Here is a 288,358-nt window from a genome sequence, read left to right as displayed (position 1 = left end):
TATGATTGTGAGTTTAACAGCAGGATTCTGAGGGAGGGAAGACAATGGGCTTTTCCACAAAGGAGCTTTTCGTGCCCTGAGGCTCAGATATTTATATTTTCAAAATCTAAGACCAGATTCGGAAGAGAAGGAAGCTTCCTCGTTGCACAGCTGGATTCAAATGGATGCGAGCGTTAGAGCAGGTCTAAAGGGTCACTAGTAGCTCTTGAAGAATGATAGATGACGCTGTTATGACATTTGGCAAGCTGAAAGTGAATTTTAGGAAGTAGCTACTGAGTTGGAGGTAACTGACATTTTATTTGTTTTGGTTATAATAGGTGTCAGGGCAGTGTCATTATGAAATAGTAGCGCTTAGTAGAATGCTGCTTATATCATTGTCTACACCATAGTCCATGAAATAGACTGTTTTTTTCCCACAGGCAAAAGTCCAGTTTTCAATTAAGTGCATTATTAGGATTTCATCTCAAAACGAAAAGAACGAAAAAATTAGTTACATGGCAGAAAAAATACCACAAAATCTTTTTCAGGTGATTTACAGAATGATCTCAATTCAGTGACATTAAATGAATTTGTCTAAGGCTGCTGTGTTTATAGTATTAATGAACTTTTTCATCTCTGCTGCTGACGTAAAACTCACAGCTGGGTCAGTGAACTGATGAGGTTTGGGATGTAGCATTTGTTTATTTGTTTTGTTTTTTTTGTTGTTGTTGTTTTGGTTTTTTTTTTTTGCGGTACGCGGGCCTCTCACTGTTGTGGCCTCTCCCGTTGCGGAGCACAGGCTCCGGACGCGCAGGCTCAGCGGCCATGGCTCACGGGCCCAGCCGCTCCGCGGCATGTGGGATCTTCTCGGACCGGGGCACGAACCCATGTCCCCTGCATCAGCAGGCGGACTCTCAACCACTGCGCCACCAGGGAAGCCCTGTTTTGTTTTTTTAAGGGGAATGACTTCCTTCTAGTTAAATTCCGTAAATGATATAACGTAGCAAATCAAGACTATTTCTTAGCAATTCAAGACTGTTGACTAACGCGGTGCATTAAATTTCCCCCATTGTATGCGGCAAACAGAGATGAAGTGGCTTGGGCCAGGAACGTGGGTAGATGCAGCGTGATGCTGTGAGCAGATCTCTTAAGACCAGTGTAGAAGAGAAAAGCTGAAACGCCCAGGGAGCTCACCGCACTGACCCTCAGAGCAGAGGAGCATCCTCGAGACTCAGAGGGGGCTTCTGTGCTTACACAAACGCTTGAGTTGAAGGAAACTCTGCTCAACGTGCTGTCATTGGAACTTTTTTTCAGTTTCATCACATACCTGTTGAGGGCCAACCACATGCCAGAGTAGAAGGTGTAAAACAGAGTAAGATATGGTGCTGAATCTCAAGAAGCTTCTGGTCCAGTGGGAGACACAGGCCTGCAAATAAACACATTCCAGGGTGTGATGTGCATAAGATGGTGACGGGAGTGATTCTAGAGAAGACCTTGTAGAGGGGTGACCAAGAGGCACTTTCAAGGCTAAAGTTATTTCCAGGAGGCCCAGTGGAGTTTCCTCCAGACACCACATGTATGAAATGGTTCAACAGGGCTGGAGCATACAGTACAGTGGGAAAGGAAATGGGGAGATTCTGATTTAACTCTTAGTGAGTAATATTCAGATTACATTCATATGGTACAGTCACCACAACCTACCATCTTTGAGTCAAACGTTTAGGCACCTGTAATAACGGAACTGTTCTACTTTAGACCTACCCTGTCCGGTCCAAACAAAATGCAAGCCACGTTGATAACTTTAATTTTTTTAAATTTAATTATTTTTTGGCCGTGCTGCACGGCATGCAGAATCTTAGTTCCCCAACCAGGGATCAAATGCATGCCCCCTGCAGTGGAAGCATGGAGTCTTAACCATTGGACCACCTGGGAAGTCCCCACATAGATAACTTTACATTTTCAGGAAACCACACTAGGAACAGTAAAAGAGAAACAAGGGATGTTAATTTTAGTAATCTATTTTATTTAATATATTTATCCAAAATGACTAATTAATATTAATTATACTAAATTGCATTAAAGTCATATTAAAATGGTGGATGAACTCTTTTACTCTTTCTTTTTTCCTACTAAGTTTTCCAAAGCCAGCATATTTTACACTTACGGTACATCTCATTTCGGACTAGCCACAATTCAAGGGCTCAATGGCCACCTGTGGCTAGTGGCTACTGAATTGGACAGTGCAGCTCTAGGTAATTGCATAAACACTGTATCCTAACTCCGTGTTAACCCTTCAGCTGCATGGAGGATATTAGGTGTACTACGAAGTAAGCTAAAGGAAAAAAAACAGGAAAAGCATTTTCTCTTACTGTGGGGTCTGTCCCTGGAACCAGATTCTAATGCATAATTAAACCTATACCCAGAATGCTTTGTGAGCCCTCTAGCAACAAAAACAAACAGCATCAAATTGCCATTGCCTACTTTTCTTTTTATTCTTTCTCTTCCCTCTGCTGCCCCCCCACCCACACTGCCCTTATTTTTTGGATTCTTCCTAAAAGTAACAGGGGCTGAAAAAGAGTGGAAGTAAAAGGTAGAGCTGGATGCCCTAAACCCACATCCGGCAAAGTGTGATCGGTTGCCCTAGGCAACGGTGGTTGTCAACTCTTTTTTTTTTCTCTTTAGCTTCCAACTGCTAGCTCACGGGCGTAACGTACCCTCATCAACAGCAGCTCTCTTTGTGGTGGCCCTTAACTCCAGAAGTACACCTCCCTTTCAGGGCAGGAGGAAATGATAAGATTTGGATTGTGGAGTTGGAGGTGTCATGGGTAGAGTTTGAAAAAGTCTCAGGGAGATTCTGATACAGTTCCTGTCTTGTTCAGAATGGTTAAGAAGCTCTGTCCTAGGGACTTCCCTGGCTGTCCAGTGGTTAAGACTCTGTGCTTCCACTGCAGGGGGCACGGGTTCGATCACTGGTTGGGGAACTAAGATCCCAAATGTCACATGGCACGGCCAAAAAAACGAAAACCTCTGTCGTAGAAACACTACTTACAGATGTCCTTCCCAGTAGCTTAGTCTTTTAAAAATGTCCCTGGCCTATGGAAAAATGGCAGTCCAGGTACACAGAAATGCAACAGGCAGAAGTAACCATCAATTAGTACTTGGGACTTGGGAACATGTATGTGGTGTGTGAATAAGTGACTGACATTTATTTCCACTGGTGGTTTTAGAGGGAGATATAGTAACAAAAATGATTATGATAATGGTGATAATAATAATAGCTATATTGGTATCACTAATATCACTTTATATGCATCAGATGCTATGCTATGCCCTTTATAGGCATCATCTCATCCCTACGACGTAGGGACTGTTTTCATTGCTATTTTACAAATGAGGGAACTAAACCAACAGAGAGGTTAAATTGCTTGTTCAAGATCACCCAGCAGCTGAGTGTACTTAGTGAGTGGTGTGTGTCACATGCTTGGATGAAAATACAAGATTCCCTGCCTAACCTCAGTGTGGTGTGGAAGACAGACACGAAGTCAGTTGTATTCGAACTGGACGTATAGATACTGTAACAGCAGCGTTAGCAGAGTGGCTGCCACATTCTACCTCTTAATCAGCCTGTGTCTTCAGAAGGCCACGTGGCTTGACTGTGAACATGAGTTTTGAGTTAGACTTAGGCACGGTCCAGTCCTCCACTCACATGAGCTTGCACAAATTATTATTTCTCCGGGCAGGAAATTATTATTTCTCAGAGTTTTATAATCTATAACATTAGAATAATGTCACTACCTCATAAGATTGCTTTGAGAATTAAATCAGGCACTGTAGGTGCCTGATCTGTAGTAGTTTTTCCATATTTATAATTCCTACTATTCTTATTTTAAAGTAGGTGCTAATACATATTAATATGAGCTTACATTGAGTTCTGAGTATTGGGTTGGCCAAAAAGTTCGTCTGGGTTTTTCCGTAAGATGTTTTTGGCCACCCTAATGCCAACCGTGGCGCTGTGCCGGCTACTAGGAGAGTTGAGGTGTAAAATTTGCCCCTTCAGCATAGTTGAGAAGATTTTTTAAATGCACATAAAGAGACAGATAAGCCATAAGGCACCTTGTGAACTGTCAAATTAGTGATCCTAACTCTGCTGCTACAGGATTTAGAGGAGGGTAGATCACCAGGATGCAGGAGGGAGCCTTGAGCTGGCCTTGGGTGGTGGGTAGGACTAATGTGAGTGGAGAAAATGGGGTGCAGAGGTATTACAGACGGCCTGCACAGGGGAAGAGAAATCACCTACTTTCACTGTAAGCAAAGGTTTAGTAAGAGAAAGATGCTGATGGATTTGGAGAGGTATGTGGCGTGCGTCATGGATAAACTCATCCCAGGAGATGTGTGCCCTGAAAAACTCTTCCAGCAAGCTGGGGAGATGCCAGGATGACCTGTGCCCACTGGGACAGTGAGGGCCCTGGTTTGGTCATCAAGCCTCTGCTCCTTGACTAGACGCACTGGCCTCCCTGCCACCCACTCCTTCACCTTCTGCCTGCCTTTGATTGACATGGACTTTCCACATTTGGTGTTTGTGCCCTTTGGAAAGCCTGCTGACCTGGCCCTGGAGACTGCTAACCTTCCTCTGGGCTGCAGGACAGACCCTGATCACTCCTGAAAAAGGCCTCGGGGGGCCGTTGCCCCTGGTGAATATTGACAGGAGGGACCTTGAATGACCGCCCCCCCCCAATTTGACACTACATTATGAAGCAATGACAGAATAATTGCATTTTTTAAAAAAATTTATTTATTTATTTTTGGCTGCGTTGGGTCTTTGTTGCTGCGCACAGGCTTTCTCTAGTTGCTGTGAGCGGGGACTACTCTTCGTTGTGGTGCGCGGGCTTCTCATTGCGGTGGCTTCTCTTGTTGTAGAGCACAGGCTCTAAGTGCGCAGGCTCAGTAGTTGTGGCTCACGGGCTTAGTTGCTCCGCGTCATGTGGGACCTTCCCGGACCAGGGCTGGAACCAGTGTCCCCTGCATTGGCAAGCAGATTCTAAACCACTGCGCCACCAGGGAAGCCCAATAATTGCATTTTTGACTGGTTGTCTCTGCTGCAGAACTGCTGGGAGGATAAGGCAAATGGTGGAGGGGTTCAGATTCTTCACCAAGAGGCAAATAAATGAAAGATGCTGAGAAAAACAATATATTGCTTAGCTGATTGAAATATAAATGGAAGCCATGAATTAAGTACTGTGAATATGTTATCATTTTTAAAAAGTGTTTGGGGATTTTCAGCTTAACTTTGTCAAGTTACGTGGAAACTATTATGTGAAATACATATAAAATACGTGCAGTTCTAGAAGTTGAATTCCCTCTATGTCTGCCGATTCAGCTCTTTGGGGTTCTTGAGATTGGGGGGGGTTTGTTTGTTTTGTTGGTGTCTGTGTGTTTTAAGTCAAGAATTAATTTTCATGCCCGGTTAATCAGTGATCTCTCTATGGATGGACTTGATTTAAATTAGTTTTGCTGGAATCCAGTTCTTTGCAGGAGCAATCATAAATTTACCCTAAATCCATTTGGGTTGGTCCTGGATTATAGTAGTATAGTACTTACTGCTGCTGGTTTTTTTCTTTTTATTCTTTTAGCATATAGTGTTTGGTTCATTGCTACATACATTTGCAAAAATGACTCCATGAGTATGTTTTTATTGAATGTGCAGAGAATTGTAAAAGTTATCACATCACAGAAAGAGAAAGAGCTTTTTTGTTTGTCTGTTTGGTCCTTTAGGTATAAAAAAACCCTCTGCTCTCAATAACATCTATTAAAAAATAAAGACTCACACGCTATACACAAAAACTAACTCAAAGTGGATCACAAAGCTAAATGTTAGAGCTAAAATTATAAAATTCCATATAAGAAAATATAAGGGCAAATTTGTTGCCACCTTTGCTTCAGAAAGTAAAGCTGCATCTTTATTCATATTTATGAAATCTGGATATTTTGAGTGTCTGACTAATAACCTTTGTCAAGATAGCCCCCTTGGACAATAGGAAAGTGAATGGGGTGGAAAGTGCAGGAAGCTAACGGATGGATTCTTGGAAGTTTTACTGAGACCTTGTCTGGAAAGGTCCACAAACACCTACCAAAGAAGTTAACCAAGCACGGTATCCCTTTTTCTCTCAGTGTCCATATCAAAACGAACCTAAGTTGTATCTTAATTTATCATCTGTCTTTTATACCAGGGCATCATCAGGCAGTTGCTTTGATCTGAAATAAGTTATTAGGGGTAAAGTAGGTACAAAACAAAGAGTCTGTAATATGCCCGCCAAAAATTTATTCATATATATTTCATTTGATAGTTTAGACTCTGGTAAGATTATGAAGCGCCAATTCTCTGATGTTCTTAAATATATTTCTGTGTTGTTATATGACAGTAATATCTATTTTATTCCTACACCATTACTGTTCTGCTTTAATTATTGTCATTGTGGAAGTCTTTTATTATTATTTTTTTCTCCAAAATTTCCTTTGAATTTGACTCTGGTTAAATTGTGTATGTGTGTGTAGATTTTACTATGGTTGTTTTCTAGATAGTTTGAGATTGTCCTTTTCAGATTTTCTTCTCTGATCCCTAAGTTGTTAGGAAAATACATTTTTCTTCAGGGTTTTTAAGTGTATTTAAATCTTGTGTTATTAACTTCTGTTTTTATTACATTTTGGTCAGAAAATATAGCCTGTACAATTTCTCCTTTGGGGAATTTAGATTTTCTAGCATATGACTAGTTTTCAGTAAATGTCTTATAAGCTAACCATACTTTTTACTCAAAGCCTCTGTATCTTTTTTTCCCATTAATCAATCAAATATAGAGAAGAAATTTGTTACAATTTCTAAGGTCATAATTTTATAAGTCAACTCTTGAGTATTATTTTCTGTGAAACGTTGATTTAGTCCTCAAAATCATTTGTATCAATAAAAGAATATATTCTTGGCTGGGAAGTTTAATGATGACTCAGTTCTGAATCAAGACAAATAATGCTAAATTCTTAAGTCTAGTTGTTGCCTTCAGAGAAATAAAGAAAATAATTAATTAATGACAAGAAAAACACTCCCTGGAAAGTTACTAAGCTTAGTTACAAAAAATAAACAAATAAAATACCCTTTAAAAACAAGGTCATCATAAAATTTGTCTATCAGAAACAACACATGAAGGATACATTTTAGTTTTAATTTAAGCTAAATTAAAGAATTTAAACTAAATTCTTTTCACTTAGTTTAAATTCTTTTCACTAAGAAGTTTTAGAATCTAGGCAAGAAAGACAAGGAACTGTTGCAGTGTACTTTCCACCTGAAATCATCCTCCTTGAATTGATCCCAGCAATGTTTAGGAGAAGAAAGTCACAATTGGGTGGGGTGGAGAAGAGTCCCTTTTCTCCTTTTTGTGAGCAACCTTCAAAATGGAATTTAATAAAAAGGCAACCTATGGAATGGGAGAAAATATTTGCAAACCATATATTGGATAAAGGGTTAATATCCAAAATATATGAAGAACCCATGCAACTCAATAACAGAAAACCAGCAATCCTGTTAAAAAATGGGCAGAGGGTCTGAATAGGCATTTTTCCAAAGAAGACATACTGAAGGCTATCTGATGCATGAAAAGATGCTCAACATCACTAAGCATCAGGAAAATACAAATCAAAACCACAGTGAGATATCACCTCACACCTATTGGAACAGCTATCAAGAAGACAAGAGATAAAAAATCTTGGCAAAGATGTGGAGAAAAGGGAACCCTAGTTCACTGTTGGCGGGAATGTAAATTGATGCAGCCACTGTGGAAAACGGTTTGGAAGTTCCTCAAAAAATTAAAGGTAGAACTACCATATAATCCAGGAATTCTACTTCTGGGTATATATCCAAAGGAAGTGGAAATAGGATACCAAAGAGTTATCTGCACTCCCATGTTCATTGCAGCAGTATTAACAATAGTCAAGATATGGAAACAACCTAAGGGCCCATTAATGGATGAATGGATAAATATGATGGATATATATATATAATTATATACATAATTTATATAATATATATTATTAACTGATATATAATATATATATTATGTATATAATTATATATAGAGAGAGAGAAAGAGAGAGGGGAGAGAGAGAATGGAATATTATTCAGCCATGAGAAAGAAGGAAATTCTGCCGTTTGTGACAACAAGGATAAACTTTAAGAGCATTATGCTAAGTGAGATAAGTCAGACAGCTAAAGACAAATACTTTATGGTCTCACTCATATGTGGAATCTAAAAAAGCCAAACTCATAAAAAACAGTGTAGAATGGTGGTTACCTGGGGGTGGGGGAATTGGGGAGATGTTGTTTAAGGGTACAAACTGCAACTCATAGATAAATAAGTCCTTCAGATCTAATTATAGCATAGAGATATAGTCAACAATACTGCATTATAAACTTCAAAGTTGCTAACAGACTAGATCTTATTTGTTCTCACTACAGAAGGGAAATGATGATTACAGGACATGATAGAAGTATTATCTAATATGATTATAGTGGAACTTACTTGCAATATATAAGTATATCAAACCAACACATTGTACACCTTAAACTCACACAATGTTATATGCCAATTATATATCAATTAAAAAATTACATATTAACCTCTGGTTTTGCTAATATGCCCTTTAAGTCCACTTCTATGGACTTAAAACCAATTGTGATTCTTAACTCTATTTTAAGTTATGAAATTAATACATTATAGAAAATGTGCAAAATAGAGAAAAATAGACCAGCATCCTGATAGAAGTGCTTTTTCACATGTTGATTTATTATCTTGTAGTATTTTTTTCCCTGTGTTCTTGGTTTTCTTACATTATTGTAATTTTAGAAAATAAATTATTTTGTATCCTATTTATTTTACTTAAATATGTTGTTATAGTCGTCATAGCCGTTTTTCATGGTAACAACAAAAACCCACTGAGTGCAGTACAGTAATTAACTCTTCTCATATTTGTCGGATAAATATCCAACGAATATTGTTTGTTGTTTTTAATTTCCAATGATGCTGCCATTTCATCTCCAGGCATATAGAGTTCTTTCAAAGTTTATAAGATTTCCTTGAATTAAATTCCCAGAGGCTGAATTAACAAACCAAAGACAACGAACATTTCCATGATATCTAGATATTTAATAGACATCTGTTGATGAATGAATGAATATAAAGAGCGAGCTTCTTTAAAGCTCCTGGACTTCAGGTCATGCTTGGAAAATACTTCATTACTTGTAATGATCAGGAAATAGAATTCATTCTAGATTAGACAGAAAAGAGTTTATTACAAGGTATACGGCTGCGTACAAAGCTGGGAGGGTCAGGAAGGTAGTTTGATGTTAACAGTCAAGAATAACACAGCCAGGAGAAATGCCCAACTCTACCTTCAGGACTGTTCTGGCAAAACCTCACTGCAGGGGCTTCCCTGGTGGCGCAGTGGTTGAGAGTCCGCCTGCCGATGCAGGGGACACGGGTTCGTGCCCCGGTCTGGGAAGATCCCACATGCCGCGGAGCGGCTGGGCCCGTGAGCCATGGCCGCTGAGCCTGCGCGTCCGGAGCCTGTGCTCCGCGACGGGAGGGGCCACAACAGTGAGAGGCCCGCGTAATGCAAAAAAAAAAAAAAAAAAAACCTCACTGCAGCCAAGACCCACTGCTCCACCTAAGGTGATAGGGACAGAACAACTACCCCCAGGAGATTCTGTTTTACCATCTGTCACTTTCACTTCACGTTGCTCAGTGCCATCTAGCAGGCCTCCCATCACTGTGTCTGCTTGACTGGATTACAGGTGGAACCCTAGCTGCAAGGGAGCATGGAAATGTTATTTTCAGATTTCCAGCTTCAGTATAATGGAAACACATGCTGCAAGGCACCTGGAGAGGATGTTCAAAGGGCCAGTCAGTAGTATCTGTCACAAAATTATAAAGAAGCAAGGAAAGGAGGAAAGAAGGAAAGAAAAACTTTTCTATGACTTATAGTTTTACCGTTACACTTAGATTCTTAATCCAACTTGAATTTATTTTGTTTATGGTGATGGGTAGGGATCTGACTTTATTTTTTGCAAATGGGTAGCCAATTGTTTCTATACCATTTATTAAATAATATATTATTTTCTGCTGATTATTAACTGCCAACTTTTTCATATGTTAAATTTGAATTCTGCAGTCTTTGTTCTTTTACACTGGTTTATTTGTGTAAATCCTGAAGTACCAAGAATTTTTTTCTTTAAAATACATTTTTTGGTACTATTTAAGAATAACCTTTTTTCTCAGATGAAGTTTAGAATCAGCTTGTCAGCTTTTATTTTGTTTCGATTTTAAATCCATTTGGAGGTTTAATTGGAATTCCCCAAATTTTGTATTCTTTAGGAAGAAATGACATCTTTACCACATTGAACGTTCCCTTCTGGTAACCTGGTATTTCTCTCCATTTGTTTGTCTTCTCTTATGCTGTATGGCTTTCTCTATATAGGATTGACAAATTCCTTTTATTTATTTCTATACTTTTCATAGCTTTTGTTGCTATTGTAAATTTGATCCTTTTGCCACATCACTTTCTAATATTTATTGCTGGATATATAGAAATCTTATTGTTTTGTATATATTTACCTCGCATCAGCCATCTTATTAAGGCTGCTTGCACCTAATTCTCTTGAATTTTCTACGTAAGCAATCTTATCACCTACTTACGCTACTGTTGTCTTTTCCCTGTTGCCTGTGTCCTATATCCACTGCAGTGCTTTTGTAAATAAAGTTGTATTGATACTAGTCATGCTTGCTTGTTTACTGTCATCTACAACTTTTTCCCTACAACAGCAGACTTGAGTAGTTGTGACAGAGGCTATATGACTTGCAAAACCTAAAATATTTACTAGCTGGCTCTTTATAACAAAAGTTTGCTGAATCCTACCACAGAGTATGTATAAATTTGAGATATTTTTTCTGAATTTTTATTGTCTAAGATCACCCAAACAAACTGAAATAGTAGCAATAATGATGAGACTCTTTGACTTGTGTCTGACTTTAATAAGAAGACTTTCTGTGTTTTACCATTAGAATAATGGTTGCCATTGGTTTCTGGTAGATACCCTTTATCGAGTTAAGGAAAGCACCGACCATTTCAACCTTACTAAGAGGTTTTTATCAGGAATGGGTATTGAATTTTACCAACTGTCTTTTCACCATGCATTGAGATGATCATGTGGCCTATCATTTAATATTTTAATTTAGTGAATTACTCTAATATATTTCCTACTGTTGGGCTGTTCTTGCATTCCTGGTTATTACATATTTTAATATACTTCTGGAATCAATTTTCTAAAATTTTTTTGACAATTTTTGTATCCATATTTGTAAGTAATATTGATTTGTTATTTTCTTATTAGTTTTTAAACAAATTTATTTATTTTTGGTTGCGTTGGGTCTTCGTTGCTGTGCACGGGCTTTCTCTAGTTGCGGCGAGTGGGGACTACTCTTTGTTGTGGTGCGTGGTCTTCTCGTTGCGGTGGCTTCTCTTGTTGCGGTGGCTTCTCTTGTTGTGGAGCATGGGCTCTAGATGTACGGGCTTCAGTCGTTGTGGCTCATGGGCTCTAGAGCGCAGGCTCAGTAGTTGTGGCTCATGGGCTTAGTTGCTCCACGGCATGTGGGATCTTCCCGGACCAGGGATTGAACCCATGCCCCCTGCATTGGCAGGCGGATTCTTAACCACTGCACCACCAGGGAAGTCCTCTGACTGCTTTTTAAATATCAATTATTCTTATTACTGTGTCATCATAAATCTCTCTGAAGACATCAACTGGAATTTTTTTTTATTCTCTCTTCTATTTCTTTCATCAACTCTTTTTCCTCAGGGGTCAGTATTTTGGTTTTTAGTCTTGATGCTCCCATGTTTGTGTTTTTCCTCAAATATTTCATGGGCCTTGATTGTTGATTCATAATTTTAATTGAAGGGCTAGAATAACATAAGAAGGTGGTATGATTTACCTGTAGCCAAACAAGCCTCTTTCTTGACTAGGAGGCTGACTGTAGGGTTCTATAGATGGAAGTGGGGATTGACAGGTAGCTTTCCTGTTTGGTTTGGATAACAGTCAGGCATGTAAGTTTCAGCTCTCCTTGAGTGCTGTTTGCTGAGGCTAGCAAAGCCTTGTGCTAGAGGTGGAGCTCCTAGAGAGTTCTCAGTGCCTTTCACTGAACGTGGATGTGTCTCCTCCCACCCCCTTTGGATGCATGGATGCATGGAGGAAAGGATGGAACGATGGATGGAGAGTTGGCGATTGGACTGGGATCTGCGTATCTGTTACAGGATCCCAAACTTTCTGAGTCCCAAATTGCTCTACTTGGGTTTTTTTTGGCTCAAGTCCCACCTTAAGAACCAGTAAGACAGTTCTCCCACATTATATAAGACAACGGTTCTTGCTGATTTTAGACCCAGGGCAATTGCGGTTTCTCATTCTCCCTTGTGACAGAGAAATCGAATGGCCCATAGCGTCAGTCCTTTAATTACTCCAGGTTGTCCCTGGATTTCCATCTTTGCTAACCCTGAGTGTAGATGTTTTCCTTGGCTCTATGTTTGACAGCCCTCCTCCAGACCCATATTGAACTGCTGTCTCCCTAGCTCTAGAGGTTCTCTGTACAATCCCTTCTCCTTAACATCTTCCAGAAATTCCTCAAAGGTTTTGCTCTAGCAATGCCATCTTTCCTGGCTTTCCAGACTGTTATGGAGTCCTTTCACTGGAATTTTAGGAGAGGTTGTGTATTCACTGCCCACTAACCAGAAGTTATCAATGCATTTTAAATATTCCCACCTATATGCAGACATCACTGTGTGCCAGTTACTGTGCAAGGGTCTGACTGTGTTAATTTAGTCCTCCCAACAATTTTATGAATTATATTTCTTATCCCCGTCTTACAGATGAAAATACTGAAGCTCCACAAGGTGAAGTAAGTTGCTCAGGGTCATGCATTTAGCATTGAACCCAGGTGTGAAGCATCCAGTTATCCCATTCACATGTAGTGATACAGCCCTGGTGATACAGCAGGACTCCAACATGGACCATTTGAATGATGATCAAGGGTAATTCCAAGTTCCTTATTCACTGTTTTTATTTCCTTGATATGTGAATTAAATAGAGAATTGGCTTAGTGGTCTAAATAAAACTGACAGGAAACTCTGGAGCACTCTGTTTTCAAATACATTATTTCCATACTATCCTTGTTCCTTCTCACAGCTGTGAGAGAGAAATTTAAAATGCAGTAGCTCCAGAATGGGTCTGATCCCATGTAGACTGTGTGGAGGAAAAATATAATTAAATTAAAAGGCTCTCATTTGTCACATATAAAAATAATACCCATAGGAACTCGTATGTAAATATCCTTCCCAAAGAAAGTGAAGAAACTCATCAAGAGTCAGCTGTCCACTGAACCAATAGGCGCCCTTCTTTGCTTCGTAAATGTGCTCAGATCTCAGCTAGTTTGCTGTTAGTGATGCTCTGTAGACACGTTAATTCCTATCTAGTTGGTTTATTCAGGGACACAAATTTCTGTATTTTTCATGACAAACATCTCATAATTGCGGCAAAATTAATTAAATCAAATGATTAATGCTGATATTATATGTTATATATTGTAATGATATAATAATTACTAATTGTAATTAATAATAATGATTTTGGACCTCCTGATGAGTAGATAAAATACTTAGATTCTCCACAGAAAAAAAATTAACCTTTAAAAAAAATTGTTTTAAACACTGTAACTGTGTCATTGCTAACTTTTACTGTTTCCCATTTTCTTTTCATAGCCACAAAGTTCATCTAGTACTTAGTGTGTGCTGGGAACTATGCTAAGTGATTTCCATGGACATTTTTCCCTTTGATCTTATGAAATACATAACATCTCTCCTATTTTGCAAATGAGGAAACTGAAGCTTATGTTTCTTTTTTTAATATTTATTTATTTATTATTTATTTATTTTGCCTGTGCCGGGTCTTAGTTGCAGCATGCGGACTTCTTAGTTGCGGCATGAGGACTCTTAGTTGTGGCATGCATGTGGGATCTAGTTCCCTGACCAGGGATCGAACCCCGGCTCCCTGCATTGGGAATGCGGAGTCTTACCCACTGGACCACCAGGGAAGTCCCTATATTTCTTTTTTCCAGTTAATATGGGCCAATTTCAGAATAGCTAGTGTCATTTATCTCTTATCCTTAAAAACCCTTTTTTTCCCCATTATAAACCGTGAACATATAATTTGTTAATGTATTTGTTTAATTGTCCTAATATTATTTATTAATTAATTCAACTTTTTGTTGTATTTGAAAGGTTGTTTCCTAGACTTCTATTCTAGACTTCTATTTCATTGGTCAGTGAATCCTGGACCAGTAACATATTATTTTAATTATTGTATTTACTCCACTGGTGTTACTGTATTACTAATATATATATATGGGTGTGTATATATATATATTTACCATATGAAACTATATATTTTTTTCTTTCAGTTTTATTGAAATATAATTGATGTACAGCACTGTATAAGTTTAAAGTGTATAACACAATCATTTGAACTACATATATCATGAAATGACCACAATAAATTTAGTGAGTATCTATCAGCTCATACAGACATAAAATTAAAATAATAGAAAAAACTTTTCCTTGTGATGAGAACTGGTAGGATTTACTTTCTTAACAGCTTTCATAGATAACACACAGCAGTGTTAATTATAATCATCATGTTGTACATTACATTCCTAGTACTTATTTATCTTATAACTGGAAGGTTGTACCTTTTGATCATCTTTATCCAGTCCCCACCCTACCCCATGCCACAGTAACCACAAATCTTATCTCTTTTTCTATGAGTGTTTTTGTTTGTTTTTGAAGTATAGTTGACCTACAACCACTGTTAGTTCCTGGTGCACAACATAGTGATTGGATATTTCTGTTCTGTTACGAAATGACCATCACAATGTTTGCCATTTTCTCATTGTCGTTTCTAGATAGCTAACGACTGACATTCTGGTATTTTTTTACGCACTGAAGTTTGACGTAAATAGTCGTTTACCACATGTGCCTTTGCACGATACTTATTTTCTTAGAGCCTCCATTTCTTCACTTGCAAATGGGACTAGTATATTTTGCAGAGCGGGCGCAAAGAGGAGGGGTATAGCAGAAGAGCATAGTATCATGCTGGACACGTAGAAGGTACCATGGAATGGTAGCTGCTATGATCATTTGTTCCACTCTCAACAGCTGCATAACAAGTCACCCCAAACTTACTGCTGTCGAACAGACAATTTTATTATGGTTACAGATTCTGTGCATCAGGAGTTTGGACAGGCCATGGCAGGGCTAGCTGGCCTCAGCTCCATAATGTCCGTGACCTCAGCTGAGGAGACTTGAACAGCTGGGGGTGATGGAAACGGCTGGAGACTGAGCTTACCTGGAGGGTTTTTTACTCACCGGCCTGGCCCCTGGACTGGGTGGGACTGGTGACCACAGTGTCTCCTGTGGCCCCTCCAGGTGGCTTGAGCTTCTCACAGGGTGACAGCTGGGCTTCTACAAGGAGTGTCTGGAGGGAATTCTTAGAGGCCAGGGGATGGCCTGCCCTGCACACGGAGCGTCACTTCCTTAACACTGCACCCATCATAGCAGTCACAAGCGTGCTCAGAGTCACGGGTGGGGACAGAGACCCCACATCTTGAGGGGAGAAGCATCAAAGAACGGGAAGCCACTTTAAAACCATCATCATCATTATACTGTGAATATGCTTCTTTCATATGAATAAGGAAAGGAAGTGCTTCCAGATTCCACAGGAATTGAGTGACTGTTTTCTTCAAGAGGTTATATGTTGCCCAGGACAGGAACATTAGTGGTAAAAACTGAGCTGTAGGGGGCTTCCCTGGTGGCGCAGTGGTTGAGAGACCGCCTGCCGATGCAGGGGACGCGGGTTCGTGTCCCGGTCCGGGAGGATCCCACGTGCCGTGGAGCGGCTGGACCCGTGAGCCATGGCCACTGAGCCTGCGCATCCGGAGCCTGTGCTCCGCGGCGGGAGAGGCCACAGCAGTGAGAGGCCCACGTACGACAAAAACAAAAACAAAAACTGAGCTGTATTCTCTGACACCTAAGATTAAACACTTGGTTCTTTTTCATTCCGTACCTTTAAACAATAAATAGATGCGACAATTTCTTATGCATTTTCAACACTGAGATAATAATACAGGGCATGGGAGTGTCTTCTTCCCTTGTGTTTGACATAAAACACAAGCCGCTTTTGACTTGGCTAAAACTTTTGGTTCTCATAATCTTTGTACATCCTGTACTTGCCTGTGACTTTTTTTTTTAACTTTACCATCTATATGTAGAGCAGTGGTTCGCAAACTTTAGTGTACAGTCAAATCACATGGAAATCTTGTTAAAACACAGATTATTGGGACTTCCCTGGTGGCTTAGTGGTTGAGAATTCACCTGCCAATGCAGGGGACACAGGTTTGATCCCTGGTCCAGGAGGATCGCACATGCCGTGGAGTTACTAAGCCTGTGCACTACAACTACTGAAGCCCACGTTCCCTAGAGCCTGAGCGCCACAGTTACTGAGCTCACACGCTGCAACTACTGAAGCCCAAGCACCTAGAGCCTGTGCTCTGCAATAAGAGAAGCTACTGCAATGAGAAGCCCATACTCCTCAACGAAGAGTAGCCCCTGCTCGCCGCACCTAGAGAAAGCCCGCATGCCGCAACTAGAGAAAGCCCGCACGCAGCAACGAAGACCCAACGCAGCCAAAAAAACCAAAAACCAAAAAACCCCACAGATTATTGGTCCTCACCCCAGAGTTTCTGATTCAGTAATTTTGGAGTGGGGCCGAAGAATTTGCATTCCCACGTGTCTGGGAGATGCTGTGGGGCAGGTCTGAGGACCCACACTTTGAGAACCACCGTTGCAGAGAAGGCGCAGAACCACATCGGCCTCACTGGATTACTCAGCTCTATCAACCCGCCACGTGCTTTCAGAGTCTGGCAATCTTCCCTGAACAAGGGCAATGGTGATACGACCACTCTTACCAGTTTCTGAGCATCTCATGTGTATGAGACATTTGTAAACACTTTGTATACGTTATCGTATCTTATTTAATTCTTTACAAAAACCCAGTGAAATATCCCCGTTTTATAGATTGAGAAACCGACACTATTAAGGCTAAGTTTCCCAGCACCACACCACAGTGAGGGCAGAGCTGAATCCAGGTCTTAACCCTCTCCCTTTTCTTTCAATTTATGACCTCCCCACCCCCACCAGTTACAACCAAGAATGCCCTTGGGGCCAGTTGGTGGGAAAGGGATGGTCTGAGTGGGAAGATCCTGGTCAGGAGACCATTGGCTCGAACAGCGTGATGTGTGCTGGTCACCATCACCCTCCTCTCCACAGCCGTGATCGGAATATCCAGTCAGCCTGTATCCTTGATCACTGGAGCATCCAGTGTGATGTGGCGGAGATCTTGAAGGGGCCTGCTTTTCTTTGAGAAGGTGACATTTAAGCTGAGATCTCAAGCACCATTTTTAAGCTGCTGCAGTCACCTAAAATCTCTCTCCTCAAAGCCTAAGATGCTAAGACCCTAAGGCAGTGATTCAAAGTGGCACTTATTTTAAGTAAAATAATTGGTGGTTCCGTACTATTGCAGCTAATTGATTTTGTGATCTAGGATAAGTTACTTAAACTTTGTAAAATAGGAAAAATAATGCTAACTTCAAAGGATTATTATGAGGATGCCATCAGCCTTCCAGGCCTCCTGGAAGCTAAAAGAAGGCTTCAGTTCCAACTGCTTAGTGGTATATTAAGGCTTACATTTACTGAGCACTTAGAGCTGAGCCCGGCCTGTTCTATGGACTTTACATGCATTCATTTATAGGAGTCACTTTGACCCCACAAGGTAGCTGATTTTCACACCTTTCAAAGATGAGAAAACTAAAACCCTGAGAGGTTAAGTAACTTGCCCAAGTACCCAGCCAGTAAGCAGCAGTGCTGGGTTTTGAACCCCAGCCTCCTGGTTCTAGATTCTGTCCTTGTCCCTGGGGAGGGACTCAGTGGTCCCCCAGTCTCAGGCCTAGGTGAGCCCACATGTCACAAGGGAAATGTAAACAAAATAGAAGCCTCCCCCCAACACCGCACCCCAGCTACTTATGGAAGGTTGGGAGAAAAATATTAGATGTTTTTGTTTTAAGGGATGAATCATCTTGAATGTGGGGGAGTAAAAATTCAGTTCCTTTCTTGATTCAAAACAGGAGAGTAGAAAGTATTGTCAGTGCATCTTTGAGGAAGAAGAGAGAAAATTTACTAAGAGACTCAGGAAAAGAATTAGAACTGGGTTGCCGCTGGAAACTCTTAAACGTACCTCAGATTTTTCTGATATAAACTTTTTCCATGGCACATATATTTTGGACACAAGCGGTCACAGGAATGGCCATAAATCCTTGCAAATAGAGAGAAAGCAGGGGTACCATGGGACACACACTGCTTGAGCTCATTAGTGCAGAGTTTACCACCCTTGACTGTTATTTTTACCAACAGCCCCAATCCTTTGGGGGTTTTGGAGCCAGGTGCAGAATATTGACCAAGACGAAAAAACAAATTTCCTCACCCCACAGAAAGGCAACAAGAATTGGTTGATATTTCCAGTTTTATCCTTAGGCCATGCTGCATATAATTTTTCAGCAAATGAAAATATCAGGCTCATAACATTATTTCTTGAAAGAAAGGCAAACGATCAGTTTCCAGCAATAGAGAACTGGTTAAATGATGGTACAGCACATCCACATCAAAGATGCTTGGAGCCATGAAATTGGAAGAACTGTGAGTGACAGAGAGGAACGCATGTTACAATTGCTACATACCGAATGGACTCACCTTCTCAGATAAGTTGGCTGTGTCATTATCTCTCTTCCCCACTCACTTCTGAAGGGGCTCCGTTTGGTTTCCACCCTCAACGCTTCTCCAGAGATAACCAATGACTTCTGTGTGGTTAAAGCCAGAGGGCATTTTTCAGTTCTTATCTTGAGAACATTCAACATTGTTATACCATTGCATTGATCAGTTCATTACCATTTTCTTTCTGGAGGTGGGAGGTGCTGCACTGAATGTTCAGGGACATTTTAGGACATAAAAGTATACAGTTGTCTTAGAGTTACATATCATTTCTTCTTCGTATTACAAGTATTATAAAATGTGAGTCTTCACTTCTTCGCATTGAGAATCTAAAGATTCTAAGACAGGCTGAGCGTGCCTGGACAATTAGCCAAGTGTGCTGTTTATAACCCAAGTCTGTTCCTTTCGACCTTTAGAGTTCGCAATATAATTTTTAGGCTTATCAGAGAAAGTCATGAATTTTTTTTAATGTTTCTTGTTGGGTTCAATACAAAGATTTATTTTTCTTTATTGTCTTAAGTATTGTTGGAATTGAAACAACTTCTCTGGAATTCCAATTACAAGTGTTTGATAGGTAGGCGTTTGGTACCTAAAGGATAATCCTTCATGATACATCCATCTGCCGCATCCATCAGTCTCTTTTGAGTTTGAAAATTAAAATCTGAGCGCTCTGGCAATTTCTGCTGCCATGAATTGTGTGTCCTGGTCTGTGAATGTCAGTCTTCGCCAGACATTAACTTTACATGTCAGTGCTGCATCGGGAAATCTTTTGAAAGCTTTTTAAATGAAGATTTGGGATCCAAATGTAACAGTTGAACTGTGTGTTCTACTACCAATGCAGATAACTAAACTGACAAATAAAAGACACCTTTTCTGTTCCACTCGGAGCATATATAGTTAAGGAAAACTACGTCATAGCTGATTCCTGTTGGTGGTAGTCAGATTTCATAACTTTAGAAGTATTAGAATGTCAAAATATGCTTTTGAATCGAGGAGATATGCTGCCTTTAGTTTTCCTTTTTGGTTTCGGTGTTTTTGAAGTTCTGCAGCAACCTGTGGATTTATTTTGCAATACGAAACAACTCACAAAGCTGGCCATCAGTCTTAGAGTGCTGTTGTGGTAGATTCAGCCCCTGGGTGGCTGTTTCCTGCTTTCTAAGCAAAGCCTGGAATGTGTGCTCTGCCTCGGGCTGTTTCCCACACCTCAGTGGACATGTCTGGTTCTCTTTACTCCAGTGATGGCCAAGATCATGACTCTTCATTCTTAGGAATCTTTAGCAGATATCGCCTCTGCAGTCCTGGAAATTAAAAAGCCATCTGACACTAATATTCTCATGCTTGGGTATTTGAGAATTTTAGCAGTCGCTCAGGGAAATCTTCCTTGGGCTAGTCAACATTGGTCTTCACTCCAAAGCAAAATGAAAAATTGAAGCCAAAGTGTTTTGACCTCTTCCCCTTCATCCTTTTCCACTTTCGGCTTGCAGTTGGAAGAAGAGAAGATTAATGTTTTAAAATCATCCATCAGAATCTTGTGATTACCAGCTCATTTCTGCTTCAGACTGTTCGTTAAGCATGGCATCTAGACCCTGGGGGCCCCTCCTTTTCTGCCTATCCTAGGGGCAGATGTCAAGGTCGTGGCCAGATATGAACCCTAGCTTAGTGTTAGCTGTTCTAGAGCGGGGAGGAGTATGACATAGTACCCACCATCATGTCTTTGAAGACACAACCCAGTTCTGGAGTCTAGAAGCAGTGATGTGAAAGATCCTCCCTCGCGTGGGATGTGACCACGTGAAAGCCTGTTTCTGTTTGACTTTCTTTGTTGTGTGTGCCTTTTTCTCCTTTACTTTTTCTCTGTGTTGAACGTGTGTCATCTCTAGGCAGATGTGCTATGAGTGTCTAAGTGTATTTTCCACCTGTGTTTTTCTTTCACACACCTCTCCTGCTATGACTTCCATCTACGTGGCTTATTTTCTGTGTAAGGCAAGAGGAAGCAGTACAGTGAAAGAGACTGGACTTGAGTTTGAGTCTTGTCCTTTGTGATCTTGGGCCCGTCACTCAAACTCCAGACCACAAGATCCTCATCTACGAAGATGGGAGCAGTATGATCTACCCCCAAATGGTTTTTATGAGAATTAGATGAAATAATGTATCAACCCTGCCCAGGATAGATTTCTTTTTTCTTTTTTTTTTTTTTGCGGTACGCGGGCCTCTCACTGTTGTAGCCTCTCCCGTTGCGGAGCATAGGCTCCAGACGCGCAGGCTCAGCGGCCATGGCTCACGGGCCCAGCCGCTCCGCGGCATGTGGGATCTTCCCGGGCCGGGGCACGAACCCGTGTCCCCTGCATCGGCAGGCGGACTCTCAACCACTGCGCCACCAGGGAAGCCCTCTTTTTTCTTTTACATTGTCTTTGCCTTCATCTAACATTTCATTCTCCCCTGTTCCTCTTTCTTTCTTTCTTTTTTTGTGTTTTGTTTCACTTTGCCTTTTTTTCCCCCCTGATTTATTTGGCTGCTCTGGCTCTTAGTTGTGGCACACACGTTTGTTGCCGCATGCGAGATCTTTGTCGTGGCCTGCAGGGTCTTTTTTTAGTTGCGACAAGCAGGATCTTTAGTTGCGGCATGCGCGATCTAGTTCCCTGACTAGGGATCGAACCCGGGCCCCCTGCATTGGGAGCGTGGAGTCTTAACCACTGGACCGCCAGGGAAGTCCCTGCTTTGCTTTTTTAAAACTCGGGTCTCTCTGACTTAAAAGATTGGTTCTTTTTTCCCCCAACATTTTCTTTTGAAAAGTTTCAACACTTCAACAACAACAAAAAAGTAAGAATAGTGCAAGAGACACCCATGTTCCCTTCACTCCGATTCACTCATTGTCTACATTTTACTGCATGTGCTTTATTTTCTTCACCATTTATCTCTTAAGAACAAAGACCTTCTCTTACACGACCACAGTAGTGTTATCACACTCAGAAAATTTAATTGATTTAATACATTTTCTGATATGTAGTTCATATTCACATTTTCCAAATTATCCCAATAATGTCTTTTCTTTTATTCGAAGAATCCAGACCAGTCATTTTGTTTATTTTGCCGAATGTCCCTCAGTTGAGATTTGTCAGATTGATCCCTCCTGACTAGACTCAAGCGAAACACTTTGGTGGCAGTAAAGGTGACGCCACATCCCGGGGGCATCACATCAGGGGCAGCAGTGTCAGATTGTCCCATCAATGACGATCCTAAGTTTGATTATTTGGTTAAAAGTGTGTCCACCAGATTTTTCCATTGAAAGGTATTCCCTTTGAAAGCGTTAAGGAATACTCTGTGTCACTTACTGTTTTATTTCTGAGTTCTGTTGAACGTTTTCATCTCACCTCTCACCTACCTGGAGCTTGACTTAGCAGAGAATCATCTTTCACTCACCGGTGTCAACATCCACTCTTCATTCTTCATCTCAAGTTTTGGTTCTTTTTCTTTTCTCTTTTTTATTTTGGCTGTGCCACGAGTCTTGCGGGATCTTAAGTTCCCCGAACCCGGGCCCTTGGCAGTGAAATCGCAGAGTCCTAATCACTGGACTGCCAGGGAATTCCCTGCTGTTCATTCTTGCCACCCACTATGGTGGCTGTAGAGTCATTTCCCTTTTCTTTCTTTTTTTTTTTTTTTAATTTTTTGGCTGTGCCGCGCGGCATGCAGCATCTTAGTTCCTGGGCCAGGGATCGAATCTGTGCCCTCCGCAGTGGAAGCAAGGAGTCTTAACCACTGGACCACCAGCGAAGTCCCCATTTCCCCTTTCTTATCTGTCTCCCCCCTCTACATTGCTCTTCCACTGCTCTCCCTTGAAGTCATTCATCCATTTGGCAAATACTTTTGTGGGTGTTCATGACCAGGGCAGGCACCATGCTTGGCGCTAGGAAGGCATAAGTAACCACTGTCCTCGTGAAACTTAAATGAATATATTGCATTTTAATTTTTTTTATTCATTCATTCATTTAACAAATATTCACTCAGTGTCTATTGTGTATCTACATTGCTCTGCTTCCTGAGAACCCAGCAAGAAACAAAAACAGTCAAATCCCTGCCCTCATGGGGCTTACTTCTAGTTGGTAAGTGGGGAGAGAATATAAACAGGGAGAGGTGGGCTTGTTGGGAAAGAGTTGGTTTTGAAATAGGTCAGGGAACACCTCAGGGATGAGGGAACAATTAAGCAAAGACCTAAAGGCAGTGGGGAGCAAGCCATTTAGGTCAGCGGGGAACAGGTGTTCCAAAGAGAAAAGCATGTGCAAGTGCACGCTGGCAGGGTCCACGGAACAGCTGGGAGGCTGCCGGGAGCAGAGTTAAAGGAGATAAAATCAGACAGGCAAAAGATGGGGCGGGGCTAAGTATGGTTGAATATGTGAAATAAGAGAGAAGTTTGGGCTAGAGATACACACTGGGGGTTGGCAGCTTGTGTGTGGTATTTAAAGCCACGAGACAGCATGAAATCAGCTAGGGAGTGAGTGTAGATAGAGGCCAGAAGGAAAACCAGGAGATCTGGGAGATGAGGAAGAACCAATCAAAGAGGCTAAGAGGAGAGACCAGTGAGGTACCTGAACTTTGTACATTTTGGGGAGACTCCCTTTAAAAAAAAGAGTACAAAATGATGAATAAAAGTTAAAAAAGTAAATATTAGAGTGAGAAAGGAATCACAACAAATTACTAATTTTTTAAAACACATACCACAAATCTTAAAAAAATACAAATGAACTTATTTACAAAACAGAAATAGACTCACAGACATAGAAACCAGACTTACAGTTACCAGAGGGGAAATGGGTGAGGGGATGAATTAGGAATTTGGGATTAGCAGATACACATTACTACATATAAAACAGATAAACAACAGAGACCTACTTTATAACATGGGGAACTATATTCAATATCTTGTAATAACCTTTAATGGAAAAGAACTGAAAAAGACTATATGATATATGTATAAATGGAATCATTTGCTGTATACCTGAAATATTGTAAATCAACTATATTTCAATTAAAAAAACATCACAAAATCCAAAAGGTACATTTTTATTATTACTAACTGCCTGATATATGTTTTCCTATATTTTTGGCTGCATATTCTTCGATCACCTCTCCATATGAGGATAAATTTGAAATACAATTTTCTGTAGTGGAAATAGCTAATTTAGTCTTTTCTCCCACATGGTTACTCAAGATTAATTGTGTTATTGATAGTCTAGAAAAAGTTTTACTTCAGTCTTACAGCTCTCTATGGTAAGACTTTATCTGTAATTTCCTCTGTGGTTTCTACTGCTGGAGGTGCCTCTTGCCCAGGAGCAAGACCTCAGAGAACTAACTGAGTCATTTGCTCTCACTAGATATGACATGGCACCCATGGCTCCCAATGGCTCAAGAAGCAGCTGGTCCAGCTCAGCTAGGACCACGCATTTCCCGCCCCCTCCCAACTGCTAGGCTGGCCCTGGGGGTGGTGTAAGGTGGCTGTGGAAGCCTGGGTCAAGGTGATTCCATGCAAGGAGCAGAGCAGAACAGCATTTCCTTTAGATATTCTCCTTGGAATAGAAGATGCAGTCCACAGTCCATGAGATTTACCTTGGGTCCAGCTCTTGCTGGAGTCCAGGTGAAGTGAAGGTAGTGCTGGCAGCCTACCACCCCCACTTTAAGCCCTTGGACCACTACCAAGGTGACCGCCCAGCAAGAAAACGGTGTTCCATGTTGTTGTGGGGTGCCAGAAGAGAACTGCAGGTCTTAGAAGGAACCTGCAAGTGAGGATCCCTGAAACTTAAGCTTTATTGGCTTCAAGGTCAGTTGGTCTCTGTTAGGAGGAAAAGCAGGAAAGAAAGCCTTCATGGAAGCCAAGTGAAGAAAGTATTTCCAAGAAAAGGTGATCAATGAATGGTGTTAAATGCTGTTTAAGCTGCTGAGAATGACATGAAGGTCATTGGTAATCTTGACACAGTTTGGTGACATGGTGGGAACAAAAGTCCAGTTGGGGTATGTCTTGGTCAGTTCGAGCTGCTCTAACAAAAATGCCATAGACTGGGCAGCTTAAACCACAAACCTTTATTTCTCACAGTTTTGGAAGCTGGGAAGTCCAAGACCAAGGCACCAGCCAATCTGGTGTCTAGTGAGGGCCCTCTTTCTGGTTTGCATTGTTCATCTTCTTGCTGCGTCCTCACAGCAGAGAGAGAGAAGAAGCAAGCTCTCTCGTGTCTCTTCTTACAGGGGCACTAATCCCAACATGAGGGCTCCACCCTCATGACCTGATTACCTCCCAAAGGCTCCATCAACAAATACCATCACATTGGAGACTGGGGTTGCAACATATGAATTTGGGGGGAAGCGGGTGTGGGACACAAACATTCAGCCATAGCAGGGTAAATTCAAGAGGAAATGGAGACAAGTAGGAAACAGTGAATACAGCTAACTATTCATAGTAATGTGTGTATGAAAATTAATGCCCATTCTTATTTACAAACGAGTGAATAATGTATTTTTCTTTTTTTGTCTCTTCAAAAAACCATAAATTACGTTGTCACTTTTGTTTGCTGTCACAGTAGATCCTAAATATAAAATATAAATATAAAAGCAGTTCCCCATGCTTTATGTGGATGCTCAAAATAGAATAAAAAGGGAACCTAAGAAAAGCCCAGGATTTAAAAATTCTCTTTTCAGCCCAAGTATATCCAAGTGACACCAGTCTACATCTTGCCTCCTAAAGATACAGAAAAGCCATCAGGACAGGTGCAAGTGAGAATTGTGTTCATATGAGCTGACCTTCCCCTGTGTCACACACGGTTTACTTTTGAATCCTGTTGAACATTTGTGGGTCTTTTTCTGCCATCTCACTTTTCACCTCTCTGGAGTTTGACTTAGCAGAGTGCATTATTACTCTGCCCCGCTCCACCTTGCATTCACTCAAAAGCAAAGCAATTTGGAAATAAGTCCATTTTAAAATCATACTTTTAAAAAATATGGTAGTCCAGCTCATGTTCTGTATGTGTGTGTCTACACTGACAAATTCTAAGGTTTTTCAAACTGCTCCCTTAGGGTTTTTTAATTATTGAAAAAAATATGTCATTTCATGATTACTCTTTCATTTGCAAATGTTTTTTCCATCAAACTTTTGCCATCACGGTACCGCCTACCAAAGAATCTTGGCTGTTCCTTTTGCGTGACCGTACATATACACATCTATGCTGTCCATGGGAATTTCCTTTGAGATTGATTGTTGTGTTGGTTTTGTATTGTTCGTATGACCATAGTGATTATCCTGTTAACCTAATAACTGTTAGCCTAGTTCTTAAAATTTTCACTGATCTCAAGTATACTGTGCAAAGCCAGTTAAGTTGGCCTAAGAGATTTCTTCTAGTTTTGTGTGTAATTTTAGAGATGTTTCTGTTTCCTGTTTTATGTTACACAGAAATTTTAGCTCCCCCCTCCCCCAAACATTGCAAGAACCTTTAACCACGTGCTGTGTTGTTCCGTGAACCACTTCCTCTTGAGGAGTGCTTTCATTGCATTTTGAAAAAAACTACATTGAAGGAATCAGGCAAAATGCAATATTGTCCGTTATTTTCCAATCATACTGTACGCTAGCTACTTCATAGTTTCCGCCAGCATTTGTGATCACCTGGATTCTGCACTACATATTCCATACCAAGTGTGGTTCCTATCATCAACAGATCTTTTAAAAATTATCTCCTCTTTTGTATCTGTAGTTGCAATGTGTGGGCTGATTTTTTTTTCCTAGGAAAAAAAAACACAGCCAGCCGTTTTTTTAATTTAAAAGTAATAAAAAATACCTAAGCACATTGATACTGACAGAGCCTCAGATTTTTCAACCTTCTTATGAATTCTAGTTATATTTTAACTCTGGCAATCTAGCTATAGACTCAAAACACCACTCCACTTGCCCTGATACATGATAGTGCTACAACATGGATGAATCTTGAGGACAAATATTTCATTCCACTTACATGAGATGACAAGAGTAGCCAGGGTCATAAAAAAAGAAAGTAGGATGACAGATACCAGGGTCCGAGGCTGGGGGAGCGGGGAGATGGGGAGTTATTATTTAATGGATATGAAGTTACGGTTAAGGAAGATGAAAAAGTTCTGGAAATGAATGGTCCTGGTTGCACAACAGTATGAATGTGCTTAATGTGACTGAACTGTGCACTTAAAAATTATTAAAAGGGTTAATTTCATGTTATGGATATTTTACTTCAATTTTCTAAAATTTACCCAAAAAATGATGGAATGGAGGGTAAAAAAGAAGTCTCAATGCAAGGACGCAAACATTTTTCTTTGCCTTCAACATGGAAAGACATATAGTATGTAGATGAAGTCTAGATATTTAATCCATAATACATTGATGAAGAGAAACACAGTTGCAGAAGACCCACTGAGGAAAATCTTTTTTTTATTATTATTTTTATTTATTTATTTATTTTTTAGGAAAATCTTTCAGAGATTTGTTTGAGCCTAGAACAGTGTCTGGGATCAGTAAATTTTTTTGTTTGTTTTTGTCAGAAACACTGGGAATGGGACCGAGCAATCTGTTTTTTTTGTTGTTTTTTTGTTTTGTTTATTTTTATTTTTGGTTGCATTGGGTCTTTGTTGCTGCCCGTGGGCTTTCTCTAGTTGTGGTGAGTGGGGCTACTCTTCCTTGCAGTGCGCGGGCTTCTCATCATGGTGGCTTCTCTTGTTGCGGAGCACGGGCTCTAGGCGCACGGGCTTCAGTAGTTGTGGCACAAAGGCTCAGTAGTTGTGGCACATGGGCTTAGTTGCTCCACGGCATGTGGGATCTTCCTGGACCAGGGATGAAACCCGTGTCCCCTGCATTGGCAGGCAGATTCTTAACCACTGTGCCACCAGGGAAGTCCCAGTAAGTATTTGTTGACTGACTTAAATTGTGTAACCTCAGGCAAGTTAGTTAACCTCTGGGTGCCTTTGTTTCCTCATCTGTTAAATGGGGAAAATAAGTGGCCTATCTAGGTTGATTGTGGGGATAGATTTAATCAGTCAGTACATGTAAAGCTCAAGAACAGTGCCTGGCACAGAGTGAGAACACCTAATAGTTATTAGATATTGTTTTTATTAGCATCAGGCAGGTAGAGAGACTGAGTAGATTCCTCTCTCTCAACCGACAGCCACGCACAGGAGCAACAGAGCAAGGGACTTTCTTCTGGGTATATAGATGGCTGTTCTGGTGGAATTTTGAAGACCAGTTCTAACCTGTCTGAACTTAATTGACCAACTCATTTTAATGCTCAAAAAGTCAATTTTACACATCCTTTGTTGTTGCATTAAAATTTTTTTACTAACAACTATTCTGTCTTTTCTTTTAATTCTTATTGCTCTAAATTTTCATTCTGTTCTTGGTACCAGGACCTCAATGCAAGTAAAGATGATGCATGACTAAAAGCACGGCTGAAAAGAAGAGCTTTACAACCATCAAATTAGACCATCCACAAATTCATAATCTCTTAATCTGGTGCGATAGGAAAGCAGGCTTTTGACAAATAAGCGCCTTATAAAAATGTAAATAACACAGGTTCTTCATTGTATTTATGCTGGCTGCCACTGAATACATCTTTTAGTAAAGCCAAGCATTGATCATCAAAAAGGAAAAATCTTAACCTTTTTATTTTTATGCAGAAGTTATTAGGACCACTTTTTAATTAATTAATTTATTTATTTGGCCGTGCTGGGTCTTAGTTGCGGCACACGGGATCTTTGTTGTGGCATGCGGGATCTTTTAGTTGAGGTATGTGGGATCTAGTTCCCTGACCAGGAATCGAACCTGGGCCCCCTGCATTGGGAACGCGGAGTCTTAGCCACTGGACCACCAGGGAAGTCCCAGAACCACTTTTTAAAAACCTGTATGAACAGTAGTCGTTTTGTTTTCTAGTTTATGAAAAATTCTTATGTTTATTACCTTTTATTTAATATACAAAATTGGGTTTTTATGAATATATCTTTTCTTTTTAAATGTGTCAAATAACCCCCCCTTTTTTCTTTCCTAAGAGTCATCTCTTAAGGTATTGCAGTGATGTACCAAATTAAATAGGCGAGAGGTTAAAGGAAACTACTGGAATAGAAGAGAGGTCAGGGAGAGGATAGCAAAGAACATAGCAAAGTCCAGCTATACAGACAAAGCTTGTATGACCCCTTATTTTAATACTATTATGCTCAAAATTCAGTTCCAAACAAGAAAGTATAACATATGTGTCATGAGAAGAATATTTGAATGTGTTCATATGTGTATTCATTTTTGTTCTCACAGATTCGCAGATTTACACATAAACACGTAAAAAACCAAAATGTGACATTGGCAAATGCAAACAGGCACATATAATTTATCTCAGTTTTGAAGCCCAGTGCAAGCCTGAGGCATACAGCTAATTCTGTATAAATAGCAAAGCACATATAATATAGATTATGTGTTAAAGTGATATAGGTAACCTGATTTATTACTGTGTAATTAAGCTATTCCATTTCTGTTCTAAAGTGAGGTATGAATCTCTGTTTATGGGGCTAAAATGAATTAGATATATGATGTGAATAAAGGAATACTTAAAATAGAAGATATAATTTGTTTTTTATTTATTAAATAATGGCAAATTAACCTACTCCTTGAAATGTTAAGTGACTTCAGGTTGAATTAGATAAGAAGGAAAGCCATGGATAACGTCACTTGAGTTGCATGGTGACTATTAGATTTTTCTCAAAGCAACAAAAACTGATTCAGGCCTAAATAGATGTGAATTCCAGTGAACTTCTGTGTTTGCCAACAAAATTTATCTGTATAAATACCAGTATTTACTCACTTGGAAAGCACTAAAAAAAAGTGAAATATTGCTATAGTGAGTGATGTTCCAGAGACCTGTAGCTGTGATTACAGCTTGGAAACAGACTCTCTGTTTATTTGCCCTGGTAGTTAAAGGAAACGTGGGATTTGGTGACCTCCAAGGACTGTCCAGCCCCGGAATGTCACGTCTTTGCGTGCAGCGCAACAGACTCCACGTCTAGGGCACAGGAGGTGGAATGACAGTGACTAATGACTTCTTCCCACTAGTCTGGGAGGTTACCTACGCTCTCTGTGTTTTCAACAAAGCACTTTTAAACCTAAAGATGAGCAAGAGCTAATCCTTCCTTAATAAGAGCTCCCAGTTGGGAAGGAAGTTCTAACACAGTAACAAAAAAGCGTGATCCAGTATGATAGATGCCATTATTGAGTGCTTACACTAAGTACTGTATGCTATTTTATTTAAATGTCCCAACAATCCTATGAATTACATATTAATCTCTTCATTTTGCAGATGAGGAAACAAACCCAGGGAGGTTAAATGCCTTATCAAGGTTGTTGTTTCTGGGGGACTGGATTTACTGATAGGGTTACCAAGTACAATGGACAGCACATCTCTCTACCAGGTATGAAGACATCCATGCAAGCTGGATTCCAAATGATCAGTAGGGTTTTATGAAGGATAAGTGCACTGAGGAGGATGTTACTGAAAGGGAATAGCATATAGCAAGACAAAGAGAGTGTTTAAAAGCCTGTTCGGACAATGTCAAGGGCCCTGATGGGTAAGAGTTGAATCCTGAAAAGTAGGTTGGGGCAAATTACGAAGGACTTAGAAAGACATACTGAGACTTGAACTCTCCCCACTTCATCGTGATCTGTCACGGAGGATTTTCAAACAGGAGACTGGCGCATTCAAATTTCTATTTCAAATTCGAAGTGATGGTGATGGGGCTTGATGGGGGATCCAGGAGCCTGCAGGCTGGATGAGCTGATGAGGGTCTCAACAGTAAGGATGGAGGAAAGGAAGCTCTCTGCAGGGGAAACCAGCAGGATTTTTTTTGACTGATTGGGTGGAAGAATGGGAAGAGTCAGGGACTATGCCAGGGTTTGTAAATTAGACTAATAAATGAATAATGACCAAGAGCCAAGTTAGGGCATGTAGAAGGAGAATGCACCAGAGCGGGGAGAATGATGGGAACGACTGTGGACTATTGAACGGGCTGTTTTAGGCGAGCCACTCAGATAAAATGAGGTCTGCCCTGGCTCAGGTCCAAAGTCATGGCTGGAATTGCTCGTGCAAATGGCAATGAAACCTGCATCCAAACTGAGTTAAATAGTTGAGGTTAACTTGGCCATAGATAGAAACAGGTGTCCTGTTAAGCATATGTATATCAGAGTACTTAGAGTAGACCTTTTTCCTGCTCTCTGGGGATATAACTGACATATTAAGTTTAAGGCATACAACATAATGTTGTGATATATGTATATATTGTGAAACAATCACCACAACAAGTTGAATTGACATATCCATCACCTGGCATAGTCACAGTGTTTTCTCTTATGGACAGATTTTTAAAATATGTGTATTTAAAGTTTATATATGAAATTTACATATGTGGAGAAGAAAAACTATCTGAAGATAAAAGCTGAGGCTTAGAAGCTTGAGCCTTGTGGAAAGACTGAGAATTCAGGAAAATTGCCCCGTCATTCAAGGAATCTGAGGCAGAATTTCAGCCTGGATGTGCAGCCTCAGCCACCCACCCCTCTTCTATCCACTCTCCACACCCTCCAAAAAAACCCAGTGAAATCTGTCTGATAAAGAACTATTCCAAATTATTTATTTTAAAAAAATTTTTAAATTTTTATTTATTTTCTTTCATTTTTTTTGGCTGCATCAGGTCTTAGTGGCGGCCTGTGGGGTCTTCGTTGAGGCGTGCGGACCTTTCTTTGCAGCGCGGGCTTCTCTCTAGTTGTGGCATGCAGGTTTTCTCTCTCTAGTTGTGGCACCCCGGGTCCAGAGTGCGTGGGCTCTGTAGTTTGCAGCATGCAGGCTCAGTAGTTGTGGCGAGCGAGCTTTAGTTGCCCTGTGGCAGGTGGGATCTTCGTTCCCCAACCAGGGATTGAACCCACATCCCCTGCACTGGAAGGCAGATTCTTTACCACTGGACCACCAGGGAAGTCCCTCCAAATTTTTTAAATCTACGGTTTGTTGTTCTTCCCAAGACACAGAAGGAATTCAGAAATGACATACTTACAAAAAGATGTTAATTCCACCCAGTTGCGATGTGCACGTTGCTGTTTTGCAATCCGTTGCTTCACTAAGGCTCCTCCACCCCTGCTCTTGGGGCTGTTAACCCATACAACACTTTGAGCACTCAGGGCTGGGTGTTTTCTTGCTCGGTTTCTCTCTTTTTAATCCTGATTTTGACCTTCAGGAAATACCGAACATACAAATAGACACAGCCCTATTTTCTTGTGCATGTGTATAGGTACTATATATATCCGCGGGACTCTTATTCTGTCCATAAGGTTTTCTTGGGGAATATAAATATGTAAGATGATTTGAATGTACACATTTATGTTAATAGCCCTTAACTAAATGTTTTATTATTTTCACCAAGGTTACAACTCTTTTAAACTGTGATCCATTCAGTAACATATTTACTTATGACAGGATTTACAGAATAATTTTGATATTGACTCCTTTAAATAATTCAATAGCAACACACTCTGGGGAAAAGGAATGAAAGGGCAGGGGGAAAGATTTTTACCAGATGAACGCAGGGAGGGTCAGCAGAGGTCACAAGAAGATGCTGCTGTTTCAAGTTATTTCCGTGTTGGGTGTATGATTCACTCTGGCAAGTCCTCAACCTGTTCTGTTTTTTTTTTTAATTTAATTTTTATTTTATACTGGAGTATAGTTGGTTTACAATATTGTGTTAGTTTCAGGTGTACAGCAAAGTGATTCAGTTATACATATCTCCATTTCTTTTCCCATTTAGGTTACTACAGAGTACTGAGTAGAGTTTCCTGTGCTATACAGTAGGTCCTCGTTGATTATCTGTTTTACATATAGTGATGTTTATACGCCTCACCCCATTCTGTATCAGTGGTGTATACAGGCTGAGAAGCTAAGGTCTTTGGGCTGAGTGGATATTTCTGACCCATCAATGCCACATTTCCTTTCAAGACTTCATTCTTCATCTTTTTTTTTTTTTTTTTTTTTTTTTTTTTTTTTGCGGTACATGGGCCTCTCACTGTTGTGGCCTCTCCCGTTGCGGAGCACAGGCTCCGGACGCGCAGGCTCAGCGGCCACGGCTCACGGGCCCAGCCGCTCCGCGGCATGTGGGATCCTCCCGGACCGGGGCACGAACCCGCGTCCCCTGCATCGGCAGGCGGACTCTCAACCACTGCGCCACCAGGGAAGCCCAATTCTTCATCATTTAGTGCTTTTCCAAATGTAATGGTTTCAGAGAAAGCATCAAGGATAAGATTCTTATTACTGGCATCATCTTTGGTTCCTTTTATTTTAACACTGACTGGCAGTTTTGAGGTCAGCAAATAAATCTATTTTTTTCCACTCTGAAAGGATTACTTTTCTCTCATGAAAAACTTTGAAATATGTTAACATTAGTACTTACTCTTAATTTTTCCCTGTTAGTAATAATTCATCTGAAGGATTCCTTTATTTTGTCACATTATTGTACTGCATAATGTTCTAAAGAAAATAACTTCACATGGGCAATTCTGGAATTTTATAGTTTTTTTCTGCTAATTTCCTCTTATTAAAGTAATGAGTGAATCATCCATTATAAGATTTTGAAACCAGATTAATTATTTGAAGGGACACTTTTTTTTTTTTTTTTTTGCGGTACGCGGGCCTCTCACTGTTGTGGCCTCTCCCGTTGCAGAGCACAGGCTCCAGACGCGCAGGCTCAGCGGCCATGGCTCACGGGCCCAGCCGCTCCGCGGCATGTGGCATCTTCCCAGACCGGGGCACAAACCCGTGTCCCCATGCATCGGCAGGCGGACTCTCAACCACTGCGCCACCAGGGAAGCCCGAAGGGACACTTTTTGAAACCATGAGTACTTTGTTGACTTAAATATTTTCTTTCCTCTATTTTGTAGGTAATTTGAAGAAGGGAGAGTATGATTCAGATACTTTATAAGCAACTGGGAGGGAATTAAAACCATATGTGAGTGGATCCTAGCATTGACTTCCCTCCCCAACCAGAGGCAGGGCCCACCTGCATCTCTTTTTCCTTCTCTGATTATGATAAACACTAAACCCAACAATCCATAGAATGGAATGAACTTCTTCCATCCTTTCTTCACTGATGCTGTTTGAATCCTTCCTACCTCTTAGACCTACACACATAGACCCACACTTGCAGTGTCTGCCTTACCTGTCACTTCTGTACCTGAGGGCTCATCTGCCTACCTTGTGTGGTTTGACCCTGAGCACTCACTGAATAGCTTCATCAGACTCAAACACGTGCCTCCCTGTCCCATGTGTATGTTCACCTGATTCTTTCAGGTGTGTCTGCTACTTAGAAGTGGGCTTGTCCCATCGTATCATAGACTTCTTTTGTTTGAATGAAGTCCCCTTTCTGGCCCTTCCTGGTCAACCCAGTTTTGTAGCTTCCCCATGCTCCTGCAAGATACCTCCTCCAGTGGAAGCCAGATAGGAGGTTCTGGAAAATTAACAATCATAGCAATTCAAATATTCTCCCTCCAATATTAAACATGCACAACTGAAAACTTGAAATGACTATTGAATGTACTCAGGAACTATATAGCGCAGAGAGGCTTTTATGTTTCACTGGAGAGAGAGCCTAGAAGGAGAGCAAAGAAAGAGTTATTGTGGGGAGCAGGAAATTCAGATGGAAAATACTCTAAATCCTCATCTCATCTTCAGCGAAGGTGGTAAAGTTGTACATGGAAAAAAGAGTTGTTCCTTCTTAAAATTGGGAGAGGGGAAAACCTATGATGGGAAAATTAAGCCAGAAGATTTCCTAAGTGATGTAAAGTGAAGATAACTATTGAAGATAATATGGGAAGATTGAACACTAGCTTTGCAGGGTGGATATTTGGAGGATATGCACTAATTCACTCTAGATGGTTTTTACAGCCCTCATTCCTTCTGATTTCCCAGTGTCAGTGCCATTCTGGGTGTTTACTGTTAATATCAACCCAGCTTGTAGATCAGTTCTTGGAACATGGTTAAGTGCTAGATAAATGTGTTCATCATCGTCATCATTATCATCACCACATCTCTGTACTTTCAAGAATTGGGTTTTTAAAAAAATATTCAGGTCAGTTTTAAGTAAGCAGAGTCAGTATGAGAAAGGTCTTTTATATACACATTTTATAAAGAGAGAACCCCTGATTAGCTAAAGCTATTAAATATGAAAAAGTATTATTGTTCGAGTATTAGTTTGAAGTTATGGTAAAGGGAGAACTGTAAGTTTTCAAGATGATTTATTCAAGGAAAGATAGATCTGACTTTGCCTATTTTAGCCAAATAATTTTTTTATTGAAGTATGTTTGCTGTACAATATTATGTAAGTTACAGGTGTACAATATAGTGATTGACAATTTTTAAAGGTTATACTCCATTTGTAGTTATTATAAAATATTAGCTATATTCCCTGTGTTGTACAATTTATCCTTGTAGCTTATTTTATACCTAATGGTTTGTATTTCTTAATCCCCTACCCCTATATTGCCCCTCCCCGCTTCCCTCTCCCCACTGGTAACCACTAGTTTGTTCTCTATATCTGTGAGTCTGCTTTTTTGTTTTATTCACTAGTTTCTTGTATTTTTCAGATTACACATAGAAGTGATATCATACACTATTTGTCTTTCTCCATCAGACTTATTTCAGTTAACATAATGCCCTCCAAGTCCATCCATGTTGCTGCAAAGGTCAAAATTGCATTCTTTTTTATGACTGAGTAGTATTCCATTGTATATATGTACCACATCTTCTTTATCCATTCATCTGTTGATGGACACATAGGTGGCTTCCAAATCTTGGCAATTCAAATTATTTATTTATTTATTTATTTATTTTGGCTGTGTTGGGTCTTCGTTGCTGCACGTGGGCTTTCTCTAGTTGCAGCGAGCAGAGGCTGCTCCTCACTGTGGTGTGCGGGCTTCTCATTGTGGTGTGCGGGCTTCTCATTGTGGTGGCTTCTCTCGTTGTGGAGCATGGGCTCTAGGCTCGTGGGCTTCAGTAGTTGTGGCGCACGCGCTTAGTTGCTCTGCAGCATGTGGGATCTTCTCGGACCAGGGATCAAACCCATGTCCCCTGCATTGGCAGGTGGATTCTTAACCACTGTGTCACGAAGGAAGTCCCAAATAATTTATTTTAAATGCAAACACACACGTGTGTGTGCAGAGATGATAGTGTTATGGTTATGGTAAAAAAACAACAACAACAATCTTTTAGTGCTACATATGTATCTACATAAAAAAGATTAGTCATGAGTTGATCATTGTTAAAGCTGGACACTGGGTACATAAAAATCATTATATTATTCTCTTTACTTTTGTATGTATTTTAAAGTTTCCATATAAAATAATTAAAACACACACACATACATACATATAACTATTGTTTGGCTTAAATAATACATGCTGCACTCACCAGACTTCTTAGCTTGAGCTGTAATTGGTACTCATCTTCTAGTGTTTTAGAGCATTTGGGACCCCAAGAAATTATCTGCGGCAAACTCCTCGTCTTACAGATGAAGCAGTTGAGTCCCTTTGCTAAACAACACATTACTCATTAAGCCTCATAATCATGTCTCCTAATGTCCTAATCCAGCTTTGCCAGTGATGTCAGGAGGAGAGCGACTAGTTACACCTCCCAGGGTGTCCCCACCCGACTTTATGGAAACACTTTTCCTCTCTTGGACAGTTCTTTCACTCAGCTTAAGTAGGGAAAGATTATAATGTAAAACTTGCTTTATTTCCATCTCTCATCACTTGATTGTGTGGCCATTTCAGTTCTAAGTGTTTGTCACCCTAAAATTTCCAAATAAATATGCCAGAAGCTGCTGTTTCAGAGACAACTTTGTAAAGCAAGGAATCGTTTGGTAAATAATCTTACCGCTGACGTATCATTTTGGGGTAGGTTTTTAAATGGAAATGAAGTTCTACATGACTCTGATGCCATCACCTGTGGCCTGAGGCTTTCTCCTTTTCCAATCAGGGTGTCCTATGGTGATGTGAATTCCTGAATGTTGTCCACTTGGCCCCAAAGAGACTAGTTCCATCTGGAAAAAGAGTCCAATTGTTGGTCTGAGACAGTTACTAGGGTTCCGTTCAATCTTGGACCAAGCAAATTGCAGAGAGGTCAGACATGGAATTTCAGGGTGAAATGCACCTCCCTCTCTACAACCTTCTCTTCTTGACTTACTTGCCTGTCTGTGGGGCTTTTGGGGGAAAGAGAGAGATGGGACAGTTATCCGGGGATCAGACTTTGTTTTTGTTTTTGTTTTTTTGCGGTACGCGGGCCTCTCATTGTTGCGGCCTCTCCCGTTGCGGAGCACAGCCTCTGGGCGCGCAGGCTCAGTGGCCATGGCTCCCGGGCCCAGCCGCTCCACGGCATGTGGTATCTTCCCGGACCGGGGCATGAACCCGTGTCCCCTGCATCGGCAGGCAGACTCTCAACCACTGCGCCACCAGGGAAGCCCCAGACTTTTATTAGATTGTTTATAACTGGATTTCTTCCTTTTTCAGATGGGTGAGTCAAACGAAGATATAGACCAAATGTTCAGCAATTTGCTGGGAGAGATGGATCTCCTGACCCAGGTAAATTCCCTTCCTTAACTTTCAAATGAGAAAAAAATGGGGTTAAATGGATGTAGGCGAAGGGTATATAGTTGTCCATTGTACTATTTTTTCACCTTCTTGTTTGACATTTTTCAAAGTAAAAAACATTAAAAGAAAAAAATGGGGTTACAGAATTTGATTTTAATATGACAAGAGCTATCTTTTTAAAAAGACTGGAAATTGACAATATTATATATTCCTGATGTAACAGTGGTAGGGGAGAAAATAAACCTTTTTTCCTGTTTATACCCTTCTGAGTTCAGTTAATTGAATGCCTGGGTCACACATACATTCTATTATGGCAATTTTCATGCTCATCGTGTTCAAATATTTAGCCAGTGGAGGAATTTTCCCCAAGCAAACCTTCTACAACCACTACCACTAAACAATTTCCCCTGCAGTTACCTTTATATAAAGACTAGTCAGCTCATCGCTTTCTGCATAAAGCACTAAAATAAGAATCATCCAGTGTTCCTCAATATGATAGGGATCTTAAAGTTTTCTACAAAGTAAATGAAGAATAATCTACGTTTTTTTAAAGTATTTATTTTAGGAAAAATAAATCAATGTTAGTTAGCATCTACTTTATATTCCGTATAAAATTCAAGAAGGTTTAGATTCTATGAAAGAAGAGACAAAATGTGAGACGACAGGCTTAGAGAAAAGGGTGCTGACTAATAACCAGGGAGTGTTAGGATGGAAGCCACATTGCTATAAATCAGAGGACCTTTTTCCTCCCACGAAGGGGGAGGGTTTAATGAACATCTGTGGTCTCTTTGTCCATTCACTCACTTCTGCTCCATAGAGGAATGATTATTCTGATTGGTCAGAGTCTGGGATTTTCATAGTTGAGTGTTGTTACTCTAATTCAAGAGTAAGAAGAGGGCCCCTCAGAGTGTCTTGGACCTGCTTTCACTGAAGGCCTTTCTGGGTTTTGATCTTTCTTTATTGCGCTCAGGTGAGTGGGGTCACAGGGTTTGCTTTGCTTCAATCACAGGCTAAAGCTGTGATTGAAGGAGTTCCTTCCTAAAACCGGTTTCCTCTCTCTCCTTTCCCTCTCTCTGTATTTTACTCAAAGCCTGTTACGTTACACATTCATGCATTCATGTTTTGTTAGAGAACTACTTCTTATTTCTGTAAGTAGCCTGGTAAATTATATTCCTGAGAAAAAAATGAGTTGGCAACCCTAATTGTGATGTTATACTTCCCAGTTATAGCATTTAAAAACCAACTAGTTAATGAATTTTTTTGTACTTTCTTCCCCTAAATTTTTTTTTCTGGTATTTGCCCCATAGTTTCTCCATCAACCTCCCCCTTTCTTGGCAATTTTTGCAAGTTCATTCCGGTTTTTAGAATGAATTCTGGAGTTGCAGTCACTTTTCCCTACATTTTATCCTTGATTCTAACTTGATTGGGTTCATTTTTTTTTTAACTTCTTCTTGATTAATTGCCTTTTTTTCCCTACGTATAACTGATGATATCTCATTAATTTATTCTCAAACCTATAATGATTGGTTTCCTTCAGAAATTTAAGACATGAACAAGGATATTACTTACCAAATCAAATTAATATCAAAGAGTGTACTCATTGTCATGAAAAAATTCACGTTTAAGAACAGGTGAAATCACTTCTCAAACTATGGATGTAAAAATATTTTTAAATATTAGCTTTTAAATCATATAAGCAGTCACTTTATCAATTAGAAAATAATGTTATTTACAAAATTAGTAACTTACTGTGGCTTAATTTCTTTTTAACACGTTTTATTAAATAAGAGTAACAGCATTAACATTTTACTGTGTAATGACAGATTGCATCCTGAAACAGCTCTTATCTTCAAGTGACTAAACAATTCCTTTCTTTGATGTCATAACTTAAATCCTTATGTAGTGTATGTGTCACAATGCTTCATTCCCGGAAATTTTTTGTTGTCTCTAAAAATGAACAACCTCATTCTCATCATTTGACCTGTTTTGTTTCAAGATGTACCTTCTAGAATAATTTTTAACTTGTCATTTTTAACTTGTCATAATTTAACTTGTCATTTTCTGTAGGAAAAAAAATCACCTAAAGCATGTTCAAGTAAGAATACAGTTTTTAGAGAACATATTTAAAGAGAATATGTATAAGCAGCAAATGATTCTTTACTTAATGATTAAATTGCACTGCAAAAATATTAGTATCATGAATAACTTTGGGGGTTGGGATCCGTTTTCACAGAGTTTAGGAGTCGACACTGTCCCTCCTCCAGAACCTAAACAGCCCAGAGCTGAATTTAACTACAGTGTGGGGTTTAAGGATTTAAATGGTGAGTATCCTTTCTTTTCTTAAGTAATTTGAAATGATAACAATGACTAAAATCTGTACACAACTGTAATCTGAAAACAAAATTTAAGGAACTTGGACATCATGACAAGTATAATTTTTAAAGTCCTGGATTTCATTCAGATTGAGTGCTGCCGTTTGGATTGAATTGAGAGGCCAAGAAGATATTTTTGCCTGTAATGAAAAGGAACACTATCCTGTATTTGCTGAAAGTCTCAAAGCTTTCTAATTTTTTTTTTTAAAAAAACAGAGTTTCTTCTTACTCCTAAGCCATTACAGGAATAAGGTACAGTAGTATAAGAAAATATTAATAAGGAAATGTCCCTTCGAGGATATTAATGAACTGCCCATTTCATAATGATTGAGAATATATGAATAGATGCTTCAAAATATATTTTAATTAATATATATTTAATATATAATATAGTATATTTGGTCTACTTGACATTTTAGTCCCCTGAAGTTTGTCATATTTTATTAACAAAAATCTCTCTTCCTACTTAGTGCATTGACAATCTTTAGCCCATGTGCTACTCAAATTACAATGAATTTTGAAGTGATTGCTTCCAAATTAATGAGAATTCACTGCAACTCTTGGAAAAGATTTTCCAAAGACTTGCAGTGCCAACCAAAAGAATAAAGAACAAAATAATAGAGAAGCCTAGTTACAGAAATCCAGAGTTCCAAGTTTTATTTCCATCACTCACTGGGTTCCTTTGTTTCTGTCATTTTCAGTAAGTTTTAGATTAAACCTTAAGGTTCGAATAACTGTATCTTGATAAATTATAGTACATCTCTTCTGATTTCCTCTTTTTCCCACCCTCTTTTCTATCTTCCGTATAAACTTATTATTTCTGTCAGTCGTTTCCACTGCAACATGGAATGATGGTAACATTCATGAAGTTTCAGAAAACCAACACACTTTTGTCAAATTATGACGTTAATAGAGAACATATACTTGCATATATGAACAGTGCAGATTTGCCTGACACACTCATAACAGCTGAATAATCAGTTCCATTAAAATTTAATCAGTAATTTACTTGTAGTAAGCTCAACTAATGCTTTCGAAGCACTTATTACCTAGTATCAAAAAATTACTGAAAATGTCAGAATCCAAGAAACCCAGCAATACATAAACATAGTCATGTTAAAAGACACTAACAAGAAACTCGTGTCATTAAGGAGACAAGACCATTAAAAAAGTACTGATATGTACTGAAAATTAAATTTGTTGGGAATTACAATAGGAATAGATTTTTTTTTCTACTGTCTTCCCTTAAAACATTGCTTAAAATGAGTCAAAAAATACTTCACCCAAAGTTATTTGGAGAGTTAACAATAAACTTCTGAACAGAATCCCCAATTCTTTATCACTCAATCCCATACCAATATGTTGAGGATTATAATTTGCTTTGGAAATTGTTACTATATGTGTTACTGTGGGAATTTTGTCCCTAAAATTTTTATAAAGGATTAAAATCATTTGCTGTGTGTCTACAGTCACAATGTAATTGATGACACTAGAAAATTAGGAATATGCTTCATTAGGTCTACACATATTTTATCTGAGATTTTTTAAATTTCACTTAATTTTATGAAAAGCTATATGCAAAACAGCGGTGGCTTAGAAGGAAAATGCTTTTTACCTGGTTAAGAGATCCAAACTTCAGTCCAAGTGCTGTACATAGAACTATTGGCATTAATGTAATATGCTACATGGTGTTTATGCTGATGATGTTTGGCAGTAAATGATTTCACCATGCTTTCTGCTCATTTGTTTCTGAGAGGGCTTCATTTCCCCTGCCCGCATTTCCTCAATCCAGTTCACGCTGCACACAGCAGCTAGAATTCTCCCCCTCATGATCACTTCCACCTTGCCCATACTTTGTTCATCACACTCACCATCCGGTGACTGCCTGATGGACAAAGTGCTGTAGCAACACGACTCACGGCCACGGCTCCCTGTATGCCACGTGCTCTAATCAGCTTTCAGGATCCCAGGTCTTATCTCCACAGTAATCTCTCACGTGGAAGAAATTCCAGTGAAAATCGTCCTCCCTCACCCTCACTCTGAAAATTCGGGTATGCCCTTTCCTTTAAGAGTTAACTCCCAGCTCACTGTTTTATGAAGTCTTTACCACTTAATCCCAATTAAAAAAATTTTTTTTCATTCCTTAACCCCCTTGGTGCTTTATTTCCTGCTATTAAATATTTATCATTAACTGCTCTTTCTGTGACGTGAGAGTTCCTATAGTTGGATGGTGTGCCCACAGAAACTCTGCCCTCACCCCAAGTCTCAAGGCGTATTAAATAAATCCCAGTTGGTGGAGACCTACTTTCTTCCAAGTATATTTATCAGTGGTGCTCTGTCTGCCCTCCAAAGACCTGGGGAGAATTTTCCAGCCTCTCCCCTCCCCTACTTTCTAAAACTCTAAGATCTTGCACGAGAATGTACAAGAATTCTCTACTTAGGCATATCATCAGGTGCTTGGAGTTGACTTTGTAGCTGGCCTGTGAGGTCCCAATGTAGGGAAGACATTCCCCCATTTTTTTTCTTTTCTCTTCTTTCTTTCTCTCTCTTTTTTTTTGGAGGGAAGTGATTTCTTTTAGCTTTTTTTTAAAGGTTTTTTAAAGTTAATTAATTCATTTTTTTGGCTGTGTTGGGTCTTCATTGCTGTGCACGGGCTTTCTTTAGTTGTGGTGAGCAGGGGCTTGTTGCGGAGCACGGGCTCTAGGTGCGCGGGCTTCAGTAGTTGTGGCGCATGGGCTTAGTCGCTTTGTGGCACGTGGGATCTTCCCGGACCAGGGATCAAACCCGTGTCCCCTGCATTGGCAGGTGGATTCTTAACCACTTCACCACCAGGGAAGTGTCAATTGAGGTTTAATTGACAAAATTGTAAGATATCTAAAGTGTACAGTGTGATGATTTGGTGTGCATATACATTGTGAAAGGATTTCCCCCATCAAGTTAGTTAACACATCCATCACCTCACCTATTCTTTTTTTTTTTAGTGAGAACATTTAAGTTCTACTCTTGCAGCAAATTTCAATTATACCATACAGTGTTATCAACTGTAGTCATCATGTTATACTTAGATCCTCAGACGTTACTCGCCTTATAACTGAAAGTTCATACCCTTTTACCAACCTCTTCCTATTTCCCCCACCCCAGCCCCTTGCAACCAGTACTCAAATGTACTCTTTAAAATGACCTTCGTTAAGTTTTTCTAGGTGCAAATTGTTGTCTTGACCATTAACGTGATTTTCCCTATCAGAGTCCTTAAATGCACTGGAAGACCAAGATTTAGATGCTCTCATGGCGGATCTGGTAGCAGACATAAGAGAAGCTGAGCAGAGGACAATCCAGGCCCAGAAAGAGTCCTCTCAGAGCCGACCTCATTCAGCATCTCTGGATATACCAAGTTTCAGTGGTGCAGCCTCTCTTGGTTACACAGCAAATGTTGCTGCACCGAGTATTAACCAATATGAGGATGACTTACCTCCTCCACCAGCTGATCCCATGTTAGACCTTCCTTTGCCACCACCCGCTCCTGAACCTCTCTCTCAGGTAAGTCCGTGGGGTCAGGACTCTTGACCTCTGCTACCCAAGATCTCTGACCTTCTTCAGAGTGGCGTTTACGTTTAAGTTTGTACGCCCAGAGCTCTGAGACTCTAAGAAACAAGAATCCCAGATGTGTTCATTGCAAAGCCAGAGTCTCCATGAAAGGACACATTGGTGTGTATAAAGGACATATTAGGGCCATATTCAGGAATCGTTATAGTTTGGCTAAAATCTGTATTTGTATGCAACTTTCCCTGATAATACTCAACCTTTTGGGGTCATGTTTTATTAACTTGGTATGAACTGTGGAAGTGATGTATACATTTCTGTGTCCCTGGTCCTAGTCCAGTACATAAAGAATAGAAGGCATTCCTTACATATTTCAGAATTGAACTAAATGGAATTTTGCTGAATTCGGCAGCCGTATTCAGTAGGGCAAAGATATCTATGTATCACGTGTAAGGTCATAGTTGGGAGGGGCGTTATGGGGTGGGTAGGTGATGAGTGCTTGATATTAATAGATTTCCGGGCAGTTCATATTGTCATTACGTGGGACGTTAACTCATCTCTCTCATCCATGCAAGAAGAGCGCTTTAAGCATTTTTCTTAGAGTAAGCCACTTTAAAAATATTTTACAGTAAGAACCTAGCTCTATTTCCTGTGGCTTCTGCATTCGTTGTACTGGGTGATGATCAGTATTCATAAATACGACCCTAGTAACCCTGAAAGTCCCTACAATGCCTTTTGAATGAACAAATATGAAATATAAATCAAATATTAAATCCTATTCATTGCTCTATTGTGTGACTATTGTATAAAAATTATTTGAAAATTGGTGATCCATATAGAACAGAGGCTCTTTTTCCCCCAATTTTATTGAGATATAATTAACATATAGTATTGTACAGATTTAAGGCATACAACATGATGATCAGATACACATATACTGAGAAATGATTACCATAGCGAGGTTAGTTAACACCTTCATCACCTCATATAATTACCTTTTTGTTGTGCATATGGTGAGAACATATAAGATCTACTCTCTAAACAAGTTTATAATACAGTACTGTTAACTGTAGTCACCACACTGTACTTTAGATCCCCAGAGCTTATTCATGTTATAACTGGAGGTTTGTACCCTTTGGCCAACATCGCCCTATTTCCTCTGTCCCCAGCCTCTGGCAACCACCATTCAACTCTCTGTTTCTATGAGTTCGGCTTTTTTAGATTCTCACATATAAGTGAGATCATACACTATTTGTCCTTCTCTGTCTGACTTATCTCATTTAGTGTAATGCCCTCAAGTTTCATCCATGTTGTCACAAACAGCATGATTTCCTTTTCTCATGGATAAATAATATTCCATTGTATATCTACACCACATCTTCTTTATCCATTCATCATCAACAGATACTGAGGTTGCTTCCATGTCTTGGCTGCTGTGAATAGTGCTGCCACGGACATGGGAGTGTAGATCTCTTCAAGATATTGATTTCATTTCCTTTGGGTAGATACCCAGGAGTGGAATTGCTGGATCATATGGTAGTTCTATTTGTAAGTTTTTGAGGAACTGCCATACTGTTTTCCGTAGCAGCTGCACCAATTTTACATTCCCACCAACAGTGCACAAAGGTTTCCATTTCTTCACTTCCTCACCAACACTTTTTTTTTTTTTTTTGCGGTACAAGGGCCTCTCACTGTTGTGGCCTCTCCCGTTGCAGAGCACAGGCTCAGGACGCGCAGGCTCAGCGGCCATGGCTCACGGGCCCAGCCGCTCCGCGGCATGTGGGATCTTCCCGGACCGGGGCACGAACCCGTATCCCCTGCATCGGCAGGCAGACTCTCAACCACTGTGCCACAAGGGAAGCCCTCGCCAACACTTTTTATCTCTTGTCTTCGATAACAGCCATTCTAAAGTGCAGAAGCTCTTAATATAGGGTCCATGAGGAAGTCAAGGAGTCTGTGGTTCCCAACTGTGTGCAAAGTCAATGCATATGTGAAGCTTTGTGGGCTTCATTGCTTTAAACATATTCCTAAAGGGGTTTGTGGCTCAAAAAATATATAAGAACTACTGGTATAAGAAGATATATGTCTGCTTTGGGCTCATAAAATATTTCCCTCTCTTTTCTGCCTGCTCATGTGTTTGTCAGTAGTTTGTTGTGTATTTTTTTGTGAATTATAAGTTTAAGTTTGATTGGGGAAGATAAGGACCCTTTAGGAATCTAATAAAAACGAAGAATCCCAGAAAACACATACTAATTCAAAAGAATGTGTATAATTTCAGGAAGTGCTCAAATCCCTTGAGATTCACCTATAGATTCCTCAGGTTAGACCCAATTTTGAGCCAAACAGAGATTTTTGCAGACTAAATATGTGAAACTCTGAGTCATCATTTCATCTTTTAAGTTACTATTCCTAAGATATAAAGGGTGACTGTCTTCTGTATCTCCAGGTTGAAGATTTCTGTTACAGTTACTTAAATTTTGAAAATCAATCATGTGAAATTTGGTGCCCTGTATAACACAGCCTTCTGTCAATATAAAGTGACTAAGACACTAACGATGGCAAGGGTACTTACTCCCTGGTGTTATTTAATGGACTGTGTTGAATGTCTTGTCATTTTACAGGAAGAAGAAGAAGCCCAAGCTAAGGCTGATAAAATTAAGCTAGCGTTGGAAAAACTGAAGGAGGCCAAGGTCAAGAAGGTAAATTATGAATCACTTTTGCATGGGGCAGTCAAATGAATGACTTTTTATTATGCTTAAGCCTAAAAAAGATTTTAATTTCAAGTGGTGCTTTCCAATGAGTTGTAGTTTTTTTAATTTAAGGACAAAGAGAAATGATTCTTTTAATGACCTCGCTTGGCTCATTTGTGATTGATAAATAGGGGACCTGTGTTAGTGTAAATATGGAGGTTTCCAAGTCTCTACCCCCAGGGCTCCCTCCCCTAAGGATGCACTCTGGCTTCTGCTCACTCTTGGGTAATGGCAGGTGGCGCCCCCTTCTGGGGGCGAGTTGGCGAGTCAACTGGGTCAGACTTCAGCTTCTAGTGGCATCACCTCATTTCCACGATGGCTTTTTTGCATTTTATATACCCCCTGAGGCAGCCCCCAGTCTGCCCTGGATGTCCAGGTTCTCTCCTGAAATACTAAATGTTCTTTTGGCTAGAGCTGTGTGTTCAAAGTTGGCGTAGGTTTTGAGTGACCTGCCTCGACCCTATTGTCCCAATAAGCCTGTCATTTGTCGTGCTTTTTCTGTAGAGCATAGGTTTTTCTGGAGACACGTATATTGTGTTATATCAGAGACACATGTATTTAAGCTCAGGAGAAGCATCTACCTAATAATAAAGTGTTAACAGTAGTTAGTTAGGTAGATTAAGAGAAAGATAAACAGTCTCACTTCGGCTCCTGAAGCATATACCGTGGCTGAGAGTCGTTAAGAACTTTTTGCTTACAGTTGGGTGAATTATTCTTTTCATACAGGGCATTAGATTTAATGTTCCTGTTTCATACAGGGCATTAGATTTTATGTACCTCTCATGGTTCCTTGAATGAAGGATTTCAGTACATGTTGATCGATATTTAATAAATATTCCTTGACTACTCCAGGATCCAGACTTCCAAGGTTCATCTATGAGAATTTTTTCAGATCATTCTGGTTCCATTCATTTCAGGCATGCATGAACCTTTTTATCATTTTTCTTCCCCATTCTCTATGCGTGATTGCATTCTACGGTCGGTTATTGAACGGATACATCCTCGGCTGCCTTCTCCCCCCTTGCCCTCACTCTGTGAACCCCTGGTTAGATCCAGCCTGGGCCTTCAGTGCTGCCTGAGCTTCCAAGTCCAGTCTCTCTCTCACGAACCTAGAAAACTACTTCCACCTTGTCCTCTCTCTGAAAATCTCCAATACCTCCTTCCTCTCCCACATTTTCTCAGCCCATTGCACTGAGAAGTAGAAGCAATCCAAAGAAAGGTTCTACAAGCTCCCAACACATTTGCCTCCCTACCCGCCTGCACTTGTGGCAGGTGGTCCATGGTCTTCCCTGCTCCTGTGCATGGACTGCCATGTTTCTAAGACCAGTCCCCCTCGTGTGATTGTCTTCCCACCTCTTTTCTTGTCCCTCCTCTGCTCAAGGATGTCCCCCCCCCACACACACAGTAAAGCCCAAATCCTCACAACGACATCAAGTCCCTGCATGATCTGGTTGCCAGCCCTCTCCCTCACCCTCCGTTCTAGCTTACTGGTCTCACTGCTGCTCCACAGATGTTCCAGGCATGCCTCTGCCTCGGGACCTTTGTGCCTTGCGGTCCCCCTGCCTGGAGAGCTCTTCCCCAGATTCCAGTGGGTTCTCTCTGTCCCTCACTAGGTCTGGTCACCTGTTCAGTGCCATGCACACACACACCCCTGACATCCCTTACCTTCCCCCTGCTTTCCTTCCTCCCCGTACAGCGTACTGTCCAGATTACTTGTTTATCCTGTTTAATGCCTACCTCCCCTCCCCACCCCCAGGGAAGCTCCTCCAGGGAGTTTTGTGTTTTCTTTACCGATGCATCCTCATCTCATAGAACAGGTGCTGGGGGTACAGAGAGGTGAACCAGTCAGGTGAGGTCCCTGCCTGTGTAGAGTTCACTTCTAGCTGGGGAGAGAAGTGCTATGAAGAAAATAAAGCCGGAAGGAGTGATACTGCCCAAGGGAATCTTTTTTGTTTTTAATTGAGGTAGCATTGGTTTATAACGTTATGTAAGTTTCATGTGTACATTCTTATATTTCTGCCTCTGTATACCCTAGAGTGTGCTCACCACCCAAAATTTAGCTTCCATCCGTCACCATACTGTTGATCCCTTTACCTCTTGAGCAGGAGGGAAAATGGGAGGAGCTGAGGGCAGAAAGGCAGGTGGGGTCACAGGGTCTCACAGGTCTGATGAAGAGTTTGGAACATATTGTCAGTGCAGTGGGAAAGCATTTGGCCGCACCATGCGGCATGCGGGATCTTAGCTTCCTGTCCAGGGATTGAGCCTGTGGCCCCTGCAGTGGAAGCGCAGAGTCCTAACCACTGGACCTCCAGGGAAGTCCCCATATGAGGGTTTTTAACAAGGGATAATATATGGTTTTTAAAGATCGTAGTGGCCATTGTGTGGAAAGTGGATTGTAGGGGAAGGGATGAGAGCAGGGTGACCTGTTTCATAGCCGTCTCTCTAGCACAAGACCTCACTGTAGATAAACATGTACTGAACCAAGTTACAAATGGATGGCAGGGGAAGATGGGCTGTCTTCGGTTGCCGACTTTCCCTTTGGAGATTAAAAAGACAAGAGAAAATGAGTAAAAATACAATTCATAATTATTTCAACTATGTTAAACCAGTGGATGGTTTATAAAATGGGGGCCACGTTGGAGATACTCTCAGAGGATAAATGAAAAGAGAAGTTGGTTCTTAGATTAAAAGGTAGAACCCGGGACTTCCCTGGTGGCGCAGTGGTTAAGAATCCACCTGCCAAGGCAGGGGACATGGGTTTGATCCCTGGTCTGGGAAGATCCCACATGCCACAGAGCAACTAAGCCCATGTGCCACAACTACTGAGCCCGCATGCTGCAACTACTGAAGCCCGTGGGCCTAGAGCCCGTGCTCCGCAACAGGAGAAGCCACCACAAGGAGAGCCCGTGCACCGCAACGAAGAGTAGCCCCCGCTTGCTGCAACTAGAGAAAGCCTGAGTGCAGCAACGAAGCCCCAACGCAGACAAAATAAATAAATGAATTTTTTAAAAATATAAAAAATAAGGTAGAACAACTAGCATATTTGGCCAGTTTGCTTAACTGGAGATGAAGAGAACAAGGAGGAGAAAGCAGTGTTTCCACAGAACTTGGCCATAATTTAGTTGAGGTGAATTGTAACTGTAGCAAAAAGCACCACCTGCCTCTAGTCAACAAAGCAGATGTGAAACAGAAGCAGTTCTGATCAGTGGGAGAGGAAAGAAAATTAAGAAGCTAAGGTGTATATTTTTTCTGACTTAGGACCCTCCAGACTTATTTCTAAAAACAAAAGGCTGTGTGGCACAGAACATCAAAAAAAAACTGAGTCATACTCATCCATTAATAAAGTAACTAAGATGTACTAACACATAAGCTACAACATGTTTTATAAAGGATGGAATCAAGTTTATCTGAAGTACTTTGCCCTCAAGTATTCTGTGGGGTGTTGACATCACTTTGGATCACGAAGAACGATGTACACAGTTTGTGTTGCAAAGCTGTTGGAACTGGAAACAGAATCGGATTCACTCATTGATTTTGTTTCTTTGTTTTAAAGCTCTGTGACACAGGAGACCAATTCCATTTGTAAATTTTATCATAGAAGCAAAAATGTATATATTGCAAATGATTTAGGGCTGGGATAATTTTGTATTTATTAGTTTGCAAAAGAAAAAGAAGAAATGATAAAAACCATTAAATCTTTACTATGATGGATTAGAAAGGGGAAGTTTTTTCATTCTTGAGTCATTTTACTCTATATCATATGGTGTTGATATGAAAAGTACTCAGCTTGCTAATCGCCTAACTGTGACTTAGGGTGTCATGTGTTGTTATATAGCTACTCTTCAGCTTGTAAATGTGAAGAAAGCTGTGAAGAAGACTAAATATGATTTCTTCTTGCTAAAAGTCATCAGCCTTCTCTTGTTTTTTTTTCCCCTAAGTTTTATAATTGTGGACATTGGTAACTACATATGGATTAAATTTAGTTTGCAATTTCTGCCACAAAAAAACCCCAACACTTTCATAATTGCATCGTCAAATTATGAAATTTAGTTTTTATGAAACTTTATGAAACTTTATGAAATTTAGTTTTTATGAAACTTTATGAAACTTTATGAAATTTAGTTTTTATAATTTATGAAATTATGTGATTTAGTTTTTTTTTTCTCTTTAAAAGCAAAACACCAAGCTATGTTTTATTTTCTCAAGAATTCCTAAGCAAGAATGAAATGTGGTCAAACATCACTAATTTTTTCATCAGGAAGATTGTCTTCTAAATCCTAACACTGGTAGTGTTTCTTAGGACGTGTAACTACTTTATAGCAATATTCCTCAGCTGAGAGCAGCAGGTATGCCTTCCACAGAAAATAAGCCATGGTCATTCCACTATTTGAGGCATTTCTGTTTTCCACACAACCATCCACGTCTGATTTCTCTGGTCAGATGAATGGGTGTTTGACATTGTAGTAGTTGGGCCTATTGTTTCATTATTTTATTTTATTTTTTAAAATAAATTTATTTATTTTTGGCCGCATTGGATTTTCGTTCCTGCGTGTGGGCTTTCTCTAGTTGCTGTGAGCCGGGGCTACCCTTCCTTGCGGTGCATGGGCTTCTCATTGCGGTGGCTTCTCCTGTTGCGGAGCATGGGCTCTAGGTGCACAGGCTTCAGTAGTTGTGGCACACAGGCTCAGTAGTTGTGGCTCATGGGCTCTAAAGTGCAGTCTCAGTAGTTGTGGCACGTGGGCTTAGTTGCTCTGCGGTATGTGGGAACTCCCAGACCAGAGGTTCCCCACTGAACCCCTGTCCCCTGCATTGGCAGGCGGATTCTTAACCACTGCGCCACCAGGGATGTCCTGGGCCTGTTGTTTTAAATACATCAAAAGATGTACATACAGGGACTTCCCTGGTGGCGCAGTGGTTAAGAATCCGCCTGCCAGTGCAGGGGACACGGGTTCGAGCCCTGGACCTGGAAGATCCCACATGCCCCGCGGAGCAACTAAGCCTGTGTGCCACAACTACTGAGCTTGTGCTCTAGAGCCCGTGAGCCACAACTATGGAGCCCGTGTGCCACAACTACTGCAGCCTGCATGCCTAGAGTCCATGCTTCGCAACAGGAGAAGCCACCGCACGGCAATGAAGACCCAACACAGCCAAAAATAAATAAATAAATTAATTTTTTTAAAAAAAGATGAACATACAACAAAAAACTGTCCAACTAGACGTTTCTGGGCTACAGGTTTTCAAGGGAAAAAAAGTATTCTTCGGACAAGCCTGGAATAATGGTCTAATTTGAATGGTTCCAGGAGGAGGAAATGCACCTTTATTGCCCTGATGTCTGCATTTGAGTCTTAGGTGTGCAAGTGTGGGAAGAGCAGATACTAGGTGTGCTTCGACTTGTGGTCCTTGCCTGCTCTTCGTCCAGATTCTTATCACCATCCACACCCTTGGTTGCTCTCAGTAACTCTGCACAGAAATCCACAGGAATTGCATTCTTCACTGTTAACTACACACTGTCTTCAAGATCCAGTTGGGTGGGAGTGGGACCAGAGGGGCAGTTTCCCTGCTGCTCAGAATCTAACCCAAACTTTGGGGGAAGGAAGAAATGTTACCACTTGTATGACCTCTCTCTTCACTCCATCTAAACACTTTTTTAAAATAATGATGAGCCTCATATGTGAATAACCAGGACCAACCTTAGACAGACAGAATAGGCAGAACTTGTCTCTAACTATCTCATGCTTCTCTTTTCAAGTTAGAATAGAAGTTTAAGCAAGAGTGTCAGGGGGTTCTGGTTGACGACGTTGCTTCTGGGAATTCTCTGCTGGCGGCCTGTGGAGTAACTGCAGGCACTGCAGGCTGGAGTTTGGGCAGGGATGGTCTGGAAAGGGAAAGGCAGCCCTTCCTTCCCGTGTGGCACTCAAAGATGGACTCTAACTAGAGCTAACTCCCACTTAATCAGGGAGGATCAGTGATCTTAGCAAAGAATAAAATAAGAATGTAGATCTTCCCAGAAGGAGTTATGGAAAATCTTCCCTTAAACATAAGTGTCTAATAAATGTGGGCTTCATGGGCACATTTCCACTGTTCCTTTTGAAGACTGGATAGATAGCACCGTTATAACCTGTAGCACTCATAACTAACAACTGCCGGAATTAAAAATATGCTACAGGGCTTCCCTGGTGGTGCAGTGGTTGACAGCCCGCCTGCCCATGCAGGGGACGCGGGTTCATGCCCTGGTCCGGGAGGATCCCACATGCCGCGGAGCGGCTGGGCCCTTGAGCCATGGCCGCTGAGCCTGCGCGTCCGGAGCCTGTGCTCCCCAACGGGAGAGGCCACGGCAGTGAGAGGCCCGCGTACCGAAAAAAAAAAAAAGCTACAAATACACATGTATCAAAGAAAATCCAAACCCTAGCTGATTAGTTGTTGAATTAATTCTGTTATGTTACATCAGAATCATGGTCTCTCTTAGGGATCAGAAGTTTTAATAACCTTGACAAGTTGTCTGGGAAAAATCAGTGAAATCCTGTGCCCTTAGGAGTAAATTCTCACACCAAACCGTCCAGATTTGGAATAAGGTAGCTACCAATTTGACTGTGAACTCAATGCAGTAAATTTTTTTTTAATCAAATGGAAAGTGCATTAGGTCACTCATTGGCCTGCATGCCTCCATAATAGCGCTTTCTCAGTCTACATTGATCTGGCTTAGTCCGCCTCTAATCTCAAACGTGTCCTGCTGTGACACCACCTGCCTCTCAATAAGACCCCTCGGTGACGCTGTCACTCTGCAACTTCCGACCTTCAGAGAATTGTAGATTAACCAACTTGGTCTTAACCTGTGTCATAGAACTCTCGGGTTGCATGAAATGGGACCCAACTCCAGCTAAGCAGGACAGAAGAATTTATTATAAGGGTACCGGCACGGCTTTCAGCTAAGCAACGCTTCTGGGCCCTGAGATGAACCGGAAGAAGTAACAGAAAGATGTCAGGGAGGCCGGCAGGCAGCACTTCTTGGGTTGTGTTGGTTTTCTCTCTCCCTCACCAGGATGCAGAGTCTCTGAAAGCTTATTGTGTGTGTATTTCTGTTTTTGTGAACTGGTTTCTCTACGTTTATATTCCTGGCACCTTAAACAAGTGCTTGGCATATGAGTGAGTTTGTGGGACACCTTCTTACTGAAATTCGCAGAAGAGATAGCAGCATTGAAACCTTAACCTCAGTGGGTGGCCTTCTACAGTTGCTTGAATTTACTGGCTGCCCTGTGGCTTTATCCTCAGCTCGTTGTCAAGGTGCACATGAATGATAACAGCACGAAGTCACTGATGGTGGATGAGCGGCAGTTAGCCCGAGATGTTCTAGACAACCTTTTTGAGAAAACCCATTGTGACTGCAATGTGGACTGGTGTCTTTATGAAATATATCCAGAACTACAAATCGGTAAGTCCCAGTTCCAGCAATTGGCTGTACTCCAAAAAACCTGTGAGTTTGCTTTATTATGGGTTTTGGTCTATTGCGAAGAAGAGTTTGGTTCAAGGCTATCAAGACTCCCCCTACATCACTTCCCTTAGGTCAGGTTCAGTGTTTGCCTCTTCATTTATCTGTGGCAGAGACTCAGATTGGAGCAGGTGGCCAGACCTTGGGGAATGTAAGCATTATTGCTGCTACTTCTCTAGCAGATCCAAAAGGGAAAGAAAGTGACAGGAGGATACTTCTTACCGCATGATTAGCAAGCTGAGCAGATGGTCGGAGAGCCTGGGTGTCTGTCAGCCGATGTCTCTTTAAAGTTTACTTCTTTATACTCTAGGGTAACTCTGCCGCGGGCCTCACATCACTGCCCGCTCACTCAATGTCTGACACTTTGTCTAGTGGAAGAGGCTCAGCCCCGAAGAGCAAAGGACAGTGGATAGACGTTGATTGAGTTTTTTTAAAAAGCTAAAAAGCAATTAAAGAAATACTCTGTTACTTCTTATTCTTAATACCACTCATAGAACAGTTGTCTCCTGGGAGAGCCTGTTGGAATACAGAAATACATGTTTTAGAAGCTTTGGGTACACATCTTTCTGGAGGAAATGGTCTGCACGGAAATAACCTCTTGAAGTTTTCTTCAACTCTGTGAGTCAAATAGAGAATTGAAAGCTCTCTAAAGGAAGGTTTAGGGTTGGTTCCGAAATACATTGTTTTTTAGCATTTTAGGGAGTGATGTCTTATAGTACTCATCACTTATCTCACAGTTTCTCACAATTTCATTCATAGTTGTTTAACCAATTATTGCTTAATTGGCCTCCTTCCATATAGGATGTTACCTCCACCTGGGGCTATTTAAAATAGTCAAAAATTCTAACATGAAATAAAGAGCAATGGCTGACCATTATCACTACATTGTAGGTTCATCTGCCATGTTTTTAATGGAAAATAAGTTGAAGACCTGAGACTGAAGAATACACATAATAGAGATGTTACAATGTGACATCATGTAAGAATTAGGAATTTCTAGAAACTGATGAGAAGTATGAAGCATTGTGTTAACTCAACACCAGCTTATTTCTCTGTTGGAAACCCTGATGTCTTGGGTCTGAAAGAATGCTTTTCCTTGTTTTATCAGAAAGGTTTTTTGAAGACCATGAAAATGTTGTTGAAGTCTTATCAGACTGGACAAGAGACACAGAAAATAAAGTGCTGTTTTTGGAGAAGGAGGAAAAATACGCTGTATTTAAAAACCCCCAGGTAAGATAACTTGTATATTGTTAAACCGTATAAAATATCCATTTTTTAATGTCACCTGTGTACTCACCAGCTCATTCATCATCTCACAAAATATCACAAATGTATTCCTTTCAAAGAAACACAAACAACTCTTAGGCCATACGTAAACTAAGAGCCCCTTGAAGGATTCAGAGAGAAAATAATCCATTTTGTTTCTTTTGATTCAGCATCCAAAACATACCTCTTTGTTGACTTATCCTCCTCTTCTGTCCTTATAGCTCGTTGGCTACGTTAATCCAATATATGTGACGCACTCTGAGCCATTAAAACGTCATAGTTTAAAGATACCCTTTTCTTTGTTGTTCATATTTGGTGCTTATGGATGTTGGGATAAGTCAAGAGAGTGCCTGGAAAATGTACAACTCTACGTACAGTCTACAAAATAAAAAGTGTTGTTCTCCATATTTGAAAAAGCTTCCTCAAATCATGCGTACAAGGATGTCCTAGACTTGTCCCATGGAAATCTCCAGCCAACTGTCTGCGCGTGGCGGGCAGGGAAGTTTCCTCACACAAAGTTGCGTTCAAGCGCTCACCTGCGAAATCTGTTGGAGTTAACCAGGTGAAGAGTAGAGTAGAAGCGAGCATCCTAGGCGGGGTGTGTGTGCAAAGTCCAAGAAGAAAGAGGGAAGTTCTTTTAGGTCATGGGAAATTGTACAGCTGGACCATGAGGAGGAGGTAGGGACAGGGGGTGACAGTGCATTCAGATAAATTGTGGAAAAGAAACTGATAGAAATAGCATATTGGGGGCTTCCCTGGTGGTGCAGTGGTTAAGAATCCACCTGCCAACGTAGGGGACATGGGTTCGAGCCCTGGTCCAGGAAGATCCCACATGCTGCGGAGCAACTAAGCCCGTGTGCCACAACTACTGAGCCTGAGCTCTACAGCCTGCAAGCCACTACTACTGAGCCCGTGTACCACAACTACTGAAGCCCACGCGACTAGAGCCCGTGCTCCGCAACAAGAGAAGCCACTGCAATGAGAAGTCTGCGCACCGCAACGAAGAGTAGCCCCTGATCGCCGCAACTAGAGGAAAGCCTGCACACAGCAACAAAGACCCAATGCACCCAAAAAAATAAAAATAAATTAAAATAAAAAAAAGAAATAGCATATTGGTTAAAATAAAAGCAGGTCAGAAATGAATGTTTCCAATCACCAGTTCATGCAATCATGATTGTAAGGGGTTCGTTTAAAATACATTTTCAGGCTGTTACTCAGTTTTTAACATTTTGGGGTTTTTGGCTGGTTTTTGGGTCTTCACTGCTGCACACGGGCTTTCTCTCTGGTTGTGGAAGCAGGGGCTACTCTTTGTTGCAGTGCATGGGCTTCTCATTTTGCGGTGGCTTCTCTTGTTTTGCGGTGGCTTCTCTTGTTGCCTAGCACAGGCTCTAAGCTCACGGGCTTCAGTAGCTGCAGCACGTGGGCTCAGTAGTTGTGGCGCACAGGCTTAGCTGCTCTGCGGCATGTGGGATCTTCCCGGACCAGGGATCGAACCCGTGTCCCCTGCGTTGGCAGATGGATCCTTAACCACTGTACCACCAGGGAAGTTCCAACATTTTGTTATTTTTATCTTCTCAAAGAACTGGTTTTTAGTTTCATTGATCTTTGCTATTGTTTTCTTCATCTCTATTTCATTTATTTCTGCTCTGATCTTTATGATTTCTTTCCTTCTACTAACTTTGGATTTTGTTAGTTCTTCTTTCTCTAGTTGCTTTAGGTATAAGGTTAGGTTGTTTATTCGAGGTTTTTCTTGTTTCGACATTTTGCTGTTTTTAAAAACCCAGCCTCAACCACTCATGCCTGCTTTGCCTGTTTAGCTATATTCTATATTTCTTTTATATGAAGCTGCATTTTCTTGCCACTATGGGATTCATTCAACTTTGTGGTCATGATTGAGGGGCATGGAGCGTGCCCCACTCTCTGTGGGTGGAAGAGCTCAAGTCTAGGGTTCGTTCTTGCAGAAAAATGATTTATGGAAGTAGGGATAGTGAGTGAATTGTCATCTGCAGAAGCTTATTAGATGACAGAAGATTCTGAAGCTGCTGACAGTGTTCCAGGGTATTGTTCACTGCATTCAGCCTATAGTGTGTTGCGTTTATTCCCAGCATCCCAGTGCCAGTGAGAGCCGGTGGAGGTCCGACCCCGCTTAGGACTCACGGATGCTGGAACAGATCCTGGTCTTCCTGGCCGGCAGCCATGGCATCAGGCCATTGATTTACACTCACTTCACTCTCTAATACTTTGCCACAAGCCCCAAAACTTTAGGAATAGATGCCAAACAAGCATAATTGTCTAAGAATCAAATAGAGATAAAATTTAAAAACTTGAAAAAGTCTGAAAAATGTTCCCAAAGGCTTGAAGATGCATAAAAACTAAGCACTACTAAATACTTAGTGCATCCGAATCACTAAGACCTGAAAAACAAGTGGTGGGGGAGATTTTGAATCAACATGTTGTTTCTGCTGTGATTTTGTTCTTGATCAAATTGTTTTTTAACAAAATCATGTGGTCCTAGCAAGACCTCCTTTGGACTGGAGAGCAGCAGGAACAAGATGATCAAGGGCTTTGTAGATCGTGTTAAAGACACTGGGCTTTGTCCTGAGGCTTGCAGGGAGCCGTTGAAGGGTGTTGAGTTGAGGGAAGATCAGTGTGATTGCACAGCAGAGAATGGAGTTGGAGAAAGTAAAAGTGGCAGCTGCCATGTGATGGAGAGGTGGTTACAGAAGCCCAGAAAGAACAGATAATGATGGACTGAAGGGCATTGGGAGAGACTCAGGAGGTAATGGAATTTTGCAGAATATGGTGACCGCTTGGATGCTGGTATAGTAAGGAGGCATAGAAGCAGACATGGATGACACTGATTGCCCGCTCGGGAATTAGATAGATCCTGATGCCCTTCCCTTCGGTAGGAAGCATGAGAAGAGAAATAGGTTGGGATATAAACATGATGAACTAGATTTTAAACTTTGCTGAGTTTCTCCTTCTCCTTCAAAAAAAAATCTCATTTCATCCTCCATAAATTCAGCATGAAATGTACACATTTTTACTTTCATGTTTTCTATCAGATGGGCAATATTTTACCTATAAATGTCACTAGAGACATGCTTCTAAATTTTTCCTTGTGGTGTTTTTCTCTTCTCATGAGATGAGTAAAAATCTTTCTACCTTTGACGTCCCCATCTCACCTGTTCTCCAACTCCAAGGTATTTATTTACAAGGAAAAAGAGAATTGACTGGATTTTGGTCACTTTCCCAATATCCCCCCCAAACTTACCTTGCATTAAGGGACTTTCCTCTGTGATTGTAAAAAAAAACTTCTAGAGATGAAGATAGTGACAGGAACTGACTTCTATTAGATAGTATTGGTTCTAAGTTCTTAAGATATCAAACCTAAGAACTTTTTTTTCTTTCTAACTTTTATTTGCGTTTATTTTTTGCGGCATTTATTCCCGGGCCAGAAGTTTCTGTTTCTTCAGTTTCTTCTGGGATATCTTTTTCTTCTGTGCAGCCTCCTCTTCTGGTTTAAGAACAATCTGTTCTTTTTCAGTAAGGCCCATCTCAGTGTGGCAGGGAGAGCTCGTGTATGGCTTGGTCTGACCACGAGCTCTGTAAGTCCTGCACTGCATTGTGCGGGCTTTGTTCACCTGGATTTGCTCAATGACCAGAGAATCTACATCTACGCCCTTAAGTTCAGCCTTACTCTCTGCATTTTTGAGCATGTGCAGTAAAAATTCAGCACTTTTTTTGGGCCACCGACCCTGCGTCCAGCCCCACTGTTTGGCCTGGGCACACCTACCAACTCCGCCATTGTAACGACAGAATGGCACACGTTGCTTCTTTATAGTGACATCCTTCAGATACTTGGTGGCTTTTCGGATACGCACACACGTATTGGCCTGGGCAGTTTCACGAGTGTTCTTAAAGTGAGCACGAAGAGTTGAACCTCTTGATGTGCGTGATCTTGTGGGGTTTTCTGGATCAAGTGAATAGCAAACCATTTTTAGAGGTCACCTCAGGCCGCTTGCTGGAAAAGCCTAAGAACTTATTTTCATGGCAGTTTATAACAAAAGCTACGTTTTATCAAATGCAGAGGGATAAACTGACGATCCAGGGAAGGAGGGAAATTGCTAGAAACTATTAATAGCTACTCTATGCTAGGCTAGAAGCTTTGCAAGTATTATCTCCAATCTTTACAACTATAAGAAGGATATATTGCTATTCCTCTTTACAGATGAGAAAACTGAGATCAAAGATAGAAAGGAAGCCTTTGTTTGATCTTAAGACTCATTGGGGACTTTGATGAGTGGTTTCCATAGGTTGAGTCTTCTGTTCAGAGCTCTCAAGACTATAGGAAACCTGGAATGAAATTGGTAGTGACTGAGGATGTCCTCAGACAAGGTAAATTGAATACGGCTAGCAGGATGATACCACAAATGGAAACACTGATTCAGAAGTTACTACACTGACTCAGTTTCCCACAATGAGAAGAAACTGATTGCCAGAGGCCCGGATCAGAATAAGCCCCCATTTATTCTTTTGCTGTCTCTGTAATAGTGGATGAATAGGCCTGGCCTGGGCCACCATTCCTGAAGAACCGTGTGCTGACAGTCACATTGTTTTACATGGTAAATGACATCCTCTGCGCCCTTAGAGACAATGGTGCCTGCTCTCATAGGTCTGCAGGTGTAGACCCCTGGAGTGCTTGAGAGTTCAGATTCTGTCTTTCTCCTTGGAATCTGCATTCATGGCTCCAAAGTCAGTCTGTTCTTGGCCTCCCCATAGCCTGTTTGATATGTAAAGTACGGATTAGTATTTGCAGCTTGACTGAGAAAGAGCTTCTGTGGCCCAGAGTACCAGTTCTCCTGGAAAATTACTAAACCATACAAAATTATGTAAAACTTCATGAAATTTTACAACGCTGAAATCCTTAGTACTTAATAGGATTCTCTTACAAACTACTTACCTGCGGGGATAAGTCTAGGCAGGCGGCAGTAAAATGAATGCAAAGGGGGGTTTTGAGCTCAAATATTAGAAACAACCATCAGTAAAGATTTGGGGACATCAGTGGTGTGCTTTGCAGGCACACATGCAAAGCACCGCCTCCACCCATGACTTGAAAAGTGATGTTGTTCACCTGTGTCTCAAGTGTCACCTGCTGACTGTGTGGTCTTAGCAGGCTTTCTGATGACACCTGAATTCAGCGTTTCTATTTGTACAATGTGATACGGCTGTACTTCCCACCTCGCAAGGTTAAATCCAGCATGAAAACCGCTTGCAGCATCGCGACGTTATATATAAAAGTCAAGTCATTTGATGCCAACCGAAATTCAGCGGTCACCTATAAGAAAGGATGAACTGAAGCATATTAAAAAAATGTAAGAGTTTATTTGAACAAAATTCGATTCGAATCCGGCAGAACCAAATCAGAAGTCATTAGGAGCACTCCTCAGCTAAGAACCAGGGGAGAGACTTACAGAGAGAAGGTACAGAAACCAAGAAAGGAAATTATTTGATTGTAGCCTAGGTAACTGTTTGTGATCGGATGCCCTTAGGTTTCGGTTTTTTGTAACCTTGAGGCTTAGATTCGGGTTTGCTTACGTAGGCTGCCCGGCATTGGAGTCCCCGCAGTCCAGTGGCCTCCTTGTCTAATTAATTTAACCAAAGTTATCTGTAATAAGGTGACAGAGAGAAACCAGATCCTGCAAATTTGTGGACCAAAAGATGCTTAATTAGGAAGGAATTTCCCCAGGATGACTGGTCTATACTTAGAGAGGTAATAGCAGATCACTTCATTTTTATTTTTTTTAATTTTTTAAATTAAAAAAAAATTTTAAACCTTTTAAAAAATTTTATTTTATTCATTTATTTTTGGCTGTGTTGCATCTTCGTTGCTGTGTGAGGGCTTTCTCCAGTTGCGACAAGCGGGGGCCACTCCTTGTTGCGTGCACGGGCCTCTCATTGCAGTGGCTTCTCTCATTGCAGAGCACGGGCTCTAGGCGCGCGGACCTCAGCAGTTGTGGCACACAGACTCACACGGACTCAGTAGTTGTGGCACACATGCTCAGTAGTTGTGGCACACGCGCTTAGTTGCTGCACAGCATGTGGGATCTTCCCAGACCACGGCTTGAACCCGTGTCCCCTGCATTGGCAGGCGGATTCTTAAGCACTGGGCCACCAGGGAAGTCCCAGATCACCTCATTTTTAAAGGAGGAAAAGCAGAGTCATGAATTCTCCTGCTGGCTGCTGTTACACCCCACCCACTGAATAGCTACTTTGGGACATCACTGGTTTAGCTTCATGCCCAAGAGGAAGGAACCACATAGGAGTCTCACTCGTGAACCTTGAAGAGGATCCAAGACTATCAGTGGTTCTTCAGAGCTCCTGCTGACTCCTGGGTGTGCAGACATTGCCATAACTGGCACTGGGGATCGCTTGGTCATGAGACACTGCTCTACCTGGAACTTTTTAACATGATTATTGAAAGGATACAGAGGCATCTCATGGAAGCATGACCAGGCTTCTCGGGCTGGCACTGGAAAGGAATATTGTGGGGACCACAGTCGAGAGCATCTTTGCTCCGGATCTCCCTCGGACCTCTAGCTCCTGTCCCTCTGTCCCTCCACAAGCTGTGTCCTCGCCCTCCTTCTCAGTGACCCCCTTACTCTCTTCCCACACAGCCCCTTATGGCTGACTTCTATGAAGGCTGCCTCTGTGAATGAAGATCAAACTTTTGTGCTTGCAAACCCCCTAGAACAAGTTTGAGAAGTGATGTACCGCCTCACACATTTGTATGTTGACGTGCAAAAAAGTGTTTCAGAACTTTTCATCGCAAGTTTAAATAGATGCTGAGAATGCAATGTCCAGCATATTATCAATTCTGGCATTTTAATAAGCCAGCCAGTGGAACCGAAATGCAGTTCCACGGCCATTTGATTCCTGGCGGCATCCATTTACAAAGCACACGAGTAAGCTTTTTTTTTAATAGACTATTTTTTTAACATAAATTAACTAATTTATTTTTGGCTGCGTTGGGTCTTCGTTGCTGGGCGCAGGCTTTCTCTAGTTGCGGCGAGGGGGGCTACTCTTCGTTGCGGTGCGTGGGCTTCTCATTGCAGTGGCTTCTCTTGTTGTGGAGCACGGGCTCTAAGCATGCAGGCTTCAGTAGTTGTGGCGCATGGGCTCACTAGTTGTGGCTTGCGTGCTCTAGAGCACAGGCTCAGTAGTTGGGGCGCGTGGGCTTAGTTGCTCCACAGCATGTGGGATCTTCCTGCACCAGGGCTCGAACCTGTGTCCCCTGCATTGGCAGGCGGATTCTTAACCACTGCGCCATGAGGGAAGTCCAGATAATAGACTATTTTTAAGAGCAGTTTTAGGTTCACAGTGTAGGGGAATAGAAATACCCTGAGGTTAGGGGCAGAGTAGGGACCCTCTAAAGCATGGGGTCAGGACAGGGACCCTTTTGCCCACGTGGTCCCGCCTCTTTGGGGTAAAGTAGGTTGGGGCAGTAGAACCTTACTGTCCTAATTAAAGCAACTTTGTTGACGAAGCAGCTGAGTTTCTCCTAGTTTCTCAGTCTGGTTGGCGTTAGGAAAGTTCCTCTTCCCAGTTGACTGTAATCACAGGGTGGTCTGCTCATCCTAAAAGAGTGCCAGATGTTCAGATGAACAAATGAAACTCAGCCGTAACCCAAAGAGTTTTGTTTTCCCAGCTGCGTTGACATACAGCTCCCACTGTGCAAAGACCAGTGGGGGCCCGAAACCAAAAGAGATGCGTGAGGCCTGAGGTCTGTGTCTGGAGAGGGAGACAAACCCTGGTGTTAACATTAGCTGTTCTTCTTGCTAGGAGCCCAAAGAATCTCTTTTTCAGAGAAGGTATTGGGAAAACATATTAACGTAAGGTCGCCTGCTTGCTGTACAGCTGTTCATTTCTTTTAGTAACATCCTTTATGTTTCTGACTTCAAAATTACTATCAGTTTATTGGGAAAAAACCTGAAAAGTAGAAGAAAGGAAAGTTAAATCATCCACACACTCCAGCAATCATCACTATTGATATTTCAGGCAATTTTCATTCCGTTTGTTGTTTCTTAACCAAAATTTGGTGGTGGTGGTGGTGATGGTTTATTTGGTTGCACGAGTGAGGAGCAGAGAGAGAACCACAATGTCACACTTCCCCTCGGGTGTAGAAGGGTACCAGCCACGGTGGGGGAAAATGACCTCATGGCGTCCCGCCTCTTTTCCAACCTCCCTGTCCTGCCAAGGTTCATCTCTGACCATCCGGGACCAGGCCCAGCTGGAAGGAAAATCATACAGGCGTCACATTTACGGCCTCCAGGAGAGGCTCCTATTTTAAAAGAAAGTCTGCTCTTGACTTCGGTGCCCCAGAGCCCCTGAGCAACCAGTGTGGGCATGTGTATCAGTCAGGGTTGGAGACATGAACACAACCTCAGAATCCCAGTGGCTTAGAGTAGCAGGTGTTTCCTCTGTCTGGGGCCTGCAGGTCGTCGGGTCCTCTGTCCACGGCTCCAGAATGTGCGTCAGATCCAGGGAGTTCCACGTGCCTCTTCTCGTCCTCGGACCAGCAGCCACCTTGACACACTCCCCTGGTGAAAGGCGAGCGCGCCGGAGAATGAGTGGAAACACACGACGCCGCCTCTCAGGTCCTCTGCTCAGATGGAGGCGCTGTCCCTTCCACCCACGTTCTGTTGGCCGAAGCAAGTCACGTGGCCAGACCCAACATAGGGGGGCAAGGAAATGAGCTCCGGCCATTCTCGGGGGAGGCACTGCACAGTCATCACTAGGTGACGGGCATCGGTGAATTCTGACACAGGGCGGAAGAGAAGAATTGGGAGTGATGGTCAGGTCTTCATCAGGTGTACCCCAGCTCTAGCCAGGCTGCTTGTTCACGGGTGCTCCAAAGGCACCCAGTATTTTTTTTTAAATTGAAGTGTAGTTCATTTATAGTGTTGTGGTAGTTTCAAGTGTACAGCAGAGTGATTCAGTTATACATACATAGGTACATATATTTTTTCAGATTATTTTCCATTACAGATTATTATAAGATGTTGAGTAGAGTTCCCTGTGCTATACAGTAGGTCCTTGTTTACCTATTTTATATATAGTTCTGGGTGGATGTTAATCCCAGACTACTACTTTATCTGTCCCACTCAGCCCCCCATCCCCTTTAGTAACCATAAGTTTGTTTTCTATGTCTGTGAGTCTATTTCTGTTTTGTAAATAAGTTCATTTGTATCCTTTTCTTTAGATTCCACAAATAAGTGATACCACATGATACTTGCCTTTCTCTGTCTGACTTACTTCACTTAGTATGATAATCTCTAGGTCCATCCATGTTGTTGCAAATGGCATTATTTCATTCTTTTTTACAGCTGAGTAGTATTCCTTTGTATATGTATATATCACATCTTTATCCATTCATCTGTCGATGGACATTTAGGTTGCTTCAAAGAGCCCCAATATTTATCTAACTCTGGGCCTTTTTCCATGCTTTTCCTCCTGCCCTGCACGCTCTCTTTATTCCTTTTCCCCTACCTGAATATGAACATCTTTCAAGGCAAAGTTCCAACTTTGACCTCCTCTGTAAGTCTTAATCATCTCGATTCACAGTGAGTTCTTCCTCTCTGAAAACCTATAGAACTTAGCTCATTTTGCATTTATGCAGTGTCTTATATGGTTCCCCCATCTACAGATATATAGCCGTCTACTTATATTTATCTTTTCAGTGTGATAGAAAGATTCTTAAGAACAGTGATATTTTACATGCAAAGGGCACTCATAAATATTTACTCGTGGATTGATAAGTGTTTATTTGATTTACTCTTTATTCCAGAAAGGCGATATTAAAAATGTAACATATTTGCTGTTTCTGTCCTATCCTGCTGCTCTCAAATCTTGCATTTTCAGAAGCTGTGAGAAAAAGAGGCAGGCTGTCACTGAAAGTCTCATTTCCCATTTTAAAGTTCCCTTATTGTTCTGCTCAGATTGTCCCCAACAGATAATTAACTTTTGAATTCTGCTGCTTGCTACGGAGCACTCCAAATTCTTACCCAAGAGCAATCCATCCTTTCTAAGGACTGCCCTGCGTGATCTCCAGCTTGGATTTTCTTTGTGTTTTTTGCATTTTCATTAAAACAAAAACACAATATAGCACTATCACTTGGAAGGTGAAAAAAAGGTATTCAGAAGCCGAAAAAGTGAGAGGGGTCTCAGAGAAGGCACGGCTACGTCCTGACCCTCCACGATAACTTCATAAAATGAGACCCTTCATGTTTAGAAAGGCTCTTCCTTCATTTGTCCTGCAGAGGGCGACACGTGCCCTCCTTTTCCCGGATGATGATGAAACACACATGCCCTGGAGTCTCCCTCACAGTCTCTGTCCATTCTTTCAACTCATACAGGCTCACACTTTTTCTAGGGCCCTAAAGCAAGTGTGCTTGCTAGGAGCACACTCTGCATTCACTCTCAACTAGGTCATCACTTTTTGTTTGTTTGTTTTTGGCAAAATACACATAGAATTTACCATTTTAACCACTTTTAAGTGTGCAGTTCAGTGGTATTAAGCCCATCCACACTGTCATACTGGGTTCTCTCCTATGGTGTTTAGCGCATTTTAATGCTCAGAAAAGTCATGAAAAACTCAAAGCTCTGGCACTAATTGTCCTTGGGCAAATCACTTAATCCTTCTGTTTCCTTATCTGTGAAACAGCAATCGCATCTACACTGTGGAGTTCCTGTGAGGATGAAATGACAAGCATACCTGTAAGGCCTCAGTGTAGAGTTCTGGCAGGTGGCATACGTTACATATTACATTAGTCACCGTCCTCAAGCCAAACACGTAAAATTAGAATCGTTTCCAAACCCCATAGAGTAATCACACTAATTCACACTATGCTGTCCTTTCAAATAACACGTAAAAGTTTCTTTAAAAACACATTAGGGCTTCCCTGGTGGCGCAGTGGTTGAGAGTCCGCCTGCCGATGCAGGGGACACGGGTTCGTGCCCCGGTCCGGGAAGATCCCACATGCCGCGGAGCGGCTGGGTGCGTGAGCCATGGCCGCTAAGCCTGCGCGTCCGGAGCCTGTGCTCCGCAACGGGAGAGGCCACAACAGTGAGAGGCCCACGTACAGCAAAAAAAAGAAAAAAAAACATATTAAAAGATAATTCAATAAGAATTATGGAAGGAGTTGTACTTGATTTATTTCCTCTGTTTAAGTTAGCAAGTTGCCATTGTTATGCACTGTATTTCTAGGAGATCTCCTAATTCTGCAAATTTTATTTGCCTGCGGTTTGCTTCCTCTCTGTCCAATACACTCTGTTCTCAAACTTCAGTGTAAGTAAAAATCATCCAGGAAGTGTGTTGGAGTGTAGATTCCCAGACCCCCTGAGATTCCGGTTCCGTAGGTTGGGAGCCCAGGAACATGCATTTCATGGAGCATCAAGGTGGTCTGGGGATCACACTTGGAGAAACACCCCCATCGTGTCAATAAACATTTGTGTTTAGACTCAGGAGGGTCCTTAATTTAGTCACTATGCACCAGGAGTATACGTTCTAGTTTTAATACATTTTTTTCAGGCACTATCTTACAGACTCTACATTTCCACATAAAAGTGCTAAATACTTTGACTGTGGCAGTGGTCACGCCTGACACAATCCACAAACAGATGTTCCAAAGAGGTAATCACGGGAGAGGGCGAGGGTCCTGCTTCCCTGAGTCGGGAGCTGCTGGAATTAGAGTAGGTTTAGTCTCTCTGCCCTTGAACTTCACTGACCTTCAATTTCATGAGTAGTGTGGTGTGGTGGTAAGGGCACACACATCATACACACTCAGCCCCTGGTGTTCATTCAGGGTGCAGTGCCCTAGCTGTTTAACCTTGCTGAGCCTCGGTTTCCTAACCTGTAAAATGGGGGTACTGTCACTTACCTCACAGCCTTGCTGTTAGAATTGGGGGGGTGTTTGCAAAGCGTCTGGCTGAGGATCTGGCATGTAATAGGTACTCCCCCAAAATCGTGAGTGCTTCTAAACTGTGGTCTTTCTTTCTTTTGCTAAGCTGGTTCTCTTTCCAGAAATGCTCTTTCTGCTTCTCTCTGTCCTTAGAAGTTGCCAAGTAGCAAACTTTATGTTGTGATTGACCCATGTGGTTTTTAAAAATTAAAATTAGTTGCCAATGCTTATAAAAATCCGATTTCATGCTTCTCTAGATAAGCCAGAATTTCTAGTCCTCAAGGCCTTGGGATCCTACATGGTGATCAAAGGCCTGGGACATGGGACACGGGCTCTACCATCCTCCGGTTCTGGGCTCTTCCAAGGGCACTGGGGTCTCCCAGCTTCCAGCATTTGACTCATGTTCTAGACCATGGAATTTAACAATTAAATGACATTGTATCCTTTGCTAGTGGTCTCTCTCTTTGCTTGTTTCTTCATTGAATGTGCACTCTGGGGGGAAGGGAAGGTGTTACTTCTGACCAGCAGTGGTCAGCACTTAGCAAGTCCCTCCATAAGCACTTGATTGACAGAGACCATACACTGTGGTCGACAGTTTACTTCCTCCAGGTATGTCTCCTCTCTCCAGCAAGACTGCGAGTTCCGTGCAGTGGCTACCATGGTAATGAACACTTACTGATCTGACCTTTTACTATTTTATTTAGAATTTTTACTTGGATAACAGAGGAAAAAAAGAAAGCAAGGAAACAAACGAGAAAATGAATGCGAAGAACAAGGAGTCCTTGCTTGAGGTATGTTTAATTTCGTAGAGTAGAATAAAAGAGAGTTAACTGTATTTTTAAATGATTTGCTTCTCAGAACAATGGGCGATTCTGAGACACACTGAAATTTTAACTTGGGGTTTTAAAATCAAATCATTACTAAATTATAGCTATTTAGACAAACTGGTTCTTGGAGTCAGTTGTTAAAAAGTTTTGCTTTCGACAATATATTTTACTCTTCATGAAGTTGGATTCATAATTCTTGACTAAAAGACATGAATCCACATAAAACTCATCTCTGACCATATATTTCATTGCTTATGTGCTCCACAGTCAGGCGTGACTTCTTTGCAGTGAATGCTAAGGTGCCCTTCCAGCAGCCAGGTGTGGTAGAAAGTGTGAGACTGCAGTTAAGAGATCTGATCCGAGCTTGCCTCTGCCTGTTGAAGGTCATGTGTTATTGGGCAAGTCCAAGAACCTTGGTTTCCTGTATTGTATTGAATTATTACAAAGACTTAGGGAGGCAGTGGAAACACAGCATGTAAAGTAACGGTACACATGTCTGGATTATCACTTACAGGGCTGTGTTCCAGAAGTTCATTTGACGGTTGATTTTCTGAAACTTCTAATGAGTTTTCACATAGCAACTTTGCTCACAATCGAGGCTCTGTTCCCCGACCCTAATGCAGATGCACGCCAGATCACAAATGGGCATAGGAGCCCCAGACAGATTTTTGTTGTCCCCGACAGCATGTTGACCTTTTCTTGAGTTAGGAGATTTGGGGCTTCTCTTGAAAACTCAGAAGACCTGTTGACACCTTGGCCCACATTCCCATCTGGAGCCAATTCACTGATGCTAAAGGGCACCCTCTCCCAGGTACCAAGGCCTGCCCAGACCCCTGCACAGGGTTCTAGCCCTGCCAGCGCTCCCAGCCCTGTTCCCGATGGAGCAGGCCCTACAACCTTGCTGCCATGCACTCCCAAGGTCCTGGAGACAGGCTACAAGTTTTGGTTCCTGGGACCAAGAACACAGTGGGTATTTCCCAGGGAGGCCAACGGTGGGAGTGGGGACATTCTTTCTGCAGAGTGTCTCTTTCAAAGAGTCTCCAGGTTGAGTTGAGGGAGATAAAGCACCAGGCATCCCCAGCAGCAGGGAGATTCAGGTCTGAGCATCCCCAGCAGTGATGGACACAGACAGACATGGAAGGGGAGTGAGCAATTTCCTGACACAGCCCTTGGCCGTTAATCAGTGCTTATTGCATCAGCAGCTGTCTGTAAATCAAGGACTGGTTATGCCTTGGTTTATACAGTTGCCTGAATAGGTCTTGTTGGAAGACTTCAGCAGTTTTTCAAAAGCCGGATGGGAAAGAAAATACAAAGCATGTTATGCTGTGAAAAATCAGCATTATCCTGCTTTCGAACTTGGACCCCAAATCTGCTTGAATTTAAGAGATCATTGAAGGGCTCTCGCGTCCGCCACGCATGCCTGGGCACCTCGGAGCCCCTGTGGTCGGGCCCCAGCCCGGGGTCTCCCACCACACGCGAGGCCAGATGTGGAGGCATAGCTTGGAAAACCGGGACGAGAAACGTTTTGTGCCAGATCGCTGCTGCTTATGTGCGGAGACAGAGCAGACCTCCTGGGGAATGACATCAACGCGTGAGCCTCTATGGAGACCCCAAATTTAAAGCAGGGCCTGAAAAACTTGGCTGATGAGTTTGCCAAACTTCAGGATCATCGACAAGCAGAGGCTGAAAGAGTTGAAGCCGAAGTAGTCGAACCTTTGCAAGCTTCTGGAAGTGGAAGGGAGCAGGACCCTGTGCCCCCCATGTCCTCAGCCTGCCTTTTGTCTGCGGAAAAACATTAGCCAAAGAATAAGCTTAATCCGAGAAGTGAGAAATGCAGAAACAAAGGAAAACAGTCAAAGGAGACCAAATTATAATAGTTGAGTCATTAAGCAAAGTCAAGGACCTTTGGTTCCTCCTCAAGGGCCACAGATCACATTCTGCGCCATATCCTGTGAGCTGTCTTATAGGTACTGAAAACCCCACCAGGTGGAAGAAGTTAACTACATGATGACCAGACTGTAGTCATGACATAAGCTGCCACAATTCCGAGAATCGGCCTCAAAGAAATGGAAACAAACCAACCCTGGAACTAAAGATTAACTGTACCTAAAACAATCAAGATGACGCTGATCAGACCACCGATGATCAATGTCAAGATGACGGTCAGAGCTGACTGTGCTGCTTCTGCATGTAACCCCCTCCCTGCACCTATAAAAGCTCTTGCCCTCTGACTGTCAGTGGGGGGAGTCGGCCTTTGGATAGGCGTCCGTCCTCCCCACCGGTTGCCGGCATTCAAAATAAAGCAAAAGTTTCCTTTCCACCAGACTGGCCTCTTTATAATGACTTTTGAGCAGCAAGCAGCTGGACCCCACTTTCGGTTACAGAACCACTGTAAAAATGAAAGCAGATGACCTCAAAGCAACATTAACGGCAAAGAATTGAGGAGCTAAACAGTTAACTCAGAAAGAACACGTCAGAGAAACCCATCTGATCGACATGTTATTTCACAGGCAGAAACTGAATTACAGAGACTTCCCTGGTGGCACAGTGGTTAAGAATCCACCTGCCACTGCAGGGGACACGGGTTCAAGCCCTGGTCCGGGAAGATCCCACATGCTGCAGAGCAATGAAGCCCGTGCACCACAACTACTGAACCTGCGCTCTAGAGCCCACGAGCCACAACTGCTGAGCCCGCAAGCCACAACTACTGAGCCCGTGTGCCACAACTACTGAAGCCCGTGTGCCACAACTACTGAAGCCCGCATGCCTAGAGCCTGTGCTCCGCAACAAGAGAAGCCACCGCAATGAGAAGCCCGCACACCGCAACAGAGAGTAGCCCCCCTTGCCGCAACTAGAGAAACCCCGCGCACAGCAATGAAGACCCAATGCAACCAAACATAAATTAATTAATTAATTAATTTTTTAAAAAGAAGCTGGATTACAAAGAGCTACAATGTATGCTACTAGAACAACTCGTCATCTGGAGGAAACTACTGACAATTTTGAAAAGCAGAAAACAAAGAATATAAAGACTATATTTTCAGAATTTATCACTATCGAAATGTTATTTCACGGCAAAGCTTTAGACGTCTCCACTACTACCTACCAAAATACACAAAAGATTGGTGAAGAAGATTTAGAGTTTTCTGAAATTCTCTGTATCCACCAGATTGTTCATCCCATTTAGATATCATAAGAGCAAATTCAAAGTCACGTCTTCAGAGATCAGTGTCAGCTAAGTGTGCATCTGGAACAGGACAGGTATCCACCTGTCGACTAAGAAAGGATCAACAAGCAGAAGATGATGATGAAGAGGATGAAGACTTAGATGTTACAAACGAAGAAAATGAAATTTCTTAAGTAAACTTTGCACTTCCATTTTCATCTTAAAGGACTCGGAATCCAGAATTACTAAAACTGTAAAACTTTATACTGGCTTGATACGTTAAACCTCAAAATGAAATCCTACTGGAAATGGAGGAATTATTAAAGGAAATTTATGCTGACCAAAAAAAAAAAAAGAGAGAGAGAGAGAGATTATTGACAAGGCAACTAATACCAGCTAAACTGGGGGAAACTGGGAAAGATATGAACAAAGATGTCACCCAGATCCACTACACATACATTTACTTGAAGGATGCAAAATTAAGTTTATTCTGCTTTTATGAGACTGAATGAAAGGACGTTGAGAGTTATAAAAAAGCAAAGCCAAAAATAAGTTTGAGTGTTTGAACTGAAAGATAGAATAATATGTAATTTTCTTGTACTGCTTTTAAAAGAAATTTGTTAAGAATTATATAATTCTATGCATGTTTTGATTTTTAAACATCTGCACCTAGAAAATGTACTTTGTCACTATCCTTTTCTGATACTACAGTATTAATAATTGTCTTCTTTCTTCTTTGATAAGAAACTATCCCCCGAAAAGGAAATCTTGCCATTTTTGACAACATGGATGGAACTTGAGTGCTAAGTGAAATAAGTCAGACAGAGGAAGACAGATAGCTGTATGTCTCATCTATGTGTGGAATCAAAAAACAAAAAACATGAAATCACAGATACACAGAAGAGATTTGAGGTTGCCAGAGGCAGGGGTAGGGATGCATGAAATGGCTAAAGGGGGTCAAGAGGTACAAACTTCCAGTTATAAAATAAATAAGTCCTGGGGATGTAATGTACGGCATGGTGACTATAGCTAACAATACTGTATTGTATATTTGAAAGTTGCTAAAAGAGTAGGTCTTAAAAGTTCTCATCATAAGAACAAAAGGATGTGTAACTGCGTGAGGTGATAGATGTTAACTACACTTACGATGGCGATCATTTTGCAATATATACCTACATCAGATCATTAGGTTGTATACTGAAAACTAATACATATTCTATATCAATTGTATCTCAATGTAAAAGAAAAGAAAATTATGCCAAAAAATAAAATATTAATGTACAAAATATTTTATGTATAGAATTGTATATTTTAATTTTTCCATTTACTAGCAGTGAAACAGTAATTTTTTTTCACTTACAGGTACAGGAATAAGTTTTCTATTTATCAACTTACAGTAACAGAAATAGACTTTATGTAATGCTTTCTTTTATAATATACCAAGACTGTACTCACAACCTTCCTTATGAAGTTGGGGCTATCGTTACTCTGATTTTGCAAGTAAAGGCACCGAGGTTGAGTCACTTGCTCAGGGTCACAGAGCTAAGTGGTCAAGAAGCCTGGAAGTCTAACTCAGGAGCTGAGACTCAACCACCATGTTCTTCCTGTCTTTTGGCAAATGATATGCAGTGTCAATATATGCATTCAATCAAAGCTGTAGACAAAACGAGTTTTAGCTTGAAGGCTAGTTGGCCACAGTTGGTTTAAATGTGAACAAACTATGTGTTTTATCTTTCATGGGTTTTATATCGTTGGAATCTCAATTTCAGGAGAGTTTTTGTGGAACATCCATCATTGTGCCAGAACTAGAGGGAGCTCTTTATTTGAAAGAAGATGGGAAGAAATCCTGGAAAAGGCGCTATTTCCTTTTACGAGCTTCTGGAATTTATTATGTCCCCAAAGGAAAGACTAAGGTCAGAAAAAAAAGATATGCTTTTGCAAAAAGGCATTTCATGAAAGTGAAAGTAAAGAAATCCTCAGGTGGTAATTTAAATACATTCTACTTTGCCGTGAGATTCGTGTTACTACAGTGTTTATACAGATACATATCCTATTAGGATAGAATTACAGAAATCCTGAATCTTTCCACTGCTCTCTCTTGAAGGTGAAGAGTTTTATCTACTTTAAAGTCAGGTTTCAGAAATTATGACTGAAGCACTTTTTTAGAAATGAATTTGTTTCTTCACATATCGATCTTTGAGGACCTTTTTCCCCCCTTTTTACTCTATTGTTCTGTAGTCATTACAGTAAAACTTCTTTTATCTGGAATCATAGTGGTATTAGAAGTCTTGATAGAGTTTAATTTAGATTTTAGCTTTTATAACTTGAATAGTTAAATTGTTCTCTGAATTATATTACATGCATTTCCCTGCCTAATTTAGCAGAGTATCTTAGATATCATTTCACTTCTACTTGGTAATTTAGGATTATTGCCTCAAATCTACAAGCACATAGTAAATTTGTCTTCTTTGAAATGTAATTTTAACTCTCATTCTAACTCTTAGCTTTTTCTAAGACCTTTCTTAGAGGATGGCCATTTCCATCCTTTGCTCACCTTTGCAAAGTTGTAGTCCGTCTCTCTTTCTATATCTGCAGTAAGCCAAAGCGTCTTGCCTTCACTGCCAAATCCAGGGCACCCCCCCCAACGGCATATTTTCAAATTGCAAGCTGCTTCTAATAAGGCTTGACCCACATCCCTTGCAGGTGAAGTCATAGTGACTATCCAGGGCTATTCCCACTAGTTAGAAGACTGTCATCTCTGTGGAATGCAGGAGAGCATTATGGGAAATTCTTGGTCCAGAGCAGCTACCACTCCTATTTCGTTTCAGTCCTAGAATTCATACTTTTTCCATCTGTGCTATCTTCATTCCAGTCCCAAGCGTGGGGGGCATAACAGTTGACCCACAAATTATTTGTTTTATTTTAGAGATGTTATGTCTTTGGCATTTACATATAAGTGAGACATACAAGCCTATCAAAAACAACACACTTAGGGACGAAAATTAGAAGCATTCACATTGGAGTTGGACAGGCATCCTTTCTGTCTCTGCTGCCATTAACACTAATGGAGGAACTAGCCAGAAGTCAAGAAAAAGAATAACAAGTATAATTACTGGAAAAGAAGAGGCAAAACTCTCTTTATTCACAGTCAACATGATTGTCTACCAGACAATATAAGACACTCAACTGAAAAACTTAAGAGTTTGGTCCCAATGGACCAAATAAACTTACCAAATAAGAAATTGTTTTCCTTTATATAAACAATATGCAAATTAAATATGCTGCAAAAGATTCCATGCATTGCAAGAACAAAAAAATACAAAACACCTGACAATAAACTTAACAAGAAAGGTTCAAGATCTTATATGGCATAAAATAGAAAATTTAATAAAGGAAATGAGTTCAAACTGAATAAACAGAAATGTACAGTGTTGCTAGATGAAAAGATATTAATTCTCCCCCCAATTTTTCTATATATTCAATTCCAATAAAAAAATTTCAATAGGATTCTTTTTACTTGAAGTTCAAAAACTGATTCTAAAATTCATCAGAAAGAGATGCGGTTCCAAAACAGACACACACAAAAATTTTAAAGAACATTATGGAAGAACCCCTCCTCCCAAATGTCAAAACATTAGACAAAAACAGTACAGGAAGAGAAAACAGATCAACAGAGAACCATCTAATATAAGAGAAATTCAAGTGAGCATCTTATAGCAGTGGGGAGAGAATGTGATACTTAACAAATAGCATTGAAATAATTGTATATCCATTAAAAAATATAGCTTCCTACCTCATACCATGTTCCAAATTAAATCTTATGTTGATTAAATGTATTTGGACAAAATTACAAAATATTAGGAGAAAATATATGGTCAATATTCTCATAATTTGGCAGTGGGGAAGCCTTCTTAAACAAGACTAAAAACTCAAAATTTTAACAAAGAAAATTGGCAGATTTGACTATATATAAAGTTGTGTTTAACTCCTTATGGCCAGAGATACCAAACAAGAAGTTAAAGACTAGCTCTAGAGTCAGAGGGTACATTTGCAGCGTGTATAACCTGGTATGAATATCCATAAAAAGACTTCAACAACTCATTAAGAAAAAGATAAACATACTCATAGGAAAACAGCAATGCTTACTAAGTGAGAATTCACAGAAACAGAAATATCAGTAGCCAGTGAATAATTAAAAAGTTGCTCTATCTTATTAGTAATCGGGAAAATGTAAATAAGTGAAATTTCTCCTCCCGTGAGATTGATAACACTAACAATATTGATGATATGCAAGTTTCATCAGGAGTGGGTAAGAAAAATGGGCACTCTTATGTACGGAAGTTTGTAATGTAAGCTAGTACAGCCAACTTGGGGGACAGTTTAGCAAAATTTTTGCAAATATAATAGGGAATGCCCCTTCCAAGGACAGCTCCATGTTTGGCAACCTACCCCACAGAAACATTTGCTCATATGCACAATATATTTTGTAATAGCAAAATATCGAAGTAACCACTAGTCATCTATAGTAGGATGGTGGAAGTAACCTCTAGTCATCTATAGTAGGATGGTGGAATAAATAGCTACACCTATACAGTGTAATGTTATGCAGCTATACAAAGAATGTGATATATCCTTTCATATGTCCTAACATAGAAAGACCCCAAGATATATTGTTAAGAAAAAGAACAAAGTCATGGAAAAATATTGAGAGTAAAATCTCATTTATATTTTAATAATTGTATATATGTATGTGGGTATGTCTACACATACATAGGTATATAAATGTATCCCCAAAAACATTTGGAAGAATGTCTTCTCTGGAGAAGAGAATGAAATTAGAAAAAAAAAGAGTGATGAAGGAAAATTTTTGTTTTACTATATATAAAATAACTTATTTTTAAAATTATGATGAATATGTTTTATTTTTCTAATAAAAAAACTAAAACTTTGAAAATCAGAAGAAAATATCTTACAAGAAAAAAGTATACTACCATATATAAAGGAATAATTGTGCATTGAGATGTAGCAATTCTACCCTTTATTTTTTTATTCATTAACTCAGTAAAGAATTATAGAACGTGAGGGGGAAAAAGTAACAGAACAAATCTGTAATTGAAGTGTAACCAAATATGTAGATTAGAGGTTGATGTCTTCTCAATGCATATTATATATGGAGGAGAGGGTTCTGTTTCCACAGCAACACCACCAGCCCTAAAGAGAAGGCATGAAAGGAATCTTTTCTCCTCAGGAAGAAGTGTATGAAGTGTGTGTGAATTTTCTGAGCATCAAATTTACCTCTCATTGTTCATCCTGAGGGGGACTTTTTTCTAAATGCTCAGTCATGAAATCCATCAATGACTTAGAATGGCAAAAGACAAAATGAAATATTTGACGAGGTGCTCGGTCACCTTGTCTGAACCCCATCAGTAATGATTCCAGTCATCTCTGGGAGTCCACGCGTAGGTGCTAGACCAGCAGTATAATCTTTTGCTCCACTTTTAGTCTGTGGCATGCTGTTTTGCCTGGATGTGCTCTTTCCGTCTTAAAATGTAGGCTTGGCTTTTAGAAAGCTATACGTGGTAGATGCTTATATAAATTACCTGAAATTCTGTATTTTCCTACTAAAATGTAATGCCTCATTGTGCCATGAAGAACGACCTTAGAAAAATATTACTTGTCAGCTAGGTTGAGGTTATTTTTTCCTTCTCTTTCAGACATCTCGAGATCTGGCATGTTTTATACAGTTTGAAAATGTCAACATTTACTATGGGATTCAGTGTAAAATGAAATACAAAGCACCCACTGACTACTGCTTTGTTTTAAAGGTAGGTTTAAGAAGTCCTTACTTTAGATCTGTAAGCAATTTAAGGTAATGTTTCCTTTTAAGAAGAAAAATGTTAAATGTTATACAGTTAACTACAAGTATAACACAATAAGCTTTTTATTGTAAACCAAAATAGGAAAGGGGGAAACATTTCTACCAACTCAGATCATTTCTCCAAAGCCTGTTATTTGAGTCTCAAACTTTCAAGTCAATCTGTCTGGATTTCTTCATCACTTTATGAAAAAGAGAACTCTATATTTTGAACAAATTTTAGTTACAATTTTATTGACAAGACAATCAGTCTTTTAGTTCTTTATTTATCAGACTCTTATTCCATTGTAAGACATCTTTAGAAATTAGGAAGTTGACAAGATTTTCTAGAAAAATATAGAAAATACAAAAAATAGGAAAATATATCTTTTTCTAAAAATAGCATTACTGGGTCTTGAAACTTTTTAAGGTGCATATTATCAAAAGGCAATATGTATTATCAGGTGTCTGGTAAGGTTGACATTAGCACCATATTTTGGAAAGTTGGGCAAAAGTAACTTTTTTTTTTTTTTTTTTTTGCGGTACGCGGGCCTCTCACCGCTGCGGCCCCTCCCGCCGCGGAGCACAGGCTCCGGACGCGCAGGCCCAGCGGCCACGGCTCGCGGGACCCTCCCGGACCGGGGCACGAACCCGCATCCCCTGCATCGGCAGACGGACCCCCAACCACTGCGCCACCAGGGAAGCCCCAAAAGTAACTTTTATCTGCCAGCTGTAACGACTGACCACTAGAAATGAACTCAGGGAATTTATACAGCTGTTCTGGCCACGCCATTTTCTCCGACCTCACAGATTCCTTTCCCTTCACAGCCTCACACCAGAGAGCAGGGGTTAGCACATTCCACTTGGCCCTGGTGCAGGGCTGTGTACAGAATTTTTTTTCCCTACAAATATACTTCATTTTTTATTATTTTTTAATTGAAGTATAGTTGCTGTGCAATGGTATATAAGTTACAGGTGTACGGTATAGCGATTCACAATTTTTAAAGGTTATGCTCCATTTATAGTTATTATAAAATATTGACTATATTCCCTGTGTTATACAGTATATCTTTGTAGCTTATTTTATACCTAATGGTTTTTACCTCTTAATCCCCAACCCCAATATTGCCCCTCCCTGAAATCCCCCAGAACTTCTCCTTTCTGAATCGGGGTTCCTCTGTTTCCTTCTGGGTTAGAAGTCTATGGAACAGGTGTTAACGAGACCAGGTTCCTGGTGAGGCACCTTTGTACGTCCGTCACCCATCCACCCCCAGGAAGACCCCATTACCATGTTTCTGGAAACGTCCAAAGCTGGACTCTGTGTGTGCATATGTGCTCCTGGCAAAGCTGTCACCTCTACCGAGGAAGTGGGCCAGTCTATACTATAGTTTTACATCATTTTCACAAATTAAGGACAGTGCTTACATTTACATTGGTAGCAAATGTATTCTTTATCAAGAACCCTGTCACTGGAGATGATCATGAACCCACTCCATCATTTCAGAGGCGCCCACACTCGTGTGCCACTGTCACACGCCTGTTACTCCAGGAGTTGGGTATCGCCTTGACCCAACCATTCTCAAAACCCTGATGGGGCACAGACAGCCTGGGCATCCCCTTCTACTGCTCCCATTTGTCTTTTAAAAATGCAGCAGTTTGGGGCTTCCCTGGTGGCGCAGTGGTTGAGAGTCCGCCTACCGATGCAGGGGACATGGGTTCGTGCCCCAGTCCGGGAAGATCCCACATGCCGTGGAGCGGCTGGGCCCGTAAGCCATGGCCGCTGAGCCTGTGCGTCCGGAGCCTGTGCTCCGCAACGGGAGAGGCCACAGCAGTGAGAGGCCCGTGTAGAGCAAAAAATAAATAAATAAATAAAATGCAGCAGTTTGAAGGAAATGCCATTTCTTTTCTTTTTTAGTTAAACTTTATTTTGAGAATTGTATATCCATATGCAATTGTAAGAAATACTACAGAGAGGTCCCATGTGCCATTTACCCAGTTTCTTCCAATGGTAACATCTGGCAAAACCGTGGTACCATGTCATAACCAGGATATTAACATTGGTCCAGTCAAGATTCAGAGCATTCCCATCACCACAAGGTACCCTCCTTTATAACTACACCCACTTCGCTCCTATTCCCATCCCCATCTTACCCCCTGGCCACCACTAAGCTATTCTTCATTTCTATCCCTTTGTCAGAAAATGACATTTCTTAATGAACAAAAAGCACACGAGAAATGTTTCATGTGTAATGCAATGATTTAAGCACTTTCCATATATTAACTCACTTAATCCCTTTATCAGCCTATGAGGTGAGAGCCACAATTCTCCCTAGTTTGTAGATGTGGAACCTGGGCACAGAGACTCCCGATCAGGAAGTTGCTGAGCCAGGATGAGAAGCCGGGTGGTGGCCCAGAGGCCATTCTCTCGGACACTGTTTGCTAGGACACAGAATCTCTTCTCTGCCTCCCCCCAGCCCAAGCCGCCCTTGAACTTTGTCTTCATTGTGTTTCTGTCTGCCCCCATGGCCCTTGTTTGCAATCCTGAGACCCTGAGAAATTACCAAAATGGAGGCCCTCCTTTGCACATGGGCGTGCACTGCACCGCTGCAGCACTGCCCACATCTCTTAGGTAGGGAGAAGGTTTTAGAGAGAGGTTCTGAAATGCTGGTCAATAAACTGGCTGAATCAGAGTCAGGCGAGGCTGGTTAGAAATACAGTTTCCAGGGCCGGGACCCACTGAATCAAACCATTGAAGGATGGGGCCCAGGAATCTTAGTTTTTCCTCAGCACAGTCAAGTTTTGCCCTCAGAGGATCAGAATGTGTTCTAACTCTAAGCGTCAACAGTCAGGGCTTACCAGCTGGTGACGAAATCCACTTCAGAGCGGACAAATAGAATGAACGTTGTCAGAAGGGGGCAAGGGCCCAAAGCCATGGCCAGGGTCCAGAGGCTGGAGGAGGGATTTCCAGCAAGAGAAAGAAGAGCTCTCAGACCCAGAGGTTCCCAGGCTGAGGATTGAGACCCAGCGAGCAGGGTGGGAATGCGGTTTCTGGCGCTGACTCACAAGCTTGGAACTAGGTCCCAGAATCATGGGCTGATCTGGGACACAGGTCACCCTGGGCTGCACTGAGCGTGGCAACGCTGAGACCGAGGGCAGGGCCTCCCAGATGGGAGAGAGGACTCAGAGGTGAAAAAAAAGCAGGCCTGATGATCCAAGAACAAACATGAATCAGGACAAACAACCCAAGGGGAACACACATTTCCCTTTCCTCAGAATGATCAGTTCTGTTCTCAAGCCAGTTTCCTTACGGGCAATCACCCTGCTTAATTTGCTCTTAGGCATGCTTCTCAGTTCCTTCCCGAAATATTAGGAATTTCTATTCATTTGCTGAGTAAAAGTGTCTGTCATCGTTTGGAGGACCTAATTTGTTTATGAACATTTTGGTCATTTATGTGCCTTTCTGTCCACCGTGGGGAAAAAAATTCTTGACATGCAAATATTTCATGAGGGTGAGGAGATTTAAAGAATTCAAAGAATGTGCACATACATTGCAAAAGGAGTTGGAGATTGTGGCGAAGCATGTTAAGAGATCGTGTGATTCCACAGACATGCAAGGGCTGAGAAGTTCAGCCCGGGAGTTCCTTACTCAGGATAAACTCACGGACTACCACAGTCCGTGGTGGGGCGCTGTCGGGAAGATGGGAATTTGAGTCCTGGCCTTGTCACCTGGCGCATTGTCGGGACTCTCTAAGCTTCATTGCCCTCTGCTACAAAGTGGAAATAAGAACACTTCCTGGGGACTTCCCTGGTGGTCCAGTGGTTAAGACTCCTTACTTCCACTGCATGGAGCACGGGTTCGATCTCCCTGGTCGGGGAACTAAGATCCCACGTGCCACATGGCATGGCCAAAAAGATAAATAAACAATTTTTTTTTTAAGAAAGAACACTTCCCGTGCAGATTAAACAATATATGCCCATAAGACCATCAGTGCAATGTCGAGAGACACAGCCAGCAAGCAAGAGCTGGAAGGCATTCTTACTGCACTCTAGAACCAATTAAATATTTCTGTTGACCAGTGGTTGTCAAACTTCAGAGTGCATGGGACTCACCAGAAGAGCTGTTAAAACACAGGTGGCTGGGCCCCCAGAGTTTCTGATTCTGTGGGTCTGGGATCAGGCCCTGGAATTTGCACTTCCACCAAGTTCCCAGGTGATGTTGATGGCCCAGGGGCCACACTCTGAGAAGGCAGTAGAGACATCACCTGTCCTTTAAGAGGTTGAGCAGTATGGTCAGTAATACAGCAATAACTTTGTATGGTGACAGATGGTTACTAGACGTACCCTGGTGATCATTTCATAATGTAGGCAAGTGTCACATCACTAGGTAGTACACCTGAAACGAACGTAATATTGTACAGCAACTACATTTCAATTTTTAAAAATTAATAAGTAAATTAAGAAGTTTTTTAAGAGGCTGACCATACTCACAAAAAAAGATACCAGAGGCTGTCCATACTCCCAAGAAAGGACTTGGTACCCCAGAATCATTTCTGCCCTTGTGCTTGCTCTTTGATGCACACTCCCCTTTCCTGTGAAGTTGCTCCTTTGTGAATTTGTTCTCACTGCATTCTGAGGTGAGGTATGATGGGGCAGTGGAAGTGACCATCCTCCAGGAGGAATTATGTCTATATTGAGCTCCGTTGAGAGGTGGTGAGGGGTCATGGGAAGAGTTCTGGACTTCTGCTCCATCACTCACCTATTCCCTACCCTTACTCTGCTACATTTTCTTCACAGTCTGAAATTACATTACTTAATGTTTTGTATTTTTATTGGCTTTCTCCCCTAGTAGAATATAAATGCCTAATCAAGTATGAGCTCACCTTAACCTGATTACATCTGCAACAATCCTGTTTTCAAATAAGGTCACATTCACACAGATACCTAAACAGAGGGTTAGGACTTCAACATGTCTTTGGAGGGGACACAATGAAACCCATAATACCCACCTACTTTTCCAAGCTAGAAATAGAGAAAGCATCCTTGAAGTCCCTCCTCTCCCCTCTGTTGTCCAGTCCCTCAAGTTCTGGTTTCTATGAGAGACGGCTCGCATGCAGCCCTCTCTGTCTGTCTTCCTCCTCACTCCACGGCCCCAGCCACCACTGCTGCCTGGATGCCCTGCTGTTCCAAAGGTCTGATGGCCCCACTGCCTAGAGGACAACGTCCAGATGCGATTTTGACACAAGGCCCTTGACTCCGCTTCCTCTCCAGCTTCTTTTCTGCCTCTTCTTTCCATGGCTCCCAGGTCCTGGCCACACAGAATTTCTACACGTTCCTCAAATGTATTATAACATTCTGTCACTTTGTCCAAAGAGCCTTTCTCTGGTTTCCAACTTTTACTACGAACTTTACCATGTCATAGAGTGATCATACATTTGTTTACATATGTCTCCCCCAGGGACATCCCAGCCGCCACTTCCTAAGTACAGTGTGAGCCTTTCTTTCTCATCTCTGTCTGCCTAGGGATTGGTATATTTCTGAGCACCCCAGAGGTATCTGTTGAATACACAGGCCCTTGGTTCTTGTTACGCGTCTGCCACTCCCTTTGACCTTGGATAAATGGCTTAACTTCTCTGGTCTCCCACTGGTAACTTTAGAGGATCTGTAAGATCCCTTTGAACAACCATCTGCAGTTGCCCTGACCTTTGTGTGCTGCCTGGCACATCCTGCAGGAGCTTCTCTTTCTGTGGTCAGGAGCAACCAATGGTGGAAGAGTCTAACCAGTGGCACAGAGCCAGCATTTTTCCTTAAACATCTTTGCAAATATTTTTTCAGCGAAAAGCTCAAGGGAGTAAACCCCTTGGCAAGGTCCTAAGACACGACAGAAGAATGAGCACAGGAACTTCCTGTATGATGTCCTGGGAGCCTAGAAGGTTCCTGCCTTCACGAGGGAGCCAGAAAGGAGCCCACTAGGCAGCTCATCTTAGAATCATAAAACCTGAGGATCACGAGAGACCTTCAGGGTCATCTGATGCTTAATTCTTCTGTATACAGTCTTAGTACACATGTGACATAAGGAAGTTGGTGAGACGCACCTCACTAATGGTAGAGAAAATGAACCAAAGTCTGTACTTTGATCTCCTGATCATAGGAGGAGCCATAGTTAGAACTCAAGGTCAAGATTTCTTGCCTCTCTTTTGTGCTCAACAGCCATTATGCTTAAGGGAATGACTACATTTTAGTCTATTTAGATGAAGTATATACTTAAGAAATTGTTGATTGTGCTGTTTAAGTGGATCCCTCTACCTAGACAGTTGCTTTCTTTGCCAGCACAATACAGTTTAAGTCTGCTCCTGGGAACCTGGCTTTCCCATGACATGACATGCACCAAAAAACAAACCAAAGAAATTTTAATATATCAAGCCAAAGGCAACAAGATCAACTTTTAAAATTCCTCCAGAAACAAAACAAAACAAAACAACAGCTGCTTTCTAAGAACTATAGGCATCAAATTGCTGGAGAGACCCATGTTTTGCCCCTCTTACAAGACAGTCAGAACAGGAATGCCATTGGAAGTTAGGGAGCTGTTTCTGGTGCTGAAAGACAAGGATGTTCTGTATGACCAAGGACCCGTGACTCTCCTTCCCCTTCGTGCCTGCCCATCACTGTTCTCTTTGATCAGGAGCTCCTGGAAGGCCTGGATGACCCCTAGTGCAGCACCTAGCTTGTTGCCACTTAAAATTAGACAGAAATATTCCTTCTCTGCGCCATCCATCTGGAGGCCAAAATGGCCCATTTGTGTAAGAGATGACAGAAGACAGGGTGAAACCCTGAATCCCCGGTAGCAGAAGTAACCCTAGGACTGATGGGGAGTCACAAAAGCATTAATCCCTTGACATAAGAATTACATCAGGTAAGTTCCTTTATCTGATAAATGGAGAAATGATTTGGACTTCTTGTAGGGCTAGAAACGTGATAAATGTGAAGGCTTTCAAGCATTCAAAAAGCAGGAATGAAAATGATTATTGGTAATATAGTAAAAAATGCTTGTGATAAATCATGTCACTGCTTTCTGAAATTCTTTCCAAATTTAGCTTCTGTAAAAAAATATACTCCTGTTCCTAATTCTAAAACTGCTACCGGTAATTTTGGCCACCTTCTCAGGAAATCTCATACACTGTGAGAATTTTTAAATGTTTTTGAAAGGTGCTAATAAGTGAAGAGCTTATAAACGGTCTTTGAAATGGCTTTTTCTAGCATCCCCAAATTCAGAAGGAGTCCCAGTATATCAAGTATCTCTGCTGTGATGACGCAAGAATGCTACATCAGTGGGTTACGGGAATCAGGATCGCCAAGGTGAGAGAGCGTTCGGACTCACCCTATCTTTGCTAACCAGCCTCCTGACCTGGGTCCAGGCTTTGTGCTACTGAGAAACAGCTGATCCATTCTTACTGAGTCAGTGCCATTAAGGGGTCAATGCCATAGATATTACCTTATTTGCCCATTGGTTTTTTTAAGTAAATGAGAGTGGTTGATACATGGACCTCTCCCATGACCTGGGAGTCAGGGATTTACTTTCACGTGAGACATCTCAGCTATTGATGTATGGAGAGCTTTGCAAGTGTCGTGTGTAATTAAGAAACACGAGATACAATCTGCAGTAGAATTACATAAAGATATATGTCATCACAGTACGTCGCTAAAGCTCTCCTCTAATGGGGAGGTGAAGGTATTACCTGACTCTGCTAATCTGGAAAATTATTTAACATATGAAAACATGATTTGTGGATTTTTTTCATTGAAGTACTAAAAAAAATCGACTAAAAAAAATCTCAGGAAAGGAATAAAAAGAGTAGTGATGAAGTCCTTTTTTCCCTGAATTTGCAGTTTGCAGCTGAGTGCAGAATTCGGGATTACTCTCTTGCTTCTTTTGTGTTCTCTCCCTAGTATGGAAAGACGCTCTATGATAGCTATCAGCGTGCCATGGCCAGGGCAGGGCTTGCCTCTCGGTGGACCAACCTGGGCACTGTCAACGCAGCCCCACCAGCCCCGTCTTCTACAGGTACCTTGCAGAGGGGAGAGTCTGACACCTGTTCAAAGCTCAGAGGTCGTGTTCAAACTTATCTAATGTATTTCATAGAAACAGAACTTTGTAGACACTGTACAGAATACATTCCCTCCTGATGGTCAAATTTAAGATCCCGCCCCCTCACACACACACTTGTATCTATTTCTTTATAAGTGACCTTTAGCAAAGCTCTGACCCTTTTTTCATGATATGCCTGTGGACAAGATGGTGATCACCAGCTTAGGGTGAGCTTGTAGGGAGCTGTGTCTCATCACAGTATAGATGTGATGTTTGTCCGAGGCTCCATTAGTGCCCAGCAGGCTGCTTGCACCAACAGTGAGATCATTCCTTGGTGTTTTGCCTCAATAACATCATGGCTAGAGCCCTGTACCCAATTCTGGACATCACATTTTTTTTTGTTGTTTTTTTTTTGGGTTTTTTGCGGTACGCGGGCCTCTCACTGTTGTGGCCTCTCCCGTTGCGGAGCAACAGGCTCCGGACGCGCAGGCTCAGCGGCCATGGCTCATGGGCACAGCCGCTTCGCCACATGTGGGATCTTCCCGGACCGGGGCACGAACCCCTGTCCCCTGCATTGGCAAGCGGACTCTCAACCACTGTGCCACCAGGGAAGCCCTGGACATCACATTTTAATGGTAATATAACAGCTACTGGTTTATATTTTTAAGAAGGAGGGCAAGACATTGAGGGATGGAGTGGGTACTATGCATCGCTTTATATACACATTATTTCTTGTCCTTACGACCACCCTGCAAGGTATACATTATTATCCTCACTCCACAGTTGAGAGAACTGAAGCTTGGAGAAGTTGGTATGTAGTACTTCTCAGTGGTTGAGCTGTGATTCAAACACATTGTCTTTATGATACATAATGGTTGGAAGAACTTGAACCATTGTGGCCAGTGATTTCATCAATTGTACCTCTTAATGAAACCCCAATAAAAACTCTAGACACCAAGGCTTGGGGGAGCTTCCTGGTTGGTGAACATTCAAGGAACCAGGTGGGTTACATGCCTTGACTCCACAGAGAAGGGGGTCCACGTCCAAGACCCACCCAGACCTCGCCCTGTGGGCGTCCGTTATAATAAAACTGTAATGGGTGAGTGTAGAGCTTTCCTGAGTTCTACAAGTCATTGTGTTGAATTATTGAACCTGAGGGGTCGTGGGAACCTCTCAGTTTATAAAGGGCTGGTCAGAAGTGGCGGTTGGCTGGCATTGAAGTGGAGGCAGCCTTGTGAAGGTTGTACCTTACACCTGTAGAGTCTGGTGCCAACTCCAGGAGGTGTCAACTGAATTACAGTCCACCCACTTGGGTGGAAACAGAACCCACATCTTGCCAGGACCTTAGCTCTACCAGTTATGTGTGTGTGTCAGAGGTCATTGGGGATTTGGGGGTGCTGTGAGATGCTATTTTGATAGGGCACCACTGAGCCCACATCCAGACACAGGCATCCCTCCCATGAAGTTCCCAAGAGAAAGATACAGACACAGGAACCGTGGCAAATTAGAATTCCATGTTTGATCAGCTGGGCTAGTGTTCATAACTCCCAATTCAAGGCTACCTGTTAGAACAAGCTAGAGCATGTGGTTTAAACTCAAAGCTTGAAACGGGCATCTATCTTGCCTAAGTTTCAGCCCTAGCCAGAGGCGACTATAACACCAGGGATTTAAAGAAAAAGAGGAAGAAAAGAAGGGAGCGAGAGAGGAGGGAGGGGAAAAAGAAGGAAGGAAGGAAGCAGAATGACTGGGCTGGCTCTCAACCCACAGGACTCTGCCCACCGTTAACCTAGTATATAGGAAATCTGGAGGTTGAGAAAAGGAGAGGGTAGGGGGAGTGAGGCTTCTCCAGCGTGGGGAGAGGAATTGGGACATCCTTTCCTCCTAGAGGGCTCGGCATAGGGTAGACACTGAGTCCATCACAGATCTGTCGACATCAACCACAACCGGGCCCTTAATACTGCCTGTGGCTCTTACTGTGTTTCTCTAGACCAATGGTTCTCGACCGAGGGAGATTTGGACCCCCAGGGAAGACTTGGCAATGTCTGAAAACATGTTTGGTTGTCATGCTTTGGGGGGTGCTTGTGTCATCTAATGGGTAGAGGCTGGGGATGCTGCCTGTCCTGCAATGCACAGGACAGCCCTGAACAACAAAGAATTTGCCAGTCCCAGATGTCAGTAATGTTGAGAAGACCTATCCCAGTCAGTGTAATCTCCTAGCTTCTCTAATTGTTTCAGACATTCTTCACTCTCCTCAGATTTCCAATCTCCAGCCCCTTTACTCTCAGCAAAATAAAAGGAACCATCAACTTTCCACCACCAAACCCAGTGACTTACCTGCATCTACACCCATCCTAGCCCATGTCTATTGTGTTACCTCCTAACAAGGGCCAATTCTTCCATGCATGCTCTCGTCCCCTATTCTTGCCCCAACTGGAGTCCTGCAGCGCAACTCTGACGCTGCCCCTGGAGTTAGCTCAGACCCCAAAAGGGCACAGTCCTAATAAGGCTGCCCTTCCTTCAGATGCCAGCCACACTTCAGGGGTCCCCAGGCCACCCAAACTTTTGACCTACCGGCCACAAATCTGGGGGTTTCCCAGAACCCCCTTAGGTTCAACAGTTCAACTCACAAAACTTGGGAGAGTGCTATCCTTATTGTTACAATGTTATTATAAAGTATACACTGGGACTTCCCTGGCGGCGCAGTGGTTAAGAATCTGCCTGCCAATGCAGATTCGGGTTCGGTGGGGAACCTCTGGTCTGGGAGGATCCCACATGCCGTGGAGCAGCTAAGGCCGTGTGCCACAACTACTGAGCCCGCCTACTGCAATTACTGAAGCCCGCTCGCCTAGAAGCCCGTGCTCCACAACAAGAGAAGCCACCGCGATGAGAAGCCCATGCACCACAACGAAGAGTAACCCCCTCTCACTGCAGCTAGACCACACGCAGCAATGAAGACCCAACGCAACCAAACAATAAAGAAAGAAAGAAACATTTTTAAAAATTAAAAAAGTAAGTAAAGGATACACATCAGGACCAGCCAAACGAAAGATGAATAAGGTGAGGTCTAGGAGGGTCCCAGATGAAGAGCTTCTGTGTCCTCTGGAATCAGGGTGCATCACCCTTCCAGCACATGGATGTATTCACCACCAGGAAAGCACCACTGTCCAGATTTTTTATTGGGATTTCACTTCATCGACATGATTGATTAAATCATTGACCACGTGACTGAACTCAATTTCTAGCCCCCGTTCTCTACTCTGCCGATGTCAGGCTGGCCCAAAGCCTCAACCGTCTAATCAGTTGGTTGGTCTTCTGGTGACCAGCACCCATCCTGATCCACCTTGTTTGCATAAATTCAGATGTGTTCCTAGGGGCTGAATAACAAAGACACTCTGATAACTTGGAAAATACCAAGTTCTGTGCCAGGAACCCAGGACAAAGACCAGAGAGATGCATGATTATGCCATTCTCTTCTACTTTCTCTTCTGCTCTACTGTTTTCTTCTCATCAATATTGCTCCCTTCTTCAAAGAAACAAAATCAAATTTAAAACCCTCCTACAACTCCAAATCCCCCTCCAGCTAGTGCCCCATCTGACAAGCAACTATTCTAAAAGGTGGACCATATTTGCTGTCTCCATTTTTCTACTTCCTTTTCGCTCTTCAACCCATTTCAGTCAGGCTTCTTTCTGCCTCTACTACCTGGTGGAAAATGCTCTTGCTAATCTCACCAGCGGCCTCTGTGTTACTAAATCAAACTACTGTAAACCCCTCTTTTTAGTCCACCTTTCAGCAACCCCAACACAACTGGCCACTCCTCCTTGAACCAATCTCCTCTCTCGGCTTTCCAGGTATCACACACTCCAAGTCCCCCACCCCACCCCCCAACTTCTCTGACCACTCTTTTTTAACCTCCTATAGTAACTCTTCTTCTACCCCACCTTAAACTACCCAAGACCCATCAATCCTAACCCTATCCTCATTTTACACTATCTCCCTAAGTGATCTAATCCACCCCCAGCACTGTGTATGAGCTGACCACCTATAGCTATGTAAATCCAATCCAGGCTTCTCTGTTGACCTTCAAACCCGTGTTTCCAACTGTCTGCTCATTGGCTTCACGTGGATCCTTCCCAGACACCTCCAACTCAACATCTGCAAAACTGAGCTCATCCTCTTACCCTCCAGATTTGCCCCCCCATTGTTGTTCTCTGTTTCCATAAATAACATCGTCATCTGCCCAATTGCTCCTGCAGAAAACATGCAAGAAAACTCACCTCTAAATCCAGTCACTTCTAAATCCTGCTGACTCTACCTTCTGAATATTGGGCAAATCTGTCCATGCCTGTTTGTCTCCATTGCCATCAAATCCTAGCCACCATGTTCATTTGGCCCCATGAGGTGGTGCTTCAGCCCTTCAGATGCTTTCTACTGCTCTCAGATTAAGTCCCCAGTCCTTAGCAAGGCCACCAAAACCTGCATGAAATGAGCCTCGCCCATCTCACCTGCCTCTTTCCCCACCCCTGTCTTCCTGTTCCTGCCACAGAGCCCATCTGCTTTTCCCACTTTTTTAAAGCCCCAAGCACCATCCTTTTTCAAGGACTTCTCAGATGCTCTTCCTCTGTTTATGATGCTCTTTGTTTGTTTTGTTTTTTTTTTTCTTTTCGGTACGCGGGCCTCTCACTGTTATGGCCTCTTCCGTTGCGGAGCACAGGCTCCGGACGCGCGGGCTCAGCGGCCATGGCTCACGGGCCCAGCCGCTCCGCAGCATGTGGGATCTTCCCGGACCGGGGCACGAACCCGTATCTCTTGCATCGGCAGGCGGACTCTCAACCACTGCGCCACCAGGGAAGCCCTATGATGCTCTTTGATTTCATGTGGCTAATTCCTGCCCAGCCTCAGATCTCAAATGAATTGTCCTTGGTAGGCCAGTCATAATTAATAATCTGTGTGATTATTAGTTTAGTATCTGTTCCCTCCTCCAGGCACTGAAGGAAATCATAAGGTCAGGGACTGTTTCTGTCTGGTACATCATAGTTTTCCCAGCACGGACTGCAGTGCTGGGCAGATAACAGGCACTCGGCTAGAATTCGAAGATGGTTGGGACGACAAATGGAAAAATGAATTAATACCTGGTAGGGTTTCTCTGAGGGTGAAGTAATGTGAACAGCCTTAATACTAAATGCAAAATGCATGTTCATTCCGTTTCTCCTAAATGAATTGCTTAAATCCAATTTTTGAAGAACACCATTGCAGCAGTCAGATGAGATGTCCATTGATCAAAAAGGAGGATCTTTCCCACGATGGAATATCTGTTAGTAGATAGTAAACCCATCTTAGTTCTGCTGTAGAGTCTTATTTATCAAAATTAAGCCCTGCAGCCCTACAGAGGACAAATGTGCTGAGATCTTAAAATAAACCATACTGAGAGCATCCCTGCTTATTAGTAAATGCTTCCATTTGAGCATCTAAGGGGAAAAACGTCCTCAATTTAAACTTTCAGTTTATGCCTTAGAATGTATTGCCATGAGCACCTGCTGGGTGGGATTTTAAGCTCTAAAGAGCTACATTAGTGACCAGCTCGGAAGGAACTGAAGATGATGAGCTTAGAAGGAAGGGAAGCCACTTTCAAATAGAACGTGAAGTTCATTCTTCTCAGTTATACACATACGTACGCGATGACCGTGATTGCATCTTAGCAACAAAGACCCGCCTGAAATGACGCCATCTTTTAAAATTCAGTTCTTCTCGTATGTTATTATCCAAGCCTCTCTCTTCGCCTAAACTCATCACACAAAATCACTAGGGCTCCTTGGAAGGTGTTTAAGGGACCCACGTCCATCCAGGAGCCCGGGACAAATCAAACCATACGTTCCTTGCAACAGCCCTCTTCCCTCCGCCGCCAAAATTAAGGTAAATGTCAAGAATAGTGTTGAAAAAACAAATGTTCCTTGGGATCAGAGGAGTTACTGGCTGATAGGCTCACTTGAACCTCGGGCTCTTTGGGGCACTAGTCAGGGAGCCTCCTTCATCACCCCAACAACTGTTTTCTGAGTCATTGGCTTGCAGAGTGGGGTCAGCCACAGAGGACAGATTTCCTGGACCTTGGACCCTCAAGAGACAGATCAGAACAAGAACTGCAGCCGGGGAGACCTTGCACGGGCACTAACTCTCCCTGGGCAGGACCTGCTATAAAACCATCTGATAGAGCCTGGAGACAATCAACCCCAGGCCCCGTCAGTCTGATGCCTCCTCCGCTTCAACTTTTCACCTGGAATCCCTTTCCTCTCCTGCCCTCTCCCTCTTCACGTGGTTGGCCCAGAGTCCTGGAGAGGCAGGGCCAAGTGGTGCAGGGTCACTGGCTGGGAGTCAAACCGCAGACGATTTGTGTGCCTCTGCTGTGATTACCCAATTGAAAATCCCGAGGCATCGTTCTACATCCAGAGTGTTTAGCAACAAGTAATGTAGTCTCGATAAATGGCAGGGTTTTTTCTTTTATATTAGGAAACAGCCGTGGAGGCTTTTTTTTTAGTACTTATTAAATGATTTTATGACTTTAGCCACTATTTTTCATCAGGACTCTTTTGCGGCAATTGGCAGAAATCCAACTCAATCTAGTTTAAGCAACAAAAACCAAGGGGGAGAGATTTATTATGGCACAAAACTAGGAAATCCAGAGGTAGGCTGCTTTCAGGCACAGCGGGATCCAGGGGGTTAAGTGAAGTCATCGAGATACTGTTTCTTTCTTGGGCAGTGTCCCCATGAGGTGGCAGGGACTGCCACTGGCTCTCTAGGCTAACATTTTTCACACAGCTGGAAATCTTAGTACAAAGAGAAAGCCCCGCTTCTGAAAACGCCCTGGAAGGGCTCCATTGCATGCTTATACCTAAATCACGTAGCCGCACTGAAGAGGATGCCAGTACAAGTGGTATGATCGGCCCTTTACAAACCACATGGGTGAAGAAGGGGATGAGGGATCTGTCCCCTCCTGGGAATGCACTTGAGTTCTGTAAAACATACGTTTAATGAACTTCCCACCCCTAATTCCTTTGAGGTCTGCCAGAGAGACGTGGCAGCAGGAGGAGTGGTGTTGCTACTTGACAGCTGGGACGTTAATACTGTGACCCCAGGACAACCTAGATCTGAAATCGGTGGCACCTACAGGATATACGAGTTATGTGGGTACCCATGGGTTGTCTCAGGATGGGGCAGAGAACCCACAGAAAAGATTAGACTTCTTGGTAAAGGGAGGACAGCAGCTTGGAGCATCTGAGAGATTGCTATAGACGTGACTTCTTTTGTTCCCACAGACTGGCAAAGACCTAGACATCCTGGTTACATAGCAATGTGCACTATGTTGTTGAGAAATCAGACTGTGTGTGTTTGGGCAAAAGAAGCAAAAAATGTATATATTGATAATTTGTGCCCTTTAAAGGAATTTCCCCTAACTGTCTTCAGTATTCAGCTTTGGTTTCTGTTTATACAAAGGTGTTTCCATTACCTGTAAAGAAAGATTTTGAATATGCATACAAAGAGGGAAGAGGGGAAAGAGAAGAGACCAAAGGAAATGAGGAGATTAAGCACTTTGGAATCTAAGGGGTTTAAATCTCTCAGGGGCGGCATGGGATGGGACACAAGGCCTTATGAAAAACTCTTAAATTTAAACATCCTAAGACCTTAAGAAGTTTAAACCTGTTACTTTCCGCCCTCCAGAGCAAAGACGTGGCTAATCAGAGAGAGACATTAAATAGTCATAGAGATAATCTTGCGTTTACGTGGCACAGGGTGTTAAGTTCTGACGGCACCGAGCAGGTGTGCCGAGGAGGGCAGCTCTGAACAAGGACATGGCTGCTCTTGCTGAATGAGGAGCATGCATTTTACAGCAACAAACCTTACAGCAGAACAAGTTGGTATAGCCTGTTCCAGCCTTTTGATTGTATAAATGGACATGAACATATTTTTATTCTGAAATAATTTCAAACTGACAGAAAAGTTGCAAGAATAATGCCAAGAATTTCCATAGACTCTTGACCCAGAGCACCGATACTGAGTATTTGTCACATTTGCTGTATCATCCCCCTCTCCCTATCCCACCCCCCATATGTTGTCCCTAGACCTTTTTTTTTTGGAGCCTCTTGAGAGTAGATTGACTATATTGTGTCCCTTTGTCCCTTAAATCTTCCCTTTGTATTTCCTAAAACCACAAAAAAAAAGGCTATTCCCTTACTAACCACAGTAATCAAATTCAGGAAATTTAACATTTCATGTTGATAGAGTATATTTATGTAAACCGCAGCCCATATCCCAGTTTTGCCAGTCGTCGCAATGATGCCTTTACAGCAATGCTCTTTCCTGGCACTGGTGCCGTCCAGATTTGGAGTTTGCATTTAGGCATCATCCCCTTTCCTCTGGAACATTTCCTCAGCCTTTCTTTGTCTATCAAGACATTAACATTTTTTAAAGAATACAGGCCATTTATTTTATAGAATGTCCCTCAGTTTGGATGTGTCTGATATTTCCTCGTAATTCATCTCAGGTAATGTGTTTGGGGCAGGACTAAGCTGCCGTGTCCTTCTCGGCGTATCCTAGTCGGAGGCGTATGGTGTCTGTTGCCCCTCATTGGAAACATTCATTCTGACCACTTGGCTAACGTGCTGTCAGATTTCTCTCCTGTGCAGTTATTTCATATTGTACTTAATAATTCGTACAGAGATACTTTGAGATAGTGAAAGTATCTGATTCCTCATCAGACCTTCCCTTCTTCCCTGTCTCCTGAAGTACTTAATGACCTTCTCTGAGTTGTTGCATAGAGTTTTGGGTTTTTCAAAATATTTGGAAAATATTTAGAGAAGCAAGCACACAGTCATTTCATAAATATTTGGCAGAACAGCTGGTACTGAGTAGAGCTAAGGCAACCTCGGAATCCCTCAGGGAGGAGACCTCAGGTCGGGGTCTGGGAGGCAGTTCAATCATGGGAGGAGCAGGCTCAGTGTGTGGAGAGCTGGCTGTCCTCCCCCCGGGATGCCCTCTCCGGAGCCAGAGACATCAACACACAGCTGCTTCTCTGACTCTCAAAACTGTGAAACCTCAGCTAGGCACACTTTTGTGCAAAAGGACAAATAAAAAGGCAGGAGGGCTTCCCTGGTGGCGCAGTGGTTGAGAGTCCGCCTGCCGATGCAGGGGACACGGGTTCGTGCCCTGGTCTGGGAGGATCCCACATGCCGCGGAGCGGCTGGGCCCGTGAGCCATGGCTGCTGAGCCTGCGTGTCCGGAGCCTGTGCTCCGCAACGGGAGAGGCCACAACAGTGAGAGGCCTGCGTACCGCAAAAAAAAAAAAAAAAAAAAAAAGCAGGAAAAGAAGCACATATCAGGACTGCCTGGGGAAAAAAAAATCTAATTTCAGGATATAGTGGGGGTTTGTATATTTTGCCCAATCCCCTCTGTCCACCTTTTTTTTAAAAAAATAAATTTATTTATTTTTGGCTGCATTGGGTCTTCGTTGCTGCGCGTGGGCTTTCTCCAGTTGCGGCGAGTGGGGGCTACTCTTCGTTGCAGTGCGCAGGCTTCTCATTGCGGTGGCTTCTCTTGTTGCGGAGCATGGGCTCTAGGCGCACGGGCTGCAGTAGTTGTGGCTCTCGGGCTCTAGAGCGCAGGCTCAGTAGTTGTGGCACATGGGCTTAGTTGCTCCGCGGCATGTAGGATCTTCCCGGACCAGGGCTCAAACTCTTGTCCCCTGCATTGGCAGGTGGATTCCTGACCACTGCGCCACTTGGGAAGTCCTGTCTACTGTTTTTGTGCTCAAAGTATTTTTTGTTGAGGATAACGTTCAAAAGTTGTTCCTGTACATAGCATGGTATGAACCCAGATACATCCATTTCAGAAAAATCTTCAACAATTCTTTTAAAAAGGAGGTTTTCAAGGTTCATTTTCCAGTCACGAAAAAGTTTTTAAAAGCAGAACATACTGTTCTCTAGAACCCCAGTTAATCCAGATTTTGTTGCTTGTATAAAGTATTCATTTCCCTGAATGTTTTGCTGAATTTCATGAAGTATTGTCGTAGAACCTCAGGTTTTTTCAAAAGCCCTGTGTACCTGTGAATCCTTTTGCTTTGGAGACATAAAACTGCTTTGTCTTTTCAGGTTAACTCTGAAGGATGTTGAAAATACTTTGCCCACTCTTTTTTTATTGAAGTATAGTTGATTTACAATATTGTATTAGTTTCAGGTGTACAGCAAAGGGATTCAGGGTGGGTGTTTTTTTGGATTATTTTCCAGTATACGTTATTACAAGACATTGAGTATAGTTCCCTGTGTTACACAGTAACTCCTTGTTGCTCACCTGTTTTATATACAGTAGTTTGTACCTGTTAATCCCATACTCCTAATTTTCCCTCCCACCTTTGCCCACTCTTCTTGTCTCTCTTCCTCCCCTTTAGGAGTTAAAACAGGCACCACCCAGGCCAATGGTCAGATCCCCCAGGCAGCACATTCTATGAGTACTGTTCTCGGAGAAGCCCAGAGACCTGTTGAAACAACTAAGGTAAGACCCACTTCTATCAGACTGTCACCTGTAAGCCCATATTCTAAACCATTAGCAGTATTCTAATTGTTCTTTTAAAAAGAGAGAATAGAGTTCCAACAATTCAAAAGTCACTGTAATTTCATTTAGATAATTGCTTCTTTTATATATATATATATATATTTATCTTAAAGTTACATAGGCTAGGATGGAAAATTAAAACCAACTATCACAGCTTCGGGAAAATGTAAGTATTTTCTTTAATGCTGAGGATTGGTAACTATTTTTAGTTTAGCTACATTTATTTTGACTGAAGCAATTTTGTTTGTTTGTTTGTTTAGTCAAGTGGTTTTAGCACTCTCTGAAAGTGGCGTCTGCATTTTAAGCCCTTGGGATTTTTACTTATTCTTTCTGAATAAATTAGAGCAACATGTTAGTCAGAAGCCCTTTGTTAAATGCTATCTGGACCCCAAACCAGATTAGAAGAGTACTGACAGGGTCCCACTATAAAATATTCATTATTGTATTTTTCTGTTAACGTTCTACATACGTCCTCAGGGTGACAGAGAAGAAAACGCATTTTAAAATAATTTCCAAATTGGTGTAACATTCTCCGTAACTTTTTTTTTTTTAGTAGAGGAGATTAATGAAGATTCATTTAAATCTATCTAAAAATTATAGCCAAAAGTTATAATTTAGTTATTAGTCCAATTGGTAACGACTTAATTGACTATACAAGTTCCACTGAATATTTCCCATGTATGATTCAAACCAGTCTTAAATGTGTTTCAGTAGTTTTCCACCTCATTCTCCCCTTTCATTTTGTCCATCAGCCAGTGGTGGGAACAGTTAAATCCTGTATTTATCGAGCTTCTTATAATTTTTGAAAACCACAATAGACCATTAAAAGGTGTGTTTCTCTAATATTCTTGTTAGCTTCTCAAATCTGACAATCTCATCTTGCAGTGTACTTTCAGCGATTATTATTTTTATGGTTTTTGTAATGCCAACTGAAGAAAAACATTTTTAAATGCTGAAAGCAATAAAAGGATCCCAGAATAGAAATCACTTAACTATGCGTGAACACTAATTCCCAAACTGCCTGTTCAGAATTTTAAAAAAAATACATCACCGGTTAATTTCTTATCATGCTAAACAGTTGAACTAAATAAAATAAACTCAATCATAAGGGCACTTTGTTAGGGGAAAAAAAAATTTCTAATCTCCAGTGGCAAGAGGTTATTAAGCAAAGAAAGAAATAAAATGAAAGCCTGATAAAATGTAAATTGCAATGATAATTATCACTAAAACAGAGGGATTCAGTTCAGCTGCCTGAAACTCCTGGGGGAAGTTGCATTATATAAATATGAGGTGAGCTAGCTCAGGAACAACCTGGAGTCTCAGGACTGAGGGACTGAGCCTCCCCCTCGGGGGCAGACGCTTCCTAAATCCGGAGACTCACCTGTCCGGGAACTGTCATGTCCACGTGGCCATGTGGTCAAGAATAAATGCTGTTGTCGCTTTGTTGAAGGACAAGAAGTCCGGCCTCGGCAGCCACGACGCCGGAGCGCCCAGGGCCCAGACCCTTCCCATGTCCAGCCTGCCTCCGCCCCCTCCCGTGCGACGGTCCTCGGAAGTCGGCTGCAGCAGCCCAGGGACGCCGCCCAAGGTCAAGGGCACGGCCGCCGGCTTCCCAGCGCCGCCCCACGACCTCCTGCCGCCGCCTCCGCCGCCGCCACCCCTGGAGGACGACGAGCTCCCTCCGCCGCCCCCCGACTTTAGCGACGCGCCCCCGGACTTCGTGCCTCCTCCACCGCCGCCGTCGTTTGCGGGCGACGCGGGGTCCTCGCTGCCGCCGCCCCCGCCCCCGCCCGCCCTCGTCCCCGAAGCCGCGAAGCCAACCCCCGTGGTGGCCAAAAGGCCGCCAGCTCCCCCCAAGAGGCAGGCGAACCCGGGACCACCGGGCGGAGGAGGCGGGGAGCAGGATTTCATGTCGGATCTCATGAAAGCTTTGCAAAAGAAGAGAAGCAACATGTCCTAAGGGAAGGCTAGAAGTATCTTTGGGTGATGGGTGTAATCATTGCTAACCTCAATTGCATTTTTGCTACTTTGTTTCCGTGACATCTTGTTCATTTTAGATACAATATTGAAGTATTCAGACTAGAAATGCAAATAGGAAACGTCTCCCTGTTTCTCAAGTACATTCATAATCCTTAACCTAACACAGAATTTAGAATATCTGCCTGAATGTACATATCTTTCCTGTGTATTTCCACTTCAATGGATTTTATCTTCCCTTCCAAGTTAAGTAAAATGATGTTTTATGTTCATTTATTTTATTATGTTATGAAGCATCAAATTAATAAAAGTTTAAATTTTTTTCCTTAAGATGGTATTTCTAGAAATATCAGTATAAATCTAGTGCAGTATCAATTCTATTTTATAATATACTTGACCTTTTAAAAATCCTAGGCCTTCTAAAGTCTTGTTGATCTTCGACATATTTTCCATCTCCATCTCAGTGACCTCCAGAACTTTCAGGAAAATCGAAAGAAGAAAAAGAAAAAACCAGGAGAGGTAGAGTGAATTTAGTTTTTTTGAGACTCATTGCTTGATTCATTGGAGTCTTGGACATACCCTAGTTTGGTTTTGGTTTTCTAATGGTTTAATAACATAGTAATTGGGGGAAAAAATAGTTTTTTAGATAGTTTTTGGATTCTGTTATTATAATGCTATAAGTTGCTATAAATAAAAATTTAGAGACAGGAAAAGGCAATCAAATTATATTCTTCAACCAGGAATGTTTTCCCTCAGATAAATTTAATGCTTAATTTTAACAACCAGTTTATCTTAAGTTCCTATTACCCTTATCTTCTCTTTCTAATTGGCTTCTGAGAGTCCTTTTAGATTTTCTTAGTTTTATTTCCATGGTTCTGTTTTTTTTTTTTTAATGTAAAACACCTGAAAATCTTCTTAAAGTGGGTAGAAAATAATAGCTAACGTGTTGGACTTCCCGGGCGGTCCAGTGATTAAGACTCCGCGCTTCCAGTGCAAGGGGCACGGGTTGGGGAACTAAGATCCCACATGCTGGGCGGCACGGCCAAAAATAATAATAATAACTAATGTGTTATTTTCTACTTAAGATAATTAATCTTATGTTTTAATATTTGGAAAAAAGTGAGCTCTAAATTGACATTTAAAACAACAATGAAAAAGCAAATTCACATTTTAAAACCAAAATATTTAGTAATTAAAACTGGTAAGGTGCACTAAATTTTTCCTAAGCACTGGGGCCCATCACTATGGAAAAGGAGGGCTCAGAGAGTAGGACCTAGGGGACTGGGGAAGGGAAAGAGAGAGATGTGGTTGTTATGGGCTTCACAGATGACCCCCAAACCATCAATTCAAACATATTCCTAACTTAACAGAGAAGAAATGAGGCCTAAAGACGTGCTTAACCTACATCTCACAGAGCTGGGTCACCGCCTGAGTCTCCTAACTTCTATCCATACTGTACATTTACTTTATGGGGAAAAATGATAAAAGTTCAAACATTAAAACGTTTGTGAGTTTTAGCATTAGATAATATATATTTTAGAAAAGCTATGGAAAAGAATTAACTGATTTTGTGGTCAAAATATTGATATAATTTTGGTGGACCGAAAGGTTGAATGCACTGTCTCTCTCCATCCCTGCGCCTTTATTACAGGATATAAAAGAAAACATTAGGAAATAGATGGTCCAGATGGTCCTTGCTTTGCAGAGTTCAACATGCACAAGTTTCAATTACCACAATTTAGTTAAATAACACTAGTCCCCAACATGGTTCGCATTTGCTGCCATGCTATTTTAACTAGTAATTAGTTTTAACTAGTAGTTAGTAATTACGCAAAGTACAAACATTGCTATTAGGTCTTCAACCCACAAATCACTACATAAATAACACATACATATCATGAACAGTGACCAGTCACATCCCTTCTTTCAACACCATTAGGGATTGATCAATTGATCACTGCATATTTGTTATTCAGTTTATGCACAGACAGAAAAGTGTCTTAAGGTGATATGGTATTGTATGTATGTGTCTTAAGTTATTAACGTTTAGAGATACAGAAATATTCATAGATTAAATGAAACTATGTCTGGGAATGTCTTTAAAATACTTGGGGATATATAAATTATACTTCAATTAAAACAATAACTAGGAACAAGGGGGAGGTGTGTAGGGGTGTACATGAAGCAAGATTATCATGCATTGATACTTAGTAAGCTGGTTGAATGGTAAATCAGGTTCATTAAACTATTCTTTTATTTTGGTAAATGAAAATTACTATAACAGACAAAAAAGCTTGAGGAGTACAATTAAATTATATTCTTATTTGATGTGCCCCAAATTGCTGGGTACATGGTATTAGATGAAAACTTACAAATTCATTAAAAGATTGTTATAAGATTTTTTAGTTATTGAGAATAACTCAGGTAGTTATTATTCATTAAATTGATTGATTAAAACAAAAATGACCACAAACGTGTTCCAGAGAATAGGTCCACTTTATTTGGTTAAAAAATGTTTTTATATATAACCATTATTATGAAATGCAGGATTGTCAAGAAAATGTAGGTGGTCATTAAGAATTTGTCAAATAGATTATTCTATGCTGGGTTCGGTGATAGAAGTATCCCTTAATTGATTTTCCCCAAATTAAGATGAGCAGCTAACCCTGAGATCTTTGGCCCAGGAAGGAGTAGGTGAGGAATAGCCTGCTGTCTCAGCTGCAGAATGCTTCTGGAAAGGACGGCGAAGAACTTGCTGGAGGAGATGGACCTGGTAAACAATTTAAAGTAGATAAATATAGATTCTCTTAATCAGGACCCTTATTAATTTTCTAAATTTCTGAAACGACAAGGTAAATTTTAAATGTGCATGAAAATGTTTAAACATTTTATGTTTCATTAAAACTTCAACTACAGCTGTTACTTAAAATTTCTATTATTCCAGAGAAAGTTCCTTAAGTAGTCATTTTTTGCTGAAACAGGAGAGTGAATATGTACATCATCACAAAGAATACATATATTTCCCGATCATTTCTAAATTCCTTCACAGCATTAAGAGAATTATAATTTTCTAAAATATTTATAAAAATAAAAGGATGTCAATGATTTACACTCTTTCCAAATCAAGGGCATGGATTCCAACTCATACTGCTTCATTTGCAATTTTGTCCCACGGTATAAACTGAGGGATCAACAAACACACCTCTTTCAGCAATAATTCTAGGATCAAAATGTATATTCTCATCCAGTTATAAAAATAATTAAGTCGTGGGGATGTAATGTACAGCATGGTAACTATAGTTAATAATACTGTATGTATATTTGAAAGTTGCTAAGAGAATAGATCTCAAAAGTTCTCATCACAAGAAAAAAAAATTGTAGCTGTGTATGATGACATGTTAACTAGACTCATTGTGGTGAGCATTTCACAAGATATACAAATATCAAATCATTATGTTGTAGACCTGAAATTAACAAAATGTTATATTTCAACTATACCTCCATTTAAAAAGTATATATAATAAATATTATACCTACCTAATCTTACCTACTAGTTTAAAAGCTCCCTGAATAGATTTTTATACTTCTCCACAGCAACTCGCAGAGGGTGAATTCTCAAGAAATGTTTGATGCAGGAATGTAAACACAAGGTGTATGTGTAAAGAGTTATAGGTCTAAAAGTTTAACAAGATCTTTTACTTTTCCTGCATGAGAATTTAACCCTTAGCTAACTTTCTGGATCTGTTCCCCTGGTAACCTGATAAGGTGGTATACGTATGTCCACTGTATCACCATACAACAGGGCTTATGACTGACAAATAGCATTTGTCCTGGGAGAACTGTAAACACCTGATAGAATGTGTTGGACTTTCTTTGGTGTAGGGACTCACGGTATAAGGCAGGTCTATTGTGGGGATGTTGGAAACTATGCCCATGGAGCTGTTAGAAGAGATACTGGTTTCTGTGGAACATGCAGCTTTTCAGCCAGGGCTGCCCCTGCATCTTCCCAGTGTGGATCGTGTCCCCCTGCACCTGAGCTTTACCGCTGTACCTCCCTGCCTGCGTGGATGCTTCAACAACTCCTGCAAAGGAGGAACCTAATGGTGCCCTGCTGGTAAGCTATGTTTCTGTCCTGTATCTTTCTGAATTAAGGGGGGCCAAAAGCAGCCTGTAATAGTCTTATGAATCTGAACGTTTACTTGGACCTAGGAAGACACCTCCCCACCCAAGGTGGGCACTGCATCCTTACTCAAATATAATTTTGAGGGAAGGGAGAAAACAGGGAGGGAACAAAAGAGAGGGAAGGAAGGTGAAACAAGGTAACAAAAACATCTTATTAAACACTGTTTAGTTTCCCCAGCTTAGACTAATTTATCTAAAGATAAATACTGAGTTAGCTTCCTTCTCTTTGTTTTTCCTTAATACCCTAAAAAGATTACACTTAAAAATATTTTATTTTCTAAAATGAAAACCTAGATTTGTCAGGCTAATTAAACTACTGAAATGTAACGTTAATGCAAGTTCCAAATTAGAAATAGCAAGAACAGTTTCTCTGTCGTGCCCACTCTGATCAGTTGGTAGTGACTACACAGCATGCTGAGATGAGAAGGATCCCAAGGCTGTGACCCATTTGAGAGAGAAAGGGGGCCGCGATCATTAATAATGTCTGTTCCAGTGCAGGACAAGAGTGACAGCAAGAGTGCTGGGGGCTCTTCCTCTTCTAAGAAATACACTGTGTGCAATGCATTTTTAAACAATTAACTAGGAAATGTTTGAGGCATAGAAGAAGGTATGCAGAATAATATGACAAATACCTGTGTATCCTCCACTCAGCTTCAGAAATAAAATGCTTCCAATATGGCTGAAGCCTTGAATATCCTTCCCTAACTCGAATTTCTTCCTTACTGCAAATCAATCACTGTCCAAAGATGCTATCATGTTTATTCATTTTGTTACTTTTATTATATATGCATATACCCCTAAAGACATGATTTTACATGTTTAGATTAAATTGGGGTGGTAACACATTGTATGTATTCCTTTGCCACTTGCTTGTTTTGCCAAACATTATATGTGAAATTCATACAAGCTGATATGTATAGATCCAGTGCATTCATCTTCCCGGATGTCAAGATTTCATTTCATAGACCCAGGTTACTAGTGCCATAGATGCCTGGTAGATGCAAAAGCTAATCCCTCTGGAGATATGCACCCTCAAATCGGCGTCACTGGATTTCTGAGGTTGAAATCCAAAATCCCTAAACATAAACAATGACTGGCAGAACCAGACCCTCAGAAGTTCAAATAATGTAGATATGATATCAAATGAATATTTAAAACTTTAAACACATTAAAGAATAAATTTTGAAATACGAGAAAATGATTCACTGATTAAAAAAAAAGAGAGACCAGGTAGTGAGAAGCTGGGAAGCTGGTGCTGGCAAAGGTATGGTTTAGCATATCTGCAAACAAAATCAGGGTGTTTAAAGTATGATACATTTTTTTGCGGTACGCGGGCCTCTCACTGCTGTGGCCTCTCCCGCTGCGGAGCACAGGCTCCGGACACGCAGGCCCAGCGGCCACGGCTCACGGGCCCAGCCACTCCGCGGCACACGGGATCCTCCCGGACCGGGGCTCGGCAGGCGGACTCTCAACCACTGCACCACCAGGGAAGCCCGTAAAGTATGATACATTTTAAATTAATAAAAATAAGCCCAGAAGAGTCAACCAACTTACCTCTGAAAAATCGTTCCTTTCTGCTTTTTGCACTGCGGATTCCACCATCCAGTTCTTCAGCACGTATCTAGGATTAACAGCTTAAACAAGAGGGGAAAGTTCATCATGGAACAATAATCACTAAGTCGACACAGGCCATGTGAAATTACCACTGAAATGACATAACCTTTAAGAACTTTGCCGGGAGGCTCAAATGAGAAGAATGATTAGCATCAGTCATTCCGATTGTTGATAAACAATATACAGTATTTATCACCTTATGGTACAGGAAAAACAGTTTTTTCGCATCATGAGCAATATTATGTTTTATTTTTCTTTTCAGTGTTTCATCATTAATTTGGTTTTCACCATATTCAGTTCACTAAGCATTTTATAAAGCTGGGAGAAAGTAGAAGATTCATCCTGTAGCCCAAATGAAGGTAGGAAAAAAGTTGCTGCTTTTAACATCTTCAAACACAGAATTCAGGTCTGACTCAGTAGGACTGCTTCACGCTGTTGTTGCCAAGAGCAAATAGGAAAGGTTACATGCAGGCAGAACTCTTTGTAAATTTATATTTTTTTATAGTAACCGTGCATTTTTTCATACTAAAAAGTATTATAGGGACTTCCCTGGTGGCACAATGGATAAGAATCCGCCTGCCAATGCAGAGGACATGGGTTCAATGCCTGGTCTGGGAAGATCCCACATGCCGCGGAGCAACCAAGCCCATGCGCCACAACTACTGAGCCTGCGCTCTAGAGCCTGCGAGCCACAACTACAGAGCCCATGTGCCACAACTACTGAAGCCCGCATGCCTAGAGCCTGTGCTCTGCAACGAGAGAAGCCACCGCAAGAAGCCCACGCACTGCAACAAAGAGTAGCCCCTGCTCACCACAACTAGAGAAAGCCTGTGCACAGCAACGAAAAACCAACACAGCCAAAAATAAATAAAATTAAATCTTTAAAAAAAAAGTATTATAATAATGGCACATTCCAGAAATTATGTCTTCATTTGAGATGAGACTTTTCCAAGATAATTTATCAACTAGGTGGAAAGGAGGGATGTTTATCCTCACTGGCCTGAAAGTAATTCCGAGAGGACTCCAGAAATCACTGTCTTGTGATTCTCAACAACATTTTTCTGAGTTACTTGAATGGAGGGAACGTACAAATTCCACTTCGACTTGGTTTTAAAGAGCTGCCAAGACATGACAGATGATCTAAAATACAAGTGCCCTGTGACCCAGTAATTCTACTTCTCTAGGAGTATAGTCTATGGGAACAAATTTAAACATTAAAAAGCATGATTTATATTAAGGAAAACTAGAAACAACTTAAACGCCTATTAATAGGGGACTGGTTAAGTGAAACATTACATACCCTTTCAAAGATATAGTATGCAGTCCTTAAAAATGTTACATTATAAAGAATGAAGTAGTCAGGGGAAATGTTTATTTTTAGTGAAAAATGAAGGATCTAAAATTATACCATAATATGATTACAACTACATTTTCTCCTAATCAATACACACAGAAAAAGAGAGACTAGAAGTGTCAATAAACGCATGGAAAAGTGAATAGCAACTGTGGTTGAGTGATGGGAATCTTTTTATTCTTTCTACAAGTTTGCATCTTCCAAATTGTAAAGAATTCATGCAGAACTCTTTTAAAATAAAAACACATATACACAATAAATATATATAATCCTTAGACGAAAAGGAAACTGACATGCAAGGGAAATTGTGGAAGCAGTCGACTTAGGCAGAGGGAGAGTGGAGTCACCCAATTAAAAGTTTAACAAACTTCACCAACACTTTATAGAAACCTGGCAACGAAATACTGTTAAAATATGCTGGGACTTGTAGCTGCAAGCAGAAGTACTTCGGATCAAATTATGTGTTGATATATACAAACTACCTGAAATCAGAAAATTGTAGATCTGTTCATAGGATTCTTTGAGGTTATCTAATTCAGTACATTTTTTTTATCTCGTCTGGAACTTTTTCCCATTTCTCATTGTGGAAATTAATTTTTCCTTTCCTTGAGAGTACACTGTTCAGCATTTATTATTTCTCTAAAATAATTCAAAGCTTCAGCCTTGAATTCACTAAATGTCTTTCATCTTACCATCTCATCCATCCTGTCATAACCAAACAAATCCAAATCCTAAAGACAGCCACGACATTTTCTTCTCTCAATTTCTTTTTTCTCTTAATTGCTGATATAGTCCATATTGGGCTGGCCTATAAATTCTGTATGATTGCACCAATGAGCATAAGTAGCTGGCAGCTAAATCCATGCTAAGCCCCAAAGACTGATTACTCACTTCCTTGTAAAAACTCAGCTTGCTTTTATTTCTACAATAGTGTCCTGAGTCAAGAAGCAGTCTCATCCTCTAACTTAACATGGAATATTAGCATCATTCTTATTTCATCAAATGATCAGCCGCCCTGATGACACACACTAGCTCTCCACACCAGTCCTAAGTAAGGTAAGAGTACTCCAGGACTTGAGTACTTCTGTCTTAACTTCTTTGATCTTCTTAGAACCCATGTTGCAAAAAGGACTAACTTCCTTTTTTTTTCTTCTCCAAGCCAAGTGTAAAGTCACATGGTAAACTGAAAGCAGTATATAAAGGTGATTTATTTTTAGCACTACCATTTACTAGGTGTATATTATGGCCCAGGCACTGTAACAAGATAACTTACATATACTATTACACATCGTTACAACATCCCTGCAAAATATGCCCATTTTATAATAGCTAAGGGCCTTGAAAATTGGAAAGTTAAATATCTTTCATATTATACAGCAAAAAAGTGGCAAGATGAGGTTCATCTGTCAGATTGCAAAACTCACGTTCTTTCCACCGTAAACCACACCACCTTCCTTGTCTCTCCACCATCTTTTAAGGCCATATTATTTTAACATCAATATGCAAACTTATTGAAAGCAGGGCTATCATAATCAAGTTAAAAGTCATCTGAAATTAGAAAGGTTCATATATGACACTTCAACTCAACTAAAATACACTCATCTAGAGTTTTTGTAGTTAAAAACAAAACAACAAATCCAATTCCCTCAAGTAATTACTTCCAGTTTTCCAGGTTTTGAAAACTGGGAGTAATTACTTCCAGTAATTACTTCCTGTTGCTTTTATGTAATAATCCTTCAAGCTGAAAAAATCGAAAGGATTACCTACTTGTCATTCTTTTTCTTCTTTCAGAATCTGAATCATTCACGTTACTAAAAATGAACAGAACAAAGAACAGAATTAATCACTGTCTCCCCAAATCATACCGTTTTTCCAAAAGGGTGAGAATTATTTCACAAGACAAATATTGAAAAAAAAATTTTAAATCACATTGAATCAGTGTCTGAAAGGAAGACAGAAAATCCTGTTTGATTAAACAATATATAAAATACTACCTTATTTCGTTATTTTAGATAAGACCAAAATTTTTATTTTTACCAATTAAAAAAATACTTTTGTCTAAAAAAATATCTAAACTTGGGCTTCCCTGGTGGCGCAGTGGTTGAGAGTCCGCCTGCCGATGCAGGGGACACGGGTTCGTGCCCCGGTCCGGGAGGATCCCACATGCCGCGGAGCGGCTGGGCCCGTGAGCCGTGGCCGCTGAGCCTGCGTGTCCAGAGCCTGTGCTCCACAACAGGAGAGGCCACAACAGTGAGAGGCCCGCGTACAGGAAAAAAAAAAAAAAAAAATGGAAACTCTCTGGCACCTCTCTTTCCTTATCTTAAAACATAGTTTTCTGAAAATAATTTAACTTGTTCTTCATTACTCAGGGTCATCTTTATGAATAGCCCTCAGCTGCCATTAAACTGTGACAGGCTATTTGCTCCTGTGCGTCCTGTGGTTGTCCTGGCTCTCCCTTCAGCCACCACTACCTACAATTTCTTTACTCTTTCACGTTTGTTGCTTCCGATTCATTGTGACAGTTAACGAAGCAAAGTAACTTCTGACGATTGTATGAGATGTGACAACCTATAGACACTGGATGAAAGCCTGGGGAGCTGTCTCTCCAGAGCTTCAAGGCTTGGGAGACTTGGGCTCAGGACACAGGGGAATGGCATTATCAAAGCTGAGGTGGACAGAAGGGTGCTCTCTGCGTGGGTGAGATGTTACCAGACACTCCTCAGCCAGAGCAGACTTCCCGGGAATAAAAAGGAAATGTTGAAAAATGGAAAGGAAGTGAGGAATCTGATGGGTTGACGATGCTAAAGTAATATATTACATGCTTTCTCAAGAAGTGATTAGGTTACCTTACCTCTTCAGTCTCAAAAGGTACTGGGACACCCAGGCAGGAAAGAGTTTGTGCTTTGAGATCATTTTCAGTGCCCAGAATTGCTAGAAGAAAATACAGTAATAGACTGCTTATTAATATTTGTTCACTTTATTTTAACTTCATGTCCCTTAAATTATGTATTTAACAATAATTTATAACATCCAGATTTCTCTTAAGGTTCTCTATTTCAAGTAGAAGTAGTACTAAAAAGGAATAATGTTTTCCTTTTCTTTATATAACTTTCAACTCAAATTCTAATTCATGGAGATACATGTAATGGCATGATTTAAGAGAAATAAAAAATATACATAGTTCTTATAAATAGACATTACATGTGAATACTTACATTATCAAAACCCTTCCTTTAAATAGGGAAAACTCACGTAATATATAATTTACTTAAAAAATTTAATTTGTAACTGTTTTATTTAGTTATCAATTCATTTAACGTATATTTATGGAATGTCAACTGTGTGCTAGGAACTATGTTAGTTGGGAAGGATAAAAAAATTAATAAGACATAATTACTGCTTTTAAAAAGGAAAGTGTGTAAACAAATAAGTCAATGCCATTTTAGAAGTGTTACAGAAATATACATAAAGGCTAAGGGAACACGAATAAGCTATTAGCTCTAGTTAAGAGTTAGGGAGTTAAAAAGATCTGAAATTCAGAAGACACAGAAATTAACTATTAAAATGATTAAAAGTGTAATGATCTCTCTCAAATTTTCCCAACACTCAGTAATTTAAATATTAACATCTGTCAAGAACTCGTTCAAATCATTTTAACATTACTTCGTCTCAGTTAATGTTAAATCTCACATTAAATGATAATTAGTTCTGATAGTTCATTAATAATTTTTAAATTATATCAGAGATGCTTATTGGTTAACATTTTGCTGGATTTCTTGCTGAATAGGTAGACATTCTTTTATTCAAATCACTCCTAAAAATGTAATTTATGGCAATTACATACCTGTGAGAACTGTACACAAATAGTTTTTATATATAAATAATTTTTTTAGTTAACACACAAGTCATGAAATATAATGAAGAAATTGAAATTTTAAAAAATATGCCTAGATTTTCATCTGAAAAATAATAAAAACAATGCAATATAAAAGACTTACACCTTATAAACAGAGCTATATTTCTAAAAATCTATAATAAGTGGGAGTCTTCTGGTTAATACCCATATTATTCCATAAATGTAGCAGATTAGTATTGAAAAAACAAGGCAACACCTTTCTTAAAACTGAATTAAGAAGAACCATTTTGGTAACAGCTTGGCAGTTTCTTAAAAAATTAAACATAAATTTGCTAAACAATCCAGCAATTCCACTCCTAGTATCTACCCAAGAGAAATGAAAATATGTTCACACAAAAACTGGTACATGAATATTCATAGTAGTATTTATTCGCAATAGCCAAAAAGTGGGAATGACCCAAATGTCTGTCAACTAGTAACTGGATAAACAAAATGTGGTCCATCCATACAAGGGAGTAATAAAGTAATAAAGAGGAAATAATAATATTTTAAGACGTACTTAAAAGATCTTAAAAATAATAAAGAGGAAAGAACCACTGATACAGGTTACAACATGGGTGAACCTCAAAAATATGCTAAGCGAAGAAGCCAGACACAAAAGACCACATACCATATGACTCCATTTACAGGGAGGTCTAGAAAGGGCAAAGAGACAGAAAGTAGACTAGTAGTTGCTTGGGGATGGAAGTAGTAAAAAGGGATTGACTGCAAATGGGCAAAAAAGGATCTTTTCAGAGTGATGGAATTGTTCTAAAATTGAATTGTGGCAATAACTGCACAAATCTGTAAGTTATTTAAAAATCATTGACTTGTACACTTAACATGAGTAGAATTTTAGGGTATGTAAATTATGCCTCAACAAATCTGTTAAAGAAAACTGAGTTAAGAAAAAAGCCAAAAGTCACAAATTGATACCTGAGGAATGCTGAGCTCCTGTAACTGGCTTTGAGTGATCTCACTGAGCTGCCGAAATGTCATTGTAAAGTCAGCTTCTGTCTTTTCCATGAGCTAGTGAAAATACTTACATTTAGCAACCTCAATTCTTGAAGAATATATGGAATAGTCATTCAAATGTTAATCAGGAAAAAGAGATAAAATGATAAACTCACATGTAAGAGAAATGCAATTAAATCATCATCACCCTTGCTTTTTCCAAGTAATCCCAATTTGGCTTTGAACAATTCTCTAAATCTAAAAGGAGAAATGTCAATTTGATTTGTTGTTAAATTTCTCACTGTTTAAGAATTGCCCTCAAACCAAGCAGGATGCTCTAATATGTGTTAAAACAAACAAACAACAAACCTTGTATCATAAAGAATGGGATACCCCTCAAGAATCTGAGCAGCACTGAGGGATAAAAAAGACAGCACCGTTAAACCTTGCTTAAATGTTAACATTCTTGAATTACATTTTACATGAACAAAGTGAACTTTCTCATACATTAAATAGCATTCGATTACATACTACTGATTCTGATTTAGTGATTTAATTGTATATCATACCTTAGAGAAAGTTGTCAATATAAATTTACTGTCTCAAAGATTTGGATACAGTACAGGTCAAATCAGGTAACTCCTGAAATATGACTATATACAATTAGCTTATAGGATAAATGTTAATATGTCTTTATAATACCAAAATAGTTATATAAATGGCTTTTTTTGGTGTATTTTATTTTATTTTAAATTTATTTATTTTACTTATTTATTTTTGGCTGCATTGGGTCTTCGTTGCTGCAAACCAGCTTTCTCTAGTTGTGACAGGCGGGGGCTACTCTACGTTGCAGTGCGCAGGCTTTTCATTGCGGTGGCTTATCTATTGCGGAGCATAGGCTCTAGGCGCGTGAGCTTCAGTAGTTGTGGCATGTGGGCTCTAGAGCGCAGGCTCAGTATTTGTGGCACACGGGCTTAGTTGCTTCACAGCATGTAGGATCTTCCCAGACCAGGGCTCAAACCCATGTCCCCTGCATTGGCAGGCGGATTCTTAACCACTGCGCTACCAGGGAAGCCCTGGCGTATTTTAAAAATTATCTTAGACCCAAAATAATGCATTACAGATACTTCACCCAATACAATAACATTTTATTTGCCTGAATGTATGAAAATAGTGAAATACTTCATAAAAATTTAAAAATTAAAGTTATTAACTTTAAACCCATTTTTAAACAAATTGTCTATTTCTTAACATTCTTAATGTATTTTAAATTATACAGATGCTCAACACACTCTGAAGCTCCACTCCCCTGACCTTTCTGACCTTATCTCCTATGACTCTTCCCCTTGCTTATTCTGCTACAGCTACCCTGGCCTTCATGCTGTTCCTTAAACACCCACACACACTCCTGCCTCAGGACCTTTGCACAGGCTATTCCCTTGCCTATAGCACTCTTCCCCCACATATCTCTGTGGCTGCTCCTGTTACTCCTTCAAGCCTCTGCTCAAATCCAGCCCCTGACAAGGCGTGTGAGCTGCAGTAGTGCCCAACCCTATACCAGCCCTCTGGGTGTAAACACTGCTGCTTCTCTTCTGCCTTCCAGATCTTGGCGATTTCTCCTGTGGCCAGCCCAACCCGTGACCAAACAGGGAAGGGCATTTTTCGACCAGTTTAGCTAAGTTGATACAGTATAAGGCCACTACATGTATATGGCTATATGATTAAGTCCTGGCCAGGGCGAAATAAGGGAAGTGATGTGTATAAATTCTGAAATGTGTCCTTCAGTATTGAGGACTTGCCTCTTTGCTTCTCCATGCTCCTACCTAGAATATGGATGTGATAGATGGTCCCATCTCAGACCATGAGGGCCACAGACAATGGATGGTGGCATAGAAAGCTAAAAGCAGTCTGGGACTCAGACAACTGAGTCCCCATACCAGCCCTGAATTACCAACATGAATTACCATACTTTTATGTGAGGGAAAAATACATGTCCTTGTTCAAGCCACTATTATTTGGGATTTCTGTTACAAGCAACTGAATCCATACTTTATCTAATACCCTACATCTCAATCAGAGTAAAATGAAAATATTAATGGTTACGTAAGATTTCAGAAAGTATATCACCTATATACTCCATGTGAGTCAAATACTTAAGAAAGTAATCAAGGCAGAGACTTCAAGACGGAATTTAAAAAAATAATAAAAACAATGTTAGTAAGCAGTAAAATGACTAGAAATGCAGGGAGGGGGGTGGAAGAGAGATACTTCAAGGGAAAACCTACTAACAGTCTGAAATTCAAAATATTAAACTATCTTGGCAAAATGTAGCAGTTGGGTAATTAGAGGTAAAACAAAAGCATTCTAAAGGTCTCATTGGGATGGAGGGAAAAACAATGGGCAAATAGGAGCTTAGTGAGGGAAAATATTTGGAAACTTGTTCTCATATAACAGTAGAGAAAGTGGCAGAAAAACAAGATAACTGTGAGGGGTGGGGGATGCAGTAGTTTCCAAATCAAAGTTGGGGGTTGGAGAGGAATGGATAAGCTCCTCAAATCATAAAAAGGTAAGGAGAATGGGGGGAAACTAACATGTAAAATAAAACACAATGTAAGACAGAAGGAATAAAATAAATCAATTATTATAATAGCTGTGAAAAGCCCACATACGTCTATTAAATCAGAAACCATCACATTGAGTTAAAACCTGGCTATGTTTTGTTTACTTTTATAAGAAACATACTTTAAAACCATGTGATAAAGATAAAAAAAATAAAGTGAGATTCAAGGCAAATACAACAAAAGTAAGCATGAATATTAATATCAGATAAGTTGAAATTGAGAGCTAAAAGTATTAATCAGGATAAAGGGGGTCACTGTATTAGGATAAAAGGCACATTTTCTGAAGGAAATATAAGAAAAAAATCAGTATGTACCAATAATGGCATATTGCACAAATTCAAAACAATTAGAAAAAATTGCTTGCTAAAAATACAATTAAAGTGGGAGATTTTAATACACATCTCTTATGAATCAAACTTATCTAATAGATAAAAAAATAAACAGAATCATAAAAGACTTGAATAATATACCCAATACATTCAATCTGATATATTAAAACGTTTGTGCACATTTTTTATATGATCATGAAATATGTACAAAAATTTATTATGTTGGACCATAAAGAAACTGTAACACATTTTGACTAGATTTTACCAAACACGTTCTTTGATCATAAAAATATGGACAAAATAAGCCCAACTACTTAGAAATTCAGAAACACTGTGATAAATAACCCTTGGATCAAAGAAGAAATAAACTGTGATTTCACAGCACCTAAAAAGCAATAAATAGGAAAAGACTTTATCCTGATAACTATGGAAAAAAGCCAAAATGGTACCCCCCCAAAAAATAGATATACACACATATATATAGTTTGAAAGCCTTTGTTATTAAAGATTAAATAGTATGGTTTTAAAAATGTTTCTTGCTTTTCAAAACATGATCATTATACAAATATATTTTCACACAGATTTAATTAGTAGATTTCGGATTTACTCACAGTTGCTTTTGCCTAGGATCCAGTAATGGGTTTAGAGCTTGTAACAACTTGTTTAAATTAAACATTCCAATATTAGCCTGATTTCCTATTTTATATCTTCTTTCATCATCAGATGTGTTTGGTACAAAATCTGTTTAGAGCAAAAATACTATTGCTTTACAGTGGGGATAATTATAATAGTTTCTTCATTTTTTAAAGAATTATTTACTTATTTATTTATTTGGCCATGCCACGTGGCATACAGGATCTTAGTTCCCTGACCAGGGAGTAAACCCATGCCTCTTGCAGTGGAAGCGCAGAGTTTTAACCACTGGACCGGCAGGGAAGTCCCTCTTTCTTCATTTTTAAGTTTAAACTTAATAAATTTATATATATTAGATAAAAATCTTTCTGACATTAAACGTTTAACTTCAAAGTAATGTAAATACTTAATACCCATGCACATGAAAATCTTTTAAAATATGATTATTTGCCTAATAGAGGAATACATTTCTAACCTACAAGGATTTCCAGGTTATCACACATGTACTTCAAACTCCAACTTGACAGCATGTCCCCCACAAAGCCTGCTCTGATCCTTTTACAGATTAGTAAAGTGGGAGGTTAAGTTACTCATCCAAGGGCACAGATTAAGGATCAGATGCCAGAACTCAGACCCATGTCTGTCTGACAACGCATTCCCTTCCTCCCCTCATGTCATCTTCTCTAATATGTCATTTTTTGAGGGCAGAGACCACAAAGGACACAATACTGTATCCCTGTGGCACCTGGAAGATTGAGTAGCACATAAAATGACCGTTTTATGAATGAACCCAATTCTTTCTACCACCCCACTACTGAGTTAGCTATAATGGTTTATCTAAAATAAACCAGTGATAATTTTCTTAGTGAAATAAGGAATATACATATAAATCATACATACCTGGATTATAGGCCTCCATAAAACCAAATGGACCATAGTCAATTGTAATGGATAACAAACTGAAGTTATCAGTATTACAAACACCTAAAACAACAACAAAAGATGCCCAAAACATGACAATAAAATAATAAAGCATTTTTAACTGTATAAAATTTTATACAGAATAGGAAAGGTCATGAAAATGCATTTGTTTTGGAAATGAAACAATTATCAATTGAAAGTTTAACTGGTGAAGTCAAGTAGCTTAATATATATTAAAACTGTATTTTAAAATTAAATTTAGCCTTTCGTTGTATACTTCCTCCACAACCAAAGATGTCAAATACTACAGGAACAAAAGGCCCAAGAAATGAAAGCTCCTCTCATTTATCCTGAATTTCTAGCATTTATTTAAAAATATATGTTATTTGGAATGGAATTGAGACTACTAAAGAAACATTAATTAATTTTCAAAGGTTGTGAGAGGGGGAAAAGGTAAAAATATGGATATGTACCCCATAACAATCCTTAGCTGCAGACCACCAGCAGTGTGTGGGGAGGGAGTGTGACCTCCTAGGTCGGGGAGCGGGTCATGGATGGGGGCGGAGCGTGAGGCAGGAGAGAGGCAGGGAATGCATACACCAGCCCAATATAGGATAGCAGGGCATGGTGGCAACAGTGTCCAGTGTAGACAGTTTCAACCTTTTTCAGAGCAGGATGACCCTGCTTATCAAAATGTTCAGTGCATATATAGACTCGAATCCAGCCAGTCCACTTTCAGGAGTTTATCCTCAGAAACTCACCTTCGAGAATGTAAAGATATAAATGCATGGTGGTCACTGCTGCACAGTTCATAACAGCAAAACCTCTGAAACACCCCCCTGCTCACCACCCTACCCACCAAAGTGAGACCCAGCGAGGATGTAATTAAAGCAGCTTTCAAGAAGTTTTACAATGTGGGATCCCCCTTTGGCATTTATCTAGAGACCTTAGTACATATGTGACTTGCTTTTATTTTAAGACAGTTATTCTTAGTTCAGGCAGATATTCCTTCCAATGTAACCCCACACAGTGAATGGCTTCAGACACACACAAGCCAGCCCTACTGTTTTTGTAGGGGATATATGAATACCATCAAAAAAAAGTCTAGAAGAATTGAGATAAAATGGTTAATACTGATTCTCCTGGAGAACAGAACTCACATGCACTTCTGTATATTTTAAATTCTTTACCATAAGCATGTAGTGCTTTTATGATTAATGGTTTTTTAAAAAGCTTTTAAAAGACCTAATATAATATATACTCACAAGGTTAAAAAGCTTTACAGGTAACAATATCAACGGGTCGAGTACGCTTATTCTATTTTGTGTATCTGTTCCGTTCAAAATCATTTTAAACATGAGAAAGTTGTTTCTCTCTTGCTAAAAATAAATTCATATATTATAAATGTTATTCCTGCTCATTGGCAGGAATATTTTGAAATACACAAAAAAGAAGTCTTCTGCTTCAACAAATTAATTCTACTTTCTCATCAGAAGCATGAAATGTCAGTAGATAACTTACCATGAGCAAAACCAACAGACATCCACAAGGCAATAAGCTGTGCCGTCTCAGACACCACAGTAGAAAAAAAATCCTAAAATGAAATTTAGAAAATTTTCAGATTTTTCGGTAACATATGTTCTTTTAGGATCTTCCGATTTCCAACATGAAAACGTGTTCTCAAAGGTGGGCCAAAAGATGACTAAAGAGATGGAAAGTAGTGCGTGTGAGAAAACAATGGAAGAACATAGAGTTATTGATCCAGAAATAATATATACAAGGCTCAGGCATAGTATTATGACCAGGTTTTCTTCATGTACAATAAGAAAAGGAAAAACATTAGAATTCAGCACAGGGAGTTAAATGTACGCAAAATGCGTTATTAAATTTTGAAATGAGTCACTAAGAAAAATAAAGGAATTTCCTTCTCTGTGGCTGTTAAAAGAAAGAAAAAGTTAATGAAGATCAAAAACTTTCCACAAGAATAGAAAATCACATTTGCCTATTATGTATGTATTTATTTTAGAACTACTACTATAGAAATACCTATATATCCAACATGTGAGAAAACAATGTATGTGACCAAGTTACAAATGCTGCTCAAAAAGTAATGTATATAGTCAGGATGTAGTCGCACCTGTTCTCTTTTTCTAGCTACCTTTCAAACAGAACAACTTCCTTATCTATGTCTTGTTACAAGGTGGTTCATCGTCTCTTTCTTTAACAAAATGTTCAAAATGCTCTACATTTCCTTTTTTAACTTTAGATTTTTAAGTGCTAAGTTGTAACCACTAAGGTGGCCGGCCAATGATAGAAAACAGAGTATTGTCCTTTCTTTTAAAAAACTTACCAAATATCTGTTAGGTTCCTTGACATCTATTGAGGGGAAGTGTTCCTGTATGATGAAGTCTAATAACATCCTAGAGATAAAGGGGAGATAGCATCAGTGTTCCTCAGAATACAGTATTGAGTATCCAATCGTCTCAATCCACTCCTGACATTCATGAATTCATTAGATGCATGCTTAGAATTTTAAAAAGTAAAAGAAGGGCTTCCCTGGTGGCACAGTGGTTGAGAGTCCGCCTGCCGATGCAGGGGACACGGGTTCGTGCCCCGGTCCGGGAAGATCCCACATGCCGCGGAGCGGCTGGGCCCGTGAGCTGTGGCCGCTGAGCCTGCGCGTCCGGAGCCTGTGCTCCACAACGGGGGAGGCCACAACAGTGAGAGGCCCGCGTACCGCCAAAAAAAAAAAAAAAAAAAGTTAAATAAGATTTTACTCCCAAAATAGCCATAGAGAAATATTTCCTCAATACCAATCACAACTGGAAATATGTTTCTAAGATCATATTAGATGCCATCTTATTATGTTACAAATTCAGATTAATTCAATAAACATCCATTGAGAACCTCCAAGTGCTAGGAAAAAGAATGACAGACCCAAACCCAGACATTAAAGAGCACACAGTCTATTAGGGGAGAAGAACATCTGAAGAAATAATGACATTACCGTATAATACATGCAATAATAGAAATATATAAAAAGTATAAAGATAACAGAGCAGAGAATGATTATTTATGTGTGGAAGGTCATGTAAGGTTTCACAAATAAGATGTCAAAAAAATTGGCCAAGGTTTGAAGTTAAAATATTTAAGTTGTATATGTATCCTATGTTTAATTCCCTGTTTTAACTGACTAATGAGTTGAGTAACTATTGATACTATTGCATTGGATAAGAGAGAATCCTGAAAATAACTGGGGGTTGTAGATATGACTTAGGAATTATTAAAGTCCAGTAGGAGTGAGTTTGTTTAGAGTGGATTAGAGAATTGTTTCAGGCACTTGGGAAACAAAAAGGAATACATACATAGTCATGTTAGCCAGTCCAGTCATTTTAAGGATAAAGTGCTCACCAATATACATCAAATGTCATAGAGATAAGTGAAATATAACTGAACTATGACCACCAGATAGAACAATTTCAGTGACATAGTGAATCTGAGCAGAAGTGACCCAAAAAAACCAAATGAGAAGTGAAAATGCCCAGTGAGAGGAGACCTCTCTCTCAACAAGCTGGGATGACCCTGAGTTCAGTAAACATTTGCTAAAAAGACTCAGAGAACGGTCATGACAATGGTGATGACTTCTCTGCTCTGCGCGTTCACTTCCCTTTCCCCATTATCTCCGTGGACCAGGTATCTGGATTTACTAAGCTGATACCTACAGTGTAGGATTCATATTCCAAATGATTCTGGTTTGTCTAAGAGAATTTTTTTCTTATATATTCTAATGGCTTTTTAGAACTGTATGCTCTTAACAAATGGAAACAGAATTCCTCTTAAAGGAGTAAATATTTTTAAAAATTTATTTATTTATTTTTGGCTGCATTGGGACTTTGTTGCTGAGCGCCGGTTTTCTCTAGTTGCAGTGAGCGGGGGCTGCTCTTTGTTGTGGTGTGCAGGCTTCTCACTGCGGTGGCTTCTCTTGTTGCGGAGCATGGGCTCTAGGCATGTGGGCCTCAGTAGTTGTGGTACGCAGGCTCAGTAGTTGTGACTCGCAGGCTCTAGAGCACAGGCTCAGTAGTTGTGGCGCACAGGCTTAGCTGCTCTGCGGCATGTGGCATCTTCCTGGACCAGGGTTCAAACCCATGTCCCCTGCATTGGCTGGTGGATTCTTAACCACTGCGCCACCAGGGAAGTCGGGAGTAAATGTTTTTGTTTGAAGAAACGTCCTGCTAAGTTGGTTTGAGGAAGACAAACTTTGTGAGTGCAGATTCCACAGGCACCAAGGCATCAGAGTTTGATGGAAGATATACTGCATGACACAAGGGGAAGAGCTTTTGCTCTTTTGAAGGAACCATTCATCTGTCTTCCCTGAAGAAATCTCCAGTAAGGTTTGTTCTTAAGTGCTTTGTGCAATTTCAGTCTGTTCTTTGTTTGCTATTGTCCTGTTGAAGGGACTGAGCTTCATGTCTGGGTCAACCCAGGATGAAACAGGCATCACACACATGTCAAAACCAGGGTCCAGGAAAGAAGACATATGAGACAGAGGACGCATCCTGGGAATCCCAGAACTTGGAAGGGAATTGCAGAATTGGGGAGTTTGAGTCACTTCCACCCAGGTGTCTGGGTAGCACAGAGGCCCTCAGTTCCACCTGGGTTGCACACTAGATAAAAGCATTCCTTGAGAAAAGGGTCTACTGGGTCTAAACCCTTCTTTTTCAGCCTCATAGAAACCCACACGATATTAGGCACACAGCAAGTGTTGAAAATATTAATTGAACTTTCTATTAATTAAACTTTCTATTAATTGAAAGTTTGGGTTTTACTTACAAGAAAACCAAAAATATTTTAACTTCACAGCACATAAATAAGCATTTCTTTCAATTGTCTTCTACCATTGAAAAAATTGGTTTTCTAACCTTAGTAAATCCAGTTCACCATAATGAGCCAAAATTTCTAACGATCCAATTCTAAACCATGATTTTGCAACACGCAGCACTACTGCACCTGGAAAAGAAACATTTATTTTAGCATAAACTATTTTAAACTACGCAAACACAGCATATGTTTTTCTTTAAAATGAAATGACTTTAATAAAAAAGAATACAGTGATTGGATTTATCAGAAAACAATTAATTTACATCCTAGAAAGGGTCAAGGATTTTTCTGTCTTTCTTTACGCCTGAATCAGTTAGAATGTGAGGAACCACAACACCTTCAGAAATACTGAGGCCCCAGCCTAGTGAGATGCTACTTGGTTAAACTGTTAGGCTCCCACTGTCTCCTCAGTTGTGACCTTTTCCCTGTACCTCACCCTGAAATATAGAATTAGTGGAATATTTCTGTGGCACAGTCCCTGTGCATGACTTCCATTTGTGTAACTAATTGGAAATTAACTTCAATTTAAAAAATTTGCATATGTTCTAACTTATGAATATGCTGAAGAAATACAGTGAATCTATGCATTTTGTGATTGTTTGTAGCCTTCTATTTCCGCCTTCCGTTCTGATCGTAGACATTAGTAATACAATTAGTAAATGAAGTCACGCTTTTTTCTTATAAGGAATGCTGTACTGACACGTGTTTCCATGTCAAGGTGAGGTCTATCCCAGATGACAAAGCTGCTGCTCTGCTGGTGCTGTCCTTCAGTGAAACACCATACTCGCTGCTACCTCTGGGCCTCTGTTCACTTCTCCCTGCCTCAACCCCTCTTCTCCCCAAACTGAAATCCTTGCTAACTTTCTAATCTTGTGCTCAAGGTCAATTCCCACTTCCTCCATAAAGCTAACCGGATTGCCCTTTTCCTAACCTCAGATTATTTATTATTCATTTGCTATGGAGTCTATAGTGTCTATTGCTATAGACACTATTGCTATAGTGTCTGAAGACTGAGTTTCTTAAGACCAGGGACCACGGTATATACTTATTACTCCTGGACCCCCAGAGATGAGTCCAGTGGTATGCACAGAAAAGGGCTAATTAGTATTTTCTGGGTTGACTAAGTTATCCATATAGTCAGGACTCATTCACGCTAGTAATCTGAATATTTATTTTCATGTGGTTTTTTTTTTTAGCAATAAAAATACATTCATTTAGGAAAAAAGAGCTCAATAGATGATTCTGAATGTTTGCTTTATAAATAGCCATTGAATCACTGAATGTCATTACTGAAAGACATAGAAGGTGTCATCTCATCTAACCCCTCATTTTAGTTGGAGAAACAGGGGGAAAATGTGACTTGCCCAAAGTCACAAATCAATTCCCACAGAGCCAGTTAGAGGTTTCACATATTCTTTTTGCCTGTCCAGCTCTTTTCCTACAGTGTCTGCTGGGCAAATATTAGGGAAAAGCACAATCAAAATATCTGTATATGACTTAGATGTGGAAATTCTATGAACGGCCTAAAAAGGAGAAATACTTGAGATAATTTGAAACCATTAAGTTTGGTTTCCAAACCATCTAATTCAAAATTCAGATTAACAGGGAATTCCCTGGTGGTCCAGTGGTTAGGACTCTGCCCTTTCACTGCTGAGGGCCTGGGTTCAATCCCGACCAGGTCCTGGTCGGGATTGAACCCACAGGCTATGAGGTGCGGCCAAAAAAAAATTCACATTAACAATATACATGTCACAGACATAAAAGTAGTATTGTGCCCATCATATTAACAGCCTGTGATCGGAATCTCATTTCCAATCACCATAAACAAAAAGACCTAAATAGCTGTTAAAGCCCCATGTGCAGTAATAGTATGCATTTTATCCAGATAATATTAGGAGAGAGAGAGAGAGATGCCTTAAAGATAAATAACCTTTAATTCATGTTTAATTAACATGAATACTCTAGGGGGATTATTATGAAAACCTTATCAAAACATATTTTTCGCAAAGCATGAAGAACATAAAATGTTCTCTTGGTGAATCACTATAAACAGCAGTAAAAACACTGGCCCGTAACACAGTGATGTCCAAGGGGCCCAATAAAGCAAGTAGGGCTGTCAGCGGTTCTCAATAGCTCTGCATTTTAAATAGTTAAATATGTTTCTTATTGATTTTCAGGTCTCCTGCCTCTCCAGAGACTCAGAGTCAAGTTTCTCTCGCTCTTCCTTTTTCACTGCTCTATGGCACTTTCTCATCCCCTTTCTAATTTATTTCTGACCTACTAAAAGCTGAAGGAAAAGTTAACCGAACTTACTGGAAGTAAACATGAAGTAAGAGCAATCAGGATCTGAGGTAAAGTCTGAGGGGGTCTCCTGGGAAGGAAGTATATGAATGTTCATGCACTGGCTTTATAATGTTTTGCTGGCTGTTCATAAACTTCCCAGGTTAACTTCCCAGAAGTTTGTTGTTAGAAAAGGATGGGTTAGTGATGTAAGGGTGTGGGAAAGGATATTCTATTATAATATCATAACACTGAAATTACATCATGAAGATCCCCAGGTCATGTTTTAAGAAGACTGCAAAGATGCCCAATTTCTGTTGTTCCTGAAGAACTTAGTCTAACTTTATGTAAGTGTTCTAAGAACTGTTATTACCTCGTTCTTTCACAACGTTTCCATTGTAGAACTGATCTCTCCATACTGCATCATCACTTACAACCAGACTGAAAGGTAAGAGAATCAAACAAAGTTATACTGTACTGTACTTCTAGCAAGCTCTCAAGAAGTAACTAAAACTATAAGAAACGATGAGAAATCATGCTATTGGGGGTTTATCTGCTCACTTGACTGACACATTTCTGGAGATAACATGATGCAGTCCTGAAAGTTAGCTTCAAGGGAAGAGGAATTACCTTGCAGCTCTGCTAGTGGGAATTCTGAGATAGTACATAGCCTCACTACACAAAAATTCTCTCACGGAGGAACGAAGCACAGCTCTGCCGTCGCCATTTCTATGGGTAATATGATAAAAAAGATTTTCAGTTATAATTAAGATAACACCAATTTTTATTTAGATGACTAAAAAAAAAAAAAAAGAAGTACCGGGAGTATGGGGTTTTTCCTGAGCCTTTTAATTGGAGCTCCCACTTTTCACCCTGCCTTAAAAAAAAAAACCTAAATATTAGCAGATTTGTGTTAATATTGAGCAGAAAAGCTATTATTCAAGAAAACATGTAGTACCTGTTCATGTAAATTCCAATAAGATGGGCTCTTCCATCCCCGAGCTGATCTGCCCATATCCCAAACTAAAAGGGAAAATTATTCATGTTTATTAACCTTTAAAGTTTTTATTGTAATTTATAATCAAAGTTACCTTGTCAAAATTGAAAATGGAATAGTGCATTTTTAAGATTATAACAATCAACAACCTGAATAAAGGTGAAAATAAAATTCAATCCATAAGACGTAACTGAAATTCATTTAAAAAACATAAATTTAAGACATATAATTAATTTCTTCATCATCTTATAGCTGAGCTCAAGTTTGTTAGGTGTAGAATACTGAGAACTGATCTATTTAATTCCAGAATAGGAACTAGGAATGATTTATTAGTAGAAAATTTGCCTATACTATACACATACAATATAAAATCAGGAGCATACTGTACCTGAAAAAATTGCTTTTGAATGTACATGGTTAACTGTTTCCAAACTTTTCTGTTAAAATTTGTCTGTGGTGGTTCAGCTCCCAGCTGTGCCACTTACTAGTTGTGGAAATTTGTTTGAGTAACTTAATCTCACTGAGACTGACCTTTCACTTCTGTAAAATGGGAAAACCCTTGCCAGATTGTTGTAAGAATGAATGTTAATATACGCAAAATGCCTTGCATTGTGTCCAACACACCAAAGTGCTCAAAAGAGGGTAATTATTATTATTGCCAACAATTACTTGCTAAGTTAAACATCACTCTATTCTCTTAAATTAATCAATTAATCTTTAACTCACAAGAAAGTCACAGCAGTTTCAACAATTGGTTCTGTGTTTCCTCTCCTTTTTTTAAAATCAGATTCCACACAGTGAACTTGCTTCAACGTCTTGCCGTATTTCTAGAAGGTGCCTTCTTAATTGCTTCAGCATGTATAACATCCCCAATTAATCCTGACTTAATTTCTAGCAGTTCTAAAAATGTTCTACAGCTATCCTGGCAAAATTATATTCTATTTGCCCTTCTGAGGCTTTTATATTGACTCACTGTGTGGCCTGACTTTGCCTAAATCTCTTGCCAAAACTCCACTGAATGAATTCTCTAGCGATAATCACAGAAATGTTATAGTGTGCTGCCCCAGTTTTCTCAATTCCATTAGAAAAACTTACACCCTAGCTTTATCACAAGAAATCACATCAGCTAATCTATATATGACACATTCTTTTAGAAACATCTTCTTGAAGTCTCAATACACTAATATTAGAAATTAATGCAAAATAACTTCTTCAATAGGATAGCATTTCTACCAGCTGTTTATATTTGCATAAGGAAGTGATATTGGTGCTACTCTTACCTGGTGGCCCCCATATCTGTGAGCCAATGGAATGGATCCAGGTACTATCTTTTCGCCACTTACAAGCTGGATAAAATCATCTGTTTCTGAGACAGATAAATCAAGGTCCAAAATATCTTCTAGCACTTGCTGAGGCAGGAAAAGAAAAATCTTCTTACAAACTTAAGTAATCCTTTAATAGTTTTTGAGAAAATAAACTTTATAGAAAAAAGAAAATTAAAAGGATAAACTTCTTCCAAAATTACATTAATATTTTCTCAGAAGAGATGTACCATACTTTCTAGGATTATTTATGCTACTTGGGAAAATTAGGTCTATTAGATAGTTCTAAAATTGTTATGGCTTTCTTATTATGCATGGTAAAATAATATTCTTCCTAGTACATATTCTTTAAAGGAACTAGAAAAAAATAAATGTCCTATTGTTATCCCAAATTCATCTATATCATGAGAGAATAATTTAGAATTTGTTATTGGAGCCCCTTTCTAAGAATTTAACTCATTTACCCCTTTTTTCCACAAAAGTGTGTTTTCCTTGTAAGATAACTTTAAAATGAAACTGAGTACTAGGCTCCAGGAATAAGTATCAAAAAGTGACTTCTAAGAATGACATTCTCCAAGTTACAAATTTTAAACACAAAGATAATCATTTATCAATAGATTAACAATTTAACTCTGAAAAAAATATTACTAATTTTTTAGACAAAAGTTGTAGTGAGTTAAGTGTTGTGAAAAAGTAAAGCCTAACCTTTGAAACTGCTACAAGATGTACTCTTGATTTGAAAGGAGTGGGGAAGGCAATTGAGAAAACACAGTTTTTCACTTTACGCACATAATTTTCTTTAACAGGATCAATTGGCAACACAGCTGATAAAAGAAAAAAGACAACCCTTCTTAATGTTCTCATTTGTTGCATATACAGCATTAATCGTCCTTAGAAAGCCTACAGTTGTTTAACAAAATCAACTTAAACTACTACTTTGTTCATACTTTGTTATTTAAAGACTTATTTTCAACCATATCTATTCAATATTCATATATTACAGTATATTAAACTGTCCAAGAAGATGGGAGATGAAAAAAGTTTAAAACAAGACACATACCCTGTCTTCAAAGATTTTCACTTATGGGAGACCAACGGGATGTGCAATTTATTTATAAATAAGAATATATGAATAAAATGAGGTGAGCTGCATTACAGTATCAGAATTACAGTACTGGCCAATCCAGTAGATCCAATCAAAAAAATATTTGACACTTAATCACATTCTTTCTGCCCTTCAGAAAAATCATAATTAATTGAAGGAAACAGATACATACATAAATAACTCTAAACCAGGCAACAGATGTTTTACTAAATGTACAAAACTGCTTCCAATCCCATCAGAAACTTCAAAACATTTGATACGTGCCTGTTCACAGGGCTAGAATTCTAAAAATTGCCTCTAAAGAGATAAACTATGTTTCATGAAGTCCATGCACTAAAGCCCATATACTTTATTTAAAAAGCTGTAGAGAAAAAAAGAGAGCTTTGGGCATGCTTTAGATACTCAGAAAATGTTTACTTTTAAGTACAATTCTTAAAATCTTAATGTTTTCCTAATCCAAACAAATTAAAACAAAAAATAGAAGAGGACAGGTGTATTACTAAAACAAGGGACACAAAAACCTGTGTTTCTGGATAGAGATATTATCAGGATGTCACTGTCACCAAATTTTTACTAAACATAATGGAAATCCAATCAAATTATTTACTAAACATAATGGAAATCCAGTCAAAAACCGTAGTAGGATTTTTTTTTGAAGAAAGAAAGTGTAAATCTGAGAAAACACTTTTTTAAATAACAGAAATGGGAGCTTCTTTATCATTTTAAAAATTGTAAAAATAACTATCCCCAAAAATAATGCTATCCCCAAAATAGATGCAAAAATCAATGGGACTCCATAAAAAGCACAGAAACAGTCCAAAGTAATGTAAGAATTCCCTATATAATGAAAACAATATTTTGAATCAGTGGAGAAAGGTGGCATCATGTCAATTTGTTCTATTGTTTGGAATAACTCCTTTTTTATTCCACACAAGCCTAGGTGAACTAAATGTCAGTTATAATAGAAACGAGAATTCTTATATCTTCTCCATATGAGTAAAAACCAGGCAAACGTGGGTCAGATTTAGCTCTTTACACTTTCCCCTAAGTACATGGTGAATAAGGCAGCATCACGGGGGAACAAATGGGTAGTCAACCAAAAAAGAGATTTTAGTATCCATCAAGAAAACCTGACTATGATTAGGAGTAGATGATCCAATAGTGTATTTTCTTCTCTTTTAGGAGAGCCTCTGTGTGGAAATAGACTAAATTATATAATTAATGCATTATCTTTTATGATGCTCTAAAATTTTAGTAGAGCATGGGCAGTATATAACGTTTCACTAATACTTATTTTTTTGTACTGATTGACTCACATTTTGGCAAGGCAGCTGATCACCTAACACCTGTGATCACTGGCCATGGAACAAAAAAGACTAATTGCTTCAGAGGTACCCAGTCCTCACCCTTGTTACATTTAGCGAACTAATCAGTCATAGACTAAGACCCCAGAGAAAATTCCAAATGCATGTTAACCTGTTATCTTAACATTTCAGAGAAATCGGTAGTAGAAATAAGGGTATTATTTCAAGTCTTCAGAATTCAGTTTGGTCTAAGAATATGAAATGCACAAAAATTGCTCACCTTTCAGTGCAACTCTTCTCTCAATCAATGTTGTTACCAGAGTTACATTGATAATTCATTTATCAGTTATCTAATAACATCAGGATGAGGTGTTTCTATGCAGTACTATGAAACAATATATGGTTATATTTTGTATGTAATCTCTCCTTGGCTGTAAAACCTGGTCCTACCTAATGTTTTGAACAGTATCATCATTATGGAAATAAAATGTCTTCGAGTGTAGCCAATTCTCCAATATCAAAATAACTTTGAAAATGTTTCAACTGTACACTTATTCCATTTTTATCAGTGTGGCTAGCTGTTTCATTTGTATAAGTGCAGTCAAAAAGGCCCAAGCCATTTCTAGACTGTGCACGAGAGGAGTCTGTTCTTTGGCAATTACTTGCACAGCTTAGACAATGTTTTAACTTTCTAGACTCATGCTTGGCCTAGTTGGGTCAAAGGAACTACTTTGTATTCTGCATGTCCTGTTGGTGGGTTATTGTTCATGGGAAGTTTAGCTATACTATAATGGTGGAGGCCTTCACAAATTTCATCTGCCTTCCCCCCTACTTAGCTTTGCCAAATTACATCTTTTTAAGAGCTAGGTTATTGTTTTAATCTGGGTAAACAATTTCTAAATGAAAATGGCATAACAGAATTGTGTAGTGCTCTATCTACCAACTATGTGAGCTTGGGCAAGACACTTAATTCCTCTATGTTTCTCTACCTATAAGAAAAGGGCAAATGAAAATATTCTAAGTCACAGGATTGTTGCAAGTACAAGTGTTTACTGCAACACTCTATTTTGGCCAACTCCACCTGTGGATATTTCTTAATACATAAACCTCGATCAAGATAAGCCACAGGTGCATATTAACAACCTTAATTTGTAAAGCACCTGACATCTTTTATATAATATTCTTTAAAATTAGGGGAAAAAAACCTCAATAAAACTGACATTTTAAAAAAACTTCTTTATTATATGCTTTTATTCAGTTAAAAAATTTTGAAGATAAATGTAAAAATGTGCTCAGCTATACGGGTACTTGCATTCTTTAATGCAAAATGCATGAGTCAGAAGAACAAGAAAAAATATCAGAGAATCACAGTTGCCTGTTTGCTGGTCTATTTTCTCATAAGAGTGAATTTTTTGAGGACAGAGTTAAGTTTCTTCTATTTCTGTATCCCCAATGCTTACACTTTCTCTGACAGGCTTTGTGTGTTTGTACGCATGTACTGAATGATTAATTATATCACTTCTCTTATAAAGACACCCTCTCATTACCATGAGAAGAGTAGATCTGGCCACAGAATTAAGGAAAGGTCTTTCTAACCCTTAACGGGCATTAATCCTGTCCATTCTCCAGTATTCCCTGGGCTGGTTACAAGTAGGTTCAACATTACCAAATATTAAACAACTTCGCACAGCTCAGTACACCCACGAGCGGGACTCACATATCCAGATGTGAGCAAGATTGCCAAACTAGGCCACAATATACCTATAAGGTTTTCAGAGGAGAGCGTCCAGAAGTCGAGAGACGAGGCTAATCTAACTTCTCTTTCACAATAGCCCTGCTCGGGGTTTGACTTGTTACTGTAAAGATGCAAAAGGCTGGCACTTCCTGCAAGGCCAGGTCGCCATAAGGAGCAGACGACGGCGTGGCAGATAACACCCAAGAGAAGCAGCCGCGGAAACTGGAGCCTCCGGATTAGGCAGCACAACAGGAACCCGATGCTTCGCGTCCTACTTCTGCCTAAATACGCAAAAGGAAAGTTCATGATTGTTCGTCGGGCGCCCTGTAGCATTTCTAGATGACAGCCGGTCTAACACGGGTGCATTTTTGCGGAGACTGCTGGAGGCACCGGCTGGGCGGGGTCGGGGGAGGCCGCTGCCCGGAAGGAAGATCACGCTGGTTTCTCCCGAGCCAGCGGCGGGCGGGCGGGGTTACGAGGGAATCTAGCCGCCCCACCGCCGCTCAGCCCCCTGCGGCCGCTCCTCCTCCTCCTCCTCCGGGGCGGGACGCGCCCTCGGGAGAAGCGAGAAGGGGCGGAGCTGGCGAGGCAGAAGCTCTTCCGCTGCCGGACTTCCGGCTCCGGGTCCCGGCAGGAGGGGCCGCCGGGCCAGAGGCGGAGCTGCAGCTCTGCCGCGACTTTCAGACGCGGACCATGGCCTCGTGCTGGTGGCGGTGGCGGCGCGGCTGCTCCTGGAGGCAGGCGGCGCGGAGTCCCGGGCCCGGCTCCCTCGGCCGCGCGGGACTGTCCGGGCTGCGCGCCGCCGCCGCCACCGCTGCAGCCCGCGCGCAGGTGAGGCCGGGAAACGCGCGCCGTAGCTGGGCGCAGAGGTCACCGCACTAATGACAGCGGCGCCGCAGAATGAATGAGGGCAAGCTGCACGGGCGGGGGCTGCGGGGCTGCGCTGGGACGCGACCCAGGGCTGGCGGGGCACCGAGGACGGGACAGAACCGAGGGGTGGGCGCCCCGCGCGGGGCTGCAGAGCTGTGTCCTGGGGACAGGGGAGCGTCTCGGGTGTGGGGAAGGGGCGGTGAGAAGCCAGGTCCCGGGGAAACGCAGGTGTGGCCCAGTGGTCTCCTGGGGTATGCGTAAAGCGTGGAGAGCGTCTGCAGGTGTTTCCTTTCGAGTTACAGCCAGGGCTTCGGGGGCAACAGAACTTAATTGGGATTTTAGAGCAAAAGGTACTCTGAGCGCTCAGAGATACGGAGGGTCCGGGTAGCCTCGGAATAGGCGGAAAAGTCTCGTGGAGAACGCAGGGCTGATGCTTAGAGTGGACCAGAGTTCAGTCCTGCGGTAGTTGTTTCAGAGGGAGGGCACACCTGGACGGGCTGGAAGGAGAAGAGGCCTGAGGATGTCGCAAGTGGAGAAACCTTGATTTTTAAATCGACCTATGACTTCTTGAAGCAGAGTCAGAATCTGAGCACTAACCGTGACTCCCTGACGCTCTCCCCTACTGCCTTTGGACTCCATCTCATTTTTCTCCCTTTCCGGGCAGTTTAGCTCCTGTGTATTGACAAGTTTCTATGGCTGTGTGAGTCCTTTGCCGCACTTTGTAGTGATTAATTCCTGGCGTACCACAGGCTAGGCTCGTACTGGTAAGCATAACCACGCAAGGTCTGTGGACTCACTGTCCTTTTAGAGATTTCTCCGGTCGCATAGTAATTGTATGTGTTCTCCTCTCATCCTCCAGGCTCATTTTTTTTTTTTAAGTTTATTTGAATTTAGGACTCTTCCGTTTCAGTCAGATTTGGTGCACTTCCGTGTCCATCAAAGACCATTTCCCAATATGAAATATGTAGTATTTCTAAATGTCTACTTTGGGATACATATGCATACATAATCACAACTTATCCAAAATAGACATTTGGAGAGAGAATGGCCGCTGGGCTAGTCTATGGATTAGACAGTAAAGAGAGAATATGGGAGAAAGAGTCTGCTGGGATCCATGTCAGTACTGTCCTAGCCAGCCTTCAAATATTTCCAGTACCGCAGATGAGGATGTTATCTGGAGAGATGGATGCACCCACCACTGATGCTACTGATACTTCTTTTCTCTGATGCTCCTTACTTATTTATTTATTTTTAAATTCCATGCCCATTAAACAATTATCTTAGCCACAGAAAGGGTGCTTTCCTGGAGAGAATATGCTGGATGTCTTCCATGTCTGCCTTAATGACCACAAGGAGGAGCCTTGCTGGTAATGCCAGTACCGTGTATTTCTGATTCGTGTCAGTGGTATTTTTCACTGTAAATACATGAGCCTTCTGGTGTCTGCCTCAGGAGGGTGTGTTGTGGCTAGTTCAAGTCCGTTAGGGCCTGATAGTCCTTGGGGACGAAGAGCAACAACAGTAACGCCACGCCCATCTCTCCCAGCACAGCTCCATTTTTCCTGATGTTTGTATGTTCTCTCAACTTCTTCATTGGTAGTGTTCAAACATCTTGGAATAGGACAGAAACCAGTGTGTATATGATTGTAACAAATCACTTGTCAGTATGTCTTGATTCTTACTCAGCATTTTCTCTTTTTTAAAAAAAGTAACTTCATGAGAGGCAAGGTTGGCTTTCAGGGAGAATATGTGATGGAAAGACACAAAATCGGAATTGGGAGATGGTTGTTGCCTGTGCTACCAGTGGCACACCAAGTGGCTCCGGTTACACCACTCCCTTTGAATACTTTCCTGTTCTCCTGAGCACCTCTAACCTCACTTTGGGAAACATTGCCCGAAGGTACTCTTTTTTTTTTTTTGCGGTACGCGGGCCTCTCACTGCTGTGGCCTCTCCCGCTGCGGAGCACAGGCTCCGGATGCGCAGGCTCAGAGGCCATGGCTCACGGGCCCAGCCGCTCCGCGGCATGTGGGATCTTCCCGGACCGGGCCACGAACCCGTGTCCCCTGTATCGGCTCTCAACCACTGCGCCACCAGGGAAGCTCGCCTGAAGGTACTCTTAAAGCGGAAGACAGCTTGGTTGAGTACATACCATATTAAATGTACACAGCTAAGAGCCTTATATATAATCTCTCAATTAATCTTAGCATCTCTGTGAGTAGATATTATCAGAAAGCTGTCTCAAGGTAACTACCGGGAAATGTTGGGATCTGAGCCAAGATCCACCTTCCAGGCTTTCAACAAGCTACATTGTTGCACTGCCCAGTGGTTAAGAGCCTCTGTATTAGCTGTGTAATTTTAACTCTTCACCCCCAAGTTAGAGGTTAGGTCTCAGACTGAATAAGCATCATAATAAATCCTAAATTCGTGTGAATCATTTATGCATGAAGGCTGACAGAAGTAGGTTAAGTGTCATGTAATGGTAAAATGAAAGGATTATCACTTTTTTTCCGTAGGACATTTTAATGCCTGGGGTGTCATAAATGTCCTTACTGGTTTAATGAATATAATGCTATGGTGAAAACAGAACTCAGGACCGCCTTCTTTGGCCACTGCCTGCCTGGCAAAGTCAACCTTTATTGTCATTTTAGTATGTCTAAAGCAGGGTGTGTTCACTAAAGAAAATTCAGAAAATATGAATTTTAAAAGAATAAATCAAAAAACTCCCACGATCCTATTTATTCCAAAATAACTATTTTTAATAGCCTGGTTTATATGCTTCTAAACCCTGTTTTCTGATTTTTTGTGTGTGGGTGTACACATTTTTAGTGGAATCACATAATGCACACAGTGCTGTAGGTGCTTTTTTCTTTTGATATATTGTAAACGTACCCGTATTACCAGTTTTTCAGACTTTTCTGAATTTCAAGTTCCCCGGCTGTATAAGAACAAGTAGTTGTGAGAGTCAGATAGTGTGAAAGCACATTGTAAGGCTTTATTACCTTCGTTTTCTTTTTCTACTGCTAAATCCATCCTTTGTCAAGATATTTTCTTCAAGTATTCTGTAAGAGCCCTTCACACATCAGATTAGTAAATTAGTAATTTTTGAAATGCCTGTGTCCCTGAATTCTTCAAGTTAGCTGCCGTATCTGTGGGTCCCCACTGCTGTGCACAATAATTGTCGGAACTATTTGTTGGCACCACCTCTGAATCCTTTAGAAGTCGTCTCTTGTTGTTCTTGATCTCTCATTAATATTATCAAAATGTGCTGCTGGGCTTGCTTGTTTGTTGACATTACTTTTCAAGAAGTACCATTTCCAAGTATATTCAGGAACAGTGGCTTGAAATAGGCAGTGTTTGTGTAACTGTAAATTTCTTCCTTAACATTGAAATCCTTTCTTTTTCACTGTCTGGGCAGATGCTTTTGGGATCTTGATTATTCTTTGTTTTAAACCAAGTTAAGACTTTAAAAGAGTGTAAACCACACTAGTCCTTACTATTCTCTGCCCACTCTTAGCTAAATGGAAGGGAATTGCAGATCTGGAAAGATAGATGTGAATATGGAGCAGTCTTTGGGGGAAGGGATAGATTATAGATGCTTTTTATTTTCTGCTTTTTTATATTTATATTTTCTGTAATGACGAATATTGCTTTTGTAATAAGGAAAGAAAACTTTGTTATTTTTTTCTAAAGTCTGCAGTCTAAATGGACAACTAAAAGGTTACTTTTATTATAAATTATGGGAGTTTTAATTTATCTAATGTTATAAACAAGTTTTTCACAAATATTCTTACAAGTTTCTTAATACTTTTATTTTATAGATGTCCTATTTTAATCTTGTGAAGAGTTTAACATCTGCCTTTCCAAATATGTATAGTATATCACGGTAAGTTTATAATCCGTATTGCAACTAAAATTATTGGCCATACTGCCAGTAAATTTCTATTCTAAATTGTGATGGGCTAGTCCAACAAATTGGATATGCTGTTTAACTAAGTGCCACAATATCTGCTCTATGTGATCTCTGCCTTTTGAAAAAATGGGAATACAGTTGTCCCTTGGTATGGTGGAGGGGGATTGGTTCTAGCCACGCCCCCACCTCATACCAAAATTGGGGATGCTCAAGTCCTATAATATTTGCATACAACCTACACACATCATCCCATATACTTTATTTTTTTTAAAGGAACATTTATTTATTTATGGCTGCATTGGGTCTTTGTTGCTGTGCGCGGGCTTTCTCTAGTTGCAGCGATCAGGGGGCTACTCTTTGTTGTGGTGCGTGTGCTTCTCATTGCGGTGGCATCTCTTGTTGCGGAGCATGGGCTCTAGGCATGAGGGCTTCAGTAGTTGTGGCACATGGGCTCAGTAGTTGTGGCTCACGGGCTCTAGAGTGCAGGCTCAGTAGTTGTGGCACACAGGCTTAGTTGCTCCGCAGCATGTGAGATCTTCCCGGACCAGGGATCAAACCTGTGTCCCCTGCATTGGCAGGTGGATTCTTAACCACTGCACCACCAGGGAAGTCCCCATCCCATATACTTTAAATTTATTTATTTATTTATTTATTTATTTATTTATATTTTTGGCTGCGTTGGGTCTTTGTTGACGTGTGCTGGCTTTCTCTAGCTGAGGGGAGAGGGGGCTACTCTTTGTTGCAGTGCACGGGCTTCTTATTGTGGTGACTTCTCTTGTTGCGGAGCATAAGCTCTAGGCACAAGGGCTTCAGTAGTTGTGGCACACGGGCTCAGTAGTTGTGGCTCACGGGCTCTAGAGCACAGGCTCGTGGGCTTAGTTGCTCCGCAGCATGTGGGATCTTCCCGGACCAGGGCTCAAACCTGTGTCCCCTGCATTGGCAGGCAGATTGTTAACCACTGTGCCACCAGGGAAGCCCCTCATCCCATATACTTTAAATCATCTCTAGGTGACTTATAATACCTAATACAATGTAAATGCTGTGCAAATTGTTGTAAATACAATGTAAATGCTGTGTAAATAGTTACCAAGCATGGCAAATTCAAATTTTGTTTTTTGAAACTTTCTGGAATTTTATGAGTTTATATATTTATATATATAAATATATATTTTTATATATATAAATATTTTTTTTCCGTTCGAGGTTGGTTGAATCCGCAGATGCGGAACCCATAGGTATGGAGGCCCAACTGTATAAAATTTAAACTCAGAACACAATGAACATGGTTTATATTTCTTTGATTTTGTGGGTTCCCAGGGTCCTGGTTATAAAAATTGATGTATTGTTGAGCAAGATCAGAATTCTGTTATGTTTTTCTAAATTATAATGACCTTTTTATATTCATACTTAATTTCCAGCAAGTATCTGGGCTTAAATTTTCCATCATCATACTCTGCTGTATATATATGCATAGGTCTGTATAATTCTTACTTAAAAGTGAAGTTATCTCAGTAAAGTAACGCTCAGTCTTCCACTGTGTGCATTTCTGCCTCTCCAGGTTCCATCACGTGACGCCAGCAGTGTGCTGCTGTAGTAGAACACGGAGCGGTGAGAAATACACTGATCCTTTTAACCTTGGCTGGAGAGACTTGAAAGGTCTGTACGAGGACATCAGGAAGGTAAGATATTTTTGACGATGCTGTAAAGTAATGTTGATTTCTTAGAATTATGAGCAAACAGTGCAGGTTTTCACATGTGTGCCGTGCTGTTGCAGATTTGATTCCCAAATGTCAGCTTTCAAATGTTTCTTGAGCAACAAGTGTGGGGCATCGTGGAGGATGCAATGCAAGTTACTATCCAGAGGGGGGTGATGGCAGAATTGGGAAACCGAAAAAAAAGGTACAGGCAGCAGGTACACGTCCAAAGAGTCATCTAACCTTTCCTTGCCAAATCCATCCCGTGCTCCAGGCCTGGTGAGGCTATGAAGCCTCCGGTGACTCCTGCTACTGTCTTCCTGTCGGGTTCTGAATATCAGTGCCAGGCTGACCCAAATAGGGCTTTCTTCGCTAAGCATTCTTTTCCCAAAATTTTCAGTGGCCCCAGCCTCACGTGGATTCTCAGATGCTACCCAGAAATGTTCACATGCCCCTGGTCAGCTTCCTTCCCGTTTCAAGGTTCTGCACTTTGCCCCTGCAGCCCCCACCCGACACTCCTGTTTCCACCACTTCCTGTCCAGTGGACCAAGCAGAGGCCGTGAAGGAGGAACTCCCTGAACGCCTGCTCTGGGCCGTTTGCAGCCCACACTGCTGCGTGCCGGCCGCCTCCTCTCCCACCTCAGTGAAGTCAGGGTTCCCTCCTTTCCAGCTTCAACCCTGTACCTCTGGTTAAGTCCCATCCCCTTTGCCTCCTTGGGGCCCTAGGAACTCCTCCTGCAATTCCCTGTTCTCCTGTCTATCTGCAGACTCGCCCCCTTCATTCTCTTTCAGATCCATTTTGGATGCTCCAGTTTCTTCCTGTTTGTCTTTTAAAGGACCATCCCTTGACCCTGTGTCCTCCTACCCCTTCCCTTCCAGTATTCTTGGCCTCTCTCTCTCTTTTGCCCCTTCACCACTGCTCCGCCATCGCACTGTGCCTTCCTTTCCAGCCTCTCCTCTGAAACTGCCTTTGCTTCCCTCCACCAAATCCAGTGGGCACTGCTGGTTTGTATCTTCCCGGGCTCTTTGAACATTGGACACTGTTCCCCACAGCCCCCTCTGTGAAACCCACCTCTTGGCTTCTGCACTCTGCTCGTCCTCCTGACTCTTAGGCCATCCTTCAGTCAGCTTCCTGGGTTCCTCTCTGTCCCCTCCACCCCACCCCTATTAATTGTGCCGTCCCTGGGGTTCTGTCGGCTCCTCTTCTCTCTCTGTCTTCAGTTTACCCATTCCCATGCTTATGAGTCCCACATAATACCTCCAGTCCAGATGGAATTTTCTCTCCTAAACTTTGCTCACTGGGCAGCTCCCTGGAATGTCCGTGACTGTCTCGCACTTGGCAGATCTGAAGCTCTGCCTTTTCCTACAGATTGTTTTTTCTCTTGTTTGTCCTGTTGATTGGAGGCTGCCACCCAGGAACCCGGGGAGGATCCTCGATGCAGCCTCCTCTTCCCCTCCACGCCCTCCTCGTCTCGTCTGCCTCTTGCCTTCAGTCCCCAGCCTTGCTTTCCTCCTCCCGCCCTCAGCCTGAGCCAGAGACGCCCCCGTTGTGCTCCCAGAGCAGCTGCACTTACCTCCACGACAGCAGTCCCCCCGCAATGTTGTTTTCCTTCCCCCATCTAGACTCTGAGCTGCCTGTAGGCAAGGGGCTGTCCTATTTATCTTTGAAACCTCTGCGTTTATTATCGTCCTTGGCACTGAGTCAGTAACTGAGGGAGTGAGTGGCTGGCCTGCTGGACTGTGTTCACTTGAGCCCTGCTGAAGGTCCTTTGGGTCCATTTGTAGCTCCCATTGCTCCCAGGGCATAAGCTCTGGTTCTCTCCAGCAAGTCCCTGAGGGACAGATACAGTAAACACACATGCCCATCACCAGGAAGGCTCTCCCTCCTCTTCAGAAATCAAAATCCTACTTATCCTGTAATCCCCAGTCAAAGCTTATCTCCTCCATGAAATGTTCAGTTTTTCTCGTCCACACTGATCTCTCCATTCTTTGAACTTTAATGCACTTAACGTACGGCATTATTCAAGTTACCACCATATTATTCACTGAATATTTCACATTTTTTAAAATTTTGCTTTCCCAACTCAATTGGAAGCTCCTTGCCATCAGGTAAACCATGTCTTACACTTTCCCTATGAACCTTTGGCTTGTGTGGCTAAGTAACGGCTGAGCCAGACTCTGACCCCTGCTCTTCTTTCTGGCCACATCTTATCTTCCAGCCCCTGATACCCACTGACCTCCTGCTTCATTGGCTCCTACACTCCCCATGTTTGTCCTCTCCCCTCCATCTTCCAAGCTGCAACCAGCCCTGTTTCTTTCTCTCTCCAGCTGTCACTGGCCATCTGGTGCTTTCCTCCCCCAATCTGCTGTCTCTTGGAGTCATGGGGCGGCAGCAGTGCCCACCCCAGCACTGAGGCCCCTGGGGGCGAGCCAGGCATTGCTTGTGGCCCAGCCACACACAGCCAGCTTTATGGCCATACAACATTGGAACCGTTTCCTACTGAGTGTTGAATTTCTCAGTTGAAATGAATACACTAAAATCAAAGTTTTGTGAAAGAAATCCCACTGACTGTGCAGTTATGATGCTGTATTGACACAGAGAAACTTTGTTTCAGGAACTATTCATATCTACAACAGAACTTAAGGATATGTGTGAATACTACTTTGATGGAAAAGGAAAAGCCTTTCGACCAATCATTGTGGTGCTAATGGCCCGAGCCTGTAATATTCATCATAATAACTCCCGGTGAGTTATTTACTTTCTCCCCTTTATTGGTTTTATATTTGGCAAACCTTCCTTCCCAAGGTTACTGTTTAATCTCCTGTTTAAGAAGTAGCATGTATTTGAGAATTCACTTTGTGGTAGTTAGTTTCTAGCTTTGTGTTCCCAAGGTCACCCTGGAGTCTAGTCTGGGCATCTTCCTTTTCCATGCTTTTTAGTATCCGTGGAAGAACAACTTCAGCTGCAAATAAACATTTTGGGAAGAATTTTCAAAGCCACATTGAGTTTTCTCATTCAGAAGTAAAGAATACCAGGATGTATGCATACTTGTAATCATTGTACACACGGGGCCATTAGTCCAAAGGTTGATGGTTATAAAGTCATGAGTTAGGCCTGGATTCTGGGCACCACACCCACTGCAGGGCCTGACTTCCTGTGGCCTTTGGAAACGTGCCAAAGAAAAATCTTCTTAAAAGAAGGCATTTTGACTATCGGTCTTCAACTTCTATGTTTCAAATATGTGTAAATTTTTCAAATATTAAAACAACTGCAATGTTTTAATATTAAAGGAAAACGACAATGGACCCATTGCCATTATTTTTTAGACTCTTTGCCATGTTACTGGAGTGTCTTCATAATTTTTTTTGTTACATCATGTAATCTATTGATATAACCTCCAGTAGACAGTAATAGACTCATACATTTCCCTAGTGTTGAACATTTGCATTGCATTCCCTTTTCTCTGTAGATAGCACTTTAAGGAATGCCTAAGGTTTGCCAGCACTAAATTTAAGGTTGCTGTCAGAACGAGTGTCAGATGTTGCTTCTTAGCACATGCTTGCCTCTGCCCACAGCCGTTTGTGCCCCGCTGCTGTGCCTATCCAGCTCCACGATATGATTCCATGCTCATGGGTGCCTCCCACTTACCCTGAGACTTTCCAAGTGCTCACCGTATAGTTTGAACAAGCAGTGAAATCTCTGGCAGTGACCATTTTCCCATCATCAGGACCACTTTCACCTCACCGGAAGGCAGGGCAGCAGAAATGCTCCCTCTGAACCAAACTTGAAATACCTCTCACGTGGTCTAGAACTGGGTTTCTCAGCTGTGACTCTGCTGACGTTCGGGGCCAGATAATTCTTTGCCGCGGGGACTGTTAGGTGTCTTGTAGGGTGTTTGGCAGCCCCTCCCCTAGTTGATGACGACCAAGAAATTTCTCCAGACATTGCTAGGTGTCCCCGGAGGAGCAGAATCGTCCCTGGTTGAGAACCACTGGTCTAGAGATAGTGTGTGTTTATATTTTTAATTTCTCAGATTAACAGTACGGTTCATCACCCTCACAGAAAACAAGGGAAGGAAAATATTCTGCATTGCTCACCTTAAATCCTGTCAGCTGTTATCCCCAGAGTCAAAGTCTTCAATTTACCTCATTGAAACTGTATAAACTGTTGTTTGCAGAAAAAAATGGGAGACTATATACCCAGAAAAGGCATTGCTGGTTTAAAGAAAAGGAAGTTCAATTCTACCTTCTCCAGGGATGTTCTGGCTACAGCTTAGGGCTTGCTGAAGGCACAGTATGGAGGCATCAGGATGTGAGTCGTGACTGTGGCGTGCATTTGGGTGGTACAGTAGCCTAACGATATTATTCTCCAAGCCCCAGCTTCTTGAGAATACTTACTTCCTAAGGACCCTTTTGGATCAGGCTCTTAATAGGGCAAATATCGAGCTGTTAACTTCCAAGCCACTTAAAGCAAGAGGGGATGGGGAATGGGGGGAGGGCCTGGGCCATTTGTGATTTTGCTTGCTGAAAGAGGTTTAGAGCCATGTGGGGCAAAGGTAAAAGATTCTGGGCAGGACCACGCAGGCCTCTGTTTCTAGCTGATGCCACCAGCAGCCATTCCACTACTTCACCTGCCTGCTTGCTGGTGTTGGCAGAATTGCGAGAGGCCTGCTTCATCATTTGACAGTCACAGTTTAATGGCTCCTCTAAGGCTTATTAGACATCATCGTCTTGCTTCTGAGATGTGTATTAAATAGGTTAACAGTAATCCTGGAGGGGATTTTGGAAAACAGAATAGAACAGATACCTTAAGAAATGGGGGGTGGGGGAACTACCTTCTACTGAGTTTCTCTTTTTCCTGTATTAAGCTTGTCCGTCGTCCATTATGTGTTCCCTGCTAGATCACGTCACTGGGAGTTCTTAACCTGAGGTCCGTGAAAGCTGGGGTGGGGGTGGGGAGGTCTGTGAGCCCCTTAGAATTGTGTGCAGAAATTTTCATATGTTTGCACGCAAAGGTATACATGGCTTATAGCATATTCTTAAAGGGTAATATGGCCCCCAAAACCTTAAGGCTTCATCTTTATTTTTCTTCTGTGCATCCTGATAACTACAGTACCTGGTCAGGTAAGGCAGGATGCATACAACAGATAATCAGACTTGAAAGGTCCAGAAAACAGAGTTGTGGTGGATTCTGAGCCACGCTGCCCAGAACCCCCTTCCCTGAAGGACCCTTTGCCCCAGCTCCTGGGGCAGTGTTGCCGGTGGAGAGCCTTCAGTTCGCAGCCTCTTCAAGGGTTGCCCCGGCTGCAGAGAATCCTCTCGCCTTAGCCAGTCCACGTCCAGGGACTGACAGATGAAGGGCCATTCTAGCTCCAGAGCACACGATGGAGTGGCTGCGGCTCTGGATGGGCCTGCACTGCAGAAACTTCTCCCTCTACCCTATCCTCTTGTCTCCTCCCCTCAGGTGTTGATCCCAAGGGCATTTCTGAGTAGACATTCTGTACTTTAAACGTGAGAGTGCTTTCCCGAGAACCCAACCCTCAACAGAGTGCAGCAAAACCCAACTACCTGTGGGTCAGAACTTACCTTATCAAAGAATCCAAGTCAGAACTGAGCTTTATAAAGAATAGATTCTATGAAATTGCTCTACTTATTGACCACAACACAGTTAGTGTCTCTTCTGAAACAAGCCAAACCTGTCCTACTCAGAGACCTCATTGAAGGCACCTGTTCTTATCATCAGTCTTGACACCGTCAGTTTCTCGTGGAAATCTTCTGGCACTGGAAAGTGGATATCACTGCCAGTGATTAGGATAACAGGCCTACTCAAGCTACATTGGGCACAGATCTGTTGATCTTGACTGTACAAATAGTCAAGTGGCATTGAATCCCACTAGTCTAGTTTACAAAGCCAGACATTTGATTAGATAGAACAGATAAGATGCAGTTTTCACATTAGTAAATAGGTCAAGCTTCCAAATGCGATAAAACTCTTAAATTCAGAGGAAGTAACTTTTGTGATTGTCACAAAGACAAAGGAAACTACAAAAGCTTACTCTAGGGAAACTAACAAAACAGTCATCATCACAGCACCAGCTCACATGAATGATGCCTAGAGTCAGGCCGCTAACGATTCTAGAACCATTCTTGGTTTCTGTGTGTTCTGCATCATTGAGCCAGCTACTGCTGCGGCAGCTTATGGGTTAGGAAGGTTGGTGCCACGAGAAATATTTTTGTCTTTAACCTAGGAGATGGCACTCTTGATGTGTCCATACTCAATTAAAATGGATCTTGATGTAAAGTCTGTGATAAGGGATACCTGCTGAGGTAGAGGAGGCTTTGATAACCAGGTGGTTGTCCATTTCATGGGTGAGGTCAGGCCCAAGCCTAAGGGGAACATCATTGAGAGCAAGGCGGCTATGGGGCTTTGAACATGGTGTGTGCTCACTCGTTGGCTCCCACCACCCAGGGGGAGGCTGATTCTATCACTGAAGGAATCAACGTCTACACGTTCATCAGCTGTGCTCAATTTAAAAAACCCAAATGCTGCATTATTCTTTTGCACCCTGGATCCTGTGGAGAAAGCCAGCCTGGATAAGCTGCAGGTCTGAGATATCATCATGGAGTCACTCTCCACATGTCCAGGGCTTCCAAAATGCAGTGTTTCTTCAGTGGCAAGAAAATAACCAGGAGCATGAATCCTGCATCATTTACGATGCAACTTTGCAGACATCTGTTTTTATCTGGATATAAATCTGAAAGATTCAGGAGCTGCTGCTCTTGAATGTCAGTTAATTTTTCTTGATACTAAAACTGCTGATGGATTCATTACCGTTAGGATCAAGCTTAAAACCGCTCTTCCCTCCAAAGAAAGGCAGTCTCCACTGTAGTCTGGTGTGCTTGTTTGGGTTTTCAAAGGTGAATGGCCAGTGACCAAGGAAAATGACGTGCTAAGCAAGTTGGAGCTCACAGGTATCCCTCCTGAACTCTGCTGTCCCTTAGAAGGAAGGCACCTTTGATGTTCATGCATCAGTGTGCCAGTAAGGAATACAGGGAAAGGGAACAAGACCGCAGTGGCGGGGGCAGAGGCCAGGGAACAGAAATACTGGGCCGAGGATGAGAAGCGAGAGTGAGGGGTGGGCAGGAACGCCTTCCGTCCCCCGCGTTCAACCTGGATGCCGCTGCGGAAGGGGAGACACTTCAAGGTCGTGTCAGTAATGTGGAGAAACAAGATTTTAGACAGATGAAGTAAAATCAAGTAATTGTAAGAATCAGATCACTGAAAAGGAAACATTTGCGCATCAGCAGAAGAGGATGGTGAAAGTAAGAAACTGTGTTAGGCTGAAAAATGGCCCCACAAAAGTATGCACGTCCTAATCCTTGGGACCTGTAAGTGTTACATCATATGGCAAGAAAAGGGTCTTTGCAGATGTGCTTAAGTTAAGGATCTTGAAATGGGGGTGTCATCCTGGATTATCTGATGGGCCGGAAATGCAGTCATTTGTATCCCTAAAGAGGGAGGCAGAGGGAGATTGCCGTAACAGAAGAGAAGGCCGTGTGAAGCTGGAGGGGAGAGACTTGAAGGTGGCTGCTTCAAGCTTGTGGCCACAAGCTAAGGCCCTCCAGCAGCCAGCACAACTGGAAGGAGCGAGGAAAGGATTCTCTCCTTGAGACTCTGCAGGAAGCCTGGCCTTGCCGATACCTCCATCTCAGTTCAGGGAAAATGCTTTTGGACTTGTGGTCTCCAGAACTGTGGCAGAATTTCTACTGATTTAAACCACCAAGTTTGTGGTGTTTTGTCACCGGGCCACAGGAAACTGGGACAGACCCCATCGTTCACATCATATCGCACGAGTGTGGAGAGTGTGCCTGCTGGGACTTTTCTCTCCCTCTGCAGGTACCGCTTCCGGATGCACCAGATCTGGCAGCGCAGACCCGGGGGGAGCTGAACACTTTCCACAGTGTCAGTAGTTGAGGGACCCAAACTTGTAGCAAGTCAGCTCAGTGGCAGATAAAGATAGAATCTTAAGTGACGTGGATATATTGTTCAGCATACTGAAAACTTGTGTACTTTATCAGGTAACAACTAGGAGATGCAGTTCACATCCTGAAGAATTTTAGAGACAGACAGAGAGAGACTTTGTTTGCATTTTAACTAGAGAGTTCTTCAGTACCAAACTGATAAAGTGTTCATTCGTGCCTTTAAAACTCGAGATGATGCGAGGTGTCGGAGAAGAGGAGGTCACCCTCCCATGACTGTGCCTTTCAGAACAGGGGAGACCTCCTGCCTCCAGCTCCGAAGAGACTTGGGGAGTCGTTGGCATAAGACCTTTAAACTGGGCCCCCAAGCTTCAGGTCATGCCTGCGGTTTAGAGGCGGGGCTGCAGGGGGGGCAGCAGAGGCTGAGCTTGTGTCATATCCCTTCTCAGGAGAAGCTTCCGTTTGGGGCTTGCAGTCAGTCAGGCGAATACCCCACTTACAGAGCAGCACGTCCCCAACTTTGTGTGTCAGAATCACCAGGACTGCTGCTTCAGAATGCCAGTTCCTGAGCCCCATCATGAGGGATCCCAGTTCCTAAGTCTAAGGAATTTTCAGTCTGTATTTTCAAGAGTATTGATTTTGACACGGTGGGCAAGAGATGATATTTAAGAAACACTAATCTTGTCAGAGTTCTCACAAACAAAGTGAAACGCTTCTGTTTAGAATTGGCAGAAGAAAATAAACAGAAGAACATTGGGAAATAGAAACAGAGCCTTCTGTAACCCAGCTGAGAACTCTGGTCTTTATACAACCTCTGTAGCTTTGGGAATAGAAGCTTCTCTGTCTCAGTTAGAGTGAAACCACATTTACTATTTAAATTCTTCTGCTTCCCTCAGTTGTTGCAAATCAAGGTAACCCATTGATAAGGTTTGATTTTCTTTTTGGAGACAGTTTTCCCACACTGGGGGTTTACTTGTCATTTCTTTAAGACTTGGCATTATATATCAGTATGAATAGGAGGAAAAAGCATTTTATTTAAATCACATGTGAGCTTGGTGAAGGGTATGTGGGGGGTCATTATATTATTCCATCTGTTTCCGTCTGTGCTTGAAATTATTCATTATAAAAATGTTGTTTGAAATCTAATGAAGAGGGAAGAACCTGACTGTTGTGAGGGGCTGGCTGAGTCATCGCACGCTCTTGCAGGTGTGAAGGATGGAGGACAGAGCCACCTTTCGAGACTCAGACTCGGGGCCTCATTTTCTCCTGCTGTCTCGCCTGACTGGTTTTTCTTAGCACCTCTCCCAGAAGTTGGGAAAGTGTGGCAGCTCTTTCACAGCAGGAAGTAGACATGATGCCCAGTTTTTTGAAGGCATGACTCAGTTCGGTACTTCGAAGATTTCATCTTCAAAACAGTGTGAGTTGTTTCTGTGATCTGTAAATTTGGGTTGCAGACCATTATGCTGTACTGTGGATACGTAGTGACAGTATTTTCCAGATAGAAGCTGGCACATGTTAAAGGCTAATTGTGCAGGAAAAAGTACATCAGATAAAATGATAAAGCGTCTAAAATGTGATGTTTATCCTATGTAGGGGCTGTGTCACGATGCCAAATAACTTTCTAAGCAAGAATCCTGATTTCATCAATTTAGCCATAGAAAAGGCATTTTTACATATATGTAGTCTATGAAATTTCAAGATATTTTAAGAAATCTTTGTTTTAATATCTTCAAATTACAAAAAACTCCAGTGTCTCAGTGAGTACTGCCATTTTACTGCAGCTTCCCAGCAGGACCCCTGCCTGCTGACGTAGTTTGTGATAACGGAAGTGGTGCCCGACCTCTAAATACATGAGAAAGGCTTAGAGGTCTTACCAGTTGTTTAAGGTAAGATCTACTATTAATGAGTAGCAAGTGTATATTTCATCAGACTGAAATTCATTGAGAAAATGTTCTAAAGAAATAGTCTTTCTATTTATGTAAAAAACAACGGTAAAAGTCTACATCTTTTCTTGTGCATTAAGACAGGATCCAGTAAATTTACCTGAAAAATACTTAAGGTCCAAGCTTCCTTCTATAGGGTCTGTGAGTTTCTCACAGAAGGATTCAGAACAAGCTCTTGGAAGCCATCCAAAGCTCCATTTTCTCATAAACTAAAGTAGTTTTACAGGATGATTTGTCCCTCCCCTCTGTTTCTTTACTTCTCCCTCCTCAGAAGAATGTGTTGTGATCCAGAAGTGTTTAGAACTGTTATAATTGTGACATTAATAAATAACGAGCAGCATTTTACAGTTGATTTCTGGGCTAAAAGCAGTTGGAAGATTCTGAGGTTTAGTTCTAAAAATCTTAAGTAAGAGTTGCTGGTAAAGCACCATATTTTAAAATTACATTTCAAGCAAGACGGGAAGATAGTCTTCAGGCTGATTTAGTGTTTGTAGTTAAATTCCAGCATCTTTAATGTTAGTTATACTTCATTTTTCATGGCTTTCTGCTGGATCTGAGGAATTAGAATGAGCACTGGCTTTTGCAGATGTTCAGATTAGGTTCTTAAAGAAAAAAAGCCACATTTCAGTATCCCTCTCTCTTTTCTTCCTTCTAAGAGAGAACGTGGTGATATTTGAAAAGTAAGCTATAGGAATAAATAAAACATTTAGTTAGCGTGTGTTTGAGCCAGGCTTCTGTGTTAGATTCAGAAAATTCAGTTGGTTATTTCTCCAGTTTGATTTTCTTAAAATTCAGTTTTTTTAAATTCCCATAGATGATGATGGTGAGAATAATGATGATTAAAAAGAAATTGGGGTTCCCTTTTAACTGTAAAAGTCACATCCAAGTATCTTCTTGGGAATGTTTCTCCTGTATTTTGTGTTAAATCTGGAAAATGAAAGTTTAAATTTCTAATGCACAGGTTAAATTTGGATTGGAATTCATATTCCAATATGAATTATCAATTCATATTGGTAACCAATATCAATAGCCAATTGGAATTATGAATTCCAGCTCTCTTGGTTATCAAGGTCTTCTTACTAAATATTTAAGACATTATTAAAAGCTTTGAACACAGTGACCGTTGGTTCTTTCATACACTTCTTTAGAATGCTCTTCACCCATCTTCCCCATCCACCCCTGAAATTTAATTGTAACCTAACTGTAAACTTGACCAACTGACCAAGACCACTGTTATAGGACATAACGATGATTCTTCAGCCAGATACCCAGACATCTCAGGTGTTTATCCTTTTTTTGTTGTTAATTATACAAATTCTACTTCTTAGTGTGGTGTCCCAAAAACATAATCTTGGTACAGGGTATCTTGTGCATTTTTAAAATGTTCTCCAAATGATAGAATTGGCTGTGTAGGGAAGCCAAAGTTTTTATATAGTTTCTCTTAGAGAAATAAAATTCTTTATCCTAGATCCGATGTCCAATTTTCACAAGATGATTGCTGAGAAGGTTATAGGCGGTGTCTCTGTTAAAAAGCATTGCTTTCTGTTAACTAGAAATGTGCAAGCAAGCCAGCGTGCCATAGCCTTAATTGCAGAAATGATCCACACTGCCAGCCTGGTCCATGATGATGTCATTGATGATGCAAGTTCCCGAAGAGGAAAACACACAGTTAATAAGATCTGGGGTGAAAAGAAGGTATGGCTTTTTGGTTTTTTAAATCTTTCTTATTAAATCCCATACTCTTTGGATTGCATTTATTTTCCAGATTTGTCTCATTAAAAAGTAAAATATGGGCTTCCCTGGTGGCGCAGTGGTTGAGAGTCCGCCTGCCGATGCAGGGGACACGGGTTGGTGCCCCGGTCTGGGAAGATCCCACATGCCGTGGAGCGGCTGGGCCCGTGAGCCATGGCCGCTGAGCCTGCGCGTCCAGAGCCTGTGCTCCGCAACGGGAGAGGCCACGACAGTGACAGGCCTGCGTACCGCAAAAAAAAAAAAAAAAAAGCTTCATCAAATGTGGTCTTCCAGCTTTCAAAATAGTTTTCATGTCTGGTCTATATACAGATGTTTGATCATGGATAACAGCACAGAAAAATAAACTTAGTGTTTCTGCTTCTTCACAGTTTTATATAAGAATTTGGTTAAGGAAGGAGATTTTTGTAGTTATCCAAAAAGCATATTTCATGAGGAATCACACCTTTTACTTTGGGGCTTACATTACTCAGATTCACTTTAATTGTTTAACCATTTACTAACTGCCACATGCAAGAGTTTCAAGGCAAGTAAATAAACAAAACTAATATATATATATATATGTATAAATATACACACATATATACACACACATACTCATACACATCTGTATCAATCTCAGAGGGATACTGTTCTCCCATGAAATTTTTACCTTTTTAAATAGAAGCTTTATAATTGAATAGTTCATGTATATTTTAAAGCATATTTCCACGTTATTTTATTAGCATTTCTTGAAGGGGGTGTGTAGAATGTGGCATCTTGTTTAAGGATGTTTAAATCATGGGTTGAGGAAGGGGATAAAATTCAGCAAATAAAAGGGAAGACCCACGGGCCTTCTGGGAGCAGGCATCTCCCGCCACACATGCCCTTCCCTTGGCCATCCTGCCCATTTGAAGCACAAACAAAACATTAATGTGAATGAGTTTTCCTTCTCCATACCTTCCCCGCCCTCACATGTCTGTAATACCTGGTTCCCACCTGTTTTCTAATCGTATTCAAAGAAAAAATATACCTTCATTATTATCTTTACATGCTGGTTTTTCTTTAGCGCACATGATTTTGTTAAATCTTTTTATTTCCGATTTTAGATGAAAAGGTTTTGTGTCCTATTGACAGAATTCTATACATCAGAATGTTGGTAAAAAAGGGTGGAGTTTCATTTTGGAGAGGCCCTGGGTAACTCTATGACATGTCCTGCAGTCTGCTGTGTCTGTTTTCAGAGCCTGTCCTTAAAGCTTTATACTTGAGCCCTTGGGCAAAGGGGGAGGATTAAGTGAACAAGTTAAGATTTTTCTCCTGGTCCCCTCTTGTGACTGCCTCTGCTGTTGGGGTCCCCCATCCTTTTTTTATTATTATTAATTAATTCATTAATTTGTTTATTTATTTATGGCTGCGTTGGGTCTTCGTTGCTGCGCGCGGGCTTTCTCTAGTTGCGGTGAGCGGGGGCTACTCTTCAACGCGGTGCTTGGGCTTCTCATTGCGGTGGCTTGTTGTGGAGCACGGGCTCTAGGCGCGCAGGCTTCAGTAGTTGTGGCTTGCGGGCTCTAGAGCACAGGCTCAGTAGTTGTGGCACATGGGCTTAGTTGCTCCACGGCATGTGGGATCTTCCCGGACCAGGGCTCGAACCCGTGTCCCCTGAATTGGCAGGCAGATTCTTAACCACTGCGCCACCAGGAAAGTCCCGGGGGCCTCCTTTGGAAGACTGTGTTTACACTGTCACCTGCCTCTTTCAGCTGCAAGGCTGGTCTGCCCTGCATGGGGCCACCTAGTCTCCCCTTTTTTGCCCGTCAAACAAAACTGCTAGTCTCCCCTTTTTTGCCCGTCAAACAAAACTGCTGTGTTACCAATAAAAATCCATTCGTACAGCACCTCCTCCATGAACCCTCATTCCCCTGTCTGGGTCCCTATCCCTTCTTTCCCTTAACCCCTCACCCCAGCCATCCCCAATGTGGCAGCTTTAGTTCCAAATGCTGGAAGCTTTTGGCCTCTGGGATCCCCAGGGCCAGGAGAGGAAAGAGGCAAAAGCCTAGGGATCCTGAGCCCTCAGCTGCTAATGATGTAGGGTGGATGATGGATGTGTGTGTACCTATAAATCATAATGTGTACAATAACTTTATATTTTTTATTTTATTTATTTTTGGCTGCATTGGGTCTTCGTTGCTGCGTGTGGGCTTTCTCTAGTTGCGGCGAGTGGGGGCTACTCTTCGTTGCGGTGGGCAGGCTTCTCATTGCAGTGGCTTCTCTTGTCACAGAGCATGGGCTCTAGATGTGCGGGCTTCAGTAGTTGGGGCACATGGGCTCAGTAGTTGTGGCTCGTGGGCTCTAGAGCACAGGCTCAGTAGTTGTGGCGCACAGGCTTAGTTGCTCCGTGGCACGTGGGATCTTCCCGGAACAGGGATTGAACCCGTGTCCCCTGCATTGACAGGCAGATTCTCAACCACTGCGCCACCAGGAAAGTCCTACAATGACATTATAAATGTATATTTACATTTACATCAAGATACCTTATACAGTATATGTTATATAAAATGACTAGTTGGTAAACATACTGAACATCACTAATTTTAGATACTAGAGAACTAACAGACAATAAAAACTTGGGACTTCCCCGGCGGTCCAGCAGTTAAGACTCCACGCTTCCACTGCAGGGGGCACGGGTTCAGTCCCTAGTTGGGGAACTAAGATCCCACATGCCACACGGTGCAGCCAAAAACAAAAACAACAACAACAAATAAAAAAACTTAAAATGTGGTTATGTTGCAAATTCTGTGGATTCAAATTCCACAAACTCTATCATTTATAACTACTCTATAACACCTATCCATATCTTTAAGTATGCAAATTAGTGTATTTGAGTACAGCATGTAATTCGGTCATGAATAACTTATAATTAGTTGCAAATACAATGCAGACGTTTGTTCACAATCTAAAGAAGGTTGGGAAAATATTGATTGGTGTTCAGTGAAAAAAATATTTTGTCCTGGAATGAGGGGCAGTGTAATAGCGTTCTAAGAGCATTGAACTTGGAGCCAAGATTCCTTGGTTTAGTTTTCATTGAGAAAAGCATGGGTTGGGCCGTGCACTGGTGTGTACTAAGTACTAGCTGGATAATTCCCGCTACATGCTCTTAGGAGTTGGGTAAAAAATGTGGGAAGACAGCAATATCCAAGGGGTGCTGTGCTCACAGAAGATCAGAGTGAGGGATCTGAGTGAACTTCCTGCAGGTGCCGCCTGAGCTAATTCTGCACATGAGTCTGCCAGGTGATGAAGGGGAAGGACTCGTTTGAGCAGAAGAAACAGTAAGTGCAAAGGCACAGCCACATAGTTTGATGGGAGAGCGAATGGTCCAGCATAACTAAATGAAGGCAGTGACATTTTGCTGGGGCTAGGGATGAAGCCAGAGGGTCAGGTACTTCCGTCTCTAGGCATTCATTTCTTCAGCTCTGAACTGGAGAGGCAGACTGGGTCATCTCTGAGAGCCCATCCAGTTCAAACAGCATCCCAAATCTGTAGCTGATTATAACGTAATCCTGCTGAGGAAGAGGAAGGGGAAAAATATATCCAGGATGACCCCCTCCCTACCTCCCATCCTGTTTCTCTTCTGAGAAGTTAACTTCATTGTTGGCTCCGACGCTCAGATATTGTTCTCTGAAAGCCTTCTTCTCTTCTAGGCTGTCCTTGCTGGCGATTTAATTCTTTCTGCAGCATCGGTAGCTCTGGCACGAATTGGAAATACAACTGTTGTATCTATTTTAACCCAAGTGATTGAAGATTTGGTGCGTGGTAGGTTAACTCTGACTTTTCTTCTTTTTTATTCAATCTTATTTTTTTGCCAAGCAAAAAAAAACCCCTCACATGACCACTTTCCTTTTTTATAGGTGAATTTCTTCAGCTCGGGTCAAAAGAAAATGAAAATGAAAGATTTGCACACTACCTTGAAAAGACGTTCAAGAAGACTGCAAGTCTGATAGCCAACAGTTGTAAAGCAGTATGTACGTTCTGTTTCTTTTCAAGTTAAAAACAAACAAACAAACCTCCTAGTTCTTTCTTGGGAGTTAATTCTCCTAGAAAAAATTTCACTGGAGAACCTTAAAATAGTAACCGAAATCCCAAGAGGTCATTGAGAAAAGAATTGCATCCCCAGACAGTGGAGAACTTCTGCTGAGGATTCCATTTTTGCTGTCTTCTTTTGCTATGCAAACATCAACTTTTCATCTTTCCTCCCAAGAATTGAATCAAAATAAGCTTTATAATATAGTCCCCAATCTAATTTCCAAATGGTATAACATTTTTTAAAATTAATTTATTATTTTTGGCTGTGTTGGGTCTTTGTTGCTGCATGTGGGCTTTCTCTAGTTGCGGTGAGCAGGGGTGGTGTACGGGCTTCTCATTGTGGCGGCTTCTCTTGTTGCGGAGCAAGGGCTCTAGGCATGCCGGCTTCAGTAGTTGTGGCACGTGGGCTCAGTAGTTGTGGCTCGTAGGCTCTAGAGTGCAGGCTCAGTAGTTGTGGCGCATGGGCTTAGCTGCCCTGCGGCATGTGGGATCTTCCGAGATCAGGGATCAAACCCGTGTCCCCTGCGTTGGCAGGCAGATTCTTAACCACTGTGCCACCAGAGAAGTCCCTAAATGGTATAACGTTTTGAACAACTTATCGTAACTAGTTTCTCTTGTGATTATCACACACACTGTTTCTTACGTTTTACATATAAAAAGTAATGAAGTACTGTGTTCTTAAGTATAATATTGACCTGGGAGAAAATATATGACTATCAGATTGTATTAGTGTTCTATATACTTTTTTTATCAGTAGTAGATCCTCCCAGTTATATGAAATATAGACAAGCCATTTTCCTTCCGAGTATAAATTGAGTGTGAACCATAACTTTTTTTACCCCTTGCTTTCTCTTTGGCCTTCCCTCTACTCTTCGCATAGTTTTTCTTTTTAAAAATCAGTTAGTATTATCCTTAATCTGTAGACTAAACTGTGGTATTCACTGCTAGCCCATGAATGAGAGACAATTCTCTCCATAGAATTGTTCATCTGACTGTCTCTCAGCCTAGCAGATATAAATGAGATGAAAACTGGGCAAGTAAGAGTCCCTTGTAATTAAAGCAACAAGAAAGGAAGACTTCTAAGGGCCACATGTCAGTTGCTGTCATGATACATAATTATGTTAGGTAATAATTATACCATAATTACAGTTAAAGAGAGCTTTTTCTCAGGCCTCTCAGGTGAAAAAGTCCTTTGCCAATAGTGCCTCTATTTGGAAAAGTGTCAAGAAATGTGTAACTGTAAGCCAGAAAAGAATGAGGGCAACGTTTCTTCCTAAAAAGACCTAAGTGAAACCCTAAGGAATGTGAATTATGTAGAACATGCTGGCCACAATCTCAGCCATTTTTGTCTTTTTATTGAAAGAGCATTTCCTTTTTTTATTATTATTATTTCCAAGAAATTGCGAGTGTAGCTTTCTAAAAAGAGAGAGACAGACAACAATATGATAGACACTAGAAAGCTAAATAAAAGAATAACTGATTTAAAATGGGGGCCATAAAGCTGTGACCTTAATCCTTCATTGGATTTTGATGCCAAAATCTCCATGAAGATGGAGACCCATCCTCATAAGGCACATTACTGTGTTCGGGGAAGCTCAGTAACAACTTCACAGGCCTGAGACTGCAGTTAGAAGCACTAGCAGGTAGTGGGGCTGTTGGAACTGGAAAACCTGAGGGTCATTGTCCACACAGGCCCAGGGCAGCAGCGTGACATGGGAGCCAGAATATGAACTAGTGCACTCAGTGATCGAGTCCTACAAGGGCCCGCAGAAGTGGAGCCACGTCATCAAGGAAAGAGTTAATTCACTCTCCTCTGCTTAGGAAGCCAAGACAGGATAGCACGTGTATTCGCTTATAAAGAGGACCTCATCCTTCACAGATCAGCAAGTTAAAAGTGGACTTGCATATTAATATGGCCCGAACCTCGTTAAAAATGAAATGTTTTATACTGTCCACTAGGAGGCATGCTGGCATCACCCCAGAACTACCCACTTTTCATGCGATTTATTCCTAAGCTCCAGAGCTGTTGCAATAATAAAGCAGAATCTCAGTGTGAGCTCTCTGAATAAAAGTTTCTATATTTAAGTGCCTATGGGTAGAGATGTTCCAGAGGTGTTATATATTCAGAATTGCTATGTTTGTGCAATCTTGCTACTTAAAACGCAAAGACGTGAGCTCTGAAAGAACGCATGCAAAGCAAATCAGAGATGCCAAAAGGAAGGAGTAAGGAGAATTTAAACATCAGAATCATTATAGCAGAACTAATGGAATTCCAAGATGTTAGGGGAATTTGAAGGAAACTTAATAGCTTATAATTCATTGTCCTAAGAGCTATTTAATGGAAAATAGTATTAAGATTAAGAGAGGGCTGTTTAGGATTGCTTTGGGACACTGATTGATGTTAAAAATAGAAGTAATCTTGAAAGATGATTGGCTCCTTGTTTCTACACATAGTCATGCAAAATACGTTGTGTAACTTACCAATGAACACTATGCCTCGTTCCCCAGAAAATCTGATGGGAATGAGACCAGAGGGGTGGCCCATCTGGTGTTACTCAGTCAGACAGCAGCTGAGCTGGGATTTGAACCCAGAACTGGGTATGATAATCCTGCAGATTCATGTATTTTTCTCATTTCTTTCTGAATTTCTTTTCTCTCGAGTGCTGCATGTGGCCTGGAATCAGTTGACTGTCTTCCTGTTACCTCATTTTCAAAGTTACAGAGGGCCACCACAGAATTTCGGTTTGTGGGTCATATCTGCTGAACACCTATTTTTGGTTATGATATTCTTATCTAATCTACAAATAGACCTTATTCAAATTTTAACAGTTGTTGTAATATTGTTATATCAGTAACAAATGGGAAAAAATTTTTTCTGGCCCAGGATCTCATGTGGCATTTAGTTGTCAAGAATCTTTTTTTTTCTTTTTTCCTTTTTTTTTTTTTTTGTTTTTGTTTTTTGCGGTACGTGGGCCTCTCACTGCTGTGGCCTTTCCTGCCGTGGAGCACAGGCTCCGGACACGCAGGCCCAGCGGCCATGGCCCACGGGCCCAGCCGCTCCGCGGCACGTGGGATCCTCCCAGACCGGGGCACGAACCTGTGTCCTCTGCATCGGCAGGCAGACTCTCAGCCACTGCGCCACCAGGGAAGCCCTTCTTTTTTTTTTTTAATTGAATTATAGTTCATTTGTAGTATAGTTGTGTTAGTTTCAGGTGTACAGCAAAGTGATTCAGTAATATCTGTATCAGATTATTTCCACCATAGGTTATTATAAGATATTGCATATAATTCCCTGTGCTGTACAGTAAATCCTGTTGCTCATCTGTTTTACTTATAGTAGTTTGTATTTGTTAATCCCATACTCCTAATTTATCCCTGCACCCTGTGGTAAACATAAGTTTGTTTTCTATATCTGTGAGTCTGTTTCTGTTTTGTATATAGATTGATTTGTATTGATTTTTAGGTTTCACATATAAGCGATATCATATATTTGTCTTTCTCTGACTTACTTCACTTAGTATAATATTCTCTAGGTCCATGCAAATGGCAATATTTCATTCTTTTTTGTGGCTGAGTAATATTCCACTGTATATATATACACCACATTTTCTTATACTGATCGTCTCTTGATGGGCACTTGGGTTGCTTCCATGCCTTGGCTATTGTAATAGTGCTGCTATGAACATTGGCGTACATGTATCTTTTTGAAATAGAGTTTTCATCTTTTCTGGATATACGCCCAGAGTGGGATTGCTGGATCATGTGGTAGCTCTATTTTAGTTTTTTAAGGAACCTCCGTACTGTTTCCATAGTGGCCTCACCAGTTAACATTCCCACCAACAGTTCCCTTTTCTCCACACCCTCTCCAGCATTTATTTGTAGATTTTCTGATGATGCCCATTCTAACTGGTGTGAGGTGATACCTCATTGTGGTTTTGATTTGCATTTCTCTAATTAGTGATGTTGAGCATCTTTTCATGTGCCTGTTGGTGATCTCTGTGTCTTCTTTGGAGAAATGTCTATTTAGGTCTTCTGCTCATTTTTTGATTGGGTTGTTTGCTTTTTTGATACTGAGTTGTATGAGCTCTTTGTATATTTTGGATATTGACCCCTTAATGGTCACATCATTTGCAAATATTTTCTTCCAGTCCATAGTTGTCTTTTCTTTTTGTTGATGATTTCCCTTACAGTACTGTGCAAAAACTTTTAAGTTTGATTAAGTCTCATTTGTTTACTTTTGCTTTTATTTCTTTTGCTTTGGGAGACTCATCTAAGAAAATATTGCTGTGATTTATGTCTAAGAATTTTTTGCCTATGTTCTAGGAGTTTTATGGTGTCATGTCTTATATTTAGGTCTTTAAACTATTTTGAGTTTATGTTTGTATATGGTGTGAGGGAGTGTTCTAATTTCCTTGATATACATGTAGCTGTCCAGCTTTCTCATCACCATTTGTTGAAGAGACTACCTTTTCTCCATTGTATATTCTTGCTTCCTTTGTTGTAGATCAACTGACCATAGGTGTGTGCGTTTACTTCTGGCTTCTCTATCCTGTTCCGTTGATCTATCTGTTTTTGTGCCAATACCATGTTGTTTTGCTACTGTAGCTTTGTAGTAGTATTGTCTGAAGTCTGGAAGGGTTATGCCTCCAGCTTTGTTCTTTTTCCTCAGGATTGCTTTGGCAGTTCTGGGTCTTTCGTGGTTCCATGTAAATCTTAGGATTAGTTGTTCCAGTTCTGTGAAAAATGTCATGGGTATTTTGATAGGGATTGTATTACATTTGTAGATTGCTTTGGATAGCGTGGCCATTTTAACAATATTAATTCTTTCAATTCGAGACTGGGATATGTTTCCATTTCTTTGAATCATCTTCTGTTTCCTTTATCAATGTTATATAGTTTTCAATGTATTGATTTTTCACCTCCTTGGTTAAGTTTATTCCTAAGTTGGTTTGGGTGTTTTTTTTCTTTTTGATGTGATTTTAAATGAGTTTTTGTTTTGTTTTGTTCTGTTTTGTTTTTACTTTTTCTGATATTTCTGATATTTCTGATATTGTTAGTGTAAAGAAATGCAACAGATGTCTTTTTATTAATCTTGTATCCTGCTACTATGCTGAATTCATTTATTAGTTCTAATAGTTTTTATGTAGAGTCTTTAGCATTCTCTATATAGAGTATCATGTCATCTGCAAATAGAGACAGTTTTACCTCTTCTCTTCCAAATTGGATACCTTTTATTATATTTTTTCTTGCCTGATTGCTGTGGCTAGGACTTCCAATACTATGTTGAAAAGAAGTGGTGAGAGTGGGCATCCCTGTCAAGTTCCTGAATTTAGTGGGAAGGCTTGCAGCTTTTCACCATTGAGCGTTATGTTGGCTGTGGGTTTGATGTAAATGGCTTTCATTATGTTTAGATATGTTCCCTCTGTATCCAGTTGGTGAGAGTTTTTATCATGAATGGATGTTGAATTTTATCAAATGCTTTTTCTGCATTTATTGAGGTGATCATGTGGTTTTTGTCTTTTCTTTTGTTAATGTGATGTATCATATCGATTAATTTGCATATGTTGAACCATCTTTGCAACCCTGGAATGAATCCAACTTGATTGTGGTATATAATCTTTTTTATGTATTATTGGATTTGGTTTGTAATATTTGTTGAGGATTTTTGCATCTATATTCATCAAAGATATTGGTCTGGGGCTTCCCTGGTGGCGCAGTGGTTGAGAGTCCGCCTGCCGATGCAGGGGACACAGGTTTGTGCCCCAGTCTGGGAAGATCCCACATGCTGCAGAGCGGCTAGGCCCGTGAGCCATGGCCGCTGAGCCTGCGCGTCTGGAGCCTGTGCTCAGCAATGGGAGAGGCCACAACAGTGAGAGGCCCACGTACCCCCTCCCCCCAAAAAAAAAAAAAGATATTGGTCTGTAATTTTCTTTTTTTATTATGTCTTTGTCTGGTTTTGGTGTAAGGGTGATGGTGGTTTCATAGAATGACTTTGGGAGTGTTCCCTTCTCTTTAGTCTTTTGGAATAGTTTGAGAAGGATAGGTGTTAAGTTCGTCTTTGTATGTTTGGTTGAATTCCTCAATGAAGCAATCCAGTCCTTGGCTTTTGTTTGCAGGGAGTTTTTTTTTTTTTTTTTTACTACAGATTCTATTTCACTTCTAGTGATTGGACTGTTCAAATTATCTGTTTCGTCTTAACTTAGTTTTGGCAGAATGTATGCTTCTAGAAACTTGTCCATTTCTTGTGGGTTGTCCAATTTGTTGGCATAACTGTTCGTAGTATTTTCTTATGATTTTTAGTATTTTTGTGATATCGGTTATAACTTCTCTTCTTTCATTTCTTATTTTGTTTATTTGGGTCCTCTCTTTTCTTCTTGGTGATTCCTGGCTAGAGGCTTGTTGATATTGTTTAACTTTTCAAAAAACCAGCTCATGGTTTTATTGATTTTTTAAAAAAATAAAATTTTTATTTATTTATTTGTGGCTGCGTTGGGTCTTCGTTGCTCTGCGGGCTTTCTCTAGTTGTGGCGAGCAGGAGCCACTCTTCGTTGCAGTGCATGGGCTTTTCATTATGGTGGCTTCACTTGTTGCGGAGCACGGACTCCAGGCTCGCGGGCTTCAATAGTTGTGGCACGCAGGCTCAGGAGTTGTGGCTCGCGGGCTCTAGAGCACAGGCTCAGTAGTTCTGGAGCACAGGCTTAGTTGCTTCATAGCATGTGGGATCTTCCCAGACCGGGGCTCGAACCCATGTCCCCTGCATTGGTAGGTGGATTCTTTTTTTTCTTTGCGGTACGCGGGCCTCTCACTGTTGTGGCCTCTCCCGTTGCGGAGCACTGGCTCCGGACGCGCAGGCTCAGCGGCCATGGCTCACGGGCCTAGCCGCTCCGCAGCATGTGGGATCTTCCCAGACCAGGGCACGAACCCGTGTCCCCTGCATCAGCAGGCGGGCTCTCAACCACTGCGCCACCAGGGAAGCCCAGTAGGTGGATTCTTAACCACTGTGCCACCAGGGAAGTTCCTATTGATATTTTAATCTCTATTTTATTTTTTTCTTCTCTGATCTTTATATTTCTTTTCTTCTGCTGACTTTGGGTTTTGTTTGTTCTTTTTCTAATTATTTTAGATGGTAGTTTAGTTTGAGATTTTTCTTATTTCTTGAGGAAGGCCTGTATCACTATGAACTTCCCTCTAAGAACTGCTTTTGTTGCATCCTGTAGATTTTTGTAAGGTTGTCTTTTCATTTTTGTTTGTCTTGAGGTATTTTCCGATTTCCTCTTTGATTTCATCATTGGCCCATTGGTTTTTCAGTAGCATGTTGTTTAGTCTCCATGTGTTCATTTTATTCCCCCTTTTTCTTTCTGTGGTTGATTTCTAGTTTCATAATGTTATGGCCAGAAAACATGCTTGAAATAATTTCTGTCCTCTTAAGTTTGTTGAGGCTTATCTTGTGTCCTGGTATGTGGTCTGTTCCTAGAGAATGTTTCATGCATGCTTGAGAAGAATGTGTATTCTGGGTTTTTTTAGATGCAGTGTCCTGTAGATATCAATTAAGTTCAACTGGTCTGTTGTGTGATTTAGGACCTCTGTTGCCTCATTGATTTTCTGTCTGGAAGATCTGTCCATTGATGTCATTGGGGTGTTAAAGTCTCCTACTATTATTGTATTCCTGTCAGTTTCTCCCTTTATGTCTGTTAGTATTTGTTTTATGTATTTAGGTGCTCTTATGTAGGGTGGATATGTGTTAGCAACTGTAATATCTTCTTGTATTGATCCCTTTATCGTTGTATAATGTCCTTCTTTGTCTTTCTTTATACACTTTGTTTTAAAGCCTGTTTTAATTTGAATATTGCTATGCTTTCTTTCTTGTCCTTCCCATTTGTATGAAATGTCTTTTTTCATCCCCTCATTTTGAATCTGTGTGTCTTTCGCTCTGAAGTGAGTCCCTTGTAGGCAGTATATTGTAGGTTTTTGGGGTTTTTTTGTTTTTATCCGTCCTGCCATTCTGTGTCTTGATTGGAGCATTTAGTCCATTGACATTTAAAGTAATTATTGACAAGTATGTATTTAGTACCATTTTAAACCTTGTTTTCCAGTTGATTTTGTAGTTCTTGTTTGATAATTTCTTCTTTTTGTTTTTCCTTTTGTGGTTTCATGGTTTTCTTTTGTATTATGCTTGAGTTCCTTTCTTTTTTGGTTTTTGTGAATCTGTTGTATGTTTTTGATTTGTGGTTACCCTGGTGTTCAAGTATGTAGACTCATAACAGTATCTACTTACTTTAGACTGATAGGTTCAAATACATTTTGAAAGATCTATATCTTTTCGCTCCTGTCTCCCACATTTTGTGATTTTGATGTCCTATTTTACATCTTCATGTTCATCATTTTGCTGTTAATTGTAGTTATAATCACTTTTACAGAATTTTTTGATTGTTTTTTAATCTGTGTGCTGTCTTATTTAAGTGATCTTCAGTCCTTTTATATATTTGCCTTTCCTATTATGTTTTTCTCTTTCCTATAGATTCTTGCTTCTTTTCTATTTAGAGAAAGCCTTTCAATATTTCTTTTAGGGTAGGTTTAGTATTGATGAGCTCTTTTAGTTTTTGCTTGTCTGAAAAATTCATTCTCTCTCCTTCTATTCTAAATGATAATCTTGCTGATTAAAGTACCCTAGATTGTGGGTTTTCCCTCTCAGGACTTTGAATATATCATGTCACTCCCTTCTGGCCTGCAGAGATTCTGCAGAGAAATCAGCTGATAGCCTTATATGAGGGTTCCCTTGTAACTGACTCTGTTTTTCTCTTGCTGCCTTCAGGATTCTCTCTTTAGCTTTAACTTTTGCCATTTTAATTGTGATATGTTTTGTTGTAGGTCTGTTTGGGTTCATCTTGTTTGGGATTATTTGTGTTTCCTGTATGTGGCTATCTATTTCCTTCTTTAGGTTTGGGAAGTTTTCAGCCATAATTTTCTGAAATGCATTTTTGGTCCCCTTCTCTCTCTCTTCTCCTTCAGGAACCCCTATTATGCATAGGTTGGCACACTTTATATTATCCCATAGATCTCGTATGTTGCTTTCATTTTTTTTTATTTGTCTTTCTGTGTGCTGTTCTGATTGGGTGATATCCATTATTCTGTCTTCCAGATCACATATTTGTTCTGTGTCATTTAGTCTGCTTCTAGATTGTTTTTTATCTTGATAAATGATGTGTCTAATTTTGATTGGTCCCTCTTTACAGTTTCTAGTTCCTTGTTACGGTGATCTGCATTTCTTTCAATAGTTTCTCTTAACTCCTTTAGCATTCTTATTACCTCCTTTTTGAACTCAGGGTCTAGTAGACTGGTGAGCTCTGTTTTATTGGTTGTTTTTTCAGGGTATTTCTCTTGTTCTTTTGGGAGTAATTCCTCTGCTTTTTCAATTTCACTTAACTTTCTCTGTTTCTACGAATTTAGGAGAATCAGTTGTCTACTGTGGTCTTCAAGGGGTGCTTTTATGTAGACTGTGAGTCCAGTATTTTTGGTGTGAGGCCTGTGTTTGGTGTGGATGCCAGCCGTGTCTTTCCTCAGAGTGTGCTGGCTATTATCCCCTTGATAAGGGGTGTGATTGGTGTTGTGGTGACCAGAGCCTGCACTGGAAGTTGGGCGGGACCTCCTCTTTGCTCTGTGGCTGTCACAGCCCTGTCAGGGGCAAGGTCTGCTCCCCAGGTGTTGGAGTAGGTGCCCTAAGGGTTGGGTTCAGTAAGGCTCTGTTGCCCTTGAGAGTGTGCTCTGTTCCAAAGGAGGTGAGTGCTGAAGCAGGTGAGGCCCATGTGGCCACCATGAAACTAAGCGCCACCAGTGCAGGCATCTGCACCTCTGCCCAGAAGCAGCCCAAGGTCATGTCCCTTTCTCTGTTGTGTTTTTCCCAGACCTACTGCTAGGCTGTGGTGTGGAGTGGGCTGGTGCTAAGGGCTGGGGCATTGTGGCTGCAGGTGGCTGTGCTGCTGCCTGGGACTTGATCTGCCTCTCCCAGGACCTGTTGGCCCCAGAACCAGCTCCAAGCTGCGGTGTGGGGCGGGCAAACCAGAGCATAGCTGCTGGGGAATGAATTGCTGCATACTCCTCCCCAGGGGCTGTCCGCCCAAGACGAGCATTTCTGTGGCATCACCCGGTGTGTGCACTAAGTCTGCATACCAAGTCCACCACTGACGGACCCAGCCCCGCTATGTGCACGCAGACAGTGGGCTCTGAGGTTCGGCCTGGACCACGTACCAGGCCCTCCCGGCTGTCTCCATGCAACTAGACCAGGTCCTCTCCAGGACCCGTCCACTCCGTCCTTCTGAGATTCAGTGCCTAGCTGCTGTTTATACTAGTAGCCCCGTCTGGTGTGCGTTTTGGACTGAGAAGTGCGGTGAGGTGGCAGGTGTCAGTGCCCATTTTGGCTGTGACTGCTGGTAAGCCCGCACACATGCACTCCTCATGAGCAGAGTCCAGCCCCTCCAGCCCCTCTGTCTGTCCCAGTGGACCTCCCAGCAGACGGGGGGCTCCCCAGGGTGAGGGCCTGCCTTTGTGGACCTCTCCTCCTTCACCATCCCTCCCAGGGGCACCAGTTTCATCCTGATGCCTTTTTTTTTTTCGGCCTATGCAGTTACATAGAGATCTTTTTTTGTAGCTTTAGTTGTATATGAAATCTTCTGCCAGTTTGCAGTTGGTTTCCTGTGAGAATTGTTCCACATGTCAGTGTATTTTTATGTGTTTGTGGGGGGAGGTGAGCGCCACGTCTTCCTGCTCCGCCATCTTGCTCCTTTCTCTGTCCTGAATCTTCAGTCTCTTCTAACCTGGAACAGTTCCTCAGTCTTTCTTTGCCCTTGTATCACCTTGATATCTTGAAGAGTCCAGGCCGGTTATGTTGTTGAGCCCCTCAGGTTGGTTTGGCTGGTGTTTCTCAAGGTGAGGCCCAAGCTTGTGAATTTGGGGCAGGTACAACAGAAGCAGTGCTGCCCCTTCAGGCCACCACATGGGGAGGCCGGGTGCACCATGGCCCTTTGTCCTGTGACTGGTCCGTTCATTTTGATCACTTGATTAACGTCATGTCTACCAGGTTCTTCCATTTAAGTTGACTGTTTTTCCCTATTTGGGGGAAGTATTTTGAGATTATGTAAATGGTTCTGTTTCATATCAAACTCTGACTCTGCTTTTAACGTCTATTTGTGATTCTTTCCTGAGACAGTTGCCAAATGACGGTTTCATTCCATCATTCCTCCCGCACGTCAGTTCTGCAGTAGACTTGGTATTTTATTCTAAGGAAGAGCTCATTCCATCATTCCTCCTGCACGTCACTTCTGCGGTAGACTTGGTATTTTATTCTAAGGAAGAGCTCATTCCATCATTCCTCCTGCACGTCATTCTGCGGTAGACTTGGTATTTTATTCTAAGGAAGAGCTCATTCCATCATTTCTCCTGCACGTCACTTCTGCGGTAGACTTGGTATTTTATCCTAAGGAAGAGCTCATTCCATCATTCCTCCTGCACGTCACTTCTGCGGTAGACTTGGTATTTTATTCTAAGGAAGAGCTCATCTGTATGGACTCTTGGGTTCTATTTTAGTCTATGGATTGTAACCATTACTGTTATTTTAATGCTCAGTTGTCCCGTATTTGGCCAATGGGAAAGGCCCTTTAACCTGACTCCTGTGTCCTATTAATCTGTCCCTGTCATTCTTTCAGTACTTCCTTAATTTCTGGCAGGAGATGTTCCAAGCTTGTCTTGTCCTCCCCAGCGCTGGGATCCATCATTTCTCCAAGGGGTGCTGGTTCCTTTTGGTGGAGAATGGTATTTAGAAATCAAGACCTGGACACTGGGTATCATTGCTCCTAGGCTCTGCCAGTGGACAGAGCTAGGGAATTTGTGTGTGTATAATCTCTGTATGTGGATATGTGTATAGCTATGTCTTTCTCTATCCATCTGTGTTTATTCAAACCCCTGAGGTATCATATTTTTATCACACTGTAGGTTTCATGATTTATACCAACATTCTGTCTTTCCATACTTGTAACTTCCTTCCCCAAAAGTAAGAAACGTGGACCCCATTCTCTGCAACATATTTATTTGCTCAATCCTAGAATATACCGTACGGGGTTAAAAGTTGATGGCTCATATCTCTGTGAAAAAACCTAGTAGTAGTTCATTATTTATAGTTCCTTTTGTCTTTAGCTTGAGGATAACATTGTCACAGTTCTGTGTTCAAAATTTACCTTTCTCCCTGTCTCGCTGCAGTGGTTTTATTATTTGAAATATAGTTCGGTTCCTTTTTATTCCATTTTAGGGATTCCCTTCTATTCTGACTGATTTTGTGCTTTGGTTTCGAGGTGATTGTTGTTTCTAGCGTGTGAGGCATTAACGTGGCTCCGGAAGTCAAGTGTACAAGAGGTGACTGCCCGCTCATCCCTTTCACCCTGGCCGTACCCGATCCTTTCCACCCACCCTGTAAGTCACCAGTCTCCTTAGTGTCTGCTTCCTCCTTCCTGTGTTTCTTTTTACACAAATGAGCACATACATGCATGTTATTTCCCCTTCTTTCTTACAACAAAAATCAGTATTATACTCTACTGCTTTCTGTGTTGCTTTTGCATTTGCTTTCTGCAGTTAACAGTATACAGTGGATGTCAGTCCATGCCGATTTGTAGACTCTCCCTCTTTTTAAACAGCTGCATCGTATCCCACCGTGTGGATATGGCATGGTTTACTCAGCATTCCTATATACGGACATCTCGATTTCTGATATAACTACAAATAACACTGCAGTGACTAAGCTTGTGCAGATGTATTTTTGTGTTGTTAGAGGTGTGCCTTTGGGCTCTGTTTTAAAGTAACGGTGTATGTGGTTTTGTTAGAATCTATCAAACGTCCCTCCATGAGGGCTGTGCGTATGCGTTTCCACCAGCAGTTTAGGGGCAGGTCTTGCCTGTTTCCCTACAGCAACACTAACTGAATGTGGCCTCAGACTTTAATATTTGACTGTCTGATAGATGAGAAATGGTATTACAGTGGGGTTTTAATTTACATCTCTCCTGAGTGAAGTGGAACTCCTTTTAAGATCCTTAAGGGCCGTTTTTATGTCTTTAATTTTCGTGAATTGTCTACTCATGTCTTTTGCCCATTTTTCTAATGGGTGGTTGGTCTTTTTTCCCTCTCAGTTTTAAAGAGATCTTTATATATTAAGAATATTAGCCCATCATCTGTGATAACTATGTTGAAAATGTTTTCTCACAATATTTTCCATTGGTTTCTGACAACAACCTGTTCTGATATTTTTTATGTAATGGTGGAGCTCCAATAATCTCCATTAGTTTTATTTATTATTGTTATTTTTTAAATAATTTATTTTGCCTGTGTTGGGTCTTCGTTGCTGTGCGTGGGCTTTTTCTAGTTGCAGCGAGCAGGGGCTACTCTTCGTTGTGGTGCGCAGGCTTCTCATTGCGGTGGCTTCTCTTGTTGTGGAGCACAGGCTCTAGGCGCGTGGACTTCAGTAGTTGCGGCTCGTGGGCTCAGTAGCTGTGGCTCGTGGGCTCTAGAGCGCAGGCTCAGTAGTTGTGGTGCATGGGCTTAGTTGCTCTGCGGAATGTGGGATCTTCCTGGACCAGGGATCGAACGAACCCATGTCCCCTGCATTGGTGGCAGATTCTTAACTACTGCGCCACCAGGGAAGTCCCTCCATTATTTTTAATAAATAATACCACAGTACGTATATTAACTCTTATGGTGGTGTAAACACACCCTTTAAAGATAGAGATGCTTGATAAATGTCAAGTGCTGTGCCCCTGCCAGTGTAAACAGGACTTTCTGACCTTTTTGAGGCAAGGTGTAGGAGAGCCTCCTGAAAGGTGTGGACCTTCCCCCCAAAGACACATGTGTGCACCACGTGGCCTGGCTGCGGGCCTGCTTCAGACAGAACAGTTAGCTGAGCTCTGCTTTCTTTTACCGAATCGCTCTTTGTTCTCCACCCTTCTCCAGAAAGATGTGAGGCATCTCTGTGATGCTAAGGACAAGCAGCATTCATTTCCAGCAGCATGCTTCTTTTCTGTTTTGGGGGTTGCATCACTTCTGCCTTTCCTGGTTGGGTAGGACAGATCCAGACAGTCCGCACCTGGGTCGGGGGAGTAGGCCTCTGCAGGGGTGAGGGGTGCTCTTTGCTCTGCACTGCTGGACATCGAGCAGAAATGTCCCTTCCCAGCCTGGGGGCCAGAAGCTGCCCGCTGAGGAGTAGCGGGCTTCTGTGTCTGCGCCTGTGAGCCTCAGCGGGCAGTGCAGGCAGACCTCAAGGCTTCATGCGTCCTGGGTCACGTGACTTGGCCTGTCTGAGCCTTGACTTTGAGGCCCATTGGAAGCAGTGTAGCCGAGTGATGAAGAAGAGTCTCTGGAGGAGACCTCCTGGGCTCAGTCCTGACTCCACCGTCTCCTTGTCCTGCAATGTCTGGTGCCCTCTGTGTCTCAGCAGCTGCCTCCTCAGTGAGTTAAAATGGGAGAAATCAGAATAGCGCCCAGCGCATAGAGCGTGCTCAGTGATTGTTAGCTTTTACTGTCATCAACCGCAGAAGAAATATTTATGGGATGTTGTGAAATTTAACTAAGATAATGTAAAGTGCTCATCATATATACTCCATAAATTTTAATTCTTTGAGTTTAGAAATAGAATGGAGTTTTTAAAAATCTTTGCCTTCTCAGGAAGGAAGTTTGCATTTCTATGCTGCTTTGTGTTGAGGAAACAGCGTTACCCTGTCTACAGAATTGCTTTATGAGTTATTTCTGCCTGGAAGGGGGTGTCATTGTGTTCTGAGCTCAGCGTATCCCAGGCTGCCCAAGCCTTGCCATGCACTCATTCTCTCAGACAACTTGATGCATTTCTTCTTTCAAAATTTCTACACTGTCTCCTGGGTGGTCTCATAGATCCCTCCCTACAGCCTGTGGGTCAGTGCCTGCCGGTGGTAAGGTCTTTGCTGGTGAAAGCAGTTGAGTTTATTATTCACTCAAGTAAGGGGCCGCCTGGCCTTTTATGATGTGCGCTTTTTTATCGAGGATGTGTGGCCAAACATTATACAGGCACAGGCTTCATCCGGTCATCAGAAACCTTCTCAGGGCCGAGCAGGTCCTGTGCTCTGGCTGCAGCAGAGGTGCCTGGACACTCTCCAGGCTCCTGTTTGCGCGTCCGGTGGAGCGGAGGAGGACTGTTCACAGTCACAGCAGGCATACGGAGTTAGAACTAGCTGCCCGGCACTGTGCTGAGCGTTTACAGGTAGCATCACGTGTATTCCTCACGGCAGCCCTCTGCAGTAGGCACTTAAGAGCCTGCGTTTTACAGATGAGGAAACTGAAGCGCAGAAAGACTCAGTGACACACAGAGGTCACGTGGTGACTGTGGGCCAGAAGAGGCCGTCTGGCTCTCCGGGGGTCAGTACAGACCTTCCCTCTCCAGTAGGGGAGTGTCCCTCTCCTCCCCCACCCCCCATTCTGGTTTTTACCATGTCTGTTCTCTGAAGTGCGGCCCGGCCTGCTCTGCATGCTTAGCAGAGCAGCGGGAAACGCACTGAGTGGCCAGTGCCAGCTGGGATTTTTGGAGTTTTACAGAAGACTTAGAAGTCTTATTTCTCCCCTGCTGGAAAGGGGGAAGAAAGGCTTTTATACAGTTACATGACTTCTTATGAGAGAAATATGGAAACAGTAGGAACAGGGGCATGAGACTTGGCTATTACAGACACATCAAGAAATAGTAATATTTCAGAATTAAGTGAAATCACCAAAAATTATTATAAGAAAGGACTACAAATGGGGAAATAAACGTGGCAACATCCTGTGTACAATTAGATCAGGTTAGATATCTATCCCTAAAACAAGGGTGAGTCGGTAGAAAAATAAAAATAATGCCAACAGTTGGGCGAGGTTTGCTGAGTGCTGGAAGCCAGCATTTCAAATACTGGAGTCTCTTTCATTTGCATGTCAAAAAGGCTGACCAGCAGAACTGGTCTAGTTGTAACTCAGTTTTTTCTGAGGGGTGGGAAAGATGGCTTATCCTGTGAAAGAAGGGGGAAAAGGAGAGTTTTCTTAAAGTTTAAGAAAACAATCTGAGGCTGAAATCCTTTCATTACAAACGTTTGAAACACAGGTACTTTGTACGTGTTTGGTCTTCTGATAGCAGTCTCTCCTGACTGCACATAATCCAGCCTCATTGCCTCTTTTCTAAGAGGAAGGAGGCATGACTCCCCCTCCGGGGCTGCTGCCCTGCCAGCGGCCTATCTCAGGATCCTCTGTTTCAGGTCTCTGTCCTGGGATGCCCTGACCCAGTGGTACATGAAATTGCCTATCAATACGGAAAAAACGTGGGACTCGCTTTTCAGGTTGGTCCGCTGCTTTGTAAGAGTGCGGCCTGTTGGTCCAGCTGGCAGGGTGGCGGGGACACTGGTGTGGTGCTTGTGACAGCCCTTTCTCCCTTTCCAGCTAATAGATGACGTCCTGGACTTCACCTCGTGTTCTGACCGGATGGGCAAGCCGACCTCAGCCGACCTGAAGCTCGGGTTAGCCACCGGTCCCGTCTTATTTGCTTGTCAGCAGGTAGGTTTTTTTGGGCTGCATTGGGTTTTCGTTGCTGTGTGTGCAGGCTTTCTCTAGTTGCGGCGAGGGAGGGCTACTCTTTGTTATGGTCCGGGGGCTTCTCATTGTGGTGACTTCTCTTGTTGCGGAGCATGGGCTCTAGGCGCGTGGGCTTCAGTAGTTGTGACACACGGGCTCAGTAGTTGTGGCTCACGGGCTTAGTTCTCCGCGGCATGTGAGATCTTCCTGGACCAGGGCTCGAACCTGTGTCCCCTACATTGGCAGGCGGATTCCTAACCACTGTGCCACCAGGGAAGTCCTAGCAGGTAGGTTTTGTGAACTCCCTTGGACACATTGCTGAGAAGCCCTGCAGGACCAGGACCTTCCAGGCATGGCTGATGGGAAGGTTAGATGAGGAGATGGAAAGCATTTCTAAGAGACCACAGCTCCAGATTTGATCCTAGTTCCAGGACTGAGGTGTCCAGGCCAGTCATTCCATGTCTAAACTCTGTCCGTTTCCTTATCTGTAACATTGAGAAGATGACAGCCTTCCTCCCAAGGTCATTGTGAGGATTAAGTGAGATGATGTTCGTGCAGATACTATGTAACTTAAGCACTGTGTGCATGTAAGGAAGCATTGTGACTCTTTCCGTGTGTTCTGGGCACTGACAAGGCAGATGGTGTCTACATCTTGATGATAGGGCTGGACTTTGGCTTGCCTCAGAGCCCCTTAAACAGGCACAGGAAGGCCTCCAAGCATGAGAAATTCTCCAGTTCTAGAAGTTTAATGGGACTGTTTGCTGCTCTCAGAGAGCCTCAGCCATTGCCTCAAAAATGTCAAGAAGTCAGTGGAATGCACTAGAACCACATAATTCCTCCTTTCTCCAGGTTGAGGGGCTGTCAATTAAGGAAGTAAGTTAAGCTACCTTTATATTCTCCTTAATACGGATGAAAAGCTGAGGAGAAGCTGCAGAGATGCTGTGGTGACTTGCAAGGCAGACGTTTCCAGAACCTGCTTTGGCCCCTGGCCACGCTGCTTCTGGCTGTGCCAGATGCTCTTTGAAAGAAGTAGGGCCTTAGCTGGTGTTTGGACAGCTTTTGAATAGATTTTCATCTTAGTGGTATTTAACTTGTTATTGAGCAAAGCAGTAAAGTGGTCATCGCTGTGCCACGAAATCAGAAATTAGCTCCTTGATCTAAAATTGTGTAACTTTTAGTCTTCCGAAGATTTTGCCTCTATTCTTTCTCAAAATTTACAAAGATAAATCATGTCTTCCATAGACCTCGATGATTCCATTTTGATATTACAGAAACCTTGCTTTCGATCAGTTGCTGGTGCAAGAAAGGAGAGGTCATCTTTTAGTCACTGTATAATAGAGCTGTAAACAGGGTGACCCTCAGAGGAGGCTGATGCTTGGGGGCTGGGCCGCTTACCTTGGGCGGCCCAGTAGCGGACAGCAGTCAACCCAGGAACGAGGGCAGGGAATGGAGGTACTGATGACCAGGCTCTGGGCAGCCTCTCAGGACATTGAGGCAGAGGTGAGAAGTGCAAGGGCTGCTAGGAGTGGCTCCTTTCTCCCACACAGACTGACTCGCCCACCCAGAACTCAAGAAGAGTATTCATACGTGTGCCGCGTTCTGGCAAAAATCTGTCAAATCCCCTTGTGTACATTAAAGCATGAGTGAGGGACTTTTTTTTTTTTTTTTTTTTTTTTTTTTTTTTTTACCATTAACCCACAAAAAAGCAGAGGATTCATGAGCCACGTAAACGTAAGGCATCCTCAGATTCGGAAGACAAGGCGCTGGCTGCCGTGTGCACAGCTGCAGACATGAGTCTGTTCCCCAGGCCCTGGTGAGGAAATGTGAATAAGGAAAACAAGCTGGGCCGGCTGCACTGAGCTGCTGCAGCCCTGGGCTTATCAGGATGCCTGAGGAAGGCACCTTTCCCTGAAGAAGCCTGCACCTACTAAAAAGCCTTGGGGGCTGTGCTGATAGAAATCTTTACAAGTATAAATAATTGTCATGAGCCCCGTGATACTAAGTTAACAGCTGAGTCCTGCTTCAATTTTAAGATGACTGAGAATGCTTGCCTCTTCTGATTGTGTTTCACTACGAACATATTTCAAAAGAAATGCATTTGCTTTTCTCTACACAAAGGAGTATGACTAATTCTGTGTTCAGATGCGGAGGGGCAAAGTTGGGGAAATGGACCACTCCTACAGATTGACTTGTCAGTTACCTACAAGAGATTAAAAAATGATGGTTTAAAAAGGCAAGGAAAAGGAACAAACAAAAGCTTCCAGTGTCCCAAACCACAGTTGTGTGTGTATCACTGGGAAATCCCAGCATCACAAGGCATATACTCACCCTCAGCAGACAGCGCTTTTCCTGTCTGTCCAGAAGGCAGCAGGAAAAGGAGTTACAAGGCACATCGTGCAGCCTTAGAAAAGGGACACAAATAAGGCCGAGCACGACGCGGCTCTGGACAGGACTTGTTTCCTAAGCAGACTGATTGTTCTGTCTCACAGCACATGGGCCAAAAGTTAGGTTAGATACGTCTAAGTTCTTTTCAACTATAACATCAAGTTTAGGCTCTACAGCAGATTATACTGTCAAAAATTAGGTTCTTGGTCAGAAATTTGTCAAGATTTTGGAGCTAAGATTGATTGGGGTAAAACAAGTCCCCAAAATAACATGAGAACGTGCCATATCTCCATTTAATGAAAATGCATTGTTTTTATAATTTGCAAAGGATTCTTTTGTTTGTTAACTCTGATCTCACAACTCCTTTTTGTGGTAGGTATTATGTGCCTTCTACAAGTAAGAAAGTGATGCTCAAAACTTGGCCAGAATGAAACCTCTGGTAAACGGCACAACAGGCAATTAAACACTCCATGTCTTCAAAGACCAGAGTCGTTTCACCACACGCTGCAGTGTTACTGCCTCTGCTCGTGGCGATCAGCGCAAGTGCCCCATGGGCCTGAGCCCTGGGAGGCCGCCCAGAGCAGAGGACTGGCTGATCCCGCACTGAAAAGGCACTGACGACACTCAGAGGAGTCTCAGTGTCGGCCTTCAGTATTTGTCCTTAACCTGCCCGTTTAGTGGAGTAGTGGCAAGATGTCTGTCATCTTTCTCCATAGGTAGGTGAGTTTCATTTGCAGATTAGATAAATTAGTCTTTGAACTTTTCTGCTTATGAACATGGAGTTTCACTGGACCAAGACAAGCAGCCTTGGGAAACCACTTTCCCTATTTAGCATGCTGGGTTGTCTTGAAATTGGAGTTTGTTGATAGAAAGTCCCTCTGTCTGGAATTCACTATTTTTGACCTCTCTCTGAAGGGGTTTCTTGACAACAGGGTATTTAAGAAAAGCTTCTGGATTGCTGGGAGGTCCCAGAGATGACTGTCCTTCGAGGTATATGTGTACACATACTGTCTATGAAAACAAAAACCTTATGTTAAAGTAAACCTTTAAAGAATAGAGATTGGATTTCAAGATCTTCAGAAACCAAATGGAAGTGTTTTCTTTTTTTGGTGAGATTCCTTTAGTTCCCAGATACCCTTTAAAAGCTCTTCTTCCTTCTGCGATCAGTCAGCAGACCTAAATGTCAGCCTGTAGTCATGCTTCCACTGCTGTCACCAGCACCAGCCCCGCACCAGCTGCACGGGCTTCTGCTCGCTGTGACTGTTGGGGCCTTAGAGTCACCCAAGTTCTGCTCGAGTAACAAGCTCACTACAGTTTACTGATCGCCTTTGTCGTGAGTTTATGGACAGATTTCACAGTTGGACTCTGATTCATCCACGGATGATTTTCCTACTCGTAAAATCAGAGCCTAGGCCAACAGGAACTTTATTTCTCAGCACATCTGCCTGTTAACATTTCTTATTTCTTCTCACACATTCTGGGGACAGGGGAGTGCCTCAGGGAAGAGTTTGATATTGATATTTGCACATTAAGATTGCACACACTACATGTGTCAGAGGAAGGATGTAGTCACACTCAATGAAGAAAAAAAACTGTTTTTTTCAAATTTTGCTTTCTCAGTGCTTTTTATAGTAAAAGGAATCAGAGAAACCGCCCAATCAGCACATTTTACCATTGTTGTTGGTGCTGCAGAAAAAGCTCGTCTACCCTAAAAATGGTAATTTTACCAGATGCCCAGGACAGTATCACATTAGCTTTGAGGATATACGGCCTTATAGAAATCCAAGTTTGAAATGTGGTATTAAGAAACTAAGACCAATGCCTACTTGATTTGACTTTTGACCAGTAAAATTGATTTGAGCTTTCTTGATTTGTTTCCTATGAAACTTCAATTTTTATTCTTAAAAGGCCAGTACCTAAAACTAATTACGGGTTTTCATTTAAGAACTAACCAGTTGCCGGCTCTGTAAATTTCATAAGGATGTTACTAGCAGCCTCTGCTTTGTCTGGACACGTACTTTGCTCTGAAAGGAACATTCTTAATTCCTCATTTGCCATCATCTAGTTGAGACTTTTCTCTCTCTGCCCTATTTTTCCTTCTAGGATTACTAATACCGAGGCGGTGGCTACAGGACCACAACTGCTTTCATCCCTCGGGCTCACTGCCAGGGAAGCGCTGGCAGCTGCTGTGAGCACTGCCGCAGCCAGAACCAGACCCCTCTTAACCTCTTATTTCATGGACCCGGAAGTTGGTAGAACTAAGAGATTTCTGATCAGGTAGCTCAGCCCCTTCCTAACACAGATGAGCAGGCTGAGGGGCTCAGCTGTGGCAGCACCAGGACTAGAGCTCCAGGCTAGACAGTGTCCTGGCTTCCCAAGTCCAATCATGGTGACAGTTCTCCTACCTTGCTGCCAAGTACTGTAGAACATAGATTTTGTCTTCAATGCGTCTTGTACCTGTCTTCTATTTTCCTCTTACTGCCATCAGCTTACCACTGGTCTTTAGAATTTACTACAGTAACCCGACTGCTGCTTCTACCTCTGTCCCTCTAATCCGATGGTTCTCAACCTTGGCTGCATATTAGAAATGACTGAAGTTTTTCAAACTATGGCGCAGGGTCACGTGACTCCAGGGCCGGCGGTGTCGAGCCGCACTGCCCTCGTCCCCTCCACGGGCCGCCTCGCGGAGCTCTGCCTGTGATGCCCTCTGCTCAAAGACCTCGGTAGCCTTCGGTTGTCACTCAGTTTCAAACTAAAAGCAGATTGCCCACCTTCTTCTTAGGCCAGTGGTTCTAATTTGTCAGCAGAGACCAGCAGGACCAGAAGCATCTGGGGACATGTTAGAAGTGCACACTCGGGCCCCAGCGCTACTTAATTAGAAACCTCGGGGGAGAGGCCCGGTAGGCCCCTAAAGCTGAGAGCCATAAGAGAAGCCAGTAAGGAGATTTTAGAGGTGAACGCTTGCTCCTCCTCTCTCTCTGACTCGGCCCTGGACCGGGGATACAACAGAACAGTGGAGGGAACATGGATCAACGGCTGTCCCTCTTGTGCACCAGCTTGTCCCTGGACCCGGAAACGGGCGTCCTCTTAGCTCTGCTGCTTTTAATCGCTAGTTTACTGCTCCCCTGCCCCCATTACTTAAACATTTACTCACTTTTGTGGATTTTTTTTTACCTGTTTTTACCTACTAGTGTTTGAACATTTGATTTCTCCCAAGAGCATTAAATAGATTTTCTTTCTTTCTGGTTAGTTCCCAGAAATGAATGCTATGATAATGAGACGGTTCAGTTCACCAGGAGATGTGGACAGAGCGAGACAATACGTATTACAGGTGAGAGGATTTCAAAAAGAAGAAAGGCAACAGCAGGTACAGTGTGGCAGAAGAGTTCTTTAAACAAATAACGTAACGAATTTTTGACACAGACCAAGTTTGATCAATTCTTGATTTGGCAAAAACTGAGAAGGAAAAAGTTATATTATGCATTTTTCTTCTAGAAGTCTTCCCATTCTAATGTAATTGGCCTTGGGTGGGGCTTGGACGCTAACATTTTGGGGAACTCTAAGGGGTTCCCACGTGCAGTCAGGGGTAGGCCTGTTGGTTTGCAGCCAGTCTCCCCCGCGTCCACCACAGCAGCTCCGCTGTCCTCCCGTCACCAGACTCCCCTCCTGTCCGAGCCCTAGGAAACTGGGCTTTCCTCGTCCATCCTACATAACTGCAGTAAATGTGCGAATAAAGAAACGGTACCTTTGAAAAAATTTTAAACATAGCAAATTAAACTTTAACCTTCAGGGGCTATAAGCTTATTTCAAATATAGCACCACATATCCTCAGAACTTTTCTGTGGAAGCCAGATCTTTTTGCACATTTTCAGTTTGGATCACTGTATTTTGTGAATGAGCCGTTTGGAGCCAATAGGTCTCATGAATGAGAGAGAGTGAGCAATTTTTAGTAAGCAGTTGTAGTCTGAGATCTGTCGTTAAGTCAAATACCTGAAAGAATTCCAAGTAATTACCGTTCAGATTTTTAAAATTTCCACAAAGCAAAACCCCTTAACTCTCTATACGGTTAATCATAACGTGCTATGGCTACCACCTTTTTAGAGGGTAGTTTGGCTGTACTATTAAAAACTCAGTGTGAGGGCAGCAGGAGCTGATAAAGAAGGCAGTATACCTGGGAGTGGTCATGGCTTCAGAAATAATGATGTTACTGACGGCTAAAGTGAGAAGTGGGACTGAAAAGAGGGAAATTAACTGTGGCTCTTACACCACACGCTGAAGTTCCAGCAAGCCTGGGCAGAGGTGCACTTAGGCAACAAGTCCACAGGAATGTTCCAAAGACCTGTGAACTCCAGCTGCCTGTTCAGCCGCAGGGCTCCTAGCCCCTATTCCCTCACTAGATATGAATGGACAAGTCGGGTTTATTTAGTAGGATTGCTAAATAGTTGATTAAAGCTCACTGAATGAAAGAGTGAGACCAAGTTAAACAGACTCAGGAAAAATAATAGGGGGATTCAAAAATACTGCATTCATCAAACAAGAACAGGATAATATTTTCTAAAAAACAGTGAATAAGAACGAGCTCTAAGAAATTTTAAATGAACGTGAAAAGCCAACTCTGAAGAAGTGTTGGAATGTGACATTGAAGAAGTCTTCAAAATGAAAACAGCAGTAGAAGAAAATGCGAAAGGCTCTTAACAGGATCAGTACAATCATGCAACAAATATTTCAGGAAGAGACTCGAAAAAACAAAAATCAGAAAAAAGGTGGTCACCTACAAAAGGAAAAGTTCAGTACTGGCTCAGGGTGCAGCGAAACCCTGGACTCTAGAGGGCAGTGAGCAAGGCCATCCAAATGATGAGGAAACGCTTTCAACCTAGAATCTGTATCCAGTAAACCATCCACTAAGTAGGAAGGCCAATGTCACTGTTACACAAAGAACGAAAAAGTTGACTTCCAGTACACAGATTCTGGGTAAGTTATTTGCTGATGTGTGACAGAACCGTGGAAACACCAAAAAGAGAAAGACATGGGTACTAAAACCAGTGGAATGAACCAGAGTTCAATGAAAAGTCATCCTGTGATGGCAGCTGTACGGCAGAGCTACAAAGCAGTCAGTCTAAGTAACGAAGAGAAGGAGGCAATTATATTCAGAAGTGAGCTTCCGTACGGTAAGGCAAAGCAAACTAAAACATGTCGTATTTTGAGTCATATTTTGTGTAACCTGGTTCAGAAAACCAGAGGTCTCTCAACCATGATACTACAAATACTGTTTTGAATGACAGAGGGAACCATGGAGAAGGAAATAAAATCACAGTACATGTCTAGATTCTGCAGTAAACATTTTCACATAACGGAAATAGTAAATGTAATTATTTTATTAGTGTTTAGCTTTTAGAAAGAACCAACATAAAAACATGGGTACAGAATGGAATGCAAGTCAAGTCTCTAGTGTAAACATAGAGGAAAGAGAAGGAGCACTGGTGTCCTCATCTTAAAGATGAAGCCAGAAGTCGATGCCACATGATGTGACAACAGTAATCTGTATTAGAACTAAAGATAGCAGGCAGTGGTCAAATTAGGAGACAGTATGGGTGGGCTAAATCCTTGTCTTTCTTAGCAGAAAGGCAATAGATAACAACTAAAATTACGAATTGAAACATTAAAGCCAACAGATAAAACTGGTGCCTTTGGAAGAAGGGAACTGTTGCTTTTCATCGTAAGCTCTTCTGTACTTTTATTTATCATGTATGTGTGTTAACTTTCACTTGGAATTTTACTGTATAGATTTTATATGCAGAACTTTTTAAAAACTCTAATGCTTAAATGAAAAATAGGGGGAAATAGAAGGTTACTTGATATTAATGAGTTCACTGCTTGGCATGCTAATAGAATAAAAACGTGCTTCGGTCTAAGAAAGGGGCCTAAAGGAAGTGGGCGGAGGAAGCTCTGTGAGTTGGAGAGAGAACATTTGAAACACAGTTCGGCTCCTCACTACCGGATCTCAAAAGTATGTTTTAACTCATATAGCAGGAATTTAAGAGCTGATCCCAGTGGGTGACATGCATCTGTTCTGTTGTATTTTGTCCTGTGTCCCGTAGAGCGATGGTGTGCAGCAGACAACCTACCTCGCCCAGCGGTACTGCCGTGAAGCAGTGAGAGAGATCAGTAAACTTCGACCATCCCCAGAAAGAGACGCCCTCATACAACTTTCGGAAATCGTGCTCACAAGAGAGAAATGACAGCTCGTTCTGTTATTTCTGGCAGCTATTTTACCAGACTGTGCCTAAAGAATTCTGTGGCGTATACTTTGCTTCATGTGCAGGTAACCAAAAAATCATTTAAAAATCATTTCCACCTTATTAATGGGACTTTTTTTATTGGCAAAGTTTTTCAGAAAACTTTTTAAATGTCATTAAACCACCTGAATCTGTCATTCTAGTCCTGTAAACTCTAATCGCGGTACTTGACGGTTAGATGTGGTATTGTTTACACGGTTAATATCCACATGTAAAGCCATTACACAAATAAATAATCAATGTTAAAATTCAAATGGTTTATCTTGTTTCACCATAGGAGTAAAGATCATAAAACTGAAGTCTACATTTCAATCCACATTAGTTAGATTTTAACAGTATCCAAAATTTCATATAGGAGAATGGTTTATTATAAAAGACTGTACATAAAATTTAGACAACAGGTTATATACAAAATTAAGAGAACAGTCCACTCTAAAAAATGAAGAAGGTAACTGATCAATAGTGATACTGGAATCATGTTTAAAATTAACAAAGGCAAAATGCATATTCAACAGTCACATTGATTTGGTAACAATAATGGTCTTTAATTTTCAGAAATATACGTTTTGCACTAGTCTTACCATTTACTATGCTGTTATCTGTAATGCCCAGTACATAACTGTAATTTGAAATCCAAACAAATCCTCAGTACACAGAAACCCACAGGTGAGTGCTCTACTTTAACATCCTAGGCAGTATGCACACGATAAGAGAAAACATCCCTCTAACCCTCCCTTAAGTTAAGAGGAGACACACAAAGTGCACGTGTTGCATTTCAGTTATGTCAAAAGACAATACAAATCTGTTGGTCAGGTATATCCCTGTTCAATGATTAATACATGGTGCACCTTTTTTCCCCAATTATTTTATTTTTAAAATCTTTTTATGTTGCTAGTGCCAGGTAATGGGTTAAACAGTGCGTATTCAAAAATCAATCGCATCCACTTCTACCAAAAAAATATGTAAAAGATAATTATTTCCTTTCATTGAACCAGTATATCACAGTCCACTGGAAAACCAAAGGACTGATAGAGCAATCCTTAAGAATTTTACCTACAGCATGTGCACTTCGACACATTTTCTTAGCTTTGAAAAAGTTACTTTAGAAAAGGAATTCAGTAGACTGACTTGTAAATAACCATCTCAGATTTTAAATTCTACAAAAATCAGCCACTGCTGTTGGGATAGGTTGAGAAAAGGCTAAAATTTTTTTCCCAAGTTAATATATTGAGAAAATAGAACCATAATTCTGCCATAATCCAGTATCTTTTATTATTTTTTTAAAGCAAACCAGTGAAGGAAAGGACAAAAACCTTTGGTTCACTTACGTATTTATGAATGGACAAAATTTATAATGCAAATTCACTCATTAAAAAACTTCGGTACAAATGACAAGACTACAGGTAACCCAATTGTCTTTGTTTCACATGGAGATCTTAGAGACTCAATTCGTTTCAAGAGACCTAAGTACGAGTACTCCAAGTAAGTATTACACAAATTGGAAGCATCTTGGATTTTGTTAAGTATATTTCAATACATAAATTTGTATGCATGCTTTAAACAAACAGTATATTTCAAGAATGAGAGAGTCTAAACAAAAAGTATGACCAGCACCAGCATTTAAGTTTTCTGATTTTAATATTAGTCTGACAGAGCGTTAGTAACCATGCTGCACTGAAACATGTAATGGCACAATCTGAGTCATGATTTGTGAAATATTATACCCCACACCCCCAGAATATTTAGGCTGGTCATGAAGTTAACAATGTGTAAGTAAGTATATAAGCACAATCAGTGACAGACAGCCTCTTGTATAGATTGCTGTTTAGCAATACACCAACTGCCTCAGAGATTTATGCTTACAGGTAGACATTCAATTATACCAATAAAACAGCATGTCCTGAACATATGGGCACATTTTAAAACATTTTAAGACAATCCTGTTAACCGTAATAGTCCCACAGTATGACTGAGTGATAATAAGAACCTACTTTAAAAGCAAAGGTTTAATCAGTATAGTGCATGATCGATTCAACATAGTTCCCAGGGAACAGACCAGTCACTCGATTGCAGACTCCTTCATACCAGCCATCATCGTTCTTCTTTATTACATAGATGATCGCACCCTCCATAAATGATAGCTCATCATCCTTGTCTTTTGTATAATCATATATTGCCACAACTATGGAGAAAAGAGTTGAAATATCATGTCAGTGCACTATATCCAACATTTAATCGAATTTTAAAATGTAATGCCAATTAACAGTATAGCCAGCCCAACTATTTTAATGAAAAGTCTTAATTCTTAAATCTATATACCAGGTAGGTCAAGTAGCCAACCATGGCTACTAAATCACTAGCTTGATCTTCGGGCCAAACTGACAACTAAATTAGAGAAGTCAAGAGTTTCTACCAACCTATGTAGGAAAGATCTCTGAATTTTAGGATTTATTAGATGTTTCAATTCATTCGTTCAAATGTCTACTAAGTGCCAACCACATGCAAAGCACCATTTTTCAAAATAACTAGTAAGCAAAGCTGCGTAGCCAATCAGTAAACCAGGTAACAACCATCTGATTTAAAAATATACATACACTGGGAGGTGAATATCCTACCCATCGCAGGAGAATATTCATGTAGTTTATGGGGCTGTACCTAGATTTAAATATACATACACATATGCGCGCACACACACACCCCTTAAAGGTCAACAAGAATTTCTATTTTTAAAGGGGAACTAGGTGAGTAAAGACTCATTAATTAAGACTTAGAGAACCATTTTGCAATTCTGTGATTATGCTGAGTTCAAAATATCCACTTCCTTTGCAAACAGTGTTGTGGAAAGGAAAGGCATCAAACAGCTACCAGCTTTCCAAACTATTGGTTTATGAATTTAATTATTCCTTCCTCTGTCTTTACAACATAATTCTGAAATATGTAATTTTCTAGTATATGTGAAACAGTATGTCATACAAATTTTTTTTCACTAACTTACCTCAGGTAGTGTTTTTCTTAAAATAGAGTTTTTAAGACATTTAAGATCTTCTGGAACTCATTTTTCCCTTAAGAAAGGTGGCTTTGCCCCATAATTATCCTGAACCAGTGAATTACAATAAGGAAGAGACGTGTAGTACTGATCCACAGCATCATTTTCTAAACTGAAACAGGCAATCTTTTTTCCCCTTTACAAAACAGTATATGAAGTAAATCCAACAAGTCCATTCTCCATTTTAATCCTGTAGCAGAATCACAGTATTGTGATCACAAGCTCACTTAACATACCAGTTTTAAAAACACCAAAACATACAGAATAAATAATGTTAAATTATTATCCTGGTGTTTTGGCTAAATAACCACCCAAGAAAACCGAGTGACTGCTAGGGAGAAACATTTTCTTTGTATTCAGAGTCCCATTTTGAGTGGTACAGATGACTTTTAAACTGATCATGACAACACCTGACACCCTCAAAGTCATTCAGCAAAATGAAAATATTATTTCCTCGGGTTCTTAGTTCTACTTGTACAAAGAGCTGATAAAAACACTGTGTCAAATTAATTGTTTCTATTTTCCAAATCCCCTCTGTAAATGAAACCTAGTCCCACCTAACTTCCCCTCCCCCAGTGCATATATTCTCTCATTTAATAACTCTCACTGCTGAGTATTTAACCATTCAATGTCCATTCTATCTCCAGGACCCTAATTCCACATAAAGATCTAAACTCTCCCTTCTGTATGTACTTAACCGTAGGGTTCTTTGGAAATAGAAATCTAATATTCTTATCTACATCTATCTACATGATTAAAAATTTGAAAATAGCTGTCTAGTCCCTCTGAAATCTTTTTCCTCAACTTAAAAACAGTGCTTTCAGCTGTTTCTTTTTATAGATGCACTTTCTAGATATTTCAGCCTCCTGAATATCCTCCTCTGAAGGCATTCTTGTTTGCAAGATCCTGAAATATGGTACTTAAAATTAAACATAATACTGGTCTACTATAAATGAATATTATCAGATTTGTACATATTAGGTTGAAGTTCAGCTAATGTACCCTAAGAATCTGACTTCTGGAACAGTCATGTCATACTGCCGGGTTAACATATTCAACTGAACTCCTATTAAACCAGGTTTTAGTCATCTTGTGATTTACAAAGGTGACTATTGAAGGCTTGGACTCTAACCCTACTAAATACCCTACTAAATACTAAAACTCTCTGGTTTAGACCAGGAGTCTGCAAGCAGTGGCCCATGGCCAAATCCAAGCCGTGCCTCTGTTTGTCCGTGAAATTTTGCCGGGGCACAGTCATGCCCGTTCACTTGTGTGCTACGACTGCTTTTTCCTTTTTTTTTTTTGGCTGCGCTGCGTGGCTTATGGGACCTCAGTTCCCCAACCAGGGACTGAATGGAACCCTCAGCAGTGAAAGTGCCGAGTCCTGACCACTGGGCCGCCGGGCAAGTCCCCACGACGGCTTCTGTGCTACAACAGTGGGGTTGAGTAGTTGTGACAAGACTGAATGGCTGGCAAGTTTAAACTATTTCATTTTGCAATATATACAGCTATCAAATCACTCTGCTGTACACCTGAAACTAACATCACCACCACATTGTAAATCAACTATACTCTAATTAAAAAATAAAGAGAAAATAAAGAATCCTCACTTTATATTGGGAATGTACAGGAACTAAATCATCTTGGCTGGTAAAGCTATTCTCAAGGTGGAGAAACGCTGGACTCCGTGTTTTTTATGGCTCTAAAATACTATAAAATTAGCTCTTACCCTTTACAGCAGTTCAACGATGACTGTACCCTACCTTTCTCGATGTAATTTTTGGGGGCCCAAGCAGGATCCCCATCTGCATATGGATCGTTATACTGGACTACTGCAGCCTCCTCATCTTCATAGTCCACTGGCGGCGGCGGTGGCGGTGGTGGAGAGTCGTCAAACATGGGAATGTCATCTGGTGGAGGAGGAGGTGGTGGGGTCGGACTATCAGCAACTAAAACATCCAGATACTGAATTTGAATCAGAAATCAGACTAGACAGAAACTCGTAAGTTAACAGAATTGAAGAAAGCTCTAATTCGTATACAGCATGCACTATAATAAAACATGCAATGATTAGAAATAAAAGCTTGGTGTGTTAAAGCTTCTACTACTTTTAAGAATAATTTTGCAATAATAAAATGAGCTAAAAAATTAAGGGTATTAGGAAGTTCTACAAATTAATGAATGCAGAGGTTAGGAGACAATGTTTATAAGACTACAGGAATAAAGAACTTCCCTTATTCCAAGGCTCAGATCAGAACAAATGTCACTCTTTAGTTAGCATATCTCCCTAAATAAGCCTTACGTCACATTTGTCATTTGCACTATAGTAAACGTTATGAATAACATTAATGGTTTGATAATCATTTATTGTGCACATTCATGTCCCTGGTTTTGGCTTTTAAAAAGTTACCTTTAGTTCCACAGAAATAAGTCTCCAGTGGGTGGATACGTGTTTATTTTTTGTTTTTTTGGAGGAATAAAAAAAAAGAAAGCTGGTGGTATTAGGTCTGCTTCTATGTGTACGTTTTTCTATTATTTTATTTAAATTTTAACAAGGGAAAATAAATTTAAAATTAAATACTTCCAAGCTAGTAAAAAAAACTCACTGAATATTTTCAAAAATGTTTGTATTCATAATCAACTTTTTTTTTTAAGATAATCAACTTCTTAAATGTAGAAAGCAAGCTAAGATTTTTACATTATTGCTAGTAAAACTAATGGGACGAGGGAAAGACTAGATCCTAAAGATCCAATTTTCTAAGAATACATCCACAATAAAGATTTTAAAAATAAAGTACTGCAGGAAGATGTTTAAAAAAAGAAAAAAAGAAAGGAACTCAAATCATGCAAAACAATAAAAATGACTCATACCTCAAATTCTAGATGGTTGTGGAATGTGTATGTGTGTGATTTAAATAATCAAAGGTGTAAACAGTGAAACAGGAAAATGTCAGGCTAGAACTGTGTTCAATGAAATATATGATACCAGATAACAAATGCTCCCAATATTAAGGAATTCAGAGCTGGAGCACAACTAATTCTTAAGTTTCTGATTGACATATTTCTTTAAAAGTTAAAGACATATGAAAATGCTCTGATATAAATTGATACAGGAATTATATATCATCTGCAGTGGAGAAATTCAGAATACCAACATACTAATTCAAATGCCAATTTCTGGGGCTATTTATGTGATCAAAGAAAATGGTCATCATCTATTTGTAATATAGTCAAAGTTTTCTACACCCTATTTGGAATAATGCACTGAGAATATAACCAAGGAATCCAGATTTAAAACATAAGCAGATAATAGCCCTACTTGATAACCAATTTAATTCTGTGATTTCTATTTTATCCTGTTGGGGGATGAAAAAGACTATTAAGAAACAAATCCTGTGTGCTGATGCTCATTCGGATAGCTCTCAAACAGGTGTACAATTTATTTTTCCTCCAAATGGTAGGATTCATTTTATTTCTGCCCATCCCTTCTCCATAAAACTTGCAAATATTATTGAGGAGAAGAAAATGCATGTGAATCCATTCTGACATTAAAGAGCCATAGCTCATGTCCTTAATATGGCTTAATGTATAAATTATATATGTTTGCCTGAAATCTTAAAGTACATTTACTCTTGATTTATACATAATTAACTAGTTTACTATGTCCAACTGCTGTTAATCTACACTGGCTTATCTTCAAATTACATACACTGGGGCAAGAGTCCAGTCAGTCTTATTCTCTGTGCATAATACTCTGTCTAGCACGACGCATGATTGTTCAGACGCTTTCAGATGTTAATCATAAACAGATGTAAACACACTGCTTTTTTCAGAGGCTCATGTCTTAAACTGAAACATTTATTAATAGGTTAACTGCTACGTGCATTCATTATCACCAATTTGAGTGCCATAAGTGAACGTTTATGAGAAGAACGAACAGAGAAAATCTGTAATTCATAAAACATTTAAGATATTGATACACAATTTATCAACAATCTTCCTAACGTGCTTTTAAAGAAAACAGATGCCAAATAAAGTTGGGCATTCTGCAGCACAAGGAGAATTACTGACTCAAGTTCATATGTTTAGGAAAAAGAACTAAAATAGTACCGTGGGCCTCTTTAGCAAGACCATGCATGTACGTTAACACCGAATTTCTATAAAAAAGGGGTTATTACCAAAAACCTAATCAATGAGCTTTGGACTCACTAACTGGATGTTTATTATGGCCATTTTAGAATATGTCCTAAAAATTCTTGGCTCTAAGGCACTTCAAAAGTTGAATTGGCTTAGTTTTTAAACTCTTGCAGTTTTTAAACTCTTAGAGCATTAAGGACCAGCGATTTACCTTTGTTCACTTATTTTTAAAAGGAAGATTCACTTATTTTTACATGTTTAAACAGTTTCCAACCAAATGTAAACGATAAGGTTGGTTTATGCTCAGAAGTTTCAACATTTTGAAACTGTTTTAAAAGCCCATTAAATCACCAATTTCTTAAAGGTAGGGACTTTGTCTTAGACTGTGTATTCCTCCCAGAGCCTAGGACGTAACACTGAATAAACAAATACTTGACTGGACGAAGGGAGGAAATGTGGAGAATAACACAATAGGGTCAGCAAAAGCTGCACGGTGGAATTTGCCACAATGTTTTCTCCTGGAGGATGGGCTGGTCATATGAGTTACACATTTGTTCAAACCATTCTGAGATTTATTTGCATGGTGATGATCCCAAATGAGGTGAATTAGTACTGGACCACCTTACCATCTTAATCTGAACAGCTATTTTGGCATAATACAATTCAGTAATAGGGGTATTTTTCATTTTGCCAAATAACACTCACTATGATCATGTAGTTAGGATTATATATCTCCCAGAATGTCAAAGTACTCAGGTAGTAATATAAAAACTACTCTATCCTAATTAAATCCATATATTCAAAAGAATTTCCAAGTCATTAAACCTGACCTTCAGAGAAGACCTAAAAAAGGTGACAGATTTGCATGTTCAGAAATCATCCTCATGGGCTCGCACATAGACAAAACATGAAGAGGACTCTACACTGATTATCACTCTTAACGGAGAGCATGGATGTAATTTACTTATTCTTGCAGATTCATTTTTTTTTTTTTTGCAGATTCATTTTTATCCTAACAACAAATCTTAATAATAGGTTCAAAACGATTTACGTATAAAAATCTGAGGCTACAAAGTTTTCTCCAAAAATGTAACCAAAGGAGGAAAACAAAAACAATGAAAAACAAAATAAAACACCCGTCCCAACTGCATGATAAATTTAATCTCACAGTGTAACTACCTATACATCTTGATGAGAACTCAATTCCCCTAATAACTATTGAAAGCTAGTAGTTTCCACACAATTTGAATTTTGGGGTTTGATTACTCTTTCCTTAAGAATCTGCAAAGATCAGATTTCATGTTTTAGAGCATATAAATACATAAGAAAACTTCAGTTTTGAAAGTCATCTGAGTCAGTAATCATGCACACAGAGGAAAAACTGAAGATCGTGCTCTTCAGTTTCAATAACATATCTGCACCCCTTTTCAAGATAAGATTAGCTTCTCAATAAAAGTAAGGAAAATGATGACTCATCAGCCATGCATGCTATATAAGGAGACAGCCTCTACTCTTGGATAGCTCGGTTTTTCCAAACTTACTGTTTTCCTGCACCCTGGCCACGAAGCCTGTGAGAGGTATCTGTGGAGTCAACTGAGGCATAGGGGGAGGGGGTGGAGCAATAGAAACTGGCAGCAACAACACAGAATGGGGGAAGTAAAACAGATAAAGGAAAGAAAAGGAAACAAACAAAAAGCAGAAGTCAGTTACAAAGACCACAAACATAAGTATGCAAAGAACAGTCTGCAAATGAAACAAAAAAAAAAACAAAAAACAAAACAAAAACCTGCAGAACCTTCTTCAAGTTCATTTCCCAGGAGCAAACCTAAAGCTGAGTTGTGTTTAGCCAGCTGGTTAATTTTATTAAAAAACAAATACATTTGCTTTAATCCTAATGTTATATTGTTTGGGTAAGATTTAAATTTACCATCACTTTCACACAATGAAATTTTTGAATTCTAAGGAAAGACTTTAAAAAAACAGCTAACAGTGAAATACCAATAAAGGTTTCCAGGATGTTGTGTCTTCGCCTTACCTCTCTAACCTAACAGGTATGTCTAGCTTTAGGGTGATGTTGTAAATAAACCTAAATAAACAAAACGAATATGTTACAGGATAGCTGTTTATTCCATGTATAAATAAATGCATCAATTACAGGTTTTCTTTAAAAACAAATTTACACACAGCTCTTTAGGAAAAACCCTTGTTTGTAAAACAAGGTTATTATTACTTTTTAAGTTGACAGTTTTATTTTTAAAGACATCACTCTTAAATTTACTAGGGCATAAGAGTGCTCCATATACCATGTTAATTGTTCACTGAATTTCATGGAATATTTCAAGTGACCTTCCTTTCATCGATACTCTGAAAAAGGAAACCTAATCTAACAATAAGGTAAAATATGCAATTATTTGTATTAAAATAATTTCTAAAGAATCACTGGGTAGCTGGAAACATACTCTGTCTTCTTTCTGGAGAACACATAATTTATAGGAAACTGACAGCAAATGCTCATGTGGACAGCAAATGTATTAAAAATTAAAACTATCTAAAAGTAAATATTCATATATTTACCACCCTGTCTTATTTTAACAAGATGGTAATGGCCAAAGATTGCTTAGAAAAAGTCAATAGGACTGAATCACAAAATTCAGTTTACTGGTAGTCACCAAGAAGTGACACTAAACTGACAGGGAAAAACAACTGATTGGCTCCCAAGGATCATTTAATTGAAAGATTGTTTCAATTAATCCAATCTACAAATTCAGTTTGGTAGGCATAAAAATATGAAAGATGTTCAGTATACAAATAAGCAACAACTTAAAGCAGTATATGTGCATTAATATTCATTGTATGGCTAAAAATAACATTCAATTCACTATGAAATTAGTCCTGGTTCATTCTGATACTCTGTATATAGAAGTATACACAAGTATGTATATACTGGAACAAGTGTGTGTGTGTGTGCGTGCGTGTGTGTGTGTGTGTATACACACACACACTTGTTCCAGTATATACATATATATACTTTTAATAAAACATTATAGCTTTTTAACTTAAAAAAAAAACAACTCCCACAAACCTAAAAAATTTTTTTAGAAACAACCCTTAGTAATGAGCCATGCTGGTTAGTACATAAAGAAAAAGAGGCTATGTTGTGACAATACTAATCATTATCACCACATTTAGACAGAAGGGGAATATGCACATCAAAACACTAAAAACATTTACATACTACTACTACTGCTACTACAACACCAACAATAACTCAGGTTGAAGGATAATTAATTTGACAACACACAGTAATATATTTAAAATTTGAGGCCAAATTTGCTTTATGATGTCCAAAAATACAGTCATTCAGTAATGAAAATGTCTTGTTTGAGGATAAGCAACCCACCCAAGTACTGTTAAAACAGAACCACACAAACATGTATCAGGTGAAGAGTCACCAGAAACCCTATTTGCGGAGTAAACTAAGCGATGAAAAAAATAATGAACACAAAGATGGGATCTAAAAATGCAGAATATGAAAAAAAATTAAAAGTTCATGAAACTAGTGAGACTAATAATCAGATTAACTGTGGAATTCTCAGCCGCCAGCTACTTTTCATTACCAAAAGGAGACCAGGGGAAATGTGAGGTAAAATTCTAACTGGTAAAGTTTCTTAGTAGCTTGGATGAAAATTTTAGTCTGGAAAAGGGTTGTATAAATTTTGGGATTATCTATGAGTTGTGATATTTCTGCTAAAGTGGTTTTCAATTCTTAGGACTTTTTTTGTTTATAACAATTAGTCTTTAAAGTTTAACCAAAAAAATAAATAACAGAACTTTCTCCTTAGCTCTACTTTAAAACTTGTTCAAAACATGCATCATAAATGAAAAGAACTTAAAACCAACTTTCTATGTAAATATGGAGTATTCAGTGTTTTTTAGGTAAAATAATATAACATAACATGCAGCCTACAAAAGCCACATGGGGAAGTGTTTCAGTCTATGCCTGGTGATCACCGCTTCAAGCCAGTAACAAATACTGAACTGGCTCATTTCAGATTTCTCCTGGTTGGACTGAGCATTTTGATATGGAAAGTGGAATTAATGACTACCCTAAGCAATTTGAACTTTCTCACATTTTATGCCAAAGCTATTTTCTAATCTTATCAGCCTTTAAACACTGATTGCAGTTAGTGTTGAGATGTGCAATTTGAGGTGAACAGAAAAAAATCAAAACAAAGTCCTCCCCACTGTTACAATTATTAGAGACAGAATAAGCAGGCATCACAAATGGTTTTTAATGGTTTGGAACTCATTTCAGTAGAGGTTAACAAGCTTAAAAGTGATAGCCAGCAATTTCATTATATTATTGTAAAGAAAAACTGTCACAATGTTTTTAAGTTTACTGTTATTGAACTGTATCAAACATGCCAATAAAAATAAATTCAGCTTAATTAATTTCAGTGGTTTTCTTCTCTAGTTCTACTTACAGTAGTAAAAATTTCATCAGTTAAATTTTAGTATACGAGTATACTCAGTAAGCCTGAATTTTTTTGAAAGGGATAAGCAATTATTCTTAAAATGATATGCTTCAAGGTCTAACTTTTTTTTTTTTTTGGCCGCACCATGCAGCATGCGGGATCTTAGTTCCCCAACCTGGGCTCAAACCCGCACCCCCTGCAGTGGAAGTGCAGAGTCCTAACCACTGGACAGCCAGGGAAGTCCCCAAGGTTTAACTTCTTAAAACAAAAATAAACATGAAATAGCACGGTTTCAATTGTTGTCTATCACTGGCAAGAATAACAATTTCAAATAATTTCCTTCAAAAGGAGCTCCACTGCTGCCGTTAAACCTGCAAAGCACAAGCTTACTTGAATTCTGAGAATAAAGTGGACCTCCATTAACATGAGGCTGAGCAGAAAACTGAGCCGTCACAGAGGGAGTCCGTCTGTATCCACCAGAAGATGTCGAGGAAGTGGTAGAGTTGTGTCGAGAAATCTGCCTGGTCATTGTGCCATACTGGGAACCAGGAGCTGAGCCCGGGGCTGCTGAAAAGCATTAGTCAAAGGCAACCAACAAAGAACTTGAGCATTGCACGTCACCTCCGATGGCAGAACAAAGAGAAGGAGACTATCGGCAAGAAATGTTTATTACTTTTTAAAGCCCACAGCACAAAATAAAGAGAAAAGTAAAGATAAAACACAAACAGCTCTATCTCTGAAGTTACAAAAAGAAGGAAAAACAGATACTGTGTGGAAAGTGCAAAAGTAAATAAGTAATATTCTTAAGCCTTTTAATTTAGCATAATACCAAATGGTATTTTGCTAATAAAATGTATAAATTTTTTTCTGTAACATTTTAAAACACACAGCTTTTATATGTCAACTGTGTCTTTCCAAGAAAATAAGTACCAAATGATAGTCTGAGGTGGAAAGCATCAGTTTTTAGATGTGAATATCTTAATATCTGGTTTACAGACTTCTCCTTTCCATTGCCAAATCTTCAGAAGCACAGTATAAGAATCTATCCAGCCAAACCCAGCTTAAATTATAAAATGTAAACAATTAAGCATATTTTCCACATGCACTACTATATTTATTTGAATGTTTAATGTATTAGCAGTTATTACCAATACATATTATAGTAGAATCATTTTTAAGAGAAGTATAATTTCTAGTTTCAAAGCACTTATATATGTCAGATTCGTTGTGTATCTCCCAGCTTTTAAGAATTACACACTTTGCCCTATCACTTACATTTCTGTAACTGATAAAGCTGAAAAAAATTTTGGACTCTGTAAAACATGGACATTTTAAGGCAGCTTTGTGTAGAAAATCCATTATCTTTTTCCATATCCTTGGAGGGCTTTTTTTCCGTACTACACCCAAAGCACATTTTTTTTTTATATTATGCATATCTAAACTAACTAAAGTATTAACAATACTTAAAATTTTATTTACCAACATTTCAGAAGTTTAAAATTTTAAAGGTTAATATAAAGTTCAAAGCCTCTAAAGTTAACTATACCTTCCAAAGGTAACTTCAGGATTAACATTATCCTCCCAAACATCTAACCATGACTGAGCAAATAAAAAGACAACATCCTGGTTTACTTTCATTCAGTCATCCAATTTAACCTCTCCTAGAGGTCATATAAATTATTAGAAAAAAGCCATACAGCAGAGGTTGTTCATTAAAAGAAGTGCTAATATTCAACATTTTGGAGCTCCCAAGCCATAGGCAGTCACTAATTATTTAAATCATCCACATGCTCAATTCCTAAACAGAAACACACTTTATAAATAAGAGTCTATTCAAATGCCTTCATGAACGAGTAACTCTGGACAGGTAAGTTTTCCAAAGAGCTAAGAAGTAACCCTTTAACCATTTTTAATAGAAATCTCAATAAAATGATTTCTATATTTCTTTTGACTTATATAAAAACTGTATAAAATCCAGGTTGTCTTGGTGATTTAAAACCAAAATAAAGCTATTTAATAGCAGTTCCAAACTATGCCTATTTTAGAATTTATTTTAATATTAAAATAAAATTATGAAATAAATAATACCAAACGGTGTATGATTGATATATACATAATCATACATGCTATATATAAATAATACATATATATATGGTTACATATACTAATATATATAATTATTTATACTGGTTATATATAATTTGTTTACATAAATAAATATTATTTATATTTTTATATATATTACATATATTTTTTTAAGGAAAAATACTCAGCTCCAAGAACTAGAATATTACCAGTATCACTGAAGCTTGTTTGCCCCTTCTGAACCCCAAACTCCAAAACATATGTGTTAAACATTCTCTCTCTTCACTATACAGTAAGTCCCCTACTCACAAACCTTCAAGTTGCGAACTTTCAAAAGATGCGAACATGCATTCGCGTGTCCAATCACTTAAAGTTAGTTCACGTGTCTGATGTACACTGTCATGTGCGTGCATCCTCTACAAGTGGTTGTGCTTCTGTGTACTTTACTGTACAGCACTGTATGGAGTACAGTAGTACAGTACCTTTATTTCAAGCCCAGGATGTCCGGAAGCAAGTGTAAAAGCAGCATTGGTATAGCTGGTACTACTGTAATTTTCAAGGTACTGTACTGTAAGATTAAAAATGTTTTATTTTTTGTGTTTGTTATGTATTATCTGTGTGAAAAGTGTTATAAACCTATTACAGTACAGTACTACATAGCCAATTGTGTTAGTTGATACCTAGGCTAACTTTGTTGGACTTAGGAACAAATTGGACTTAATGAACGCGCTCTCAGAACGGAACTCGTTCGTATGTAGGGGACTCACTGTATGCAGTTTTTTAAAAATCATAGATAATTATAACCTTAAACAGTACACACAGAGACCTTGCAAATTTATAAACTTTCATAATGGAATGATTCTGTATTGATTATGTATTTCTGCTGTTTTCCTTTGATATTATCTTTTAAGATTCATCCATGTTGAGAAGTATATCAATATATCATTCATTTTTATTGCTTTATTTACATATGAACATGCCACAATTATTTATCCATTCCACTGTAGACATTTGGGATACATCCAGATTTTTGCTATTATTATTATACCGCTACTGTGAACATTCCTAAATATGGTTCCTAAGTTTCTCTGGAACAGTGGTTCGCAAACTTCAGCAGTGATCAGAATTTCACCTTGAGGGCTTGTTACAATACAGGCTGCTGGGCTCCAGTCTCAGAGTTTCTGAATGAGTAGGTCTGGAATGGGACCTGAGAATTTGCATTCCTAACTAGTTCCCCCATGATGATGATGCTGTTGGTCTGTAAATCATACTCCAAAAGCCACTGCTCTAGTATAGTAGTTTTTAAACTTTATGGTCTTAGGATCCACTCTAAAATTAGAGAACCTCAAAAAATTTTTGTTGAAGTGGGTTATACCATATTAGAAACGGATTAATTACCATAATTAACTGATTAATTACCATATTAGAAATTAAAACTGATTTATCTTTAAAATACATAAATACACAAATACACAATCCATTAGTTGTCAAAAATGATGTTATCATATGTTATGTAGCCTCTGGAAAATTCCACTGTGTACTTGTACCAGAATGAGAATAAAAAAGGCAAATAAGTCTTAGTATTATTATGGATATAGTTCTGACCGCAAAAACTCCAAGAAAGGATTTTGGCAACCCCCAGGAGTTCCATAACCATGTTTTGAGAACCAGTACGCTAGGGCAAATATCTAGAAATGAAACTGATAAATCTAAGGTAGAAACCTGGTTCAACTTGACTGGGTAACAACAAATTATGTTCTAAAGTGACTGAATCAACAAATAAACTCCCACCAGCAACGTACCTTTCTGTTACTGCACATCCTCATCAACATATGGTACTGGTGGACTTCTACATTTTTACCTATCTGGTAGCTATAAAATAGTATCTCGTAGTTTTTGTTTTCCTGATTATTAATTAGGTTGAGGGCATTTTTTTTCCACATGGACTTTCTGCCAACAATTTCTATTACTTGGGTCTTTTGTTTATTACTTCCTTTTCCCCTCTCCTCTGAGTACAAGTGCCAACGTTTTGAAAAGAAGTTGCTAGATGGCTTTATTTCACCTAAGCTCTCAATATTTGAAACAGCTCTTTATCCATTTCCACCCAAATGCTACTGTGCATTTCTAGGCTGAATGGTTTTATACCAAGTCTATATTTGGAATTCCTTATATGCTCAATCCAGTCTCCCCCAACTTGGGAGCAATTTAAATGTATTTTATTGAACAAAATGTTTCATGGCATCCTCAGATGCCATAAATCCTGGGCTATATCAGAGTTTTTCAGCTGTGACCCACTGGAACGCCTCAGGGTACCCCACACCGCACACCATTCTCTTTTTCATCTTCTTCCTCTTGTCCCCCACCTTCACCCCACTCCTGTGACTGTGGTATATACCAGGGAGTTCCAAATCAAGTTTCACTTTAAAAAAATATTACATCACTATTAAAAAAAATTTTTTTTGAACAATCACTGCTATAATATTCCTAGAAAAATCTAAACAGAACAAATGCAAACCACATTAAATTGGTTATAAACTAGGCATAGAAGCATCTGACATCACAGAGAAGTTTCTGTGTAACTTCAGAGGCCTTTCACCAGAAGGAACTAGTGTAAATTAGATTTAATACTTTAAACTTTGTATTACCACCTACAACCTAACAACTACAAAAGCGAGCCGTCTAACAGAGGAGCTTACTGTGAACTCTGCACAGTAAGGTAAATCACTCCAGTGGTTATGCAGTCTCACCTATCACAGTGTTCATGGGCAGAAGTAGTGGAACAGGTGGTGCTGGTGGAGCTCCAGAAGGAGGAGGGACAGAAATGTTTTCTAATAAAATAGTTTATAATTCAGGTCAGAGTGCAATAAACAGAACTAATCATTCTGAAACAGTAAGGAAGTACGTTTTGGAAATAAGAAAAAAAGAGAAAGATACCCATATGTAAAGCATGTTCGAATGAGTAAGAATTTTACTAGGTAAAAAGATCATTGAGTTCACGCATTCATTAACTATAAAATATGCCTGTTTTTATAAGTAGCTTTTTCTCCCTTTTCAACAACATCCTTGAGAAACTAAGTATTTTTCCCTAACAACTTTTGATTATCAAACTTACTTTTAAAGTGTGTACTTTTAACACCATAAAGTCCTCCTTTCACTTAATAAAAAAATCAAGGGACCAATTTAATGCTCTGCTGTGATTTCTTAAATTTTTATATAATCTAAAAAGTAAAAGAGCTTCTCCTGGTTTAATCCCATTTTATATTCATGGCATTTTACTGAAATACGTATTGAATACCATACATAAATGTAGTAAAGTCACAAAACCAGCTAACAGTGGAGTTGACATACTTACTAGCCTATAAGGCAACATCAAAGTTCAATGATACATAATTCACATTAAAGACACTGATCTTTTGGTTGAATTATCAATAATATTGGTTTGCTCTTGAAATAATAAATATCATTCTTGACTTGTGCCCAAGGCAAGTATTTCTAAAGCAAAATGTCCAAAAAGTTATTTAATAAAGCTATTTAATATGCTTTTCTATAAGTAAGGAGAAACATCTGCAAAACTCTAAAGACCCTGTGAAAACCAATCAAAAATTGTTTTTAAATTTGCTTTCATTCTGGCAACAATCTCATAAGTTTAATAAATAGTTTTATCTAATGTAATTAAATTATTTCAGACTTCCATAATAAAGCTAACTACTACCACATATTAAAATGGGTGAGTATATGACATACCTGGTCCAACAGTGGGTGGTGAGGGTGTAGGCACGGCAATGGGAATGCCAATACTGCTGCTGCCACTGTTTTCTCGGCTTCCACTTCCTCCACTGCTTCCACTGCAAAGGAGAGAGAAAAATCATGAAAATAGCAATTCTAGAGATTTACTCAGGAAAAAAAACAACTCAAAGCCACTAAATACTCCTTTTATGATGCATATGTGTGTGCTTGTATGTATACACACAAGTATATATAAAGACAAATTTTAACAGTCCAATATAAATTTTAACCCTAATACTTGAAGTGGTTCTTGTGTTTCACTCTATTTCTCCAACTACTGAAAAACCAATATAGTCACGTAGTACTCAGAACTATAAGAGATCACTGAGACATGAATGACCAATATAATCTTATAGTACAATGAGTCAACAAGGATTTATTTAAAACCTCGTATAAACAGCAGTGAACAAACAAGACATGAACCACACTGTCATGGAGCTCTTCACTGAGACTGTGAAAACTGACATTAACAAATAGTGTGATGGAAGCCACAAAAGATGCTATGGAAGTTAATAAAAACGGTAACCAGTTTTAGTCTGAAATTAGTATGTAAACCTCCACTCATCTCAAAGAATGGCAATAAAACACGGAAATGTTTGGAAAAAATGAGCAAATGACAAAAAAAAGACCAATAAGACAATAATGAAGTTTCAGCAAGGCACAGTCTAGAATAGTTGATACTACTAAACTTTAACCAATTACTTCTATGGACTTACTGTCCCTTTAGGTATACAACCTCGCACTGACCAGTTTTAGTAATGTATGTGTGCACATGTACATTATGCAAATGTACATATGTACACGTGTAGCCTTAAGCTCCATATTATACTTTTAAAAATCAACATCATTGGCTCAGTAGGCCCAGAAACCCAACAGGGCAATGATTTGCACTGCCTAGATAAGTTTTTTCCCTCCAATATGAGCATTCTATAATCACATTATCACATACTAATAGAAAGGGGAAAAAAGCTATTTATATAACAAAAATAGCTTTGCTATGAAGGCCTCCCTCCTCCCAAGCTGGCCAATACTCTGCTTTCTGCCACCACCGTATCACAGACAGATGAATATTTTTGCACTTATGCACTTCCACAATTACTGGCTTATGTGCCTTTTTCTAACATGGAGATTGGCAAGTTACAGCCCACAGGCCAAATCTGGCCCATGGTCTGATTTTTACAACCTGTGAGCTAAGAACATTTTTTTTACATTTTAATTAGTAGAAAAAAAATCAAAAGAGGAATAATATTTTATGACACATTAAAATTATATTAAATTCAAATTTCAGTGCCATATATAAAGTTTTACTGGAACACAGCCATGCTCATTCATTTACGTGTTGCTGGTAGCTGCTCTCATGCTACAATGATAGAGCTGAGTAATTGCAGCAGAGACCGTATGGACCACAAATCCTAAAGTATTGACAATCTGGCCCTTTATAAAAAAGTTTGTTGATCCCTGTTCTAACAGAACAAGCTCCTGAAAAAAAACTATATCTCATAGGTATATCCGTGATATCTAATGAAGTAACTCTTAACAACTAACTAGTTGTTGAATATGATTAAACTATTAATTACTACGTCCACTATAAAGAACAACCATGCTGGTATAATAATTCAATAATAAACATATAAAAAAAAAACGCAATTTTGGTCCTCACTGAACTTACCCTGATTCAGTAACTGATTCAGCAGATATCAATATGACAATTTATTTACTAACAATAACAACAAATAACAATTACATAGCATCTAAGAGCGTGATATATCCTGCGTAACTGAAGCCTCCAAAATGATTTTACCAAACTGTATTTCTAATAAAACCATCCTAAAAGTCAAGGTAAAGAGGGTCCTTGCCCAAGTTATTAAGTGAGAGATAAAAATCAAAGAATAAAACAAATTGAGCTATACGATAATTTTGTCTGGCTTTATAAACTTGCACAAAAATAAAGTGGCTACTTTTGAGGGGAGGAAGGCTGAGGCAATAATTGGGAAAGGGCCTGAGGGGGATTTCTGGATTGCGGTTATGTTCCATTTTCTGATCTGGGTGATGGTTACATGACTATATTCAATTTGTATTAATACATCAAGTTGTTACACTTAATAAAGTATATACTTTTCTGAATGTATGTTATGTTCCATAACCAAGTTTTTAAAAATCCACTGGGTAGCTGATTTCTAGAACTTTTTAAAATGAATTTATATAGTAACATATTCTAGTACATCAACTCTCTTAAGAAATTCTTCCTCAGATCTAAACTGTTTTCTTTCCTCCAACCTCTTAAAGTTTAAATCACATTGTAGAGTTTCTGATGTTTAACCTTTTATCCAAAAAATTTAAGAGTGGTTACCTTCATCTTTTCTAAAAGACCATTTTAAAAAAACATTCTTCAGACTTCATCCAAATATACATTTGTACCTCTGTCAAAAGGAGGAAATACTAGCAATCTGCTAGCAGTATAAATAGATACTAAAAAATCTAAAAAATAGAAGTTATAACATATATTTAAAGGAACATATACAATATTAATACCCTCAAACTTTTACATTCTATATTAGCATTAGACTAGCACTTTACCTTTACCAGCAACTCTATAGGAGTTTGTCACCAATCAATAATGCACATTCTCAGTTCAAAGGCTCAACCTAAAAATTTACCTGTGTGTCCTCGGTCTCTGATTTAAAGAAGCTGTCCTGCCTGGACTATGCTGACTTCCAAGCCTAGCAGGACTTGTCATGTAGTCATTAGGAACTGTTGGAGGTTTAACAGGTTCCAGGGTTTTGTAAGGAGTATTTCGTCTAAAGAAGCATAATAGAGAAAGGAATATGAATAAGAAAGATAAATGGTATTTTCTCCCAAATTTGTGACTGTCCCTTTATAACCAAGTATAACACAAGTTTTGGGTTTTTTTAATAATAAAGTTTGTTTTTAAAAAACATTTTTAATTGGGGTGTATGAATTTTGTTACTTTAACACAAAAGCTAAAATTTGTTGCCTTTTCTTAGGAAAACCAATGGAAAGGGTAATTTAAAAGTTCTCATCTTATTTCTAAAAATCATGGTTATAATCTTTTTAATGCTCAGTAATATCAAACTTTGAAATACATATTATTCCCAGATCAGTAACCCACAAGCCACTGTCCTTGTATATTATGGAAGCTAAATATCTCCTGTGCAATTTACTCCTACCTCAATCTAGAGATATATGAACAAGTACATTCTGATCCTAGATGTGATGCCATTAACTTCTCAATAAATGATTTTAACTTTTCTATTTAATAACTTTGTATGTTTTTTTCAGAGGTAAGGGGTTTACAGAATGAAAATAGAAACTAAGATCCTATAAGAAAGCTGATTGCTGATCCCTGTTACTATAAAATGATTCCCCCACCCCTCCACCAAAAATAAGGAGTCTAATTTTCTATAATAAAGTGAACTATCTTTCAGAAATGTCTTACGAAGTATTCAATATTTGTATTGCATTGAAAATTGGAAAGGAAGAAGTCACAATTACCTTTTCTACTTCTCCACTGGCCTTCTTACAAAGCTACTCTAGAATGAAGGGCCCTAAGATTACCAGCAGAAGCACAGTTAGAAGTACTCCAAGTAAAGAGTCCCCAAGTCTCAGGGGAAACAGAAGAACTGCAGGCTAGCAAACCAAAGTACACAAAGTAGACCACTTATTCAAAGCTCTGTAATATCAATATTGCAAATACATGTGAAGACACCATATATGGAACCTTCTGGTCATTTCATTTTAAATAAACATAACTCAGATTCATATATAAATCTTTTTATATATGTATTTATATATTTATATTTTTTAATGAATTAGAAGATAATAAATAAATAATGCTCATTTACATACATACAAAAAAACTTTTCTAGTACAGAATTCCTTAGAGAATATTACAGAACAGGCAGGTTCATTTTGGATACTGTTCAAGGAAATAGGAACCAAAATGAATTTGTAAAAGGTAGTATTATCACACAGAGAGGGTCCCGTCACAAGGATCCATACATTTACTTAAGTCACAAAAACATCTCTTCCTTTGACATACAAATCCTCTTGTAAGATGTAGCTGAATTCTTACCCCAATGTTCCCCGGCCTGACATGGGAGGACTCGGTGGCTTCTGAGTAGGAGGATTTGTTCTCGACAGTGTGCCAGTCCTTGCAGGCTGGTTATTTCCATGCTAAAATGTGGAAAGAAAAGCTTTTAGTTTTATATCAAATTGTTCTCTTGGTGTTTTGACACCATGTATTGTTTTTTTTATTATCAGAATGTGAAATAAGGATTCCCAGACAGTTTTAATAACAGACTTTGGTACTACATTTTAAAAAGTCAAGATACCACTTGCACTTGGCTTTTCTTATTATGTTATGCCCTTCATACCAATTTATTGCAAAATACAGGTGAGATTATTGAATTTTATATATTATTTTATTGTTAAAAATGTTCACTGAGATCTAACTTATCTGCAATTCAAATGCTGGGTTTCTTAAAATTTTTGGAATGTGTGCATGAATATAAACTGCAGATCTCAGTGTCAATTTGCTAAAATATTCATCTAAAAAAATCACCTCTATCCCAACAACTCAGTAACAAAGTCATATATAATGCCTGGGAAACCTCCTAATTGTAAGTCAATAAAAGCAAGGCAACTATCAAAAAATGAGCAAAGCAATAAATGTTAGCAAAATTAATGTTCCTATATAAATGCAGATGTCAATATATCTTTGATATATTAACACATCCAAGCTAAATGTTGCTGATTTGAACTGAGTTTGAGTATATTTAATCTACATAAATCCTATGGGGAAAAAGCAGACAGACATAGGAAAAGTTTTCAAATTTTAGTGGCTCTGCAGCCTCTATCGATATAGAGGGGAAACTGTGGATCAAATGATAAGTAGTAACTCTTACCTTGGCTTTTAGCCACTTTACGTTGCAAAAAAAGGGGGGAAAAAGTAGAAATTAATTCTAGATAAGTTATATCTGATAGGACAGGTTTACATTTACAGTTACTCAATTCATGTTAATAAGCTTTTTTACCCAGTCATATTTCAAATATTTTGTAAAGAAAAGATATCCATAAGCAGCAGGGAAATATTCATGGGTATCACATATTTTTTCAAAATAATACATTCATAAGGAAATCACTTAATTATGCCAATCTCATGCAGCTCCAATAATTTCTTAGGTCAGTATTTTATCCTATGAAATTAATCCAACTGAATCATAGATGATTTAAAAAACAAATTTTGATTTAAACACAAACACCATACCTCATTAAATGTATGGCTACTTTAATACATCAGTGTACAAGACCTAAGACTGCTGGATAATGAATGCCCATGTATGAGTATTCATTATTTGAATGGTAGTGTATTATTTTAAAGAGTGATAAACTGCAAATGTTAGAATTCAAAATCACAGCTTGTTTTCCAAATTCAGAAAAGGACCTAGCACCTCAGTGTTTAAAAACAAAATTACAATGCACAATAATAGCTTAGCCAGATTCTAATTAAGGAACAAGCAAACAGGGTCTGGATACCCTCTCATGTGTAGCTTATGAATACAAATCCTGACCAGGCCAACACTAGTAGAAAGTTATATGTTGCTCTAGTTCTAAATTTTCTTCTGAACAAGTTTGACCATAATTCAAAACTGAAGAAAAGCTGCTTTGATCCTAAAGGCTACTTCTATGAAAACTGGCTAGCTTATATATATGAAATAATGCGTCCAAAGCATCCTACTTGTACCACGCCACTTAAGAAAAAAATGCCTTCAGGTTGCGGTCTTTTCCTACATTTTGGGGTGGGGTGTGGGGTCTAAGTTCTTTCCATAATACCTGCCATTCCAAATACGTATCTATCATTTTCAAGTGACCACAGAAGCACCATTAAGGAAATCATCCAAAAATGGAATATCCTTTGACTTATATTCTCATGTCTAGAAACTGTGCCAGAATCTTGGTATTCTTTAGTGTTTGTTTAGAATAATATGACTCATTTTTATCCTGATTAAACAATGTCTGGAATCCTACCTAGCCACTACATTTCACACCTGGATTTAGAAATTAAACTTGAATAACTTTATTATCCTTGAAGATAAGCTTTATTAATATGATAGCATTATCATACACTAAATACTATTCTAAAGTAACTTAGAAATATTCTAAATATGACCACACATCTTCCCTCATTTGCTGTTTCAAGTGAACAAGAAACAAACCAAAAAAACAGCATACAAGTATAAACTGGTCCCAAATGAAAGGATGAAAGGAGAATTTAATTGGGAATGAAAATTCTAGTTGAACTCTGCTACTATGCAATGGTGTAACCTTTAACCTCTTATGGAGCACAGCCTCCTCTCTTAAGTGCATGTTTATGTATACAAATGTGTTGGGGTTAGCGAGTGTTGGAAGGAAATGATCTCTATACCTGACAACTCAAAATATAATTGTTAGCAACCTACAAAATTTTTCCATTTCAGTGTCCCCCAAACACATTCAAAACTAGGCTTTTTATTTCCTTAAGATCTCACTTCATTTCCTTAACATTTACATTTATGGATGAGTCAGTTTACCATTTCCTTGGAACCTCAGGTTGAAAATAGAACTCTTTGATTCCTACCTACCTGCAAGCCCGAAGTAGATCATAAGCTTTGCATACCACAGGTACGAAAGTCTGTAAGATGCCAATTCTTTCTCTGAAATGACTCATTAGCTCACTCCTCTAATAAAATCGAAACCTTTTAAAAATACCATTCCTATGTATTATAAAGCTTTAGTGTTTCCATTAATAAAATGTAATAACTCCTAGATCATATGGTCTTTTCAAGGCTTGAAAACAAAGACATATGTGGAAAGTCGTTCATAAGTTATGAACCAGGCTATAAAGCTGTTAATTATTATAACTGTTTAACAGAAATAATTTTAAATGTTTCTACTAAGTGCTCAAGCCTTCTCTAGTCTAAGCATACTCTGAAACCTTGTTCTTCCTTCTATTAGGATGAACTTTAGTATTTTTATTTTTATTTTATTAGGATGAACTTTATTGTTCATCTTCTTTTTTATTCTCCTTTAGGCAAACTTTCCGGCAGTCTCTCTATGCAAGGATTCTCTTATCTATATCTTATGCTGTTTCCAAAAGTCAAACCAGACTTACCTTAAGACACCTTTTCCATATTTTAAATTCTTACTAAACTTATGTGTACCACCTATTTCATAGCATAAAATGCATTAACACAATAAATATCAATTAAATGAATAATACAAATACCAAAACACTAAAATTTATGCCATGAAAGAAGAAAATATGATGGAATATTTAATCTTGGGGGGTAAAAAACAACACACAACTTGGTAGCTATAAGAAGAAATATTGGGACTTCCCTGGTGGTCCAGTGGTAAAGAATCCGCCTTCCAATGCAGGGGACGTGGGTTCGATCCCTGGTTGGGGAACTATGATCCCACGTGCCACAGGGCAACTAAGCCTGCGCACCACAACTACTGAGCCTACGTGCCTCAACGAGAGCGCCTGCAAGCCGCAACTAGAGAGAAGCCTGCGCGCCGCAACGAAGACCCCGCATGCCGCAACTAAGACCCAACACAGCACCCCCCCAAAAAAAAGAAAGAAAAAAAAATTTTAAAAAGAAATATTAATATATTTGGATACAATTTTTTAACATCCTGTAAATATTTGTTTAAAATATCAAAGTCAAAAGCCAAACAGCAGGATGAGGAAATATTTGCCAAAATATAAGGAGCTAATTTCTTTGATAGAAAAAAGAACCCTTACAAGTCAGTAAGAAAACAAACTTCTAAATAGAAAAGTAGGCAAAAGATAAGAAAATAACTCTAGAACTGTAAGTACAGTGTCTTCCAATCCTTAAAAGTGCTTTAGACACTAATTTAAAAATAAATCTACAGTTTTCCTCCTTGTAGTTTTGGCCCTGGCATTTGCTCATTAACCAATCCAAATTTCCAACTTTCACAGATCTCTACAATCCTCTAGAAATATTTAAGCCAACAATGATTTCTTAGGGAAATAAAACTGGATCAATATAGCTGCAATGAGACTACTGGGAGAAAAATAATTGTATGTATTTGTATATCACAGAAACAAAATGTGGACAAATAAGACACATATCAGCTTCTGACCACCCACCCTCCTACCCATGGTCAAAAAAATATTTCAAAATAGTTCGTACAATAATGTGACTGTACCTAATGTCACAGAACTGTACACTTAAAATGGTTAAATGGTAAATTTTATGTTATGTATATTTTACAATAAAAAACTTAAAAAAAAACAAACCTGCGTCTAAACTATCCACATTACAAAAAGTAGATTGCTAAAATTGACATCTGCAGACTTTCAGTATATATTATGCAGTGTTTACATTTCTCATTTATACATACATAAATATTTATATATACATAAATAAAACAGTTAAATTTTCTCACCCAAAATTTCCTTGTAAAGTTTGGTTTCATTTTATACTCTGCTATGTACTATGTATTAAAACTGTTAAACACAATTATTAGTGGGGAGATAATAGAGGATAATCACTTCTAAGATGGTGACAGATTTTTTTTTTTTATGAGTGTATATTGCTTTGGTAGGAAGAAAAATCAAGCAGAAGGGGAAGAAGTGAGTGCATGAGAATGTGTGTGCACGGGTGTATGTATATGCATATATGTATATACATAATTTTTACTTCCAAGGCAGGTAATAATAAGTTCTTCCAAATTCTCAAAATTCAAATTAAATCAATCTAGTCTAAATATCTTAAATTAAAATTGAACTTAAACTCTCAGACAACCCTAGCCACATCCTTGGATAAAAATACAAGAAACGAGTAACCTGCTCTACATTTGCAAAGTGTTCCAACTTCCAAGCCTGACAGTGAAGGGGAGATTCCAATAGTCTCTGAGAAGAGCAGAATAAAGAGCGATGTCACCAGCTATACTCCCCTCTTGATCAGGAACCCCAGATAAGTCAGAATGCAACAAATCCAGCAATAGCACCAGGCAGATAACCAGCTAGGAAATGCTTCAAGATTCTAGCTGACCCCTAAAAAAATTATTATAAATATTCTGGAGACCAGAAACAAAATCAAATAATGGTCCTCTAAGAAAGGGACTACCAAATTTCAGAGGAATAGTTTATCTTGAGCAAAGATAGCTAAAGAATTCAGGTCATTCCAGATGCTTCCAAAATAACACATGAATATCTAAAAAGTTGAGAAGCTACAGGTATCCTTCAAGAGCAGCTAATTCTGCCATGCTAAGAAATGGACAAGGGCAACAAACAATCCCTTTCCTAAAAGCCTGTTGGGGCAGGGGGTGGGAGAGTGGGGAGTGATGCACAGAACAAGATTATACACAATTGTTTCATTTTGCATAAACTGCTGAAATTATATCCACATCCACACAGATGTATTAATACACACATATTTATGAATAAATGAATAAAAGTATTTATAAATTACTTTCTAAACCAATTCTGGAAAGCATATACATTTTTTATTCTTAAAAATTCATTCAGTAGTGAAAACAAGACTTGGCATTGACAACACAAATTTATAACATCAGTCTAGGATTCAAACGGCTTAACAAATGAATGGCCATTTTAAGTGTTTATATCTTCTTGAATACAGCCTACTGCACATGTAAAATTCTGCCCCAAGCTTAGTATAATACATAACTAGTATTAAATAAATGTTCTATAAAAATTGTATTGCTAATTACTAAGAGAATCTATTAATTCTTTAAGAAAATCAGCTTTCTCACTATATTTCCTATCCAAAATATTTATTGGATATGCAAATTATTTCAAGTTAATATAATATAAAACGCTTACCTTGACACCATGGCCCACATCATCCAGAACTGTATAGTCAATAGGTTTCCGAATATACCTTACAGGACGCTCCATATTTGCAGGCGCTATTATTTTGTGTGTTCTTGATGTATTCTTATTTGTTGTCAAAATACCAATCTCTCTTCGAGCCACTTTCTCTTTATGAATGTCCACAGTCTATATTTTAAATTTGAACAAAGCAAGAAAATATTATTTGGAAGAGTAAATAATATATACGATATCCACATATAATGGACCATAAGACTGTATCACATGTCTATTTTCCAGTGAATACTGCATCTTCCCCATCAAAATTAAGCAAATTAATATCTTTCAGGCTCAAAACATGGACTATCTAAAGGTGATTAAAAGCACCAACTAAGTTATTGGTTTTGATACCAAAATGATTCTTAGGAAAGCAATTTTCTTTCCTAAAAACCTGGTGTGTATGGAAAGGGAGGGCTCTTGCTCTGTGTAGCTTACACTTTATTTTGTGGGGATACAGACCAGAAAAAAAAATCAGTAATAACAACTAGATGAAGTACTATAATGACACACGCACAGTTTATTTGAAATTAAAGGTATTGAGAGCAAGATGTCCAACTAGGTTGGGAAGGCTTTATAGAGTAACTAGGTTTTTAAAAAATGAATAGAAATATGAGACAAATATGTAAATTATTCAAGGCAAAAAGAACAACATGTTGCAGACAAAGGTGTAAGAGAAAAAAAAAGGTAAGACCAGAGGTTCCAATCTGGCAGCACGCAGCCTACACATCTGCAGCCTATCTAGTACTGGCCTTTACGGCTTTAAAAAGGTTTTTTTCCCCCTTATTTAATTGCCAACATTCAAAAACTGGGTAGTAGTCAGCACATGAGAAATAGTTACACAACCACTCAACAATTTAAACTTTGGCCTAACAGTAATGCGAAACCAATAACAAATTTAAACTGAGTGACATCATCAGGTCTGCATTTTAAAAGATCCCTCTGGCACAGGTGTTGAGGACAGACAGAAGACTACTGGCAGCGAGACCAGTTAGGAAATAATTACAGTAGCCTAGGTGAGAAAATTTAAGTATGTGAACTGAACTGAAAGGGGGTGGGGAAGGTATTGTCAGGAAAAAAAGTTCAATGTTATGTGCATTTCTGCACATCTTGTGAGAAGAGGTACTGATTCCCTTTGTTCTGTATATTTATATAATAAACAGCCTTAGAAGATATAGTGTCTCCTCAAAGAGCAAAAGGCAGGTTTGTTTACTGTCTGGTATAATAAAGATACTGTCACTCCCCAGGGCAAAGGACAGGAAGGCTTACTGCCCATTATAAAAGATCTGGTCCCCTAAGCTGGGAGTTCCTTTCCTGTAACACACCCAATTGTGTGTGCAGGCATCAGTCACCTGGCTCTCTTTGCAGTATCCTGTAGAAATTGTGGCTGGTTATCTGACACAAGTGCTGACTATTGCCAGGAGTAATGACAGCTTTTGTCTCTGACCAGGAGTCTCATGTCTTCTACTTGAATCCATGGAGTTGTGCAGGCTAACTTGTGAGCTTCCACAAAGGGTAGGATCTCAACCCCTCACAATTTTTGAGTTTTGGTAATGAAGATGGAATGCTGACAAAGACAAAGCTTTTTAGAAACGGAATGAAAGGACAGTTAGCAGGAACTGAGAGAAGTCCATGGGAATCGGGAGTGAACATGTTGACCAGACTGTATGGTCCCCCCCAGGCAATGTCTGGTCCTCTACTTCACTGCCTGCTAATGATGCTGAACTGGTGCGGCAGTTTCAGGCTGAGTACCAGGAAGTAGTTTCAAACACAGCAGCCTGAACGATGCCCTGGCTACTGTCAGCTATCCACCAAGCTCACCAGGTCGGCCCTGTAAACAACTAGTAATAGGATTTGTCTGGCAGAGGGAGGCGGGAGCACCATAAATGTATCCATACTGAGTGTGAAAGAAGGAAAACTAACCACTGTGGGCAGAACCAGGAGAATCTTTAGCAACTGCTAGTTTGCTGGGGAGATTGAGGGGGTGGGAGGGGCACATAATGCTTGTTAAAGAAGAAAGGCAACACCTGGCTATTTTAGTGCTCAGCCCCTCCTGCAGTCTGTCTTCTCAACATTAACCCCATTCGAGATAAGTAAAAGACCTCAGGTTTTGGCAGTGGGCCCTGTCTGCTACAAGACAGTTCTGGTCCTTCTGGGAAACTTTCCCCGAAACAATCTCCCAAGGGCACTGACTAGTCTTTGGGCTCTTCCGTACTAAAGTGGATTTTAAGTGATTTAGCAAATGATTCACCACAGAATGAGAAACTCACCCACAGAAATGTAGATTAAATTCTATCAGCTTCAGAAAACCCTCCTAGTCCTTATGCTGAAATCAAGCAAGAATTGAAGGGCTGTTCTTTTGACAATGGAGCGAGCAGCAGATAGTCCACATTAGGTGGACTCCTAAAAACAACGATGCCACCCGTGCAGATCAAGCCCAAGTCGGCCAAAGAGTACAAACTCATGGCCCCCGCCGGGAAGTGATGTGGCTGTAGCCGCTGAATCAAGGCATCCCTAACGGAAATGGATGATGCCAGTCAGCAATGACGGCCCTAACACAGAGTACACAACACAGGGCTTTGGGTGCCCCAAATGCTCGCAGCTACGGCGCCACTCAAAACTGAAATAAATTCACCTTGTTTACTGGTGCAGAGCTGCTCTCTCCCAGCCTCCCCCTACACCCTTTAAAGAGAAAGATTGTTAGGGGCGGGGCCAAGTTCTCCCAGTCCCCAAGGGGAACTGAAGATCAAACATACCTGGGTTTGCGAGATCACTGTAGGGAGGGGAGGGACATTTTATAGCTCTGACTGATATATATTGGAGCCCATGTCACCTTCATGCCTCATCCTGTGGAGGGAGAGGGTACCTGCTTTCAGCTATGAGGTTTGGGTGCAGTTCACGGTGCGGAAGAGATGCTAATGTGTTCTTTTGGGTGGGACTCTTGGTACCAACTCAATGTATTACTGTTGTGGCTTCCAACACTGAATGTATAATTGGTATTCATATTTTTCATGCTTGCACGGTGAATACTCTTAAGAGCCAGAGGGGATTATGCCACCTGGGAAGAGCCACATGTAGAAAAGCACTAGCAGCCTTAGTGGCCCACAGTCCTTATGACCCCTCTGAGTACAAGTTTCTGTGCCTGGGTAATGTTACTGACTGGAGCTTCTGACAAGAGGAACAGCCTCCAACCAGAGGTGCCCCTTGGACTTGGTATATTCAAGAATGCAGCCAGCCTGGCCCCTATGACCTCTCAGCTCTACAGGAAAGAGTGGCAGCTATCCCTTTAGGGAAAATTTATTTTCCATTCTGTTGGTTCAGTGAGGCCCTTGATTCACAGAGGATCCCCTAAATGCCTGGGCCTGGTGCACTAATGACTCAACTAAGCTGAGACCCTGTGGTGTTCCGTGGACTGCTGTGCTGTTCAACTGTTAACCTCAGTGCCAGCTATGCAGAAATGAAAGTGGGTGTGGCTGCTGTGCTCTGCGGGCAGAACTCAAGGATGTTCTCAGAGATCTGGCTGATATTCCGGGTGATAAACCTTGTTAGGCTTCTACTGATATGGGGCTAATACCCATTGGTAATAGTTGTTTGGGTCTGCTACTTAGAAAACTACAGATTGACATCTTAAAGACTTGCCATATAAACTGTGGAGACAGACAGTAGTTGCCGAGCAGACCATCTAGGTCACTAATATGGGCCATAGTAAGGGCCCATTGTCTGGTGAAGCTAACAGGAGTCCAGCTGCTGACGATGCCTGCACTGCCCAGACTGCCACCTCTGCCGGCGGATCCATCACCACTCCAGATGCGTCAACACATGGACCATCATTGAACAGACACAGAGTAAAGGACTCTGTTCCTGATGCAGAGGCAACCTCTGCGTCCCACACTGATGACTCCCAGGAAAAGACCCATTCGTCTCATGGTGAGAGAGGCCACATCTCCTGCCACTGGCAGACCGGCTACATCAGACCTTTAACCCCGTCTTCACACCATCAGTAGTGCCTCACCGCTGATGACACTCTTCCAGGTTATGGTATTACAATGCCAATCCAATCAGCTGGCTCCAACCATACCACTGTGGCCCCTGACACTAATCTGTGTCATGTTTTTCACTGTCCAAACCATTTGCTATCTGACAATGGTATACTTTTTAACAAAAAAGTCACAAAAAATGGGTTGTTTGTCAAAGTATGTGATGGCCTTCCACACTCCCTACCATCCACAGGCATCTTGTATTGGTGAGTGCTGAAACAGCGTCCTCAAAAATCAACTTAAAAAACTCAAAAACAAAAGACAACTGGATTCGAAAATGGTCAAAGGACTTGAATAGACATTTCTCCAAAGAAAATATACAAATGGCCAATAAGTACATGAAACGGTGTTCAACATCACTAATCATTAGGGAAATGCAAATCAAAACCACATGACACCAATATGTATAAAATAGATAACTGAGGAGGAGAAGATGGCGGAAGAGTAAGACGGGGAGATCACCTTCCTCCCCACAGATACACCAGAAAACATCTACACGTGGAACAACTTCTACAAAACACCTACTGAACGCTGGCAGAAGACCTCAGACCTCCCAAAAGGCAAGAAACTCCCCACGTACCTGGGTAGGGCAAAAGAAAAAAGAAAAAACAGAGACAAAAGAATGGGGACGGGACGTGCACCAGTGGGAGGGAGCTGTGAAGGAGGAAAGGTTTCCACACACTAGGAAGCCCCTTCGCGGGTGGAGATTGCGGGTGGCGGAGGGGGGAAGCTTCGGAGCCGCGGAGGAGAGCACAGCCACAGGGGTGCGGAGAGCAAAGCGGGGAGATTCCCGCACAGAGGATTGGTGCTGACCGGCACTCACCAGCCCGAGAGGCTTGTCTGCTCACCCGCCGGGGCGGGCGGGGCTGGGAGCTGAGGCTCGGCTCCGGTCAGAGCGCAGGGAAAGGACTGGGGTTGGCAGCGTGAACACAGCCTGCAGGGGGTTAGTGCACCACGGCTAGCGGGAGGGAGTCCAGGGAAAAGTCTGGACCTGCCGAAGAGGCAAGAGACTTTTTCTTCCCTCTTTGTTTCCTGGTGCACGAGGAGAGGGGATTAAGAGCACCACCTAAGTGAGCTCCAGAGACGGGCGCGAGCTGCGGCTAAAAGCGCGGACCCCAGAGACGGGCATGAGACGCTAAGGCTGCTGCTGCCGCCACCAAGAAGCCTGTGTGCAAGCACAGGTTACTATCCACACTCCCTTCCGGGGAGCCTGTCCAGCCCGCCACTGCCAGGGTCCCAGGATCCAGGGACAACTGCCCCGGGAGAACGCACGGCGCGCCTCAGGCTGGTGCAACGTCACGCCGGCCTCTGCCGCTGCAGGCCCCGCACTCCGTACACCTCCCTCCCCTCGGCCTGAGTGAGCCAGAGCCCCCGAAGCAGCGGCTCCTTTAACCCCATCCTGTCTGGGCTCCTTTAACCCCATCCTGTCTGATCGAAGAACAGACGCCCTCCGGCGACCTACACGCAGAGGCGAGGCCAAATCCAAAGCTGAGCCCTGGGAGCTGTGAGAACAAAGAAGAGAAAGGGAAATCTCTCCCAGCAGCCTCAGAAGCAGCGGATTAAAGCTCCACAATCAACTTGATGTACCCTGCATCTGTGGAACACCTGAATAGACAACGAATCTTCCCAAATTGAGGAGGTGGACTTTGAGAGCAAGATTTATGATTTTTTCCCCTTTTCCTCTTTTTGTGAGTGTGTATGTGTATGCTTCGGTGTGAGATTTTGTCTGTATAGCTTTGCTTCCACCATTTGTCCTCGGGTTCTATCCGTCCGTTTTTTTCTTTAAAAAATTTTTTTTTCTTAATAATTATTTTTTATTTTAATAACTTTATTTTATCTTACTTTATTTTATCTTCTTTCCTTCCTCCCTCCCTCCCTCCTTTCTTTCTTTTTCTTTCTTTCCTTTTCTTTTCTTTCTACTTTTTCTCCCTTTTATTCTGAGCCGTGTGGATGAAAGGCTGTTGGTGCTGCAGCCAGGAGTCAGTGCTGTGCCTCTGAGGTAGGAGAGCCAACTTCAGGACACTGGTCCACAAGAGACCTCCCAGCTCCACATAATATCAAACAGCAAAAATCTCTCAGAGATCTCCATCTCAACACCAGCACCCAGCTTCACTCAACGACCAACAAGCTACAGTGCTGGACACCCTATGCCAAACAACTAGCAGACAGGAACACAACCCCACCCATTAGCAGAGAGGCTGCCTAAAATCATAATAAGTGCACAGACACCCCAAAACACACCACCAGACGTGGACCTGCCCACCAGAAAGACAAGATCCAGCCTCATCCACCGGAACACAGGCACTAGTCCCCTCCACCAGGAAGCCTACACAACCCACTGAACCAACCTTAGCCACTGGGGACAGACACCAAAAACAACGGGAACTACGAACCCGCAGCCTGCAAAAAGGAGACCCCAAACACAGTAAGATGAGCAAAATGAGAAGACAGAAAAACACACAGCAGATGAAGGAGCAAGATAAAAACCCAACAGACCTAACAAATGAAGAGGAAATAGGCAGTCTACCTGAAAAAGAATTCAGAATAATGATAGTAAAGATGATACAAAATCTTGGAAATAGAATAGAGAAAATGCAAGAAACATTTAACAAGGACCTAGAAGAACAAAAGATGAAACAAACAACGATGAACAACACAATAAATGAAATGAAAAATACTCTAGATGGGATCAATAGCAGAATAACTGAGGCAGAAGAACGGATAAGTGACCTGGAAGACAAAATAGTGGAAATAAATACTGCAGAGCAGAATAAAGAAAAAAGAATGAAAAGAACTGAGGACAGTCTCAGAGACCTCTGGGACAACATTAAATGCACCAACATTCAAATTATAGGGGTTCCAGTAGAAGAAGAGAAAAAGAAAGGGACTGAGAAAATATCTGAAGAGATTATAGTTGAAAATTTCCCTGATATGGGAAAGGAAATACTTAATCAAGTCCAGGAAGCACAGAGAATCCCATACAGAATAAATCCAAGGAGAAATACGCCAAGACACGTATTAATCAAACTGTCAAAAATTAAATACAAAGAAAACATATTAAAAGCAGCAAGGGAAAATCAACAAATAACACACAAGGGAATCCCCATAAGGTTAACAGCTGATCTTTCAGCAGAAACTCTGCAAGGCAGAAGGGACTGGCAGGACATATTTAAAGTGATGAAGGAGAAAAACCTGCAACCAAGATTACTCTACCCAGCAAGGATCTCATTCACATTTGATGGAGAAATTAAAACCTTTACAGACAAGCAAAAGCTGAGAGATTTCAGCACCACCAAACCAGCTTTACAACAAATACTAAAGGAACTTCTCTAAGCAAGAAACACAAAAGAAGGAAAAGACCTACAATAACAAACCCAAAACAATTAAGAAAATGGGAATAGGAACATACATATCGATAATTACCTGAAATGTAAATGGATTAAAATGCTCCCACCAAAAGACACAGATTGGCTGAATGGATACAAAAACAAGACCCATATATATGCTGTCTACAAGAGACCCACTTCAGACCTAGAGACACATACAGACTGAAAGTAAGGGGATGGAAAAAGATATTCCGTGCAAATGGAAACCAAAAGAAAGCTGGAGTAGCAATTCTCATATCAGACAAAATAGACTTTAAAATAAAGACTATTAGAAGAGACAAAGAAGGACACTACATAATGATCAAGGGATTCATCCAAGAAGAAGATATAACAACTGTAAATATTTATGCACCCAACATAGGAGCACCTCAATACATAAGGCAAATACTAACAGCCATAAAAGGGGAAATCGACAGTAACACATTCATAGTAGGGGACTTTAACACCCCACTTTCACCAATGGACAGATCACCCAAAAAGAAAATAAATAAGGAAACACAAGCTTTAAATGATACATTAAACAAGATGGACTTCATTGATTCATCCAAAAACAACAGAATACACATTTTTCTCAAGTGCTCATGGAACATTCTCCAGGATAGATCATATCTTGGATCACAAATCAAGCCTTGGTAAATTTAAGAAAACTGAAATTGCATCAAGTATCTTTTCCGACCACAACACTATGAGACTACATATCAATTACAGGAAAAGATCTGTAAAAAATACAAACACATGGGGGCTAAACAATGCACTACTTAATAATGAAGTGATCACTGAAGAAATCAAAGAGGAAATCAAAAAATACCTAAAAACAAATGACAATGGAGACACGACGACCCAAAACCTATGGGATGCAGCAAAAGCAGTTCTAAGAGGGAAGTTTATAGCAATACAATCCTACCTTAAGAGACAGGAAACATCTCAAATAAACAACCTAACCTTGCACCTAAAGCAATTAGAGAAAGAAGAACAAAAAAACCCCAAAGTTAGCAGAAGGAAAGGAATCATAAAGAACAGATCAGAAATAAATGAAAAAGAAATGAAGGAAACGATAGCAAAGATCAATAAAACTAAAAGCTGGTTCTTTGAGAAGATAAACAAAATTGATAAACCATTAGCCAGACTCATCAAGAAAAAAAGGGAGAACACTCAAATCAATAGAATTAGAAATGAAAAAGGGGAAGTAACAACTGACACTGCAGAAATACAAAAGATCATGAGAGATTACTACAAGCAACTCCATGCCAATAAAATGGACAACCTGGAAGAAATGGACAAATTCTTAGAAATGCACAACCTGCCAAGACTGAATCAGGAAGAAATAGAAAATATGAACAGACCAATCACAAGCACTGAAATTGAAACTGTGATTAAAAATCTTCCAACAGGGCTTCCCTGGTGGCACAGTGGTTTAGAGTCCGCCTGCCGATGCAGGGGACATGGGTTCGTGCCCCGGTCCGGGAAGATCCTGCATGCCACGAAGCGGCTGGGCCTGTGAGCCATGGCCGCTGAGCCTGCGCGTCTGGAGCCTGTACTCCACAACGGGTGAGGCCACAACAGTGAGAGGCCCGCGTACCGCAAAAAAAAAAAAAAATCTTCCAACAAACAAAAGCCCAGGACCAGATGGCTTCACAGGCGAATTCTATCAAACATTTAGAGAAGAGCTAACACCTATCCTTCTCAAACTCTTCCAAAATATAGCAGAGGGAGGAACACTCCCAAACTCATTCTACGAGGCCAACATCACCCTGATACCAAAACCAGACAAGGATGTCACAGAGACAGAAAACTACAGGCCAATATCACTGATGAACACAGATGCAAAAATCCTCAACAAAATACTAGCAAACAGAATCCAACAGCACATTAAAAGGATCATACACCATGATCAAGTGGAGTTTATTTCAGGAATGCAAGGATTCTTCAATATATGCAAATCAATCAACGTGATACACCATATTAACAAATTGAAGGAGAAAAACCATATGGTCATCTCAATAGATGCAGAGAAAGCTTCTGACAAAATTCAACACCGATTTATGATAAAAACCCTGCAGAAAGTAGGCATAGAGGGAACTTTCCTCAACATAATAAAGGCCGTATATGACAAACCCACAGCCAACATCGTCCTCAATGGTGAAAAACTGAAAGCATTTCCACTAAGATCAGGAACAAGACAAGGTTGCCCACTCTCACCACTCTTATTCAACATAGTTTTGGAAGTTTTAGCCACAGCAATCAGAGAAGAAAAGGAAATAAAAGGAATCCAAATCGGAAAAGAAGTAGTAAAGCTGTCACTGTTTGCAGATTACATGATATTATACATAGAGAACTCTAAAGATGCTACCAGAAAGCTACTAGAGCTAATCATGAATTTGGTAAAGTAGCAGGGTACAAAATTAATGCACAGAAATCTCTGGCATTCCTATACACTAATGATGAAAAATCTTAAAGTGAAATCAAGAAAACACTCCCATTTACCACTGCAACAAAAAGAATAAAATATCTAAGAATAAACCTACCTAAGGAGACAAAAGACCTGTTTGCAGAAAATTATAAGACACTGATGAAAGAAATTAAAGATGATACAAATAGATGGAGAGATATACCATGTTCTTGGATTGGAAGAATCAACATTGTGAAAATGACTCTACTACCCAAAGCAATCTACAGATTCAATGCAATCCCTATCAAACTACCACTGGCATTTTTCACAGAACTAGAACAAAAAATTTCACAATTTGTATGGAAACCCTGAACAGCCAAAGCAATCTTGAGAAAGAAAAACGGAGCTGGAGGAATCAGGCTCCCTGACTTCAGACTATACTACAAAGCTCCAGTAATCAAGACAGTATGGTACTGGCACAAAAACAGAAAGATAGTTCAACGGAACAGGATAGAAAGCCCAGAGATAAACCCACACATATATGGTCACCTTATCTTTGATAAAGGAGGCAGGAATGTACAGTGGAGAAAGGACAGCCTCTTCAGTAAGTGGTGCTGGGAAAACTGGACAGGTACATGTAAAAGTATGAGATTAGATCACTCCCTAAGACCATACACAAAAATAAGCTCAAAATGGATTAAAGACCTAAATGTAAGGCCAGAAACTATCAAACTCTTAGAGGAAAACATAGGCAGAACACTCTATGACATAAATCACAGCAAGATCCTTTTTTTTTTGCGGTACACGGGCCTCTCACTGCTGTGGCCTCTCCCGCTGCAGAGCACAGGCTCTGGACACGCAGGCCCAGCGGCCATGGCTCACGGGCCCAGCCACTCTGTGGCACATGGGATCCTCCCAGACCGGGGCACGAACCCGTGTTCCCTGCATCGGCAGGTGGACTCTCAACCACTGCACCACCAGGGAAGCCCAGCAAGATCCTTTTTGACCCACCTCCTAGAGAAATGGAAATAAAAACAAAAATAAACAAATGGGACCTAATGAAACTTAAAAGCTTTTGCACAGCAAAGGAAACCATAAACAGGACCAAAAGACAACCCTCAGAATGGAAGAAAAAATTTGCAAATGAAGCAACTGACAAAGGATTAATCTCCAAAATTTATAAGCAGCTCATGCAGCTCAATAACAAAAAAACAAACAACCCAGTCCAACAATGGGCAGAAGACCTAAATAGACATTTCTCCAAAGAAGATATACAGACTGCCAACAAACACATGAAAGAATGCTTAACATCATTAATCATTAGAGAAATGCAAATCAAAACTACAATGAGATATCATCTCACACCAGTCAGAATGGCCATCATCAAAAAATCTAGAAACAATAAATGCTGGAGAGGGTGTGGAGAAAAGGGAACACTCTTGCACTGCTGGTGGGAATGTGAATTGGTACAGCCACAATGGAGAACAGTATGGAGGTTCCTTAAAAAACTACAAATAGAACTACCATATGACCCAGCAATCTCACTACTGGGCATAAACCCTGAGGAAACCATAATTCAAAAAGAGTCATGTACCAAAATGTTCACTGCAGCTCTATTTACAATAGCCCAGAGATGGAAACAACCTACGTGTCCATCATCGGATGAATGGATAAAGAAGATGTGGCACATATATACAATGGAATATTACTCAGCCATAAAAAGAAACGAAATTGAGCTATTTGTAATGAGGTGGATGGACCTAGAGTCTGTCATACACAGTGAAGTAAGTCAGAAAGAGAAAGACAAATACTGTATGCTAACACATATATATGGAATTTAAGAAAAAAAATGTCATGAAGAACCCAGGGGTAAGACAGGATTAAAGACACAGACCTACTAGAGAATGGACTTGAGGATATGGGGAGGGGGAAGGGTAAGCTGTGACTAAGCGAGAGAGTGGCATGGACATATATACACTACTAAACGTAAAATAGATAGCTAGTGGGAAGCAGCCTCATAGCACAGGGAGATCAGCTAGGTGCTTTGTGACCGCCTGGAGGGGTGGGATAGGGAGGGTGGGAGGGAGGGAGACTCAAGAGGGAAGAGATATGGGAACATATGTATATGTATAACTGATTCACTTTGTTATAAAGCAGAAACACACCATTGTAAAGCAATTATACTTCAATAAAGATGTAAAAAAACATAAAAAAATAGATAACTAATAAAAAAAACACAATGAGACATCACACCCATCAGGATGGCTGCTATCCGCCTCCCGCAAACAACAAAAGAAAATAACAAATGTTGGCAAGGAGGTGGAGCAGCTGGAACCCTTGTGCACTGTTGGTAGGAATGTAAAACAGTACAGCTGCTGTGGAAAACAGAATGGTGGGTCCTAAATACTTAAATATAGAATTACCATATGGTCCTGCAATTCCACTGCTGGGTATATACCCCAGAGAATTGAAAGCAGAGTCTCCAAGAGGTATCTGTACACTTATGTTTATAGTGGTGTTATTCACAAGAGCCAAAAGGTGGAAGTAACACTAGTGTCCATCAATGAAAAAATGGATAAACAAAATGTGGTATATATATTCATTCAATGGACTACTATTCAGCCTTAAAAAGGGAGGAAATTCTGACACATACTACAACATGGATGAACCTGAGGATATTATGCTGAGTGAAATAAGCAGTTGCAAAAGAACCAAGTATTGTATGACTCCACTTATATGAGGTGCCTAGAGTAGTCAAATTCATAGAGACAGAAGGTAACATGGTGGTTGCCAGGGGCTGCAGGGAGAGAGCAATTAAGCTGTTGTTTAATGGGCACAGAGTTTCAGTCTTGCAAGATGAAAACAGTTCTGGAGACTGGCTACACAACACTGTGAATGTACTTAACACTACTGAACTGTACACTTAAAAATAGTTAAGATGGGAAATCTTGTTACGTGTATTTTACCACAGTTAAAAAACATTTTTTTTAGTCAACTCTAAAAGATTTCTGACTATACCCCCTTTGACTCTTCCTGGTTTACATATGTCAGCAAAGCAGGTTGGTCACTGAACATGGCTGTTCCCAGAAAGAGACTGTCTCCTCTTGGCCACTTGGGATCCGCCCAAGCGTGATGCTTCATTCTTTCCCCTAACAGAGACCCCATGCTGGCCTGATCGGTACAGCCTCTGGGTGGCAGCCCAGCCAAAAGGGGGCCTTGGGAATTTTAACTTAATTGTGGTTTAGCCGCCTGAATTTTCTTGTTGTACTTCTGTGGTCTTAAGTATTCTGCTCACCAAATCCCCTTACATTGTACCATGTGGACCAAAGTGGTGGACATAATAGGATCTCTAAGTTTAATAAAAATGCTCTCATCCCTCTGGCACCTGACCCTTCCAGACAAAAAAGGTCAGGGTGAGGGTCAGGGATAATTGGGAAAAAGGGAAAGGTTAGTGATTGGAATGGGACACACTGACTCTGCAGCGGTGGAAGGAGAACAACCCTGGCACCAGTGAAAGAAAAACTTTAAACCTCAGGAGGTAAGAAGGAGGGACATTCGTGATTCTGTCTTTCTGAATCCCCCAGAATCTTCCTCACAAAGGAAAAGTCCCAGGTGTGGCTCTCCCAGATTGTGCAAGTGCCTCAATAAACTGAACTGCCTGCCAGCTCTGCCATGCCCTGCTGGACAGCTCTGATCACAACGTGATCATCCTTCTCCTCAAGGTCACTGAAAAATCTTAGGAAAGCAGAAGAAGATGGTCCTACCCCCTGAGCCTCCCACAAAGAACACCTGCCAATACCTCCAGGTGTCTTTCCAAACCCCCCCCACCCCGCCCAATTCCTGTAGCTATCATTCAGCCATCCCTAAGGGGCAGGTGAATGCAACCTGACAGGTGGCACAGACAAACAGGACAGACTGGACTGACTGCCTTCAGGTAACACCTCCATAAACAAAAAGAAGTACTAGACTCAGTTATTTGTACTGAACTGGGAGCCCTAAGGCTTGCCAGCTGTCCAGGAGGCAACACTGGAGAAACTGCCAGCCTGTGCTCGCTAAGTAGGTCCCACCTGGGGTCGGGGGGTGGGGGTGGGAGGGCAGAGGACAACTGTAAGCACCACATTCTTCACAGGTGTACTCATGCGGAAGCCAGGCATTACCTTACTTCCCTCCAGAAATGTGGTGACGTGCACTGCAGGGGTGATCATAAGAGACCTGCAAGTGTTTAAGCAAGCACCACCTGTATCCCCAGACAGCTGTGACCTCTCCAAAGTAAGGCTATTCTTGATTGGGGGGAGGGGGCCCTCCCAGAAGGATAACTGACTTGTTAATTATGTGTAATCTGCTCTGAGGCATTTATGCCTGAAATGGGAGTTATCCAATTAGAAACAGTAGTTTGAAATCTGTCCCTGACTTTAGCTGAGGTGAACAATGAGATCGTATCAGCCCTGGAGCCATTAAGGTCAGTGTCAGCTCAGGGGCCAGGATCGTTATGGATGACAGAACTGCCCTAGACTTCCTTCCTGCAGGGAGGCCAAATCTGTGCATTCCTTAATACTCCTGCAGTACTTGGGTCAAGTAGAAAGTCAGTACAGAAACTTAAAGAGAAAGCCACTTGGCTCTCTAAGGCAGACCCTGAAGGTTTATGTATTTGTTCAGCTGGCTGGTCTAGGACCCTGGGGAGCATAGTTGAGGTCAAGATTGCAGTTTGGCCTCATCCTGCTACCATGCTGATAGTACGTAAACTAAATTACATATTTTATGAGACAAACTGAATGGCTCCAGTACCTGGCTCTGTCAGACAGATTACTCAGGGTGGCCAATGAAGAGCGTAATCATGGGAAATTTTACCAGAAGCCAAGAAGGGAGAGACATGAGGGGTGAATGCTGTTGGAAGGCAATTATCCTTGGGCCCACTGCATTTCTGTGCATCTTGTAGGTGGAGGCGCTGCCTCTCTTTGTTCCAGACTATCTTAAGTATGTCTGTCCAGTGAACAGCGAACAGCCAGGAAGGATAGAAATGCCTCCCTCAGGAACAAAGGGCAGGTTTGTTCACTATCTAGCACAATAAAGACGTCACCTCCCTCCAGGATTAAGGTCAGTCAGGCTTACTGCCCATTATGAAGGTCTGGAGGTTCCTCTCCTGTAACAGGCTGCATTGCAAATGTAGGAGCGGCGCCACCACAGGCATCACTCACCCTCCTCACAGCCCTCTATGGAGCGTGAGGCTAGGAAACCAACTCACATGCTAACAACTCCGATCCTGCTACTGCGAGGAATCAAGTCCGATGTCTCTGACTGAGAAGTCTTGTGTCTTCTACCAGCATCCATGAAACTATGGCAGGCTAACTTGTTAAACTGCAGTTAGCTACATTTTTGTGTGTGTGTGCCCCTACATATCTCAAACTCCTTCCTTGTCTGACAGTTCCAGCACAAGATTAACTAGTACAAATTTTAGCTAAATTTTGCTTGACATGGAATTAAGTTTAGGTACTCATTATTCCACAAAAGGAAAAATAGAGATTTCACTGGAAAGGAAAAAAAAAAGATGGATCACCACTCACCTTGGTGTGCTCCTAACTCCCGAACACTCAACACTCATCCTGTGTCTCCTTTACAAGGCTGCCAGACAGGCATGGTGCCTCCCGGTTTAGTCGTAGGATCTTCCCCTTTTATCCTTGGCAAACTCATCCACATTCAGGTCTAAATTACTCTTACACTCACATAAACTTTTCTCTATTCTAGACCTCTCCTCTGCGCTACAGAATCATACAAACACCTGCTATGTTCCTCTGGGATATTTCAATGGTACCTCAAAATGAATGTGCCCAAAATCACACACAGAGTCAACTTTACTTCCTACTTCAGTTCTCTATCAAGTTATATAGTTCAGACATCTAGCGCTTATTTCATACCCAATATCACTAAATCTTGTCACATTTACCTTTAAGTACCAGAAATTTGTTTCCTTCTGTTTCCAACACTTTAATCCTAGTCATTCTACTATCATCTCTCACCTTGGCTACTGCATCTGCCGTCTAACTGGTCCACCTGCATCCAATCTAGCCTCTTTCCAATCTGTTCTCCACGGTATAACCACGGTGATCTTCACCAAAAAAGTAAATTTGTGAAGACAAAATGAAAAAATCTGAAGCTATCTTACCTGTTTAAATCCTATTTAAAAGAATATCCCACATGGTTCCCAGTCTTCATGGGAAAAACAAATTCAAAATGGCTCAAGTTCTTTAAATATTTTTCTCAAAACATCATGGTGTCCACAACTCTCCTTAAAATCATCTTTTTTTTCATCCTTCCCATTTCCCTCACACACTGTAGCACTATTCAGGACACTATTTCAAATTACTTGAAAAAACTTTTCTCTGAGTTTACTCCCTCCCCAGTCTCCCAATTCGAATAATGAAAGTCCACATCACAACCTGTCCGGCAGTGTACAACCCTCCATATGACAGGGTGAGTGAATAAAGCAGGAGGAGGAGGGGAACGGGCTTGGAACATTTGTATAACAGCAGCATGCATATCACCAAGCCAAAGTTAGCTTTTCCAAGGAGACCAATTCCTTCTCATATTTGAGAGCCATATTTTAGAGCCCGTGCTCTGCAACAAGAGAAGCCACCGCCATGAGAAGCCCGCGTACCGCAAGGAAGAGTAGCCCCCACTCGACACAACTAAAGAAAGCCCGCGTGCAGCAACAAAAACCCAACGCAGCCAAAAAATAAATAAATAAATTTATTTATTAAAAAAAAAACAACTGGGCTTCCCTGGTGGCGCAGTGGTTGAGAATCTGCCTGCCAATGCAGGGGACACGGGTTCGAGCCCTGGTTTGGGAGGATCCCGCATGCAGCGGAGCGACTGGACCTGTGAGCCACAACTACTGAGCCTGCGCATCTGGAGCCTGTGCTCCGCAACAAGAGAGGCCGCAACAGTAAGAGGCCCGCGCACCGTGATGAAGAGTGGCCCCCGCTCACCGCAACTAGAGAAAGTCCTCACACGGAAACGAAGACCCAACACAGCCAAAAACATAAATAAAATTAAAACAAAAAACACAACTAGAAAACTCTGGCAGACTTACCATAACAAGTACTAATAATATCAAGAGTTGTGAGAAAGAATAATAGCAATGGGGAACATAGGAAAATCAGCAGAAATATTCTACCCCCCAAAATAACCAGAACACCCTGAATAACCCTAAGAAACTCCCTCCCCATGCGGTTATAAACGTGAAATGAGAGTTTGACAGATTAACCTGAAAAAAAAAAAAAAGCGTGGCCTTCAAAGCCAAGTACAACACACCCCACCTACTCACAACCAGATATACATCTCACTCCTCCACTCCCATCCAATGCAGTATTGATGCCAAATCTTCGCAAACTGATCTTCAGCTTCGAGCCTCTCAATAAAAACCCTAACTGGGTTTCTCATGGTTTCAAAATATATACGGAAGGGCAAGGGGGAAAGAATGACCAAGACATGGTTTAAAAAACAAAAAAAGGAAGGGGGAGGTGGGGGCTTGCCTGCTGATATTTATTATAAAGCCAAAGTAAATAAAACAGTAGGGTTCTTAAAAAGGGTTAAATAAATGGACCAATTCAACAGAAGATACAACTCAGAAACAAACGCATGATCATAAGGAAACTTGTTACCTTACAGTGATTGCACAGGAGAAAAGAATGCATTATTTAAATAGGGCAACTAGTTTGCCAGATAGAAACACAGAAAATGGATCCCTACCTCACGCTAGAGCGAAAAAACCAATTCCAGATTCATTAAATGTAAATGTAAATAAGTGGCAAACTTATACTTGAAATATTACATTAATGAGAATGAACTACTATGAATGAAATACAGCTAAATAGTATAAACATAACACTGAATTAAAAAAGCAAGCTATACTGGGCTTTGGTTTTGACAACATACAGCCTGAATCTATTTTTATTAAACCGAAACCCAAACAAAATTAAACAGTAACTATTTAAGGATACACATAATTTGTGATAAACTTTAAAAGGGCAAGGAAATAATGATAATAATGTCCCTTGGGAGTATAGATTGAAGCACAAAGGTAGAAAAAACAGAATTGACCATTTTCTAGTTAACTTTGGTGGTAGAGTCACAGATGTTTATTTTATTATAAAATTTGTTATATTACATTTATTCTTTTGAATGTTATTTAGTATAATTTTTTTAAGTCTTTAAATTGCACAAAAAGCACAAATAGAGCACAGAGAGGGGCTTCCCTGGTGGTGCAGTGGTTGAGAGTCCGTCTGCCGATGCAGGGGAAACGGGTTGGTGCCCCGGTCCGGGAAGATCCCACATGCCGTGGAGCGGCTGGGCCCGTGAGCCATGGCCGCTGAGCCTGCGCGTCTGGAGCCTATGCTCCGCAACGGGAGAGGCCACAACGGTGAGAGGCCCGCGTACCGCAAAAAAAAAAAAATAGAGCACAGAGAAAAAAATGACTACTATTCCTGGAGCATTATCAGAAGACTCCATAAAAGAAACCTCACTTTAGCCAGCCATATCTGGCAGGCCAAAGAGAAGAAAGTAGACTCGGGGTGGGGGGTGGGGGTGGGGATTCCAAGCAAAAGGAACAGTATAAGCAAAGGCAAAGAGGCGTGAAAATACAACACCTGCCTAGAGATTAGAGAAAATTTTAAATAGCATGAATAAAAATGAGTTGAACTCTACTCATATTAAGAGTTATTAAAGAAAGACTAAAGAAATTAGGAAACCAAACTTGACAAGTTCTTTTTAAAGGGCCAAGCTGACCCTTCATAATATGAGCAGAATGGGAATTGAATAGGAATAGGTAAAACAAATTGTGTAGAAAGCAAAGGTTCGAAGGAAAGAACAGTTACAATATTCCAAAAGTGATTCTATTTAAAAGAAAAACAGTGTTTTCCAAAACGAATGTTGAAATAAAAAGATAAATTTCACAAGTAGACAAGATTTTTAAATTGCCTTTTAAGACATGATTATTTAAAATTATTGTATGGAAATATGTTGTTTTAATTACACTCTCCCTTACCACTTTGGGAAGTTGGGCGGGGGGCGGGGTGTAAAGAAAGCATATGCTCCTTTTAAATATCCTCCAGAAAACAATCCTTTTTAATTATCAAAAGACAGGCGGGAAAGAAGTATGACATAGCAAAACTACTTAATATTTCACATATTTTCTTCAATATCATATCTGAAGGCCTACTAGCCCCAGAAATGACAGTGCCAATACAGCGAGGTCATTATAGGTTTCAAGCAAAGAACCTTGTATGTAAGTAAAAGCACAATAAATGCTTGCTGAATGAGTAACTACAGAATGAAAACCAAAACACTTTTGCCCTGAATAGAAAAAGGAGAGGAGTATGAAAGGGGTAGAAAAAGTGTAAAAGAGTCCTGAGACCAGCCACACAGAGAAAGCCTTCAGCTAAGAAAGAGACAATCTTTGTCTGTTACTGCTTATTTGGACCAGACTCTGGAAATGGCCCTATGCCCAAAATTCTGTGTTACAGAGCTTTGTTCAATAAGCTTGAAACAAGGTCCCAATCAACTGTGAAGTTAACTTGATTCAGAATGACCTATATATACACACTATAAAACAGACCTATTTAGAAAAGATGAGCTGCAAAATAAGACTCTGGTAGAAGAACATAATATAAAACACCCAGATCAGAATTATTCTGAAACATTTTATCCTGGGAAAAACTGGATCTGTCACTAATACTTTGGCCTACACCCAACTTTAGTACAACACAAGGACACTTTTCTGTCTCCTCCCCTCCTGCTTAAGAAATATAATGCACACTATACAACACTCTACATGGCAATTATGTGTCCACATCAAAAAACAATTTTTTGTGTTTAATTTAGTGATAATCATTTTTGATCCAAACCAGGATCTAAAGTAAATATGAGCTTTTAAGAGAACATTAGATCACAGTTCATCTTCTACATATCACTCATAAGCTTGTACTAATTCCCCAACTACTACTCCTTACCCAAGAATTAACATTTGTTTTAATATCTCATGAGTGTCCCTCCCCTCTCAAAAAGATAATATATTTAAAATTCTGTAGAAATGTCAGGCATTATAATCTAATGACTTCAAAAGCATAGACTCAGGAAGCACACTGCACAGATTTACAAGTAGATTCTACCATTTACTAGCTCTGTAGCCTGTTTTCTTACCAGACAAATGAGGTTTAAAAACAAAGAATTTTATCAACCTCACACAGTTAATATGAGGATTAAATGAGGTAACATGTATAAAGGATTTTCAACAGTGTCTGGCATGGAAAGGACTAAATAAATGTTAGTATTATTTATTATTATTATCATCATTATTATTATTCTCTGCTCCCCATCCATATTCAAGTGTTTAACTCTGAGTTTACCAGATGATGTTAAACCTGTTAAAGCTTATAGCCAATAATAAATACAACTCTTATGAACAATCTTAGAAATTAAAAATTGTTACTTAATTCATTTAAGATGTTCCAGCTACATTAGACATATAACAAGGAGTGTAAATCAGTATTATCAGAAGAGTCAAATCCAACACTTTAAAAGGATCTGGATTGTACTTAATAATAACCTCTCTGAGCCTCATTTCTTTCATATTCATCACAGGAGTATTTTTGGTCCTGTAATTCTTCTTACAAGAAAGGACACCATTTGGGGATATTTATACAGAAAGAATATTTAAAGATACAAGTTGGTAGATTAAATTTAGAGATTAAATTTAGAGGATTGATTACATTATTTTATATTTATATATATATATAATTGAATATATATATATTTTTTCCTCCCCAAAATGATAAAGGGAAATAAGAGGAGAAAAATCAGTGGACAAGAACTTCCAATAAATCACTGGATATCAGAAAGCAAATGGAAGCAAGGTAACTAACTGAACAGAACAACAGAAGAAGCTAAAACCCAAAACGCCCATAGACAGCAAGGTAATTTATTCTAAAAGAAAAAAATAACCCTTGAGAGGCTCAGAATTTGGAAGCAACAGTTTCTTTAGACTACAAAAGTGAGGAACAGAATCAAAACCACAATGAGATAGATACCACTTGACATCCACTAGGATGGCTATTAAAAATAAATAGATAAAACAGAGATTGTGAGGATGTGGAGAAACTGAAACCTTGATACACTGCCAGTGGCAATGTAAAATGGTGCAGCCACTTTGGATAACAGTCAGCAGTCCCTTGAAGGGTTAAACCTAGAGTTACCATAGGATCCAGCAATTCCACTCATAGGTATATAACCAATATAACTGAAAACATATGTCCACACAGAAACTTGTACACAAATGTTCACAGCAGCATTATCCATAATAGCCAAAAAGTAGAAACAGTCCAAATATCCATTAACTAATAAATGGATAAATCTGATATATCCATAAAACAATATTAATTTGGCAATAAAAAGGAATAAGCACTGACACAGGCCACAATATGGAAGAGCTTTGACAACATCATGCCAAGTGAAAGAAACCACTGCAAAGGACCACTTACTACATGATTCCATTTATATGAAATACTCAGAATAGGCAAATCTACAGGGATAAAAAGTAAATTGTTAGTTGCTTAGGGCTAGGCGGAGAGAGGATTCAGGGACTGGGGAGTGAGAGCTAAGAAGGATAGGGGGTTTCTTTTTTGGGGTAATGACAATATTCTAAAATTGCTGTGGTGATGGATGTGTAACTCTGTGAATATAACAAAAGCCACTGAATTGTACACTTTAAGTGGGTAAATTCTATGGTATGTGAATTCTATCTCAATACAACTGCTTTTCTTTTAAAAGTGAGGAACAGAGCTAAAAGCTGGAGAATTGAGTGTCTATATACTGAACTGTTGAGTTCGCTGTCCTTCCACTCACCATGTTCTCAAATGCCAGCTTTTCCTCATAAACACAACTCTCATGAAAGAAATTAGAAAAACTCTTCACTGCAGAAACAGAACAGCACAAGAAAAGACTTCTAAACACTGAAGACTTGGGTGGGGCCCTGCCCAAAGCCCAACCCCCCCAACTGACAGTCTCTGTCACATATTTATAGTTTCTACTTAAGCATTTCAGTTCCTCATTCTTAAATAGAAGCAGACTAGGATCACCAGATTATTTGATATAACATTGCATGGGGGGTGGGGGAGGACCTAAAACAAAACAAAACAAAACAAAAAACAGAAAAAAAGAACATAAAAAAAAAACTTGCAGAGCCTAGTGGAATCATTTTTTAAAAGGATTTATATTATATGAAATATATATATTCATATGTCATATATGTTGATATATTATATGAATAAAAGGTAATTCATTAATAAATAAGAATCCAACTTGTGAAAAAGAGCAAGAAAATTCTTAAAAATTAAAAATAGTAAAACTTAACAATATAAATATCTGATACACTGGAATTTATAGTTGAGGAGGTCTCCCAAAGATGTAGAACTAGAAAGGAAAACAGTACTAAAATATTAATTCAGAAGGTCTAATATCTGAATAGAACATCTAGAAAAAAAGAACAGAGAATACATGGGAAAAGAAATTATCAAAGAAATAACACTAGACGCCCCCCCCCTTGCAAAATATAGTAGCATATCCCCCAAGTGCCAGCATAATGTACTTTCAAAAGACCAATACCAGGCTTCCCTGGTGGCGCAGTGGTTGAGAGTCCGCCTGCTGATGCAGGGGACACGGGTTCGTGCCCCGGTCCGGGAGGATCCCACATGCCGTAGAGTGGCTGGGCCCGTGAGCCATGGCCACTGAGCCTGCGCGTCCGGAGCCTGTGCTCCGCAATGGGAGAGGCCGCAACAGTGAGAGGCCTGCGTACCACACCCACACAAAAAAAAAACCGACCAATAAAAAAAAAAAAAGACCAATACCAAGTTATTTCCCTGTGAAATTTCAAAACACCACAGCTAAAGAGAATAAATATTCCAAAGGTTTCCAGAGAGAAAAAGACAAGTTACATACAAAGGATCTAGAATCAGAGACATATCAGACATCTCAATGACAATACTGGAAGCCAGAAGAAATAGACTCTATTGCCTTTCGAAGGAAAATAATTTTCAGTCTAAAACTAAGGGCAGTACAGCACAGTGATAACAAGCAGATTCCAAAATGAGACTTCCTAGTTCAAATAATGCCATTTAATAGCTGTATGATCCTGAACAAGTAATATAACTGCTTTGTATAACAGTTTCTTCATCTGTGAGATGGGATTGTTGTGAGAATTAATTCATAGGTGTTCATGTGTGTAAAAAGCCTAATACACAGTACTTACTATAAAAGTGCTCTAGAAAGCAAGCCTGGGTAAAGAAAGGGGTGATACAGAACTTAGCTTTTCACTATAATCCCTTAGGTAGTATCTCACTGGCTTGGACACACTCACATATTATCAGACGGACAGAGGGAATTGTGAAATGAAGCCCAATGATAACACCTGGGCAGAGAATAATATCTATATGCCTTTAGCTCAAATGAGACAGAAAAATAGAAAACAAAAATTTGTATTGAAAGAGAACCACCTGACCAGACAGTCAAAAAGGGAAACAGGATGTTGTAAGAGAGATTTTTGGTCTGGTTGAGCAGCAGAACCAGAGTAACCCAGGAGAGCCTGGGTCAGATTAAAGAAAAACAACACAGTTTGTTGATAAGGGTAAAACAGAGTACTTAAACAGAGAAACTGACTTTTTTTTTTTTTTTTTTTTTTGCAGTACGCGGGCCTCTCACTGTTGTGGCCTCTCCCATTGCAGAGCACAGGCTCCGGACGCGCAGGCTCAGCGGCCATGGCTCACGGGCCTAGCTGCTCCGCGGCATGTGGGATCCTCCCGGACCAGGGCACAAACCCATGTCCCCTGCATCGGCAGGCGGACTCTCAAACACTGCGCCACCATGGAAGCCCAGAAACTGACTTTTAATCACAGTTAAATGACAAGCTTGTTCAAAGATGAGATTCACTGAGGTTTGGGGGGTTGGTTTTTGTTTTGTTTTCTTTTTTTTTTTTTTAATTTTTTTTTTTTTTTTTTTTGCGGTACGCAGGCCTCTCACTGTTGTGGCCTCTCCCGTTGCGGAGCACAGGCTCCGGACGCACAGGCTCAGCGGCCATGGCGCACGGGCCCAGCCGCTCCACGGCATGTGGGATCTTCCCGGACCAGGGCACGAACCCGTGTCCCCTGCATTGGCAGGCGGACTCTCAACCACTGCGCCACCAGGGAAGCCCTGTTTTGTTTTCTTTTGAGGCTAAATTAAAAGCATTTTAAATTAAAAGATAATCGGAAAATAAAAGTAATATTAATAAGACCTTATATCTTATTAAAACTCAGGAATACCTTGCTAATATAAGGAATACCAACCGAGGCAATATGACAGATTAGATAACCTGAAAACTCTCCCACTTACAAACTGCCTAAACACGCTTGATAGACTATTGACAGCATCTTTTTAAAATTCAGTCCAATATTAAATAGAGCAAAGAAAATCCAGGGAGAAGGAGAAAGGAGGACTAAAACTCAGAGCAGAAAATATGAAAGAAGCTATCCTATAGGGGCTTGCTGGCCACTAACAAACAGGGTTAGACTTTTATGCCAAATGGGAACTAAATATAAGGCCTTGGCTTGCTGAAGATGGGAAGATAGAACTGACATGGCAAAAGGAACTTTGCAAATGTGATTAAGTTAAAGGTCTTGAGAAAAGAAGATTATCCAGGATTACTGATGTGGGCTCATGTAATCACAAGGGTCTTTAATTAAAAGGGAAAGAGGGAGGCAGGACAGTTAGTGCTGATCAGAGTGATGCCATGTGAAAAAGACTCAACTGGCCATTTCTGGCTTGAAGATGGAGGAAGAGGCCACCAGCTAAGAAATGCAGGAAGCCTCTGGAAGCTAAAATAAGGCAAGAGAACAGCTTCTCCCATAGAATGTCCAGAAAGAACAATCCTGCCCACATCTCAAGTTTGGCCCCAGTGAAACCCATTTCATATTTCTAAGCTTCAGAACTATAAGATAATAAAGTTGTGTTAAGACATTAAGTTTGAGGTAATTGTTACAACACCTCTAAGACACAAATACATACACACACACACACACACACACACACACACACATACTGGAGAGGAAGGGGGGCAGTTATCCAAGATAGTATAACATGTTCCATGAAGTTTTCAGGTACAAAACTCTAAATAGTCCTGGACTGATAGTATCCCTAAAACACTTGGCAGAACAAAACTGTCTAGGAATAATCAATTTATCTTATCAATGTATTACCCTTAGCCTGCAGAGAGATCTCAAAGATGAGATCTTAAGTTGAGCTCACAATCAAAATTTATAAAACACATAAGGAAATAATTCACCATAAGCAGGAGGCAGCATACACACATCACATATGCACGTACATATACGTGCACACATACACAATAAGGCCTCCAAAGAATGTTAATCCAAAAGAGAATGTTAATCCAGAGGAAGGAAGGAGGGAAGGAGGGAAAAGAGAAGAAAAGAAAAGAAAAGAAAAAGTAACAATAGATGGCATGAATAAAAAGTACAAAATAATGGTGGTTCATCTGAATCCAAATATATCAATATATAAATGCAATAAATGCCCCAGTTAAAAGAAGTATCACACTGTATTTTTTTTTTTAATTTTTATTTTTGGCTTGCAGCATCTCAGTTCCCCAACCAGGGACTGAACCCAGGCCATGGCAATGAAAGCCTGGAATCCTAACCACTAGTGCACGAAGGAACTCTCACACTGTATTTTTTTAAATCCAGTTATTCTTAAAAGAGACAAATCTTAACAGGAAAAAGTTGAAAGTAAAAAGAATGGAAAAGTTCACTTTGTGATACAGCAGAAACTAACACAACATTGTAAAGCAATTATACTCCAATAAAGATGTTAAAAAAAAACAAAACTAAATTACATTACCAGAGGTCAGGATAGTGATCACCTTTGGGAAGGAGAGGAGGGGTGGCAGGTGGGAAGAACATAAGGATGATTGGCTATGTTGTAGGTCTTGATGAATACACAGATTTTTCCTTTGTGATAGTTCATTAAAAATGTAGGTTTACGTTTTGTGCATTTTCTATGTGTGTTATACTTCAATAAAAGGTTAAAAAAATTTTTTTAAAAGAATGGAAAAGATAAATTCTATATATTAATATGTAGTATAATGATATCAAGACAAAATAAACTGTAATTAAAAAAAACCCTAGAGCCAGAGAATCCTTTATTCCATAGTAATGCTGTCTTTCATCAATATTTTTACATGAATTTACTCAATGGAGGTTTTATAATTTATACTTTGCTCTTCAAAAGAACAAACCAAAAACATTAGAGAAGCTACTTTCATGCCAAGCTTGGTGGGGGAACAGTTTTAGAAAAAATGAACACGTGGGACGGCACATAAAACTGCAGGTGGCTAGAAAGGAAACCAGCTCTAAGGAAAAATAACTAAAAATAGTCTTAGAACAGTGATTCTGACTGACTTCATTTGGATTTTCAAATTATTTCAGAGCTAAAATGTATACAATTTGTTTTTAACCAAGATGGTTGGTTATTTTAGAAATAAGTTGTCATAATTAAATATACTTATTTATATCTTAGAAGTTCTCAAGTATCACTTGCAATTCAGAACCAAAGGATTTTTAAATCTGAAAATTTTTTAGCTCTGAAACGATCTTAATGACAAAATATAGCAAAATCAATTATTCCTGATTAGTTGAAATAAAAATTCCTATGACAGCAAATTTTGTTGGATCTCTAACAAAATATTTTTAGGGATGTTATGCCTTGATGTACATGCCAGATTCTTTATAGATTTCCTCTATCTTTATATATATTATTATGGATTTACAAGCCCTAATGCTAGAAACACTTAGAAAAAGACTTAAAAGTAAACAAAAAAAGTTTCTTTAAAAAATTAAGACAATGGGGCTTCCCTGGTGGTGCAGTAGTTGACAGTCCGCCTGCCGATGCAGGGGACACGGGTTCGTGCCCTGGTCTGGGAAGATCCCACATGCCGTGGAGCGGCTGGGCCCGTGAGCCATGGCTGCTGAGCCTGCGCGTCTGGAGCCTGTGCTCCGCAACGAGAGAGGCCACAACAGTGAGAGGCCCGCGTACCGCAAAAAAAAAAAAAAAATTAAGACAATGAAAGTGGTTTTTAAATAGGAAGCTATTGCCTCCAAAAAGTTATCTTTAATTTATCACATGAATCTAATCATGAAGAAACAAACATATTCATATTGACATTCTACAAACTGACTGGCCTATAATTTTCAGAAGTATCAAGGTCAGGTGAAGTCAAGGGTAGACTGAGGAACTGTTGCAGTTTGAAGAAGGTTGAGGAGACATGATAACTAAATGCTTCTGAACTGGGTCTTTTTCCCATAAAGCTACTGAACAAATTGGCAGATAAGTAGAATGTGTGGATTAGATGGTAATTAACCTGATTTTGATGACTGTTTTATGGCTATGCAGTAGCATGTACTTATGTATAGAAAATACACACCGAAGTATTCAGGAGTGATGGGGCATCATAGCAGCAGGTTATTCTCAAACAGTCCAAAACAAAAAAGTTCTTTGTCCTGTACATGCAATTTTTCTGTGAGTTTAAAATTGTCCCTCCTCCCCCTCCAAAAAAATATTTTAAGTCATCTTTACTACTCAGTGATAAAAATGAGAGCAAGACTTTTTTTTTTTTCAAGTTCAATGATTCAGAGGTATTTAGCAATCAATGTTCCATTAATCTGTGGAGGAACACAACCAAATATGGTTTCTCTAAAATAAGGATACAATGACTTTTGAAATTAAAAAGGGATGGCCCCATTCAAAACTGTTACACGCAACGGGGAGAGGCCACAACAGTGAGAGGCCCACGTACTGCAAAAAAAAAAAAAAAACTGTTACAAATTCTAATGGCCCTAAAGTCTCTGCATTGGGCTCCTCTAAAGAGACTGAGACTTTCCACTATAACTTCCTTCCCTTTTATTTGTTGAATAAATAGACATATGCATGCTAGACACCAGAAATACAGCAAAGGTCACAGTGAACCCTATGGAAGGCAGACGGTGAATAGGACAAATTAACGATGTAATTCTAATAATAAATGCGATGAAAGGGAAGTATAGGACGCTATGAAAACAACTAACAGAATTCTAATAGTATGTGCGCAGGTGGGAGGCAGGCCAGAAAGGGGAATTGGGGAAAACCACCCTTTAATAAAATTTAGGGTAAGACCTCAAGGATGAGTGGGAGTTAGCCAGGTGAAACATGTCTGTAACAACAGGAGCCAGGACACTGACAGGCAGAGAGATTTCTTATCCCTGGAATTTAAAGGTCCTAGGTGGGTTAGTAGTAAGGGATAAGGCTAAAAATAAAGGCAGGTGCCAGGCCTCTTAAAGAAACTTAAATGCTGTTAAAAAGATTTTAAGATTTTTCTTGCAGTCACTGATTTTCAAATCTTTCTGTTGTTCATCCTAATTTCAAATCAACTCTTACACAGAATCTCATTATGTAATATAAACAAAAGTAGCACTGTCCTGTCTGAAGTAGAAAGAGGGTGCTTTAGAACTTCACCAGCTAAGCTTCCTGCTTCCCTAAGTGAGGGCAAAGGCAAAAACAGGAGGAAAGAGAGGGGGCAGTATCAGAAATAACACATGGTGGGCTGTATTAGCCAGATTTCCAATCAGAAACTGACAAACTATTCCAATTAGAAAAATTCAAAGAGCATTTATAACATAGACGGACTAAAGACAAAGGAATGGTGAGGGATAGGGGAACAGAAAGGAAGGTACAGGAACTAGTGTTAGCAGCAGCAACAGCACCCCTAAATCCAAAAGGACAAGGGCAGGAGAGATTACCAGAACGAGGAAGAGAAAGTCACACAGACAAGGCTACCAGGAAGGGCTTTATTGAGGGGAATAATGACTTGTCTTGGGACACAGCCAGTCCACCAGGAAGAAACCAGGGAAATAAATATTCTGAGCTTACCTTTCTCACTGCTTCCGATCTACCCATGTCCACACTGGCTGCACCCTATCTGAAGCCGGAAGTCACAGACGCCCATTGACATAATGCATACAGTAAACCTCCCAGGGTAAAGACCAGCGGGGAGAGAACAGATCAGGAAGAACAAACATAAGCTATCTGTCATGAAGGAGTAGGCACAGAAGTACAAGGAAAGATCAAACCTAGCCTTCTGGAATCAAGGAAAAGGTTTCCATGAGACCAGGACAATTAAGCTGAAGCCTAAACAGTGAGCAGGAGTGAGCCAGGCAGAGGAAATCCGGGAGACAGACATTCCAAGCAAAGGGACTACAGCCACTACAGCACACACTGCTAGAGCTCTGAATGAGGAGGTTTGAAGCACAGAGTGTGAAGGGAGGGAAGGAATGAAGCTAGAAAGGCAAGGGAAGACAAGACCATGCTTGCATCAATACCACACCAACAATCCAGCCTTTGTCCTGAAGGCAAAGTTTAAGGATTGAAATATCATCTGATAGAGGTGGGTCTGGGTTTTTAATAAAAGTAATAGGCACAGAGATTTTCTTTTTAATGGTAATGGTCAATTCTCGCTCTTATCTGTTGACCAGCTCCTGCCTAGTTGTTTCACAAGAACTGCAAGGCAGAGTGTGAGTATGGAGAAGACTGCAAACACTGACACTATGTAATTACAGGTTCTAATCCACTTCAGCCTTTTTTTAATTCTCCACACTTGGACTTTCTCAGGGAACAGGTGGGCAAAAATATTTTCAGTGACCACATTAAGTTCTATGTTTAAGATTTTGAACCAAATCATTGATAATTCAAAATTTACCTTAGGGTACATTCATTTTCCTTTGAAATGGAGAACTTTCTAAAAACAACAATGAGGGACGTCCCTGGTGGTCTAGTGGGTAAGACTCTGCACTCCCAATGCAGGGGGCCCGGGTTCGATCCCTGGTCAGGGAACTAGATCTTGAATGCCGCAACGAAGATCCCGGCAATGAAGATCTCAAGTGCTGCAACTAAGACCCTGTGTAGCCAAATAAATAAATAAATATTGGGCTTCCCTGGTGGCGCAGTGATTAAGAATCCGCCTGCCAATGCAGGGGACACGGGTTTGAGCCCTGGTCTGGGAAGATCCCACATGCTGCAGAGCAACTAAGCCCGTGAGCCACAACTACTGAGCCTGCGCTCTAGAGCCCGCGAGCCACAACTACTGAGCCTGTGTGCCACAACTATGGAAGCCCACGCGCCTAGAGCCCGTGCTCCACAACAAGAGAGGCCACCGCAATGAGAAGCCCGCACACCGCAACAAAGAGCAGCCCCCGCTCGACACAACTAGAGAATGCCTGCACACAGCAACAAAGACGCAACACAGCCAAAAATAAAACAAATAAAATAAAATAAATTTTAAAAGCTAATGTTAATAAATATTTTAATTAATTAATTAATTTGAAAGAAAATAAAAACAGTGATGCTTATTCACAAAGGACTACAGATTTTCTGAAGTTCCACACGGATAATTTAAAGATTCAAGGATCTACTCCTTGCCAGACCCTAAGGGAGACACTAGGGACACAGTGATGAACCAAACAGATGAGGTTTCTGTCATCATTAAACTTACCTCTAAGAGAAGGAACAGGCATTAAATAAGTAAACAAACATAATCACAAATTTGTCACGTGCCACAAATAAAAGCAATAAGGAAGAGGTGGCAAAAAATATTTCTAGACTTAAAAGAAAGATATCACTGCTCCTTTTTGCAAAAGCAACATCCATGGCGTAGAAGGAGACAAAATCAAACCACAATGGACTGAGGCATATATATGTTTCAAGGAAGAAGATGCCACAAGATGACAGATTCAAGAACTCAGGCTGTGAACTGTCAAGAGAGAAAAGGTAATATCTCAAAACACATGGTAAGGAATGCTTTTTTTAAGATGGGGGAAAATAATGTTGATTGGAGGGGGAATTGAAGAGAGGCTGAATATAAGAGAAAGAATGGATGATTAGCTATGATGACTAATAATGCCAACGTGTTATATCCAGGTGTTAGGCTAAATGCTTTACATGCAATTCTTTATTTCATCTCTAAGGTCAGCTCTATAGTCCCAATTTTGCATATGAGAAAACTAAACTCAAAAAAGTTAGGTTATCTGATCAAATCACATGCTGGCAGAACTAGGATTCAAACCCAGATCTTTATGACTTCAAAGCAGACCATACCACACTGTCTCATTCAAAAAATACTTTTCAAACCACCTCTTAAGCTCTGGTTAACTACGTACTGAGGATACAGAGATGAGGAGCTCCTGGGGCACAATCGGTCGGGGTGTGGTACTTACACGGGATGATCTTTACCTTCAAAGAGAGAGGAAGGGGAGACAGACATGTATCGATACCTCAAGTAACTGATACAAGGAGGAAGACGACAGAGCATAGACTGCGTCAGTAACCCTACCCTGAGCTAATCAGTGAAGGCTTCATCTGGCGCTTATGTTAAGCAGAACAGAGATGAACAAAGTTAATTCCAAGTAAGATAAACAGATTACGGAAAAGCAAAGCAGCACAAAATTGCATGCCATGTTTGGAACACTTCAAGAAGTTGAGCATGGCAGGAATGTGATGAGAGCTGGAAGAGACCAGACCAAAGGGCCTTTTATGCCACGCTAAGGTATCTGAGGTTTAAACCACAGGAAGTGAAAAACCATTTCCAGGCTTTGAAACAAGATTAGGCAACTGTAAAGACCCAGCAACTGATTAGGAGGTTCAAGCTATAGCCTGGTGAATGGCTTACAGACAACCAAAAGGTCAGAAGATCTGGAAAGAAACTCCCAAACTAACCGCTTATAATCAAAACAGAAGAAGGAGGGTTCCAAAGTCCCCCTTTTTTTTTTTTTTTTCCCTGTGGTACGCGGGCCTCCCACCGCTATGGCCTCTCCCGTCGCGGAGCACAGGCTCTGGATACGCAGGCCCAGCGGCCATGGCCCACGGGTCCAGCCGCTCCGTGGCATGTGGGATCCTCCCGGACCGGGGCATGAACCCGCGTCCTCTGCATCGGCAGGCGGACTCCCAACCACTGCGCCACCAGGGAAGCCCCCAAAGTCCCTTTTTGAAAAACGTAGCCCTTATTCTAAGTGAGATGAGACCAGTCCCCAGTTATTACTATTGATTAGGACAGAACTAAAATATGGTTTAGCCCAAACTTTGTGATCAACAGGTACGGGTTTGGAGGTTTGCTTCCTCAACACCACAAAGAGACTATCTGAGGCAGAATATGGGCTTGGGTGATTCATTTCTCCAAAAAGCATATTGAACAGAGGGAGGATAGCCTGCTGTCTGCCTTAAAACTAAAGAACAGAGTCTCCAGTTTCCAAAGGATCCTCTTTCCCTTGCTTCAAGGCTTAATCACATCAGTCTGCCATCTGATGATGGTTAGGGAAGACTGATACTCTCTTTTTCTGCTAAACATGCTGGTCTGATTCAGGAGCTGTATATTTCCCACCAAGCAGGTAAGAGAAGCAGTGAAGCAACAAAAGCATACACCTACTCCCCTAATGAAACACAAGCTGTCATTCAGCTTTATCAATGAAACCAAATCAAAGAGAAATGAACTACAATTTAGAACTTCAGATTTATTTTTCCAAACTAACCTCCAGGTACATTCCTCATTCCAAACAAAACCTACATTCTAGTCACCCTGAACAAGCCATCATGTCTTTGTCTAACGCCGTTGCCTTAGACTGGAATGCATCTGCACTCCATGTCAATATGATAAATGCACAGGCTCCCTTCAAACCTCAACTTAAATGTCACTCCTTCAGCACCACCCAAACTACATGCCCACAGGACTTTTTTCTCTATTCAAATGTTTATTAAATAGTTCCATGTATTGTATTGAATAGTATACAGACCAACCCCTCCTAAACAGAAATTTTAACAAACACTTACTGAATGCTAAGCATATGGCAGGTTTAGTGCTAGGTTCTAGAATTTTTTAAATTGAATAACAATACAATCTGCTGCCTTTCAAAAACTCCCCAACTACAATAAAAAACATACATAGTAAAGGTAGCATTTAGGGTAAATGGATAAGGAAAAAAAGAGAAAAAAGACCAGAATGAAAATCAATGCAATGGATGAAAATCAATTATACCACACACTCTTCCATAAAACTGAAGAGGAGGGAATACTGTCCAACATATTTTGTAAGACCAGCACTACACTAACACCAAAACCACAGACCAATAACCACTGGTATGTATATTTTACCAAACACACACAAAAACTTTAAAAAAAAAGAAGAGTAGGCTTACTGAACCCAAAGCTAAAGCTGAAAGCGGTAATGACTAGTCAGTCAGTAAGAAAATGAGTAAGGACTCCATATTTCTAGGCTACCTATTGATACTATATTGCCAGTTAATTAAATGTGAATTTAAAGCTTTTTACAAGCTGTTACCTGTGAGATATGATTGATGGAAGACTCCATTCTCCGAAGCTGAGAGGCTTGGATGTCCAGCAATTGGAGTACATTGTTAGCCAATGCATTTATTTGATAAGCAACACTAGCTAGGGATTGGGTTGTGTAGGCTTTGGTCTCTTCTAAAGCTTTTCTCTTGTCTGTAGCCTGAAATAAGAACAAAAGCAACCAATATTTATTTAGGTTAACATTCATTAAACATCTGTTCTATAGAAAGGTAGAGTTATAATTTATATTTTTTAATAGAAAAGCCCAACTGAATCAAAAAATTTATCGGACCTGTCTGATGAACCACAAAGCACTCTACCCTTGGACCCTAATAAAGGCACGTGCCTCAGGTCCTACTGCTCACTCTCTGCCTGCACCCTGCACTGACCTCGCCACGTGTCCCCTCAAGGCATGCTGTGTATCTCCTCCAGGACCTGTGAGTAATAAATGTCTCTATTTCACTTTCCCTTCCAGTCTTTTGTTGAACCTTGAGCTCACCATCCATGACACCCTGGGGCTCTAATTAACAAATGTTAATTTAACAAAAAAATCACATCTACTAGTCCAGTGATATGGACTATAAATCCATTCTACCTTACATTCCTGTTTACATTAATCACCATCAGAAATCCAAACCCCCCATTAACCATTACAACCAAGCTTCTCATCTCCACAAAAACTACTGTAAATCTTATGACCCCACCCTTTACCCATCCATTCTTCCCAAACTCTAGTACACAAGTCAGAGTCAAACAGTAAGAAATGTTCAGAGACAAAGTTCAGAGCAAAATTCAAATACAAGTGATAAACTCTGGGGGGCAGGGGGAGGTGGAGGGAATGGAGGGGGGCGGGGAGCAGGGTGGCCAGCAACTTGTATAACACTATGTAATCTAAAAATTAAAAGGCCGAGAATAAATAGAAACAATGGAACAGAGATCTAACAGTTCAAAAAAAAAAAAAAAGAAGCAATGCAACCACTCTTAACCTTTTTTTAAAAAATCCAACATCGCTCATCACAGACAAGAAATGCAGATGCAAACTAATATGAGATGTTATTTCTCACCTACCCATCCAGCAAAAATCCAAAAGTGGGACAAGGTACTCTGCAAAGTTGTGGGAAAGACTCTCTGATAATACTGCTGGTGATAGCCAGCAAAATTACACATGGACTTATTTTCTGTCCCAGTAATTTCACTTTTAGGAATCTATCTCAAATAATCACTGGCAAAAATATTATGTAATTATTCATTACAGCACTATTTGCAATAGAAAAGACTAGAAACAACTGATATAACCAGTGATGGGGGACTGGCTGAATAAACTATGGGACCTCCAAACAGCAGAGTACTATACAGCTCTAAGAAGGAACGTTGAGAGATGTCGTTATTACCACTACACTCGATCTCCAGAATATTGCTAAGGTGAAAAAAAAAAAGATAGAAAATAAAAATGTTTATTGAATGCTATTACTTAAGAAATGGGGAAAGATACATAAATATATGTTTTTATTTTTTAAGAAAAAAGGATAAAACATAACATCTTTAAAAAATAATTACATATGGGGTCGGGGGTAAATAGGTTGGCGAGAACATGGATAAGATTCTTTAAACATACCTTGTTTTTAGATTTGTTTTTGGAACTATGTAAATAATTCATACAATTATAACAAAATTAAATTTTAAAAAGGAATTTCCCAAAATTAAATGTAAAATTAATCAAATGAGCCTAACTGTGCATCCAATTAGTGGCTTAACCAGAAAGAAAATATCCTAAAAGTGGCTTCAAAGCACAGAAATTTTGATTGTACATTCTTTTTTTTTTTTTTTTTTTTTTCGGTACGCAGGCCTCTCACTGTTGTGGCCTCTCCCGTTGCAGAGCACAGGCTCCAGCAGCGCAGGCCCAGCCGCTCCGCGGCATGTGGCATCTTCCCGGACCGGGGCACGAACCCGTGTCCCCTGCATCGGCAGGCAGACTCTCAACCACTGCGCCACCAGGGAAGCCCTGATTGTACATTCTTAATGGAGCTTATCCTTAGGACGAAAACAACTGAAAGAGGAAAACAAAAAAATACTAAAGCTGTTTTCAATCACTTTGTTGCTGATGGTTTTTTTGGAATTATTATCCTGAGACTATTGTTTGTGTAGTGTGGGACAAAGCAAGTCATTACTTATGTTTAAGTCATTGAGACCTGAGATGTTTGGCATAATTCAAAAGAGATTCTGATGTAAGAAGAATGAAGTTAAGAAAAAACTATAGCTCTGGATTTAAACTGAAAGCATTCACTTGAACCTAATTTTGATTTTATCACGTATTATATATCAATATCCTAACTCTGTCCAACGAAAAGGCCTAAATGTAAAACATGGTGACTGTAGTTAACACTGTACTGCATAACTGAAATCTGCTAATAGGGTAGAACTTACATGTTCTCAGCAAAAAAAAAAAAAAAAAGATATACATAAAGTGATGGATGTGTTAACTAAGTATTGTCAATGGAATGACAGCAGATACAGGTGCTACTTCCAGGCCTAGACGTAAAAACTTCCCATGCGTCTTCCGATGCAATGGTTAAAGTAAAATGTAGCCCTACCAAAAAAGTAAAGCTGTATTTAACAGAAACCATTTTACACTGCTTCTATTTTAAATTTAAATTTAAAATAATTAAAATCAAATAAAATTTTAAAATTCATTTTCCCAAACTAGCCACATTTTAAAGGCTCAAGAGCCATATGTAGATTGTGGCCTTACTGGAGACAGTGCAGTTCTAGTCACAGTTAATTTCCTCTACAGACCATGGATTTAAAAGTTAAATCTGCACAAGAATTACTGTTGTCACTTATTTCAGGTTTGTAAGTTTAGTATCCAATAGTTGGTCTCCCTCATTCTTTGGTGTTTTTTTTTTTTTTTTTGCGGTATACGGGCCTCTCACTGTTGTGGCCTCTCCCGTTGTGGAACACAGGCTCCGGACACGCAGGCCCAGCGGCCATGGCTCACGGGCCCAGCCACTCCGCGGCATGTGGGATATTCCCAGACCGGGGCACGAACCCGTGTCCCCTGCATCGGCAGGCGGACTCTCAACCACTGTGCCACCAGGGAAGCCCTTCTTTGGTGCTTTTACTGTATTAACTACCAAGCAGCCTTAGTATGTTCCAAAGGATCACACAAAATGGATTATAAACCAGAAGACAAATAGCCAGCACTTCTCCAAGGAGCTGAAACAGACACTGTTAATCAATTATAGCAGTCTTCCTACAAAAGTCTATATACTTTTAACTAATCACTCTAGGAGCTGACACGTGATACGTAACCCATTTGCCATCCCTGTCTTATGCCACTTATGAAGTTTGCTTAAAATGGAAATAAAAGTATTCAGCTTTAAAGGAAAAGTTAATTATTTAAAAGAGCTAAACTCAAAATAAACAATGTAGCCAAGAACTAAACAGGAAATTCTTTAAATAACTGAATTTTCTGAAGAGCCCATATATAAAACTAGCTCTCTTCTTCCTCATTTATCCACCTGTGGATACCAAGCTTAGCTAGAGAAAAGAAACTTTTCAAGTAAAACTACTCCTATTAAGTCCTTTTCTTGCCCCTCAAGGTGACTACACAGGCAAAATAATCTCATTTTTCACTCCCTAAAGTGGAAATTACGGAGTTATAAGCAATCTCTCTCATAACTATACATTTATCTTTAACCACACTTCCTCTCCCTCATTCTCAACCTTCACATACGACCACAAGAAAAACCTTTCTACCTCTATCACAAGTAATTACTTAAACCCCAAAAGAGATAGAGAGAACATCCTTGTCATGAGTATGCTTAAAAAGTAATGCAGGGGAAAAAAAAAAAAAAGTAATGCAGGGCTTCCCTGGTGGCACAGTGGTTAAGAATCTGTCTGCCAATTCAGGGGACACGGGTTCGAGCCCTGGTCCAGGAAGATCCCACATACCACAGAGCGACTAAGCCTGTGAGCCACAACTACTGAGCCTGTGCTCTAGAGCCCGTGAGCCACAACTACTGAGCCCGCATGCCACAACTACTGAAGCCCACGTGCCTAGGGCCCATGCTCCACAAGAGAAGCCACCGCAGTGAGAAGCCTGCGCTCACCAGAACCAGAGAAAGCCCACGTGCAGCAACAAAGACCCAACTCAGCCAAAAATAAAATGAATTAAAAAATTTAAAAAGGAATGCATTCTAAGTGAAAAAAATACTATATGGTTTCATTTTTGCCTGCTTTTTTAACAAAGAGAGAGAGAGAGAAATTGAAAAGTTAATGTACCATGGTCCTATCATTCAAATTGACCTTGTTAACAGTTTAGTGTATTTTCTTCAAAGTCTCTCAAGTACATGTATGTATACAAGAATGTAAAACTTACCATACTCTATAGCTACATAACCTTTTTCATTTAAAAATATACCATGAGCATTTTCCCATGTGCTATTTTTCTCTTCCTATTCTTATTTAAAAAACAATTTTCAATAGCTTCATGATTATGGCAGTAACTGATTGTTGCCTACTCTCATTTTAATTCCTCTAGTATTAAGACCCTGATTTTAATCAGGGCATCAATGTGAAAAGCAAGTTCAAATCCAACTTCCTCTAAATAACCAAACAAGAGATGGCATTATTTCGTAGCTGTAGGATTCCAATGGAAAACATGTACAGTGAATTACAAATATCTCCTACTGTTCCCCTGGTTAGCATAGAGTCTTATATATATGTAGAAAGAGTAATATGATAACCCCATGTATCTGTCCTTCAACTTCAATAAATGTCATATTTAGTTTTAAAAATTCACATTTTACTTGGTTTTATAATGCTTGCAAAGTTTTATATCTAAAATATATTAAAAATTAAGTTTCACTGATTTTTAAATGAAGTCAGGACCCTTAGAAAATATCTTAAAATACCCATTTTAATACAGATTTTTTTAAGGAAGTTTTTCTTTTTTTATATAAATTTATTTATTTTATTTTTGGCTGTGTTGGATCTTCATTGCTGCGTGCAGGCTTGTCTATGGTTGTGGCGAGCAGGGGCTACTCTTCGTTGCAGTGCACAGCTTCTCATTGCAGTGGCTTCTTTTGTTGTGGAGCACGGGCTCTATGCATATGGGCTTCAGTAGTTGTGGCACACGGGCTCAGGAGTTGTGGCTCACAGGCTCTAGAGCACAGGCTCAGTAGTTGTGGCACACAGGCTTAGTTGCTCCGCGGCAGGTGGGATCTTCCCAGATGCAGGCGGATTCTTAACCACTGCGCCACCAGGGAAGCCCTAGATATTTTTATATCATATGAAATAAATACCAAAACATCAATACTGTCATTTTGCTCTAGCTCCACCTTAAATCTGTATTCCTCAAACACTACTACTGTTGATTTATTAAAAGTACTTGTTGGGACTTCTTGGTGGCGCAGTGGTTAAGAATCCGCCTGCCAATGCATGGGACATGGGTTTGAGCCCTGGTCCGGGAAGATCCCACATGCCGCGGAGCAACTAAGCCCATGTGCCACAACTACCGAGCCTGCGCTCTAGAGCCCGCGAGCCACAACTATTGAGCCTGCATGCTGCAACTGCTGAAGCCCAGGAGCCTAGAGCCGGTGCTCCACAACAAGAGAAGCCACCGCAGTGAGAAGCCTGCGCACCGCAACAAAGAGTAGCCCCAACGTAGCTGCAACGAGAGCAAGCCCACACGCAGCAACGAAGACCCAACGCAGTCAAAAATAAAATAAATAAAATAAATAAACAAATAAATAAATTTTAAAAAAAAGTACTTGTTTATTGGGAATTTCCTGGAGGTCCAGTGGTTAGGACTCTGTGCTATCACTGCAGAGGGGGCAGGTTTGATCCCTGGTTGAGGAACTAAGATCCCTCAAGACACGCGGTGAGGCCAAAAGAAAAAAAGTATTTGTTTATTTATTTTACAAGTCTAATAAAACTAATCACTTTCTCCGAACTCTTCTCTGTAACATTTTAGCTGTATAATTAAGTTCCAAACAAACACTAACCTATAAACTAACTTTAAGAGCATCATTTCTAATATAGGGCCCAACTATTGCAAGATGTCCTACAGGGAAAACAGAGCCTATACCTAGCACATATCCTACAGTACTAGCCTAATAACATTTCAGAAAAATAGTATGACAAATTAAAATGTTCTCTTTCTTACTTACCTTGAACCTTCTTTAAAGTCTGACAAGAGGATTTGAAAATAGTTTGTTTTCTTTGAGGAACAATAATTTCTCTGTGTCCTAATTGCAAGTGGTTGCAATTAAAACCCTGCTTAGGTAACAAAACAGGGGTCTCATGGGCATTTAAAAAAAAAGTTTTAACCATCTTGCTTCTGTCTTTACCTTTCCTCCCACTCTTTGCAGAAATGTCACCACACTGTATCTGTTTAACAACTTCTAACTTAACTCTAATCCAAACTTGCCAGAAACTTTTCCAGTCAGTATTTTTCCCACAGAATATTTCAAATATTTAAGTAAGGTTTTTCCAATGAAAAAATGGAAGATATTTCATGATAATTCATTACAAAATAGCCCACATCTACCAAAAAGCACCATATTTCAATGACTCCAACAAAACAGCTATGTCAGAGGCACCATTTTTATGTATCACTCAGAAAAAAACCTGCCAACTCAATTACGTCAGAATGCTTTCTTATGAAGAAATTTTATTTTATACTAAAAGAAAATGCTCTTTGGGATTTAGATGGTGAACTTTGTATGTCACTCTTAATCACAGAGTAATACCAGCTACAGAGCTCATTTTCAAATTTTTCCAACTTCCAAAACAAACTCTTTACATCTTTTGTTTTGTATGATTCAAGATGTAACCAAAGATTGTGCACAGCTCTTGACAGTCATGTCTATTCAGTTTCCTTAAAACTAGAATAACCCCTCCCAACCCTGATCTTTTTTTCTCTTTCAAAACATAGACATTATTTTAAAATTCCAGGCCAGCTGTCTTATAGGAAGTCCTACAACCTGGATTTGTCTGATTGTTTCCTCATGATCAGATTCAGATTAAACAGAGAGGCTGGAATAATATATAGGAGATGCTGTGAACTTCCTACTACGTGTGATACATCTTTTAAAATAAGGTTCCACCTTTATTCCCAGGACTTTGCTCCAAGCTCCTGACACTAATTCTGTAAACTTTGATGCTGGTGCTACCTTAATCTTACCAGGAGGTATCAAAAAAAATTTTTTTAAGAGAAAACCCAAGACTCTTTTCTTTCTTCAAATGTTCCTTAAATGGTTTGACTCTTTTCTTTCCTCAAATGGTCCTTAAATGGTTTGTTGACAGGTTGCAATAATACAGTTATACCAACAGCAAAACCACCCAAATTCATACAAAGACAACTGGGAACAATAACAACTGCTGCTTGGCTGATAGCTTTTTACGGACAACATTAATTGTAAAATGCATCCCAGTTACAGAAATGTTAATATGCGGGGGTGAGGAGAAAGTTTCTTAGAACGGCTAAAATACACTCTATAAAGTTTAAAAACTCTTTTTATTTTTAAAGAAGTATGTTAATGGTAATGAGAAGGATTTAAAATGTCAACTTTTAATACCTGTAACAGGAGGAGTTTTATACACACAAAACAAAACATCTACTTTGCTGAAGGCCACCTAGGTATTTGGTTAGTTTGAGACTTGAGAAACTTTCCAGGAGGAATCCATAATCACTTCGTGGAGAGGGATGTGAGGATTCAGGAAAAAAGAGCACAGGCCAAATCCTGGTTGGAGCCATGGGGATTAGGGTATGTATGCATACACTCAATACCTAGCTAACATTGAAAGGATCTAATTTTTCTCCAACACAATACCTATTCCAATAAAAATAAAAAGGAAACAAAAAGAAACCCTACCAAGTTACAGCAAATATCCAGCAAGAAGAATAAATTTTTGCATAACAATTCAGGTTGAAACCTAGTCACTGTAAGCTCTAGCACAGCTCCTCCCCACCACCTCCCACTTAAAGTAACTGCTAACTGCCTAATAGTCCTTTCATTCCCAGCAAAATCCAGGGGAAATCCCTGCTGCCTGTTGTGTCACACAGTTTTGAGGTACAGGCATGGGAGTTGTTGCACACGCTCTTCTTTAATTGAAGAGCTAACACAGAACAATCAACGGCTGGTATACTCATATATATACTTTGTTTTTAAATAAATTTATTTATTTATTTTTGGCTACGTTGGGTCTTCATTGCTGTGCGCGGGCTTTCTCTAGTTGCAGTGAGCAGGGGCTACTCTTCATTGTGGTGCGTGGGCTTCTCATTGCGGTGCATGCGCTTCTCATTGCGGTGGCTTCTCTTGTTGCCGAGCATGGGCTCTAGGCACACGGGCTTCAGTAGTTGTGGCTCGTGGGCTCTAGAACGCAGGCTCAGTAGTTGTGGCGCATGGGCTTCATTGCTCCACGGCATGTGGGATCTTCCTGGTCCAGGGCTCGAACTCATGTTCCCTGCATTGGCAGGCGGATTTTTAACCACTGTGCCACCAGGAAAGCCCGTTAGCTGGTATACTTATTAAATAACATTCCAAATTCAACTCTAACATAGATCATGTTTTTAAACCTTCACAAGTCAATTTATAACTCCAGGGCATTTCCAAAAACCAAATAATTACATTCTGAAACTTTAGGTTTTACCCTAATTATAGCCTCAGTCAATGACACTTAATCCAGACTCATTCCTTTACCATCCTGTACCATACTACAGGATGGTAAAGGAATTATATTTATAAAAAACAGGCTTAATGAGAACCTGTAAAAACCCAGTTTTAGAAAGAGCAACTACATTTAAACACAAAATAAGTTAAATGTATTAAATAAGTTAAATAATGTCAGTGTATTGTTGACAGGATATATTGCACAGGAGTCCAAGACACTGGGTTCCTTCCATCAACTCCTTCCATGTTAACTAATTATCTTCTCATATAATCTTATTTCTTCTTAAAAGGAATTAAACTGAAAGAGCCATGACGATCAGGAGTGTTGCCTGGGCAAGCACTTTAACATTCTGCTGGAGGGTGCAATTAGACAATATGTATCATGGTTCTTTAAAATGCATATATTCTTCACTTCTAGGAATTACCCAAAAGAAATAAAAGGCCAAGTGCAAAGAAACTGTATGCTCAAGAATGTCCACACCTTTGTTTGTAACAGAAAAAAAACCCCACAAAACCTAGAAACAATCTAAATGGCCAATGACTGGTGGTTAAAATATTCATGTATTAGAATGCCGTGCAGTCAATAAAAGTGATCTAGGTATTTACCAACAAGGAAAATGCATTAAGTCAGAATTCAAACTGGGAAGTAGAACCACTATGAGTTACAGAATAAGAAATTATAGAATTTTACTTTACACAATTATAGGAATAGCTGGGAAAGTTGTGAAGGTCCCAGAGGGAAGTATGAGGATCAGAGAGTCATCAAATAGTCTATCTGAGACACCTAACACATCCAGCTGCAGAAAAGCAACTGCAACGGAAAGACTCATGGAGAGATCTGGGAAGCTGTAGGTCTCCCACCAGGTGAGTGGGCCTGATGCCACTGTTGATCAAATTATCAGCAACCAAGAAAGAGAGCTGGATGCAGAGCAAAGGAGACCAAGGTCAAGTTGGAACCCACCAACACCTCTGCATCTCTCACTGCATCTTACCACAAAAACCTTCAGAGGTTAGTGAGTGTTGCTTACACAAATTCTCTTTTAGCCATTTCTAATCCACAAACATGCAGGGAAGGAACCATACTATAACTATGCCATACACAATTCCACCTTAAGTAAACTGATATAGTATGAACCACCGTGATACCCTCTGTCAATATGGTACACACACACCTCTGTCATCATATTCAGCTCCTAAATAAAAACAACAGCAAAATCACGCTTCAGTCTAACATAATGCAACCATCCCTCATACAACCAAAAAGATGCCATCTCCCCAAAAGAGAGTACAAAGTCTACTTTTCTCTTTGAGTAATGTTCTTTCCTTTCTTAGTTGAGTTGTACTTCCCCTTTGATATCCAGTAACTTAAATATTGAAATACAACGTTAACCACTAATTAGACACCTTAAGTTAAATACAGAAGAATGGGGGGGCAGAGAATAGGTTACTATGTACACAAATATTAAGATACAGAACAAATATTCATAACTACTAGAGTTTTCATTCTATAACTGGTCATGAGGTCATAGCTGGTGTTTATCATAATTTTCTTCTCCTACTATCCATTACATATTTCATTTGCCCTCAGCAATCACCTCATATGGTTGTTGTTCTTGCCTGGTGGGCTGACTCAAACCTTCTCTGCCATTAGCAGTCCTACTTGTAATGGGTTGTTTTTTGTTTTGCATTAACTTTTTTATCATAGGAGACAGGAGTGGTAAAAGGCACTCCAGAGGATCTCCTGCATTCCAGACATACTCCTCTTTACCCCCATTGTGCAGTAGCAACCCAATTTCCACTTGAGAGTCAGGATCAATCACAGTAACCAATACAGTAATCTCCTGCTTTGCCTGTTAGTTCACTGGCACGAGGAAGCCAAAGTGACTGGTGCTCAACTTCCAGTTTAATAGAACCAGCACTGCATTCCCCAATAAAAGCATTCCTCTCTTTGGAACTAAGAACTCTAAACCAGCATGCCCCAGAGTTGTGAATACAGAAGAAAAATTTTTGGTAGTGGATCATTACGGGTAATCGTGAGAAAACGTCACCTCATTTCCACCTCTTGATTCCCTGACATATGAATGCTGGCTACAAGAGAAACCCCACCACACACCGGTGGCTGATTCAGAGACTAGACCACATCGTAGAGAACACTACCCCAACACTGCAAAGAATTGCCACCAACTGGGCAGTGAGTCCTCAAAAGGACATTCCACTGTTCTATCAATTCAGCTCCTTCAGGCTAATGGGGAACATGGTAAGACCAGGGATTCCGTGAACATGAACCCAATGACACATTTCACTTGCTGTAAAATGAACTGCCTGGTCAGAAGCAATGTGATATCAAATACCAAGACATAATTAACGCATTCTGAAAGTCACAAAGAGTTTTGGCAGAAACAATGCAGAGAGGGAAAGCAAATCCATACCCAGAGTAAGCAGCTTTTTCAGGGAGAAAAAAGTGCTGTCCTCTCCATTATGGAAGTAGTCCAATGCCAACCACCTGCCACCAGATATCTGGCTGGTCCCTCCAGAGGAATGGTGCCCTCTTAGGGGGTCATTGGTGGCTCTCTGCTATTGGCAAGGTGGTCATTCAGCAGTAGCAGTAGCCAGGTTGGTCTGGTGAGTGGAAAACGATGTTTCTGAGTATATGCACAATCTCCATGCCTGCCACCAGTGTCTTTTTCATGAGCTCGCTGGGCAAGGATAGAGGTGGATAGGGAAAGAGGGTGAAATCCAGAGGTAACGTCCTGTCCACCTGATCACTAAGATCCTTCTCTGCTGAGGCTGCTCTTTGATGGGCATTCACAATGAACACAAATATTACTCTGTGTCCGTTTGGAAGCATATCTATATATCTATTCCCCATACTTCCAATTATGTTCCTTCCAAGCCCATCATCAATTAGCCGAACGATTAGCTACTGCCATGAATTAGAGTGGGTCCACATCTCTAACCATCTCTTTCAAGACAAAACAACTAGGTGCACTGCTCAAAGATCTACCAGTGGTTTGCAACAAGTATTTATAGCACAGGGAACTATATTCAATATCTTGTAATAACCTATAATGGAAAACAATCTGAAAGAAAAAAAAATATATATATAACTGAATCACTTTGCTGTACACCTGAAACTAACACAGTATTGTGTATTAACTATACGTCAATAAAAAAAAAAAGATCTATCCACTGGGAGAATTTCCCTTCACCACTGCCCTTCTGGGTAACTGCTGAGTATGGCTATAATGCTACAGATGTCCATCTTCAGGTGGTACCACCATATTATGTAGAACCATCTGTAAACTAGACCAAAGTGTTTTCTTCCTCAGTCGACTGGGACTCCTCATGAGGCCATAGGTGTGGGGTGAGAGTGAAGAAGCAAAGAAACAGGAGTATGAGTATACACCATATGGAGTACACACTACAAGAGAAGGTATATAAAATACTTAGTAATAAAAGCAAGATATAGGGCTTCCCTGGTGGCGCAGTGGTTGAGAGTCTGCCTGCCAATGCAGGGGACACGGGTTCGTGCCCTGGTCCATGAGGATCCCACATGCCGCGGAGCGGCTGGGCCTGTGAGCCATGGCCGCTGAGCCTGCGCGTCCGGAGCCTGTGCTCCGCAACGGGAGAAGTCACAACAGTGAGAGGCCCGCGTACCGCAGAAAAAAAAAAAAAGCAAGATATAAAATGATTATGTATTTGCTTTTTTAAAAGAAATGTGTATACACCTCAGAAAAGGTCTAAAAGGAAATGTATCAATACAGTAGTGGTCATCTCTGGGTGACTTTTAAATATTCTTTATATTTCTCTATATCCAATATTTTAAATGATCATTACTCCAATAACAAGCAAAAATGATTATTTTTACTAAGAGAATTCTCTTGGTATAATCTTAATGGGAAAAAAAACAGAATATATATCTGTGTATATACTCTGACCTAATTTTCTTTGGTATAATTAAATACCTACACAAGCTAACTCATCAGATAATGAGAGAAGATACATCAGCATGTTAACAGCTGGATTATAAATGATCTGTGTTTTCATCCTTATCCTTCTGTGACATTTCCAAATGTTCAACAATAACCATGTAACATTTTTGCAGACACCAGGAGACTAAGAAGAAGGCTGTCTTAGTACAGCATGAGGGGGAAACAGAATTTGAATCCTTGATGACACTGAGCTAAAGAATTAACCAACAGTAGGATAATCTTACCTTGGAATTTCTTGTAATACAAAGTAACAATAAATGTTTCTTATTGTTTAATCTTAATTGAGATGAGTTTACTACCTGCAAACCTAATGCATCCTAAATGACTTAACTTTTTTTTTTTTTTGTGGTACGCGGGCCTCTCACTGCTGTGGCCTCTCCCGTCACAGAGCACAGGCTCCAGACGCGCAGGCTCAGCGGCCATGGCTCACAGGCCCAGCCGCTCCGTGGCACGCGGGATCCTCCCGGACCGGGGCACGAACCCATGTCCCCTGCATCGGCAGGCGGACTCTCAACCACTGTGCCACCAGGGAAGCCCATGACTTAACTTTTATATGAGGGAGGGGGAGAGTAAGTTTCCCAAAAAGAGTCTTGGTTAAACTAGAAATTAACAATTTATAGTAATACTCCTAGTCATATAGACACAAAAAAAAATCTATTAGAGTAACTTCCAAATTACCAAGACTATTTTCCAAACTAATCCACTAATTTATAGCTGACTGTGTTATTCATTACAATTTATCTGAAAAATCAGCCTAGTTTGCCCTTCCCACAAGGCAATTATATTTTAATCTGTATTAGTCTGCTCAGGCTGCCGTAACAAAATACCACAGACTGACTGGCTTAAACAACAGAAATTTATTTTCTCACAGTTCTAGAGACTGGAGAATCCAAGATCAGGCTTCTGTTTCTGGAGCTCTCTTCCTGGCTTGCAGAGACAGTCACCTTTCTCACTGCGTCCTCATCCTCTGGTGTCTCTTCCTCTTTTATAATAAGGACACCAGTTCTGTTGGACCAGAGCTCCATCCTATGACCTCATTTAACCTTAATCACCTCTTCAAAGGCCCTATCTCCAACACAGTAGTTATACGGGTGGGGGGGTTAGGGCTTCAACATATAAATTTGGGAGCAGGGGGCATAATTCAATCCATACCATCATTTTTCTTCTTGAACATTAAGAAATATATCCTCTTACGAATACCCAAAATGTACTCCTGATAGTAATACTTTTAACAGCATGTATTACTGGTTTTCAAAGCATTTTTCACATAGTAAACTAAGCAGACATCCTGGTTTCACAGATAAGGCACTATGTAAAGCTCAGAGATACTAATTTGTCCAAAGATCCCCTAAACGGTAAATGGTGGAGCTAGGACTGTGTACCACACAGCTCTTAATCTTGTCATATGCACTTAAAAGATAGGAATTTTATTTAACCTAATGTTCTGAACAACAGAAGCAGCTTGGGGTCAGAAAGAGGAAGGTCAGAAAGAACAAAGGACAGAGTTCAAAGCAGAATGAAATTAACAGGAACATTAGCTTGGAGGTAAGCAAGCTTAGTCAGCAGGCTCAACGGAGAAGGAAATATGCCACAAGGCTAGAGAAATCCTACAGACCCTTGAGGAATTTGGGCTTCATCCTGAGGCTAAAGGGGAGCCACTGAAGGATTTTCAGAAAGAAAAGACATGACTAGTTTTTGGCTTTAGAAAGATCATCTCAGTTGCAGTTTTACCAAGTGGACTGTGGAAATACAGACGAGAATGGAGACAGAATTCTGTTATAATATGTACTCTGCACCACACACAAGAAAGTCATCTTTATGTTAAATACCCCACGAAGATAACTAACAATGAGGAGAAAGAAATTTGGTGAGGTTAAGTAACTTGCCCAAAGGAGCACTGCTAGCAAGGAATAGAGCCACCAGGTCTCCAAAGGCCATGGTCTCCCCTATGCCACACTGCCTCCCAGTCTACAATTCTAAGAGTGAACAAAGTATAGTTCTAATGTGTCACAGTGAAACCACTGAAATATTTCGTCTAAGATGAGCCACCCCAAGTCATCATTAACTAATTTGTGCACCACATGAATTTTAATTAACTGGAAGGGAAAAAAGAATAGAGTGAGAAAGCTGACTTTCTCCAGATAGCTGAGAATGTTTCTGATCTACGAAACAATTAATGCTCTATATACGGGATCTATAAATGAAAAAAAAAAAACTTAAACATTTAACACTTTTCTAAGTTATTCCTCAATAAAGGAACAAATTCACATCTTTAATTCATACCCAAATAAATGTGACTTTGCTAGGAAATTACTAAAGGAATATAATGCATCATTTCACAAACTACAAGGTAAGGTAGTAGTTAACACTGTCACAGTCAGCACCACCCTTAATTAACTAACTTAAGAAAAACAAAGTACTTCTGCTTAAAAAAAAATCAAGGTTCTATAAATATCAACAAAAGTACCTTGTGCTACCACTGACTCTGCCTATTTCCTCACTTACACCAGCTTACAATATAAGTCTCACAGAATCAGTCTTGGCTATCTCCATCCGAGTGATTCATTAACCACATTTTCCAAACCAAAAATCATAACTAGTATGACACTATCTGACAAACTACCTTTACCCTAATTTCTTAATCTGTTATATAAAAGTATAAGAATTACAACAGTATGAATCAATTAACAAATCTTTACTGAAATCAACTAAATTTTCTAAATTACAGACAGCTATTCCCAAAAACTGTGAGACAGAGAGTCATTTTTACAACTACTCCAAAAAATCTAAGACATGAACAGAGGAACATTCTGTTAACACCCATCAGTTATAAAAATAGAGACAAAAGAAGGAAAAATATTTTATTAACAAATTACCACAAATTGAATCCAAACCAAATAATTTAACCAATCAGAAATCTAAGTACCAATTAGGGAGATACAATAATATTAAAAAGAAAGCCATCTAACAAAATATGTACAAGACCTATTTGAGGAAAACTACAAAACTCTGATGAAAGAAATCAAAAAACTAAATAAATGGAGAGATAATCCACGGTCATGCGTAAGAAGACTTGATATTGTCAAGACATTACTTCTCCCCACCTTGATCTATAGATTCAATGGAATCCTAATCAAAACCCCAGGAAGTTATTGTGTGAATATCAACAAAGGTAATTCTAAAGTTTATACACAAAGATGATGTCATCCAGATAGCCGAGTGAGACACCCCTCATCGTATCCACCTTCAACAACAATTTTGCATCCGTCCTTGGGCAAAAGGGAGCTGTGGGATCCAAAGAGACTATAAAACTCAGGAGCAGTCCAAGATCAAGGAGAGCTGTTTTAAGACAGACCTGTACCCACGGTCTCAGCTACAGACTCAGAACCAACTTTATATCAGAGGCCATGGCTATAGCCCCATTTAGCTTTGGTTCTGACACCAGCACCATATGCCAAGGGGCATGGGAGGACTCTTACCCACCAGTACATCAGGTAATACACATACATTCAGTCTCAGATGTGAACCATGAACTGGCCTGTGAATGAGCTCCAGCCCCTCGCAGCTGCAGTCCAGGAGCCTCTAGAGAACACTAATTTAGACAATCACCCACAGATTAGAGAACCTTTGTGGAAGTCTAGGAGTCCAGTTGAGAAGTTCCAGCCCACCAATGGAACAAAAGAAATCTGAGATAAGATGCATTGGAAAGGGTAAGAAGCACAGTTTGATTTTACCCGCTTTACCCATCCCTTCAAGGCAGCACAGCTCAGAACCAAGAGAACACTTCTCAGCCAATGACTTCCCCCTCGAGGTAAAGTGAGAGCAGGTGAGGGAACGCCTAGCTTCCCCAGCTGTGTGACGCACTGCCAAAGAAGCCCCGTCCAGAATACTGAGTCATGAGCAGCAAAACTAGGAGGTGGTGAGTGGCTGGGAGACCAGCAGCCAGACCTTGGTGCGGAACACAACAGAAGGGATGTGGATCCTACTAAGCACGTCAAGGGCTCCATCAGGAGGCCCAAGCACAAGCTCCTGGGGATGCTCTGCCCACAGATACCCCCACACTGGCCCACAGGTGCCACCAGTGCCCCTCGTGCCCGACCCCACATACCCCACCTCATGACGGGCTCCCGTGAGCGCTCCACACAGTACCAAGAGTGAGCTTTTGCAGCAGGCTACTGAGCACACATAGAAAGCCAGCCTGAACCTGCAGGCCTGGGAGAGACCATAAACTTGAGCCATAAGCACCACCCTCAGGAAAGCAAAAAGGAGGCTGTCAGCATCCGGCCTGGTACTTTGCAGGATCAAGAGAATGCAAACAAGCTTAAGAATTCTGTCACAAGGAGGAGCAAGAAATGTGGAGCAGGAATACCCATAGAAGATATATCAAAGCCTCGGAATCCCTAGCACATCTGACAGAAGATGTTTCTCTCCTGCAGTCAATTAGTAAAAACTGGAGGAGCTGACTGCTACTTCAAGTGTGAAGACAGCAACACAAGAATTCAAAGAATATGAAAATTCAAGAGAAAATGACACAATCAAAGGCTCACAATTTTCCAGTAACCAATCCCAAAGACATGGAGTTCTGTGATTTACCCAATAAAGAATTCAAAACAGGTGTTTCAAGGAAGCTCAATGAGCTACAAGAAATCAAAAAGATAATGTAACGAAATCAGTAAACACATGAACAAAAATGAGAAATTTAACAAAGAGACAGAAATCATAATAAAGAAACAAATTCTGGAGCAAAAAAATGCAATAAATGAAATAAAAAATGCAACAGAGACCATCAACAGCAGCATGGATCAATCAGAAGAAAGAATCTGTTAAGTAGGAGACAAGAACTTTGAAATTATCCAATCACAGGAGAAAAAAGAATGAAAAAGACTGGGAAAAGCCTATGTGATTTTGGGGATCTGATAAAAAGAAATTTGTGAATTATTGGAGTCCCACAGGAGAAGAGAGGGAGAAGAGGGCAAAAAGTATTTTTAAAGAAATAATAGCATAGAACTTCACAAATCTGGGGAGAGATTTGGACACCCAAGTTCATGAAGCTCACACGTTCCCAAACAAATTTAAATCAAATCTTCCGCAAGGAACATTATAATGAAACTGTCAAAAAATCAAAGACAAAGAGACTCTTAAAAGCAGCAAGAGAAAAGAAGCTTGTCACCTACAAAAGAATACCAATAAGGCTATCAGCAGATTTCTCAGCAGAAACCTTACAGGCCAGGGGAGAACAGGATGATACATTCAAGGTGCTTAAAGAAAAAACTGCCAACCATGATTACTTTATCCAGCAAAGTTGTCTTTCAGAAACAAATGAGATATAAAGACTTTTCCAGACAAACAAAAGCTGAGGGAGGTCATCACCACTAGGTCTGCCTTATGAGACATGCTGAAAGGAGTTCTTCAACATGAAATGAAAGGATGCTAATTAGCAACATGAAAATATACAACACACTGGTACAGGTAAGTATATCCTATCCAACAGCAGCAGAATACACATTCCTCTCAAGCACACACAGATCATTCTCCAGGATAGAATCCATGTCAGTCACAAAACAAGTCTTAGCAAATTTAAAGAAACTGAAATCATACCAAGAATCTTTTCTGACCACAATGGTATGAAACTAGATACCAATAACAGAAGGAAAACTGGAAAATCCACAAATATGTAGAAATTAAAAAACACACACCCGAACAACCAATGGATCAGAAAAGAAAACAAAAGGGAACTCAAAAAACATCCTGAAACAAAATGGAAATACAATTTATGGGATACAGCAAAAACAGCTGTAAGAGAGAAGTTTATAGCAATAAATGTCTACATTAAAGGGAATTCCCTGGTGGTCTAGTGCTTAGAACTTGGTGCTTTCACTGCCATTGCCCGGGTTCAATCCCTGGTCGGGGAACTAAGTTCCCGCAAAGCATGTGGCGCAGCCAAAATAAATTAAAAAGAAATGCATTTTAAAATAAATGTCTGGGGCTTCCCTGGTGGTGCAGGGGTTAAGAGTCCGCCTGCCGATGCAGGGGACATGGGTTCGTGCCCCGGTCCGGGAAGATCCCACATGCCGCGGAGCGGCTGGGCCCATGAGCCATGGCCGCTGGGCCTGCGCGTCCGGAGCCTGTGCTCCACAACGGGAGAGGCCACAACAGTGAGAGGCCCGCGTACCGCAAAAAATAAATAAATAAAATCAGAAAGTACAGTGGAGACATACAACTCATACAATAGAAACATTAAAAAAATCATAAGAGATTCCAATAAACAATTATACACCAACAAACTGGATAACCTAGAAGAAACGGATAAATTCCTAGAAACATACAACCTACCAAGACTGAATCATGAAGAACTAGAAAATCTGAACAGACCAATAACAAGTAAGGAGACTGAATCAATAATCAAAAATTTCCCAACAAAGAAAAGCCCATTACCAGATGGTTTCTCCCGTGAATTCTACTAAACATTCAAAAAGGAATTAACATCAATCTTTCACAGGCTTCCAAAATAAATGAAGAGGGAACACTCTCAAACTCATTTTACAAGGCCAGCATTATCCGGATAAGAAAACTACAAGAAAAAAAAAAAAATTACAGGCCCATATCCCTGTTGAATGAACATGCAAAAATTCTCAACAAATATTAGCTAACTGTATTCGACAGCACAATAAAAGGGCCATACCCCATGATCAAGTGGGATTTATCCCTAGGATTCAAGAACAGTTCAACATAAACACCTAACATATGCAATAAGTGCGATGCATATTAATAGAATGAAAGATAAAAATCATATGATCTCATTAGATGCAGAAAAAGCATTTGACAGAATTCAACATCCTCTCATGATAAAAACTCTCAACAAATTGGGTACAGACGGAATGTAGCTCAACATGATGAAGGCCACAGATGACAACACCATACTCTAAGGTGAGAGTTTCAAAGTTTCTCCTCTAAGATCAGGAATAAGACAAAGGGTGCCCACACTCACCACCTCTATTCTATTGTACTTAGTACTGGAAGTCCTAGTCAGAGCAATTAGGCCAGAAAAAGAAATAAAAGGCATTCAAATCAGAAAGGACACACAAAACAGTCTGTTCACAAATGATATGATCTATATACGAAATGCTAAAGACTCCAACAAAAAACAATAGAATAAAAGAACTCAGTAAATTTGCAGGATACAAAATCAGCACACAGAAATCAGTTGCCTTCCTATACACTAATAATAATATATCTGAAAAAGAAATTTGTTTAAATCCCATTAATAGCATACAAAACATCAAAAACAATAAAATACAATTTTTGTACTGGTTTGTATGGATGCTATACAATAACATCAAAAATAACAATAATATATAGGAATAAACTTAACCCAAGAGGTAAAAGAACTATACTGTGAAAACCATGTGACTTTGAAAAAAGAAACTGAAGACACAAATAAATGAAAAGATTTATCATGTTCATGGATTGGAAAAATTAGTATTGTTAAAATGTCCACACTACCCAAAGCCATCTATAGATTCAATGCAAGCCCTATCAGATTTTCAAAAGCACTTTTCACAGATAGAAAAAACATCCTAAATTTTGTATTGGAACTACAATATATTGGAAAAAGCAATCCTGAGGAAGAAGAACAAAGGTGGAGGCATCACACTTCCTGATTTTAAACTATATTACAAAATGATACTAATCAAAAAAATTATGTATATATAAAATATACATACATATAGTACCAGTGTAAAAACAGATACAAAGACCAATATAACAGAATTAAGAGCCCAGATATTAACCCTCACATATACAGTCAAGTAATATTTGACAAGGGAGCCAAAAATACCCAATGGGGAAAGGATAATCTCTTCAATAAATGGTGTTGAGAAAACTGAATATTCACATGCAAAAGAATGAAACTGGACACCTATCTTACACCACTCACAAAAATCAACTCAAAAAAGGATTAAACGTAAGACCTAACACCATAAAACTCCTAGAAGAACACAGAAAAAAGGCTCCCTAACATTAGTCTTGACAGTGACTTTCTGGATATGACACCAAAAGCACATGCAAAAAACCCAAAAATAAATAGGTGGGACTATATCAAAATAAAAGGCTACAACACAGCAAAAGAAACCATCAACAAAATGAAAAGGCAACCTACAGGATGGGAGAAAATATTTGAAATCCGTCTATCAGGTAAGGGGTTAATATTGAAAATATACGAAGAACTCACATAATTCAATAGCAAAAAAAAATTTTTTTTTTAATTTAAAAATGGGCAGAGGACCTGAATAGACATTTTTCCAAAGAAGACATACGAATGGTCAACAGGTACATGAAAAGAGGCTCAACATCACAAATCAACAAGAAAATGCAAATCAAAACCACACCTCACACCTGTCAGAATGGCTATCATCAAAAAGACAAGACATAGGGCTTCCCTGGTGGCGCAGTGGTTGGGAATCCGCCTGCCGATGCAGGGGATGCGGGTTCGTGCCCCGATCTGGGGGGATCCCGTGTGCCATGGTCGCTGAGCCTGTGCGTCCGGAGCCTGTGCTCCACAACGGGAGAGGCCACAGCAGTGAGAGGCCCGCGTAGCGCCAAAAAAAAAAAAAGACAAGACATAACAAGCACTGGCAAGGATGTGGAGAAAAGGGAACCCTTATGTCCTGTTGGTGGGATATAAATTGGTATGCCCACCAAGGAAAACAGTATGGAGGCTTTCAAAAATTTTAAAACAGGACTACCATATGATCCAGAAATCCCATTTCTGGGTGTATATCCAAAGGAAATGAAATCAGGATCTCAAAAGGATAACTGCACTCCCATGTTCACTGCATTATTCATGATGGCCAAGATACGGAAACAAGCTTAACAAACTTAAATGTTCATCTACAAATGAATGGATAAAGATATGGTGTGTACACACACACACAGACACACACACACACAGACACACACACACACACACACACACACAGACACAGACACACACACACACACACACACACACACACACACACACACACACACACACACACACACACACACACACACACACACACACACACACACACACACACACACACACACATGATTATTTCTCAGCCACCAGAAAGAGCAAATCCTGCTATCTGCAACAGCATGGATGGACCTTGAGGGAATTATGCTAAGTGAAATAAGTCAGATAGAGAAAGACAAATACTGTGTAATATCACTTATATGTGGAATCTTAAAAAGCTGAACTCAGATAAACAGAGAGTAGAATGGTAGTTGCCAAGGGTGGTGGGGAATGGGAAAATGTTGGTGAAAGGGTACAAACTTCCAGTTATGAGATGACTAAGTTCTGGGGATCTAATGTATAGCTTGGTGACAATAATTAACAATACTGTATTATATATTTGAAAGTTGCTTTCTCCAAAAAACAAAATGGTAATTATGTGAGGTGATGGACGTATTAATTAACCCTACTGTGGTAATCGCTTGGTAAAGTGTACGTGTATCAAATCACCATGTTGTATAACTTAAGCTTTTACACAATATTGCATGTCAACTGTATATCAATAAAGATTGAAATTTTTAATAAATATAGTTTATCTAGAGAGTCAAAGGACCAAGAATAGCCAACACAATGCTAAATACAACTTTGAGACCGAAGTTGTACTACCCAACTTCAAGACTTACTATAAAGCTACAGTAATCAAGACAAGTGTGGTTCTGGCAAAAGGACAGACAAATAGATCAATGGAACAGAACAGAGAGGCCAGAAATAGGCCCATATAAATATAGTCAATTGATCTTCGACAAAGGAACAAAGGCAACATAACAGAGCAAGGAAAATCTTTTCAACAAATGGTGCTGGAACTAGAAATCCACATGCAAAAAAAATGAATCTAAACAGAGATCTTACATACTTCACCACAATTATCTTAAAACAGATTACAGACCTACCCAAAATGCAAAACTATAAAACTCCTAGTTTTATAGGAGAAAATCTAGAGACCTTGGGTTGGGCGACGACTTTTCATTTATTTATTTATTGGCCACACGGCGCAGCTTGTGAGATTTTAGATCCCCGACAAGGGATCGAACCCGGGCCCTCAGCAGGAATTGAACCACGGAGCCCTAACCACAGGACTGCCAGGGAATTCCCGGGTGATGACTTTTTAGATACAACACCAAAAGCATAATCCATGAAAAGACAGAATTGATAAACTGGACCCATTAAAGTTAAAATTTTCTGCACTGCAAAAGACACTGTCAAGAGAATGAAAAGACAAGGCACAGACTGGGAGAAAATAGTTGCAAAATATGCCTGATATGGGACTTCCCTGGTGGCGCAGTGGTTAAGAATCCATCTGCCAATGCAGGGGACATGGGTTCGAGTCCTGGTCTGGGAAGATCCCACAAGCTGCGGAGCAACTAAGCCCATGCGCCACAACTACTGAGCCTGCGCTCTAGAGCCTGCAAGCCACAACTACTGAGCCCACGCGCCTAGAACCCACGCTCCACCACAAGAAAAGCCACCACAATGAGAAGCCCTTGCACCACAACGAAGAGTAGCCCCCGCTCACCACAACTTCAGAAAGCCTGCTCGCAGTAACGAAGACCCAACGCAGCCAAAAATAAATAAATAATTTTTTTAAAAACCTGGTAAAGAACTGTTATCCAAAACACACAAGGAACTCTTAATCGCAACAATAAGAAAACAGATAATCCAGTTAAAAAATGGACCAAAGACCTTACAGACATCTCATCAAAGAAGAGACACAGATAGCAAATAAGCATAGGAAAAGATACTCCACATCATGTCATCAGGGGAATGCAAATTAAAATGAATTATCACTACACACCTATTAGAATGGCCAAAATACAGAACAATGACAATACCAAATGCTGATAAAGATACGGAGCAACTAGGACTTTCATTCACTGATGATGGGAATCCAAAACTGTACTGTCAGTTTGGAGGTGAAAACTTATGTATACACAAAAACCTGTACACGAATGTTTATAGCAGTTTTTACTCATAATTGCCAAAACCTGGAAGCAACCAAGATGAACAGATAAATAAACTGTGATACATCCACACAATGGAATACTATTCAGAGCCAAAAATAAATGAGCTATCAAACCATGAAAGGACAAGGAGAAACCTTAGATGAATATTACTAACTGAAAGAAGCCAATCTGAAAAGGTTACATATTGTATGATTCCAACTATATGATCTTATTTAAAAAGCAAAGCTTAGGAGACAGTAAAAAGATCACTGGTTGCCAAGAGTCAGGAAGGAGGGAGGGATGAATAAGTGAAGCACAGAGGATTTTTAGGTCAGTGAAACTACTGTGTACTGCAGAATAATGGTGGACACATGTCATTCTACGTTTTTCAAAACAAAGAATGTACAACAACAAGAGTGAACCCTAAACTACGTAAACAAACTACAGACTCTGGGTGATAATGATGTATCAGTGTAGGTTCATCAGCTGTAACAAATGTACCATCCTGGTGGGGGATGTTGATAATGTGGGAGACTGTACATGTGTAGGGGCAGACAGTACATGGGAAGTCTCTGTGCCTTCCATTCAATTTTGCTGTGCATCTAAACCTGCTTGCAAAAAGTCAACTGGAAAAGAAAAAAGAAAGAGACAGAGAAAAAAATAAATCCATTCACCTCAGTATGTTAGCTCAAGCACAGTTTTAGTACATCAACAGTATATAGTTCAGGCTGTAGAACAGGGCTCAACAACTATGACCCTCAGGCCAAATACTTACCCCCCATTTTTGCAAACAAAGTTTTATTAGAACACCTTCACACCTATTAATTCACATATCATCTATGGTTTTCTTACTACAATGGCAGAGCTGAGTAGTTGTGACAGACCACATGGCCTGCAATGCCTAAAATAATTATTATCTGGCTCTTTGGGAAAACATCTGCCCACTCCTGCTCTAGAACAGTGATTTCCAACCCTAGGTGGACATCAAAACCCCTGGTGAGCTGTTTAAAAAAAGTCCAGAGCCCTGGACCCAATCTAACCCTCACCTCCCCCCAAAAAGATTACAATTTCATTGGTCTAGGGTAGTGTCATTAGGTATTACTATATCAATACAAAAATGTGTAAAATAAAAAAGGAAAATATACAAGATAAAAATCAGGTTATCCAATAATATAAAAGATAAAGGCAAGATGTTAATACACAGACCACAGAGACCACAGAGTACTACATAATAAATCAGAGCCATAAGTTTGGCTCTGATCTCCACGAATCCACAAAGATAAAGAAACAAGAGCAGGGGCTTCCCTGGTGGCGCAGTGGTTGGGAGTCCGCCTGCCGATGCAGGGGACGCAGGTCCCCTGGTCCGGGAGGATCCCTGGTCCGGGAGGATCCCACATGCCGCGGAGCCGCTGAGCCTGCGCGTCCGGAGCCTGTGCTCCGCAACAAGAGAGGCCACAACGGTGAGAGGCCCACGTACCGGGGGGGGAAAAAAAAAAAAAAAAGAAACAAGATCATTACATGACTTATAGTATCCATGAGGTCAAAACATCTTGGTGGAAGTAAACTTTTTTCCGAAGACTTGTGCCTGACTATAAAAAGAATGTTTTATTACAGTTCTTCTCAGCGACATAAATATGTCATTTATTCCTCTCACTTTACACCACCTTACCTCTTCACTCAAAAACGAAACAAAAACCCTGAGAGTGGCAGGGTTTTCATATAGACAGTACCATCCTACCTGCCTGCCTTTCTTTTCTCTCTCTCTCTTTTTTTTTGGGGGGGCGCGGAGGGAGGCAGGGGGAGTAGGGGGAATAAGGATGAGTGTAAGAAATGTGCAACTGAACTGGAGATAAGTGGCTCTATATTCCACAAGATATAATTAAACACTAATAATAAATCCAGTAACTCAAGCAGTCCCCAAGTTATTATACTTAGTTGATACAAAAGGGATTTATTCAGACCTATAATCCATTTCTCCTGCATTTACCCACTTACCGAATGGCTTCTGTTGATTACGCCAAATGTGTCCAGATGAAAGAACACAATATATATCAGGGCACAGCAAAAAAAAGCACAGTGTCATCTTACCAGTGTTAAATTTAAAATGTGGTTTCTCTGTTTCCAAATGTGGGAAATACTACACTGGTTTTCTACAGTTTAATGCCAGCAGTTTGGGTATATTTTTGACTGAGACCTCATCTCCTCCACTACCCTCCCTTGCATCTGACACTATCAAAAACGAATTATGTGTAGCTCTTTCAAACTTGTCGTGGTACACATGATTTTCCTACTACCTAGATCCCTTGCCTCCCAACCTCCCCTTCCGCTTAACTCATGACTCAGAAAAACTCACTCCATGAGAAATTTAAATTTCCCTGAAACCCCCAAACATTGCACTGTTCCTTAAAATTCTCTCTGAAAGTTCCTTTTTAAAAGGGACAGTTCTCAATCCACATATAAGCCACACATATTTTGAAGGTACTTATAAAACGATTCTAAGTGTCTAAAAATCCAGCAATCTATAATACAGAAGATTACGACAGAACATCAAAATTAATGTGAGAAGGAGGAACTTGCCCCTCAGCCTCATGACACCACAGCACACAGCCAGAGAAACCTTAGAGTGCCTTTCCTCTCTCCTCCCGCTGCCCACTTCTACCCACACTGCCAGCTAACAGTCAAGTCTTATTCCTATTTTCCAACCCACTGCTCTGCCAATCAATTCAATTGTGGAGGAGTAAAAGCTGGAGTGTGCCGGAACCAACTGTGTACTAACGGCTGAAAAAGAGAAGGTCCATAGATTCACTTCTGTGACTGCAAATTACCTTCTGTGGGCATATTGGCTTTACGCTGGAGGAGAATGGCTCCAGGTGAAATAAGTCATCTTTGAGTTCTCCCTTTCCCTATCCACCATATCTCCTTCACCGAGCTTCCTGATTCTTCTTCTTGCACCTATTTCTTCCTTTTCCATCTTAACTGCAGCTATCTCAATTCAAGAACAGATATAACAGTCCTCTAACTTGTCACTCTGCATCCAGTCTGCCCCTTCACAAATCCATCCTGCACCAATGCCAGACGAATCTTCCTCATCCTCTGTGCAAAAAGTGGAAGGATACAAAACAACTTGACGGTGGTTTGGGGGAGGGGATGAACAGGCATATGGGGAGAAGGAAGGGAAACTCTAGGTTTTGCTTTTAATACAACTGAATTATTTAATCTTTTATGGGAATCTATTAATTACCTAGATGCTCTTTTAGGAAAAAAAATGCTGCTTGACATTTTTTCTTTCTGTAAGCAAAATTCTACAAACTGCCAAAACTAAAAACCTTTCAAAAGTTACAATTATTTTCTTCTATACAGAACATTTCCTCATTTAAATGTAAGTACTACAGATCAATTTTCTCTTCCCTAAATTTAAGGCTTTATAATCTTCTATCATTCAATGATTTTTACATAACTATACTGCATATAACATAGACATCACAACACCTGGAGTCTTATCATAGAGTAGGCAATTAATAACTATTCGTTGAGCATCAAACAACTAGTTGTTGAATTACTTTTAACACATCTCTACAGCCTCAAACACTCCTCCTTCTAGAAAAGAAAAATAAGTAGTCACAGCCCATCACAATGATTCCAGGCACTAGACAGTTTAGATAATTCACGACCACTCGCTACCATCACCTCAAGATCAGCCTCCCACCAGCTCCTCTTAAGCTCCTTCCAATCCATACATACTCCAGCCTCCTTCCAATCTGTTCTCCACTCTGAACACAAGTAATCTTTATTTTTATTTTTTTAAAAGGGCTTCAAATGCTTGCCTTTTATTTATTTATTTATTTTTGGCTGTGTTGGGTCTTCATTTCTGTGCGAGGGCTTTCTCTAGTTGTGGCAAGCAGGGGCCACTCTTCATCGCGGTGCGCAGGCCTCTCACTATTGCAGCCTCTCTTGTTGCGGAGCACAGGCTCCAGACGCGCAGGCTCAGTAGTTGTGGCTCACGGGCCTAGTTGCTCCGCGGCATGTGGGATCTTCCCAGACCAGGGCTCAAACCCGTGTCCCCTGAATTAGCAGGCAGATTCTCAACCACTGCGCCACCAGGGAAGCCCAAAACACAAGTAATCTTTAAAAAGTAAAAATGATAATGTCATACCATTGCTTAAAATTTTCCACGTCTTCGCATCAGCCTCAGAAAAAAGACCAACATCCTTAACATAGCCTATAAAAAACTTATTTGATCTGGTCCCTAAGTCCCCACAGATCACTTTCCCCTCTTTGCTCACTATACTCTAAAGCACACAGGTTTATAACTTGTTCAAAATCATTCTGCTCATAGAGAACGGACGTATGGACACGGGGAGGAAGGGAAGGCTGGGACGAGCTGAGAGAGTAGCACTGACATATATACCCTACCATATGTAAAATAAATAGCTAGTGGGAAGCTGCTGTATAGCACAGGGAGATCATGTCAGTGCTTTGTGATGACCTAGAGGGGTGGGATGCGGAGGGTGGGAGGGAGGCTCAAGAGGGAGGAGATACATGTATACATATAGCTGATTCACTTTGCTGTACAGTGGAAACTAACACAAGATTGTAAAGTAATTATAATCCAATAAAGATGCAAAAAAATAATAATAATTCTGTTTTCCCTCACCTTTGGGCCTGTATACATAATGTTCCTCTTCCCTCTGGTAAGGACACTGTTGTTCCTTCCCTCAAAATTTCTTGGTTAACTATATTAAATTTGGTTAATTATATTCACCCTTCAGATCTCAATCCCAACATTACTTCTTTGATATGCCAGGCTGGGTGGGAGCAGCTGACATACACTCTCATGTCGACATGTGCTTCCCTAGACAAAATTTATTACAGGATGTGATTTATTTGATTAGCGAGGGAGGCAGAGATTTTATCTTAAGGGCAACCATTACATCTGATTCACAAAATATACTTAGGCACATGATAGTCAAAAACTGATGAATAACTGAATAAGTGACTAACTAATATATTCTGTCATACAGTGAAGTATGCTACATATAATTACACATATTTCACTTTATTGGGCATTCCTATGGTTCCAACTTGGGAACCCATAAAAATTTGCCAGTTTTCTTTAGGATCTTTATGGCATTCTCTGATTATTCTGAAAGAATGGGAGTATCGCCAGTTTGTCTCCCCACTATTCGTAATAAAGTCTAAATATGATTGAATATTAATTTTAATGAAATGTGGAGGTGAAAAAGAAAAAAAGATTTCGCAACCTTTTTGAAAGGGAAATGGTTTAAAAGAGAAGTGGATTAATCCAAAGCTTTTTTCATGAAAAGCATAAAAATAAATAACAGAAGAGGGAAAATGTCAGAGAAACAGCTGAAACAAAAAACATATTCTCCATTTTTTTGTCTTTTTCTACTACTTTAGTTGGGTCATTTTTATTTTTTTTGAGACAAATACTTTAGTACAGAAAAGGAAGATATGTACCATAGGTAATATCAACAACAGATTTCTTCAAATCTAATTTGGAACATACTCAAATTAGAAATAAACTAAATGATTAAGATAAACACTTTAAAATTAGTGTTTCATACTGCTTCATAAAAATCATATAATTTAAACAACTTCCTACTAATCAAATAAATTTATTCAAACAAATTACCAAACTTTTGGCATGGGTAAAATTTGGAGAAAACAGATATATGAAACTAATACTATTTCAAAATTAGTGCTGAAAGGTGAAATATACAGAGCAATAATAAGACCCATAATATAAGAAACTATCCAAAATGATTAACATAGTATATGCTGTACTAAGAGAATTCCTACACAAGGAACTTTAAATTTTTTATGAGGTATTTACACAAGCTTTTAGTCAGAGATGCGCACTACAGATTGTGCTATACAAAGATATTTAAAATTCAGAGTCCCACTATTACCATAAATGGAAGACATTAAGTCTACTAAACCAATCATCCATACCAAAGTTTCTCCAAGTGTGGTCTGCGGACTACTGAGGATCTCTCACACCCTTTCTGGACGTTCACAAGGTCAAAACTATTTTCATAATAATACTAATGCTATTTGCCTTCTCTTCTGGCAAGATGCCTTTTAACATTCTGTGTGACAAAATGAAAAGTATATATAAAGTAATTCTGCATTCTAAGTACAATAGGAAAAAGCACTTGTGCAATTTAGTTGCAAGCTGAATAAGCCATTTTTCCATGGAACTTCAAAAAACAACTGACAAACTATGGTTAATCAGATAGGATATTTGGCAGACATTTTCCTAAAAATGAACGAAGTGAGCCTATCATTTCAAGGAAAATAACTGGCAATATTTGTTGCCAACAGTAAAATTCGAGCTTTCAAGTAAAAAATAGAATTTTGGAAACCTTTCATCCGCCAGTGTGAGCTTGGAAGCTTTTCAATACTTAAAGACTCATAAGATCTGTAGTGATATTAATGAATGTGATTTTTTTCATATCGTATAATGAAATGTGTCAACATTCAGAAGGATCCACATAACTAAGTGAACAAATACTTTCCATCCAAATGACCCATGCAATGATTTTTAATGTACTGGAGTATAAAATGTTCATTGATATGGTTTCAGAGTCCACACAGCAATCAACCTTTAAGAACTACTATCTGCCGAGTTTTGATACAATATCGAAGAAAATTATCCATAATTCTATGCACAGGCTATTAAAATACTCCTTCCTTTCTAACTACATAACTGTATGAAGCCAGATTTTCTCACATAGTTCAACCGAAATAAAATATCACAACAGGCTGAATGCAGAAGTGTCTTCTAGCTGTCTTCTAGCCAGTCACTAAAGAGATGTGCAGTAATATAAAACAATGCCACTCTTCTCATTAAACTTTTTTTGTTTGGGAAACCTGTGGATATTTTTCAGAAAATTATTATTTACATTATTTATCTTAAAACCCATTACATGTTATTTTAAATGAATTAATAAACATTTTAAACTTCTCCATTTTAACTTTTGATACAGTAAATACTGATAGATATAACCACCTAAAGGAAAGTTCTCTGGGATCCTTGATATTTTTTGAGCGTATAAAGGAGTGCTGAGACCGTAAGTTTCAGTACTGTTGATCTATACAGTGAAGGAATAAAGACAAAGATGTCTAATTTAACACAATCTCACTTATATTTTCTCTCTTCAGCAAGACTGAAAAAGTGATTTTAATAAAAAGATTTTAAGAATGTTTAAGAGGAATCACAGTTCATAACAATCTGAATTAAACCACTTCCTGAACAACCTATTTATTCAGTATCTTGATACCTTAATTATGACAAAGTAAACATTTAAACATAACATTTGTTAACAACGAAATAGAAGGAATAAGTGTAAGTAAATTGGCGATTTTTTTTTTTAGAGGAAATTGAAGGACTAACTCAGAAACAAACTAATGAAAAACATCAGAACTATAGGGCTAAAAGTTAGAGACAAACTCTACTAAAAACCATCAGAATTGTAACTTTAGACATAATCTAGTTCAAACTCGCCCTTTTTTAGAAGATAAAATAAAAGAGTTAAAGGCTGGTTAAAATACAACTAATTCGTGATAGAACTGAGGACCAGAACTAAGCTTCCAGACTCCTTAAACAGTTCATGTAAACTTTGGAGAGCTTATGTGCCTGGCACTGGAGATATGGGAATAAACAAGACAAACGTGGTAAACCTGCTTTCTTGTAGATCAGCATCAAGTGTCAAACATATGTAATGAGCACCACAGAGGAAACATACAGGATTCTATGAGAGCATTTAATAGGGTATAAATTGACTTTGTAGGACAGGGAAGAGGTGTTTAAGAAAGAAACCTTATTGCTGTCATCCACCAACATCCTCATTACTCCCCTCCTTCACTAAGGACTCACTAATTCATCACTATTCCTATCATATTCTTAGGGATGTCAACATTCACTCAGATAATCCACCCAAAACTCTTGTCTCTCAGTCATTTGACTTCCTGAATTAAAACAATTTTTTCTTCCATTTTTTCTTCATCACTGTCAAAACCTCCCATGGTCATCACTAGTAATTACACCATTTCCAAAAATCTAGATTTTAAAAATCCCACATTCTAAACACCCAACTTCTATCTCTGCAGTTTACTCTAGTACCTCGATTCCAACTATCCTTACATTTCACAGGACTTCCCACGTATTAATTGTCCCAGTTTTTCACTGTCTTTGCAGCAACTAAGATGTGCTGCGAGTATAAAACACAATCCGATTCCAAAGATTTAGTACTTTAAAAAGAATGTAAAATATCTCATTAACAAACTATTTTTTAATATGAATTTTTAAATTTTGGCCGTGTTGGGTCTTCGCTGCCATGCATGGGCTTTCTCTAGTTGCAGTGAGCAAGGGCTACTCTTCGATGCAGTGCTCAGGCTTCTCATTGCAGTGGCTTCTCTTGTTGCAGAGCACGGGCTCTAGGTGCACGGGTTTCAGTAGTTGTGGCATGTGGGCTCAGTAGTTGTGGCTCACGGGCTCTAGAGTGCAGGCTCAGTAGTTGTGGCGCACGGGCTTAGTTGCTCTGCGGCATGTGGGATCTTCCACGACCAGGGCTCAAACCCGTGTCCCCTGCATTGGCAGGCAGATTCTTAACCAGGGAAGTCCCTAACAAACTATTTATGTTGATAACTTATTGAAATAATTATATTCTGGATGCACTGGGTTAAATAAAATGTTATTAAAATTAATTTCAACCTATTTCTTCCTACTTTTTAAATGTGGTTTTTAGAAAAATTTTAACTTAGATATGTGGCTCACATTATATTTCTATCTGTGGTACCTAGGATAGTACCTGACACTTAGTAGGTACTCAAAGGATTTTGATCAAATGAAGAATGAATGAATGAATATAGTAATTTTTCATCTGAACTATAAGACCTAACAAATGAATAATATTCAGACCAAGAGGAACAAGTTTTCTAGTCAGATAACATTTGCAAAGGCAAAAAAACGAAATTTCAAAAACTGAAAGGCCAATATGACTGACTGGTTAAGACGAGGGTAATGGGATGAATGCAGTAAGACTAGAAAGACAGGAGCTATGCTACATATGGCCTAATAGGCCTCGCTGTGAAACTGCATATTTATGAGGAATCACTGACTAACTTTTAAGCAGGGAAGTGACATGATCAGATTTCCATTTTGAAAGTGACATTCAAGTGGCACAGTGTGGATAATAGCGAGGTGATCAGAGGGGGTACGTGGTGATGAGAAGACAGAAGCTACAGCAGTTGTATAAGCTTTACACTAGGAGATGGAATAGACAGATTTAAGAAGAAGATTCAACAGGACCTGGTACAGATGAATCAGTGGTAGTTGGGGAAGGAGGTGCCAGGAAAGAATAATGGAGGAGCCAAGAACGATGCCCGGGTTTCGAGTGCGTGAGTCAGCGGAAAGTAAGTAGTAGGAGAGACTGGGGAAAGGGGATGAGTTCAGTTTCTATAAGTCTGAGGTACCTGTGACTCAAACAGGCAGATATATGGATTGAAATTGCAGTGGAAGAGAGATCATTCAGATGGGAATAACTAAAACAGCCTAAGGGGGTAGGTGTAGAAAGGAGCTCATACAAAGTCACTGTAATATTTCAAGGTAAGGGAGAACAAAGGGCCAGACGGTAACAGGAAAAAGTAGAAAAGAATGTCATCACAGAAGCCAAAGAATTAGCTTTAAAAAAAAAAAAAAAAAGAGGGAATGGTCAATTGTGTGAAGTGATGCTGAGAAAACAAGCAAGAAAAGAACTAAACACTGATCAAGAAGCTTGAGATGTTTCAATTCTGGCTGCACAAAATCAGTAAGGAGAGAAGAAATAAAGATATGAGAAGTGTAAGTTTTCTAAAAAGGCAAGCAAGGATGGGACCCAGAGCAAAGATAAGGACTGACCTTAGCTAGGAGGAAGCACACCTCTCCTCCATTACAAGAAGGAAGCAGAATAGGACGAATGAGGACACCAGTAGGCTTGGAAATGTAGTGGTAAGAAAGTATATGTCTTATACAATGAGGTCTATTTTCTCTATGAAATAAAAGATGAGAAAGGAAAGAGATTTTAAAAGGGAAGAGAAAATTTAAAACAGTTTATGGTGTAAAATGACGTGGAAGGACTTCCCTGGTGGCGCAGTGGTTAAAAATCTGCCTGCCAGGGCTTCCCTGGTGGTGCAGTGGTTGAGAATCTGCCTGCCAATGCAGGGGACACGGGTTCAAGCCCTGGTCTGGGAAGATCCCACATGCCGCGGAGCAACTGGGTCCGTGAGCCACACTACTGTGCCTACGCTCTAGAGCCCACAAGCCACAACTACTGAGCCCACGTGCCACAACTACTGAAGCCTGTGTACCTAGAGCCCGTGCGCACAACAAGAGAAGCCATCACAATGAGAAGCCCGCGCACCCCAAAGAGTAGTAGCCATTGCTCTCCACAACTAGAGAAAAGCCAGCGCACAGCAACGAAAACCCAATGCAGCCAAAAAATAAATTAATTAATTAACTTAAATTAAATGACGTGGAAAAAGAAAGTGGGATTGCTGGGCTATACTGAGGCCTCACTTTTGAGTGGTAACCATGATTTTTAAATGGCACTAATCAACCCTTTCCACTACACTGCCTTCTAAAAGTGTTTGTTACTACAAGTCCTAGGTTGCCAGTATTTGAATTAAGTATCTTTTTCCATATGCTGCATTACATACCTTTCTGGTGTTTAAGTAGAGGGCATTAATTCCCCATGGCCCAAATAAAAAGGGTTCCACAAAGTACCACACTTGCCTTTCAAGAAAATGAAAATAAAATTTACCAAACCCAATTTTGTCACACCATGTAGAAATTACTAACAGTAATTAAACATAAAGTCAGGAAACAAACTAAAGGTAAATTAAATTTTTTCAGTAATACACTTTTTCATTAACAGTATTTTTGTTTCCTTTAAGTTTCAAGGAGATAAATAATAAAATTTTGCTCCAATCAAAAGCAGTTGAGAATATCCAACTGCACATCTTACGTACTATGCTTCATTTAAGCTCTAAATAAGAATATAATTCACATTTGAATTAATAATTAGATAATCTCACAGAAGTGCTAGAATTTTTTAATTTTAAAGTATACTATGACTGAAATACTTTCTGCCTTATTATCAGCAATATGAGTTTACCAATTGTACAATATAAAGTTTAGATATATTCGTTGAAAGCTGTATATGTGAGTGATATTACAAGGAACTTGTCCTGTCTAAGCTATATATATTTCTAAAAAGTTTAAAATTCGTGCAATTACCGTATCTGATATTACTTTGGTAATCAGGGGGAAAATTAACTTTACGTATAAAGTGGAAAATTAGGCTCCAAGCCTTAATCCACACTGAAGTTCTGAGTGTATGTTCATGCCTGGAATTCCTTCTTAACACTGCAGTACAATGGTAGAAATTCAAAATTATCTACGTGCAAAATTAGGTAATTAGGTATTTCACAACAAAATACCACTATGAAGGACTCCTAGGTGTATATATGGAAAAGAACTGAAAACAGGCACTCAAATACTGTACATGAATATTCATAGCAATACTATTCACAACAGCGAAAAGGTAGAAAACAACCCAAATGTCCATCAAAGGATGAATGAATAAACAAAATGTGGTATAATATACATACACTAGAACATTACTAAGCCATAAAGAGGAATACAGTACTAATACATGCTACCAAGTGAATGAACCTTGAAAACATTACGCTTTATATAAGTGAAAGAGACACAAAAGGCCACATATTGTATAATTCCATTCATATGAAATATATAGAATAGGTAAATTCATAGAAACAAGGCAAACTGATGGATGCCAGGTGCCGGGGGGTTGGGATGGGGACAAACTGCTTAACAGGTATGGGCTTTCCCGAGGAGTGATGAAAATGTTTTAGAATACATCGAGGCGGTGGTTGCAGAACACTGTGAATGCACTAAATACCACTGAACTGTATGCTTTAAAATGGTTGGTTTTATATTATATGACTTACAGCTCAATTTTTTAAATTCCATTATGAAGCATATAATATAGCTATATTCTAATCAACCTATGGCAGGAATTACTAACAAAATGGTTTGTAAACTTAAAATACATTAACTATTTTAAAGCTCTCTACTCCTTATTGTCATAAATAAATCATAATAACATTCATTATCTTTTCCCCCACATATAGAAATTGTGCAATGGATTTAAATAAGCCTTTTATCTTTTAGAGACACGTACTAAAATATTTATGGATGAAATGATACATCAAAGATGGACTTTACAGTAATGACAGACAGACAGGAGAGGATTACAGATGAAAGGAGACTGGCCATGAGTTGGTAATTGTTAAAGCTGGATGTTGAACACGTCGGGGTTCATTATGCCATTCTCTCCACATCTGAGTATATGAGTTTTTAATTACTGTGCTAAAAATTAGTAAAATAAGACTTTAAATGGTTTCCTTATACTTTAAGCTATACCTGAGATGGTACTACCAATATTCTTTAGTTGATATAAATCACAATTCCACAAACATCTGCTGAACTTGCTAAGCACAGATGCATATCAAAATTAGAATCTGATAACAAATAAATATTATCTTCCTTAGGATGTTTTGTTTTGCTTCCAGATTTTTTTCACAAATACTAGTTCACTACCAACTATTTCTCAGAAAATTTCATTTTGTAAATGAAGAAAATTAGTAAATTAGTTAAGTGTACCTATTTGGGTTGACACAGAGTGGTAATACTAAAAAACTTCAAGTCTCCTTTCTATGGAATTAATGTTTACAGTTAAAATCATCAGGTTAGCTATCTCCTTTAAAAACAAAATCCAGTAACTGACATCTTCCAAAATCAAACAACTGCCATTTTCTCAATATCATACTTTTTTTAAAAATCCCTTATTTTTTAGGATGGCGTCTTATTAAATAAATATTAAGGTCTAAAACATTTGTAGCCCCAGGGTTTGACTATTATTCTTCAAAAGTCAAACCATAACTTCAGTAAAAATTACAATCAACACAAAAAGACATTAGAAAAAATATATAGCTCCCCCCAAATTCAAACTTTTTAAATGCTCCAAAATTACCTTTCAACTATCACTTTTACCTTACTTTTCTTACAAACACTATTTTCATGGAATTACGTCTACACAATCTCCTAATGTCTGACTCAAACTCTTGTCCCAATATTAGCACTCTTCTTCTCTGGCGAATACATTCTTGCCTATTAACTCACAAATTTCTAATTCCTAGGACATAATTTAACTGAAGATACAGTTATTCTAAATGGCCACAGAGGGACTTTCCTGGCTATCCAGTGGTTAAGATTCCAAGCTTCCACTGCAGGGGGGATCCCTGGTCAGGGAACTAAGATTCCCACACGCCTCACAGCACGGCCAATAAATAAATAAATGGTCATAGATCAGAATCCAAATTGCCCAAATACCTCTTTTCTACCTCAAGGAGTATTAGTATTCTTCAGCTATCAGAACCAACTGGAGAAAGCAGAAGCACATAAGAGGAATTAGAAAAGTGTTCTTATCCTAAGGGATTATTTCAACAATTTTCTTTAAAAAACCCTCTTCTAAAGATACAAACCTACTAAAACTGAGGATCTAAACACACCAGAACTAGATCACAGTACCACACGTAAAGTTCTTATTATATTATAGTTACAAAAGGAAAAAAAGAGAGATGAATGGACTTTCATTAAGACCTAATATGCAAGGTCAGATTCTGCCTGTTTGACAGCAGCGTTAATGTTTAATTAATGTTATGACATGATATAGGTCAATCTAACAATTAACTGAGGATTTTTCATAAAATTATCTAAAATCCCATTTTATTGTGTTTATTGAGATATGACTGACATATAACACCATATTAGTTTCAGGTATACAATATAATAATTCACTATTTTTATATACAGCAAAATGGTCACCACAATAAGTCCAGTTAACATTCATCACCACACAAATTAAAAATTTTTTTTTTCTTTCTTGTGGTGAGAACTTTTTAGATATACTCTAGTAGCAATTATACAATACAGTATTATTAACTAGAGTTACCATGTTGTACATTACTAAAACCCTGTTTAATTCATTTAGATTTCCAACCTATATCTCTAATTTTGCTAGCCACTATTTTACTCAAACTTCCAAGTGCAAGTAAGATTTCTACCATTTCAGGGCTTCCCTGGTGGCGCTGTGGTTGGGAGTCCGCCTGCCGATGCGGGGGACGTGGGTTCGTGCCCCGGTCTGGGAGGATCCCACATGCCGCGGAGCGGCTGGGCCCGTGAGCCATGGCCGCTGGGCCTGCGCGTCCGGAGCCTGTGCTCCGCAACGGGAGAGGCCACAACAGTGAGAGGCCCGCGTAACGCAAAAAAAAAAAAAAAAAAAAAAAAAGATTTCTACCATTTCCAATCTGTCCTAATCTCAGCAAGCACTTTGACATCTTTACCTGAACATAGTTTGTGTGGAAATCAGAACTACCCAAAATATTTCAAGACATTTTTTTGTTTTGCTAACTTCTACTAATTCTTCTACAAATTTCCTTATCACAATTGCAAAGCTGATTCAGAACAGAAAAAAAATAAAAGGCAAAGATGCACAAGAGAAGAGGATCCACTGAGCTCAGTGAAAAACTAGCCTATGATTCCTGTAATTCAATACTTCAAGTGCCAAAGTTACCATCTTTTGTGATTGGGCAAGTCCCCAAATTACAAACACACCTGTTCTTATATTACAACTTGGAACGCAGAGGAAACAACAGTAAAACAGTTGTTAGTTTACCAGACATGACCCATCAGAGTCTATTCCATGACATTTCTGAACTAGTCTGAGTTCTAGACTCATTCACATCTGGAGACAGTGTGATATGGAAAGAGCATAGCCTTTGGAGCCTGTCAAGTGTTAGGGAGAAATCCTGACTGCCAATCCCTAAATGTGTGATCAAACAAAAATTCATTTAACTTTTCCAAGTCCCAATTTCCTCATCTGGAAGAGAATACTGCCTATCACAGAGAGTTTTTGTAAGGATTAAAGGTAATACAAATCAACCAGCACAGACTGTGAAAGAGTAGGTACTCAATAAGTAGAAGCAAGTTACTCTTCCCTTTTCTATTACCCTTTTCATACATTTCTTTTTATCCACTTAGGATACAGAATCAGAAAATCTGGGTTTGATTCTAGGCACCATCTCATACAAGATATGTAACTTTAGGCTAGGTATTCAACGTCTCTGAACCTCAGATTGCTCATTTGTTTAAAAAAAAAAAGAAAGAAAAAATGATCATAATTATTGTAATACTTAAGTGACATTAGTTTATAAACTGGAATAAACTGTAAAGTACCAAAAATGTCAGCTTTTACCTACTCTAAAGTGCTCCCCCTCAAAAAATTATCTGCCTTCCAAGATCACATGGGTATAAATGAGCAAATGAATATAAACTGACGTCATGGGTGGAGGAAATCAAGCTAAATTAAGTAGCTCACTGATGACATCCCCTTCATCTTCCCAGACTTTAGTATATACTTGTTAACCCAAACAAGCCCCTGTTGGTGGAATTCCGGGGAAAAAATTAAATTAAAAAGTTAAGCTGGGCTTCCCTGGTGGCGCAGTGGTTGGAAGTCCCCCTGCCGATGTAGGGGACACGGGTTCGTGCCCCGGTCCGGGAAGATCCCACGTGCCACAGAGCAGCTAGGCCCGTGAGCCATGGACGCTGAGCCTGCGCATCCGGAGCGTGTGCTCAACAACGGGAGAGGCCAAAACAGTGAGAGGCCCGCGTACCGCAAAAATAATTAATTAATTAATTAATTAATTAATTTTAAAAAAGTTAAGCTGTAAGGGAGACTTTTCTGTCCTTACCCTATCTATGCTGAGAAACCTTTCGTAACCAGTTTCTACTCCTTTTCACTTAGATCTCTGCCCTATTCCTCAAAATAATCCCCATGACAAAGGCAGTATGGACCCTAAAGTAGAGCAAAGAGAACTGGCCAGATGAACAAACAACTCTTCAAGTTGAAGAGTGACTGTCCTTGACACAATCCACCAGAAAATTCAAACTAAAGGTGGGAAAAGGCAAAGATTTTTCTTTATGTCTATATAAATGTTTATATAAAGTACACTCTCTGCTTTGAATATTATTTTCCCATAAGAATTTCAAAAACCCTGTCCTTTTTAAGATAGTGGACTCTTATGAGAAGTTTTGCTATTAATAATACAATTTAATAATTAAAGTCAACAAGACCAAAAGAGCTAATAAAGTGCTCAAGGACTCAATTGCACTACAGCCAAAAGAACTTGCCAGCTAAACACCTTACCTGAGCTGTACTTCCGAACTGTAGGAAAACAACAAAATGAAAAGTAAATTCTCAGGATAAAAATCACTCAGGCAATAATTTAACTCACCTTGGGTATAAAAAAATTCACAAAACACAAGTGACCATATACCTTCCCCAAGAGAAGGTATGTTTACATAGGGTGTTAGCCCTTATCCAATCGGTCACAGAAGGGATACAGAGAGATCTCAAAAGACAACTAAATGGATATTTCTAGTACTATGTGTTCCTTCTTCACAGCACCACAGCACATCACAAAATCAGCTACCATCTTCTGAGCCTGTCAGAGCGTGACCCTGTCTGAGCCTCCTGGGAAGGGAGCTAGTGGCCAGCTTCATGCAGCCCAAAGTTTAAAAGCTATTACAGTGCTATGTGTGAATTTCATTCTTCCCCCCCCTCCCCAGTATTTCTAAATATCTCACTGGTGTCAAGTTTAGGACCACCAAAAAAACTTGGGGCCAGTGACAGTGGATCTTGGCATCATGGTACTAACATGCTTAAAAGACTATGTGAGAAATAACATGATTTATTTTATTAGGGATATAATGAACTTTTAAAGTGCTTCAAAATTACGGTGGCAAGAGGAGAAAAGAAAAGGGTCAGGGGAAAAAAAAATGTACAGCACACAACTACCTGAAAAAGAAATAGCCAAAAGACAGGTTAAAACACGTTTGCATTGGCAAACACGTAGCAGTTAACACACCATATATTTGTCAGATTTCCCAACATGCAAAACGAAAAGAAGCCACCCCTTTATGAAGTGCCTATCTGCTGACTTCTACAAAGAAATGACTTTTCTAGAAAGGGGGCAATTTAACTTCCTGTGCTCTCCCTCTGACTTTCAAAATCTTTAAAACCTTCAGCAAACTGAGATTCACTTCAATTTTAAAGTTCTTCATGTGAAGTTGAATAAAACATGTTTATTTTTAATATCGATAACCTACAGAAAATTTTTCTGCTCGAAAACTATATCCACATTTCTACTAGATTTTAGAATATTTTTTTAAAAGCTAAATATAAAGTTTGCAAAAACAAGTAATACAGTAGATGTGGCAGGCATTCAACAAGTTTATCAGTGGAATTCCTAAAGTAAAAGCTTGAAAAAATTTGTGAGATGAACTCCTAGTAGTGCTACTGAAGATACAATGTTACTAATATGGAAATTGAGAAACATTCAAAATATTCTGAAAACAGTATCTCCTTCTAAAAATAGAGGAAAAGCATCTGCCAACACAGAAACCACTGGTTCTTAAAAATGATAATCACGTGGGATGCATTGCTATAAATACTTTAGTTCTGAACTGCAATAACCCCAGCCTCTGAAACCACGTTTTGGTCATGCCTTACCACTAACAAGCGAATTTTTGGTGCCATTACATTGATATAAAGGACTCTGCTACTTTTATTTGCTTCTACTGCAAACTGTTAGTTTATGCAGTTAAAGATCTACACACCAAACTACCACACAACATAATTCACTTTCAATCATTAAAATAAAAGCAAACAACCGACTATCTGCCATAGATAAGGTCCCAAGAATTTTCTAATAAATTTAGAATGACATATTTGACGTTCTGGTTCTAGTTCGGGGATTCATTCTCTACATGTACTGTAAAGAGAGAAACCTCAGGAAAAAAGCAACCGGCGATTACACCATTCTATTTTAAGTTAAGTTACTTAAGAAGCCAGCAGTTCAAGAACTTTTGGGGAAGAGAGAGTATTGAAGCCATTTTTCCAAGCAGTTAAGGATAATTTGTGCTTTACACAAACGACCGCCCTAACAACCTCTAGAATATATTACGGTGGGGGCGGAAGTGAAAATGATGAGACGCGGGGGAGAAAACCCGACTTGAAAACGGACAGGCGGGCAGATTTACAAACCTTCAATTAACGGAATTCGGAGATTTAACTTCTCTTCTACGCCCTCCCTCGCTCCCCGCCCGCTTCCTCCTCTCCTCGGGGGAGGTCTGTGTGATGTGACTCACGACAAATTTTAAAAATAAATAAATAAATAAAAGACACACCCTCTGGGCTGAACTGACATACTCTCGCCCCCACCCACCCTCCCCCGACGCACCCCCCGCTTCTCCTCTCGCTCCTGCCGCTCCTCCCCAAGCCTCGTCCCAGCCCTCTGCTCTCCGCTCGCTCGCCCGGTCCGAGACCCTCGGCCGGCGGAGAGGTGGCGGGGGGCTCCGGGACGGAAGGCCAGCGGGTGGAGGGCGGCCGGGGGGCAGCGCGCTCGGGGGGCCGAGCCCGCGGGGAGGCGGACGGCAGGGGGGCGCCGGACCGCGGCGGCCGCTGCTCCGGGCTCCCTCGCCCATTTTCTCTCTCCGCTTCTATGGGTTTCAACCACCACGGCCACTTCCTGTATTGCAGCCCGGCCACCCGCTCTCTCCCCGACTGGGGCTGGGGTTGGGGCTGCCGCTGAGGTTAGCCAGTTCCCCACCCCGCCCAGTGGGCTAGTCACTCGGGCGGCCGGCGGCGGGTCCTCGGCCCGGCCGGCAGCGCCCGCCCGCGCGCCCGCGCTCCTCACCTGTATGTAGTTGTTTTCACAGTAGTCCGCCACCCGGGTCAGATTCTGATAACTCTCTATCAGCGCCCTCTTGCCAGACGGGATCTCCTCCTCTAGTAACATCTGCAGCTCTGCCATTTTCCACCCCTCTGCATCGCTTCCTCTCGCGTTAAAGAGACAGAGGCTGCAAGGTCCGCGGAGGTTTCGAGCACCTCACAGCCCGGATACAAACCGCCTGCCCGCCCTCCCGCCTGGTATTGTGGGACGGCACCTCCTCCTCGCTCTCCTCACGCTCTCCACCCGCCTCCACCCACTTCTCGCAGCCTCCCCAAGCTCGTTTTCTCGCGAGCCTTCCTGTCTTTCCCTCCCCCTTCCCGCAACCACGGGCTTTTTCCCCCCCCCCTTTGGCATGGCCTTCTGGGAATTGTAGTCTCTCACTGGCTTGGCCGCCCATCGAAAGCGCATGCGTCCAGGGAACCTCAGAAAAAGACCCGGGAGGAGAGCAATTAAAGAACTTGGAACAAGGGTGGTGGTTTAAATCCCGAGTTTCTTGACAGCTCCGGGAGATGGCGCCACAGGGTGATTCTAGAGAATGAAACCGGTTCCCGGAGAAGGCTGTGAAGCTTGGCAGAACTTGGTTAACTAGGAAACGCCCTTGAATCAGATACCCATCTGATAAGGATTTAAAAGGACTAGAGTATGGAAAACTCCAAATCTTTACTTCCTCTATTTTGTTAGAGATAACGCGACTCAAGCTTTACTTTCTAAACTTCTGCAGGCTTTACTTTCTAAACTTCCTCAATTCACTTAAAATTTGGGCAACACTTGATATTAACAGCTCTATACCAAGCAATGTACTCAACATTGGGGGTACAAGTTGAGTTAAGGAGACTCTATACACTTACAGACCCACGATTTAAAAACAAACACACATATATAATCTATAAAAAATATTTACTATGTTGTACACCTGAAACTGGAGTCCCCTTAAAACCATGGTCCCTTATTGAGTTTATGATTAATCTCTATCCAAAACTTCATTTCTTTCTCCCCTCTGACCTCAATCCTGTGCTAACACTAATCAACCTACGTCAGGTGACTATAGTTACTGCTGTCAATAACGTCGTTAATGCACTAAAATCGCTGTTACAGGTGTCATCATTAAGGTACAAACTCAGGATGTTTCTCCAGGGCAAGGTGAGCTCACAGACCGTGGACCATGGACCACCTGGCCAGAGAATCATAAACTGGAGACATTCTGACTCCCGAAATCACGATTAAGAAATGTCACAGAAATGTCACAGGGCAACGATTAATCCCAGTTTCTTTGTTCCTCATCTTTAAAACACCCGTAACTCAAAGACCAAGCTGGAGTGGGTTTGAGGCTTTTCTCTCACTCACTTGGCTTGGCGCCCTGCAATAAACCCTTACTCTGCTGCAAACTCCCACAGTCAAGAGTTTGGCTTTCTGAGCCATTAGCCCACAAGCGCTTTGCTTGGTTACAACACTAAGATAATACAGTAAATCAACTATACTTCCATTAATTTTTTTTTAATTTTTAAAAATAAAAAATAAAACCAAACAATTTTTAGTACTATCACATCCTGATCTCTTATTCTTTGACTCTTTGCATATATCTCCCTACATCTTTGAAGTTTTGTACAGGTTGTTTCTCTACATCGTGTAAAATCATTGTGCTTTTTTAAAAATCATCAACTGCTTTGGAAAAGCCTAAAACACCCTATATTTCAAGCTTTTTATTTCAAGAGAAACATTAAATGCTTTTGATATAATGGACTATGAAAAGTATTGTCCAAAGGCCAAAAGGAAACTAATTTAAAGATCATTTAAAAGTCCATATTTTCATCTCTCCATGAAGTCATTTAGAATCACAATAACTATAAAAATAATAACATAACAACCAAATGTTTAAAAATTGACCCATGAATAGGTATTTATTGGATATTGCCTTTACTAGGGGCCATATGATGTTCAGCCTCTACAAGGAAAAATTTATATCTTCTCCTACCTGAAAGAGATAACTACACCCAGTCACCAGATTCTTTTTTTTTTTTTCGGCCGTGCAGCTTACGGGATGTTAGTTCCCTGACCAGGGGTTGAACCCTGGCCGAAGTGGAAGGCGGAGGCCTAACCACTGGACCACCAGGGAATTCCCCCAATCAAGGATTCTAAGGTCCATAAATCAATAAATGACATACTCTCCATAATAATCCAAAATAGACGTAGTAGTCTTTCTTTAATACTTATCATTAATCCAAACATCATTTAATACAAGTTATTGAAATTTGATGTATTCTTGAATCTGGTCTCTACACGAGCCAGATTTAACTATGGAAATCACTAAACTTATTTCCACATACTGATACATTTCAACAACATTGGGGAGTGATTAGGCAGGTGATGCTGCTTTACTCTTTTCAAAGTCCTATTAGATTTCTGTAACGCACACAACTCAGAGATAAATGACCTAAAGATTCTTTTCTATCTTTACCAAATAAGGAAATTTAAGCGTACACAGGTTAAGAGATTTAGCTAATGGCACTGAAAATAGTAGTCAAGTTCTCTGACTTCTAGAACAGAGGTCTTTCTACTATCCAGTTAAAACTTTCTCTTGAAATATTTATGGCTTATATAAAGTCTATTCAATGAAGTTATCCCTCATACCTTTAAGGTGATTGAGTTGAATATGCTATCCTTTGTATTTTTATTTAAAAAAACAACAACTAGTTTCCCTTATAATGATAGTCTGTAATAAGGCAATATCTCCTTTAAAACCAAATAGGATTTGTGGGGATAAAACCATAAAACACCAGCACCATACTGTAGCCATGGGTTTCAATATTTTTTGACACAATGTGAACCAGGATATATATATATATATGTATATGTGTGTATGTATGTATATATATATATATATATGCTGGTTTAAAAGTTTCACAAAACTAAGTATGATACTCTTATTTTTCCTATTCTAATTCAATTTATTTAATGCTGGTAAGGACTATGAAATTGATCTCATGATCCACTACAGAAAGATGACCCATAGTTTGAAAACCATTTTTCCCTTCCACTAAATTAAACAAATATGACCCTTTACTAAGCATATATTATTATGATAAATTTATATTGTCATAAATTTTTTTTAAATCACAGTTATTAACAGACCAGAAAAATATGTATTAAAAGATTTAATAGAATAAAACTTAGCTAAAGTAAAGGACCTGAATTTCTATATCAAAACAGCTTACTCTGGGGCTTCCCTGGTGGCGCAGTGGTTGAGAGTCCATCTGCCGATGCAGGGGACACGGGTTCATGCCCCGGTCCAGGAAGATCCCACATGCCGTGGAGCGGCTGGGTCCGTGAGCCATGGCCGCTGAGCCTGTGCTCCGCAACAGGAGAGGCCATAACAGTAAGAGGCCTGCATACCGCAAAAAAAAACCCAAAAAAACAAACAAACAAAAAAACACAACAACTTACTCTGTACAATCTTAATTAAAATCCTAACAGGTTTTTTGTAAAAATTGACAAGGTGATTCTAAAATGTATCTGAATGCAAAGGCCCTGGTACAACCAAGACAACAGAAAAATGAAGTTAGAGGACATACACTACCAAATTTCAAGATTTACTAAAGAGCTACAGAAATTAGGACAAAGTGGACTTGGTGAAGAACACAAATAGTTCTTTGGAACAGACACTAATATATGCAGAAATTTATTTTATGACAAAAGTGCCAATGAAATTCAATGGGAGAAAGGATTCTTTTTCCCAATAAATGTGCTGGAGCCATTGGACATTCATTTTTTTCATATGAACATTGAATCTACATCACCCAATACTCCAAAATTTATTCAGGATATATCACGGTTCCGAATGCAAAAGGTAAAGCAATAACGCTTCTTCAAGAAAGCATAGAGTAACTGCACAAGCTTGGGGTAGGCAAAGATTTCTTAACCAGGACACAATAAGCACTAACAAAAAAAAGAAAAAAAAGATAAATTGCTTTTATTTAGGGTTTTTGGTTTTGTGTATAAATTGCTTTTTAATAAAATGAAAAACTAAGCCATTGTATTCATTTCCTATTGCTGCTGTAAAAAATTACAACAAATTTAGTGACTTAGAACAACACGAATTCATTATCTTACAGCTCTGGAGATCAGAGATCTCACTTGTTTAAAATTAAATGTCAGGGCTTTTTTCCTTCTGGAGACTAGAGGAGAATGCATTCCCTTGCCTTTTCCAGCTCCTAGAGGCTACCTGCATCCCTTCACTATGGCCACTTCTTCCATCTTCATGTCAACAGCACAGCATCCTCAGATCTCTCTCTGAAACTGCTTCTGTCATCACAACTTCTTTCTGACTCTGACCATCAACCTCCCTCTTATGAGGATCCTGTGACTACATACATCCCACCTAGATAATCGAAGAAAATCTCCCCATTTCGAGATTCTTAACTTGATTACATCTGCAAAGTCCCTTTTGCCATGTAAGGTAATATACTCACAGTTTGCAGGGATTAGGACATGGACATCCTTGAGGGGCCATTAGTCAGCCTACTATAGCCATCATTAAAATTATAAGTTTGTTCATGAAAAGACACTATTAAGAAAGTGAAAAGGACTTCCCTGGTGGCGCAGTGGTTGAGAGTCTATCTGCTGATGCAGGGGACACGGGTTCGTGCCCCGGTCCGGGAAGATCCCACATGCCGCAGAGCAGCTGGGCCCGTGAGCCATGGCCGCTGAGCCTGCACGTCCGGAGCCTGTGCTCCGCAACGGGAGAGGCCACAACAGTGAGAGGCCGGCGTACCGCAAAAAAAAAAAAAAAAAAAAGAAAGTGAAAAGATAAGCCACAACACATACATTTGAGAGAGGACTTGTATCTATGGGGAAAAAAAGACAATTAAAAAAAAAGGACAACTAAAAAAAAAAAGATGACAATGGCACTCCATAAAAGGCCAATAAATATATGAAAAGGCACTCAACTCATTATGTATCAAGAAAATGCAACTTAAAACTATAATAAGATAACTACACTCCACCAGGATGTAGTGTAAAATTTAAGACTGTACTATATACCCTTTAGAATGGCTAAAATAAAAAAGTCCTGACAATAGCAAATGCTACTGACAATGTAGGGTAATGGGACTTTCATATATTACTGGCTGTAAAATGCTATAGCCACTTTGGAAAACAGTTTAGTAGTTTCTTACAAAAGCCAAACATATACTTAATAAATAAGCTAGCAGGGACTTCCCTTGTGGTCCAGTGGTTAAGACTTCACCTTCCAATGCAGGGGGTGAGGGTTAGATCCCTGGTCTGGGAACTAAGATCCCACATGCCTCGAGGCCAAAAAACAAAAGAAAAAAAAATAACCTAGCAATCCTACTCCTAGATATTTACCCAAGAGAAACAAACACTAACGTTCACACAAAAACCATGTGAGTGTTCATAGTAAAAACATTAAAAGCTGGTAACAAGTCAAATGTCCTTCAGCCACTTACTGAATAAACAAACTGGTACATCCAAACAATAGACCACTCTTCAGCAATAACATGTAACGGGGGCTTCCCCGGTGGCGCAGTGGTTGAGAGTCCCCCTGTCGATGCAGGGGACACGGGTTTGTGCCCCGGGCCGGGAGGATCCCACATGCCGCGGAGCGGCTGGGCCAGTGAGCCATGGCCGCTGAGCCTGCGCGTCCAGAGCCCGTGCTCCGCAACGGGAGAGGCCACAACAGTGAGAGGCCCGCGTACCGCAAAAAAAAAAAAAAAAAAAAAAATTAACTATCTGGGATTTTTCTTTGGTTTTTAAAAAAATGTATTTATTTATTTTTGGCTGCACTGGGCCTTCGTTGCTGCGCACGGGCTTTCTCTAGTTGCGGTGAGCGGGGTCCACTCTTCGTTGTGGAACGCGGGCTTCTCATCATGGTGGCTTCTCTTTTTGCGGAGCAAGGGCTCTACGCACGCGGGCTCAGTAGTTGTGGCTCACGGGCTTAGTTGCTCCGCGGCATTTGGGATCTTCCCGGACCAGGGTTTTAACCCCTGTCCCCTGCATTAGGAGGCGGATTCTAAACCACTGCACCACCAGGGAAGCCCATCATATGGTATTTTAAGAGAAAAAAAATCCAGTTATACATTGCTTAGACGAGATACTTACAAAAGCCATATTGAAATAAAGGGATACAAAAATATTTATTGAGCAAAAACTGTTACAGAAATATGTCAAATTAATTACAGTCAAGGCCAAAAAACATTACAAAGGATACAAGAGGGCATTAGATGATAATAATAAAAGGAACAAAGCAACAAGAAGACAAGTAATTATAACTTTGCAGCAGCCAAGATCACAGCCTTTCAATATATAAACCAAAATCTTTTTTTTTTTTTTTTTTTGGCCATGCGGCATGCAGGATCATAGTTCCCCGGACAACCAGGGATCAAACCCGTGCCCCCTGCAGTGGAAGCCCAGAGTCCTAATCACTGGACCGCCAGGGAAGTCCCTAAACCCAAATCTTTACAAGGAAAAATGGACGTATTGACAACCATAAATGGAAGATTTCTTTTAATTTTTTTTCATAAATGGAAGATTTTAACACATTCTTATCAGAGACCAAGGAAGCAAGCAAAAAGTTTATATAAAATATTTTAACAATATAATTAACAAAAAAGCACAGATGATCAATATTAGCTATGAAAAAGAGGACATAACACAAATTGCAATGACAAAAAGTAAGAAATTTGCATACTTTCCAGAGTGACTAAGTTGAATAATAAATATCAGTTCTATGTGTATCTCCTTCACTTTAATTGGTTGGGGGGAAGGGGGTGGAGACAATTTGTGTGAACCAGTTAATGTTCTTTATTTGTGCAGGGATGCCGGTTTCAAACTATTTCCTAAAAGATATTTTAATTTGAGATTCAAAATCCTGTGCCTCACTGAAATAGGTCACAGACCTAAATGAAAGAGCTAAAACTGTAAAATTTCTACAATAAAAATTTCTACAATAAAATTTCTACAATAAAAAATTTCTTAGTTTTAGTTTCTAAAACTAAGACAAAATCTTAGTGTACTTGGGTTAAGCAAAAACTAAAAAGGATGTAAAAACATGAAATATGAAATTTAAAAATGATAAACTGGATTTCATGAAAATTAAAAACATTTGCTCCTAAAATGACATCTTTAACAAAATGAAGTATAGCGTGGTGACTATAGTTAATAATATCATACTGCATATTTGAAAGAGAGTAGCACTTAAAGGTCCTCATTACACACACTAAAGTTTTGTAACTATGCATGGTGACAGATGTTAACTAGACTTATTGTGGTGATCATTTTGAAATATACATATATCAAAACATTATGTAGTATACCTGAAACTAATATAATGTTATATGTCAGTTATAACTCAATAATAATAAAATAAATAAATAAAATGAAAAGGCAAACCACAGACTGGAAGAAAATATTTGCAAAACAAATATTTAATAAAGGAGTTGTATCCATAATATATAAAGAACTCTTACAACTCAATAATAGGATAACAAACCAATTTTTTTACAGGCCAAAAGATTTGAAGAGACACTTCACCAAAGAAGACATACAATGGCAAAAACAAACCCCCCAGACACACAAAAAATAAACCACAAAAAGATGCACAATGCCATTAGTTATTAAGTAAATGAAAACTTAAACCACAATAAGATACCACTATATAACCGATAGGATGACTAAAATTTGGATGTGGACCAAATGTGGCTCTCATACATCACTGGTGAAAATGCAAAATGGTAAGACCACTTTGGAAAACAATTATGTAGTTTCTCATAAATGTAAAACACACTTATGATCCTGCAATTCCACTCCCAGGTAATGAAAACATGTCCACAGGAAGACTTATAAGCAAATGTTCAAAACAGCCAAAACCTGAAAAGAACTATATGTCCATATAGATAAACTGATATATCCACATAATGGAGTACTACTGAGCACTAAAAAGGAACAAACTGATACACACAACAGCATGGATGAATCACAAAAGCATTATGCTCAGTGAAAGAATATACACAAAAGGCTACATACTGTATGATTCCATTTATATGAAATTTTAGAAAAGGCAAAAAAAACCCTACAGTGATAGAAATCATATCAGACTTTGCCAGAGGCCAGAAGAGGGATAGGGGAGTGACTCCAAAGAGACATAAGTAAACTTTTAAGGGTGATGGAAATGTTCTACATCATAATTGTAGTGGGGGTTACATGAAAATATACATTTGTCAAACCTCATGGAATTGCACATTTAAAATTTGTGAGTTTTATTGTAACTAAATTACATCTAACTGAAGATGACCCCAGAAAGTACAGGCAGGAGAAAAATCCCTTGCTTCGAATATTAGAGAACAGGAAAAAGTTACATATTTTTGTTGCCTTTGATATATGATGAAAAGTCATACAATCCAAAAAGACAGCTTGCCTTTCCCAGTAGTAAGGGTGACTAAATGCTCAAGAGTTAACATTAAGTATTATAGGTACACATTGTGACACTAAATTATGAGCAACTTCTCTCCCATCATGTGCACTTTTATAGTATTTAATGCTTTAGTATTTGTTTGTTTGTTTGTTTTTGTTTTTTTGCGGTACGCGGGCCTCTCACTGTTGTAGCCTCTCCCGTCGCGGAGCACAGGCACCGGACGCGCAGGCTCAGCGGCCATGGCTCACGAGCCCAGCCGCTCCGCGGCACGCGGGATCCTCCCGGACCGGGGCACGAACCCGCGTCCCCTGCATCAGCTGGCGGACTCTCAACCACTGAACCACCAGGAAAGCCCTTTAGTATTTTATTAATGTTAATATTTGACTTTATTTATTTAGGCTGCACCGCGCAGCATGCAGATCTTAGTTTCCCAACGAGGGATCAAACTTGGGCCCTCAGCAATGAAAGCACGGAGTCCTAACCACTGGACCACCTGGGAACTCCCTGATTTAGTATTTTTCTGTGGGGTTATTTTTTTTTCCAAATAAATCTCAACAGAATAAAGAATAACAGTATTAAATTTGATGGATTCCTTGGGCTCCTGTTGAAAATCAGACATTGTACGTTTCATTTCATGGATGTCTAGTCAAGCTAATCATTTTGGTCATGAAAAACAGTTTGTAACTGCAAATTCTGCACATGTGCTTGGAGAGAAATTGAAATTTCATGTATTCCACTTTGAAATAGCAGATTGCTGACGATCATAAAGACCTTAGTTCAGAGGGATGAAGAGACTTGCCAGGCAACATCATAATTTGGACTATCTTGTTATCTGACACACAAGGGGGGACACTGCGTATACTTAGAGAACCTCAGACTCCTGGGAAGCTAATTCACAATATTGCATCCCAGGATACTAAACTGGAAGTTAGTGGTCAGCAAACCAGAATGTAGAGGAGCAATGTGGTACAGTGGACAGAAACCAGGAATCAGGCAACCAGGGCTCTTCTCCCCCATCCCCAGGGTCCCCATCCACTACACTATGTGACATGATCACGTTCTCAAAAAAAAAAAAAAAAAAAGGAGAGGAGAGTGTATTAGTCTACTCAGGCCACCATAACAAAATAACCACAGATTACGTAGCTTAAACAATAGAAATTTATTGCCTCACAGTTCTGGAGGCTGCAAGTCCAAGATCAAGGAGTCAGTAGGTTTCTCCTGAGGCCTTTCTCCTTGACTCGAAGATGGCCATCTTCTCACTTTGTTCGTACGCGGCCTTTTCCCTGGTGTCTCTCCGTGTATCCTAACCCTCATCTTTTGATAAGGACACCACTCATATTGGATTAGGGTAGGACCCTGTGACCTCATTTAACCTTAACTACCACTTTAAAGGCCCTACCTCCAAATACATTCACAGTCTAAGGTACTTGAAGTTAGGACTTCAACCTATGAATTTTGGGGGGACACAATTTAGTCCATTGCAGGGAATTAACTGACATCCTAAGATTCTACAACCCTCAATTATTACCTTGCCTTGTTTCTTTTCAA

At 40.2% G+C, this 288,358-nt stretch overlaps 5 protein-coding genes, 1 non-coding gene and 1 pseudogene across 27 annotated transcripts in view; 4 read left to right on the top strand and 3 right to left on the bottom strand.

The window, feature by feature from the left end:
- APBB1IP (amyloid beta precursor protein binding family B member 1 interacting protein) overlaps positions 1-97,703 on the top strand; it is a 103,717-nt gene extending 6,014 nt beyond the window's left edge. The window contains exons 2-14 of the mRNA XM_060121170.1: positions 37,508-37,579; positions 39,822-39,909; positions 43,205-43,497; positions 46,122-46,199; positions 53,520-53,679; positions 54,845-54,966; positions 67,667-67,753; positions 72,725-72,868; positions 76,670-76,780; positions 84,064-84,162; positions 84,754-84,868; positions 95,326-95,429; positions 96,940-97,703. Of these exons, the coding sequence (XP_059977153.1) occupies positions 37,508-37,579; positions 39,822-39,909; positions 43,205-43,497; positions 46,122-46,199; positions 53,520-53,679; positions 54,845-54,966; positions 67,667-67,753; positions 72,725-72,868; positions 76,670-76,780; positions 84,064-84,162; positions 84,754-84,868; positions 95,326-95,429; positions 96,940-97,449 (1,983 nt within the window). The 3' untranslated portion in view covers positions 97,450-97,703. The remainder of the gene's footprint in view (positions 1-37,507; positions 37,580-39,821; positions 39,910-43,204; positions 43,498-46,121; positions 46,200-53,519; positions 53,680-54,844; positions 54,967-67,666; positions 67,754-72,724; positions 72,869-76,669; positions 76,781-84,063; positions 84,163-84,753; positions 84,869-95,325; positions 95,430-96,939) is intronic.
- On the bottom strand, positions 58,445-59,000 carry LOC132504106 (large ribosomal subunit protein uL22-like). Its single transcript, XM_060121162.1, has one exon. The coding sequence runs from the start codon at positions 58,998-59,000 to the stop codon at positions 58,446-58,448; it is 555 nt and encodes a 184-aa protein (XP_059977145.1). The 3' UTR covers position 58,445.
- Positions 69,084-70,976, top strand: LOC132514752 (CBY1-interacting BAR domain-containing protein 1-like; annotated as a pseudogene).
- Positions 97,704-99,943: 2,240 nt separating the features above from the next.
- Positions 99,944-128,108, bottom strand: LOC132526410 (protein adenylyltransferase SelO-like). Of its 3 annotated transcripts, XM_060160686.1 has the most exons (19): positions 127,617-128,107; positions 124,152-124,270; positions 123,405-123,533; positions 122,086-122,150; positions 121,948-122,004; positions 121,758-121,856; positions 121,501-121,568; positions 118,889-118,976; positions 116,320-116,389; positions 115,491-115,563; positions 113,949-114,032; positions 113,027-113,156; positions 109,835-109,879; positions 109,642-109,723; positions 109,448-109,540; positions 107,468-107,547; positions 106,384-106,427; positions 103,203-103,282; positions 99,944-100,236 (listed from the first exon to the last, which is right to left on the bottom strand). In XM_060160686.1, exons 1-19 carry the CDS (start codon positions 127,921-127,923, stop codon positions 100,114-100,116), a joined length of 1,836 nt encoding a protein of 611 aa, XP_060016669.1. In that variant the 5' UTR covers positions 127,924-128,107; the 3' UTR covers positions 99,944-100,113. The 3 variants fall into 3 exon arrangements, with proteins under 3 accessions (XP_060016669.1, XP_060016679.1, XP_060016689.1); XM_060160696.1 differs by lacking the exon at positions 121,948-122,004 and having other exon boundaries at positions 127,617-128,108; XM_060160706.1 differs by lacking the exon at positions 123,405-123,533.
- A 112-nt stretch (positions 128,109-128,220) lies between these two features.
- PDSS1 (decaprenyl diphosphate synthase subunit 1) lies at positions 128,221-187,875 on the top strand. Of its 11 annotated transcripts, XR_009542542.1 has the most exons (13): positions 128,221-128,421; positions 132,277-132,341; positions 133,927-134,047; positions 136,678-136,808; positions 145,539-145,680; positions 149,406-149,517; positions 149,613-149,722; positions 166,071-166,151; positions 166,252-166,365; positions 172,019-172,099; positions 174,686-174,775; positions 174,867-175,090; positions 187,071-187,875. XR_009542542.1 is itself a non-coding variant. In XM_060160563.1 (12 exons), exons 1-12 carry the CDS (start codon positions 128,284-128,286, stop codon positions 175,005-175,007), a joined length of 1,326 nt encoding a protein of 441 aa, XP_060016546.1. In that variant the 5' UTR covers positions 128,221-128,283; the 3' UTR covers positions 175,008-175,318. The 11 variants fall into 11 exon arrangements, 7 of the variants coding, with proteins under 7 accessions (XP_060016546.1, XP_060016559.1, XP_060016568.1 ...); XR_009542545.1 differs by lacking the exon at positions 187,071-187,875 and having other exon boundaries at positions 174,682-174,775; positions 174,867-174,899; XM_060160563.1 differs by lacking the exon at positions 187,071-187,875 and having other exon boundaries at positions 174,867-175,318.
- Positions 174,298-278,588, bottom strand: ABI1 (abl interactor 1). 10 transcript variants are annotated; one of them, XM_060160464.1, is made up of 11 exons: positions 278,350-278,588; positions 235,774-235,941; positions 202,465-202,641; positions 197,519-197,533; positions 196,687-196,787; positions 195,251-195,391; positions 192,552-192,652; positions 187,113-187,289; positions 183,789-183,875; positions 179,874-180,059; positions 174,298-177,246 (listed from the first exon to the last, which is right to left on the bottom strand). In XM_060160464.1, the coding sequence occupies exons 1-11, from the start codon at positions 278,464-278,466 to the stop codon at positions 177,071-177,073; spliced, it is 1,446 nt and encodes a 481-aa protein (XP_060016447.1). In that variant the 5' UTR covers positions 278,467-278,588; the 3' UTR covers positions 174,298-177,070. The 10 variants fall into 10 exon arrangements, with proteins under 10 accessions (XP_060016447.1, XP_060016457.1, XP_060016484.1 ...); XM_060160474.1 differs by having other exon boundaries at positions 187,113-187,286; XM_060160501.1 differs by lacking the exon at positions 183,789-183,875.
- On the top strand, positions 232,208-232,280 carry TRNAG-CCC (transfer RNA glycine (anticodon CCC)). The gene has a single exon. It is a non-coding gene; the product is annotated as a tRNA-Gly (tRNA).
- Positions 278,589-288,358: the final 9,770 nt, after the last annotated feature.

The sequence above is a fragment of the Lagenorhynchus albirostris genome, chromosome 1, assembly GCF_949774975.1.
Source record: "Lagenorhynchus albirostris chromosome 1, mLagAlb1.1, whole genome shotgun sequence".
Lineage (NCBI taxonomy): Eukaryota > Metazoa > Chordata > Mammalia > Artiodactyla > Delphinidae > Lagenorhynchus > Lagenorhynchus albirostris.
Note: the sequence above shows the minus strand (reverse complement) of the source record. Positions and strands in the feature narration are given on the sequence as shown.

What these genes read in the sequence shown, in the direction of transcription:
- LOC132504106 (XM_060121162.1), bottom strand. Translation starts at nt 59,000, where the DNA reads ATGGTTTGCTATTCACTTGATCCAGAAAACCCCACAAGATCACGCACA.
- LOC132526410 (XM_060160686.1), bottom strand. Translation starts at nt 127,923, where the DNA reads ATGCTACAGGGCGCCCGACGAACAATCATGAACTTTCCTTTTGCGTAT. An exon ending in TATGGAGGCCTATAATCCAG is followed by an intron (nt 113,157 to 113,948) that starts GTATGTATGATT and finishes TGCTCTAAACAG; the next exon opens with ATTTTGTACCAAACACATCT. An exon ending in TACCTTTTGAGACTGAAGAG is followed by an intron (nt 106,428 to 107,467) that starts GTAAGGTAACCT and finishes GTTCATTTTTAG; the next exon opens with TAACGTGAATGATTCAGATT.
- PDSS1 (XM_060160563.1), top strand. Translation starts at nt 128,284, where the DNA reads ATGGCCTCGTGCTGGTGGCGGTGGCGGCGCGGCTGCTCCTGGAGGCAG. An exon ending in TCTTATTTGCTTGTCAGCAG is followed by an intron (nt 166,366 to 172,018) that starts GTAGGTTTTTTT and finishes CTTTCTGGTTAG; the next exon opens with TTCCCAGAAATGAATGCTAT. An exon ending in CGAGACAATACGTATTACAG is followed by an intron (nt 172,100 to 174,685) that starts GTGAGAGGATTT and finishes GGTCTAAGAAAG; the next exon opens with GGGCCTAAAGGAAGTGGGCG.
- ABI1 (XM_060160464.1), bottom strand. Translation starts at nt 278,466, where the DNA reads ATGGCAGAGCTGCAGATGTTACTAGAGGAGGAGATCCCGTCTGGCAAG. An exon ending in GTGAAAACAACTACATACAG is followed by an intron (nt 235,942 to 278,349) that starts GTGAGGAGCGCG and finishes TTCTTATTTCAG; the next exon opens with GCTACAGACAAGAGAAAAGC. An exon ending in ACTTTATTCTCAGAATTCAA is followed by an intron (nt 183,876 to 187,112) that starts GTAAGCTTGTGC and finishes TGTTGCTGCCAG; the next exon opens with TTTCTATTGCTCCACCCCCT.